Source organism: Embiotoca jacksoni, unplaced genomic scaffold (assembly GCF_022577435.1).
Source record: "Embiotoca jacksoni isolate LCO1_2020_lvr unplaced genomic scaffold, fEmbJac1.0.p SCAF_8, whole genome shotgun sequence".
Lineage (NCBI taxonomy): Eukaryota > Metazoa > Chordata > Actinopteri > Embiotocidae > Embiotoca > Embiotoca jacksoni.
The window spans coordinates 14,569,886-14,858,243 of NW_027185436.1; the positions used below are offsets into that span (position 1 = coordinate 14,569,886).

At 40.8% G+C, this 288,358-nt stretch overlaps 4 protein-coding genes and 2 long non-coding RNA genes across 16 annotated transcripts; 2 read left to right on the forward strand and 4 right to left on the reverse strand.

The window, feature by feature from the left end:
* The first annotated feature begins 584 nt into the window (after positions 1–584).
* Positions 585–31,932, forward strand: LOC138215763 (ras GTPase-activating protein 1-like). Its single transcript, XM_069178110.1, has 26 exons — positions 585–2,083; positions 16,662–16,814; positions 17,903–18,038; positions 18,946–19,016; positions 19,674–19,791; positions 20,085–20,116; positions 20,692–20,744; positions 20,893–21,043; positions 21,172–21,250; positions 21,649–21,772; positions 21,910–22,066; positions 22,216–22,303; positions 23,725–23,805; positions 24,311–24,468; positions 24,637–24,713; positions 24,823–24,995; positions 25,097–25,256; positions 25,528–25,670; positions 26,112–26,227; positions 26,375–26,461; positions 26,621–26,688; positions 26,778–26,866; positions 27,000–27,077; positions 28,091–28,225; positions 28,333–28,412; positions 30,344–31,932. The coding sequence occupies exons 1-26, from the start codon at positions 1,530–1,532 to the stop codon at positions 30,390–30,392; spliced, it is 3,210 nt and encodes a 1,069-aa protein (XP_069034211.1). The 5' UTR covers positions 585–1,529; the 3' UTR covers positions 30,393–31,932.
* On the reverse strand, positions 29,499–35,663 carry ccnh (cyclin H). The gene is made up of 10 exons (XM_069178111.1): positions 35,483–35,663; positions 35,212–35,339; positions 35,008–35,130; positions 34,270–34,343; positions 33,219–33,432; positions 32,924–33,087; positions 32,649–32,719; positions 32,452–32,557; positions 29,843–29,906; positions 29,499–29,739 (listed from the first exon to the last, which is right to left on the reverse strand). Exons 2-10 carry the CDS (start codon positions 35,326–35,328, stop codon positions 29,713–29,715), a joined length of 960 nt encoding a protein of 319 aa, XP_069034212.1. The 5' UTR covers positions 35,329–35,339; positions 35,483–35,663; the 3' UTR covers positions 29,499–29,712.
* Positions 35,664–74,235: 38,572 nt separating this feature from the next.
* tmem161b (transmembrane protein 161B) lies at positions 74,236–91,521 on the reverse strand. The gene is made up of 12 exons (XM_069178357.1): positions 91,287–91,521; positions 87,116–87,219; positions 85,967–86,047; positions 83,915–84,012; positions 83,607–83,763; positions 82,199–82,350; positions 82,033–82,093; positions 81,780–81,920; positions 79,523–79,636; positions 78,328–78,502; positions 77,419–77,515; positions 74,236–77,322 (listed from the first exon to the last, which is right to left on the reverse strand). Exons 1-12 carry the CDS (start codon positions 91,287–91,289, stop codon positions 77,027–77,029), a joined length of 1,479 nt encoding a protein of 492 aa, XP_069034458.1. The 5' UTR covers positions 91,290–91,521; the 3' UTR covers positions 74,236–77,026.
* A 17,679-nt stretch (positions 91,522–109,200) lies between these two features.
* On the reverse strand, positions 109,201–148,650 carry LOC138215717 (uncharacterized). Its single transcript, XR_011179757.1, has 4 exons — positions 148,311–148,650; positions 133,742–133,837; positions 113,165–113,263; positions 109,201–109,609 (listed from the first exon to the last, which is right to left on the reverse strand). It is a non-coding gene; the product is annotated as an uncharacterized lncRNA (long non-coding RNA).
* A 1,126-nt stretch (positions 148,651–149,776) lies between these two features.
* LOC138215718 (uncharacterized) lies at positions 149,777–156,880 on the forward strand. The gene is made up of 2 exons (XR_011179758.1): positions 149,777–150,060; positions 152,571–156,880. It is a non-coding gene; the product is annotated as an uncharacterized lncRNA (long non-coding RNA).
* Positions 156,881–157,820: 940 nt separating this feature from the next.
* Positions 157,821–228,299, reverse strand: mef2cb (myocyte enhancer factor 2cb). 11 transcript variants are annotated; one of them, XM_069178015.1, is made up of 12 exons: positions 228,050–228,299; positions 220,429–220,522; positions 196,274–196,472; positions 186,158–186,361; positions 170,424–170,567; positions 170,115–170,252; positions 167,473–167,650; positions 166,649–166,696; positions 161,885–162,057; positions 160,249–160,378; positions 159,645–159,780; positions 157,821–159,349 (listed from the first exon to the last, which is right to left on the reverse strand). In XM_069178015.1, exons 3-12 carry the CDS (start codon positions 196,325–196,327, stop codon positions 159,007–159,009), a joined length of 1,548 nt encoding a protein of 515 aa, XP_069034116.1. In that variant the 5' UTR covers positions 196,328–196,472; positions 220,429–220,522; positions 228,050–228,299; the 3' UTR covers positions 157,821–159,006. The 11 variants fall into 11 exon arrangements, with proteins under 11 accessions (XP_069034116.1, XP_069034110.1, XP_069034111.1 ...); XM_069178009.1 differs by having other exon boundaries at positions 167,473–167,653; XM_069178010.1 differs by having other exon boundaries at positions 167,473–167,653; positions 220,393–220,522.
* Between the last annotated feature and the right edge of the window lie 60,059 nt (positions 228,300–288,358).

The window sequence follows — 288,358 nt, forward strand, 5'->3', positions numbered from 1 at the left end:
TCATTGTTTTAACAATTACTTTACATTGCTGTATTGGTACGTTTACTTAAGGATCTGAATACTTCTCCCAACACTAACTGCAAGTATAGAGCTCACCATTCAACTCAATAGAAAAAATAGGTAGGTTAGGTAGTTACTTTATTAATCCCCGAGGGGAATTTTTTTTCCCCGCTACAGCAGCATACAGAAGCAACAAGATAATAATAGAAAAATAGAAAAGCAATAAAATAGCAGTAAAAAATATAAAATATAAAATGCACAGTATATACAGTACAGTATATATCTATATATATATTATATACAAACAACCAAGAAACGCAGTCAACAGTGTTATTGTTATGTGATGGATTTTACGTAGTCTAGTACTATATTTATATTTAGAGGCTTGCTTCTTTTTTTTTTTTCCCTGCTGTTGGATTTAACTCTTTGGAAATATTTTTTTTATTTTTTGTTGTTGTTTTTAGTTCGCATTTTAAAAAGCGAGGACAGCCTTCATATGTACCCAACGCCAAGCGAGTGCGATTGAAGATGTCATGGATTAAAACCCGCCCGCGCCGCTCTGCGTTCATTTAGCTGCGTCTTGCTCGGTGACTGGAGAGGAGAGAGAGAGAGGGAGGGGAGAAGAGAGCAGCTCGAGCAAAGCGGGCAAAAACCAACCAAGCCTCAGAAAACCAGAAATAAAAGGCGAACTCAGCTTTGTATACGCAAGAAAGAAAAGAAAAGAAAAGAAAACAACCCACTTTGGTAAACGGCATTGATAACTCGTATAAAAAAAAACAACATATACCGCTCCGGGGATTTATAGGCGGTAAAGGCTTTGGTGTCGTCTGTGGACTCTACTCGAGAGGGCTGGAAACTCAGAAAGGAAAGAAAACAACAACAACAACAACAACACTGGACCAAAACAAAAAAGAGAGAGAGAGAGAGAGAGAGAGCGACGGGGATTTATTTTTTTTGTTGTTGTTGTTTTTTTTTGTTTTTTTTTTTACACACAACAGTGACAATAAAACAACACAACCTCGACAAGTGGTCCGCGTTGTGCCGAGGGTGAAAGTCCGAACCAAAACAAAAACAACAAAACAACAACAACAAAAAACCTGGAAATATTGGGTAAAACTATTGGGGTTATTGTAAATGTTTCATTTGCGAGTGGCGTACTCCGCGTGAACTTTAAACTCAGGAAACAATGAAGACATAAAGCGAGCGAGAAACTCATCAAGTGTCTCGAAGCTGCTTTTTAGCCACATCCCGTTAGCGTTAGCTCGGCTAGCTTGTAAAGCGAGCGAATGCGAGGTGAAGCTAACGCCCGCTAGCGCAGCCAAAGAAGCTAAGTTAGCTTTCGGCTAACGCTAGCTGGCTAGCTGTACGCGTTTTTTTTTTTGTTTTGTTTTGTTTTGTTTTGTTTGTGTGGAAGAAACTTTTGGGTGTTAAGTTTCCCCGGAGCCCAAACGCTGAAGGATTATTGCGAGGACAGAGGGGAAGGGAAGGTTCCCTTCTGGACTTTTCCCCCTCTACGTGTTTTTTCTAATATGATGGCTGCGGAGGTCAGCAGTGAGGATACGGGCTCGGTCACGACAGGGACAGGGGTGGCGGGCGGAGGAGGAGGCGGAGGAGGAGGAGGAGGCCCGGAGACGGCCCCTTTCCCCTACTACCCCAAGCCGAGCAGAGTGCGAGTCACCGATTTGGGACAGGGGCAAGCGCCGACCCTCCGCCAACACTCAAACACCTCTCCGGACTCGCTTCCCGACGTGAGCGGGATCTACCCCATGTCTGGGGGGGACGCGGCCGGACCGGCGCTGTCCGCGGCGGGGAGCGGCGGAGCAGGAGGTGGGCATTCAGTTTTTCAAGGGACGGTGTGCTGCTCTCCTACTTTGGAGGGTCCAGCGAGTCGTATTTCACCCACATCAACAGGCCCGGATGGGCCCACCGACTTCCCCCCGCTGCCGCCGCCGCCGCCTCCTCCTGCCCCCCCTCCGGCCTGCGGGGGGCTCGGCGGCACCGCGGATGAGAGCGACATGCAGGATGGGCCGGAGTACGAGGAAGAAGAGGTGGTGTTTCCCCTCTCCGCACCTCCCACGAACCAGTAAGTACACCACCAGTCAAATGACGCCTCGTTCATTGACGGCTTAGAATTGAACATTTCGGGTATCCTGTCCTTTTTTTGTTGAGTTAACTTCCTTCCTGCTGTTATACATTTGAGGTTTCGTGGTGTCGACCACTTCAAGTTCAGTAACTTGAGCTTCTCGCAGCTCTCATCTGTTGTGCTCTGCTGTGTGTTCACAGCTCACCGACATTTCCCCACCTACTGTGTTCTTTTATAACCACTAACCTAACAGTTAAGCCTGTGAAATAAGCCCAGCATAACGAGACCCATAACAGAATGTGTATCTTCTGTGCATTTGCAAAATTGTTATACGTGTTTGGAAGAATCCAAATTACTCTGATCAAGTTGAATTGGCAGCAGAAATTGCAACTTGATGGCACATAAAGTCTTTGTTTAAACAGTCAAAGCATAGATGGATAGATAGATAGATAGATAGATAGATAGATGTAACTTAATTGCTGCAGTGTGGTAACAATAGTTCACATAAATCACAAAACACACATTAACTTTAACGAAAAACAGACAACAAAGCAGGTAAAAAGAAAGAAGCTGTATTTACAAATGTGTATACACAAAACTACTATGCAACTATGCGAAAACAATAGACCAAATTTTAAACAGTTCTTACTGCAATTTAAATGTGCATCGCTAACTCAAAGGATTTGACTATCTTATACATTACAATAATTGAACAATATAAAAATGTGTATTGACTGTATGTCTTTTTTTCTACTAGGAAAGCTTTATTTACATAGATTATTGAATACTATATTTTTTTTTATTTTTATTTTTTTACTATTTTTAAAGAAAGACAGAAGACACAAAGTATGTTGGTCCTTGGTAGGTGCAGAGAGGGGGGACACCACTATCAACCTGCAGATTGCAAATTCCTCCATCATATAGAATGTGTTGCATTTGCCCCAAATCTTACTTTTCTTTGTTGAAGAATATAAGTGTTTATCTACCTAGTAGGGTGGGTCATTTTGTTGTCTGTTCACTGTAAAAAAAAAATAAGGTGATAAGTTTCCTAAGTGTGCACTTCAGCTGATTAACAAGTAAAGTGGTTTTAGAATGAGTCAAAAGTGACTTCCCCTTACTTGCTTTTCCTGTTGTATCAACAACCTGTTTTTTTCATGGAGGGGTCTGATATTAAGGGGATACACAATTACTGCCCCGCCAACATTAGTTATTCTGTAAATTCTTAATTTGTTATCTAGAGTAAGCGCATTTAGTTATTTTTTGGCTGGCTCGTGTAAACACCTCTCAGTATGGCACTACAATAAGAGTAAAATTAGTTTTAGTGAAGTGCCTTACCATGCTACGTGGCAAGTAGAAATAGCCTCAAAGCAAAATCTTGCATTTCGGCTCTGACATAATGGGTATTATGTTTTAGAAGTATATTTTGTTAATGATTAAAGTTGGTCAAATATAAAAACAAAGGGTATGTGTAAACCTTTTTTGTTTGCCAAATGGACCCTAAGCATTGTATGGTAGAATTGCATATCTAATAAAAGGTATTTTTATGAATTTATCAGGCATGCACACAAGCACATGTCCAAACTCGTGTGTGTGTGTGTGTGTGTGTGTGTGTGTGCTGGTGTTGTAATAACCTAAATACAGCCCTCCCATTTGTTACAGTCTCATTAGAGAACTGCTGAGCTTGGTGATTTCTGGCCCTCATACTGTGAGATATGGAAGTGACTGGGCATGGAGTGTGGATTCAGCTCTTATTTTAGGAGCCACCCTATATCTCCCTGTCAGATTACAGAGGAAGGGGAAGGCCAGCTTTTCACCAATCTTGCATGTTCTGGTAATGAGAAACCCGAAATGGAATTAACTGCACTCAAATCTAGGTTATCACCTATACTGCTAGTGTGGAAGTAGTAGTTTTACCAAGGAAATACAAACTTCATCATGGGTTTGCACTTGCATTCCAGTTTATCAACTTGCCGGGTTGCCAGTGAGATAGCGAAACAATTGTCACTTGTGAATTAACAGCATCGATTTCTTTTCTTTTTTCTGGGGGATGGGGGGGGGGGCGGGTTTCACAATGAGAGACGTGAAGTCAAACATTGTATGCTGTATTTGCTGACACACATAACCTTATGTGCTGGTGAGAGTTCAAATGAATCTACTCTGTATTTCCTCCTTGTCCTCGTCTCTGATGCCTTACTCAACACTGTTGTGCAAGGCACATAAGCAACATAAGCTTTTCCTCTATATTGGGTTTGTGGTTTTGGTCAATTGCTTGTAGTGGTGATGAAAGCTGAACCACATTTCTTCAATGTTTCCGATTATTATTGAATGTGAAGTGCGTAGCAGAGTTTATCAACGTGGCCTTCTCTTCTGGCCTTTATCGACACTGAACTTTACATCCTCCAGTTTGATGTGGACAGATATGCAGAGATTGAGACAAAAATGTTGCTCTTGAAATTATTTATTCTTTCCTTTTAAAGAAGAAAAAAAAAAAAATTGACTTTTTATGTGGATGCCACTCCGTGTCGATGGTAAATGTAGTGAATTTAGGCAATAAATTCTTTGATTTGTGCATTATTGACCAAAAAAGCTGGGATTTCGTTCTTGTGTGTCGCTTTGCTAAGTCTCCGCTAAGTTATAAAACCCACCCAAAAAAAATGATAAGCAGCCAGACGATATTGTTTCCAGGAAGCAAAAGACAGGAAAGAAGGCAGCGTTAGCAGCTATTGTAAACACAAACAACACGTGTTGAGAAAAACCGCTTGTCCAACTCGGCCCCCTTTGTTGGCCAAATGTAACGTTAGGTGACAAAAATACTCACTCGGGGGTCATCTGCTGTCTTTTCCAGTTTATCATTGGTGTCATAAGGAAAGTCTGCAGCACACCACTGTCCAAGGAACACACGGACTCTCTCAGCCGTCGTTGGTGACTCCAACAAAAAGCGTCCGTACTGCAGTAGCATCGTTGCAGCGGAAGGGAGTCCTTTTCTGTTCGTGTTGGACAGCGATTTGAGCAACGGCACCACCGGTTTGTTCTCGGCGACTCAGTTTCTGGACGGTACCCGGCCGAACACATCCTCTTGAAAGGCTAATGCAGGAGTAGCATCAGCATCTTTGCTGCATTTCTTCGGGACGCATGCTCCGGCTCAAATAAATACAGCTGACTATCTGAGTCAGCCAAATTAAAAAAAAAATAAAATGCTTCCTCAGTCGTAACATTTTCTGTCCTCATATTTTTGGATACCGTTGCTGTTTGAACCATCGCTAGTTGCAATACAAGCTAAAAGGAAGAGGTTTTGTTATGTTGAGGCTCATCCCCTGGCTCCCCAGCAAGCATCTGGTTAAAAACACACTGAGGTCAGTTTCTTTATGTACACTGCATGCATGTGCTTATCATGAGGACGCCCTGCCGTTGGCAGTATAAGCAAGGCCAGACACAGGCTCTCCGAAGAGATGGGCACATACAGTAGCCTACACTCATTCTTTATTCTGGCATTAGATGCCGCAGAAGAACAGACAAGTTATAAGCGGCCGCCTTTACCTTTAACGGTGACACCAGTAAAGGTGAGGGTTTGTCACTTCTTCAGGATGGGTCACTGATGCGCTCTGATAGACTAGGCTAATATGGTATAACTTGTCGTATCCACAGGTGCTGTCCTAAACGTTATGTCTATTCTGTGACACGAGGATTCAGGAAAAACGCAACACAATCAGGGACATAGCTGAAGGATTGGTGTGGAGGAAAAAAAAAATCTAACTCATGGCCACATTTTTGACATAAAATCAAAATATCACTATGTTAACAATCCACTATGTATTACCAAACTTGCATAAGCGAGATATTTTGGGAAGGGCTTTTCTTTCCCCCCATTTCCCTATAATACCAAATGCCAAAAATAAATCCATTCTACACTCACCAGCTGACTGCCTTAACTACCCTGAATTATTTTTGCATCATGCCATGTCCCTTTGGTTGTGTAGCTAGCTATGTATGCCTTCTGTAATCAGGGTCCAAGACTGATCTTGTATTCCTTTGAGTTATGTTAACAGCCTGCGAAGTGCATGCTGGAAGAGTGATGGAAAACTTCCACTCTTGGAAGTTGTCAAACTGTTGCGACTGTGAAAGCCAAACTTGGCAGATGTTCAGAGGGCGCCAGAGTGAAAATGTTTGCTTGTGTAAGAGTGGAACAAACAGCAGTCTCATTCATTCACACGTCTGTACAACACAGTGTACAATGGCTGCAGCACTGTGATAAGACTTTCACACGGATGACAGCTTAGCGGAGAGGCAAGTGTGAAGATTTCAGGTGGGCCCAACAGCATGTGTTCCCGCTACCTTGAAATCTCTGGCCCCGTGCCTGAGCTTAAACAAACAGCATATTGGGAAACGAGGCATTGATTTTGAATTTCCACAAAGATTAGTGGGGATTTTAAGTCATAAAGGGTTTCCCTGAGGAGGTGGTGGTAGGAGGAAGGGAAAAAAGGGGAAAGAAAAGTTGGATTTGAAGATCAGTGGCTGTGTGAATGAGTTTACCAGATTTACCAGCTGGGTGTGGAAACATCTTTGTAACTGTACTCTTAATTTAGCACCTACACTAAGTAATTGCCCTTTGTGAAGGGTGGCAGAGACAATGGAACTCTAAAATGGCACAAGGATCGTGTCACATAGTTTAATTGGGTTATTCCCTGATGGAGGCTGTTCCTAGTAGCCAAAATGTTACAGCACTTCTATAACAAAGCGCTGTTTTATTAATGCGCCTGGATCAGTCATTATGTACTTTTGATGAATGGTCAGCACAGCAATGGGTATTAAGCCTGTAATTTCCTGTTAAACATTTTTGAAATGACTGCACAGGTCCTAGCTGGAAAGCTATATAGACTAGTACAGGCAGTGTTAGACTGTGTTTGCACTTTGCCTCACAAATACCTCCTCAGTCTCCCAACCATTATGGCAAAGGATGCACATGCTTAGTGCTGGTTTACTAGACCCACTGATTGAAATACCACTCCCACTTTTATTAGTGTAAGATCTGTGTTGTGCATTGATAAGGCAAAGCCAATGGTTTTCATGCATTTTCAATGTGTTACACAATGTCCTGTCATGCCCTTCCAATACCCACACTGCCCTGCCTTTTTCTCTCCTGCATCCTGTTTTCAAGACTTCTGAGCCATTCATTGTGGCCTTAACAGGATCCTCAGAAGCATTTCAGTTGTGTTTGACAATACCCAGGATTTCTGATTTGAATGACTTCTCTCTTTAGTTGGCTTTGCTGAATGATAGTTTGTGGAGTTTGAATGGAAAGTGTTGCAGTGCCAGGTTCGGCTAAAGTGCTGTAGTACTGCAGTCATGACTTCCTACACAAGTATAATAAAAGGGGTTCTTTTAACAGCGATTGTAATGGATTGATAGTTGTGCTAAAGGAATGACAACATCACTGAAAGCTAGTGTTTGCATATTTTTTTCCCATTTTAGTTTTGAGATACATAGTGTCTTTCTACGAGTTATTCTTTATTCAGTTGAACCTGAAAGATGGCTTTATTTCTTTAGGTAGACAATGCTTTTAAGTCTATGCCCCTGCCTGTAGAAATCAGAAGCTCAGGAAGAATATTGTCTGGGTTGATGAAAATGAAGCTTATTATCACTGATGTAACGATGTTATTTCAGGGAGGCTGATTCACAGCAGGAAAGCCGAGATGTCGGCTCCGGTCGCTGTGTGTCTGGCTGGGCATTCAAATGATGATAGTTGGGCAGCATTCAGGCTGAGTAGGAGAAGATGGCCCTTACTCATCTCTCCATCTTTGTGGCTTAGGTCTGCCCCAGCGTGCTTTCATCATCTTTCCTGGAAAGATGTAATCATCAGTGGCGGTTCATCATTTGTAATGTGTGACATTTTACTGAATCTGAACTTGGATCAGAATCAGCTCATTGGATCTGAATCGCTTATCAAATCTTTTACTATAGTAAGTTCGTTAAATAGTGTAATGTTTTTATTTTACTCATTGCACTAATGAAACTAAAGTGGACATTTGAATTATGTTTTTCAGAACCAAATACCAGGCAAGCATAACACTAACACTAATGGATACTGATAATTAACTATTAAACCTAATCTTTGGCTATTCCCCTGTGCTGAAGGGTTACAGGGCTTGCACCACGTGCCTTATGACTAGGGCTGTCACAATCATGAAATTATAGTTGCCGATTAATTGTCATCCAAATACTTGCGATTCATAATTTAATTGTGTTTTTCTGTTCACGTTGTGCAACAAATGTAATATTATTACATTTAGCTGACGCTTTTATCCAAAGCGACTTACAACATACGGAGCAATTTAGGGTTCAATGTCTTGCTCATGGACACTTAGGCATGTGGGCAGGAGGAGCTGGGGAGGTGCATGTTTTTGGATGTTGGAAGGAAGCCGGAGCACCCGGAGAGAACCCACGGAAGCACAGGGAGAACATGCAAACTCCGCACCGAAAGGCCCAGGACCGGATTCGAACCCGGACCCTTTTTGTTGTGAGGCGACAATGCTAACCACTGCACCACTGTGCACCATATAAGCCTAGTAATAATTTAACACGACTATATGAAGAAGAAGAGTCAATTTATTGGTATTAAACATTGGAATATATAGATATAAATGATCTGTGTATTCTTTTTAGGCTTTGTTAAAAAAAAATCTTTTACTGAAACTTCCAAAAAAATTACTAGCAATGACATGTACCAATAATCAAAATAAACAGTCTACTATGGTGGTGCTAATTCTTCACTTATGTGCGAAACCATAGCAGAAGAAGGGGATGCAACTATATGAAGTCATTAAAAGAGCCCCACTCATTGCAATGAGGCGATTTTGTAATAACTGAGGTCTATGTATGACTGTTCTATAACATTCATTAACCCTACCATTAAATAATATCAGGGTATTTTTGCAATAACAGTATTCTTGAAGACATGACAACATATTGACAAATGTTGTTTTTTTTGAAGACATACAATTGCAACAAAATAAGTGTTATAGTTTTGTCAGCACAAATATAACAGTTTGCTTTCAAATATTCAGAAAAATGATTGCTGTGAACTGTTATATGTCTGATGTTTTGTAAGCAAACCACTTCCACACTACTGAAGTTGCTCCCCTTTTTGGTAATAACTCCTCCATCGTGGAGCGGCTTTCAGCCATACTTGTTATTTTGTGAAAGTTATGCACATACTGTATTTCACACTGTTGCGCTGTGTAACCGAATACATTTATTACGCCAACAAGTTGGAATTTTGCCTCTATCATGATTTCCTTTTTTTTTTTTTTTTTTTAATCATATTAAAGATTTGACAGGTATTATTGTGAACGATGCAATATGGCACACCCCTAACTCATCCCAATTCATAGCTGTTATCAGTCACCCTCGTCTTGAAACCGTATTTCTATCCATTGTGAAAACATGAACACACAAATATAATTAAATGGCTAAGAGATCACAACTTTGGTAGGAGGTGTTTGGCTGGCTGGCTAGTGCATAAACCCAAACAGTGTTTAAATTAAAAGCCCCGGCACTGTTCATATCCTGAAAAATCCTTGGTGGGAGGTTGAGACCAGTCTGACATATTCAGGGTGAACAAGCTTCACATCTTCACAAGGTTTGTCTAGTTTGTTTCCATTATGCATATCTGTGGATTTTGAGTGTGCACGGGCAGCGCGTGAACGCGTATTCATAAAGTCATCAGTGTGTGTGCAGATATGCCACTCCCTACCGTTGCTGTCCCGCTGCTTGAAAAACCAATAGGCAGCATGCTCATGATGCGTGGTTTTATGAGAGAAAGAGCAGAGAGCAGGAGAAAGAGAAAGAGAAAGTCAAGGGAGGAGGAAGTGGGAGCAAAGACCAACAGGACTTACAGTCTGCCTCAGCAGCAGAAACATCAACTTGTATATTTCTTCTAAAGGATAAGAGAACCAGACGTGACGTTGTCGTCAAATTAGCGCATCAACTAAATGAACGCGAGTCAGTCTGCATCTCCTACTGTTCATCCTTCCTCTATGGATGTTGCTCATTGACCCTGGCTACGGGACGTGGCTGCGTCCGGGCTGCATCAGGGGCGCATCATCATGCCTTGTGAGGATTTAGAGCTGCTGTCGCTCGGCTTTCCACGTCGGAGCTCACAGTTTTTGCCCGGCCAGGAGCAGCGTTGGTGGAGTGGGTGCACCTTGTGAGACCACGGGACACCGGAGGGAGATGCAGCAGAGGGTGAACTCGGCGTAAGTGGAGCGTCCAATCACCCTGCAACTCTTACTTTCCCTTCTCAACAATGGGATGAAAGAAAACATCTGACGACTCTTGCTTCACAATGACGTTTTGTTTTGGGAAGCAAAATGTAGTTTCAAGATATTGTTTGTTAAAAGGGGGGGAAAAAAATGAGGCACGCCATTCGGTCTAAAAGTCATATTGTGATTATTGTGGAAAATGTTGCAGTAGTGTATAATGGACATATAGACTCATGAGTAGGCTTTCTTGGTTATCAATGAAAATGCAAACTGGTAATTTTGAAGTATTTCTTTTTCAACTCGCACGTATCAGGTACATTAATTTTAAACCTCATCAACTTCCTCATGAAATATTTGTACCAAAGATGCTCAGTATGCGTATTAATAACAAATAGCAGAAGATGTCGAGTGTTGATTAAACTTGCTGCAAATATTGCCAAGTCAGAACTAAAATGTGAGTTCCTCAATTTTTGGATATGATATTACCAAACGTGTAAAAAGGAGATTCTGACAGCTGGATGTGAAGTGACTTGATCAGTTAGTTGTTTTACTGGTTTCTTTGCTTCCTCGCTCGGAGTCGTTGGAACTACAGAAACACTCGGCCCACTCTGATTGTACAGCTGTGTGACGAAGTGATGCATCTTTCACCTCGTACACGTTCTGCGGCTGGCGCGGAAAGCGATGTTGAAGCCTGCTTCCCCCACCGGAGTATCCGCTAAAAGTTGGATGAAACCACCTGAAGGGTTTTGTGCGCCGAGCTTTCCTACCAGGAGTTTGAGAACTGCGGAGTCCCTTGACACTGGTCTGCCCAAAAAAAACATGTTGCCTATTTAAGAAAATGCTGCAGAATCCATCTTTTTTTTTTCTTTTGGCCACCAATTCAGCGTTGGCTGCCCTGTTGAGATGCATTTCCAAATGTTCTCGTCGCCGAATAGTCATGCGACCATGACTGACTGACTGGTTTATCTCTTCATTATGAGGAGACTGCACACAAACAGAGAATTCGTTGTCGGGGTCACATCTGCGTGTGGCACTTTTTTTCTTTTTTTTTTAAATTGCAGTAATTTGTTGTGTAATTGCAAAAGTTAAGATCGTGATTGGAATTGGAATTAATTGCGCTCAAGCACTAAAGGAAATCGTTTGTCGTGTGTGTGTGTGCGCGCAGTTTATTTATTTAATACATAAAGATTTTCTTCTATCTGAGGGCTGTCACCCGGTTCTGACTATTCAGTCTGAATGTTACATGGATTTTACTGCAGATCTTTTTTGAATAAGTGTATAAATGTGTAACCACATGGCACATGTGCTGCGATTTTACATTGGCTTTATTTCAAAAGGTTACTGAGCTGTTTACTGGGCGTTAAATTTGTATGTGGAAAAGACGTGTTACTCAGTGACCCATGTAGAAAGTCCGTAGCTCCTCTGGGGCGCATTGCTAATGTACAGTAATGCAATATTTCATTACTTTTTGAAACTGATGAGGGCTGACAGTATGTCTGTGGAGATGTTTCAGCACAGATGGATCCATCTAGACAAAAGATGATGAAGAAAAGAGACATAAGGTAGAGAGAAAGCACTCGCATAAGAGCTTAATGAGAGATGGACAGAATGACAGAGAAATGATGTCTAACTCAGTCAAGTCACAGCAGTCTGTGTCCATCCTGTTGGTTGAGAATTTTGTCTGGCGTGCGGTAACAGTCAAAACACATTTATCACAGAATCTTTGCTTGCCTGAAATTACCATTATTACTTAATCCTAAAATCACCATATGATAGTATGTTAAAGAATGGATAAAAGGCAAAGTGTATCAACAATCCACTAACTGAGGCATTCTAAATGATTACGTCCTCCCCAATATACCCAGACTTTCTTTGCTTCTGAAAAATAGTTTTGCTTGAATGATTTTGGTCGGTAGAGTATGCACTGACCTCTTTTGAAGCTCCAAATTTTCCTGAAGACTTAGTCTCTTTTCAAACAGTAGCATGTCATGGCTGGGTTATTTTAAGTCCACCTTTCGGATGACACACTTTTCAACATCAAATTTAAATAATCCTTTGTGTTCCCTAAGGATACAGACAGATTTGTATTCAATTTACTCATCAATCTGCTGATATCATTTACATTTTTTTTAAGCCATTTTGTTTGTCATTGTCTGATTCCTCCACACGGCATTGTTATGCTGGGATGCCTCTTTCTTGAAATACCCCAATCATTAGTTGAGTGCACATTAATTAGCAAACAATGCAAGCATCATTGGCTATTTAGCCTGTAGTTTGTTTATGTTGCCACATTACATTGCTGTCTGCCTGTATGGAAAAGCTGCTGCCCATCTAATTAAAAAAAAAATAATGACATACAATTCATGTGTGATATGCTGTCATACATTTGCTTTCTGCAGTAAAGGCAGTTATTGCACCAATAAGGCTGTTTATGTTCTATTTGACATTTAAAATGAAATGGCATAATTACAATTCAAAGTAAACTATAATTATACAAGTATTCATGTATCTAAATAAAGTATATTATTGTTTTGTGGGAGGAGCTCTCTACTTTTCAGTAGAAGTCTGATATTCGGTTCTTTGTGCTGTTTCTCTGTCCTTAATACTTCTCATTCCAGTTGGAAGAAGAAAAAAAAAAAAAAAAAACGGTATTGTTTGCTCTGCGCGCTTCTTCTGGCTTCATTGTGATGCAGGTTGTTATTTCTGAACCAAAAGCTATAAACTGTGGGTCAACACTACAGACATAATGCAAACACTATGTCACTCCTGTCCAGATGGAGCTCTTGTGAGGTAATATTTTGAAGGCCTTCAGCCCTGTGTTTTGTCATCTTGCCCAACTCACTAGGCTCGGGCATGTTCGATCTCAGCAGCGCACAGTTATATTGTTCTTGACAGCGTGACACAGTTAACGGAACTAACCATATACCTTACTCGCATGAACTTAACTTGCTCACAGTAGCAGCTGAAAGGATTGCCTTGGCCTCTTGTATCATGATAAAGTGACTAAATGGGTGTCCGCTCCTGAGAGCATGTTTCAAATAGCGGACGTTGATACCGTGGCTGACACCTCCTGCTCGCCCACTTCAGCAGCTTAAAACACTTTTTGGTGTGATGGTGCCATCAATGTGTAGTTTTGACCTTGATTGTTAAGGAAGCAAAGTCATTTCTCATGCCCGCGAGTTGCACAAACCTCTATTTTATTTTATTTTTTATACTATTTGCATCAGTCTTTTTGTTGGAACGCAAATGCCTTATCCTGAATTGTGTTCACTGTGGAGAGAGTCAAGACGTCACCGCGCTGCTCGCTGTTCATGTACTGACATGACAGGGCGTTCCTCTCTATTTATACGAGCACTGCATCCTATCACCACTCTCATGCTTAGGTTCATGGTCTGTTTATCTTAACAGCTTTCTTTTCTGGTTCACCCATTCACATCTCATGTCATCGTAGATAGTGAAATGTGAAAATAGGAAACTGTTACTCACACAAAGTTACAGGAAACTCGAATCAAATAAGTTGCTTTGGATAAATGTACAGATGAATGTGATGCACAGTGCAAAGCGGTCACATTTTTTTTTACATGATATCAAAGAAGTTTCTTAGAATTTACAATGAAATTGGGTCCAGGCATCAGATGTTAGCGGTGTCTCTGTAGGATGTACAGTAAATCAAGTCAACAAGGCGACGTACATAATGCAGACGACCTCAAGGCAATAAGAACTCCACGTGGTTGAGGTTGCTCTGGTGTGTAGTTTTGAAGTCAATCAAGTGCAATGAACAGCGACCTAAACCGAGAATATAGCAAAGCACAGTTGAATGGTTGTACTGGATGCTGATAATCACTACTGGATTCAAATGTACACTTGACTGGTTTATATTGGATTCAGAAACCAATGAATAACCACACTGCAGTTGAGGTCAAATTTGGTCAGCAATTCTTCTTTTTCCATCCACATTTGGAACAAATTCAACAGTGTGAAGATGTTAGCAAGTCTCCATTCCTGTGGTGTAGTGTACTGATTTATTTATTTGTTCAAATATACATCAAAGGTAACATAAATCTATTGATACTTCAGCCAAAAAAGTGAAATTCCACAGCTAAAGGAAGTAACATTTGTGGATAATATTTCTAGGAGTTGATGCTAAAACCACCAATTCAGTGAACTAGCGTTCCTGGATTTTGATGTTATTGGTATATTTGTTATTGGTAATCGGGTCTCTAACTGCCTACTCGTTAGAAGCTCAGGCATATTCAGCCTTTTTGTTGTGACGTTTAATAACAAAGGTTACTTCCGATATCCTTAAAATATGTGAAGTTCTTGCACTTTAAACTGTGATGTTAACACATACAATAGATGTTTCACTTCGTGAGACAATTTGTCGTTCTTTTCTTTTCTTGTAAACAGCATGTGTTTACTTTTGACTGCAACCCTTAAGAGCCCAGAAAAGGTTAGCTGATGCAGTTCTTGGACATGTGTGCACTCCCCTCCAGCAACATTAGCAGCAGGCTGCCTGTCAGCATGATGCACAGCCTCAGGTTGTTAATCAGTTTTAATCAGCATTTGCTGCATTAGCATGCCGTCCCCTCTGTAAATCTTCATAATTTGAGCTAAATAAGTTGTATGTTTATGGTCAGAACAGTAGACTTGGGCACCATCTTTGTAGAGTCGGGCTATAACTCACAATTATTGATGTTTACCGGGATGCCTCATGAGTATGAGCCAACCTGGATTAAATGTCTTGATTTGGTTTTAGTATATCAGAAGTGGGTTTTGGAGTCGATCAATAGAACTTATTAATTATAACCTATGCCGTGTTGTGCCCTGCCTGCCTTGCAGATGCGGGTCCGACTTTGGCTGCTAAGACCGGCTTAAAGCAACCATAGCTCACCCTTGCATAGTTTTTATGTCAAGTTGTGTTTTTGATGATATTGAGATTCAGGTCATTTGGTTCCAAGTCTTTCTTGATCCAGTTCAACATTCATTTCAGGAAGTGTTTTGAATCGTCAATGTCATTCCATAAGAGGGCATAAAGGTGTGTGTTGGTGGGGTGATAAACTACTTAAATAAGATGTACATTATGACATTAGTAGTTGAAACCGGACAGTCTTTTGGACGGTGTGCAGAGTTCTGCTTTCCGCCCGTATTTTTTTGTGCAGTCATCTGTATTTCCCTCTTCACTGTTAGATTCCCTTCAGTATTATTCCCCCTGCTTCTTCAGCCACTTAAAGGCTGCTTGGCCATAGCCTCCAAATGGTCTTAATTGCCTCTCTTCAATTCTCTTATCACCAAAATCCCCCCCCCCCCCCCCCAAAAAAAAAAAAAAAAAACCAAAGTCCTCTCTTGGACGCTCTCCCTCTCCTCTTGAGCAAGTCCTCTCTGGCTCATTGCGCGACTTCATCACGTTTACTTTACAAGTAGAGACCTGTACTCCCCATAAACCAGATGGGTCTCCGGTGAGCGGAGCTCCTGCAGCACCTCATTCATCCACTCACCACTTGATGTTTTTACTGTTGTTGATGATGTTGATGATTCTGAGACGCCCCAGTGGCCTAAATTTGGAAAAGCATGTTCATTTTCTTTTTTTATTTCTTTTTTTTTTTTTTTTTTACCCCAGCTGGCAAGATCCTACCAAGTTCAGCCTCACCTGCTGAAATTGTAACCAGTGTTGTTTTCAGGTCTTGTTTAATTCAGAAAGCAAGACTTAAATGGAGTGGTGGGAGACTCAAAAAGAAAAGATTTGACTTTTTTTTTTAGCAGTTTTTGAAATGCCTTCCCTTTTATATTTGTTTTGAGGATGACCTATTGACACTAAAAATCATTACAATTCATGTCTAATATTGTTCTCGTAATCCATTAGTCTGTCATTATTTTTTTCATTGATCATGGACTTGTTTATTTAGTTCCGAAAACAAGTTTTTAGAATCAATGCAAAACTTAAAGAAAGTACTAAACTCTTGAGTTAAAGTAAAAAAAAAAAAAAAAAAAAAAAAAATCAGTCGAACGTGTGGCATCAATTAAACTGATGACTGTGTGTATTGTTGCTGTTGTTTTTAGCTATTTTACCCCGAACTACATTGAAATGATTCATGCAGCTGAATTTATGATGTTTACTGTTCAACAGAAATATGTACTTCTCTGCTAATTGAGTTTCTGCTTTCATAACACAGCACCTTTTATTCACGCCGATATACAGCTCGACTCGTCAACAGTTTTGGGTCTCCATTTCATTGCCATACGTTTCGATGCCGTTTGTCTATGTCACGTACGCAGCGGCCTGACACACATTTCAACTGTTTCCTCCCCGTGTTTCCTCTCAGGTGGTACCATGGCAAGCTAGACCGAACCATTGCTGAGGAGCGTCTGCGCCAGGCCCGGACTCCTGGCAGCTACCTCATCAGGGAGAGTGACCGCCGGCCCGGTTCCTTCGTCCTGTCTTTCCTCAGCATGACCAATGTGGTCAACCACTTCAGGTACGAGAGCGTGCAAAAATGCAACAAGCAGAAATAACTTCATCTCAGTTACAGGCCCAGTTCGAATCTTCAGCAAGAGCCGGCATAAACCCTTGGAGAGAAGTACATTCTTGCATAGAAACATTCAGATGGCCCTGTCGCACATAAATTAAACCAAAATTATTCGTCGAGACGAGGGTTTTATACAAAACGTCAACGTCATCAAGGTCTCGTTGATGTTTACCATAACCAATTCTCTGGCTTGTATAGCGTGGTATTGCTAACAGCCTACAGCTGAGAGAGCTTTGTGGGTGGAATAATTAGAAAAGTTGGTGCAACATGAGCTGTTTCCTCTCTCTTCATTTAGCATCCTACAATAAGCAGGCAGCACGCCACCCTCAAGTAGAACATAAAGTCGAGGAACCCCTTCACCAAAAGGGTAGAAAGCCACAGACCGCAGCAGAAAGGCAACCTCAGAGGCCAATGCTCAGAATTGTTGAATGTTTAGCGTTGAAGACACAGTTTGCCGTGGCTTGTCACGCCACACTACTACTCACAGAAGTGTGAACAAACGTCGGATTCACATCCAACCTCTGGCTACGCAACCGCGGTGTGGAATGTGCGTTTTGTTTTGAAGCCTCACTTCTCTTCGCACAGATTCTCATTGTCATGGTTCAGTGTCAGCACGTCACACGTTTGTGATTTGACTGTCGCACAAATGACGAAAACATTGCTATTCTACACATGCAGTTGACATTTCAGTTACATATGTGCATGTGTTGCGGTCTATAGCCTCCACTGGAGCCAGACACCTGTCACTTACGGATCTCAAAGTGAACCACCAACACAAAAGATTGAATTGGACTTAAAAGTCAGGATGGAGCTTTGAGGCGTGCCGTGTGAACGTCTCACTGTCTAACATCCTCCTTAGATAGATATTTAGTTTCATTTTGTCATGTCGGCTACGTTTCGTTTGCAGCCCACTTAAATATTTTACTGTCAAGTGAATGGAAGTTAAAATTACTCTATTGCCTGCACTGCGCATTGATTAGCCTGTACTTGTAGATAACTGAGCTGCTGTTAATCATTGCTGTGTTTCCTCTCAACAGGATAATCGCCATGTGTGGGGACTATTACATTGGTGGGCGTCGCTTCTCTTCTCTATCAGACCTGATTGGATACTACAGCTATGTGTCTTGCCTACTCAAAGGAGAGAAACTGCTCTCGCCGGTAGCCCCTCCAGAGGTGAGACTGACTTCATGCTTGCAGGGAGTATATAATAGATACAACAACAAAAAAATACTCTGGTAATTTCCAGCATTCGGGACATTTTGCCACAGTCCTCTCAAATTTGACATGATTCTGAACTGTTTACATTAATTGTGTGACATAATGTTACATGGTATGTTCTTTTTATCCCCTCATCTCACTTGTTTTCAGAGTAAGTATTGCGAAATGCTCCTTGTCTAAATATTAGGAGGAAGTCTTGGGTGTCATATTTGATATAAAGTTGTGCAATATTTAAGAGTCTCTTTCTGTTTAGTTTTGAAGACCAAACAAAATATAAGAAGCATTTTACGTTTTTTTTTTTGTGTTCGCGTGAATTGATTGTGAATTTAGAATGTGGTTACCTTGAAAGTGCTGGAAAAGTGCCTACATTTTACTCTTTGAAAGCTGTGTGAACCCTGAATAGAAAAGACCTTTCCCCAGAGGTCAATTAAAACTTCAGACCGTTTTATATACAGTAAGCTAAAAGCATGCAAGATGTGACAATCACGGGTAAATTATGCATAATGAACCTTAATCTCCTGTAATGTCCTGTAGAAGTTCTTTGATCTGATAAAATGTGTGCGGGTTCAAAGATGAGTGAAAATGCACACCTTTTTGATTCCTTTTTTCACCTACTGGCTCCTCAAACAAGGGAGTAGTTTCACATCCTTTTCCTTTTTTCTTTTGCCCCCAGGCAGTATTCAGAACTGTTTAAGGCAAAGCCCAGGCTAATGCTAATTATGTTTTTCAGCCGAGTGTGATACCTCCCTGTGGGAGTTGTAGTAGAATACTTGATTTTGTAAAAATAATTAGGGGATTTAACACGAATATATTTCTGGAAGGTCAATGATGTTTTTGTTCTCCGCGTGCTTTGTTTCCTCAGCCTGTAGAAGACAGGAGGAGAGTCAGGGCCATACTTCCATACACCAAAGTGCCAGATACTGATGAGATCAGGTAAGCATCTGTGTAAAACTAATCTTTTCGTGTCATACACTTGTGAATATAACATACTCATATCCAGCCAGTCTCTTTCCTAAAAGCACTCTCCTAAACATGACCCATAATCCTACGGACACAGATGAGCACTGATAATGTTCTGGGCTTACAAAATACAGTATTTCCCTATATGGCTCACACAAAGAGGCCTAGTTTGATTTTTGTGGCATGTCACAGCAGCCTGGAAAACACATCATCTGACTTGTTATTGAAAAACAGCCTTTCCCCTCTCATTAAGCTGCAGCAGGCACACTTATCCAGCTATCCCTGATTTCCTAAATCTGATAAACATGTGTCTGAAGTCAACCTCAGTGCTGAGCCTGCCAGCGAGCCACGGGCCTAACTGCACAGATAGACATGCAACATTTACCTCTAAATGTTATGAGTCAGAGGAGACACCTGCTGGTAATGCTGTGGTATTATGATCTACTCTAAACAAGCACTGAATTTCTATTTACTCACTTCTATTATGGTTAAGATGACAGTGGACAGAGCAACAATGTTTAAAGAGGGAGATGGTGTTATAACCATGTTTTTTTTGTTTGTTTGTTTTTTAAATCGTTGCGTTAAATTATCGTTTCTTCATGATATAATTTTGACTTCATGTATCTTCAGCTTCCTGAAAGGGGACATGTTTATTGTTCACAATGAACTGGAAGATGGCTGGATGTGGGTGACGAACGTTCGCACAGAGGAGCAAGGGCTCATCGTGGAGGATCTGGTGGAGGAGGTGGTAAGTACAACACAACATGTGGAGGCTATTTCCATCGTTTTAGAAAACCTTTTATCAAACTATCAAAGTCAATTCTATGGAATAAAGACAAAATTGGTAGGGGCATCTGTGCAAGTAAACTCAGTGTAGTGTGGATTTTTTTTTTTTTTTTTTAAACAGTGAGAGGTATATATATATATATTATAATAAAAGTGGCAACAGCATATGAATATACAGCATAACAGCTCATATACATCACAACAACCGCAGTCATTGGTGTCTTTGACAGATTTCCGTTTTCTGATCTTTTTCAGGGCCGGGAGGAGGATCCACATGAGGGAAAAGCGTAAGTCTGCTTGTCAGGGTGTCCAATATCTGATCAATGTCGAAAGCAGTTCACTCGCATAAAAATCCATCTCATCAGCTACAATGTTCGGATGCAGTGATTTATCACTCAACTCTTCATTACAGCGATAATATTCACCTTGTTAGTTCAGCTTTCATTGTTTGCAGCCACACACGCGTCCTAGTTTTCTTTGTCCCCGACAACTAAATGATGTTTTTATAGTTGCTTTAACGGGCAGAATACGGTGACAGCACATTGTTTACAGCGCGAGTCATTCTTTTCTCCCTACTTATCATGTCCTTCAGTTTTGGCTAATCTTCAAGTATGACGGATACAAATTACATTACGTCACATTCAAGCTCCTTTTTATTTGATAACATTTGCTTATAGGAGTAATTAATTTAGCAAACAGTGGCTTGTCATTTCACTCTGATGAATGGCCCCAACAGATTTTGAAAGATTTTAGTGTATTTAGAGATGCTGCTGTTGCAGTGGCCACCGAACACCTGCGTGTAGCTGATTGATTAAATTGTCTGCCCCTTTTCCTTCTGTTGTTCTTATTGGATCTCCTACAGCTGGTATCATGGAAAGATCACCAAACAAGAGGCCTACAACCTTCTGATGACAGGTACCATTTCTCTTTGCCTTTCATTAGACCAAAGTTATTAATCACAGGAGGCATCATCGGGAATTATTTTAGTCAGAAATACGTTGTGATCATCAATGTTCATTTATCAAAACCTGCCTCTTTCTCGCTCACTCTGATTCTTTCTTAGTTGGCCAGGTGTGCAGTTTTCTAGTCCGGCCATCAGACAACACCCCTGGGGACTACTCCCTCTTTTTTCGCACCAATGAAAACATCCAAAGGTTTAAGATCTCTCCCACCCCCAACAATCAGTACATGATGGGGGGGAGGTACTACAACAGGTATGTCTGCAAACGGGCCTGCCTTTAACTGGTGCTACCAACAGAATAATATGAAGAAAAATGGCATGCATTTTCACCTGCAGTTAGTGATGTGCTGCATCCTGTTTGCTCTCTTTTCTCTCTGGCAGTGTTGATGACATCATCGACCATTACAAGAAAGAGCAGATTGTTGAGGGCTACAACCTGAAAGAACCAGTTTCAGTGCAGGTAGGCACAGTTTATCAGCCTAACTGAGCATGTGTAAATGTATATTTTTGATTTAATGGGATGGCAATTAACAATGTAAACAGTTTAAGACTAAAAGGCAGACATCGCTAACTCCCTTACTGGCATTCAAAGTATCTGAATTTTTACGTCAGCACTTACCAGCTTGGACAAAAAAGAAAAGGAGAATTCAAATGCAATTGAACAGTACATGTAAATGTTAAAGAAAATATATCGTAATAGACATATTCTTGTTGGTTTTCCAGACTGTCTAGAATTTCTGTGGCGCAACAGATGTAGTTTAAAAGAGAAACTCAATGCAAGCTGGCCTTTTAAATGATTGGAATGACCTTGCCTTTGTGATTATGTGATGATTTGATTTGTTTTTGTATTTACTGTAGCACCAGGAACAAGTTCTTCCTGACACAGTGGACGGGAGAGAAATTTATAACACTATCAGACGGAAAACAAAAGACGCTTTCTACAAAAACATTGTCAAGAAAGGCTACCTCCTGTTCAACAAAGGTACATGTACCATCTGTCCTGTCCTTTTAAAGACTTACAGTAGCCTCTTGAAATATCATGAATAATAGTATCTCAGTCTTAACTTGTGGTCATATCAGTCAGGATCTAAACTTTGATCTGGTTCTTCTCGCCTTCAGGCAAAGGCAAACGCTGGAAGAACCTTTACTTTATCCTGGAGGGGAATGATGCTCAGCTCATCTACTTTGAAAGCGAGAAGAGAGCCACCAAACCCAAAGGGCTGATCGACCTAAGTGTGTGCTCTGTGTATGGTGTGCATGACAGTCTGTTTGGCAGGTGAGACATTAAGATATAGTTATTGATCTAATTTAGTAAATGCTGAGTGACAGCAGTTGCCTGGACATCCAATAGAAGAAAAGGTATTTAATGGTATAGCATATGGTACAAAGTCATTTAAAATGTTCTTTTCTCTGTTACTTTTTCAGGCCAAACTGTTTCCAGATTGTTGTCCAGCACTTTAGTGAGGAGCAGTACATATTCTACTTTGCGGGAGAAGCTCCAGAGCAGGCACAGGTAAAAGGAGACGCAGCCCTTCTCTGTCAATTTAACAGTTTCATTGAACAAAGTAGGAACACATGCACATGTGTTTTGTCTAGACTCTTGAGTCCAAAACCCCCCCAAAATTGAACTGCATGTCAAAAAGGAACGCTTACGACACTGTGAACTGCTCCTGGTATTTGCATTAACCTTTAACTCCATACCCTGAGGCCTAAACGACTATTTTACTTCCTGATTCACTCATATGTAAGTGTATAGGGTTGCTAGTGATTTAAAGTATGTAATAATTTTAACGTTTTTCAACAATAATAGGTATGCTGGATCAAAATTATAGAAGGCAATGTTGTAGCTTCCAGTTCGTCCTCATGGTGGCAGTGTTGTCTTGCTGTTACAATGTCAAAACCCTGACTCAATGATGGAGGGGACTCTGACTCTGGCTTGTTGTTACAGTAACATAATGGCGCTGCAGTTGGATTACAGGTTTAGTTCAGAGCAGCATTTCCTTTGATATTGATGACATCTCTGTAGATAAAAATGAACCTGAAGTTCCTGATAAAAAGACATTATTTTTGGCCATCCATGAATCAGGTCATTCAATAACAGAGCTGAAGCATGAAAATGAAAAAGGACTTTTAAATGGGGCAAAGGGCAAAATATATTCAATTAGCTGTCGGAATAGAAGAGGAAATCTCATATAGTTACCGCAACTGCCTCGACCCTGCTCCTGCAAACACACAAGTAGTTTCAGAGGCCAAATTTCCACCTTGAGAAGCCAGAAGACATCACAAAGGCACACCGATGGGCAAACTCCGGAATTGACCTACTTTGGTCATAACCGGAGCGAGATTCAATGACTCTCTTCAGAGCTGATGGATGCACTGAAAGTCTTTACTTTGTCCAAATCAGAATTGTTTCATTTGGAAAACCTGAGACATAAATGCTGGAGAAGCCTAATCTGTCTAACCGTGCTCATACACAAAGCAGCAGTGGGCGGACGTAGACATTATAAATGTAAAATGTATGAATCTACACTGAAAAATATCAATCAAAATTTAAAAAAAAATATTTTGACATCTATGAATGGTGATTATGATTATTTCCCAAATGATAAAAGCATCATTTTGTGTGCTCGTTATGCTTAACAACACAATGCTTTGGAAAGGTTATAAGCAGTATGTTTTTTTTTTTTAATATTTTTCTTAATTTGCCTTATGTAAGGGCTGGGTGCAAATATGTTTCCAGCTCCCGGATGCTGGGGCCCAGGAGGTAGTTCAGTAGTCAGGACCCATGTATGTGACAAAGAGCCAGTCGTTTTATTCTGTCCGGGGATGAAGTGCGCACGGTGGGAACAGCTGACAGTCTTGCAAGTTCTTACAGAGAGCGTGCCGACGACAAGTGTTTCTGTTCAATGTTCTGATCATGTTCTGTGTTTGCAGGATTGGATGAAATGCCTTCAAACCTTCTGTAGTAACTTAAGGAAAACCACTCAGCCCACCTCCAACAAGAGGCTTAGGCAGGTACGTGTACCATCAGCCAGCATGGGGTCGTTCATCACTCAGGAGTAACGCCAACATTACCGAGTCATTGTAAAAAAAAAAAATTCCGAATACGTTGAGCATAATTGTGAGCGATTGACGAATGATTCTCAAAGTGAAGCCCTTCAATTGTTTGAAAGGGCCTCAAGTTTCAGATGCCTTTGAAGTCTTCACGCCTGGCTGCCCCACATTCTCTTTACTTTTAGACGTGCAGTCGGTCACACGGGCTTTGTTTTTGTTTTTTTTCTTTATCAGGCTTGTTTTCAATTTACATCTTCTAATATCTGTACAGAGCTGTATGTGTTTTATTTCCTTTGGGAATAGGCAGATGGATTTTTGTTTTTTTGTTTTTTTTTTGTTGCAAAAATAGCAGGAGCTATCAGACTCTCCACAGGAGTGGAGAGGCACTACATCAGGAATATGCTGAATAATTATCACATCCCGACAGTGCGTGCATGTTTGTGCTAAATCCTCAATTTTCTCTCAGGTGAGCAGCTTGGTGCTTTATGTGGAGGAGGCCCACAAACTGCCGGTGAAGTATTTCACCAACCCCTACTGTAACATCTACCTGAACAGTGTCCAGGTGGCGAAGACGCACCCAAGGGAGGGGCAGAACCCTGTCTTCACCGAGGAGTTCATCTTTGAGTAAGTCTGCCATGCTTTGTGTATTTTCCTTTGGTTTCTCCTGCTGTTCTTCCTCCCTCTATACGTTATCCTCCTGGCTTCCCAGAAACCTATCATTGCTTAGAATTAATAACGTTTCCTGTTCTTTTGTTTTGGAGAGTAATAAAATATATGTCTCTGTTGTTTCAGTGACTTGTCTAGTGAAATTAACAGATTTGAAATCAGCCTGAGCAACAAAACAAAAAAAAGCAAAGAGAGTGACATCTGTAAGTCCATCACAAATTCTCAACTATTTACTGTACTTCTTTCGTTTTGGTTCACATCTCATCATGTCTTTCTGTCCTTCCGTGACACCTTCCTCTCTCTCCCTCTCAGTGTTCATGCGCTGCCAGCTAAACCGTCTGCAAAAGGGCCAGATGATTGATGAGTGGTTCCCTCTCAGCTCCCACGTTCCTCTGAAGGGCATCGAGCCGGGCTCCTTACGTGTCCGCGCTCGCTACTCCATGGAGAAGATCATGCCCGAAGAGGAGTACAGCGAATTCAAGGAGGTCTGAGCCGCTGAAAAGTGGTTTTAATTGCGACGTCTATTAACTGTCTGCTCTGTCGTTGACTCACTCGGAGTTGTGTCACGGTTGTGTGTCCCGTGCAGATGATCTTGCAGAAAGAGTTCCACGTCATCTATGCTTTGGCCCACGTGTGTGGTCAGGACCGCACCTTGCTGGCAAGCCTCCTACTGCGGATATTCAGACATGAGAAGGCTGAAGCCCCGCTGCTCAGGACGCTCAACGACAGAGAGATCAACGTGGAGGGTAAGAATCACGGGGATGATTACGGATAAAACTCGTGCTGCAAATAATAAACAGGAAGCGGTATTGACTTAACGGATTCATCTTAAAAGGAATGTAAAACGCGAAACAATGCAAAATGCATGTTATAACTGATAACCTTACCGCTTAGTAATAACTAAGTCTGTGCTGTTTTGCCGGGTTCAGCTTCTTGTTTTGGTTTTGTTTGCCGAGTTAGTTCTGCTCAGAAATATATTTGATGACGTGCCCATACAATTTGATAACCTCTCACCAGATGAGGCCACAACATTGTTCAGGGCGACCACGCTGGCCAGCACACTGATGGAGCAGTACATGAAGGCCACAGCCACACCCTTCGTCCACCACGCTCTCAAAGACACCATCCTCAAGATCATGGAGAGCAAACAGTCCTGCGAGGTAGCTACTTACAGAAAAATCAGTCGTGTCCCACAGTGACGCCTTACAAACCCAAAGACAAAACAGGAAAACGTGGCACCGCCCCCACATGACTGAGACCTCAACGTTTCTTTGCCTTTATGTCCAATGACTATTTCAAAACGTGCAGTTATTTTAGAGTTCATGCACATGACAAAGTACCCAGTCTTCAATTTAATAAGTTTAAATACAACAAAAATCATCTGACATTGGCTGATCCATATCCACCCAATACACAATATTTATCAAAATTGCATGCGATTCTTACAGTAACAGCATCATCGTTTATTATTTGCTGTCACTGTAGAATGAGATGAAATGTTTATCCCATTATTCACAAACATTCGGGATTAATTCGAGTCCAATTCATCTTCATTTGTTTGACTTGTTTTCCTTCGTCCCTCCGTATTTCTCTGTTTTAAGTTGAACCCTTCCAAACTGGAAAAGAATGAGGATGTGAACCTAAACCTGGCTCACCTCCTTAACATCCTGTCTGAGCTGGTGGAGAAGATCTTCATGGCTGCTGAGATCCTGCCACCGTAAGCTCGCATACGGCACCTACACACAGACTTGTTGTCCGGTTCTGTCTGTAAATCACTTTCACCGGCACTTCAAACAGAAATGCAAATCTAAACGTCCAAGAGGCCCAAATAATCCATCAAGTGTCTCTGTGACAACCCACGCAGGACACTGAGGTTCATCTATGGCTGTCTGCAGAAGTCTGTGCAACAGAAGTGGCCCACCAACACCACGATGCGGACGAGAGTTGTAAGGTAAATAAACACCAGTAAATAATGTGGGGCAGAACTGTTCTCTGGACACTTTTAAAAATACGATCAGGGTGTTGTTGTTGTTGGTTTTTTTTTTTAAATTCCAGCATGTTTCTTCTTCTTCTTCTGCTGTCCAACTGAACCTTATCATTCTTCCTCTAGTGGCTTTGTCTTTCTAAGACTGATCTGCCCGGCTATCCTCAACCCCAGAATGTTCAACATCATTGCTGGTGAGCGTCTGTTAAAAAACGCGCACAAAATCTTCCTGCTTGCCGTTGGACTTGTTAAAATGTGTGTTTTGCATCATTTCTCTTTGCAGACCCCCCATCGTCAACAGCAGGCAGGACCCTCACACTGGTGGCCAAGTCAGTCCAGAATCTGGCCAACCTGGTTGAGTTTGGTGCAAAGGTATCTCCCCCCCCTCTCCCCCTCTCTCTCTCTCTCCCTGAAACCGTAGTCCTCAGTTCAAGTGTTGTTTTTATAGCAAAGTACTTTTTGAGTGTTGCTGGTATTCGGCAGCTGTCTCTCTATTCTTGAACAGGAACCCTACATGGAGGGCGTAAACCCTTTCATCAAAAACAACAAACACAGGATGATCATGTTTCTGGACGAGTTAGGGGTGAGTGACATCTGTTTTTGATTGAATTATCGTCGGCTGAAAATTAGCTGATCGACAAAAAATGAATTACAACTATTTTGGTAATTGAGGAGTTTGATCATTTTGAAAGAAAAAAAAAAAAAATACAGAATATTCCCCGGCTTCTGCCTCCTGGAAGGCTTTTCTCGTTTTAGAAAGTAAAGTCACTATCTTTGGCTTCAGACTGCTGGGCCGATAAAGAAAGCAATTTAAATGTCACACTGGCCTCAGGGGAAAATATTATTGATGTTTGTCAGTGTTTTCCTACATTTTGTCGACATAATGATTCACCAAGAAGATAATCTTCTGATTACGAGAGATTAAGGTTGTTTTCACACCTGTGCTTTTCAGTCCGGTTAAATCAGACTGGTCTGTTTTCACTCTTGGTGTGAACACTGTAATCGCCCAAAACAACCTCGCCGAGACCCCTGAGATGAGGTGGTCTCAGTCTAAGAGTTTGCAAACACGCTCAACATCAGCCTCCTTGTTCTACCGAGTCACCTGAAGGCAGCACATCTTTGCAGAGTGTGACGCACCATTGTATTTTCAAGATGTTCTGCTGGTACATCGCCGAGATCATTATGAGCAAATACCAACTCTTGCCATCGCTCCATATTAAATTGCTTAGCAGTGCTGTTCTCACAGGAATATGCACTAGTGCTGAACTCGGGTCCTTGCGTTTACTTTCTTGCTCCCGCCCCCAATCACACCCGACCAATAAGCAGAGTGGCTTCGCTTATTGGTCGGGTTTAGATTCGGGTTTGTTTTGATGCTTTAGGTTTGCTTGGATTTTTCTGCGTGGGGGGAAAAAAAAAAAAAAGAACCCAGCAGAAGACATTCAAAGTCTACGAACTCATCAACTGATTCAGACCAAAGCAAATGAACTATAGGTGTAAAAACGCTGAACTAAAAATAATAATAGTTGCAGCTTTAGTGCGAACCCTGACTACTGGCTCTCTTTTTTTTTTTTTTTCTCCCCTCCGCTGTCTTTGTAGAATGTCCCTGACCTGCCTGAAGCCACAGAGCACTTTAGGACAGACTTGTCCCGGGACCTGGCCGCGCTGCACGAGGTCTGTGCCACACACTCAGACGAGCTCCGGACGCTGAGCAACGAGAGGGGGGCACAGCAGGTCAGACACCGGCGGGGTGGGGATGGAGGGAGGGGGGGGCACACGCACGGTAAATCACGCTGTCCTGTCTCAAGGAGACGTATTTAACTCCCGTTTCCGTTCTGCAGCACGTGTTGAAAAAGCTGCTGGCCATCACGGAGCTCCTCCAGCAGAAGCAGACTCAGTACGCCATGTCCAACAGCAACAGGTAGTACTGCACTCCTCCTCTCCTCCCAACTCCCCATCCATCGCGCCGAGTCTCCTCCGCCGGAGTGCAGCCCAGAGGAGAACGTAGCATGCTCTGCCCTCATCACCATGGCAACCCATCCACCACCCTCCATCGTGTCTTCCTCTGATAGTCCCGCCCATCCCACCCACCCGCCATCTTGTCTTGTTCACCACAAGAGAGCTATGCAACAACAGCAGCTGAGTACAACAAAGCGACGCAGTACTTTAAAACAGAAAGACAAAAAAAAAAAAAAAAAAAAAAAAAAAAAAAAAACCTGCACCAGTGACTGACAGCTGTATGCACAAGAAAACAATTTTTTTTCCCTCATAAACTGTGTTCATGATTTTGCCTTGGGTACATTTCATTCCCTTCATCACGAGGGCCAAATATTAAGATTTCAAAAGTGGTTTCTTTGTACCCGCTTTGTGTTTTGATAGCACAGGTTGCCAAAGTCCTGCTCGATATGAGGAAATTGACATGAAGAAGCTAGTTCTCTCAGTCCCCTTTACTGGTAACTGGATTATGAGCGATAATGCTTTTTATACTGTAATTAGTGACTGATTTATTTTAAGGTTGTGACAATATCTGCAAAGCGCTGAAAAGCATTTCTGTCTGTTCTTTTTTTTTTTCTTTCTTTGTTTTCTAGATTGGAGCAAAGTCTTTCAGAAAAGTATGGTTATTTTATATGAATAAATTCTCTTGCTGGAATCATGAGTATATAAGTGAGATGAGCTGAAATTTTTTTCTCCAATTTATCAGCTTTTTCGGTTTTGATTATGGCTTTTTTTTTTTTTTTTTTTTTTTTTTTTTTTAACTTCTCAATGCCAGACAAAACACATAATCAGAGAAACCAAGTAAAATAAGTGTTTACAGCAGTAATTTTTTTTTTTTTTTTTTTTTTTTTTTGGAATAGTACAGACTGTATCAGACATGCATGCACTTATTAAACTGTTTTTATAAAGTAGATTATGGAGTGGTTCATTGTCCCCTGACAAAAGGTGGAGGAAAAAGTATGCACATAGTCTCGTGTAGCTTTGTTAATTACAGGGAATATTTGACCAAACGTGTCGAAAAATAGTTTTATTATTTACTGCAGAACAAAAGGAAACCAAAGACAGACAGCTTTACCATGTAGAAAAGTAAATATGTTGCGTGCACTTGCAAACTGAAACACACCTTTGCGTTTTCTATAAATGCTCGTCATTCCTGTCACATCCACCGACAGTAAAATACTGGAATTAAGTAGTTTAATAACTTCAAACGGTTTGATTCCACAAGCTCACATCAGGTCTTCATCAGTCCATTCCTGGAAGAAAAAAAAAAAAAAAAGTTTGATTTAGGAAGAAATCTACAAAAAAAAAAAAAAAAAAAAGAAATACCGCTGAAGTGATTTGAGAGTATGGTCTCACCTCTTCTATCAAACGTGGTTCTTTTGCCACGTGACCATCTTCTTCGTATCCTCTCTTCCGTTTGCTGCGACACAGAAACACTTTTACAAGCAGCTGCGTAAAGTGCGCAATGAGTTTTACGATACCAACGTGACTCACGAGTTGTCTTTGCAAGCCGTGACTGTTGGTGAACTCTTGTTGTATCTTCAGTGTCGATGCAACTAAATCCCCCCCCCCCCCCCCCCCCCCCCCCCCCCCCCCCCCGAAGCCCATCGTCAACACTCATTTAGGCGGGGCGTGACATCTAGCGTCCACCACACCTCCATGATCCTCATTGGTAGTTTTAGTCTCCCGTGTCTCCTCATTCAACTTCATCTAGACTAGTTCACACCGACCGAGACTGAAAGTCCTCCCGTCAGAAGCATTTTAACACACGGGAAGTGTGTTCAAATGCTGGGGGGTGGGGGGGTGGGGGTGAGTTATTCGTCAGCCTTTTACAAACATGTCCACTTTATCTTGCAGGACAGAGTGCACCATCATGTCACTGGCTGCTGCCATCCAGGTAATGTGAGTGTTGCGGATTTCCTCCCGAAAGTGTGCTAGTCAGACCACACAGCCAGCCCAAAGTGAGGCCTCGTCCCGTGAGGTGCACAACCGAAGACTGAAGTGAGTTTGTACTTATTAAAAAGCATGTGGCCTAGATTCCTGGCAGTACAAACGCAACACGGCTGCTCTCCACGGGAAACCACTTGCTGCATAACTGAAAACTGTCCTTCCAAAGCCCTTTTCCAAAAAAAAAAAAAAAAAAAAAAGCTTCCGACAGCGTGTTGAAAGCTTGTCGCGTCGGACCTTGAACCGATGGATTTCTACGAAGACGCAGCGAACTGCAGAAATGTCTTAACTTCTTTTACCCCCGACGTTACCTGCCGCTCCCTCAGACGTCTGAGCGTTTTACGGTCGGTGACGGACGCCGGAGCCGGAGCCGGACGGGGCGCGCCCTGATCGGCCACTCCTTTCTTTGGACAGCTGAACTCGCGATGGTGTTAAGAGGGGAGGCAATCCAAAGCATTGACGTAGCGTTTCTTTTTGCCGTCATCAGGGAATTTAAACATAGCACCTCTTTCCGAGAAGACACAAGCCTTAACTCCCTTTCTACTCGCCGTGCTCTCACCCGCGTCGCCCGATTTTACGACGAGCTCTTCCTCCAAAACCGTTGACGGCTCCCGCTGCTGTCTTTGTGTAGAAACTTTCACGCAGCGCGGGAACCACTTCTTACGTTTTATACGCTGCTTTGTTTGTTGGCATTATATACTTAGGCTTGAATAGAAATAAACCGTGTTTGTGTACGATAGAGCTGAAAGATAAAAGAGTTTTGTAGGAGATACCCGTAACCTGTCCTGTGCATGTGTTAAACCCTGAATGGGTCCCGCTACAGCGTGTGGGCCTACATATATGCTGCTCTTAACAACCACCACCTGAACTCCCTCTATGCCTTCGGATGTAAATGAAAGCTTTCGTACGTTGCAGTCTCTCTCGCTGCCCCCCCCCCCCCCCCCCCCCCGCCCGATCACGGCCGGTGTTTTGGTACACCTCTGCACCGACTGTTTTCATATAGATCCACACACACACACACACACACACACACACACACACACACCCCCGGGAAGTCATGCCATGCACAGATTTGTCAAAGTCGTGCGGGGTCGGCCTCGAGTGCCCCCCTCCCCCCCCCCCCCACCTCGCGATTCAAGCAGCTGCGAAATCTGAATCTGTGCCTGTCATAGCTCGAAACGTTTACCAAACTGTTTACTGTAGTTGCACTTAAGATACCACGGACCTCACCAAGTGTTCACAGACGACCGGAGACAGACGTGCGACAAACGGATGAGCCTAAACGCCTTCCTCGTCGGCCAAACCCCGTAAGCAGCCGTGCTTACGCGGTGTGGCCGATGTAGGTGGCGACGTGGCACGCTGTTGTACTCCCTTGATGATGATGATGATGATGATGATGATGATGTTGTGTTCCTTTTTATTTTTTCTACCTGATACTGAACCTTGAACCTTTTGCATCTTAGATACGACAACCTGGCTACAATAAAACTGTTACTACATATGAGAATGGATACCTGGAGTGGCTCACTTGGGTGTGTGTGGGGGGGGGGGGGGGGGGGGGATTACAACACTGCCATCTAAAGGTCGGGTGTCTGAACGCAACACAAAAGGAACCACCGCCTCGTCACGAACATTTACATCTAAGCAATTCAATAAAAAAAATCAATACGGTGTTTTTGAAAACCGATAAAAGGATCACAAAACCTAATATCGGGACACCCGAGCGTAGCGATAGTTTTCTTGCGGCCCTAATTAGTCCCAATGTGCAACAAGGACAAGTTGGGAATAGTCAAATTAGTGTTGTCACTTAAACAAAACCGAAAACCGGAAACCGACACCGCTCTGACTGCATCTTAATATGAGGAGAAGATGAAGGACCGATTGCGATCATCAAGAGTTCTTGAGATTTTTTTTTCAGCTCCATCATTAAGTAATTCATTCCGACATTTCATAAGAGGAAGTGCGAAAGTACATCTCGCACCGTGATCATAGGAAAGTAGGCGACTTCGTCCCCTTACTTGCTCGAAGTGGCAAATTCAGCGTGAATCCTCTCCAGCCTCTGCTTGTAAACGTTCACCTCGTCCGGTTTGGGGAGCTCGTACTTCTTCAGGAGGGTTTTCATCCCTGTGAAAAACCCATGAAACGCCACAAGATTTGCTTAAGCAGCTCAACAGTACTATCTGGTGGTGTAAAACTGAAGGTGCGGTTTACTCACGTCTCATCGAGTCGTACAGCTTGGACAGAGTCTCTTTGTCCTCTTTCAATCCCAGGCATTCAGTCAGGTAGCTGAACATGGCAGACAATAAAAAAAAAAAAAAAGAGAGAAAAAAACTATTTCTCCAATGGATGTCTATATTGACAAAAAAAAAAAAGTATACGAAATCCCAGTGCTTGCTGCTGCTTCAGCAAAGTGAAGGAGATTTTCATATTCAAACCCCACGTTTTAAAACGGACCACCCTTGCGTGTTTTACTTTGACGACGCGACCCACCTCTCCATGCTGAGGCCGGCTCTCGAGGCGCTGTTCAGGATCGCCGTGAGAGCGATCTGAGAGGGTGAAAACAGCAGCCCCGCGTCCGTCATGGCCGCCTGCGTCAGAAAGTCATCAGCGCCCTTCCTCAGCGACTCGGGGTTATCCAGCGTCGAGTATCTAGTCTGAGGGGTGAAATTCGGGAAAAGGCGACAACATCGTCAGGGGGGCGAGACGAGCCTGCCGATCGAACCGGGGATCGGGGCTGCGGCAAAGAGTTTGCGTTCAGGATTGACGTTCGAACTTGCCGCCCCACCTTGAGGTCGATTAGCATGCCCTCCATGGGTCTGAAGGGGTTGTGGACCACCAGGTGAAAGTTGAGCTGCTGGATGAGCAGCAGCTCATACTCCAGGATTTGCTCCAGAACCCTCTCCTGCCCCGCGGGGGTCTCCTGCAGAAGGTTGCCCACAAACTGGGTGCTGGACACGTTGAACTCGTCCACTTTGCAGGACAGGTAGGCGCACGTCAGCCTGAAACGGGAAGTTTAAAAAAAAAAAAGAAGAAGTCATATAAACTGCACAACAAAAAAAAACAAGGCTGGACAAACAGTTATGACGATGTGTTCGTCACTAATACTTTATTCAATATTAAATTGGGAGTGCGATGCTCGGTATTAACTGAAATAAATAGTCGATAAAATAAGAAACTAACTTCTTTCCCCGTCACACGTGACTACCGTCCTTTACAGTAAATGATTCTTCCAAAATGGATCTACTCTAGTTGTGGCTAAATGCTACATACAGTATGTGTGGTAAAATCACTTCTGAAAATGTTGCAATACACATCGGACTATTTTAGCCCCTTTTTTTTGTTGTTGTTAATCGGTGTTTCACCTCATTTATTTATTGTATTATTGAGAGGCCTGGAAGCAACATTCTGAGCACATCACATACACAGCATTTAAAAAAAAAACAAAAAAAAAACTGATATTAGGTTAGTTATGATTATATCAAAGTACATCACTTCTAGCAAAAGTGCATTAACACATTAAATGTTATGGTGGATCCGAATCACGAGGCAGATGCATGAATCCTTTTTCACTTTTATTCACACTGCGAGGTGTGAGAGAACATGTAATTTAATTGCATGTTGTTGTTGTTTTTTTACTCAGTCACAGTAACTGATTACAACTACATGTCTTTCATAATCATATTCACATGGAAGTAGTTACTCTCCTACACTGCCTACAACTGGTGAAACATGTTTGCTTATCAGTTAATTAACCCCTCAAAGATACTTCTCAGTATTTCTCTGTGTTTCATTTCACGTTATCTGTTTCCATTGGAGAGGGGTCAACGACTACTCACATGATGATCCTGGGATGGTACTCCATGATGGAGTTGTTCAGGTAGAACCTTCTGAAGTACATGGCGGCGGTACCCTGCACAGGTGAGACACACATGGTTCAGGTGTTACCAAGATCATGTTCGAACAAAACTTGACACACACACACACACACACACACACACACACACACACACACATATACATACATACACACACACATATATATATATATACACACACACACACATATATATACACACACACACACACACACACAGACACTCACTCACACACACACACACACACACACACACACACACACACATACATGCATACATACATACATACATACATACATACATACACACATACACATACACACAGACACACACACACACAGACACTCACTCACTCACACACACACACACACACACACACACATACACACACACATACATACATACATACACACACACACACAGACACACACACAGACATACACACATACATACATACATACATACACACACACATACACACACATACACACACACACATACATACATACATACATACACACACACACAGACACACACACATACATACACACATACATACATACATACATACACACACACACAGACAGACACACACACAGACATACACACATACATACACACACACACACAGACACACACACAGACATACACACATACATACACACACACACACACACACACACACAGACACACACATACCACAACAGACTTGGGCATCGCAGGCTTAAAAGCACTGCAGAAGTCCAGCAGCCTCTTCTCGTAGTGTCGAAATAAGACGTCTTCCCCATGTCGCTCCAGGAACATGGACTCACTCACGCCAGGCTGATTCAGACCAGAGGTAAAGTAAACCGTCACATTCTCGGTTCAACAAATGTTTGGTGTTTATTTGTTTGCGCCACTTACCTTCCCGCTTTCTAACGCCTTGTTACGGAATTTCTGATTGGCCTTGAACCGTCTCTGCTCAACTTCATCCTCACTTGGAAAAGTCCAGTATTTTCTCTGTGAGCTGTTATGGAACATGGCGGGGACTTCTGCAAGAAAAGGGCAACACAACTGTTCAATACAATGCGAAAAACAACAACAACAACAACAACAACAACAACACAAATTAAACACCGACGTTAACCTCCTGCTCAAGAGTGTGACAGGTCTTCGATTGTGTCAAATAACTTACGTTTTTGTGTCTAAATACACATTCAATAAATCCACGACATCGATGTAATGCGGAAATCGATGTGAGTACGAAGTAGCCTCTTTAATTTATCGTTAAACTTCAAAATCTGCGCCTTGAAATACGGATACGAGCAATAACAAAACCAGCGCGCGTCGTCATGCTTTCTGCGTCAACGTCGTCTCCTTCTGATGACGACTACCGTAAAATTTAGAATACATCGCGCATCCTGAATCGCTCAGTCTGTCTCACACACACACACACACACACACACACACACACACACACACACACACACACACACACACACACACACACTACTTGAAAATAAAAACTGCATTTCTATCCTTTAGGCATAAATATTCAGGATAAAATCAAATAGTCTAATAACTTAAATCTCACATTTACTTGTGAGCTAACAGTGGTCAATACCTTTATATTGGTACGGGTAAAATGAAAAAAATGCAAAGGGAGCTGAACTCTCGAGCCTTTTAGAAATTAATGTAGATTTCAAACAAATTCAAGTGTATTCTTTATGGCCTCGGCTATAAGGTTTGTATTATTCTATTCTATTGAATCAACGTCACCGTGGAACTCATCTGCATAAAGGAGGTTCCAGTGGGCGGAAGACTTTCTGTGGTTCCCCGCCCTCTAACAAGCCACAGCAAACATGCACTTGAAAAATAAAATGAGCTGATAGCCAACATAAATAAATACCTTTGTTCATCCACACATAAAGCCTAGGCCTGAATTGCAAGTTACACTACATATCCACTTTTTTTTTTTTTTTTTTAAATCAAGAACCACCACCACCCACACACACACACACACACACACGCACACACACACACACACACGCACGCACACTATCCCACCTGGATGCAACTTCACGACTGTGTTGGTCAAATGCTTTGATTTGGATCATTTTACATGGAAGATTGCAACACAGACTGAATCGCTACAGTATGTTTAGACAGCCTCTCAACCCCCACCAGTGTTTCCGTATAGGCTACCTTAATTTGCATAAACATGAGTAATTTATGAATAATAAATGCCCTTGCATTCAGCGGGAGCCGTTAATTTGCATATCGCCACAGCTACAGTTTTATTTCCTTAGTGCGGCGTTATCATGAAGCCCTCCAAGACTGCTTAAACCACAATCAAAGACATAATGCTTTAAACAGGTATGTGCTGAGGACTCTTCTTTTTTTCAAATCTTAACCTGGGTCTCTACAGGCGCGCGAGATGTTTAACTTTAAGGTCTGAGCTCTGTCTTTGATAGGCTTGAAACGCTATACGTTCAATGCGCGCGCGCTACAGTATCCGTCGCTCGGTCTTGCCCTGTAAATTGCATAAACATGAAGTGCCGATGCATTATTGATGAGACCATGCAACGTTTTACTGTATGTGCGAACATGTGCGCGCGCACGGGGGAGCATACGAATGTGGCGTGCGTGCGTGCGTGCACGCGTGACTGTGTGCATGCACGTCTGTGTTGTCAGTCCAACACGTTTCCCTCTGCTATTTCGCATAATTTCGCGTGTGTGATGACTTATTTTTGTCTTTCCGTCTCGTGTTATACAATCTTGAAACATTCTTCTTCTTTTTTTTTTTTTTTTTTTTTTTTTTTTCTTTTCTTTGTGCTGAATTTCCTATTCATTGTTTTTGGCCGTAGTCACTGCAGGATGCATTTTATTTATTTACAGAAATACTTTCGATGCTTGATATGAAATGAGGCTACAAGGGTATTTTTTTTTTGGTCAGGCTGTGTGTGTGTGTGTGTGTGTGTGTGTGTGTGTGTGTGTGTGTGTGTGTGTCCCTGTGAGTAAAGGTTGCTCCTATATAATCTGACAGGCAGTGTTTTATGGGAAATCAGACTTGGGTGATTTTTGTTGCATTGCCAGATCAACTGAATGATCATTGAGCCTCCCTGATCAAGTTAGTCTCCTCCTCCCACAGTCAAAGTCTGCATTCCTGTCTGTTGTATGTCAGCTGCTGTATGAAAACCTTTCCAAGGCGTCCTGAAATGATTGCAATTCATGGGCACAAAGTCAGCTGAAATTCAGCTGTGGATGCTGTGTGGAGCATCACCTTGGCCGTACACAGATTTGTAAACTATTCATGATGATGATAATGTTATGGAGGGAGCAGAGAGAGAAGCTGGAGGAGGATAATCCTCACCCCTTGGCCCACCTTCCTACGTCTCATCTGTTTGAGGTTACTTTCTTGTCTGAAAGGAAATAATTTGGAAACAACCTTGACAGGGATGCAGATGATTTCTTTGACCAGTGAGCTTGCTTAATCTCTTTTTTTTTTTCTTCCCCTGTTCTGATATTCCTCATGTTTGCTGCAGCGTTCAATCCATTTCAGCTTCACACACCAACAATTAAATCCTCACTCAAACTCCCTATCTGTGCATATTAATTTTCTGCCCTCCATCCTGCCCCCCCCCACCCCCCTCTCTCTCTTATTGGTACTGTGGTTGCCATGGTGATCCGGGGTGGCAGTGCTGATGTCACAGAACCCTGCAAGGACACTCATGCAGGCGCTGGGTCAGGTGATACGTATTGCTGCTGGGCATCAACTAACACCCAGGAACAAAATGGCAGCCATCGCCCCTGATATGTTTTTGACGCATAGGGAGAGAGTGCGCTTTAAACAAAGGAGGAAGCACACCTGTGTTTGTCTGATACCTTTTTTTGTTGTGATGATATGCGATATGGATGATGTGGGATATTCTCAGTTTGATTGGTGTGACTGAAACGCATCACAGAGCTGAGCTGTCTGAGATCCTCAGAGATCAGCTGCCTCTCTGAAGAATTTAGAAATCTGTCTGGCTATTTAAGTGCATTCACATCTGTGTGTGTCTTTGTGTTTGAATGTGTCCTTACACTGGTTTCCTCAGGTTGGCATTAAGCAGCCAAGGTTTTTTTTTTTTTCGTTTTTTTTCCTTACCCCTCCCCCTCCCCTCCAGACACTCAGCGCTCCCCCCACCATCTCTTTCTCTCTCTGTGTCTCTAATTGAGCTTTGTGTCTACCTCCATCTCCATTCAAATCCAGACTCATTTGCATATTGCTGCTGAGTGCTGGACAGCTCCCCAGCTGTACAGTACAGAACTAAATGAGGAACACAGACCCACTTTATGTGACGTGAATACTAAGCAGTCAGGATAGTCATTTTACTGTTTCCTGAAAATACAGCTACCTGAGAGATGAGGGGTAAATAGGAAGGAGTCCGGTTGTATCAAATCAGTGCTTTCAGAGCAAGACAGGTATCGCCAGGCTGAAAGGGGATGCTTATATAGAGGCAGAGTTTATTATTTTTAAGAAAACAAGACACCGCAGAAGGGATCATAGACTATCATTTGACACAAAAGTTGGCAGATTTACTGCGATGTACAAAGGACTTTGTTGATAAAAGACAGTTTTAAATAAGTGCTTTGGTGTTTCAGAATTTTTTTCCTTTGTTTTTTTTTTTATTTGCTCCAAGTTTACATCACAGACATTCTGCAGGAAAACTCAGGATTTAACCAGTTTTTTTTAAATACCAGTCACATAATAATTGCTCTCGTTTTGGCCACATATTGGCAGGTTTAATTTGGACCTAGCTGCCCCTTGGCTTTTCTCTCCCTTCAGTTCTGACAAGGCCCAACTCTGAGCTCTCATGCACTTCACCAGCCAGACTTGCTGGAATTTTCAGGACGTTTTTGCTTGAGTGCACGGAGACACGTAATTATGTTGTATTTTTGATGCACTCCAACCACACTTAATGTGTTAAGCACACTCTTAATGGGAACCTTAAAACCCCAAGGCCAATTTTCATTTCGAGCATATTGGTAGAGATTTGTGACATTTCAACTCATTTCAGTATTCAATCAAAGCCATAGCTCTAGGGAGAGCAAAACTGGCGTGCTCTTTACGGCAAATCAAGCTGTCCTTGGTTTGCTATACGCGTACACCTTCTTCCTCCACAGTCAGACCTTTGAGAATTGGATGAAATTTGATGACCCATTTTAACTTTACCTTGAAGACAAATGCAAACAGTGCACAAATGTCTTCTTTTTTTCTTCCCTCAGCGAGTTTAGATGTAAATGTTTTATTTGAGAAAACAAAGTCACTCATGCTCATTTGTAAATGGTTGCCAGGTTTTAAATCACCGGGGAGTGAAAAGCGCATCGTGCTCCATCATTCTGAGCACCTTAGCTTTGAGGGAAATGGACAGATTTGATGTTAAGGTGCACTCATTCTGGTGAAAACCCAATCCCTTACAGAGCAATGCTCCAACAAGTCCTCCAAATGACCCTATATATCAGTGTGCGATGTCCTCACTTTTCCAAATAGCCACGCCATTTGGGTGAAATGCTGTGCAGGTAGAATAATGTTTGACCTGTCTTTTGACACTGCTTTCTTTACCAAAAAATCAAAAGTGTGTTTATGTAGGTGAGCATGAATATATCCTACTAGCTGTTTTATAATTGTGTCATATATATATATATATTTTTTTCTTTTAAAAATGTTTGATTTATTTCTATCATATCTATATCATTTATCTTAGACCTTTCTGTTTGAAACTGAAATTCTGAAACTTAAGTAATCCCGGGTGTCAGTGTGATACATTTTAATTTAATTGTTACATTTAAAATAAATGCATTCATATTTCTAACATTTAGCAATTTCCTTAGAAAATGTTATACCGTCCCAAAAATTGGAATCGGGTGTGTATTATTACTACGGCAATGTGTGTGTGTGTGTGTGTGTGTGTGTGTGTGTGTGTGTGTGTGTGTGTGTGTGTGTGTGTGTGTGTGTGTGTGTGTGCGTACATGAGAGTCGTACATCAGTGTGAAGAATTTGCTTGCAGTGGGGGGGGGGGGGGGTTATGCATCTTAATCTAATTAAGAACTTGGTGCCTGAATATAGATGAAGAATTATGAGCCTCAAATTGGGGGAGGGGAACCGTGTTTCATCAAGTCAGGTTGCCCAGCAACCCAAACCATTTATTTCAGACAAAAAAAAGCCCTCTAAGATTTAATAATCAGGTTGTCTGTATTAAAATGCAAAGGAGGTTGGCAGGCTGCACCTGAAGGACAGCAAAAATTAGGCAGGGTAAATTCTCGACTTACAGGTGAATTGCTGACCTTCTGCAAATAGTGCCTGTCAGAATGAACCTTCAAACACCGCAAATCAGCCTAAATAAGCTTTCAAATGTGGCTTGTAAAAATGTACGTGAATAAAATTAAAGCGGCATGTGCATCAGTGTGTTTCTCTCATTTCGAATTTTGTTAATTGAGCATGTACAAGTAAGTCTTAATGCGGTTATAAAATAAATACGAATTTCCAGTAGTTGACTCACAGGTTCACAGTTTGCACGCCTCATTTATTCCAGATAATAAAATAAAATATAATCACAGACAGATAAGATAACAGACAAATTAAACAATAACACTAATTTTTGTACAATGATCTTACCTATTTTAAATAAATGCTGAATACATATTTTCTCCAGCTGTAATCACTGTGATTTTATAAAACATATTTAACAAAATGTTATAACAACAACAAGGAATATTTTCTGACACTCTTTGTGGTTTCTCTAATTGACAATAGGAAAGCTGGGTGTTGAAGTGATCCTGCTATAATCACTGACACCCTCCCCTCGTTTGTTTTCCTAATTGCCGCCATCCCCTTTTGTTAGAGAGCATTCTTATAAGTGCATCAGTCCCTGCTGGAGAGCACTAAAGGCTTCCTGTGGACTTCCTGTGGACTTCAACAAAAAGCCCTGTCAGGTAGATCAGCCATTAGTCACTAGTCTACATTGTCTCTGACAAATCTGACGTTTAAAGTACACGCATAATTTCAAAGCACTCTTTGTGCTGCACAAATTGCATGTGTTTTATCCTGGAAATGTCATAAATGCTGAGTTTAACATGTTGATGTAAAATGCTGATTTGGATCTTTGAACGGTGAAATCTGATTTCAACAAACGAATGACAATAGAAAATATGTCAATATTTATGTAATTGTTAACGGTGATTTTTATTATTAGGATTTAGTCCTGGGCCTAGGACTGTAATTTATTGCTTCTTTTTCCTAAAGTTGACTTTGTATTTATATTTTTGAATTCGTAATTACCGATGTTTGTGCTTTTATACAGCCTTTACAGTTATCCAGAAATGTCTTCTTTAAACACCAACAATAATAATAACAACAATACTAAAATAATAATAATAATAATAATAATAATAATAATAATAATAGAGAGAACATTATTTTTGGAAACTACTATTATTATAAATGCACCTTAGTTATTGTCTCTTTATCTGAATAGGTTCAAAGCTGTGTATATATTTAAAGCTTCAATATAATCTGTCGTAAACTGTGCCACAATACCCTGATACCCTTAAATAATGCCCTCTTGTGGTCTTTGTGTGAGAAATATTGAGGGGAGACTGATTTATAATTAATATAATCAGCGGTACAAATAAACATTTTTGTGTTTGTACCTTTTCTTTAGCTTCCAAATACACTCCTGTACATATATCACATTTTGAATCGTGTTGACACTTTCATTTCCTGTTTTAATTATGTTTATTGAGGTTCACTTAAGAGAAACCACCAAACACACACACACACACACACACACACACACACACACACACACACACACACACACACACACACACACACACACACACAAAGGCTGTCAGTTTTGTGGCTGATGCGAGTTACTCTTTCCTCTCACTAGATGGGGTAAGAGCATCATTTAACAGGTTGTGAGACTGATCAAGCTATGCCCCACTGCACTTTTGCACATATTTTTTTCTTGATAAAACTCCAGTTTAATTATTTTTTTAATTTGAAATACAGGATCTGAACTTACATCCCCTTTGCAGTTATGCTGATAAGATTTGTTTGTTCCCCCTCAAATTAGTTTAAATGCTGAGTATGCCTAAATACAGAGAAACATCTGAATACCACAAAAACATAGGCACAGAAATATCAGTTCTGCTTTCCTTTTCAACTGTAATTCACAAACTGGGAAGGATTAGATGTATGGATGATTTGCAATCCTACTGCAATCTTGTAGTAGGTGTTTGTCATGCTTGTTTTTAACAGTGTAACTTTCAGAAAAACACATCTTCCCGCTGTACAATATTTTTGAATCTATTTTTGACTTCATTTCATTCTTTTTCTCATATAGTCAGACTCTCAAAATTGTGTTTCTCATAAAGTTTTTTCTCTCTGTCCTCCTTCTTTCCCAGCACCCCCCTTTGCTTCGTACATTCATTATAGAGTACCATATCATTAGCTCATGGTTGTGTTATCGCCCGCTGTTGTTCATCCCAGCCCAGCTCCTCAGTGTGTCTGAATTGGCATGGGAAAGAGAAGGGGAGAGCTTAACGGCCAGAACTGTGAGACTCTGTGGAGATGACAAGTAGCTCCTTGATTAACCCATAGGCTGGTTGAGCAGACCCACACTTTGCCTGTGTTCTTTATTCATTTCCCTTGTCCCTTTCTTTCAGAAAGAGACCCAATAAGGCCCAGCAGGTGAATGTAAAGAAACGCGAGAGGACTCCCCTCCGATCAGCCTTTCAGACCCAGACAATGGGCCGGCCCACCTCTTGTACTGCCGCATTAAAACCCTGATTAAAGCTCTTCCTGTTAGCGATTGATTGAGGATGCAAAGCTAAAACCAACAAAAACCAGCACTGCTGAGGTCTGATAATGACTGGGCCCCACTTACAAAGCACAGGCTTTAAATTATTAGTGGGGTTTTGTTTTCTTAGTAGGTGTGTGAGTGTGTATTTGTGAGTGGGTGAGTGAGTGAGTGTCAGAGAAAAAGAGAGGGAGGAGAGGTTGCCTAACCATACCAGGAGGTCTTCAGACAGATAGCTCTTATTATTCAACATGCTCTCTGGGGGGAAAAAAGAAAGAAAAGACAACTAAACTTTGCGTCTTTCTTTAATTGACGATCTGTATTCTTTTAGCAATGACAGCGTGGATGTATGTGTGTTTGCAAGTTCATGTTTTGTGTCAATAGCTTGATTGGCAGGCAAACTGTACTTTGGCTCAAAGTTTATTAAATACAGATATAGGATTATAATATTTAATAGAATATATCAAGTCATCAATTCAGTTAAAATATTGGTTCAATGAATTTTATTTTGATTGATTTCTTCCACCCACCGTAAGTCAGGATTTGTATACACTCTAATAATGATTGAAAAAAAAATAATCAAAGAACAGCAAATATATGTCTGGTAAAATACACATTATAAAAAGAATCACTGAAAATATATTTTTTTATCATCTTGAACATTATTCAAATTGGTCCGTGTGTTAAATCTTTAATCATCAATAACATTTCAGGTAGTAACCCTATGCCTGAGGTCCTGCAAAACTTTCACATGCTTATCATCATCATGATTTGAACTGTGGATTATTAAACACTCACACTTGTCATTGTTATGTAAACAGCCTTTTTTGCATGTTAATCCTTTTCTGAGAGCACATTAGTGAGACGCATGACGACATGGGAAATTATTTGTGGAGAAGACGCCAAGACGACTTTAACAATACGTGTGTGTGTGTGTGTGTGTGTGTGTGTGTGTGTGTGTGTGTGTGTGTGTGTGTGTGTGTGTGTGTGTGTGTGTGTGTGTGTGCATCTAGAGAGAGAGAGAGAGGCAGGGAGAGGTTCTTCAAGAATCCATAAATATTGCATTTCTTTGTTTGATGGATGTTTGACACATTTTCATGTTTCCTCAACAAATTCCACTGTCATATTTTTCCTTTTGTCAGTCATCTTCCAAACAGCAGATGCTGACAATTATCCCAGAGAAACTCCTGATCAAAACCATCTTATTCTCTGTGCTGCTCAGCTCCATCACACACTGATCCTGCCTCTCTTTTCTTCCTCCTCTAACACAATTTTTATTTGATTCCAGATCTGTATTCCGCAACACTCATCAGTTCAAATGCAAAAATTACATTTACAAAGTGTTTGTGTCATCTATATTTCACAGATTTTGTAAAGTCTATTTGTTGATGCATGTGACTTATTACAGTGTTGCTGCACAGCGATTGTCATAAAGGCCTCTCTGTGTACTGTAACAATGCAGCTCATTCAGTTTCAACAGGGAACTGCTTTGTGCGCTTAATTATGGGGTTCTCCTAATGAGGGTCATGTCAACAAATTAACGAAAAAACAATGGCTTGAAAAAGTCTTATTAGAATCATTTTTGGCTAATTATTTTCACGTTAAGGTTTGCCCTTTCGAGAATAGTTATTTAGGGTTAATTTAGAGGATTATATTTTTTTTGCATGTTGTTAAACCAGAAGAATAGGGACAACATATCAAATTGTATCTATTTCAAGTCCTGGCCAGTTTTTTAAATGTTAAGCTATGGAATTTAATAGAAAAAAAAAATATGCGTTCACACACTTTAAACTACAAGAAAAATCTTTTTATTCAAACATTCCTGGCGTGTTTGAATACCAGGAGAGCAAAAAATAGAGACAGACAGGTAGAGGAAGGCACTGAGGAGGCCCTCAGGCTACAGTGAGGGTCCTGGGCAGATTGGCTCAGGGGCTCCACAATGATTCTCACATCCCACACATTTATCAGAGTAGGGTAAGCGCTCCACACGGTGCCTACACTTACACTGTGCACTCATGCAAACACGCACACACACACACACGTTTAGACCCAGACATCCGCCTACACCCACTGTAAACCTTATAGCCTTTTTAACTTCCCTGTGCACCTCTTCCTCCTACTCTACTGTTATTAGCCTCACACAATCAGACTACCTGACTCCACCTCCCGGCATGTATATGAGTCACAACGACCTGCAACTCAGTTATTTTCAAGAGCATAATTGGTCCGTGTGTATAGTGTGCAACCAAATTGCCACGGCAGAATCAGAGAAATGGTGCAGGGAAAGACATCAGTAAGACATTAGCAACATTCACAATAGTCATCAGAAGTTTTTTTTGGAATCGTGCAATAAAATATCTCCAATATGGTGTTAAAGCACATGGTGCAGTGTTGTTTTTTTTTTTAATGCAGTTATAGGAGTTTTGCTTTGATTCTTGCAGGTTAAAGCTTTTGCGGCTCAGCCCAAAACCTCGGATTTTTTTTTTTTTTTTTTACTTCATATAGTCAGGGAGTCTTATTCAGTCTTACATGAGGCAAGTGTGGCCTCGGGCACATGGAAAGAAAATTCAACTTCTAAATGGGAGTCTATCTCTCTTTTATTTGCACCTTGTACATGTCTTGGCTCTTTGCTTATAGAAATGGACATTAACCGCACCTGGCAGGCAGTGGGATAAGAGCAAAGGCCTGTTGGTGAATCTAACCTGGTTTGTTGTCGGACTCTAACAATGTCTACACCAAGCCCTCAGACTGAAAGGCTATGAAATACCGTTTCTGTGTTCCACTGCTGTTCTGCATTCAGCCTGGTGATTTATTATAGATAGCGTTACTCTCTGCCTAGAAGGCTGCTTTTCATGTGAATTTGCAGCAGGTCACAAATTAGTGACCTCAAGAACAAAGTGCACATGATGAGTAACGTATGGAGAGGAAGAATTCTTTGAAGAGCAAAAGAGAAAAATGAAATACCTTGCTTTACATGTATATTTAAATCTATGAATACATTATTACATTGTTTTGATTTATTGCTTAAAATAAATTCTATCATCATTTTGATTTTGGAAACAGTGGAGAAACACGTTGGTGGGTGTATTTCCATCCCCTATACAACAACCACAAAGACTGGCAGTCTCGACACCACCCCTGTCCTCAGCTCCAACCCCCACCCTTGTCCTTGCCCCCACCAATCCACCCTTAACAAACCGTAGTCCTCCACAGCACAAACAACAGCACGTTGTCACACACTCGACCCTCGGTGACAGCACTGGGTCATGGAGGCCGACGACGGGCTGTGTGTACCATCAAACACATGTCATTGTGAAGGACTGCCAGATTGTCAGTAACTCTTCTCATCCAACCCTAAAACATCTCACAGTCCAACTCCCCTTCCCCTCTCTCTCTCTCTCTCTCTCTCTCTCTCTCTCTCTCTCTCTCTCTCTCTCTCTCTATCTCCCACCCACACACACACACACACACACACACACACACACACACACACACACACACACACACACACACACACACACACACACACACACACGCACACAGACAGACTGGCTCAGTATCCTGGTCTGTCTGACCCTGGTGGATGTGGATCAGTGCAGAGGCACTGACAACTCAGTCTCTGGCATGCCAACACGTCTGGTGTCGATGAAGTGATGCTTTGAATTAAAAGTGTGTTTGATGCTAAAGAGGAGCTAACCTGATTTGACTGGCTAACGTGATTTGAGTGAGCTCAGACAGAGATAGAGAGCTCCAGTGTGTAGAGAGAAATGGATTCCTGCCAGCCGGTCTGCTTGTTCAGTCGATAATGGAAGCAAATGCAGCCAAATGATACCCAAGGTTCAGCACGGAGCTAATCTGAAATGCTAACAGTTGGCCTTGCATTCATGCTATTCTAGGTTTTATCACTATGGTTATTGAATAGCCTCTGCTAAATTATCTCGAGCATTGCAAGCATGTTGATCACCGATAAGCTCATTCTAATGTGTTCTCCAGATTTTTATTGTCAGGACATACTGGTAAATAAAATGTAATCCTAATGCAATTATGTGTGAATGTTTTCTGTTTAATGATTTACATTTTTGGTCCCACGGAACATCTGTGTTCATCACGCTGGATAGAATCACTGTTGAGATCGTTTTTTTCTTGCCTCTACGGTGCTAATTTTGTTGTGAGAAAAGCTTTTGATGAGCGAGGCCGGGCTTCTGGGGTGTTTTCAGAGGTGAGAGAGTGTTAGAAATGGTGCAATACAAAGTGCGGAAGCGTTGATTGGGCTGAGGTGGGTGTATGTGGAGATCTGGTAGAAAAATATTTTACTATTAGGATGTCCATTTAGAGCTGTGTTTCTGAAATATCAGTAGCCTGTTGTGTTTGTCTTACAAACAGTGTCATTGTTTGTGTTGGAAAAAGCAGGGTTTTTTTTGCTTTTTATGTGAAGAAGCTGAGGTGCAGTGCTGCAGTCCCTCCACCCCCAACCCCCTCACCACCCCCCCACCCCACCCCCACCCCCCAGTCTTTAAAGAGCATTAATCATTGGTTCTCAAAGACAAAGACACAGTCTGTCTGAGTAGCAGTCATTCACCCCAGAATGACAAGACACACATGAAAGCTAGTGAGGGGGGGGTTCAAGATAGGTATAGAAAACCACCCCGTAGGAATAAGCAGGATTTCCCCTCTCATTAAAGATCAACTGCTCGGCTCGCACCTAACGAGAACTCCTTCTAGAAAGCAAATAAATATACAAGAACTCACTTGGAGAGTGACCATAAAACGGAGACAAGCTTTTCCACGGTAATAATCTTCTTTTTTTTTTTTTTTTTTTTTTTTTTTTTTGTAGCATATTGTCAACTCTGCATTTCCAATAAACTCACCACAGTCACACTTGTCAGCATAAGTTGTGGATATCTCTGCGAGGTCAAAGGTCATAGGTGGTCTCCACAGGGAGGCAAACCAAAGATGGGTCTTCTTCTGCGCTTCTCAGAAATGCCTTCATAATCTCCAAGTGTGAGGCCTCGCTCCTGTTGGCCCTCTAATCCTGTCTAAATGAACCAGGAAGATGGCTTCTCTGCTCCATCTCTGACCTTTGGGCCCGCCAACATCTCCCAGTATGTGAGGGGATTAGTAAAGCAGGCCTCTAGCATCCCTGCTGTCTCAGTGTAGAGCTGACCCTGCAACCCTGTGGCCAGGTGGAGCCCTGCGATGGGTGGATACCCAGGACTGAATTAGCTTCTCTCTTCCTCTAAATGAGGTGTCTTGAGGGGCGCCAGGTAAGACGGGTCACGAGGGGTCTGCAAACCCCTGTGGTCTGACACAAAAAGAGGCAGAGGATCACCTGCCGCTTTCCAGATCAAATGAGGGCTTAAATAGGGGGCTCCTCTCTTGTCAAATCTCTCTCCATGAATACTCAGGAAGGCCAGAGACTACTGTATAGCCTCCCCCAGTCTTGGCCTTCTATAGACCCAAGACCCTGTTGACTGCCAACACCCCTGTACTTCAACCCAGGTCCCCTCACAGTAGCCATCAAGCTCTTAATTCCTACTCTCAGCCCATCACTAAGTACTTTGTGCATAATGGACCTATAATCAACCCCTGGCCAATGGAGCCTTTTCTCTCAGCATGTCTGCACTCATGTTGAGCTTGCATGTCGAGTTGCAATGAGATGCTAATTAGACGTCATATCTACAGGGCTAATCTGTGTGTTCACATTCAGGTGCTTTTAATCCACTCCACAGCCGAGCAGTTTGCTAATTTGCAGGTAGTATTACCATAGTGGTCAAGGGAAAAGGGTAAAATTATGGTATGAAATATTATGTTGTAGACATGTTTGAAAGGAGCTCTTCGCATACAATGCGATGCAGTAATTTCTAAGCCTATGTACAGTGTGTTCTGTGGCTCCAAGGTTAATGGTTAGATTCTGTTCTCTTCACCAAATAACCTCATCAAACTGCACCGTATGACAGGGTAAGTGAGAGGTGTGGCGATCTAGGTGCCTAACACAATGCCCCTTGTCAGTCAGTCTCATTCCTTGGGGTGAAGAGGGGAGAGGGAGGCTGCAACGGAGGCAGCCACAGGCCCTTGGGTCTCTGCGATTGGCCTTAATCCGCTAGCTAATAAGTTCAGAGAGGAGCCATATGCTGCGGTGCAATGTGTGGGGAGGGGAGTGTTGCCTCATGTTACTTACACCAGGCCGGCGCTTTCTTAGGTACCGCCCTCCCACGGTCTGTTCCTTTGTACTGGGGGATCAGCCCTCTCCACGCTGTGAATGGTCCGAATTGATTAAACCCCACCGTATAATTGTCAGCAAATCCTAGCGAATCATTTCCCATCCATTTGAAAAGTACAATGTGCATTTCTCTTTTTTTCCTCGCCTCCTTTCTTCCTCACCATCCCCACCCCTCAATGTCCTTCCCCTCCTGTTTTTCTTCTTTTTTTTTTTTTGTAATGTCTCAGGTTTGTCCCTGCATGCCACTCTTGGTCCCCTGCATGAGAGAGAAAGCAGAGGCAGGAGGAGGAAGAGGATAAGAAGAAGCAGGGGTGAGGAGGCATATATGCTTGGTTGGACAGTTGGCCATAGATGAAAGTGGGCAAAGGGGAGACGTGTTTTAATCTGTGGCCCAGGCCAGAGACTGGGGTGCTTATCTGAGCTCGTACCTGCCTGGGCACAGCCAGGGCTGAGTCTGGTCACAGCAGCACGCTGACGCCAGGCAGTCAAGGTTTAAAGGAAGCAGGAGAAATGAAGCAAGTATCACCATAATGAATGTCAAATTTGTTAGTTTTTTCACTCGTGTTTTGCTGACAGTCTTCCAAGAAAAAACACCATCGGTCTTTCAAGTAAGTGCCCTGAAATGGCATTTATTTATACTCAAATAAAGGGAAAGTCAGGTGGGTGACAAAGTCCACAAAGAAAGGAAGGATGGATAGATAAGCCAACAAAACCTGCGACGGGGAAAATGCTGTCTCTCCTGTTTCAAGTTGTGCGTCAATGTTTTTTTGTTTTTTTAAACCACAACAACGATCATTGCATGACCTTAATCAACCACTCCTACAACCATGATGACTAAGGTCCCCGAAACCTTTTCTTATTTTACTCGTACCTTTTCCTCAACATAAGCAAGAATTTTGTGCCACTTTGTGCCTAAACCTCACAAAACCTTAACCGTAGCATTGTCATCAAATTGAATTGCAAAGGTTTTAGAAAGCACAGAGAAGTTATGATAGAGGTATCCTAAAGGGTGGTTACAAACAACATATTTTGTCATTTATTTCAGAGTCGGTTTTACCTTTGATTTTGTGATGATGTGAAAATGTCTTTAAGCACAAATTCATAACCAAAATGTCCAGTTTACTTACCTTTATAATATCACATACATATATATATATATATATATATATATATATATATATTTTTTTTTTTTTTTTTTTTTTTTTAATTATTGTCTTATAGATTATAGGGTAGGATAATTATTCTCTCAAACACTGTTCAGACACCAATCAGCCCATCTGACACTTGTCCTTCCTCTAATCCATCCACATGTTGAACAGCCTTTCATTTATCTGAGAGGTTCCTACACAGTGGTTCAAGACTCTCTGACCTCAGTCATTTAACCCTTGACCTCAACGACATGCTGAAAGACTGTCCCAGTCGGGGCATTCAGTTTATTTCAGCTGGCCTGTGGCTTTCAGAGAATTTATCAACATCAAGTTCTGGACACCTGTTTTGTAAGGGTTGAGTAGATTTTGAAGCTTTGAACCACCACAACAGATCACACTGTATCTCACGTTGTTTTGTATCAAGATCTCTTGGAGATCCTCTTTACAATCGGGATCATCTGCACAAGAGCAGGCCCTGTCACGAAGCTCATAACCTGACATTGATCTTCAACTTTGATGCTTGGCTTTCATTACTAGTTGAAGGGCGTTGTTTGTGAGAGTGATCTTCATGTAAAGTGCTCATAAACGATCACAGGCCATGCAGGCAGATTTATGATCATGGGGGTTACAAGGAGATGTGGGACAATGCAGCGTCTCATCTATCCCCATATAAGTTGTGGAGGTTTGGGGTTTGCATGTGGTCATGGAGGTGATGATGATGATGGTGATGATGATGTGGAGGCTGGCGGAGAAGGGCAGCAAGCAAGCTGTTATGCAAGAAGTTGAAGTTAGCATGCTTTTGGATATATAATTCAAATTTAAACCACCATGCAAATGCGCTGAAGCAAACATATAATAACAGGCTCATCTTGAATGTAGCTCGCAGTCAGAAAATGTTTCACCCCTGGTCTCATATTTCCACACTGAATAGTACTGTATATCTGAGATCAGTGGTGGAAAATGCTACTCTCGGAGACAGTCCTACTAAAGACCCCATCTAGAGAGTTAATTATTATTTCCCACTCACAGTTCTGAGTTGGTAATGACTTGCAATGCATATGTTTGCCACTTTCACAAACTAAATTTGTATCGTGGTGCTTTATGTTGGTAGCTGTTTGACTGTGGATTCAGTAAATACAATGTGGTGTTATTCTTTCTTTTCTATAATTTCATATACAGTAACATCACGGTATATGAAGGTCACTGGTTGTTCCTTTTGTCAGTGGCAACTGACAGGTGCCCGTTGCACAAAACGAAGTGCTTTCACAGCTACAACCTCTTGCCTGTTTGCTCTCACTGCTGCTTGTTTGCAAAGTGTTTTTGCCTTTTGGTCATAATTCTGACTGCAAGGTTAGCAGCTCATCATGTCCACGGTCATTAATCCTTCATTTGTCCAGCCTGAGTCCTTCATGATGTCCACTAACTAGTCAGGGAGTCCATCAGCAAGAGTCTCCTGGGAATGAGGACATGGTGTTTGCTTTGCGAACTCTGACCTCTAGTGACCAGAGTGGTCTGACCCGCACATGTGCTCTTGTACCAATGAGGTCATTAATAGGACCTTGTCAAGAGCCTTGAGCAAATAGATTAGAACCATTGTTTGTAAATAGGATGACCATCTGCTTCACTGCCCGTCACTATAATTATGTGACCTGTGAAAAAGAAAACACAAGGATGAGTTTATTGGGACCTCAAGTGATAATGATAGTCATTTCAAGGAATCACAGGGTGAGATGTGTTTTTTTTTTTTATTTGCAATTACAAAAATAATTAACAGGTTGTTTTTTTTTTTTATAACAAACGGTTGTAAAGTTAAGAAAGGAGAGTATAAATATAAAATATTATCATTTTTAAAGGCCAAATATAAATTTTAATTCAGTATCCTACAATTTAAGTAATATTGTATGCTGACCATTAAAATAAATTCAAACTACTGTGAGCTCTGTGTAGGATAACAATCTAAAACATGACTCTCACCAATCACACATTAATCCCAGCAAAACCAGTCATTGCCAGGGAGGTTGACCATTGCTTACGACCAATCATTCCCTTGTTAACCCCCACTCAACAACAAATTGCCCAATGCCATTACACAGTAGCCACCTTGCCTGTGTCCACCCGGGGCTGTAACCCCCCCCTTCCCTCCCCCCAAACCCTTTGTAGGGTGCAGCGTGGCTGACCATATCCTCAATTGACCTGCTTCTCCCATATGGAGAGAGGCTGTGAAGAACACTGTTGAAAGGTCAGAGGCTAAATGACCAGGACTGTTTACAAGACGATGGGGTGTTCAAACAACAGACTCTTTTCAATTATATTTCCTCACCCTGTTAATGACTCCTGTAAAGATTATAATGTATTGTAGGTGTTGGTATAGGTGTAGGTAAAGAATATTAATTTAAAATATTTATTTAAAGCATAATATAGAATGATTGAACCAAATTATAAAGTATTTCGGTAGAAGTTTGTAACATACAAATAGTAAGAAAAAATATACATAATGATTCCTTCACTCTAGCAAATAGGCAGCTACCAGTTCTAATTAAGTCTATCTAAGTCTTCCACACCTTTACTTCTATACATTTTCTCACATGGGTTATGAATCTGATTAACACAGGGTTTGCTTTTGTTTGGACACCCTGTGTTTACATAAAGAGGCCCAGTGGGACCAGCTCTTGAGGTCAGGGGGTCGAACCTCGGTTGTCAGAGAGCCTTGTGACATTTCTTTCCCACGTTTCCCGGCAGCCATTGTCCGCGGTGAGGAGCCCCCGTTAACGTTTGGCCCTGGGAGGTAGTGTGGCGTGAGAGGGAGGCCTAGGGGCATCGGACCCTCAGCGGGTCCCTGGGAAACGGGCGTAACCAGGCGGGGCTGAGGCGAGCGGGGACAGCATGGGGTCATTTTCCGGCTTGCTGCCCCTCTAAAGGGCTTTGGAGCACAGTATTGGCCCCTGGAGGAGTGCTGGTGTGGAAGATGGTACAATGGGCTTTGTTTGTGTGTGTGTGTGTGTGTGTGTGTGTGTGTGTGTGTGTGTGTGTGTGTGTGTGTGAGAGAGAGAGAGAGAGAAAAACAGAGAGAAACAGAGAGAGAGAAATGTGTAACTGACTGCAGACATCAGCAAATCTGTGTAAGTATCAAGATGATTATTTTACATGTTGGCAATAACTTCCTGTTTCTGGTTTTATTAATAACTAATTAAGATAGTATTCCAGGAAGTTGAATAATATCACAGTGCTGTTAGCAAGGTAAGAGGAACAACTAGTGCTGTTAGAAAATCTACCAAGGTGTGTGACTAGAAAACATAAGGAAGATGATTAATTATTGGTGGGAAGCTGGTGTTGATGAGTTGTCAGGACTGTCTCATAATTTTAGATTATTTCCATATTAATGAGCAGAATGCAAAAGAAAATTACCTTGAATAATAAATTAGATTAATATTCTGTATGCGAGAGCTAATTTTAGAGCTAATTTATGTGCATCGCGAGATAGAGTTACAGTGTTATAAATGTACATTTTTAGATTAACGTAAATCTTGCAATGAACCAAGACTCGGTCAATATTCTGATGAAAATCCATGCACAGTTATGCTGCCTTTGTTTTAAGTACATTTAGTAAATTTCTTCACAGTAGAGCACAGTGCGGTTTTGCAATATTAACACACACATTCCTTCTTCCTTACACCTTTCCTCACTGAGTAGATGTACATTTACATTTTGCCTCTTGTAGTCCTAGGATGTCATTTGAAGCTAACACACTGAGCTATTGAATAATAACTAGACACCAGAAAATTAATTAAAAAAAAAAAAAAAAAAATCATCCTGCCATCATCACCTTTTTCTCTGCCTATATGCCAGAAAAAAATATAGCCCACATTCCTCTGAATAATTAGGTCATTCTTTTTTAATGTTAGCATGCTGATATCTTCTGGGTCTCTGACAGGTTTCCAGGAGTCTGGTTTTTGCACTGGATTTGACATGTACAGTAATGTGTGACGAGGACTTTATTGATCTGAGAGTGGCGCGAGCTCGCAAGCTTAAAGAGGTGATGGAAGAGATAGACCCGCTCCACCTGAACACACACTTACACAACACACTCACACACACACACACACACACACACACACACTAGTACTACTACTACTGTTCCTGTGTAGAGCAAGGCAGCAGCAGAGGATCTTGAGGGAGAGACGGTCTCCAGTGTATAGTGCACTGAGAGGATCTATGCCATGTTGCTCCTCTTGGTACAGCTCGCATGTGTGGTGATGAATGGCAGCCATTTTGTTTTTATACATTAAAGATTCCCTGTGTCCCCCTCACATCTTTATTTATTACTTTTTTTTAGGTCATCGCAGGTGAATGTAAATACAGCTCAAACTTGTATTTATTGTCTTTTTTTTATTAAGATGTTGTTTTTCCAGGTCATCATCATTTATTATTAATTAACTATTTAAATCATGTTTCTTTTTTCCCCCTGCCACAGTGATGATAAACCTACGAAATGCTCAAGGTTGATGGAAAACAAAATAGTAGGCAGAGATTGGAATTTTTACACATGGAGGAAAAACTGGAAAGTTTGTTTGTCTCCAATAGACCATGCAAGCTCCTGAGTGCTATATATAAAAGTTTCAATAAAATGCCCATTCATCCCATTGTAAGATTTCCTGGGCTGAACGTATTACCAGTAGTATATCAGCTACAAGAACTACCCTGATAGAATCTCTCCACTCTTCCAAATCGCAGACAAAAACATTGCAATCTAGTGGCTGATTGCAGCTATTTTTTGCTTCTCTCTTTAGCAGAATTGTTTCCTGGCCCCTTACGAATTGAGTTTATCAGGTGTTGAACAATGGAATAGGGCTGGTTTATCAGCTCTTAAACAACAGAATAGAATATTGTGGAAAAGGTCACAACTTTTTACAAAATTTAAAACCAAACTTTGTTTCAATTTCGTTACGGGAAGAGGCCACAAAACCTTTGGAACTGAAAAAAAGACAAGTCCTGGGTTCTTTGAATCCACAAACAGTATTTCCACACACCTCTTGTGGATTAGCCCTGATGTGTGGGCTGGTGCCACTTTATTTTCAAATGTATTTATTCATGGTTCTGACTTTTTAAACAACCTCTGCGTGCCTGCAGACTTACAAACCAAGCTAATTTTCTATCATATTCCATACATTTAAAGCTCTATCACATTCCATAGGCTGTTAGATCTAAAGACTATTCACTTGCTGTCTTTCTCACTTCCCCTGCTGTACTCCCAAAGCCTGAACCTGAACTTGGGAGTGCAGGCATATATTTATATGCATGCCCCTCCTTTGATGACAGGGTAAATATTCACACAGACAGCCAAGGTGCCCCCTTCATTACCCATGTGCTGTGTGTTTGCCCACCAGTTAAATTCTTAGGGGGATTGTTTGGTGAGATGAATGGGGCCAAAGTGCTGAAGGACGTATCGGAGTTCAGCAAACAAAACCGCCCCTGATTGGCTCAGCAACAGCTCGGTCCAGTGGGCAAAGTTAGCCGCAAGGGGGGGACGAGTCGTCGAAGGGTTTTGCCTGTCAATTAAGGCTGCTAAGAATGGTTGGGAGGTGTAGAGCACCCGGCTGTGCTTGCCATCTCTCTGGTCCTGTTGGATCTGTGGAGATAGCTGAGGTGCCGTTCACCTCGAATAGGAAAAACCCTGTCAATATTCATCTATTTAATAACCTTGTATGCGCTCACGGTGCCTTTTGAAGACTGTGGGGTCTGCATTTCCCTTTGATGTACTTTCATTGTCAGACTCTCTATCTGAAATCTTCGAAGATGGAATTGGTGACATTTTCTCTTTTTTCATTCATTCAATCCAACCTCAAAGGTTTCCAGCAGTATTTCTCTTGTCCAAGATGCTTTGTTGTATGGGGGGAGGGCATTCAAGTTGGCTGCAGTTCCACACTAGGATGTCTATCACTGGGTAATAGAAGACCAGGAGATTTAGGCAAGGATGTCACTGACTGAAAATATACTGTATATATATATATATATATATAATGAGCCTTGCCTACTTAAAGCACAGACTGGACTGGATTGTTGCAATTTAGTTCCTTTTTTCCTAAATCAGAAACACAAAGATACACATGACGTAAACATGAACGTGCTTTCTCTTAAACACTCAGGCACACACACACACACACACGCACGCACGCACGCACGCACGCACGCACACACACACACACACACACACACATGTGTAGCTCTCCTAGTTAGGATAGATTGACTTCCATTCGTTGTGGACAGCCAACCAAACCTAACCTACTGTATAACCCCATCCCTATACCCATTCATGCTTACACCTAACCTTATCTGAACCGCAATTCACACCTTACTTTTGAACTTAATTAGGATGCACGTTGCACACACACACACACACACACACACACACACACACACACACACACACACACACACACACACACACAAGCTCGATTTTGATAGTTGACACATTTACTCACCCTATACCATGCTGCTAACCTTTGCCACCATTATTACATATTATATGATAGTTAACATCACTCATTTTAGGCCTCAACTCCAAGAACTTTACTGAGTCTGATAGCTATATCCCATTGTCAGTCAACCATCATGGCTGTGTCCCACAGGCGGTAACAGTGCTCCATTAATCAGATTGTAATTACAAAATTAAGAAAGGCAGAAGTCTGGGAAACTTTATTTGTCCCAAAAGCCTCTTAGATGTGCGAAACAATTTATGGTAATTAATTAGGTATGGCTATGAAATGCACCTGTTTGCATTAATTGGACCCACGGGTCAGTCATGAAATGACAAAAACTGCTGATTCCAATTTTTAAAAATATATTATACCACTATATAAGTAACATTAGAGGTAGATATCATGTAATATCATAACATGATATAATTTTTGTTTTACCCTTGTCTGTAACTAAAAACGTTTGTTGGTACCGCTTGAAGGCCAGAAAATGCACTGTTCCCACTTGCAACTGCAATTAAGAGTCTAACTGCAGTTAAATTTATAATGGCGATTATGGTACACTTGACAAGTTACAAATGTAGCGCTAGTAAAGCCGATGGTGAAGTGAAAACAGGTGAGCGGGGAGGTGGGGAAACAGCAAGAAATGGCAAAAACAGGTGAGGGTAATCAAATGAGCTGGAGACTCAAAAGGGCAGGTGCTGAAATGAGAAGAGGGAAATCTTTTCAATAAAAACAGGAAACATAAAAACTAGACTTGGAAAAAAAAAGAATCCAAGAAGGGACAGAAACCCAATCCATGACAGTCACACAGTCACAATTGCATATGTGCATAAGAGAACGATACTGAAGTGAATATCTGCCATCATGTTATATATTTTACAGTAATTATACTCAACATTTATTTGAGAATGACACATTCAGATTAGATTTTAAGTTGCAGTAGCTGTAGCTGCTTTGAACAATCTCAAACTAAACATCGCATTGTAAAAAGGCTTTGTTTTCTTTGCAGAATATTTAAAGATTTTGTTAGACTTGGGGGCAAACTAGCTTTAAATGTAAGGAAAATCAAAGAGCTCACCTGGTAACGTAACCACAAATACAAACCAATTCCACCTAATCTTCCCCTGTGTAGATTTAATGCCACTAAACCACCCAATATACTTTATTTGAAGTATGTATTTCATGTCTCTAACGTAATGCCACACTAGAGCAGGCAGATTTGTCAGACTTAAGATCTGAAACAAATAAGCAGGAACAGAAAAGCCACCGTTGAATTGAGGAGCAGGGGTAGCATAAATCAAGGTTTGCAAATTTCAATAATAACCTCATGGTAACAGCAAAAAACTTAGTTCAACTTCACAATAATGTGTCTTTTTTAATAGAACTATAGCAAAAGCATAATGCAAGTCATCACTAGTGGACATTTTTGTTGAAGAAATTATGCTTTTGGTTTGAAAAAGTTGAGTAAAATATTGCAATCTATTTATCTCTCTTACATGTTCTTTTAACGAATTTATTCAGCATTTTTTTTTTTTAATTGTAATGACTTAAATTTGAACAGTTGCTTTCCTTATTTTCTTCATTATTTGCTGCAGTCTCTACAGATTTCAATGTCTTTATGGTTTTTAGTTGTTCTTTGTCGACTTTGATCCTGCCATTGGTTTTCTGCTTTTTACTCCTCATGGTTTTATACGTTTTGTTTGTTGTATTTCTGTGCAGCACTTTGTACTATATAAATAAAGTTACCTACATTACTTTCCTTATTGGAATTGTGGCAATTATATAAATTTCCTCTTCACTATTGGTGTGAGTTTATTTTCACTTTTGCATTTATTTCAAAGGAAGGGAGTTGAACAGTGTTTTTTAGCTTACCAATAGCCATACATGTTTTGTATGTGTAAACATAGACATTAAGAAGCCTGCATAACTCAAAGCAGAGCTATGAGGCAAGGCAGTTATAATATAGTATTCATAGTACTAGTGCAAGCTGAATCGCAGTGAAATTAATATCATGGACTTCCCCTCACTATAAAGTATTTCTCAAGGTCTGTCTGGAGGAGAACATAACTGTAGATCCCACACTCCTCAGCCTGCAGCTATAATGTATAACAACTTCCTCCATTTCTCATATTCAGCTAATTTGAGTCCTCCCGTGTCTGTGGTTCTGTGTGCTCTATACATCTTCACCCACCATCCCCTCACATTTTCACTCTGTGCACTCTCACTCTGGAGGACCTATACACTCTCAGATAAGAGGAAATGAAGTCTCGTCGGCACAATTTGAAGCGCTGCTTTGAAGCTGAATGTGAAATAGCAGCTCCGCTCCTCTCTGCTCCTCTCCGGCTGGTAAAATAAGGGCCCTCTCGTTAAAAGCACTTTACCTACGCTCCCTCTATGGATCATTGCTCTCATTAAACAGATTTGGGGTTACATTCAAATCACAATTACTCCAAGCACTAACTGTTAATGGGCACAGGGGTTGAAAGAGTAAGAGAAATGTTTCTGACATTTCTTTTTATATCTCTCTTTGAGCTGGGATGAGAACACATCAAAAGGTGTAAAGGTGAAGCATAAACTAACCTAAACCAGAATGGGGATTCATTTCAAAGATGTGCAATACTGAACTGTACCTGAAATCACAGCCAAAGAAATTAAGCATTATGCTAGATTTTAATCTTTTTGTCTGCTGGGAACTATTTCTCGTTGTAATGATTATACAGTAGGTTTAAAGTATAGAGATGAATTTTCTCTCCAGACTGAACGAGTAACTGGAGCACAATTCTGCCCTTATGTGACCTTTCAGTACTTACTGAGTGAGTTTTTCTTGAATATGTAGCACACATTACTGTGTGTCTGTGTGAGTGTGTGTGTGTGTGTGTGTGTTTGTCTGGGGAGTGCTGTATATGTACCAGACTGTTGCGAACACCCCCTGGGTCCTCCTGCACAATGCCAAGAAGAGTGCAGGCGAGATACTTTCATCTGTTCACCACAGAGATCCTGCTGTGTGTGTGTGTGTGTGTGTGTGTGTGTGTGTGTGTGTGTGTGTGTGTGTGTGTGTGTGTGTGTGTGTGTGTGTGTGTGTGTGTGTGTGTGTGTGTGTGTGTGTGTGTGTGGTTTCTCTGAGTAGTAAAGGAGGGAGATATGTCACCTTGGGCACTGCAACACATAGAGGAAACATCGTTTTTTGTATTGCAGTTACAATTATTCCTGATTTGACACTTGATTATATAGCTTTCACAATATTAAGTAGCTGTTTGAACTTTGCATCAAGTGTTACTCAGATAAAGATAAACCTCTTTAAAACTCACATACTCATTGCTTCCTCTGAGAATTGTCTTTTATTTAGTAACCTGCTGACTGGCTCAGGAAAAGAGACTCGCATCAAGTTTTTCATTAATGACCAAAAGAAATCATAATTTGAACGCTTCCGTGTGATACGTGTGTGTTATTTGAGAAAAATGGAATACGTGCACGATTTTTTGATTTGTGTGTCTTGGCAAGCAGCTATGTGGTTTCACCTCGCTGCTACGATGTTGCATGTGTTTGTATGTGTACGCTTTTACTGTATGTGTGAGGCCCTCTCGCGGTGACTGCCTAGGGCAATAGCACAGGATGTAATCCCATGTATGCCTCCAGTCTCTTAGCTGCCTGCGTAGATGTGGAGGAACGTTTTAGCCCCTGCAGTGTGCCGTAGGGCACAAGAACTCACCCTCCCGTACTGCTAACAGACAGCAGCAGGCTGGTGCAGTACCAATACAGATTCTTCCTCACTGTTTATGTGTGACTTTTTTCTGCATTCTGTATCTGTATCTGTGTGGCACAGTTCAATTAGTAGCAATGAGAGATGGCTTAAGGAGGCAGAAATTGACTTTTGACAGTCATTATATTAAAGTATGCACACTTTGACAAATTCGTATCAGTGTCTGGAGGTGAAGAGCACTCTCTTGCCTGAAAATCAAATCATCTACTTAATGTATAGCCTTATCTTGATTGGCAGTTGGTTGTGCAAAAGCTGAGCAATATAGTAAGTAAAACATAGTTATAGAGAAGCCAAATGTCATGCAGACATCCTTAGTGCTCAATTCAGGCCTTACGTCAAGCAATCAACTTTCATTTGACAAATGAATTCAAAGAAACTGCCTGACATGAATATCTTTGTTCAGTATGTGCATAGAAATTACATCACTTAAAATAAACTTCAAGGGAAATTATCCAACCATCGACTGTACTCTTAAAATAGTTGAAGCATATTTTCAGGTAAAAACTAACCCTCTAGGTTTGCCTTCAGCTGAGCACAGCTTTTTGAAGTAACAAATTGTAAGTCAAGTCGTAAATATAAGTACATCAGCACAGTGTAGCTGATCATGATCTCTGGCATCTTTTATTATTCCTGGTTGGTCTGTTAGAACCAGTTTGCTGTGAGTTGACCAATACCTACAACCATGTCACAACACATAGTTTCCATTTTTTTTTAAGCTGAAAACTCTTTTTATTTACATTATATAATTATCCAGTTCTGTCATGGTGTAGCTGATCTGCTGGATTTAGAAGATGTAGGAATTTCCTTCAGTTTACACTGTCATAGGTGCTTTTACCATTTGCTGTCAAACCTGCCATAGTCTATTTCTTTTGCATCTGTGCCCTCATCCTTTCAACTGGTTTTTTTTTTATTATCATGGCCTGACCTCCTGTGGTCTTTATCGAGAGTTCTGATGAGGTTCTTGAGGAAGGATGGAGGAATGACAGGTGGTCTTCATGATAACTATCCATTCATCGCCTTCCATCTCACCATGGTGCAACCCTCAGTCACTGATCTCATCTCTGATGTCCACAGTTGCAACAGAACACAGCAGAAAGGTAGATCAATAGATGTCCTAATCGATAGGTCAGAATGAGAAATCACTGAAAGGGCAGCACAAATCGATTCCCACATTATTGCACTGCAACCTCTGTGCTGCTGCATGTTGTTGAGTTTTGGTCATTAAGTATGAAACCCTGCAGGATACCAGCACCCCTGTCCAGTTTTAATAACATCAACTAATCCTAATTATTAGTTCCGCTCTGGCTGAAGGGGCAGATGATGACATTTTCTTCATCTGTGTGTGATGTGTTATGTTAGGATATCTGCCCAGCCCTCACACCCCTGACCTGTCTCTCTGTGACATTTCCTCGTTAGGAGAAAGTCAGCTGGCCCCCTGCTGCATGCAGCCGCTGCCAAACAACCATCATTAGTGAGTGACAGGGGTGCATGTGGTTACCATTCCGCAAGGCGATCTTACCAGCATTCTTGAACTCCAGGTGGCTATCCCGGAGCTTTGTGGGGTCCAGATCAAAAATCGTACACCATTCAGCTCAGAGCAATCCTGGTCCACCATCGAGCTTAGCAAGACGTTCACCTGAACCCTCAGCTCTGCAGGGGAAGAGGACAGGGCCAGATCAAAATTTTCACCTCTGTCTAGACTGGTGAGAAGCTATGATGGAGTTTTGACTGACTTGAGAAATGCAGTGTCATCAGGGTGATGAAATGGATGTTTGGAGAAAGCTGTATCTCATGAAATGCAGTATTTTTAAGACATAAGTAATAGATGTATGACAAGTTTGCAAGAAAAATCTCCTTGCCTCCTTTTCTTCATAATCATACAACACACCAAGGAAGAGTGTAGAAATTAAAATGTCTTTAATCAACTGTGAATTAGTGTGAAAATTAAATTTAAAGAATCTACAATGCAAACTGAACAAATTGAAAACCAGATACTGACATGCAACCACACAGCTCCTTTTGACCCGCTAAACCCGTTTTGTCCAGCACCTCTTCCCTGAAATGACATTAGCATAAATCTCCAGCCCATAGAGGTAATGATGGCGTGAAATTATGGCTGCCTCAGCAGACCTTATTCCCCTCTCTGCTCTCCCTCCCTCTGGGTCCAAGGCCTCAGCCTTCGACTGAGACTGTCTCCCATGCCTTATTTCTCTCCCTCATCTTCTACTTCTTCTTTGCCTTCCAGTTCCATTCAAAGGGAATGTGTAACTGAATTTGAAATTGAGTGCCCTTCTTTCAAGGACCACGGCTAATGAGACGTTTTGCCTTGAAATCCAGGCAGGATGGGGTAGACCCTGATGGGCAAGGCCTGAAGATGATAGCCACCCTGTATGTCAGGTGTAAGGCTGTCCGGATCGCTCACCACCGAGAAGGGGAAAGGTGGTTCCCATAGGAGTGAGAAATAAGGATAAGTCTTCGTAGAACGAGCACCCTTCTCTGGGTCACCTGGGGCTGCCATTGTCAATCCAAGAGCCAACCTGAAATAGTACACCTGTGTGATCTGCATCTACATGCAAAGAGAAGACCGAAACCAGCCGGTCCTCCTCGTTTTGCATACATATATTAGGAGCTATGATGGGGGGGGGGGGGAGCCCATAACAGTCTGACGAGAGATAGGAGGTGAGGTGACAATTAGATTCAGACGGAGGAAAATACACTGTAGTGGGTCAGAGTGAGCTGAGGAAGGGCGACGCATGGAGAGATGGAGGAGAGAGTCAAATAGATGGAATGGGGGTCGGGCCCATAGAAACAGGTATACTTGACAGTTTGCGGTCCGGGGATCATCTAAGAGACTCTGCATGGGTGCAATGATGAAAGGAATCGGGAGCTTTGCGTCCTAGGGGTTCTCCCTTTAATCAGGGGCCCTGAGGAGAAAACCTTGCAGCCAATGGGCCCCTGGCCGCTGCTAGCCACTGTCATGCTAATGAAAGAGGCTCAGGGTGTGAATGGAGAGGCTAGCTTGTTACCAGTGTGCTAATTAATGCATGTGTCAGAGGTGTGTGTGTGTGTGTGTGTGTGTGTGTGTGTGTGTGTGTGTGTGTGTGTGTGTGTGTGTGTGTGTGTGTGTGTGTGTGAGAGAGTTTTATGCATTTTAATAAGGTGTCTGTGTACGTGTGAGAGTGTGTATGCATGTCAGGATGACAGGGATGATTTAAAGCATGGAATGATACAGATGTGCGACCAGGTTTAAAAATAGGGGCTGAAGAGTGCCGAACACAGCAGATGGATCTAGGAATAGTGTCGAGATAAACCTGTAGTCAACGCTCTGCCACGAGTCTGCCTCCGACATCATCTTACAACTCAGTATTAAGATGCTTTTCAGTTTCCATTTACAGTTAAAAGCACACAACAGCTACTCTAGACTACACACTGGTTATAAAGCGCAAAGCTATGCAGATTCTGTGGTATGATCAATTAAAACATATAAAGATCTATGCTTAATCAGCTTTATTAATATATCTATTTATTCATACAATCTAAATTACTTCCTCAGCTGCAACCTGCACTGTCTCAATCATTGTGCGATGGAAATAATCCTGTCTGATTTATTTTCTCACGACTAGCCACGTCACATGGCGGCTGTTTATCAGCACTCTTGTGTCTGTCATGTCCCAGACTACAATACAAAAAAAAAAATTATCCCTGGAGATGTGTTAAGAGGTCTCGCTCCAGACAACCCTTTTCTACCCCATGTTCCCACGGACGAAATAGAAGGGGGGCGGGGGGTACTTGTAGGTGGCCATAGGCACAGCATATGGTCCTATAGGCCGCAGCATTGTCTGAGCGGTTTGGGTAAGATAAAAAAAAAAAAAAAAAAGCATTGTTGCACGTGTCTCTCAGACAAGACATAGGGGCGTGTGTCAGTGCAAAGGGAAAGCCATCAAAGTCTGTGACCTTTTTAATTTGCTGATGTCTCTCCCACAGACCCCTGTATCGGCCGTACATGCCCCTCTCTGTGAGCTGGGACTCGATCAATCTCATTGGTATTGACAAGGGACATGTTTGCTAGATTCAATTTGACTGATGCAACCCGGGAGAAAAACACATAAGTAGAGGCTTGTTATAAATTCTTTATCAACACATGTGACATGTTATTTTCACAATGGGAGCTGAGAAAAATTAGGTTAAATGCTCAGAGCTTACAGCAACTGAGGAAATTACTACTATGTCTGAAATGTGAGATTGTCGTCTTTGAAGAATTTGACTTATTTTCTAGAGCATCAACATGAATGTCTCAGAGGATGCGACCTGATGTGGAGGTGATACACGAATGAAAGATGCTCTAGTTTTCTCCATCAATCAGTTAATATACAATTTTAAACAGCCGCTTTGGTGATTTCTGATGTTCTGCTCAGTTAACGGTCTTATCTTTTGCTCAACAGTTACAACAAAGTTAAAGGTTTTAGGTTTGATGACAGTGCAGTAAAAGTAATAGTATACTTTAAACATTTAAATTTTGCTGTAAAATAAAAAATACCCTTCAGTTAATCCTCTTGCATGCATTTTTGTTATTTCAGCACAGCTACTCCTGTGTGACACAGTGTGCTGAACAACAGAACATGCTATAGGTCACTGTCTTACTTCATGAGTGCACCATACACTACAGGTCCCTATATTTTGTTCCACTCATACTGCCTCCCATATACCACCCTACCCCCAACCTTGTCCACCCTGTAAAGTGCCATTATAAAAATGTCAAGAGGTCCCTCTCTCTCGTCCTGCCTGTCAAAATCATGTGCCATTATGCAAATCGCTGTGTGAACACACATTCTCAAAGATTTACATAGGCTATATGGGCCACAGGCAATGGTGAATTCAGATGATTACAGAATTAATCTTAAAGATGCATACGGCATATGTACATTTATGAAAATATGGGAGTATTTTATATTTGCCCTTGAAAACATTATCATTACATTAACATGTATCATTTTTAACAACATAATTGTTTTATTTTCTGAAGTCTTTGGACAAAAAATGATTAATTCAGGGTTCATGTTAACAGTATTTTGCCAAGTATCTTAAGCAGGAAACAAGATATGCTAATCTTAAAAAAAAATAAAACATTAAATAAAAAAGATTAGAAAAGTCTCATAAAAATCGACAACTTTAAAAAAAAAAAAATCTTTATTTCAAGTAAATCGCTTCATGAACAAATCCAGATCTATTTGGCTGCCAGTGCTATTCAAGCCAGTCAGACACATGCTCAAATTTAAATATACTCTTCAAGTCAAGAGGATTTTCATTCATTGATACATTTTACTGAAAAGATCATGCTAAATGGTCCAATGACAGCACCCCCTTAAATTGGGTTTAAAGTGATTTTCTCAGTGACTATTAGACAGAAGTGCGCATGTGATTTTATCCTTTTACATTTCTTAACTCTTTCCGTTTTGCACTGGTCCTAAATGCCTGTGTTTGAATTGCAGTGTCTGGGGTAGTTTTGTGGTTCTGCAGAAATGGAAATAGTATGTGGGAAAAAAAAGGGAAAGAGAGATATAAGAGGTAGAAATATGTCATTTTTGGTGGAAAGCATGAATGTACCGGAGATGGAGGTCAACCCTGTAATGTACCCATTTGGAGGTTGGATCATTAAAGCCATTTTACTATGACTTGCACTGCATTGCTTCTTAAGTAATGACAGAGGTCCTCCTATTGAGAGCAAGTGAAAAGAGCTATGTGTATCTTTCCGCTGCACCTGCACTATACGGAACGTTACATTACAGAAAATCAAGAAAGGACAGATAACTTCAGTGCTCTATGACACATCAGGGTATCCATTAGCTGCAGAAAGAGCACAGGAAAGAAGAAGACACAGAAAGGGAACTGGAAATAGAGACCGGGCCTTCTGTTTTGACAGCCATGAACCAGAATATTGCTCCATTGTTTGTTTCTCAGAGACGAGGAGTCATGGATGTGGTTTGATTGACAGTGAGTGTGATGTACGCTGACATGTAGAGCTGCTTCACATTTCCTCTAATTGCTCCGCATTGCCCGAGCTTGGCACACATGTAGAGCATGGTAAGAGGTGCCTCTTTTTAGGTCGAAACAGGGGGTGCTGTGATTTGGCATTCAAGGAGAAAAGGAGGCACAGGGGGTAGAAGAAGAGCAGGAGGAGGAGGAGGAGGAGGGCTTGAAGAGGAGGCATTCTATTATTGCTGATAGACTACTTTGAAGGACAGAGAGCTGATGGCCTTGTTTGTACAACTCTGTGGCATAATAATATCCTGCATTAAATCTCTGGCCAGTTAAAGCATAGATTTAGTGCCAGCACACTAGATATATGACATCAGGTACATTCTACCAATCAAATGTCAATCAAGCGAGCTAGTATTGCAAAAAAAAAACCAAAAAAACAAAGAAGGCAATGTGAGGGTACAATACAGTGGCAGACATGGCGTCACTTTTGATTCATGGTGTGCTGAAAAGCGTTGAGATTGGAGGAAATCCTTACAAGGGAGGGGAAAAAGCCTCTATCCTTGCTGATGCTATTTTAATTAAATAGTTGCTAGGTTACACATTGCAGAACGACAGAGGTGGGTGGTGTGGCACAGGCGCCTGGGCAAGGGAAATAGTGTGTGTGTGTATGTGTGTGTGTGTGTGTGTGTGTGTGTGTGTGTGTGTGTGTGTGTGTGTGTGCGTGTGTGTGTGTGTGTGATGGGACATGTCCCTGAACAATGAAAGCACATTCCTTTTCTCACACCCAATCTATAATAAGGATTTCAAATGTGAGACATATTGACATGAAATACAGTGAGAGCGATTTTACGCTCTCTAAAACTCTCTCTTGCTCTCTCTCCTTGCTCTCTCCCCATATTCGTCTGTCTTTTTCATTTTTCTCTCACAGATCAGAGGACAGGGGGAAGCCCCCTTTCATCTCTGTGACAGTGCTTTCCACCTCCACTGGTGACTATAGTGCTCCTATTGCACACTGGGATGCCAGACAGTGCAGAATGCCACGGGCCTGTGTGCCCTGGCAACCACTCCTGTTTTAGATGCCCCCTCCTCAACACACATACACACACACACACACACACACACACACACACACACACACACACACACACACACACACACACACACACACACACACACACACCTCCAGCCTCCAGCTCTCCACTCCCGAGCCTTCGTCCACAACTCTGACCACACAGAAACCCAGACAGGGCACTGATGGATGGGGCTGGAGAGAGCAGAGAGTCCCTTGATGTTGGAAATAAATCTGACAGGCCCTACTGGATAAGGCCAAGCATAATCTTTCCCATTGACTTCATGCTGAAGGGTGTGTGTGTGTTAGAGACAGAGAGAGAGAGAGAGAAAGAGAGGGTTTGTCCTTTTTTTCTACACCATTTTCTTTATTTTCACCACCCTCCCTCATCTCCACCTCAGCCCTTCTTTTCTTCTCCACTTCTCTCCTCTATGGCAGCAGAGATAATGCCATAATTTACAGCTATGCATTGTAGAAGATGAATGATAGTTGCTTTTCTCGCTTAATATGCATTCACCGTTACCAGATAATAGTCTTTTTGTAGGAATAATAAAAGAAATACCTTCAAAAGAAATTGGGCATTTTTATGTTATATTCTCCTCCTAATGTGCTAAAAGTGATATATAATTTTAAATCTTTCATTAGAAACAAAATTGATAATGATGAAAGTGTGATATAGCTGCTCCTTTTTCATATTCTTGAGTGAAATATTGCAGGGGGTAAAAAAAAAAGTAAGTTTTTCATATTTTTCCCCCTTAAGTAGTCGCCCATGTGTATATGGAGGGGGCCTAGGAAAGGGGGAAAAACACACACAAATAATTTTGCACACATCTTTTGGAAAAACATTTGCTCTTGCATAAATATGCATTCCATGTCTCAGTCACAAACAGCTATGTCTCTTCCAAGTTAACGCTCCCCATGTCTCCCCAGTAGACAGTGGAGGAGGCTGGAGCGACAGGATGTGTGTGTATCTGCACCGAGAGAGGCCGGGGGCCCGGTGTCCACGGGCCAGTTTCCCTCGGGACCACTCATAAAGGACTCGGGTGACCTTCTGACCTCCTCATCCTCCGGTGGGTCGCAGCGAGAGGTCAGAGGTTGTTTGAAGCAACAGGGTATCAATATGTGACATTCTCTCAGACAAACCGAATCAAACAGAAAATGTATACTCTGGCAAACAAGGAGATGTTTTGAATTTTGGTTAGAGGGCTGACAAGGTTCCAAATTTTTATGGAAATGACTTCATTCACAGTTATCTAGTCTAAATTTGCTGACAAAACATGACATCCAAGAAGACATCCAAAGCTTTGCTCAATTTTGTTTCGGAGGCTGAAGTGGGAACACTACAGCTTCCACGTAACTACATTTAAAAAAAATATATACACAGTTGTCTTTTTGTTGTTGTTGTTTGTTTGTTAGTTTCTCTTTATTAAGTCAATCCAGCAGACCAGAGATCAAACCAATTAAACTGAAATAAGAAAACAAGATGTGGTCACATATTGTTAAGATGTCTCTTCAATAACACACAATATGCCATCAAGACTCAACACAACACAATGCTTTGTGCCTGCGAATGGTTTTAAAATATTTTCAAGCGCATCTTTTTCCTTTGTATCTCCCAAACGACATATCACTAAATATAGACTGCATGTATGAATACAATTTGTAATGATCTGTAAGTAAACCAGGCAGAGGCCATTCATTGCATTTAAGGTACAAGCTAATTGACAGGCCTAAAATAAATGTCTCCCTTTGTCCAGAGCAATGTTCAGAATGTGCTGCCTTCATTCCAATCAGTTTCCCAGTTCCTGAAAACAGCGCAGAGTTACATTGTCTTAATTAGGAACATAGGCTGGCTTTAGAGCAACGTGTGGGAGAACCTAGAGGTTGAAGAGCTCTCTGAATGCGATGTGTATCATCATCCTAATAAAATATAACACTGAAAATTAACTGTGTTCGACCTGAGGCACGCAGAACAACAGGGTCCACAGACCATGGAAAAATGATGCAGCTTCCAGTTGTGTGTGTAGGCATGTGTGTGTTTATATAAGTGCACAGTGTAGCACCACAAAGGAAGCAATTATGGAGAAAAAAAAAAAAGTTGGTTAGTGTATTCATTCTTTTATTGGAGTTGAAGGGAGAAAATCCCAGAGAAGAAAATGTGATGTAGACTGCAGCTGCTTTGTCCTAGTTTAAGCACCACATTCGCCAAAGTGCATCAAACTGTCAGCAACTCAAACATGAGAAATGGATGAAGACAATGGTGCATTTCTCACAGTTTTTCTAATAAACTGTCAATCAAACTGCTGCATGAATGACACTAATATCATATGATGCAGCATTCCATATCAAAGATCCCATCGATGCTTGTTTCCCCCCTTTGGCTCAATCTGAGGCCTGTCCTCCCCTCGTATTATCACCGCCGTCATTTGGATTTGAAAGGAGAGAAACAAGTGCTGCACCACTGCCAAGGAGAAACCTTGATCTCAGAGCATTTGCATTCGTCACCTTGTTCCCCTGGATGTATGAACAGTTACCAAGGCGCTTTCTGATTGGATGGCACTGAAAAGCAGGCATTCTGCTAATGCTCAAAACAAGCAGGCTCTCCCCCTCCCCCTCCACACACTGTCACACTCAGCTGGTGGCACTAGAGGGCAGTCCACTCTGTTGGTTTTTATTGTTTAGGGGGCACCTACAGTAGAATTTGCCTGAAGGGAAAAAGGACACAGCAAGAGTTTTTTTTTTCTTTCTTTTTGATTTTATCAATAACTGTACATTACATTACATTTAATTTAATTTAGCTGACGCTTTTATCCAAAGCGACTTACAACACACCGATGGCACACAATCGGGAGCAACTTAGGGTTCAGTGTCTTGCTCAAGGACACTTAGGCATGTGGACAGGAGGAGCTGGGATTGAACCACCAACCAATTCTTTTAATATATTTATATATATTTCATCAATTTATTCATGTCAATTCCTGGAAAAATCTATTTGGTTTAATGAGCTTACTTTTTCACCACAAAACATTAAGCTTTTGCTAATGAATTTGGAATGTACCAATCATCTTCAACTAAGCAGAGTTTTTCTAGAAAGTTATGGATTATACATCCAAAACATGGAATATGAAATTCATTTGTGTGGCTGGGTGGAAATCCTTCTCAAGAAGAGTGCAAAACTAAATTTAAATGTATCCTTATGATACAATATAAGTTAATTGATACTAATATATAGTGTAGCTCCCCTAAAAAAAGCTGATCTAAAACTCATTATATTCAGACCAGTGCTTCTGAGCACGCTTGAATAATAAGCTCCACTGTCACTGCAATGTATTTCAGTTTAATTCTCAATAATTTCAAAAAGTCAGAGATGCATTAGAAATAATATATATTGAACATATATTATATTAATTGATAAAAGAGGCTAAACATCGCTGTTATTTTACATTAAGATTCTAAGAGAACCAATTAATTTAATCTCTTAATATGTGGATACACACACACACACACACACACATACACTGTTGAAGGAGCTATACTGTGGCAGTGTGTCTGTGGTGTCTATCAAGAGCCTGCTAATTAAAGGCCTACAACAATGAAGTACGGAAACCCCAAAGGAACAATGTTCATCTGAGATGAATTAATGTAAGTGCAGTGGTGATTACCAAGAGGGCAGTCAGCCATTTCATATTTCTAGCATAACACAGCGGACCTTCACATTTTAACCATGACAAGATTTAAACGTAGTTTACATGGTGAGAGGCTTATCTCTGTTTTTTACTCTGCATTTTTTTTCCTTGCTTTGCACTTTTAACTGCTCGAAGTTTAACTGAATAATGCCATGCTACACAGTAGCCTTTATCAGCGAACAATGATTATATATGGGGATGTGAACAATGGCGACAATCAGTGTGTGTGTGTGTGTGTGTGTGTGTGTGTGTGTGTGTGTGTGTGTGTGTGGGTGGGTGTCTGTGTGTGTGTACTTCATTGGAAAACGCTGACAAAGTCCTCCACAATGCTACATCATAAATGTTGACTGCATCTTGACTTTGTGTAGCATTTTATGCTCCTTGTTAACCAATAAAAATAAATAAAAATTCTAATTGACACAGGATGATACACTTGACTCGTTACAATTTTCTGAATTAATTCAGACCAAATCCCTGGTGTAAATAATTTCTCTTGGTTCTCTAATCTTCATTATTAAATATAACCTTCTAACTGTTGTATCTCAAAACAGTTTGTGTGGGTTTTTCTGTCACTCAAGAAAATTTGAATAAATAGTGAATTATTTGTGTATTTATTACCTTTAAATAAACTCTGCTTTTATCTCACTTGTCAATAAAATTGTTGTTTCAATCAAGAGCTGTGTCATTGCAGGTGTCATTTCAAAATATGCTGCTTTTTGAATTTTGAAAGCAATTTTTGTTGTGTGCTAAATAAACTCAACAACTATCATCAATTTTTTTCTTAAATGTCAGTTTTTCAAAAATCCCACTTGCATGTGACATATAAAGACACTTCAATGTTTTATGCTACCTTTTCAGCGGTTGTCATGGCAATGAAAAGATGATAATTGCATGTATTACATTTAAGGTGATTGCTACATGCTGATCTCAGTCAACCAGTCTGCCACTGGCACTCAGTTCCACAGGGAACCTTTTCTGTTTTTGTTATTTCGCTTTTAATTTGGAGGTATCATTGTAAAGAATAAAAAGAAAGAAAGTAAAAATAGGTCAGAGGAGGTCAAGCAATGTAAAGTGCTCTCTTTTAGGACATTCATGGTACAAGGTCAGGTCAATCATGTAAGTATGGCTGCTGCTTCTCACAATCAACATGACGATGGGATCACCCTTCTGTGTTGGACAGAAAGCCCACTATTATAGCGTCACCTCTTCAGAAGCTTCTCAGTTCTTCTGGCTGTGTTAGGGATGGAGGGGCGGGGGTCTCTGCTCCCCTTCCTGAATCGGAGTTCCACGCCGTTCTGTGGAGAAGGGACCTCTGTGAATAGGCCCCACTCAAGAGGAATAAAGGAACCTCTCCACTGGTTTGTTTTGGAAGCTGTCTTATTGATCTGTCTACCTATGAATGAATGCATTGGCCCAGTTTTCCCGCTCATGTGGACAATGGCACTCAAGGCCTGTATTAACTGGCCTGATGTTATTCCCAGAGAATAGTGTGTATTAAGAGGAGTTTGGGAGTGTTTGTCATTTCATCGCTCTCTCTACTCTACTAACCTTTCCCACAAGAATAGAGTCGGCAAACTAAGAAAAGCAAATCAATGGCCATTGACAGCCCCAATCAATGCTAGTTTGCACAGGGACATATCTCATGAGCGGGGTGATGCTAAAAAAAAATAATTTACAATATTACTGAGCACCATCATACAAAGACAAGGAAGACACAATTCTAAATCTTGCTTGAGACCTTGAAGATCTAAAAAGGACCTACTGTAAATGCAGAGAAAAGCTTTTAAATCCAAGGCATTGATTTGGAAAGAGGATCTTATGTGCTCGTAGTGTCCAAGTGCAGATAAAGCTGTGGGGACCTCTGTGTGGAACTGTTTTACGCTGCAACATGTATTTAACTCGAGACATAGAATTTCCTTTAAGCACATGAAAGCATGAATTCCCTGAGAAGGATATACAAAACAAGAACAATCAGCTCTGCAGTAAAAGTCAAGAAGGTATATAAAAACCAACACCACTTTATTCAAGTTATTTAACAGTTTTTCCACTCAGAATCAGTATAAAACCACATTTATTTCATCCGTGTAAAAAAAGTTATCATTTGCCTGTTTTAAAAACACACAACTAGCTACATCAAGTGAACAATTTTGCAACACATGAACACCCCCCCACCACCTCACACACACACACACACACACACACACACACACACACACACAAACAAAGCCCATTGTACCATCTTCCACACCAGCACTCCTCCAGGGGCCAATACTGTGCTCTTGTTGGCATAATTTAGAGGGATGAAGGGAGAGGGAGGTTCAACAAGGGGACAGACAAGCAATGAGCAAACTATTTTACAAATAAGTCTTTTTGGTGAGGAGGCATTTCTTAAACTGTTATCCTTTATGAGCCAGGATTAGCACAAAAATTAAATATTATTAGTGGTTCGCTGTCATTTTGGTATTATGTTGAATATTCACACTTTTTTTCCTCTTTGGTCATCTTGGAGCAAGTGTCAGCATGAAAAGATGATGAGCAATAAATCCATCAGAGATATTTCTCCTTCTTCCCAAAATATGACCTCTTCTTTCAACTTAAAACAAAGGCTTATAAGACTTTGCTCTGGCTTTCAATTCAAATACCTGAAGTGCCAATAAAATCTAAAGCTTCATAAATCAAACCATCTTCAGGTTGTGTTACTGCTAAGGCCGTGTATGGAGCCAGTGAGCCAGCAGAATATAAGGATAAAATAAAAAGGACAAAGTAAAGAACATAATTTATTTAAGACAAAATCTAAAGCAGAAATAAATACATGGAAGAACAACAATGTGTGTAATTTAATTTGTGAACCCAACAATGAATAAACACTTTCATTGGTAACAAAGTGAAGAAACGATGCCTGATGGGAACAATGAATCCTGGAAGCATCTCAGCTATTTCTGAACCGGACCGCACCATCAAACAAAGATGAATCTGCAACTGATTTGTCAAACACATTTTCAAAACTGATTTATGCCAATCATGCACTCCAACAACAGAATAAAGGGATGGCTATTCAAATTTGAAATGTTTACAGGCCTCAACATGTGTAATAAATACAAGATAGATCAATCAATAAAAATAGTCATTAGCACAAAATTAGATTTTGTTTGAGAGGCAAATTTAACATATGGTAGTAGACAAGTAGAGAGTTCAAGAAGTGCAGAGGGCATGGGGCTAAATCAACTCACCGTACATATCATCTTAATGAAAACAATCTAGAAATTAGGCAGGATTGATACATTCATTATGTGCATATTCTCCATCATTTAAAAACAGACAAACTAAAGCTAAGACTTTCGACATCAGGAGCTTAGAAATGTTGATATGGTGCTGCTGGACTCTGTAAAATGTGTTCTGTACAAAACTCTGTGCTGAAATGTATAAATTCCAGCTCTGTTGTTCAGGAAATTAAATGATGAAATGACTGCCAGAGAACCACAAGAGTGTGGGATCTGTAATTCGTCTGGCACCATGTACCCTACATTCCGAGACTGGACAATCATATTGGCCAGTGTGTCATCAGCACAATGACTGTTTGTGCGTACATTTGCCCACCAAAGAATTACAGGATACCAAGACACAGTTAATACTTCGTGTCCTTTTGAGAACCAGAACTAGTGATGCCATCAAGGTGGATCTACAGAAAACAGAAGGCCGCAGAGTTTGTGGTCCAGTTTCAGACACGAGCAGACATTTCACCCGCAGTCATTAGGACATCGGGGGACAGACTACACTTGGCACCATTTTAAAATTAAAAACGTTTTGATCCGTTAGAAAAAAAAAAGAATAAAAACAAACAATTGATCTCAAATTAGTTTAAAAGCAATGGATGGGTAAACGTAAAAAAAAAAAAAATAAGGAAAGCGGAACATAAAGGCGTTAAGCTTATCAACACTAGTTGACATCATCTTCTCTTGATCACAATGCCCTTTCAGATTACAGCTGACCTACAGCAGAGATCCGATACATGCAGACAGACACACAGGCTCGAGCATATATATCTTGACTGAGCCCTACGTGCTGTCCTCGCTTTGAATCATCTTTGCTGCTCAAAGAGAACTGTGTTCTCCCATAGCTTCTAAAATGGCTCAGTTAAAAGGTTACAATGCAAATGAAACATCACAAATCTATTGGAACGCCTTTCATTAAAAAACATAAGTCTGTCCTCTATGGCAAGTTTAGTTACACAAATTTAAATACATCAGCTTCAAGTCAATGAGATGTCTCCCTGTGAGTTTACATCTCCTCTTGCTCCTCTAAAAGTACAGCTCTTGTTGTACACTATAAACCGTGGTTAGCTTTGAGCTCTTCCCAACCAGCCTGGAAATATCCACAGGCTGCCTCTCCCTCCTCCTCCTCTTATAAACAGAGAGTCACTGGTCCTAACCACAACATTTTAAGACTCTGGCAGACACTTTTGTGAGACGTTTGAGAGAAAACAGGCCATTTTGTTATTAAAACACATTTCAAAGTCTTGATCAAAAGACAAACGTGGGGGATGGCAGTTGTCAGTATCCCCAAAATGTAACAAGCCCAAGGAGAAAAAAACAAACAAACAGTTAACAAGATTTGACGCTAGTATGTCAGTACAGACATTAGCTTCAATAAAAACCTCCAGATCCAGTGGTATTCTGTGATCTAAATGCAGCTTCTTCACAATGTATGACTGAGAAAAGTGAGCACAGCCATGGTCTGTGATACAACCTGGAATATACAGTAGACAGCTGCATGACTTTTAATGTCAAGGCCGCTCCAGTCATACTGAGAAACCCCAGAAGTGGATAAGCCAGTGGTGAAATTAATTTCCAATACACAGTAAAAGGAGAGTTAGCAACTACAATAAATAAAATTGATTTTAGCAGTCTGAAATCAGATTCCCGTGGGCATGCATGAAGCTGTAAAGAAGCTACATTTTTGATTTCCTAAAGTAAAAGATATTGTGTATCTAAGGATGTTGATTAACTTAGCTCATTGTATGTGCTGTTATGAACAAATACCATTGACTATACTCTCCACACTGGATCCCATAAATATGGCAGAACTGAGCACAACTGCCGCACCACATTTCAACATGTAAAATTAATTGTAATCAGCATCTCAGACACAGTATTTTACCTCATATCATTCAAATTGCCTACAGAAACCTGGATCCATTTTTGATTATTATGCCAATACAGCTGACTGATTAATATTCCTTTGACTCTTACGGTCTCTTATTAAAGTTTATAAATCTTGCTGCCTAAAAAAAAGTAGTGGTCGTAGAAATAAAAACAATGACAACAATTCACAGTCATCTGTGGAGGAAGCACTGGAAGTTGAACCGGGAGCTCTCATGATATGATAATCATTTTGAGGTGGTCAGGGGGAGGTAGGGAGGGAGGAAAGAAAAGGAATGAGGAGTTGCGGAGCAGAGTCATCAGTAGGTCTCCATTGCCCCCACTCAGTCTTTTCTGATCAGGCCGAACATACGGTCGCACTGTGGAGGTCTGGATGCCACGGTTGGACTGGTGATGCTATGCCGCCATGAGATATTGATGGTAGAAGAGGCCAAATAGGGATGTAGAGAAGAGGCAGGCTGCAATCCACCAAGTAAAGAAGGAGAAGAGGCCCCTAAAAAGTAAGGGGCTGAAAACAGTCTGCAGGCCTCCCAGGGCCACTGACAGCTGAGCGACTGATGCCCGGGCTCCTGTTTCTACCACTGAAGCTGATGTTGGGGCTGCTACTGGTGCTGCTCCCATCACAGAGTCAGAGTTCATATCGTGGGTGCAAGGCAGGTCTTCTTCAGGATAGACCCACCAGGAGTGACCACCTGTAATAAAAGAGACAAAGAAGGAGAATAGCTTGAACTTAAGGAGCGCAATGAGATTTTCTAAAGTAGAAAATCACTGCGCAGATGATGACTCACCTAAGGTTTTTAGCAGCAAAGTTGTATGTAGCAACATCACCAGGGGTGCCACATACTGTAGTGCGATTACACACAAGTAGTAAAAAACACGCGCAACCTTGGTGAAATTAGAGAAGAAAAGTATCAGTACAATAGTTACTACTGAACTCGCGGCTTTTTGGTTCTCTTAAACACTCTCAACAAACAGTATAGAGTAGGGATACAACATAAAATGGGTCTCAGGCAATGTCAGTTTTAATATTATTTCTTATTGGACAAATGGAATGTATATTGATAATAATGGATCACTGGATGATTCAGATCAAAAACCATAACTTTAGAAATAAAACATTCTGTGGAATTTTAACGGCACTCCAAAATAATTGAATATGATACTTGATGATGTTGAACGTGATCAGTCATTATTAATCAAACTTGTTTGTCTTTTTGTTTGTGGACCACATCTCCTTCAATAAGTCGAGAAAAGAAGTATAAATTATTGCTATTGAGACCGTGTATGTATTTGCAGTGCCACATATTCTAATAATAAGTCAGTCAGTTAATGTAACGAAGGGAATCATAGGAGCTGATCTGACTGGCCACAACTGAAGCCAGTCTAAAACACACTCACTGATAATGTATTCAATTTCCAAATACACTACAGGTAGGCTGCATGCGTTGTGTACGATGCATGTACACAGTTGACTAAATTTTGTGCTCTATTATTTCCAAGGGCAGTATTGTCTTTCAATCAAAGGAAATTTCTATATTTTTCCACCGCTGCAAAGCAGCAAGTTGGCTCCATTCTGACTTTCACTCAGTTGCCAACAGTATGTCATGTCTCCAAAGGGATAAAGTTAAAATGTTTATATGAATACAGAGTTGTAACGGAGTATAATCAAAATCAATACTTCAAACAGCTTTTCTCACCATCTTCTGCAGATCAACGGTACTTATCCGTCCTGCCTCCTTCTTCATCTGGTCCACACCCTTCTGGGCCAGGTTGAGGTAGGCCTGCAAGTGATGTCTCATCATAGCGAGCCGGAGCATACATATCAGTATGATGGCCCATAACCGCAACGTGTCGTACATCTGTTCAGTCATCCTGACATTAGTAAAGAGATACGAGTAAGAGAGGAGAGATGAAAGCATGGCAGCTTTTTCTGGGCTGCAAACTAAACACACCATGTATCTCCGCCATTCTTTGGATGCTAGGCAGAGACACTGAGACACAAAGGAGAGCCAGTAAGAACAAAAAAGTCACAAACTCAGAAGAAAAAGTAAGAGAGGGTGAAATTAAGGTGTAAAAAGGTGAAAAGGGGGTACTGTAATATGAAATCAGACTTAGTTGGGTTTAACCTTCATGGCATCCCAGCCACTGTCAGTAACAGAAGAAAGTTAGACACATGACAGAGTTTGAACTTATGCAACAAAAGAAAGATGCTATCTTTGTCCAGTTTAACCCAAGTAGACAATGTGTGTATTGTTGTCACTGCATCTACGAGCTGATTTACATTCCTTATCTCATTGAATCGTTGTAAATTCCATTCTCATAACTGGTGCTACCTTGTATCCATTTTCCAGCACAAAAGCCACAATTACTTTTATTTTCACAGCTCGACAATGTTGTCCCATCCCTCTTGTTTAAGCGACTGGTAATTAGCCTGCCAGATATCAAGGGAGTCCAACTGACTCGCCTACCAAGATCAATCAACAAGAGCTGCAAGAATGTATACCTCTGGTAGATTTGGGATTTCATGAATTTATATGGAGTCTAATGTGTGTTATATAGCATTTTTCATCTAAGAGCGTTGCTCATGCCCAATTATTTCAATTTGTAGTTTAGATGGTTGAATTTTCCTACACACAGCTGGTATAAGATAAAAATTAAAGTCCCTGTTAGTACATTCATTCTCTTTTTGAGCATACTGATTGAAATGTCTTGACAGTCCAATGAAAAGGGCATTATAAAGAAACCAGAAAAATTTCATTAAAATATTTTTGCTCAAATCCATCCAGCCAGAGCAAACAGTATACAGTATATTCTATTTATGAGTAGGAGAAATGTTCCTGCAAAATGTTATTGTATGCACATGATGTATACCAGATAATTACTTTTACTTACAAAGGCACACTCTCCTTTCCCAGAGTGGGGTTCATTATGTAGTCCTTGGTAATAGGCTTCACCCACAGAAGGACCATGATGAGAGGGGACAGGAAGTTGATATGAAGCAGGGTCCTGCAGAAATAATATAAAGCAAAATCAAAAACTTCTGCACGGAAGTTCTCTGAGTCATCTATGAATCAATGCATTATCACTGAAATCATCACTTTTTAATCTTAATTTGAAGTTAACAGTGAGAAATAATGTCCGTATTATTGATGCAACTTTCCGTGATGGGTGAGAAGATGACCAAAGCACACATTTTGAAGGGCCTGGAGATAATCCCTGTGGTGTGTCAGAGACAAGGTCTGAGGATGTAAATTCATGACACTTAAGAGGGGGGGAATGGAAGAGGAGGCCATTTTGGAAAGTCTGCTATGCCAAAGTGAATGCAATGTGCTCCCTGCTCAGCACCCCCTATCATGGTCAGAGACGTGCCACCCAGTGAGTTCTGAAATAGAAATCTGCCCCAACTGAGGAAGTCTTCATCTGACTCGCAGGGTGCTCTCTGCGATATACGTTGGCGTCTTGTTAGTACTAGATGGGAGCAGTTTTTGGAGCAAATTTAAGCCCATCATGCATTAATCAAGTAAAAAAAAAACATATACATTAACTTTACATAGGATTACTTGTAAGTTCTACACCCCTGAGCCAGTTCACTAAAACATGAATCCTAAACTGTATCATCTGACAATGATAATGGTATTATTTTGAAGTTTAAGAATAGAGTATGTTATCTTATGAATATCTAAAAAAAAAATACATTGAAAATATGGGCTTCAAATTATAAACTCAACGCACCAAAAGTGAGCACACCTTTCATTAGAGAGACATTCTTTCACTAAATATATTTTGTACGTCTAATGGTGCCAGTGTGGAGCAAATCTGTGGAGTGATGTTCTGCCATTCTTCACAGGTGATTCTTTTCAGCTTTTCTTTGCTGGAGGGTTTTATTGTTCCACCTTCCACTTTAAAATTCAGTTTTGACTTTGTACTTCTTTGGAAACTCTTGTGTGATTACTGCAATGTGTTTGAGGAAATTGTCAGGTTGGAGATGTCCCCTTCTTCCAAGCCTCTGGAGACTAAGAGTCCTTATTTCATTCAGTATTTGGGTATAAAAACCTCTATTACAGTATAGTGCTTGCATTTACAGTTCAAATATCTTCTCCTGTACACCTTTTGCTGTCATGCAGCACACTACCACCTTCATGTTTCAGTCGGTCACCACTATGCAGTAGGGAGGCTGTGGCTCAGTCGGTAGAGTGGGTTGCACACTAATCGGAAGATTGGTGGTTCGAGCCCCAGCTCCTCCTGTCCACAAGCCTAAGTGTCCTTGAGCAAGACACTGAACCCTAAATTGCTCCCGATGGTGTTGTAAGTCACTTTGGATAAAAGCGTCAGCTAAATGTAATGTAATATGGTGGGCCTTGGTAGGTACACGCCAGACCCCATCTGATCCAAACAAATTTATTTTGGTTTCATCTGACCCACAAATGTGCTGCCAAGACTGGGCTTCTTATTGTGTTCTTTGGGAAAGTTTAATCTCATAAGTAACACAAGGTAATTAAAAACAATTCAACATTTCCTCAGCATCCTTTATGAATCAATACATTATGGATAAACTGAGAGTCTCACTGCCAGCTGATGCTCTAGCACCCTTTCAACTGACACAACCCAGGCCACAACTGAAAGAGTTGTCTTCACAGGTTTGATTAAGACTTTGTTCATGCCGTTAGCCTTAGTTGGAAAGTACATGTGCACACAGGTGCACTCACTTTAACAGTGTTGAGATTTTACTTTGGGTACCGTATCTATCCTGTTCATTTTTAATTACACTTGGGATCAAATCAAAAGACAACATCATAAAATTCATAAACATTTTCGTGAGATTGGGGTGCCCTCAGCGTTGTTGTATATTGTATGCTTTCCCTTAAGGTACCAGAGAAAATAAATGAGGATCAATATTTTGGCAAAGCCACACACTAAAGGCTGAGCATAGAAAAAGATTTACTAATGCAGATATAAACCGTAGTCTAACCAGCAAAAGTAATCAATATAGAAACTTTTTACTGACCAGGAACTCTTTATTGATCGTAAAGGTCATGTATCTGTAAAGATAACCACCTTTTTCATCTGTCTTAAGGAAGAAATCAAACATATTCATTTAAAAATACATGAGTGAGCACAGAAGTGAAGTCAATTACTACAAGACACTCACTGTGTAAATTTGGCTGTGGTTAGATTGAGTGCATCTAGGTGCATCTGGGCCAATCGTAGACCAGGGAATGTTAGAAATGCCCCAATCAGGGAGCAGAGCAGTGCCAGGATCAACTTGAAGGTGAGTTTAGAGATGGGACCCCTGTAAAAGAGAAAACACAGTGAGATATTACTGTAGTTTCATGAGTCATGAAGAATTCATGAGAGCAGAGAAAACAAAAATGATACTATGAGAATACTGATATTGTGCTTACTGGGACTCCAGGCCCTGGTGCTCCAGAAACTGTTGAGCGCTGTCAGAAAAGTTTGCGAAACCTAGACATTAAGAAACAGTGACTCAATCACTGGGGCCAGAAATAAAAAATAAAAAATATATTACCATAAGGGTCATTTGTGCAAACAGCACAGTAGAGCACTGACCTGTCTCCAGACCAAACTCTAGATAGTTTTCAGTGACAATGAGAATGGCCATAGCTTTGACAAAAAAGAAGAAAGCAAAAGTAATGCAGAGTGAGCGCTCGCCTCCTTCCTCCAGCTTGAAGTAGTGGGCCGTGAGAGAGAACAGGGTCTTACTATGGGAACAGAGTCAAGGAAGAATACTTCGAGAAGCATACGGACATAAAAAGAAAGTCCAAACCAAAATTTTTTGTAAAACATAGCTTTTCATCACATAAAATGTTTTTCAATCTTTACAGAAGTAAACCTCAGCCCTTTAATGCCACACAAACTCTCCTATCTGGCATATGTGGCTACAGTGGCTGCCACTGAGGTCATGACAGTATTTTACTCTTTCCCGTCACCAGTGATCTGGTCGCCGTGGAGATGAAACCCTCAGAACATTTCACGGTGACAGAATGCCATTCAATCCCTTTCAGGCCAATTCAAGAATGTTATTCAAGCTAGTGGATTCTTTCTTCTTCCAACCCTCATTTAGTGCTGTGAAGACAGCTGTACAAACATTCACCAGATAAGTCAGAGCCAACACGAGGCAGAAAAGGAAATAGTAATCTTTGAGCTATCATGTACTGGCCTACAATCACTACACTGCTAAGTTGGCCTGTCAACATTGGCCAAAGGGGGAGAATACCCAGTCACGTTGATGCCTTTCAGTAAACAAGTGGAAAAAAAGTAAGTAGATACCATTAAATGCATATACTTGAGGAACTCCAGTGTCATCTAAGGTTAACAGAGCAGTGGATCTGATCTCCAAGGCAAGAGTCTTAAGCATGTCATCAGAGCTGAAATGGGCAAACTGAAATCAAGTGTCCTATTAACACATATATTGGGCCAAAATATTCCCCTCATCTTCATCTTCATAGTCCAATTTCAGCAGTTTCCCCAGTCTGTATTTTTCCCCAAGCATATCAGTCTGCTGGGCTGTGAAAATGGGGCCTCCAATCTCCGACGCAGGCAGGAAATGACACACCATCTGACCAAGGTGAGCCAGGTCTGACCAGGAGGACTGGAAAGATTGATCCCTTTGGTCAGTGGCAAGTATAATGTGTATCATTTAACCATCATTCAGCGTAGCAAAATAGCAGCAGAAGGATAAAGGGGAAAGCTGTCATTTTATAGCGCCACTGCTGCATCCACACAAGTTGGAATGATTTGGTGTCTCTTATAGACAAAGACATGTTGACCTATGACATATATACAGTGTGAAAATAACTGAAATGTGTGAGTGCACATGCGAGTATACAAAAACCTGTTTGTTCAACAGAAGCCTCAAATTTTACCAATTCAAAGCCCAATTCACACCACAACAGTGAAGACACTGAGAAGAAGAAAAAAAGAAGCAAGATGTAAAGAGTGGTTTATGTAAGGATACATGACAAAGGCAAGTACTAGTAGGCACCAAACCACACTGATGTTCATCTCTGTTGAGGGCTGAGCCACACTGTAGTAGAGTTCTGTTATCAGATAGACCACAGTTGCCGCTACTGTGAAATCCACCAGCCACTGGAACTCTGGGAAGTAGTGCAATGCTGGGGGCATAAAGGATATTACTTAAATTAAAATATCATACTATATAATATACTACATGGTTCAGTACATACAAACATTAAAGAGTGCGTGAGAGAACAGTCAGAATTAAACTCTTTCTAAGACATACTGTATCTCCTCTTGGATTTATACCTAATGTGTCGACTTCTGTGATGCATTTCGTCTCCAGCTGTAAGTCTATGTCCTTGGGAACTGTTAGTGGCTTATTGTCTATGTGACCATTGTACTTCCTAGAAGAGGACAGAGCAGAAAAACAACATGTAGGGTCAGAAAAATTGCAAAACAGCTACTCCAAAATGCAAATATGCAGAATTTGAACCATTCTTTTGCAGAAATGCAAACTATAAAAGCCAGAAAAGATCCTTTTAGAGGGATGCTTCCTGGTAGAAGAAAAAAAGGGAAATGGCTTGAGCTGTCTCTTAAAACATAACTTGATTTTCTTCCAAACAGATAGTCATTGTGGAGGTAAATCCATCACGGGTAAATTAACTATGGCTGCCCCAACTGAAGTCTGTCCTAGTCAACTAGTTGTTGGATTAAGCCAGTGGTTGATTTGTCATCAAACGTTTGATATAAATTTAATCAATTAAATATATATTTATGGGGGAAAGCGAGCTGATTGTTAACAATGCTGACAGCAAATGCAGTAATGATTCTGAATGTGTCAGAAGAGCCAGCAAGGAGTATGAACATTTTGCTAAATGTATTTCCACCCATTATATTGAATCTAAAAAATGATTGGTAGCCAGAGCATAAGAGGACCTGGACCTCTAGCATGTGTGTCTTTGTGTGATTGGTATCAAGCCTTTTCTGTAGTGATGAGGAGAGGCAGAGACCACCTTTCTGAAGGGGAAGACTCAGGCGGTAACAAATGTTTCTGTACGGTTTTTTTTAAAACTTCCTTTACAAGGTGTAGTTTGAGTTTTTTTTTTTTTTTTTCTCCCAGTGACTTAACGACCAATGAAAACTTGACCGACTAAGCCTTTTCTTGTCGACTAACACTTAATTCACTGTTTCGGGGCAGCCCTATGTAAAACCCTTCCTTTTTGTGAGGTTCATTGCAGCTGTGGCATCGAAAAATAATATATTAGCAGAGGTGTATTTACTTTTAGCTCCAGTACTGTGGACTCTTTCATGACCAAGAAGTCGACACATCGGCAGCGTTAAATCGCTAACAGCCGGTGAATGAAGAGCTGCTGTCTAGGGCTGAAGAACTGTCTGGTAGGCCTCCTCAGTTATGGACTTTGTTCAGCCCTGTGAGTGCGGGGGATTCACAGGACAATACCACTGTAAGACTCTAAGGCCAAACATGCTCTGGACAGATTTCATCTCTGAGGCACCTGACAGGAAAAAAGGGGCTCAGCTCGCCCCCTGACTGAGGGAGTTAGACAGTTAACAAAGGGAATGGAGCTGCATGGCACGAGCTGGCAAAAGGTCAGTGGTCCATCTTTTTCTTCTAGGGATTACTGAGCATGTGGTGCTAGAGAGCCTTGACCTGCCTCATACAGGGTCGGAGAAAGGACGGCACTACAAAACCGCCTTAAGTTAGGAGCTGGACACCATGTGGAACAGTAAGGATTAACTTTCAGTGGCGATTTTAATTTAAATTCACATTTAAAAGGAGAGCACAAAAGAAACAGTACTAAATTCATGTGTTCAACATATGGTTCAACTTCCACCTGCAGCCCTAAAAGATGAATAGCAGTTTTTTTGAATTGCAAAGCAGTCTTGAAGGAAAATCATCTCCCACAATCAACGCTTGACATCTGATCACTTTGAAGATGTAATGCTCTTTGGGACACTTTGATTCCAGAGTGGATGCAATCCTTTAAAACTGTCATCTCCTAAAATAGCCTAAATGGTAACGGTCCCCAAAAAGCAGGACCAACGTTTCTCACATCCACCAGACAGGACCACTTTTAAGATGAGAGGCTTTGAGCCCCAATGAAGAGCCATAAAAGAACAAAACAACAAAAACAAACTTCCGTCTCCTTACTTCAAACAAACCTTAAATGAGCCACATAAACACATCAGCTTCATCTTTTTGTCAACATGCCTGTGGTCTCTCATTTTTTTTCCCCACTCTGATGAAAGGGGTGCCTTCTCGTATCTCCTGTGTGCCACTATGTTTCCGGACCACCAAACAATAGCCCTCCTTCATTTCTGCCATCACTTCCAACCTACCTGTCTTTCCTCTTCTGTCCTTTTTGTTTCCCAGCTAAGCTCCTCAACTCATCTTCCGTAGGGTGCTGATACCACCGCAGACTGTGAACAAAGACAAGGACAGGGATGTGGAATTAAGGACATAAAGGAGCAAAGAGTGAGAAAAAGGACTCCATTGTAGACATGGAAAAAGATTGCGACTCTGAAGCTAGATTTGCTAGTATGGAAGAAGTAGGTAAGTGATTTGGGTTTAAACGTATTGTATAATACATATTGAGAAATATTATATATAATCACTTGTCTGTTCACTTCCCTTTCTTGTATGAATAAGGAGATTTCCCCCACTGTTAAAAGCTTAAATTGCCTTTACGTCACTCTTCAAAAGTATTTATAAAAAAAAAAAATATTGAAAAATTATGTTTTAAGTGGTGACTTAAGTCTATGAAAATGATTCAAAGCCTCAGTTTGCAACAAAACAGACATTTCTAAAAGCTTTCCTTTACATCAGCGACTCTGATACTCATTTAAAAAGTACTTGTCAGAGGCTTTACAACAGTAAGGTTATTCATCCTTAAGGACTAAACTTGAAATAAGAGCTAATTTAAGAAACATCCTTTGGAAAACGCATTTCTCACAACCTCCTTAACTTTGTTTAGAAAACCTCTTGTCAGGGCATTTTGAGAAGTACTCTGTGTGGTGGCGGAAGATAGAAGGAGCACAGCTTGTTTTTCCTCTTGTATATTTATTTATTATGGAAAATTAATAACTAAATATGCTGAGGGGACATGCCAGGCCTGCAGCTTAGGGCAAAAGTTTTCAAAAATCTTTCAACAGTGCCCTGGAAATAAAAATGTATTAATTATTAAATGTGTTCCAAGAAGTTGTTTACTGAAAAACATATGTGGCACTAATTAGAGGAAATGAGGCTGTCCTCTCGGGTCAGCCCAATATTTTGATGTCCTTTTGGTCTTTGCAGTATGTTTTAAGGAGTCTTTTTCTTCTTCTATCCAAACTCTTTTGAACACAGCTCCAGTCTGAATAAACATTTTGATCTCTATTGTTCTGGACTCTTTTTGAAATAAACTTTGCAGGAGGCAAGTAAACTGAAATAATTTTGCTGTAGCATTTAGGGGAATGATCTGAAACAGTAGGTAAGGGACTCTACATTACCTGCCACTGCAGAGTAGCCATCTTGCAAAGGAATAATGAGGTACAATTTTCTGAATTACACTGGCCATTACCATGGTAACCACCAGCTGCACACCGATCACACCCTGTGGAAATAGGATGAAATTTAAATCACATTTAAATTATGATCATATATGCCATAAAGTAATTACACATGAAAACGTATACAAACTGACACATACAGAGTCATGTCTTCCAACTGCATCTGTATAAAATGTTTGATATACAATTCAAAGTCCAAAATTATGTTTCTAATCTTAGATCAAACAATCATCATATCCTTGTAAGGACCAAAAGACAAACATGTTGATACTAATCATAACATGTTTTTTTCCCAGAAGGTACAGCAAATGATGTCTCAACAAACTCTTCAAGATTGCAGTTGATAAAGGTTATGACCCTCAATTTAGCTTGCTAGATAATATAATCATATTAAGATTTAAAATGTAGATATGTATTGGCTATTAGATACAAATCTTTAAAGGTCCAATATTGGATAACATTTTTATTTCTATTTTTTTGTTACTTATTAAGCAATTCTAGGTGTTCTATAAATGCTGTTAAAGCATCAAAAAATGCACTCCATGGAGAAATGCACACAGCATGAATTTAGCTACTGTGCTGTTTTAACTTCCAAAAGTTTATGATGTCATAAACACACGCTTATGTCATACGTTTGCACTCAACACAGCCCACTGTCCAACCTTTTATGTGGAAGAAAACACAGAACGATCATTGAGCTAGCAAACTAAAAGACCAAAGAAAATCTGCGGTTGGCCCGGGCATGTGTCACTGAGAAAAGAGTCAGCCAATCAGAAGAGAGGGTCCTTGATATCAATGCGTCTTAAAGGCACAGACACAAAACAGACGGTTTTAGTTGAAGCTCCAGAGAGGAGCTTAAGAGAGGAGATGTAAAAAAAAAGTATATAGACAAAGATACTGTACATACATATTAAGATATTTTTTGCAATGATTGTTCAAATTTGGTTGATAAATACAAAAGACAGGCATTGAAGGCAGGGTATTTTGCAATTAAACAATAAACTTTATAAGCCAAACTGACATCAGTGCATTGAAATGGCCAACTTTACTGGAAATTCAATAATATTAAATGTCAATTAAAAAAAAAGAGAAAATGTTTGAATTACTCCAACCATCTTTCTGCATTATGTCAATGCAGAAACATATATGCCATTATTAATTCATCTGTGATTGGCCAATATTGATAAATCTGTCAGGCTCCAATATTGAGTAGTGCAACTACGATGTGCACAAATAAAGAACCCAAAATGTGTGGGTGGCCACGAGCCAGCTCTCCTGTGGTAGGTACCCTAAGAATTGGCAACATAAGGAGCGCAATATCAACCCAGCACACTTTAGATCAATATTCACTTAGGCTTAAGAGGCCAGAATCATTTCCATCAAGCTACACTTTTATCCACTCACTGTAGGCTACGATCAGCGAGTTGGCTTCTCTTTGGGCACCAGTAGGAACCATTGATATCTCTGCCTGCACACATTGGAGCAAAGAGAATCAATAGGCTAACTAATCCCCAATAAAATAAGTTTATCTTTGCCAACAATAGTATTTCATCTGGGTTAGCTGGTACCTGTGAATCTACACTTGCAAACTCATCACCTGAGAATTACAGCAATAAATCCTGTAGCTTTCAGTATTTTCTCAACATGATGTTTAAAATAATTGAATTTACTCAGCAGAACCCAGATGAATCCTGGGGGTTTATCTGGTTGTTTTACACTGCTAATTTTACTTTACATTATACATATCTTGGTGGCCGTTTGGAGAGTCATTATTCCATTTATATGCCTTTGACAGCTTTACTTTGCTGTTCTTATATTAGCATCATTGTAAGCTGTGCGAACAAAAAATTGTTGTATAAATTTCTGCACTGACACTCATTTAGTTGAATATCAATATAAGAAAGAGGTTTTAGTTAGCTTTGGTTACTGCTAGCTGAAAATGTGAACTTAACATCGCACATATTTTCCTTCTAATGTAAGATTGGACCAAAGAAAGCATTAATCATAATGAACAACGCTGCACATAATATATGAAAGTTTGTTTGAGTGATGGTTAAATCCATGCCAGACAGAAGTAAGTATAGAAGGAGGAAGTGAATAACACCTAGCCAGGGGAAGTGGTAGGTCCAGAGCAGTACACTAGACCTAGATTTTGGATTGGTGATGGGGATCCCCAGTGTCACCCAGCATGGGGTAAGCTCCAAAAGCCAAAGTCAATACCTCTTCTGGAGTCAAACAGGGGAGAGTGGGTACCATTTATTTGGCAATTATACTCACTCAGATGTGATGTGTGACCAGACACAACCTCTCTGACTCAAGAAATTTCTCCATGTGAGTAATGGTCATGTTATATAGGTCAAAAGCACACAGTCTTAGTTTGGTGGATGCTGACCATCCTCTGTGGGAGACCTGCTAGGATCTCGGGCCTGGGGGAAATTGAGCCAGCATGGACTCCCTTATCTTGGCCAGTCCGCTTGACCCCCTCCTCGCAACAACCAAATGAAATCTGCAGGGGGTGGGCAGTGGGAGCTGCAGTGATAACCACCATCCAGAAGAGCCCAAACACCTCACTACCCTTTTACCAATGAAACTAACTTTGAAGCAGTGAAACCCCATACTGACCAATACATCCCCAGTTGCATTCATCTTGGTCACTCTTGGATGTATTAACTCCCTTTCAAACTGTCAATTTGTCAACTATTGGGTATTCGAAGTTTAAGATAACACTACAGCTGTAGTTACAGATGAGCCAGGGTGTTTGTCATTTCTGTGATACATTGTGTGTAGCTTAATTTTTTTTTCTTTTTTTCCCCCTTCCCTTTGCTCTACAATACACCCCAATAGCACTACAATAAACTGTAAATGTTCACACTTTATCGGATTGTTCGACCTGGTTTATTTGAGAAACAAATAATTTGATCTGGTCATTGATGCTATTTTCTAAAAAGAAATAGCACCGTTGTCTTGTTGGAGATCCCACAAATTGTTAAGATCCCATCTTACTTTGAATTATTGTTACTCGAGTCAGTTGTGTTGAGATGTAGGACATCAACTGTGTTTTAGAGAGAATAAGTCAATGCTGTAACAAAATAACATCATCATGGATGCAATCATGACTTCCCATTCTTGGCATATTGTATGTCGGGGCAAATCAAGCTACAACACGTTTTACATTTTCTTTGGTTTTACTATTCAAATACGGATATGGTCCCGCTATATGCACCTTGTATCTGCTTGCAATTGTGTTGATAGTGTCATAAACAGGCCCAAACTGTTTAACTATGTTCATCTTGCATGTTGGTGCATAAAACTGATATATTGATATATAATTTATTCATAAAAGGGGGTGTGCATGATGGGTTCATTTCGTGTACTATTAGTTCCATTATCATTAACAGTTATTTGGAGCCATTAATTGGAAATACCCAGCCCTCTTGCTAAGTTTGAATAACTCTGATGTATATTGTGTAAATGACAAAATAAGCACACAGAGCAGCTTGCCGTCATCATCCATCCACTTGAAGATGGAAACGTTTTTGTGACTTTTTTTTTTTTTTTTACAAAACCCTTATCATGAAATTAGCTTCAGAGTATCAAGAGAGCTCAACATACGTTTGTGAGATTACAAATGCTTTAAACCCTAATTCCTCTGAGGGCATCCTGAGGTCAAACTGAGCAGGTGAGCGAGATGAACACACCTTGACTTCTCCCAAAGGTATCCTGAGGCCAGCTAAACTGTACGCCAGCTGCTGCGTTGCTCACGTTTCTTCAACCTCTACCTTGCAAAACTTACAAATATCAATACTCCAAACGCTGTATGCGAATAGACAAGTCAACCATCATCATCATCATCATCATCGTCGTCATGTAAGTCGACGGTAATCGCGTGCCACCATACCTGATCTGTACCTGCTCTGGTTAGCGAGCTAAGCTAACGTTGCTTTGCTTTCATCACAACAGACCGGACGCAAACACAAAACAACGACGCAGTAAACATCGACATTTAAAAAAAAATAAAAAAAAAAAACCCGATCTTTGCAACTTGATGCTCTTTCGTAACGACGAAACGGAGAAACGGTCGCGTCCAGGTGCTCGCTGTCCAAAGACTCACCATGTTGATGCAGTGCAGCTAAAACGGTCTCTAACCCGGCAACACTGAGCACCCCCGAGTCGGAAATCAAGCGGCGAGGAGCACATAAGCCCTTCTTGCGATGGTTACGCACAAAATAAAGGGGTTTCTCATTCAAATTGTCGCCGTATCCTCACGCAGAGGGGTTACATCGTCTAAAAAAAAAAAAAAAACCCCAATGGATCCAACCTCCGCTCGCAAGTATTTTCAACTGCAGTAGAGGTCACACTAAAAAGTCTGGGTAAAAGAAGGTGTCTTCGGCTGTGCCTGTATACGGAGAGTGAAGTAGGAGGATTTAGTTATTCACGCTCTCACAAAATTAAATTAAAACTGCAACTGAGAAACTGTCACGTATGCACGTATTACCTGTCATTTTAAATATGGTGTAAACATTACGTACACTTTGGGGTTTTATGAAGGATTAGAAAAGACTACTATCACCGTTCGTTAGGACCGCCCCACCCGGAAAAGAGCACAGGATCACCACCACACATGACATCGGTAACCGCTCTGGATGTGTGACAGTCGGGATTTTTTTTTTTTTTAAGAGTGGAGGCAAATAAACAGTCTCCCAAATTATAATCCCGATCAGATGCCTGTCAGTGTGATCATTAAAGGCTGTCTATACCCTCAAATATTAAGGAGACTGTTTAGAGATGTATGTCCACAAACTTTTACTGACTTGACATTATTAATATAAAGTCACTAAGTGTATTGCAAGTCAACAGAAATGCTAGATAATCAGTTCATATTAAAATTCCCCATCACCTTAAATAACTACAGTAATAAAAATGTACTTTAATGCAGCAGTAATATTCATTCCAAAACATCATATAGCTTCTTATAGTAAATCACTGACAGGGAACGTGCTCTGCATAGTGTGTACTTATACTTGTGATACTGTAAGTGCATTTTTTTTTTTTCTGATAGTATTCACATAATGTTACTTAAATAAGGTTTCCAATACGGGACTTTTAATTGTAATAATATTTTCAAATTGTAGTGTTAGTGCTTTTACTTGAGTAAAGGACCTGAATACTTCTTCCACCACTGGTTGACATTACGTCAAAGATGTATTGTTTTGCCAAGAGATCTGTTGAAGTTTGCATGATAACCAGCTATAAATGGCATTCGACGCATCTACAGATATAGGTTAGGTTAGGTTAGGTTAGATAGTTACTTTATTAATCCCCGAGGGGACATTTTTTCGCTACAGCAGCATACAGAAGCAACAAGATAATAATAGAACAATAGAAAAGCAATAAAATAGCAGTAAAATTATAAAATATAAATATAAAATGCACAGTATATACAGTGTATACAGTACAGTATATATATATATATATATTATATACAAACAACCAAAAAACACAGTCAAAAGTATTATTTTGCCAGAGGTGAGTTATATATAATATAGGCTTTATAGCATATCGAATATAGCATTTCCTTGCAGACTGGCTCGCCACAAAAAGCGTCTAACAAAAAAACAAAAAAAAAAGTTTTTGTTCATTCCAGCATTAAATAATTTTGACAGTATCGTTATCGGACGGATATTGATAGACGAATTGGTATAAGTTTCGTGGATATGACAATTTCCTCGTAGAAGGGTGCATTATCTCGCAGAGCGGCTTGCGACGAAAAGCAACCCGTCTTCAAATGCACATTATTTAATGCAGTTCAGGTGAATATTGGCACTGACAGTTTCCCACCATTGCGCCTTATACGGCACAACACCGGGTTTACCCGTCTTGTAATACCACCCCGCACCGTAGAAGGCGATAGTGAGTCATTGTAGCGTCCAGTCCGCCCTCAGTCCAACATGCGAGGAAGAAGTATAAATTGACGCTTACCTGGGAACACAACGACGACTCCAAATTTTGCCAATTATCTTCCCCCCCCTCCGGCAAGAAACCACGTCCGGTCGGAAAGAAAAGAACTGAACGCAAAACAAGACTTAACATTAGTGTTGCTTTCCACCGCCGGAGACACATAGGGAGTAAAGGAATGAAGTTTGATGCTAAACTGGCATCGTTTTCTCAAAGACTGGTAAGTAAACAGCTGTTCATGCAAACGATATGTAGCAGTCGCTTCAAAGGGAGTTAACTGTAACGTTACTGATTGTTAATATGCTTTCTTTGTTGATGGGTGGTTCAAACTAGTTAACGAGCTACCAACGAGGCTGAGGCAATTTTATAGAGCAAATAAACACAAAGGCGTACCGACTTTGTTTGGAAACGATATTCAGTGCAGCTTATGACACAAACTACAAAAAAAAAAAAAAAAAAACAGTCCAAATGATGTTGATTCATGTTTTTTTTGTTTTGTTTTTCTTGCTCCTATGTTAGAAATAAATAACAGATTTGACATTGATTTACTACTGGGTAGGGCTGTGACAATAATGTATAGTTTCTTATGGCAGAGGAAAAATGCAACGTACTCCCACGGTTTGGTGGTTTGCCTCAAGTGACCCCACCTGGGACCATTGGGCATTTATGACGTGTTCCCTTGGCTCCAGTGCAATGTGCTATTGTTTCTCTTTCAATCACTTTGTAATCCAACCTTAATATGCTGTGTATTTTTTGGATACTTTGTAAAATAAATCCATACCTACAAATCCCAGGCGGAATATCTGCTGTGATTATTTATACATTTTTTTTGTGTTGAAAACATCTGTTTTTCATCAGCAGGCCATTAATAACCCCAAAAAGTGGAATGACTCCGTTAATCCATCAGCAGTGTTGTCAACTACTTTCAATGGAAAGAAGCAAAAGCCTGCTAAGCTGTGTTCAAATGGCATACTTTCCTTAGTATGCTCATATATAGTACACTTACATTTTAGTACACTTGATTGTGTAGTATGTGTGTTCCCAAATCACACACTGCCGTTCTGCACTTACTGGCAATAACGATAACATTTGAAAACATCACCAGCTGGCTTTTATTATTTTACCTATATATAATTGTGTTTCCGTGCCCTCTATTTAATTCACACAATAAACATACTGATGGCTTCTGTCCAACAGCAGTATAGGGGACTTGTACAAAGTGTATTTGAATAGCACAATGCACTGCAATAGCCGCAACTCCCTTGGCCACCAGAGTTTAAAAATACTTTAGCTCAGTGGTCCATCCCTTTTTGCTATGTAGCCATAATGGAGACTATTGAGGGTAAAAAGTGTCCAGAGTTTCATACTCAATTTGTGGACCATTTTGAGTGCATCATCTGGGTACTTATAATACTTTGCATGTTTCCATACTTGACGGTGTGAACTTAACTTATGCACTCAAAATAGTAGTGTTCATATGCAAGTACACCATTTTAGACCCTGCGATAGAATAGTTGCTGAATGTTGCCAGATGACGCTGTGCACTAATTAGCATATTTGAGACGTCATCACCTCCTATTTGCATCCTACATAGTGTCAGATATCAGCCCTTTACATCTGGTTTCTTCTCTCCTACTATAAGTATATAATTTCATATACTTTATTTTAATACAGCCAAACTCCAGTTAAAGCATCTCTCTTGTATATATTTTTTTCTGTTTCTGCTGTCCAACAACAGTTTGAACATGAAATAGTGGCTGAAACGCAGGTCATTAATATTACATGTTAACCAGCCGTCACTTCCAAGCAATTTTCAAGTTGCTGCTCTGCACTGCTGAAATTATTATTTTCTAAACTATGACACCACAATCACCAAACACATGATTTAAAGATTACAACTGTGATGCAAATTTGGCTCTACTTAAAATGTCTTCTTATTTTTTCTCTCACGCAGTGTTCAACCTGTCTGCCTCTAACTGAACAGAGAAGACGGAGGATGAGTTGTGCTTCTTGCTCGTGACTCAGTACTCTCTCTCTCTACTTTCACCTGTCGTAAGTAGCTACGGTATGTCCAAAAAGTTTTTGCATTTATTGCTAAGTGTTTTTTTGTTTTGTTTTTTATAAAAGAAAAGTTGCTTAATTAACAATCAGAGTCTGTAGTTTTTGATTGGGCAAAGTGTGTGATAGCTCTGATCTGAAACAAATTGCCCAATGGAATAAAACATGCAAGCCTAAAAATAATTAATAATAATCAAACACACACAATAGAAATCCCCCGTAGGTGTAATGGACCGTCCCTACCCCTCGCGCCAAGGCTGAAATGACAAGCACTAGACCCTTGAACATAATGATGGAAAACAGTCAATGAATATAAATAAACAAGTATTTGCACATGCGCATATATTGGCTAAATCCTCATCTCTTATTTCAGGAATACCTCCTTCCCCACCCCCTTGATGAACCATGCTAGCCCCTCATGCCACATAGGCACACACATACTGTACACACACTGCAGGAGTGTACTTGTACACTGGTTCAATCTATTCTCTTGCATGTTTCCCCGGTTTAAAAAAAATGCCATTCTGCCCCAAGATATCTCTCGAATGATTGCTGCCTACCAATGATGACGTCAGCAATGAATGCAATTAAGTTAAAATTATGTAGTAATTCACGAGGAAAAAAACGCATCAAGATCCTTAAAATCTTTACAATTAAAAAAATGGCATCATTTCACAAAAAGTGTCTCTAAGGAGACAGACAAATGCTTTATTGCAGAATCTGGGTTAATCCATAATGTTCACACTGATTTTATTTTCATTTATAATTGAAGGGAGTCTCATACTGTACATTCTCCTCGTTGTATTCCATACCACACTCAGCACTATCACTGCTACTGTTTGAACTCTGTTCTCTCTGGAGCTTGTGTTTTTTTTTTTTTTCTTCTTCTTTTCTTATTCACTGTTGTCTGTGTTTTTTAGTCAGGCTTGTTATTTTTAGATGAAACATAATAGCCAGGATCTTCAGTGTACTGTGAGAGTTTCACACCCTTTCCTAGTGTTTAATCCATATGACATATCCTCCGTGCCTACTGGTTCCTTTGAGTTTCGACTCACAAGCCTTACAATATAAATAAAGATGATGAGAATATTACAGTAAAAATCTCAGCCTAGTCAATCAAATAGACTCATTGTTGAATGTCACGATTCATTTTTAATGGCAGGGCTTTTTGTGCACGAGTGCTGGTGAGCATTATACATAGTTTCCTTCTTTTATTAATCAAACAACAGTTTGAAATGTGTGTCACTGATCTCAGCAGTATACCTCGAAGCAGTGCAGGAAAATAGAACAAAAATGTCAGCTCCCCACCAGTAGGACTGAAAATGGTTCAGAATGTAATTCTCTTTGGTGCAGCGCCTCCTTCCTTATTCTCTGTAATCTACAAGAATGCAAATTACAATGCAAATGCAAATACTGCTGAATAATGTATGTGTAGCGTAGAGTTCCTTTACAGAAACCGGGAGCTTTTTGCTTATGTAGAGTAATGTGGCATTCGGAACACATATTTGGTTAACCACAGAAATACACCATAGAAATTCACTCTGTAAAATTCAGTTCAACAATTTAGTGAAGCAGAAATGAGGATTAAGTATCTAAGATACAGAGAGGATCATTTGAAATCATGTACTCTCTGTCTGCTGAAACCTGGAGGAAGTCAAGTTAAATCAACAGACATTTTTTTTGTCTTACCTGCTAAACATTAAATGTAGTTTTACATCCACGATCCCTCTTCGGTCTATGTGTATTTGGCTCACTGTCACCTGACAAAACAGCAGGAGCAAACAACATTTTTCTTGAAGTTACTGTCAGTTATATCCAATAGTAGTTCAATTATTTTTTTCCAACATTAATTTATTTCCATGTTCACTGCAGCTGATATTTAAATAACTCCTACATACTTTATGTAAATGTCAATCCAAGCCAGTGTTGACATTAGATCCCATTCTCAGATATTACAATGCTTTTTGCATCCAACAGAGCAACAAGGCCTTTCAAGGTTCTAATGCATCAATACAATTTCTGTAAATTAAATTGAAGCACATACAGAATGCCTTTGTCTTTTGTGTTGAGGCAGGGAAAAAATTACATCTATTACAATTAATGACATTCATCCACACTTGAACACATACATTTTGTCTTCTATTTAAGAAAAAATAAAAGCTTCTGTTTCCACCCTAACATGTGGCCGTGTTTAGGCTTCTCCCTCAGCAGTTTTTCCATTAGGGATTGTAATTAAGCAAAAGCATTCATGAGTGGACATGCTCATTTAGCCTGCGTCTGGGTTTAGACAGCTTTAGAGGGATGGAAGAACAAATCCGGGTGGAACAAGGCAATGTATGCTATAGCCAAAGTGAAAACATTGCAGACAGAATAACAATGACTCCAAAAGTTAGTAACATTAGGTTGTCTGCCGTATACTTTCTCCTCTCTGAGTATTTTATCATAGAAAGGGCATATCTTTTCTTTGGCTGATGTGTTTTACTTTGCAAGGACATTTTTTATTTAACAGCAGCAATTGTACAATCATATTTCATTATTTTAAAAACAAAAATGTAGTTATTTTCCTATCCTGGTTTTGTTTAAATTTTATTTTTACAATCTACTCGTGTCTATGTAATTCTTTGTTAAATCCTTCCTTTCATACCTAAAGGCTGGGAGTACTGTGATTACTGGGGTTAAAAATGTAAATTTGGTGCAGGGTGATTGCCATAGTAAAATTTTACATAATGATGCCGTTCTTTGCTCATTTGAATATAAAAGAGTTGCTGACTCAGTAATAAAATTTCAATACTAAGTTTTATAATTATGGTGTGGGGTTTCCTTTATATGCACCATGACATCGACTCTGTTAGACAACTCGGACCAAACTTAAAGAAATAAGAATATCTCTTTTGAGCTATTAATTGAAGTTTTTCAGGATATTGATATTTCAGACTCAAATTATCCTAACCTACCAGGCCTTGTTAAAATATAATACTAATTGTATATATATATATTTCACTTTTGCCAAGTGGAACATCGGAACTCTGCTGTTCTTTATTTAAGTAATTCACTTGACATCGACAGTTTAATTTCAAGATGGGTTCTTTTATTTCCATTTATGTTTCAAGCAAAGAAAGTCAGCAGAACAACAATGCAACATAAGGCGTAGTGGCATACGCTTGGCATCACATTAGCCTACTTTACTGGCAGTGCGTCGGAAATCCACAAAATCAATTAATTCTCGGACTGTTAGGAGGGATGTCACAGGGGTGCATTTTAGCGTAATTTTTTTGGATTTTATGTCGGAATTTTTGCTCAAAAAGTGGATAGTCTATTGAAGTCACAGGAAAATGCTAGGTCTCAACAAATACTGCGCAGTGCCATTGTTGCAGCACAAAATATTAATGCTGATTTTTTTTTTTTTTTTTTTCTGCTCAATTGAAGACTGATTTATATCAGAATTAGGTTTGTGTGTGTGTGTGTGTGTGTGTGTGTGTGCGCGTGTGCGTACAGCAGCAGACACTGAGAAATAAAGGCAGAGCTAGAGAGAGAGTGAGAGAGAGAGAGAGGGAAGCTCATTATAATCAGGCAATTATGCTGGCAGAATTAGAGGCGTCCTTATTTTCTCTTGTGGCAGCCTGACTGTGGATACGGCTTTTTAAGTGACTGCAGACTAATCCATGGATATGACTGACTATCCTGTGTTAATGTAGAGAATCTGTAGTCGTATGTGACAACAAGATTTGGAAGTGAAAGCCTGTGATTTTGTGTTTTGTTGGGAGATCTGGTGAGTCGAGCAAGGCTCCTCAGGTTGTGGGCTCTAATTTGCATTGATGAGAATTTTTTTTCTTTCTCTCCTGGTTGAGGTTTTGGCTCAGCGGCAGTAAGTGAGAGACGAGGGCAGTTGTACACGCCTACAACTCAGGACCATGGCTGTACGCTTTCAATGTCTTCTAAACGGGTATATAATTATTTTGCATGCTTTTTGAGATATGTTATTCAGTTTCATGTAGATTACTGTATGTGCATTGCTGCTGCTGCTGTTGTTATTCTTGGTAACAAAGAGTGTATTGTGCATCGTGTGTATTAGTGTATCTTGAATGTATTATTCTTAAACTTGTATTACATTTTTGAACTTCATTCTAAATCACAATATCTCAGACATGTAAACAATTTTGAAAAAAAACCCAGATATTACGATATACTCTAAATAATATCCTTACATAATAAAAACTGTAAGAAATGAAATAAACATCTTGCTTTATTCATCTGATTGTGAAAATTCTTATTCAAATAAATGCACTTGTCACTAGAGTCAGATTTGAAACCTATGTAATTGTGCTCTAATGGCATGTTCACACTAAAGACTTTGACCGCAGGTCAAGGGTGTTTGACCAGAGTTTGACTCTTGACCTCTAATACATGTCTTATCAACTCCCCTCTTAATATGTATTGATTATTCCTCCCATGAGACAGACAGACTAAACATATTATTTCCAGTTGTTTTTTGTGAAATGGGACTTTCTAGTTGTTTTCTGTTTAGACATGCACTTTCAAATATATTAAAATGAAAAATGTTATCATTTCTTCAATCAAAATTGATATGATTGATTAATTTTGTGCGTGCCGTATTTCAGCCTGATAAGACAAAAGAGAAAAAGACATCTTTTATTGTCTGTCTTGAGGACACACAGATGCAACACCCCCCCCATCTCCCTCCCCTTTTCCACTTAGGAAAGTGTGGAATTGTGCATGAAGTGTCTATGTGTGCATATGTGTGTTGGGGTTGGGGGGGTAAGATGAACAGTGGAATGACGATTCCCTAAAAGTTCTCAGGGAAGTGCTTGTGTCTGGCGATGGAGGCGGCAGCTGATTTGGGATACGGTGTTAGCATAACAAAGGGCCTGAGCCTGTGAACTTGGGGCACCTTTCGACCCTGGCGCTGTGGGGATGAATAGTCTTTGGGCCTCCCCACAGAGCACCCCCATGGCTTGCCTGATCGTGGCTAAATTGTTAATCAGGGTAATTTAATATAGTTTTCAATATGCCTCATCTCTCATTCGGAAAGCATTCTCGCCGTCCCGCCCAAAAAAAAAAAGCCCCCCCCTATTCAACCAGACGAGACAGGCAGCTGCAGGTCTTGTAGTCTTCTCAATTGAACTGTTCAAACATCAACAACATGAAGGCCTCAGCCCTGCTTATGTGTACGTGTGTGAGCATGCTGTCTTTACTCCAGATTTCAACATGCTAACTCTGCCTGTGTAAATCTGGACAGGCACTGAAATACGCAGGTATTGAATGACATTATGTGCATGTGATGGAGAAGACAAAAAGACAAAAACTGTAAAGCACAAGTTCACTTCACTGTTCCGGCCACACGTTCACTTTGAAGCACTCAGAAAATCAGGACTTCAGGCGGTGTCTGTAAGCTTCGACGTGACAGACATGTTCTGGCACTTTTCCTCTCTAACCTGAATCAGTGGGGTCACTGCGAGCAGTAACTCAGGACAAGTGACGTCAGCTCTCTTGGTGGCAGCGTCCAGTAGCAGAGGTGAATCATCAGACAATGGACCTGAGTTTTAGGCAGTGCGAGTTGGAAAGACCCATCCACCCCCCCACCACACACACACACACACACACACACACACACACACACACACACACACACACACACACACAGTCTCATATGCACACAGGGCCCGGGTCCTGACTCTACTGTCTATAAATACGAACTGTAATCGAGGATGACTCAGACACTTCATGGCTCTCTATGGAGAGGCGGAAGATGGAGAGGGGTCGACAAAGAGTCTGTAGGAACAACGGAAGAAAGCAAGCTGAACCCTGCATTGGCAGCGGTAGTGTGTACATTGTAGCTTGAAGGCAAATTTATTTGTACAGAACATTTCATATATTGTGGCAATTAAAGGGCTTTACATAAAAAAGAAAAGGGCATATAAAAGTAGAAAAAGATTAAGTATAAAAGGAATAAAAATAAAATAATAAAAAGTGACATTTCAAAATCGAGGCTCAATCGGACTCTGTCGTTTACTAACCATTCAAAGAGACCAAAACACACTTTAAAGTCTGAGTGCCATTAGCAGCAATTAAAAGCAGAGGTGAACATGAAAGTCTTGAGTCCATTTTAAAAAGTGGCCAGACTTGGAGCAGATCCAAAATCTTCCCGATTTATATTCCTGGTATGTGTAGCATAGTAATTGCGGATTTACCGTATTTTGTTTTAATCCTAGGAGCAGTTAGCAGAGTGGTCCCTGATGACCTGAAAGACTAGAGGGTTCACAGTGTGGAATAAAATCACAGATGTATTTTGGACCTAAATTACCAAGTGATTTAGAGAGAAGAAGCAGCATTTTCAAGTCAATTCTATGATACACTCAAAGGCTGGTGTAATGCAGTGTGTTCAGCTCCTTTGTTAGCAGCTTCATTCTGAGGTAGCTGTAGCTGCCTAAGTGTTTGTGCGTGTTGTTTTTTTTCCACGAAGGCCCACTATCACGGTAGTCTAAATTACTGGAAATGAAAGCTCGAATTTGTTTTCGTAGGTCTTGTAAGATGATAGTAAGCCAGTTTTATTATTATTATTATTGGACTTGATGGGCGTGTTGAGATTTAAATCCGAGTCAAAAATACCCTCAAGATTTCTGGCTTGGTTGTTCAACTTCAAAGGAAAGGGAATCAAAATGTGCACTGGCCTTTCTTCTTCAGCACCACAGATGATTATCTCAGTTTTGTCTTTTTTTTACTCTGAGATAATTTCTGGCACATGTGGTCCAAGCTCACAATTGGCATTCTGGCAGAAAATGGTGGACAAAGAACAGGAGGTAGGGTTTCCTACATGACTTCTTGAAATACTGGAACTTCTTAATTAAGAATGAAACATGGCTATCATAGTCTGCTTATAGAATATGTGCTTGTTACTGACACCCAGACAGATGGATTAAAAGGCTGTAATAAGTAATAAATAATACCCCAAAATGAAGCCAATTATTGCAGCTTTGTCATTATATACATTCTAAGTGTTCTTTTTTATGTTGATTCATTCATTATCTGCTTTAGTAAATGTATAGTCTCAGAAATTATTGACTGTTCTGCAAGTCTGTTAGCCAATATGGAGAAGGTGCAAATGTAGATGACAATAATCCTTCACTTCTTCAGATTTTGAACGATTACATGTTGTGGCTGATTTATTTATGCGCAGTTGTTAGTAAAATGACCTTTTTTATTCCTGATAATATATTTCCTCATAACCTTGCCTTTTCCTGTACATGATGTCGTATTAATGACAGAGTGCACACATGTATGTGCAAACACTATCTAATTAACATAGCAATTAGCCATGAGCAGGCCCAAAACAGACACTATGAGGAGTCTCAGGCCAGAAAACTGTGTTCCCTTGTGGGCCACTGAATAGAAGTGGCTTGCTCTTGTGTGCTCTGTCTAAGGCTGTATGTTAATTTATGCCGTGTGACTAGATGATAATTCATGCCTAAATTACCAGACTTCAACCCCCAATCCCAAAATCCAGACATGTGTCTGTGGGAGCAGAAGACCCTAAATCAACACCAGACATATTCACATCGCCCACACTGAGACAGATTTACCAGCTAACCTGTGTAAAGCAGAGCGAAGCGTTCCTTTAACCACACATTGCTATATTTTTTAAATGTCAACAAGCATTGTGTCAAATTTCTAAAACTGTTTCTACAGGAATTAAGCAGCATTTACTGTGATTTATTTTGTTGAGTCATTTGTTTAAAAAAAATAATATATTTAAATAACTGTTTGACAAAATTATATATGATATGGTCTCCATTTTTCTTTATACACTGAAAATCACTGTATGATACTTACTGCTATGTACATGCCTGTGGTCCAAGTTTTCAAAGTTTTGATGTCAAAGTGTTTGTTGTGCTGCCAGTGTGACAGGAAATAGAATTTATCAACATGGAAACAAAGGTGTTATAGGCCCCTAGGGGGAAAGGGTCTAACTGGGGTCAGGACTGGGGGGCTTTGTCTAGACGGCCCGCTTTTGTGGTTGCAGGGTTTCAGCCTTCATGTCACCCTTTCAATAGGAGAACTTGACCCGTGTCTAGCTGCCATGGGACTCACAGACAAGGAGACCGGGAGAGATGGGCTGGAAAGACAGTGGGACAACTAAGAAAGTAATAAGCTTTTTGCATTTTAAGCAGTGGAGGGCCTGACTTTTAAAATACTCTTATTTTATGGTGATAAAACCTAAACGAAACACTGGTGGGAAATTGCATGTCATTTCCCTTTCAGCTTTTACTGTAGCTTATTTGAGGCTTTCCTTCAGGTTGTAACTTCAAAATTTTTCCAGTTCCTCTGTATAAGTGCATCACTCCAAACATTAATACAGAAAATATATTGTCATAAACGGGTAAAATCAACTAGTCGCATTACCAATACACAGGAACACTACAAGAACACCAAAACACCCTTTAGATGCCAAATTCAAATAAATTCCTCCTACACTCTCAGCTCCTGTCTTGGTCTATGTGGAGGGAGCAGGGTGCTGCTACAGGGCATGGTATAATTGAAAGGCTGTAGAAGAATACGCCTTGTTTAAACCAACCAGCAGGCAGGGAGGGCATGATGGGAAAACAAAGCCAGGGCCCTCCAGGAGTGGGTGACACGACATCACTAATGGCAGAGCAGACAGGATCACTGCTTCTGTTTTGTTACCCTTAGTCCTTATGACAACCAGCCGGTCTGAGATACCACAGTACAATTCAAGAATTCAAATGTGAAGTTTGCACAGCTGAATTAAGTTGGTTCACCGGGATCTAAGAGTGCTCTCCTGGGAACTGATTCCAAAGTTATTTCCTCTTTTTTTGTGGAAATATATTGTCAAACATCCATGTAATTTAAGGAACAGTAGAAAGAAAAAATGGGTCAAAAAATAATTAATTTATATTTTGGAGCTATGATGGCTTTATAAGTGTAACTGTAAACTGAATTCCATATTTTCACCTTTGATATAGTTTCATGCTTCCACAAATATATGATACGGCCAGAGGGAGTACATAGGGGTTAATTTGGCACTGCACATGTGACAGAACCTCTTTTTTTCCTCACTCCCTTCCATATATAGTGCCCATATACTGTAAATATGCATAGCTGTGGCCAGTAAGTGATAGGTGACTGCACAGAGTGTAGAGAGTATGAATAAACTATTCTTTCCTAAACAATATTGAAAATCTATGATGTTCCCTGAGACCCTTCATTACACATCTGTTTTGTTTTTTTCATTCTATGGATGGGAGTTTGACATGGGCTGTATCTCTGGGATATAAGATACAGCAGCTGTGAATTCCCTCAAAGCAAATCAGCAGGCATGTCCGTCTCTTATTGACCCACATAAGGAATCCCCACCCACCACTTGCAAGACGGCGGCTCATTTTAGCTAGTAATAAATATCAATGTTACATATCAATAAACCCATCTGAGAGGAGGGTAAAAATAGCAGGGAGGAAAGGAGGTTAGATTGAACAGGGGACAGATGTGGGGAATGCGAGAGGGCAGAGGTGGGAGAATGGAGAGAGAGGATGCGAGTAAGAAGAAAGCGGGAGAGAAGAAGAAAGTGAAGGCTGCTCGTCTGTTTCGGCGCTGTGGTCTCGTGCCTCCTGGGATAGCCGAACACTCTGTCAACATTCTACACTTCAAAATCAATCACTCTCAACTGGACACAAAGAGAAAGACACACTTGTGCACACTCACACACACAAGAAAACGTACGTTCTCACAGGCAAAGTCTTCCGTCCTTGTCCAGCTTCCAACGCAGAAGCCTTAGCACGTCAAAACTATATGTGGTGGCAGGTTGTTGTGATGTGATGTGATCATTGTAGAGGAAGAGGATCGGACGTCAGATCACCAACATTCCCCAAATTTAGAAGACATATTGAGACATTACTGGGCTTTATTACCTGTTCCATGGTCCAGTGAGATGCAGAGCCCATCTCCTACCTACATACACTGATATCCTGGGGATGGTTTGTGCATCTGCCACTCCAAGTGGTCGTGGCACAAATCCACATACGTCGACCAACACTGACAGCATTAAATATAGCCTGTATAACACCCAAAGTTTTGCCCCGCGTGTGAAAAGTAATCGCATATATGACCAGCCCGTTCTCCCTTTATCAAAGCTGTTGGCGTCAGAGATGCGCACAAGGTGCCCTTTGGCATCACTGGTGTGATAACCTGCATCGAAGAATGAGCTCATTGGGTGAAGTACAAAGACCATACAGAGAGACTGTCGGGAGTGGTTAGATGGGAGACAATATTTTTAACATTGCAGAAAAATTCCTTATTTTAACCTAAACCATGATCTTTACCTAACCCTAACCAAATAGTTTTGGTGCCTAACCGTAACCAAATTGCGTCCATGTCACATTTAACCCAAACCATGATCTTTTCCAAAAACTAACCACGTAGTTTTGGTGCCTAAACCTACAACAACTCAATTTCTATGCCTATCTGAGGCAAAACATCACACTGACTCTGTATCTTCTAGTGGACTGATGGGAGTATTACACACTTTAATGTGATACTGGGTTGATTAAATAACATCTAGTTTAAAAATAAAACAACTGAACACATTTGTAACATGATGGATGTTGCTGAAAGGATACATGAGTTGATCTAACAGGTCTGCGGAGGTACATCAGCTATATAAGACTGGGAACTGTGGATCTACAGCATTAGACTTATTTTGATCCTTGTTTAATACACACTAGTACATCTAACCCAGTTCATTCGTGACACTTAAAAACTTCTTCACAGTAAAGTACCTTTAATCTCCACAAACTTGTATGATCAGTCTAACTCCTGTTTCTAGCCTCAGATTTCAGTAACAATTTTAAACCAGCTGCTGTTTAAAATACACACACACCACTGTATTGCATGCTATGGTACTGAAATACTATGTAGCCAGCAGCTTCTATGGTCTCCAGATCTTCGAAGGGAATAACCATAAAGTTAAACACATACCAAAGGTAATTTCAGTAAGACCTCATTTTTCTCACTGTGAAGTTTCCAGACTTGGAGTTCTGTATCTTGTCGTCTGTTGGGATCATGGGGCGGATAGTACTTGTGAATCTTCTCCCAAACAAAATAAGATAACACAAAGTCCTGCTATCTGCAGATAAAAGTGAAATACTGTGCCGTCTGGTGAAAAAAAAACAGGAGGGAGACAAAAAAAAAAGGAGTAAAAAAGTTCTATCACATAATGGAGTTTAGAAGTTCTATTCTTTACTTTTCCTCGCCAGCAGTTACCAAGGTCATATTCATGGACCAAAAAACCCCACCTTAATGTGAAAAGAAATGTTTTTCAAAGCTCTGCATCAAAAGTAGAATTCTTGCATTCAATTGTTCAATTCAGTTGTACTGAAAGATATTGACAGCTGCAATATGATTCCAGTAAAACTGAGATCCATGTTTTCACATGTTTGATTCTGTCAAACTGCAAAATTATCCACGAGCCAATGTGTATGGTAAACATTCTCTTTCACGGGCAATGCCAGGTTATTGATGAAGCTATACAATCATGTTGTCTGCACACTATAGGTAACACCGTTTCATGTAATTCAGCCTCCAATCTCGAGGAGAAATTTGTTCCCATGCTACAACCGAGACTCATTCGTAGTTCTGTCATATCAGGAGAAAACTGGAAAAGGTTTGGAACTTAATTGGAGCTCTGATTAAGAATTAGAAAAAACATGATGATCACAGTTTCTACCTGAGTGAAAATCCAAAATTAGTTTAATTGCAGTAATGATATTAAATATTTGTGACGTAAGCTTGACCAAAATTTGGAAAACCTCTGTCTACTAAATGCATAAGTAATGTATGCAAATTTGTTTAAACTGACATAAACCACCCAAGTCAAACTTAAGTGCTTGTGCTTGTGTTAACCAGGCAACACAGTCTCACATCAAAATGTGTTATAGCTACATTGCTCCACAGCCCAAAATGTATTTGTTTCACAATAACAGCTTTAAATTGTGAGATACCAATTTTTTTCTTGGCCTTTTCTTTTTGATTGGCCTGTGTCCGCATCACGTGATTGTCCAACAAAGCCTGCTGGCATCTCAGACAAATGTACAAGGTGCCTTAGGTTTAGACATGTGGTTAAATTTAGTGAAAGATAATGGTTGGAGTTAGATGTTATACGTGTGCAGATGGGTACCAATAACACGTGGTTAGGTTTAAGAAAAGATCATGGTTTGGATTACTTAGGTAAGTTAAGTTACGTTACCCAAATCGCTCTTTCACTGACTTAAACAGCAGTCTTCTGGGCGAATGTCCTGTGTAGGATCCATCCAAACCACCCTCTTCTTTCTATGCAATAACATTCTCCCCTGTCATGGTCCACCTAATACATTTTACCGCTGTGGACCAATATAGCTGTTACACATTTTGTGTTTAGACTGGGCTGTAAGCAGCACATGTTGCACATATAATACTGGACATATTAAAATGAAATCAATATCTCTTATTGTGAGCAGCATATGTGGGAGAAATCTTTAATTTTATATATCCTTGTCAGTGTGTCATACGTGCATTGCATTGCTGCATTTTTGTTGGCATGACCTTATCTGTGTTATCACCGCTTTTATCAGGATGGATGTAGCCGGTGGAAAATAAGAACATAATGTCACTGAGACACCCGTGGCTGTTTAGTTCCTTATGTGGTTAATTGTTACAGTGTACCTTTGAGGTGAAGAATGTTCTTTCAGTAGCTGGAATAACTGGATAGCTTGCACACGATTTCGTGTTGCAGCCGTCAAATTGATGTCAAGACAAATTTGAGCTTTTTTAACACTCCTGAGACACTTTTTTGTTGACGTTTTCCTTTATTTTGCAAGTTACCTGTAGATGTGACACTGCTGGCTCCAGGGCATCCTTTGTCTCATCAGAAAAGCCACTAGCAGTTGATACAAACATCATTGGACACTCCTGGAATACACACCATCTCGCCTGTCACACTGTAACAATCACATTGACTGTGCTGCAAACATGAGGTGCAAAAATGTACACTGGCACAGCCATCAGCTTGGATTCATGTCCCATATGACCACTGACGGGTGTCTGTGTGAGTGTGGATGTGTGTGTTTTTGTGTGTGTGTCTGTCTGTCTGAGGGGATAGGTGGAGGCCATCTTTCATCTCGTGCTGTGATCAGGTATTCTACATGATATGATATGATGATACAGGCCCAATTAAGGGATGGGGCTGTGTGAAAAATGTGATGACAGGGCAAGCGGAAGACTAGACTGTGATCTGACATCTGAGAGGGAGAGAACTACAAGGAAGAGAGAGCAGAAGAGTGAGCAAGGTAGCAAAAGAATGGCTTTGGGTGGGGGAGGACAAGCGGGGACAGATGAGCCTGAGAGACGGTTGTAGGAAAGAAGGGAAGAGTGATGCTGGTAAAGGGAATGAAGATGGGGTAAGTGTGAGAAAAATAGCGAGAATGAATGTTAAGCAGGGAGGGACAGCGAGAATTAATATGATTAGGAAGGAAAAGGCAAAATGGAGAGGCACATGAAGATAAATGAAGTGTAATAAAAAGACAGAAAAGGGAGAAAAATTGTGCTTTTTTTCCCCCATAAGAAACAATTTGTCAGAAAAAGTTATGATCCTAATTTTTATCCTTCTTGTGGAGGATTTTAGGGAAACTTTGACAGGGAAATAAAAGTCTGACTTTAATATTTTACTGACATGGAATGGAGCAGATTTTGAACAGGGAGCCTTCTTGGTTCCTGTATGAAATCTGTTTCCCCACATTTCGTAAGTTTGTCTGGATAAACTACAACTGTGTCAGGTGTATGATTTTGATCAGGTCGCATGGCGCTTTGATCACACTGCCAGCTTTTATCAGTGTGCGTGCTCTTTTCATAACCAAATAGGACCCAATTATGTCAAGCACATTGTTCTTTACCTGGAGTGCCAGAACACTGCACAGGAAGGAAGAAATAACTCACACTTAACACATCACTTGAAGGAAGAAAAGCATCTTTATTTAGCTGTCAAAAAATATACTTGTTAGACTCAATCATTTACATGGAATAAATGCAAGTCTTAATGTGTAGAATATTTTCATCTTATTTTGGGAAGTGTTCTGCCATATTTTAAAATTAAAAATAAATACATTGATGCCTATTAGGGCAAAGTAACAGTGTTGGAATTACTATTTTCAGGCCATTTTTTGGGGGAGTATTTGTCAATTTGGTCAACAGTTTTCTGGAACTAGTTGACAGGAATATGAAAATAAAGAGTGCATTGCAGGTTCAAGTGTCGTAGAGAGTTTGTCACCAGAGCTTGTGAGATATACGAGTAGACATCTTGAGGCTTCTGTGTTGCTGAAATTTACGCTCCTTTCTACTTGATCAGGAGAACTCCTTTCCCTAAAAAAAAGAAATATGAAAACAATTTAAACAATTCATTCCAGGAATCTCAATTGATCATTAAAACTTCTTTTCATTTTATTACAACAACAACAAAAACATGACATTTCCTCTGAACAAAACATGTACTTTAACAAATACAATTTAGTTTATCTTTCAGCTAACAGAATGGCATGCTTAGATGCTCAGATGAAGCAGGTGTTAGTTACACTTTATCCACAACAAACACATAACCTCTGTGCATTACTAAAGCATGAGGGACAGCACTTGTTGTAGAGTTTCATCACATCCCATAGCAAGATCCTTGAATGAAAGGAGCTCAGTGAGCTGTGAGTTCCCAGTGTACTTGAAGGCGACAAAGGCCTCAGCAATATCCGCTGACATTAGTCCCCCTCATATCACACTGCACTTTCCTCCCATTGTTCCCTCTGCACTTCTCACATGTATTGTCTTACATGATATCCTTAGAACCTGATAAGACGCCCAGTGAAGGTTTTTGTAGCTGAGGACACAGGCCTGGGAGTGTCTCAGGGTTACAGCTGCTTATTATTCTCTCATAGAGGGGACTGGAAGACTGTAGGGTCTGGGGAACGCCTTATCGGATCCCCTGTACACTCACCCTAACCTGGGTTACCTGCACCTCCAGCCCTTCCTCCATTACTCCTGCCATACCTGACACTCCCTTCCTCCAAAAAGACATTATGGTATTACATTTCCCAGAAACTATAGAGCTCGTTGACAAGCATGGGAGGTATTCTGGGGCCCAATATGAGTGTATGGGCTGTACAGAACAGCTGGGGTCATTTGAGACAGTAAGAATAGGTGACTGGCTCAGTCGAATCGTCAATACATGTTGTCATTGTCTGCATCAGACAATAAAGACAGAGCAGCACGTCACTTCAGGAAAGGTTTACTTACTTTCTATTTGCTGATTTATCTTGTCAGAAATTTGAAGTGTCTTAAACGCAGATGACTCCTTTGCAAGCAACTATAAGTCAGTAACTCCCCTAAGTTTTTTGGGGGGATTTCAGAATATACAAAAGTACTGCTTTGGCCAAGCTGTCTCCTTCAACAAATTTCTCTCATGTTTGGCTGACAGTACAGAACAGTTCAGGGTTGGCAGGGGGTCCCTGGGCCATCAACAGCCAAACTCAGCCCAACTCCAAAAGATAAAGGGCGGTGGATTCAGACAACTCAAGCACACCACCCTGTCTACTCACAGCACCTCAAGGGCACCCACTGCCTGCCTGTCTATCTGTGGCAGCTTATCGTAGTCAAAACTACATGTGCCTCTCTATGCATCCTCCTGATGTTCTCTGCTGACACTGCAGTTTAATGCCTGTATATAAGAATGATGTCCACTGTGTGTGTGTGTGCGTGTGTGTGTGTGTGTGTGTGTGTGTGTGTGCGCGCGCGTTTGTGTGTGTGCGCGCGTGTTTTCAGTGACTTAGGACCACAAAAAACAAAAATGCAACACCTGCTTTGATATAACTTATGAAATACAATTATTTATTTTTTTTTTACTCCTATGACTTTCATACAGCTTGAGAAGCCTGCCGAAGTATCAAAAGATGCTACAAAGAAATTTTACTTCAAACAAGATGGCTTTACACAAGCCATGTACTCAAAACACAACAACTGGTTTGAAGTTTTAAGTAATCTTTTAGCAACCAGGGCATATTTTTATATTTTGGCCTTTATTCTCATACTTGTCATAACATTTCATTGACTGGTTAACTGTGGAGACAGACATCTTGCGGCTTAACAATAGACCAATATAGTGTTATTGGTTGTTTTTTGTGACCCTCAAACATGACCTGCGGGAGTGTTTTTTTGGTTTTTTTGGTTTTTGTTTTTGTTTTTTAATTAGCGCCCTTGGTTCATTTTAGGCAAAAAAAACCCCAAAAAACTTGATTAGGGTTAGGAAAAAATAGCCGTTTTGGTACAAATTATGACTTTAAAGGTGTTACGCTATAAAGTTACTACTATAGACATCATCTGTACTGCATCACTTCTCCGGGACACACAGCAACATAACTGATACCAGTTTATCCATTTTTTTCTTAGTGACCCAAACCGCTTTCTGTGTTTAGAGGTGGAGACAAAAAAAATTACTATAAATTTACTATAATCACAGGACTAACCCAGTTTAACTGAACCAGACTGGTGGTTATTGGGGATGGCTCTTCATTTTGCATTGGTCCAAACATTCTGTATCTAGAAATGTCATTGTCCTCAGGTCTCTTTAATTAAACTGGGAAAATATATGCCAATGTCTTAACTAATAGGAATAATAGACAAAACATGAAAGATGAAATGAAAGTGTGTCCTTTAAAGTGTCAATAATTTGTAACATGGTGCAACTCAATAAACAACATAATCTAAATTTAAGTGTGATGAAAAATGTATATATAATTTCTCATTTTAATTGTGGGCATTCTCCAGTGCCAATAGACCCAGTTTTCCCCAGACCAGATCTACAAGCATGGATAGTTGTCATGCTCTTCATCACAATGCCCATTTATGTGGAAAAATACTGGAATTTTTGGGAGTGCTCTCCCCTCATCCACAAAAAAGGATTTCATGTCAAAGTGTCCCTCAGGAAATTGACAAAGGCAGAAAGTAGTGCCTGGTGTTGCCCCAAGTCTTATAACAGGGTGGAGGAGTTTTATGCCTTTTTCTCTTTCTGCTAACTACTCCCAGTAGACAGCAGTCAGATGCCTCTCCACGAGGGGGAAACTGATGCTGCTGATCTGCAGAGAATAAGACTCGACTAAACTGGAAGAGAATACGTATACAGACTCGGTGCAGGAGTGCAATGATGCACATATATACAGGTACAAACACAGAGTATTCACTTACATTCTATAATCGATGACCGGTGAGGTTTTAACACAGAACTGTACAAACGGATGGCAACAAACACACTGCGGGCAATAAATTGACACACATGTAAACATACATGCACAAAGATGTGGCACACACGCAACACATCTCTTCCACCACCCTATTCTCTGCCTCTCCTTTTTCTCTATCTCTGCCCATTCTTCTGAACCTTAGGGAGACATATTCTTTTCATCTGTCAGTATGGATGGAAACAGACATGTTCAAAACACACAACAATGGCCTCGCCAGCACCAAGGAGGCTCTATGTTTTGTATGCTTGAAGCACTGCATTATCTCCTAAGTGTCTAGCAACCCCAGCATAGTAAATAATGGATGCTCCTCTTCTTTCTGAAAAAAACTATCTTTCACTTCAGGGACCAGTCATGGTTTACCTGTATAAATGCCCTTTCTGTGTCTTTGGAGAAATGAATAGCACTAAAGGATGTGGGTCAGACGATTTCATTAGCAAAGCATTTCTCTCCGCGTCTCCTTCAATCAGTGGTTTGACAGAAGCAATGTCACTCAAAATGCCTCACAGACACTTTCATATAGAATTCTCAGTGAAAGAAAGCGCAGAGATGGGTGATCCATAGCAAGGTATTTTTGAAATATAGCCCATCTAACAAGAGGGCAGAAACAGTTATGTTTGAAAGGAGAGAGCTCAGTCACCTCTGAGATCAGCTGAATATCCTTGACGTCTTTAACGTGGAGACTCCAGTCATCATGCCATTTGTTTATGGGTCTCGATCAGAGCCGTCTCCATCCAACCTAGAGGCACAGGAAAGGTATTATGATTAGTGTTATAGACGTACAGGTATACACATCGCTGTACACAATTCACACATTCTGTTTGGAATCACACTTTATCAGAGGTCTTTTTGCCTACTTGTTTCTTTCTTCTTCTTTGTACAGTTAAAACAAAACATTAAGTGGATTTGCGCTGGACTACAGTGTGCCACTACATAGCTAAGTCTCTTTGGTCTCCCTCCCCCGTTCATTCTGAGGTTACATCGAAAGAGTTTCAGCTATTGTGAATTATTTACTTGATTTACCATTCGGCCCTTTAACCCCTCAGCAAATGCACAGGCTGTCAGGGTTAAAAATATACTCCCACAGGATCTGAGTTTGAGTCCATGCGTGTGAGTTTGTGAGTGCTTGTGTGTGGACAGGAAGGTGGATTTGAAATATAAAACAATATATAACCCATGTCACATAAAGCACCTTCCATTCTCTCTCTCTTTTACTGACACACACACACACACACACACACACACACACACACACACACACACACACACACACACAAGAACTCATCAGAGCATCATTATGTGGATACTTTCTGAGTGAGAATCCAGGCCATCCCAAATGGGATTATTATAACACAGCTTGATCTGTGCAAGAGCTATGGGTGTGATTGTGTGAGTCTGTGCGAGGCAGTGTGTGTTTGTGTGTGTGCATGTTTGTTAGACAGTGAGTGAGATCTGACCTGAGTGAATGTGAGGGTACACCTTTCTGTCTGTGACATATAAAATATATAGCATAAACCTGTGCCATGCCGAGCCATTAGCAAGAAGGTGTTTTCACTGACAACTGTGTCAAACTACAAAAGCTGGCTTCCATTCACTTACAAGAGAGTATGTATACATCAGAAATATTCATGTTAAGCCTCTGAGTCAAAGACGAAAATAAAGGTGTATGAGATACATGCATATGTGTCAGCAAACTGATTGAGGCTTTAGCAGCTTCCCTCTCTGAGTGACTGAATATTAATGTCACTGAGATATGTGGGCCTTAATGGATCACACACACACACACACACACACACACACACACCTACTCCAACTTTCCTTGGCCATGTTGCCGTGGTATATCCCTGCATGTAGCAAGGTTGTCATGGATACACCCAGACACATCCGCCATCCCGTAAGCGGGGGGATGCTGAGCGCTTCAGAGGGGCTGGCGCCGAGGCTTTCCCCCCTCCTACCCCAAACCCTCAGCCCCCATTCTCTACCCCTTCCCCCAAAATGAATCCCTGTCCCTTATTCTCCCCGAAAACCGGCTCAACCTTTAAAAGGCTCTCTGCTTGTCAACTGCTAGGCCTGGAAGCACACAGCTGCTATCTTTTTCCTATGTTGCGGCCTTCCTTACCCCTAATGGATTGTAATATCACTGAAACGTGATGAAACAATGAGGACTGAGCTATAAATAGAAAAAAACACTTTGGTACCAGTTTAACTCGTGTCTGAGAAACGCTAAAATAGATGTTGAACTGGGAAAATGTGTGTGTATGCGTGTACAGGGGTGTGTGAGTGTTAGCCTCAGGGCTGTGGTTAAGCCTGTAGTTCATCCTGAACTGATCCTTTTCATTAGACATTATCAATAATTCAACATTGCACTTGCTTTAATGGTTTAATGTGGGCAAACCCTCAATCTGCCCACATCCACACTGACACACACACACACACACACACACACACACACACACACACACACACACACACACACACATACACTCAGCTTAATAGCACTCACTCTCTTGGCCTGCACCCAAAGCCACCGAGGTGAATATAGACGTGTAAACGTGCACATAACACAGTCAGCACACCTAAAGCTTTCTAGTGTTAAAATACCTATCAATCAGAAACACCATTTGGCCCAACCAGAGAGCCACAGGATGCCTTGATTTAAATAAGAAATAATGTGTTATTTCCCCACAAAAGTCTGTTTTACTGTATATCAAGTTATATTTGCAATAAAAAGGCACATCAAATCCTCTAGTCTAACACCAGGAAATGAAAGGGTTAATCTTTTATGACATGCCCCCTCCTGTTTCTGCTCGCTTTTCCCTCCCTTTCATATTCTCCAGTATGGCAGTGCTCACTGCCTGCACATATGCTGAAAAAAAATAATCCTCTTTGATTGGAAGGCTAATTTGAAGTGTCAATTATTCTTATGCAAATGAAGGTACAGTTTCTCACATCTGAAATAGGTTAAGGGCACAGATGTGTGCGTGTGCGTGCACAGATCTCCCTCCAAAAACATACAGCGCCATTCCATCCCCCCTCCAACTCCTCATCTATACCTCTTAGGGAAGAAAGCTGACATACAAAGAGAGCCAGTATAATGGGACGAGGATATTTGCATGCACATTGTCCACACCGAACGCTAAACAGATCATAAATTGAGAGTACAATCTCAACACTGTAACAAAGGCATAGAAGTGCAAGTCGGCTCCCAAAACATTCGACAATACAGCGGCATATTTCTATGTTGTAATGTAAATAATGAAATGATGTTCGGTAAACAGGAACACAGAAAGAGCTTGGATGTATCATGGGAAGTATTGTGGGTGAACAAAACAGTTTGCTAAAGCTTTTGTCATCTAAACACTTTCCGGTAACATTCTCTTTTTCTATTGCCACACCAGAGGTGCAAGCGAGGAATATAATCCAAGTGTCTGTACAGAGAAAGAGCGACAACAAGATCCTGTTTAAACAAGAAGAGAGAGGGAAAGAAGAAGAGAGAGTGGTAGTGTGTGCCGAAAAGCATATATTCGTTCCTAAGTACAGTACAGTACTGTATGAGTGCATGCTTCTCTTGATTGTAATTAAAGCTATGGACTCAAACCTCAAACTGGATTGGAAATTTATACTGACAAAGAGAGACAAAATGAGGATGAAAAGAAGAAAGGGGAAAAAAATGAAGCAGACAGACAGAAGATTCTACAAATAGACTCTGTTGTCTGACCCTCTCAGCTGATGTGGCAGTTCAAGTAAGAAAAAGGCTTTTCAGGCCCAAAACAGGATCAAACAACCTGCTGTAGAGTCCGGTTACACCATAACAATAGCTTACATTCACTCCCGGCTTCAACACACAAGCTTTTACCTCAAAGGGAGAAGAGGGAGAGAGTAGGTCTGGTTTGGAGGGTGGGTTTGTGCGGGTATATGGAAGGGAGTATAGCGATATCTTAGACGATAATGGTGTTCAACAGATTGGATGGTATCAGCCTACCATGTTTGTTTTCAACTGTCAGCTTCTGCAGCTCTACTGAGATCTATGGTCAACCTTGCAGACACTCTCAATCTCAAGGAACCTTTAGATATTGTCAGAGAACGTGAAGGACGCTGATAGATAGCATTCAAAACTCTGAGATAAAGAACTTGCAAAACGAGAGCAGCTGAGGACAGATAATAAAGTGAAACCAGAATACTTGCAAATGTCAAAATCTGTAAACTGATTGCATTAATCATTTGATGGACTTTTAATTGACTGGTGAATGAAAAAAAAAAAAAAATCGGTTTTGCACTTCCCTTCATCAGTTCAGGATTCTATCTTCAACAAATATTGACAAATTACTAAAGACACATATAGGCAACTACAAAAGCCGTCCCTGTAAGCTTCTCTTTCCACAGCAGACTAACTGATTAATCACATGCGAACAATAGACAGCTATTGTATGCTAACCTGCTAAGACCCTGCTTCTCAAGCAATGAACAGTAGCCCTGGCAGTTTGTATTTGTTTTGCGTTGGCTCAGTAGTTCTGGAGAAATTAGTATGCAGTCAGGGATGGGAGGGCTTGTCAAGATCAGGAAGAAATCTCTACCCACCCACTGAGTAGATCTACATTCATGAACAAGGTTGACAAGAAAGCTGACTAGTGTAAAGACAAGGAGCAAATAAAATGGCAGAGAACACCCTGAATATTCTTTTTCATACGAGTGCGCTGAGAACACCTCCACAGACAGGCCTGTTCTCTAACTGTCTGTCTCGTATGTCGGTTCATCTGTCAAGACACTCACTCTCCCTTTTTCTTTTTCACACCCTCTAGCCCCTTTTCTCTTTTCGAAAACTAGGTGTCATGCACGTCAAAATGCTAAGGCCAGCCCTTTTGAGGGTGTTCTGCTGGACCATAGAGCGAATAAACATCCATGTCAGGAGAAAGCGATCTGGGGCCCTTCTCTCGCTGAGCCCGAGCTCTCCTGGGAAACACACAGCTCATACAATGGATAGAGTAGGCCTTTTGTTGAGTCTCTGGGAGCTGCAGGGCTAGCTCTGGATCAAACAGGGGTGTATGTGTGTGTGTGTGTGTGTGTGTACATTTCTGCATTTTATGCAGGCGCTCTCACATACACACACACACACACACACACACACACACACACACACACATGCACACACACACACATGCATACACAAACAAATCGCAGTGAGACGTGCACACCTTTGCCCACACAAACACACAAAATCACAGACTTTCCTCATCTGCCTAAACTCAGTGTGACTAAGTAAACTTCTTCACCCTTTTGCGGTCGTTACCGAGGGCAGGAAGATGAATTTGCAATAGCCAGCAGGAGAAGAGAGCAGAGACAAAGAGGAGAATGGTGACGTAAATCAGTGTTGGACTTATTTAAACTGGTTTAGTGTCAGTCTAAAGGGGCTTTCTGTTGTACTGTATACAAATCAAAGTTCAAAGCTTTGGGCCAGTTTCCCTCCTGGGGTCCATTGCAGGGAAATTCTGCAGGGAAGTGTCTAATGCTTGTGGATAACCTCTGTGTGTCGCTGAGTTATTTATTACATAGGCTTGAGATATTTCTCAAAAATATGATCTAATATTGGCATGAGTAGATGAGGAAGGGGCTACACAGAACAATGTATAATGAACACTAGGTGCATGTTTGTTAAATGTGTAGCACTATCAGCTATTATGTCATTGTCTAAAAACTGTGTTTATTATGGCTGAACAGTATAATTAAATGTGGTGACAATACAGACACCAGAATACAAAATTGGTACAGTTCCTCCCCTTAACCCAGAATACATTTGAATAAATTTCCATTCAGGCTGCTGCCTTGCTCCTGGTCGTCTGCCCCCCATGTAGAATCTATGGGAATTCTCCTCACTGAAATGAACTCACACCGTCTGACCCTATTCATCCCCAAGACTGCACTTTCTCTGGGACTCCCCCTTTTCCAGTCCCCCAGTTTCCCACAGACCCCCTCCCTCCTCTCACTCCATCTCTCTCTTTGCATCCTCTCAGTCTTTCTTCCTACCTTCCCAAGCCCCCTCCCCTCCCAAGTCTGTGCCTTGCTTTCAACTCCAATTTTGGGCACAATGAAGTTGTTCTGGCTGACAGTTTGGCCAGTAGAATAAGTGTTGTTTGAGCCTGCTGTGTGGCCCTGTAGTGGGCCCATTCTCCCCATCGCCGGCTCAGTTACGGAGAGCCTTGTTGGTGGGACAGGGAAGACATCCGTCCCTACACTCCCATCCTGACCCAAACAATTAGCCTCAAACCAGTGAGGCTCACCTGCGCCTCCTCTTTACATAGTAATATACATCCATGGATAAATACACACCCAAAAAGCTGCTTAATATGTAATGTTCCACTTTTTACCAAATATTACAACTTTTGCCACAAATTTTGAGAATGCTGAAAGTCTTCAAAACTTGTTCCTCCATATCCTCAATATTATGAGTTCATAGTCTCATATGTTCTTGTACACTGTTGTGGTACAGTTGCTGCTACAAAGCCAGGTTGGCCTGATTTACTCACTTACTCCATGTCTTGTAGGACGTGTCAGAAAGGATTCTGTATTGGGGTCAGCTGGAAAGACAAAGCCTGCAGCCCTCTCTCCTCTGTCGCTTTCAGTAAGCATCAACCACCCCCCTCACACCCCCCTCACACACACACACACACACACACACACACACACACACACACACACACACACCCCTCAGCCCCTAAGTTTCTACTCCAGTTTTTTTCCAGTTCCTCTGTTCCAATGACTTATCAAACAAATACAAAAGTGCACACTATAAATATTCTTTCTGTGTGTAGCACCCCTGACATGTACGCACACAAAAGAACACACACAGAGAAGCCAGGACATGAGAAAGTGGCTGGGAGAGGCCCTGATGGGGGTGACCATATGTCCAGGCGTTGTATATCAGTCGTCTCACCCCCAGCCTCTGCCAGACCACCGTAACTTAGTTTGTCTTCAGCACAAAGTTTGGTCCAAGCTTGGCTGGGTTCATTAGGAACCTATTCTCTGGAACCAATGAAGCTCAACAGACCTCCAACAAAGGAGCTAATCACACCCACTGCTGCTTTCTCTCTCCCCCTTACCTTCACTCTGTTTCTAAAAACTCTGCCTCTATCATTTCCACACAGTCTCACTCCTTTATTAAATAGAAAACCAAATATGAGTAATCTATTGATGCCAAACAAAGGCAACTGCTGCAGAACAGCCAAATGATGACAAAACACAGCAATTGTCCAATCGTCATACCTTTCACTGTTTTCTGTCTAGACAGAGTATGGTACAGAAACAAACATGAATAATTGTGTCTCTCCTGAAGATTCACACATCCAGCTTTTTCTATATGTGATTGGACTTTCGAAGTGTCATACTTTCACCTGGCAGACGCATTCCTGTCTCAGAAGCCGGGTTTCTTTTTTAGGTGCTGTGTGTGGAATGAACGGCTGCCTACGATGTCTCATATGTGAATTTGAGTGCATATGTGAGCAAAAGGATGTGGTGCACTTGACAATGGAGAGCCCCAGGGTGCAGAATACTTGAAATGACCTTGAACCTCAGCATTCTTCATTCCCATGGCTGCAGGGACGGTGAGCACGTCTGTATATTGTGCATGTGCGTGTGTTTGAGAAGAACAATGAGGGTTTGCATTTTTTTTTTTGTACACATAACAGCCCTTTTAAAATTCTGTAATGTAGAAAGGATTAAAATATTTCCAAATAATCTACAGAGAACAAAAGGTTTGTATTTTTAGCTATTCTTGAGTAAGAAATATATTTTAGGACAGACTTTGAAGCTGTTGTCTTCAAAAAAGACCTTGTGTTGATTTTATCACATCAGTGAACCATCCACTGTCACATGTGTGCATGTGTACCTCACTACCCCCCAGCCCGTATTTGCTCGCCCTGCATCCAGCAGAGAAAGAGGCTTGCTCCATACCATGTCCCCTGCTGTGCACACAGGCTAAAGGCAAGCATGGACTTGGTGGATCTGGACATGGCTTAAACACACAGACACAGTACACACAGGAGGGTCCCAAAGCACACAAACACACACGGCAACAAACACACATTGAGGTGCACACAGATGAAGAGGACTTGGTGGGTTAAGAATGGTGGTAGGGGGTACTGATGGCGGAGGGAGAACCAGCGAGGGGTGGTAAAGGCCATGCCACTGGGCCCTGCTTGGACACAAATGTCAGCAGCAGGACTACCTGTACACAGAAACCCAGCAGTGAGCGAACACAGGAGAAGAGCAAGGAGAAACAGAAAAAGAAGAGAGGAACAGGGATGATAGACCGAAAGAGACATTTTGAGACCTACAGTTTTAAGGGGGGGGGGGGGGAGAGATACTGGCGCTTTCCTGTTCTGTGTGGTTTCTAAATGATTTAGGAACAATGACATCACATGCGGTGATTTTCCCAAACCTGAAGTTAGATGCATAACTCAAACCGAAAGAACACTATGAGCACTCCTCCCTCTCATAGCCTACGTTACCATTCCTGCTCCCCATTCAGCGCTCAATGTTCCAACTTTCCAAAAGTGGAGAGGGAACACAAAGCCCTCTGCAGCCTAAAAACGCAGAATATATTACAAGCATTTTGCACTTGCTCTTGACTATTCCAACAGACACAAACAAACAAGCACACATACAGTATAGGCTGAGATACTGAGGAAAAATGAGGTTATTTTTCTTCTTTCAAAGGTCAAAACACAACACTGCAAACATTCCAAAGCACCTTGAGGACCAACAAAACACTTTTACACATGCACTCATTGTTAAGAGATCAAATCTATTTAATAACTCCTCAGGTAACAATACAAAATATTACAGTAGAGTAAGAGCAGTGCATCGTGATGCATTTTCTGTTCACCCATGCATTAGTGAAGTACATGTGGATTGTAAAAAAGGAGCCTTGGTTATCATCCACATTGTAATTTCAAGGTGATTCCTTTTGTTGTTGTCTCATTAAAACGTAAAATGGCTATATCAGTCCACAATTGTGATCGTAGTTGTGAGATGTCTACATCTGACACTAGGTTGTTGAATAAGGAAATCATGTGACTGACTAGAAAGAGTGAGTGTTCGCATACAGAGGAGGTCTTTCACCCATGAGAGCGGTGTTCAAGATTTATTTCAAATAACTTTAAATAAGAAAACATATTGAACTTATGTCTCACACCTAACACAAGTTACACATAACATTACTTACTTAAATAACACACTTATTTTGATGATCTTTTCCTAGACCTAACCATATAGTTTTGGTGCCTTGACTGAAAGCACTTTATTCGTATGTCTCAAATGCCAGTATGCTTTTTTGGACAGTTAAGTAACATGGATGGAGGCCAACAGAACAGAACAGGCCAAGGAAAACATTGGCATCTCCAAAATGTATGAACCATTATTGTGAAATGAATACGTTTTGTCCTGTGTCTCACCGTAGCTATTACACATTTTGATGTGAGACTGGGTCTTTGACTTGAAAATAAGACATACAAACACAAAGACACAAAAACTCGCACACAATCAAGGTTACATACAATCAAACAGACAGAATGGCATTAGCAATAGGAGCTTAGGTCCCAAAGGACAATAAAGGTACAACATTTTTTATCTTTTAAATATTTTATAATAAATCAAATAATCTATATTATGCTTAGTATTATTTGTACTATGGAGAAACAATGGAGAGACATTGCTTGCAGAATTTGACGACCCATAGATTCTAATATTTATGGCATTTTTGTTCTCTGTTCATACTGCAAATACTCTAATTGTTCCCTGGCACAATATAGCCTCAAGATACACCCTGAACTAAATGCAGTTCAATGTATTTGCATTGTACCATGGTAAACCCAAACTTATGCTACTAGCTGTCTCAAGACAGAAATCATTTTTGATGATCTTTCTTCCCTTTGCTCCCATTAATCATGTGATTGGCTGAGTTTCAAGTTCACTCGAGACCCTGAGAGGGACGCTACACATTGGGTTGTGTTAAATATGATGGTTGCGTAAGTGCCGAGCACTAAAAAACTAGCAAATGATCGATGTTTGATTGAAACAAAGGTATTTGCACAGTGAGGCTACTTTTTTCTCAGCTTGCTTAAAAATCCCCCTCACTGAAAAATGTGTTTCGGTTGATGTTACTTGTGTTAGATGTTTGATTGTTGCTGTACAGCTGTTCATTGTATGTGCAGAGATTTAGAGTGAAGCTGTTTTTTAAATGAATTGGCTGAAAGGGGAAAGTTTCTGTCAGCTCACCTTGAGTCAGAGTTTAAGGCGTGTAACTGAACAGGATTTGTGACATTACATTACACAAGTGTGATGTAGAAACTTGGAGCCTGCATTGCACATACATTGTTAATGATTTTTTTGGTGATGTCGGAAGCCTCTTGTATCCAGTAGTAAAACTTTTGAAATTGAAAATATTTGCATATTGACACATTCTGGATTTTTAAATGAGGGATGAGGCCCAGATGTCATTTTAAGAATCTCTAACCTGGAAATCAATCTTATTATTTGAATTATTATTCTAAGTATTTTATCTTCAAAACATACGTGGAGGGGATCTTTAGATTTCAAAACAAATTGTCACCATTTGTGCTATAGTCAGTGTGCCTCATTACAGAGAAACATGCTTTTGTTTTTTTTTTAGGACAAAAAAAGCTGGATCAGCAAGATCAAAAGATTTCTTGCTAGTTTAGCTAATTGGACCACTTGACACATTGAATACAACATTTATAAATGTATAAAATGCTCAGTGGTCATGACAAATATGAAACATAATTCTGGAGGAAATGTACATAACTACACGATACTTGTATTCCAAAGCATGAAGGAAAAGGTGATTGAAATATACACATACAAATACACATACAGACAATCTCCAAATGGCCATGCTGAGGGGTGTGCGTGCCCTGGCAAAAACAGCAACAGCAGATCCCCTGAACCCAAACCTGAGGCCATCTTCCTCTCAATATGCTCTGTAGAAAAAACAACTTCGCATCTTGACTCTTAATGCAATTTTTCCTTTTTCCCCTGTTCCTTCATTTCCCTTTGTTTCCTCTATGTCCAGCCTCTGCCTGGAATCACAGCAAAGTTCCTCAGTGAAAGCAGTCTGTTCTACTCATCACAGGCACTTCTAGAGGTCCTCAGCCAGACAGTGGTGATTTGTGCCTGTGTTAAGGCAGAACTACTCCTTTCCTTTTTCACAATAAAGATTGCTGCCATTATCTGGAGCTATTCCTCTAGGTGACACAAAAAAGAAGAAGAAAACATTGGGGGGAAGAGGATGAAGGAATTTCACCCAAGCACTGTATGAATTGCTGATGGAACAAGAGTGACAATTTGATATGCAATTGTCAGTGTCACTCACAGATACACTGTCTTGTCTGATTCCCGTCTTGTGGAGCCAAGCTTTGGGTACTGTATGATGGCAGCGGGAAGTTTCCCGTTGTCCAATCAACATTACAACATGTTTAATGGTATAGCTAATGAGGACTAGATGGAGTTTGGAGATTGGCTTCGGTTAATATAAATACTTTTGCACGTATTCATCAAACACACACATTGTACGCTGGGCCAGGACCTTTGACTGTCGCAAAACCCTAATATTATTTATAATATGATAATATAATATTGCACGTAATATTTCAACTAATGTCAAGTGAATGTGAAGGAAATGCAAATTCAATGCTGTCCCCTTTCACATTGAGTAATGAAATAAAATCTTTTGTGGCCATTGGGCATTGAGGGTGGGAAAAACAGTGAGGCAGGGGGGGTTCCGTTGGTCACTCGTTTGGGCTGTGAATGAGCCAATGCCCAAGCAGGAAAGATGGTGTGCCAGTGGTGTGCTCTCTGGTAATTGATTGCCTCTACTAACAAGAGCATAATGTATTCTATTGTGATCTTCCTTTGCCCATGTTCATTAAGCCAGGAAGTGGCGTGATCTTTTCTTTTTGTCTCACTCCTGCCCCTTTTCTCTCTCCTGCTTCTCTCATCCCCCCTCCCAATCCTCTTTCTCTTTCTCCCCCCTCTTCTTTCTGCCCTTCTCTCTCTCTCTGGTGCTGGATGGGAAAGGTGATTCAAAGGTGGTATGACAGGCAAAACATCTCTCACCATCCCAAATGCAAAAAAGAAGAGGAACAAAGGACAGATGGAGGGAATAGAGTAGATGGCTGGTAGGATGATGAAGGAGGCAAGTAGTGATGTGAGGATGAGAGGAAAAGACAGGAAAGAGGTGTTAGAAGATAGAAGGATATGGAGACGAGAGGAAGATGGTGAGAAAGAAGACACAATGGATAAAAAAAAAGAAAAAGATCAGGATCAGAGAAGCAGCTCTCACCATCTCCTTCCATACCTCTCTTTCACTTCACTTCCCCCACCAACCCCATCTTCTGTTCCTGCCAGGTTCCCACCTGCTCCTGTTCTCCCCCAAACCTCTTCTTTTTTACGCCCCCTCCTCTTCCCTCTTGCCCCTTTTTCACCCACCACCTCCCATCCCCACTTCTGCTCCTCACCCCATCTCTGGTTCGCCTCTTAATGAGAGCTGGCGGGACAATAGTACCATTGTTGCACATGTTTGGAACCCTGGACTGAAACAATTGCTGTTTACCCCGGCAGTAGCACAGCCTGGACCCTCTTCTTCATTACAGCCGGGCCAACTCTGATTAAGTCTGTTCCGCAAGTGCTACACTAACCCACTGAGCCTGCCACTGAGACCCATCCACTTTCCTCTGTCACTTTAGTCATAACTTCTACTGTTTGTCGTTGCTAGCCTTGGTCCCTCTCTGATTTGCATATTCATTACCAATGACCAAGAGAATCACATTTACTATTGGAGAAGGGTAAGAGAGATAAAGAGATGGAGAAAGCAAAAAGAAACAGAGAAGAGATGGAGTATAAATGACAAAGTATTTCAAAAATCATTAGCTGAATCTGATCTATTTCAAAATGACCTTCATGATCTAGGACAAAGCTAATTTCTTTATTAAAAATTCCCACTGGGGTTGAACATGCTGCAGGCAATATGACTGACTGCAAGAAATAAAAGAAAGCTCTCTTTCCATAATGGTCTCAGATCATAAAAAAAAAACGGCAAGGAGGTACTGTTATCAAGCTGATGCTTGTGGCGGAGACACGTTGAATATGTGGATTGAAAGGCTTTTCACTTAACCACATCCCTCAGCTCTGTGGCTTGTAACAGAAGCGTGCTACCAGCACTATGCAGAACAGCATCATGAATATGCGTAATTAGGTGGGACTGCTGTAATTTTTCTGGTTTATGGGATGTGACATTTGTGGGACAGGAACATACATCAATGTAAGCATGACTGACAAATGCAAATCCCTTTCACTGCAATAAGGTATTTTACACTTTGCAATACAAAATATACAGTTTTCCTTCATGCAATTTAATAGCTGCACGCAAAAATGCAGAAAACCTTTCAGACAAACACACACACAGCATCCATGCAGTCACGCATGCATAGACATGCACAGTTGGATAGATACCGTATGTAATAATGACACTTAAAATAAGCACCATCTGTTTGTTTGAACACAAATAGAAACTCTGGATCACAGTCCATTTAAAAAAAAAAAAAAAAAAAAAAAAAAAAAAGCTGTGTACACACAACAATAGAGAGACGCATAGGCAGACTGCATTTGTTAAGAAAATAAAGGTTTCATTGTGTCTAAAGGCTGTGTACATTGGGGATATCGGTGAGGCACAATTACTCGAGGATAATGCAGGAAACCTGAAATAAATAAAAAGTAAAGTAAAATATGGCTCAGCCTTGAAGGCAGAAGGACACAAAGACTCCTATTGCCAAGCAGCAAGGTTAACGGAGAGCTGATACGCAAGAATGTTCAACAAAATATGCCACAACCTGTAAGTTGGTAATGAGCTTTACTCATTTTTGTTAGCAACCAGAAAATGGTTAACAACCGACACCTCTGCAATTAACTATTTTGTTGTCAAAGACCTTATATAAATATTTTCAGCTTTTTTTTTTTTCTTTTTTTTTTTACAATGACCATGAATTCTTAACAATCTGTTTTGATACATGGTATGTTTTGTTCCTTTTTTTTTTTTTTTGCATTAGTATTCAATTCAGATAAACCTTCAAAAGACCTGAACATATGAATTCACAAATAAGAACAGGTACATGGCCATGGGTACACTGCCAAAAGCATCTATTAATAATTGGATCATATTCTCACACAACCAGACACACGCACACGCACGCACGCACGCACACACACACACACACACACACACACACACACACACACACACACACACACACACACACACACACACACACACACACACTAATGCGTACACTTTCAACACACCTCTCTTGCTCTTCAGAGAGAACCAATTTATACATACTGTACTGAACCCCACCTCACCACCTCTCGTCTCTCTATTTGCCTTGCTATGCCCCTTTTCCTTTCCCCATTCACCCATACAGACACACACACACACACACACACACACACACCTGCATGCACAGCACCCTGCCACAATCCACCACCCTGCCACACATACCGAAGGGGAGGACACATCCCTCATAGCACCCAGGAAATTAACTTGACATTTGATGCAGACAGAAAAAAATATATATTTTGGAAGAGGAAGGAAAAAAAACAACAAAGTGTACCAAAGCAGAGATAGCATAAACCCATCCCTTGTTCACCCTTCCCCACTTCACCCCCCTTAAGCCCAGGGACGCATTCGAGGGGGATTTCAGCGATCTGCAATGCAGACACCACTGGGTGCCCACGGAAAAATGAGCTTCATCTTTTGCCTGTCCTTGTCAGTATACGCTGTCTGTCCCTCTTTGTTTCCATCTTTTATGATGCTAGCACTCCATCTTCATATCCACTTCTCCTATTTCTGTCTTTCTATTTGGAGTAACTTGAAAAAAATATATAAGACTATAGGAGGATCACTTGCATGCATTGGAAATTTAGCCACACCCTTTAAACCACTCCTTGTGAATACAGAAATTAATAATAAAGGATGAAGTTTTCAGTTGTTGCCATGCCGTTTCTGTCAATCAATCAAGCATTAATCTCTTTGTTGAGTTTTAATATTTAAATAGCCTCATAAATCTGGGTAATCATTCTAAAATTAACAACAAATGGATAAAATAAACAAACAACCCAGTGTTTCCACTTGTGTACAAATAGTAACAACTGTTTTTCCTTTCACTCAGGTTATAGTGTGGTAAGATTTTTATGCAAATAGATAAAGCACAGTGTGCATCAGATTAGATATTATATCAAGGGCCGTGTAGTACAGTGACCTCAGCAAGGAGCCCAAACACCAGGAGCGAGAGCAGGCCACAATTAATACATCATTATGCTCTGCTCTGGTTTACACCCGTGAACACACAACATGCAGTGAGACCGCAGACCAGCTAGTGTCTGTCTCAATATCCCTTATATTAGACATGCAGGAATGTTAACATCATTATGCACAATTGTGGATGTCTGTCTGTGTGTGCCCTCCCCCTTTTCTTCCCTACAGTAGTGTGTGTGTGTGTGTGTGTGTGTGTGTGTGTGTGTGTGTGTGTGTGTGTGTGTGTGAGAGGGTTGTGTTATTTAAATGTGATTTATTTGTATGTTTTTATGCAATTTTAAACAAACGACTGATTGTTGTACGTCTATAAGACACTGATCGTGATATTGTTAAAACATGTCGGCAGTCATATCAGCTTTTTGTCCGCATGCTGTAGGAGCTAATTTCATATAAAAATATAAATAGTTTGCAAAATGATTCAATTTATGCATAAAATGTAATTTTAAGATGTATCCTCTAAATAGATTTGAAAAACAGTTTTGAATTAATTTGTAATGAAACACTCTTACGCCACAAACACAAAAAACTGCATTCATCATTAAGATGATGATTTATAATTTAGGATGAAATCAAAGTGACCTTCATTTTGAGCACACAATTGAATCTTTCTGCATATTCTATGCTGATGAGTCCGCGGTGATGCAGTAACCCCACAAGTGTTTTAAATATCTGTGGTAAGAGTTCAATCAAATATCAAGGACTATAATACAAGCACATTTTTCCTTTTTTTTAGAGCCAGAGGAAAATGACCTGGGTTGTCATTACCTAATCCCCACAGTTACTGAACACACTCATGAAAATGCCACATATGATAAAGTTGAAGTTTTTACTGAAGAGGCGCAGAGGTGAGGTGTGACTTTCATTAGCGTTGGTGTCACTAATATCTGCTCTACATTTCTCTGAGGCGGTATCGTCAAAATATTGCATCATCCCAACACACACTCACGCTCTCACATACTGCAATGCTATTTGTGGCCAATGGATCGCTTTTTGTATTCGTTGCATTTTAGAGCAGGATCTTCAGTAAACACTATGTATTTTGTTGCATCAGAAAAAATAGAGAACAGTTCTTTAAAAAAAAAAAAAAGAGACCATGCAAAGCTGCATATTGTTGAGACATTGTGGATAAACAGATCTAACCAGTGTTTATCAGAAGAAGAAGGTCTTGAGAAGAGAATCAGATTCTGTATATTTTAGTCATCTGCCACAACTTAGAGGAAGATTGTCCAGCAAGTGTTGTATACAATGTCCTTGGCATCCCTCTCCGCTTATACAAACTCCCCACCTGCCACGACGTGATTTCTTGCTGCCAGCAATTTGCATTTATTTGCATGATTTTTAAGATGTGCATATCCTTTGTTCTGACTGTATGATGATGCAGAAGAAACCCTCCCTACGCTATTACACAGCCCACTGAAAGCTACTTGGATATTAAATGAAAAAATAAACTGCAGCTTTTGAATGTTTTAATTATGAATTTATAAGATGAGATTTCCACAAATACCAAACTCATCCCCTGGTACACCCAGGATAATGTAGTGCATCAGAATGAGGGGGAAAAAGATAAGTGTGTTCTAGTTTTGTGGAATTTTTTAACAACCATGGAAAGGACATATTGTGCTATCGCTAAGAGGCATGAGTATCTGCAATATATAGCATGGGGAAAGGATTGCATCCAAGCATGAAATATGGAATTACTTGACAAATAGCAAATAGGAAAATTATAGATGGAAACTAAATCATTGAAAAGAAAAAAAAAAAAAATCCTTTCACATATTTTACAATATTTTCATAAATAATTCTCTATTTCCTCCTTCAGTTGCTCGCCCTTTTTTAGTGATCATTTATAATTGCTTGCTCTTGCATTACCTGATCATAAAGAATTAAGCCTTTGCATTTACTGCGCTATCTGTACTGTGCAAAATTGTTATTTTGTTGTTTGTGAATGGTCTTATTGTGCTGCCTTCCTGTATGCTGGCATCTTTTGTTCTCTGTTGTTGTTTTATCTATGCAGACCAGACAACATGCACGCTAACACACTGACACTTTAGCACTCCTTAATCATACAGACACATGCAGAAGACTTCATTAATCGCTGTGGGCTAGCGCTGATGATACAGAAGCCGGCCTACAAGACTGGAGGGTTTATATTCCCTGAATGCGGGTGCCACATTATACATACTTACTCCCGCTGGCACCCTAATGGTAAGCAGCTGTACTGCAAATCTGCATACCTGATAGATGATTACAGCTATAGCATAGCAAATGAGGTGATGCAGTATAGACAAACTATACTGTATATTAGACATCCTGTGTTATCATTAGTGCTTGTTTTAATATTCAGCAAATGGGACCAAAGGACAGTTTACAGTGTTAATGTTTTTGTATTGTCTGAGTCATGGAATCTAGTATGTAAAACATATATTAGACATTGTACATACAAATATGTATAGGCCCAGAGAGAGAGAGAGAGAGACGTAATGTAATCCTATAAAATTAAATGAATAAATAAATCCTTGTCCTCATTTCAAGTGAAAACATTTCCTGATATTGTCAAACTACATGTCTTTCTGAAAAGATGGAAAGCTGTCCTGGTTTCCTGTTTCAGCCTCATGCTCGTGACCCTGCTATACTCTGCATAAAGAAATAACTGGTTGGGGGTTGGGAGGGGGGGGTTGGATGTTACTCATAAAACAGAAAGCGTGCCCTTCTAACTAAATAATGCAAAGTCATTTATAGATGTCTGCTGACCCTGGCACACACTGAGGGCTGGGCTTCTGGCTTTGAGGATGAGGTCTATCAAGGGTGATATCTTATAGAAAATGTTTACAAAGATGTTCAATGGATTTTGTGTTCACTGTATCTCATTAGATCATCTAGTGAAAACTTAAACCAGTGAAAATATCCCCAAAAACAAATTCAAAAGCCAAGTTTCTAATGCTTTTGAGCAAAGTGTTTGATATTTAAAGCTGTTGACCCACCTCAATTATGCAGTGACACAGTTCTGAAGTCTCAGATAACAACTTCCTCTTTCATGGTTTTCAGTTTACCCTTTTAATGTCTTTGGTCAACCTGATCAGCACTATTAACAAAAATCCTGGCTGAGCACAATATGAACTAAGAACACATTGCAGTGTTGAAGTTATGTTGGAATAACAATACATATAAAATACATTCAGAAAAGTTATAGGATATTCGATTTGAACCCGTACTGTGGTGGCAGAAGTGTTAAGTCTGTACAATTTGTGGAAATGTACTGCAGAGTTCGCTATAAGACGCCATGTCTCTGTGGTATAGTCTGGATGGCTACAGAGTTGAGCACTGACTTTTCCTACCAAGTGACTTACCCTGCCCTTCTAATTGGCCCTTCTGAGAAGTCCACCTAATGTGTGCGAGTACTGGGAGTAATTAAAACCAGTATTACCACAGTACACTGAGGCCCAAGGGTGCTGACATACCACCTCTTCTCTTCAGCCCCTTAATTTTTTATTTTTTTATTTAGCATCACCGAGAAATACATTTCTGACTCTCAGAGCTCAATAGAAAGCTTTTAGAGTCACTGGAGTATTTTCATTTGGTTGAATTTTTTCTCACCAAATCTACTATTGTGTAGTGTCATTTTTAAGCATTGTGAGGCTAGCCATGGCACAGGTACTGAGTACTACTGTTTTGCTGACAGTGACATGTCAGTCATTTCAGTTGGTTGTGCACAGTGTGTACACCTAATATCTCAACACTTCACACTACCTCAGCCTCTGAAGAAGTCACAGAGTTTTACGGAAAAAGGTGTCAAAATAAAGCACAGATAAAAAAAAATCAGCTGCTGCTGCCAGCTAATGTAATAACATTCCTTTCTTATGTGAGCGAGCTCAGCTCATTAAAATGTTTGTCTGTCTACAATAACATCAAATATCACATGTAACAAGGGTCTAATTGATAGAGCAAGATGTCCTGCATGCTAAGCAAACTATACCATGGTGGAGGACAATTAATGATGATGCATGGATTGAAGAGATTTCCTCAAATCACTTCCTGGTGGTACTGTTTGTGTATGTTGTTGTGTTGTTGTGATGATGAATAGTGAACAGTAACCTCTGTTTCCCCTGCGCTTGTTGTCTTTGGTTTGGACCACAGGGCAGAGAATGGGTCATGGGATTTGATATTGCCCACGATCACATCGCCTGAGCTCCCTTCAAACCGCTGTTATGCTGTTTACTGTGTCCTCTGGACCACTACTAACATCTATGCCTTTATCCAACACACACGAGCTAACTTTGCTGCAGGCAAACAGACACACACGGACACAGGCTCGCACTTCAGCAGAGATACTCACAGATGGGAAAAACACTCAGTTAAAACCACTGCCAACAAAGAAATGTGCCTGTTTTTGACCAAATTTTCTATATTTTGAATTAAAATCTTCCAGATGAATGCCAAAAGCCTCAAAAGATAATAACATACATAATAACAATAATACACAATTCATAGCTTGGTGATTTTTATTCCTACATTTGAAAATATGGAAATAAAAATATAATAACTGATTAAAAGCCTAGATACAAATTCAAAGCGTGTGTTTCATTTAGTTTCTTGTCCATGAATTACCAGAGGTTACAGTAAACCTGCAAATACAAAATATAAATTTTGGATGTGATCCAACCCAGTGTCACTGCAAAATGTGAAATAGACATACCCAGATTGGCCAAAGTGTGACTGTCATGTTTTGCTGTAGTGGACAGGTGTGTCTATTTCACGCTTTGCCATGATACCGGGTTGTTTGATCAGGCCACATTCAGATTGTTTCTGCTAGATACATAATGTATCAACACACAGTCATACTGAAACAACGCAGTAGGCCGATTCCCACAGACTACCAAAATAGAACATATGGGTTTTTTAAGTGCCTTCTATGGGATCAACATGTCACACCTAAACGACAGTATAGCTAATACGTGGAGCATACAAGCCACAGGCTTACCAGACTTTCGGCTCTGTGGTGAAAGTTATAACGATATGGTTCAAATTGAGACACAATTACAGTTTAGTTTGGTTCAGGCACTATAACTACTTGGTCAGCTTTATGCTATGTTTGTCCCTTAAGTTACATTACGTACATCTCGCACTTTAACTACATCATGTAAGTTACAATAAGTCAATGCTGACTTTTCACGAGACACAAATTGGTGAAAATCTTGAGTTTGAACCATCCAATCAGCCCCAACCTAGCTCGATGTTCCCAGACCTAAATACACTACATGAATATATGGGTCTGCCAAGCCTCCATAGGGACCCCTTCTAGTCGTTCCTACCAAACATAGACCTTGGGTCAAAACTATTAGAGCAGCATTTAACCAATCGGCATTGACCACCATATGCGCCAAAACTGGCAGAAACTCTGACACAGCTACTACTACATTTAGAAAAAAACACTTTACTTCAACAACATTGGACTTAGTCACCATCACAGGTCGCTGATTAGTCCACCATTGAGTGTGATTGTGCAAACATTAAAATGAACAGGTTTTCCACCCAGTAATCACGTCCGAAACTGAAGTTTTGAGCAATAGCTAGTCAACCTAGTCCCCTATGCAGAGTTTGTTCCTCTGACTTTCTTCATTGCTCCCTTCATAGTTATTACGACCACAAGAGGTCGCAATAAATGTAAATATAGGTTGTTTTAACAATATTCAACAATTGATCCACTGTTGTTTTTTTCTTTGAGGCTAATACATAAAAAGACAGTGTTCTTTGCAGGCTTACACACTCAGCACAAAGTTTAGTCTCACACTGTATACACACACATGCTCACACACATTTAGGTTATAAACCAACAATCACCTCATGTGAGTCCGGTGAAGAGCGAAATCCCATAGATTTTGTGTTGACCTCTACTTCCTGCTGCCTGCAGTTCGTCACAGCTTCTTTTCTCCATCACTGCAGCAATGACAGACATACACACACAGGCAGGGAGTGAATACCATTACTAAGAGTTAAGTGTTGAATAACTCTTCTTGAGCAAATCACATTTAACGTGCTTCCACTAAAAAGAAAGGAATAACAGCAAACACAGATATACGGTGGCAGAAGGAAACAGAGGTAACATTTACCACATCTAAGTTTACTTGAAGGAATTCAAATTGGCAATAACTTTGTGCAAATGTCTTCTCAACATTTACACTTTGCCACAAATAGCAAGTCAAACCTGGGACCTTTACAGAACATGAGCAACTGACTTACAGATCATTTGAAGGTCATGGGAGGTATTTTTCATACTTCAAAATATCAACATGAAACTTTGTTTAAGAGTTAACATAGAAGTTGGACTAGTGACATTTTTAAATATATCATATTACAAATTCTGAAAAAATTTATAGTCAATTGTAGTCTTTGTAGTAAACTCTTCTAGCCCACTTCTGGTGTATACTGACACTGTTTCAGCAGCCATGTTTTTTTTGTTTGTTTAACCCAACCACCCTTGACCTCTGGCTCACCCACTAATGTCAAAGCTTAAGGACAAGCCCATTTGAGGTTAAAGGTGAAAGACTGTAGCAGCCTATGGTTAGTTTGACACTTAATTTTGACATTACACAGCAACGTGACAATGAACTTGAATGCGTCCTTAGATAATTTGGAATTTTTTTGTTTTAGTTTTTCTTTTAAATTTGTACCTTTAACCCGGTTAATAGATATGACTACTAACATTCTCCTTGTGAAGACAGGTTTAAGAGAACGCAATCAAAAACTGGTTCCATGTCAAAAATACTGTTGTTGAACATGAATGACAAAACCTGCACTTTTGACACAACAAATATATATATTTTAGATTTTTTTTTTGTTGTTGTTGTTGTTGTTTTAGTTTTTATCTGAAAGCAGTTACTCTCATGTGATACTTATGACTCCATCTGAGGATATATGGAGAAATATACAAAATACCGTATATATTCTTTCCTCTGCCTTTCTTTCCTGCTGTGTTCCCAAGTGATTGTGAGACTCTTCTGGCATGTCAGCATCAAACTGACAGATGCCACGTTTTATTAGAGCTCCATATCAAAGCTCTCACACATACATAACCACACACTAGCGCATGCACTGACACACACATTCTCAGGATGCAATGAGGAAATGAATAATAATACAACCACACAAGATTCTTATGATTTAGTTCTCAATTTTATTTATGATTTTATTTAATCAAATACAAGCTTCAAAAACACATTAAAATCAAGGAGCCTGAAAAACACTTGACTTTCAAACCCATCTATATTTAATGAACACTTCAGGAATAATCAATAAAAACAATTATGATATCTTTATACAAGTCATATTCTCAAACAAATCCTGTTCATACACGATTTGTATGGATAAGTATGTCTATGTGAATTGTTTGTCCTTGCATATTCTCGTACTCCCAAGGCATATTCTCATACTCATACTCTACACATTTCTGAGGGTGTCTTGCGGTTGTGTGGCAAACCTGTGTGTGTGTGTGTGTGTGTGTGTGTGTGTGTGTGTGTGTGTGTGTGTGTGTGTGTGTGTGTGTGTGTGTGTGTGTTGTTTTTAGCCCTACGGCAAAGTTTAGGGTAACTATACAGCACTCCCCCCTCCACCTTCACCCCGTTCCCTTTGCGGCTTGTGTGGCTTGTCTCATCCCATCTCCCTCCTGCTCCTCTATCTCCCTACTCTGCTCCACTCCCCCCCACCCCCCATCTCCGCACCACCACGCTTCTAGCTTACATGTGTGTGGGGCGGGTGGGGGGGGGGGATGAGGGGGCGCTACACTGGCAACAACAGTGCCAAGAATCAACCTCTGCTTTCTCTAAAGCTACACTGTGGTGATGCATAAAATGTTAAATGTAATGCAAATTGCATATGTATACATAACACACACAATCACACACACGCAGGCAATATAAGATAACATAAAGAGGAACATATATGAGCCCTACAAGGATTATTGTCAGTGAAAAATAGAAATTATGTTTAAGTGAGCCGCACTGGTTTGAAACTGAGTGTAATTTGTAATGGGAAAAATTACCTATATCTTTTCTTGAGTAATGCAGCACTGCCTGTTTCTCTCACATTCTGTGACTCCTCAGCAATTGCACCTACCTATATGACAAAAGGTAGTAGTCATAGAACAAAAGCATTTCCTTTACGAGAGGTGTGTCTTCTCTCCACCCCGTTGGCTTACAGTGTTTCATTATAAAAAGACGAGGTCTGCTTTGCCACCCAGCTCCCCCATGCTGCCTGTCTCATTTCCTCTCAGTAACAATCCATTAGCCAACGCCAGGCTCAAACTCACAGCCGTTTAATTATTCTCACTTCTTTGGCAGCACGCCGGGGCGTACCACTCATCAGAGGCAACAGGGAGGAAGGGGAACAGCTGATATTGCGTATATACTTTATGCATGTAAAAAAGGGACAACAGGCTGACTATACAAGGACAAACAAATCACACAGACGTACTCATTCCTACAACTCGTGTATGAACAGGATAACTCCTAGATGACTACACACTCAGCAATACACATGTATCAATAGAAACAAATTTACACATCAAGAAGCAATTTAAACCAAAACTTTAAAATGTAAATAGAGTCAAATACCTCAGATAACATACTTCCCTAAACTGGTGTACCACATATCTGTGTGCAGTGTGTGTGTTTGTATATCTGTGTGTGTGTCGATGCCTTAAAACTGGGGATGATGTGTGGTATAATTCATCTTGAATAATTTCCTGCACATTCTTTTTTATGCTCAGGAGCACTTCACGATGAAAGGGAATGCTAATGCTGTGTCTCTATCTCACTGAACAATGTGTATTTGTGTGCGGTATAAGAGCGTGTGTGTGTGTGTGTGTGTGTGTGTGTGTGTGTGTGTGTGTGTGTGTGTGTGTGTGTGTGTGTGTGTGTGCGCCCATGTGTATGCCACCTCACTAAGCACATTTATGATAATTAACAGATAGAAGAGGTCAGCTTCAGTGTGTATGTGACAGCGAGAGTGAGTAAGAGAGAAGGAGACAGAATATGATAGGGAGAACAGTATAGCACTAATTTACATAAACTGGCAATATTGTCACCGACTTCCTTTTCTCTACTCTATAGCATTTGTATTGCCATTTATGGTGTAACAGCTTCAAGAAAGGTATCATCTATACTCTCAAAAATGAGAAAGTAACTGCTCATAAAAGGTAAAATGCTGCATCTTTAACCTTGAGGTTTAAGTATTGTACACTAACATTGTGATATTTTCAATGTGTATCATTTTAGTACTTTTATTTCTAATATGTCTGAAACTTTAAAGTGGCTAGCACTTAAAAATGATGCCAATCAAATCATTTAATAAATGGTTTAATACCATAAATAAACATATAAATCCATGTAAATGTAATTTTTTTTATTTATTTTTTATTTATAGGAATACGTTGTATGTCCCATTACAATGTTTTTTCAAACAGACCTCAACAAAGGCCAACCTGTAATTTGTTTCTTTGGATGAAAAATGGACATTGTAAATTGAAATTCTCAAAATATTAGCAAATACCAGTGTAGTTATGATAGCCGTAGTACGAGTGTTAGCGGTTGTACACAATGAACGGCGTGCCATAGGAAACTAAACACAGGTCGATCTCATAAGTGACAGTAATCGAAGGAATTAATACATGCAAATGAAATGCTCAGCATGTAAAGCTGCCGACGACAGTAACTGAATAATTGACTTTCTGTCCTGTCTACATACTGCACAGAAATTTTAATGTGTTAATGTGTATGCGTGCGTGTGTATGCCAGCGGACATTTTAGGTCTACCCTCCCCACACTCTCAGTACTGCCAAACGCCTTAAGATGGTGGCACCTTGAGGCAGAGAGAGACACTCATACAGAAAGCCAATCTCCTCCTCCCTTTCCCCCTTCTTCCACCTCAGGTCCTCACGACAACACAGGACAGCCCCCCCTTCCTAACCCCTAATAAATATTTAATTCACCCCTCTCTAATAAGGATATTAGGCGAGTACACCCCAGCCCTGGCGTATATGCATGAATCCTTTCTCATCAAATTTACATAAAAGGGCCAGATGCTAATGCGAGCGTAGCAACTACTGCTCACTATTCTATATGCACTGGTACTGGCTCCCTAGTCCAAGGGCCCATATAATTTAATTGCCGAACAGCATGTATTTTTCAAACGATTCGCCGTATTCAAATTGTGTCCAGGCCTCAATACCATATGCTTTACAAAAAGCCAAAAGATGGGAATATTTTAATTGTAGTGGAGGCACGACTACGGTATTTGTGCTTATTTAATGCTTTCTGAAGCCCCTCCCCTCTTATGAAATGATACATAATACAGATGGGCTTATGCATAATATGAAAAAATAAAAACTCTCGATGTCCGGACAGTGAACACAGCTCTGACTCTGTAAGACATAATGTCCCTCATTGTGTCTTACAGAGTCAGAGCTTGTTAAAACATTAATTACCAATTCAACAATAAAAGCCAATTAAGTTTTGGAAACTGCATTAGTCGGAGGTTAATAATGGGAAACTGAGAGTGAGAGACAATTAGCATCATAATTTGGAAAATAGTACCTCGATATTGACAGATCGTGGATGTACATACAATGTATTGTAAATGGAAAAAACAACATCCAGACCACTGTAGAGTATGGCAAATAGCATACGGGGACTGAGACTGGTCTTTGTAATTAATAGAGAATGAATAATGCAGTGACACAAAATATATTATTTACACCCTTTCATCTTGGAGGAGGCCTATTTCAGATGCAAGTATACTAATTCATTTATAGTGCATAGTATTTGCATAATCAAAATCTAGCAGACCACAGACATCCTGGAAGACAGGCTGACAGCCAGCTTTAGACTTGGAGAGTAAAAATAGCATTTGTGCACACAGACTTATTGTGCAGTGCTGCTGCCACAAAACTTACATCTAATCATGTAGCTATGAAGGTGAAAGTGGGTTGAACGAGTGGGTTGTTCTTATCTTAAATTTGAGGTTGAAACAAACATTATTAGCTGACGCAACAGTTTTCGCATTCTGTTGTTATTTGATAAATTATGTGTATGTACATGTATAAACTTAAAATAGGGACTTTGATAAGATTGCCAATATGTTATCTTATGCACAATTTATACATATATATATATATATATATATATATATATTTCAGAGAATAAAATGCCCAATTCTTCACCTCAAATCCAAAGGATTACAAATCTGTAGGCAGGTTTGACTTTTCTTAATATCCCCTTCTGTCTTTTATTTTTCTTGCTTCTAGATTGAGCCTTTTTGTTAAACGGCGATCAGGTTCAATCATCAAATACAGGAGGTATATGTAGAGTGTTTTTTGTGGGATTTTAGCAAGCATGGTAATTTCTAATTAATAAAATAGGTTTGGGCAAAATTAAGGCGTTATCAATTTAGGGACAATTCAATTTTGGCACCACTTCAGCTTGATACATTTTAACTGTCAGGTTGTCAATTAAGGGGTTAAAGTTGATAGTTTTAAATAGCTTGACAATATTTACAGACAAACACAACATTAGTTTTGGAGCATCTGTGTCATAAAAGTATTACATTTCTCATTTAGTTTGACGCTTTAAGTATCACCTAGCTGAAAAACTGTAGAAGTTTGACAATGTGGTTCTTAGATACATAATACCCTGTAGTATCATACCGAAGAGATTATTTCAATGCCTCGAGAGTTGAATAATCTCATTGCACTCAACAACAACAAACCGACACATACAGACAACATAAATCTATTACTTTCAAATTCAATCACATTATGTTACATATGGAATAGATATTTGACAGTACGTATAAGTAAGGTGCCTGACTAACATGTTCTCCATGCATATCCACGCAGTTAGCTGAAGGGGAGGGCCATACAGTGTGGCGGAGCACAGCATGCCCGCTGCTCCCCACAAGACGCTCAAGTGGCCATGCATGATGTCATTAAAAAGGGCCGAGCCATGACATTCCTCGGTGGATTATTGGCAAGTTATGGCTGGCTGGTCTGTTTTGGAGGGAGGTTGATCAGATCCGTGTTAATCGGCAATGACACTATTATTGAAGTCAGTGACACCTTTTTAAGTATTTGTGTGTGTTGGTATATGTGTGTGACATGCCGATGTAGTCTCAGACTTGCACGGTTTAATCAGCAGATAAATTAACATTATGACTTCAGTTTATGGGACAATAAGAGAGGCTTAAAGTACATAATGAACCAATGAATGTGCGTTTACCGTAGACAAAATAATATGTGTCTACATCGAGCCATGGCGATAGGAGGCGGGTGTCATTCTAGTTTCTTGCATATAACACTCAACATATACATGCACCCACACACAAGCATACACACTCACAGAAACCAGGAACCTGTCCTGCATTGGCAGGGACTGATGTTGCCATGCGCAAGGTGATCTCACCTACCGTTGCCGTGGCGACACCAACCAGAGGGAAAAGCCTTATTTGTGTGTGCGCATGCGTCCGTTCGTGTGTGTGTGTGTGTGTGTGTATGTGCCTGTGATTGTGACAGGAGCTTGAGCTGGAGGAAGAGAAGGAGCAGTAGGAGAAGGAGGGCCTGCAGGAATTCTCATTGTGCCTGGCTTGTTTAAGGTTTATGCCTCATTCACTTACTACCCTTTATCAGGGGAAATACTGAACTGGCCCATTCAATTATCAAGGCAATAAATTCAGTATGGCTGTATTGTTAAAATAGTAGGCCAGTGCTTTATTAGAGAAAGGACCAGTAGATGGGAGGGAAAGGGGTGTATGTCAATTAATTTGCATATATTCTATATGGTGAAACAAAGATAAACAGGAAAACATGGAGGATTTCAGGCATACATCCTCAGACAGTGACAAGGATACAAGCATGCATACTGCAGACACACATCAGCTCCACTGGCACACCCTAACTTGTATTTGTCTTAAGGAAAACAGCCAAATACACTCCCTTTCTACCAGCTGGTATTGTTGAATTGTATTAGTGATGAAGAGCTAACTCAGACTATAGGGGTCATCTGCTCATCAATGGGTAGTGGTGGCCTAGGCTTGCTCCACAGCCATGAATGCACTGAATTCATTACCCCTGGTGCACAGATGGTGTCTGGCTGCCTGTCTCAAGTTCAAGTTCATGTCCAGGAGACACACACACACAAAAAGAGAGAGACATGGCCCAAGCCAGACAGACAGACGTTGTTGACTGAGACACTGCTATTGTTCCCTTTCATCAACATGATTGTAGTAGCTTCACTAGCTATCCAAGCAGCCCGGGTCAGTTAATCGCAGAGACAAACACACAGGAAAGCATACACACATGTAAACAGAAATACATGCATACAGTATGTAGATGCACATGAAGCCTTTGCCCCATCACAACCCTTAGCCAAATACAAATGTCTCGTCTCTTATGACCTGGATAAAATAGTTTTCACCGTAACTGCCTAAAATACAAGTAAATATGAACTGCAAATGATACTTCATGGTAGCTCTTGATACAGATTTTCCGACCGTAAGAAGCCCTATATCTAACCACTTTGTTACAGCAAAACAATACGGCAGTTAGCTATAATGAATAGCAAAAAAAAAATACAGCCATGCAACACATATATCAACAAATGGCACCTGTGTGACGACTACATTCGCATCCTTTGTCTGGCACAGAAATTACCCGGGGCCGATACATATTATAAACCTGCTCCTGCACCTGCCATACACAGCATAGAGGGAAAGAGGAATCACATAAAATCCCCAGACACACTCACATAAAATATGCTGATTGCCCATCCAATGAATATGAAAACATCGTCTATGGTCCTCATGGTTTTGCTACTCAAAAAATCATGTGACAACAATGGCTACAGTGCACTGTGTGTGAGTGTGGAAGGAGGGCACAGCCAAGCGCGTAGCCTTCATTTACTGAGAAGTTAGATGGACTGTTGCCAACCATTTGTATATGTATAGATATATATGTGTGTGTGTGTGTGTGTGTGTGTGTGTGTGTATATACATATGTGTATATATATATATATATATATATATATATATATATATGTGTGTGTGTGTGTGTATATATATATATATGTGTGTGTGTGTGTGTGTGTGTGTGTATATATATATACATATGTATATATATGTGTGTGTGTGTGTGTGTGTATATATATATGTGTGTGTGTGTGTGTGTGTGTATATGTATATATATATATATGTATATAATTGCAAGGCCTTTTTTCAGCAGTAACTTTAATATAAAAGCATACTTTTAGCCACCTCACAGTAAACAGTATTCAGCCTCATACAGACACAGAAGAAAATTAGAAATAGACCTTTACACTGTTACGTACACGTGAAATTTAGATGGGGGCCGAGTCATCATCACAGATAGAGAATACAGCCATTATATTTTAGGAGTCATGACAGCAGTGGGTGTCAGGGCTCACAAAAAGCACCACTGTGAACCAAATTAGTCAAATTTAAAAGGCGTAAACACCATGCAAATCATTCCCAATCATCAGGAATTCTGGAAGAAGGGTGATACATGCAAGTGTGATTTGCAACAGTTTGAGAGAAGTCATGCTGCTCTCTCCTGGTAATAGTACATCTCAGCATTGCATGAAAATCCTATTGACTACTCATGAACTAAGGTCCTCTTTTATTTGATAACTTGATACTTTGAAAGATAAACAGCTTGGAGGAATAAAGGCAATACACACACACACACACACACACACACACACACACACACACACACACACACACACACACACACACATAGAGTGAAAAAGAAAGTTTATCTTGTCCTTACTTATGTTTCTCAACCTCTGTCACACTGAATCTGAAAAGTGACATAAATGTAAATATACAAAAGCACATTTTAGCTCACCTTTTCTTGAATAAGGGATTCATAAAATGAGCCACTGTTCTAAAAAACACAAAGTGGAAAACACTATATTATATATTTTGTAAGAGAAGCACACTGGATGTGCTACAGTAGAAAATGTGGTTAATGATATGAGATGGGGGATTAGTTACAGACCTTGGGTATTGTTCCCCTGCTCTGGGTTGACATTTAGTGTGCCCCCAAAACTTAAAAACAGTGTTCTCTTTCATAAAGCCAGACGACGATTTCAATCGACTTAACTGAGGACAATAAGACTTGTTTTATTCAGCGCTGCTCGGCCCAAATTGTGTTCTCAAATTTCTTTCGGGCAAACGACCTGGTATTGTATGCCGTCTTTGACAGGGGTCGGGAACAAGAGACACTAGTTTTGTCTGACGGTGTGAGAAAGTCTGCAAGAGACCGTTTCAGCAAAAGCGGTTGAATTCAGCCACTGTGCCTCTATTAAATGCTGCACGTGAATAATCCCCTGTTGCAAAACGGCAGATTTTGCTGAACTTCAAATATGATTTAATCACGTTTTGAAACTTTAAAATTTAAAAGAAACACGTTCAATGACAGTACGATGCATAAATATAAAATTAAATCTTAAATTGTCTGGCACGTCATTAAAACAATCGTGCGCACTGAAACTGTCTTACATCTGACAGATCCAGCAATCGTCAAGTAACAGCCACAACAGAATGGGTTGAAAAAGCTTGAATATACAGCACTGTAAAACTTCCCATTAGTATTACTTTTATTGTAGGCAAAGAATGCGTCATTTGTGAGTATATATATATATATATAAAGGCCGTATGTCATTTAACCGTAAACGTGTCACATGAAGTTCCATGTCACGCCATGATGATAATAATATGCTCATAAAAAAAAATAAAAAAAAAAAAAAAAATCTTAACCTCGTATCAGCCTGCTTTCATGGTCAAGTTCAAATACAAACAATGAACGGAGATGTCATCTATTCAAATGCCCCAGACTTTTTTATGCAAAATTATCTGCGCTATTTCTAATTCTCGCGCGCTCAAGAGGGGCCGTGAAGGATTACAGAGTTGCAGCACATCCTTTTCACATTCATAAACCCGCATAGTTTTAAGATAATGACCCCAAGTCCTCATTATCAGTACAATTGGCGAGACATTAACGCATTCAGGACCGTTACTACTCCAAGTTTTGGAGCGCCGCATCGGCTGGGGCTGGGAAACGTCGCCTCTTTCTTTGGGGATGCAGATGAGTCTGGTGCACTTGACGTCTTTTCATGACCCCTGTCGTCCCCCATCCCCCCCCCCACCCAGCCCCTCCAGGCCCTCACGGCGCTGTCTGTCATATTGGGCCTGGGCATGGCATTGCCACTTGCCCCACCGAGCGTGGGAATGGGATCGTCCAGTCGTTCACATCTCCTGCACTGCGGTTAACGGAATCAATTAAGCAGGCCCGACCCCCCCCCCCTCCCCCCCTCCACACACACACACACACACACCACACACACACACACACACACACACACACACACACACACACACACACACATCTCCCCAATCCCCACACTCCCTCCCTCTCTCCTCTCCTCCCTCTTCTGCCACCTCCCTCCTTCTCCTAACCCTACTCCCCACCTCTCTCTCTCTCTCTCTCTCTCTCTATTTTTGTCAGTTCAGTCTATATCCTAATTATTACTGTTTGGAATGCCAGCGCCGTTTCCTGGCCAGACTCGATCACGGTAAAACAAGAAGCATGGAGGCGCACACGTGGATTTCTACATAGGCTCTAAATGTCACTCTTTCATTTCCATTAAATGCTCCCTGTGAGCCTGTCCAAAAATTGCATCCATACTGAATAAAATTTTAAATCAGATGTAATGTTATAGAATAGGCTATAAGTATAAACATTCAACATCTGTCCTGCAGGAAGGTTCAGTGTCTGTGTGTGTGTTTATGTTTAAATGTATATGAGTAATGTATATAATAGTGCCTGAAAACGTTAGTAATTCAATTAAGGAGGGTGCAACAACAAAGCTGTCTTTTCCTGGTGAAAAGATCAAACTTAAAAACGTATATGTACATTGTGGGGGAAAAATAACAAAATAGATTAAAATGAAATAAAAAAAATAAAATAAAGCCAATCAGATGCATAACATCTATAATCTCAGGTCCATGGGAAAACTGAGTCGTCCAAAAAGTCCTCGATGAGTCTGGAAGTGGTTTTTACTTTCGGTTATCTAGCTTTATGACGAGCAGAACACTCATACAGCTAGATAACCAAAGATAACAACCCACTTCCCAATCTTCAGCAATAATCCACATGTACATTTCATCTTCTGGTATCCAAGTTTCCATTTTTCAGAACTCAAATATACTTTGCAAAAAGTCATCAGTGTCCTTTTCCACGTCACAATGTGCACTATCCGTTATACTTCCCCTTTTGCCGTTGAGGGCCACTATTTCACAGCCCGAAGTGTTAAACACCCGGTGTAAAAGGCGACAATTCTTCGGAAAAAAATGATATATATTCCCAATGTTAATGTCATATTCACTTGACATTAACCAGTATTACTGAGTTGAAGTAGGCCTTGAAATCGCGGTAAGGTGCAGTCATCCTTGCACAGGGGCCCTAATTTGCAATGCAAATAGCTTCAATCCCACAAAAGGCTCTTTCGCCTCTATTAAGTCGTTGTGGCAGTAGCAATAGATATCCTGTGAGGCCGGCGGAGAAGAAACACGGTAGAGAGGGGGGGGGGGAAATCCGGTTTCCTGCGGAAAGTGCAATAACGGCACAGGGAATTACGACGCAAATGTTTCGGATTATAAAGACAGGAGCTCGGTTTTTTTTTTTTTTTGGTCAGAGTGTCAAGTTGTCGGCTTGCATCCAGCATGTACTTAAGGAGAGATGAAACTGATGACTCTGAGCCAAAGGGTCCGTTCTGCAGGCTGCATGGTCGATCAGTCTGAAAAGAGTGGGGGAATAAGGGCCATCCCCAAAGGATAGGGGGCTGGGGGTGGCCAAAATATGGACCAACCCCGGTGAGGTCAAAGGCCTCGGACCACGACAATGTAACTACGGTGATGTCATGAAAAAAAAAAAAAAAAAAAAAAAAAAAAAATCGCAAATGCACCCTCCTATCAATGCACAATCTCCATCCATTACACAGAGCGCGTTGGATAAATCCGCCTTGCAGCGAGCGGTCCGCACGCCTTCTCTCACAGGGATGAAAATGGATGGCAGGGAAACCATGTTTGTTTTTACACAGAATGAGAGCGATTCAACTACTTTTAATGGAAGATGCGACCCGAAATGGCACCTATTAAACAATAAAAACGGAACAACTCAGTGAGGAGAGCATCCTGGAGCTGCCTGAGCGCCAGCGTCATAGGCTATATTTTCTATGCGCGATAACAAGATACCCGTTTACTTATTGCTGTCCTTCTCATCATATCAGGTACAACTGTAGGAGTTAAACTGCTCTCACGTTCTCGATTTTGCGTTGAAATCCTTAAAAGCCTCTTGTGGGTTTTTTTTTTTGCCATCGTCGCATCCGATGGGTAGACTACAATGGCATTCAGGTGGACTGGCGATGTCGCCTCGCGCGAATGAAGCCCCAGCGCTTCACCGTGCGGTTTTTACCCGCTCACTTTTCCACAGAAATGGAAGCAGTTAACCGATAGCTCAGCACAAATGGGTCAAAAAATATAGGATCTTTGAAACTGAGTCAACAATAACAAGCAGGGGAACATGTGATGGATCATGCGCAGGAGCATGCAGCTGCAGGTTACCGAGTGCACTGAAGGTGCCTTGTGCACAACTTTGATTCTGTTCGGACCATAAATCAATCCCGATTCAGGGCGAGAAAAGTTAGCCTTACAGTAGATCGACTCGATTCGCGTGTGCTTGTGTGTGAGCATGTGTGTGTGTGTGTGACAGGAGTCAAGTGAACTGCTGACAATCAGGCGGTGAGAAATTAACACCATATTATTTGTCAATGGCATCATCAGCTTTTTTTTTTTTTTTTTCTCATCAGGTGTTCCACTCACTCGCTACAGTTTTAGACCTGGCTCTGAAATTTACTCTCGTTTTGTCGGTGGGAGGGGCGAAGCAGAGGTGTTTTAATGAGCAAAATATGAGTCACAAGGCCTGGGCATTTCATTAAGGCATTACTATACACACTAATTTGTTCTTTAAATGTTCACAGTCACCGCTGTTGTCTTCAGATTCTCATATTTTAGCCATCCATTTCTAAATAACACAGTCCACCTGCAACATATGACACACACTAGCAGCCTGATAATATCTCCAAATATCAATTGACGTACTGTGGAAAATACAAACATTTCTCTAATTTACGCACACGTTGTTTCTCTTTATTTATTGTAATGCGTCGCCAATTTTCCCACAGCCACATTCATTATGCCCCCCCTCCCCCTAACATAGATCCGATGAATGGCAAACTGTAAGGCCAACTTCCTATCATTAAGATCAGTATTGTAAAGCACACCTGATTGGGGTGGTTTCAGAATAGGCCTCCCACACAGAGGCCATACTGTAATTACAGCACAGCATTTTTTTTTTTTTTTTTTTTTTTTAATCGTTCAATCTGCTGATGCTTCGGAAACTACAATAAGCTGCATTTCCGTGGAAGTTAATGTTACAGTGTTGAGATGCCCAACAATATCAGGAGGGCGCAATTCTCGTCGTATAATTAGCTTTGTTTGAACACATAATGGATTGGTGCATAATGACACATACACAAGTGACACTGTGCAATGAATGCTTTGTTTTCAAATCACCTTGTGACGATTTTGGTGACTTTAGGCGTTCAATGTGAAGTTTTAACTTTTTTGGTTTCAACACAGCATTTGAACTTTTTTACAAAAAAAAAAAAAAAAAAAATTAAGCTCTTAATATTCTATGTGATTTGCTCGGTTTCTATACCTACTAGTGTCTGTCCTTATTTTCATTTCTTTGAAACGATGTCAAACACATCGCTCCCGAAATCACACATCTTATACTGAATCCAGTTTGTACAAATGAAGTGTCTCCACTCAAATGTGCCTTTATAAAGGCATATAATAATCATTTCCATAATAATGTCAGGCAGCACTTAAAGATGCTCTGTTTTAAAATGAGAGGAACAAAAGCAGAAATTCGTGTCTATTGGCCCAATAGAAATACTAAAAGGACTTTACTGAGGAAGGCTGAACACAATGCACGAAGACGTTCAAAAGGTGTAAAACATTAAAGTAATCTTAGTGGAAATATATCAAAACGTCTGAAGCTGTTGCGTCTAAAAGGTGCCAAATAGAGCCAATCAGTGCACCCTAACTCCAAAGAGTGTAAGGAAACATGAATAAACATGAATCACAAACTTCGCATTTCCCTGTAAATAAGTGAAACCTCACTACGAATCATCACTCCATGTCAAACCTTAACAAGAAAACCACGTATCACTTTTGCACACAAGGAAACCTTAAAAGCAGGCACAAAAGTTGCACTTACTTCCTAATGGCGAGTCAAATCACTGCAAGCGATCGGAAAGCGTCCCAAGCAGGAGAAGAAAAGCGGGGTCCGTGTGTAAGCGTGATGTGGTATATGTTCCCCTCAAATATCCCAGCCGTATTATTTGGTGGGGGGACTTTAAAATTGCCGCTAACACTCTGTAGCCTGCATTAGGCGTGCTACAGCTGCTCTGTGCAAAAGCATGAGCATATCCCAAGCACATGACAGACGAAGGAGAAAGAGGGAGGGATGGGTGGAGGGAGAGAGACAACTTTCCCATAACGTCTACAAGCACCAAATAGAAAAGTGCATGCACAGTTGAGCTCTCAGAGTGTGCAAGTTTTTTTTTTTTTTTTTTTTTTTTTTTTTTCTTCCCTGTTGATGGTGGGGTCGGATGAGGAGGGAGGGGGTGATGATGATGATGAGGAGGAGGAGGAGGAGGAGGGGTGGGGGAGGAGGGGATGTAAAGTCCATCCTTCTGTGTGAGAGAGGACGTGCTCTGAAATTCAAACAAGTTCCCTCGGTTCTTTTGTTGCACGCACGAACTAAGCCAGCATTGTTCGCGGTTTGGCGTGGACCTCTCCCTCCTTTTCCCTGACCAGGTTGCGAAGTGAGCCTCGCAGTTGGGTGGTAATGAATTTGCTGCAGGCGCTTCGCTAACACGCTTTGACAAACGGAACGCATTTACCGGTTTCCAGACAGAGGGGAAATGATTTGCTACATGCAATTCCCAAACTAAGTCTAGAATGAGGTCAATAATAAAAAGATAAGGGAGAAACACACTTTAAACTTCACTCAAAATGTTTTGATTGGATCTGTGGGTACAGTATAGGCCTATACCAGACTTATGAATTCACCTTGCTCCCAGTAGCCTAATCTTATAAGACACACACGGGCGCGCACCTCCTCCCAAATTGGACCCCCCCCCCCCCCACACACACACACACACACACACACAGCCTGGAGAGAGAAGGGAAAAGAAAGATGAGAGAATTTTTTTCATACAAAAAGTTAGAATGAGGTGACCTACTTGTCAGTAGCCTACAAGTAGCCCGAGTCTTCAGATAATTCTCTTCGTGATGACACACTTTTTTGTTTTTGTTAATATATGATCTTTTCTCTTCTTTTTTTACTTTTTCAGCAGCAAAACTAGTCAGTGGCTTTACTTCACCACTTCTCCCTGATCTGGGCGCAAGAGTCCGGCTACCTGCTTTATTACTTGCACCTTCCACAATTTTCAGATAGCCTATTTTTTTTTCTTCTTTCTTTTACAAAATCATCATGTGTATGAAAAGACAGCAAATGCAAAGGAAGCGCCAAGCATCCCCTCTCACCCCCCCCCCCCCCCCCCGCCTAATTGCAGGCGTATCCATTAGATTCAACGGGATTCACGTTTTAGTTTAACAGCGAGGGCACGTTCAATGACGTAGACAAGCATATCAGCTACGTGCAGCCATATTTAAATACATCAAGGCAATTAGCGCATCAAAATATGCAAATCCCTCTTACTACATAGTCCGCCCGGCCGCAGTCGGAGTAATTTCCCCTCAGCCTGTTCTTGGGGGTTTGATTGCCGTTTTGAAAGCCAACATTGCGTTGTTTGTTTTTCCAAGAAGCTTCCTTAATGTGAGCGGGACAGAAGGGAGACATGAAGAGAAGGGGAACCGTGGCTCCTGCGTGGAAAAACGCCCATGCGTAATGAGACGACCCGCTCCGCCATTCTCAATTCTCCGACGCCGTTGGCTCTGGTGTGCGTATTATTTTTTAATATTGATGCATATTCAGTGGGTAGATTTGCATTCCATACTTATAGCTTCCTGTATAGTACGTCCTTTTTTCTTTTTTTTTTTTTTTACATGATTCTGTGTTAAGATACATGCAAAGCCCCTGTGTATCCTGTTGTACCGATGCCATTTATCACCTTAAAATTCAGTCTTCATATTCAAATTGTAAGTTCATATTTGATCAACTACAGTGACACGATATCGACGGCACTGTGGTGCTGATAGTTTTTTTTTTTTTTTTTTTAAATGTTTTAATCTGAATGATGTAAATTGCCGATATCTTTTGAATACGTATATGCAGCATGCATGAACAAAGAGCTCTGTGGAGGGTAAACAATAGAGGAGATTCAGATGTAATATCGAAGGAGGGGGATACTTTAAGATCGACATGGCTGGCTCATAATAACAGAATTACATGGTCTGTGTGAAAACTAATAACCAAAAAGTCCCCTGCCCAGTTTGTAAGAAATCCGGTGACGCAGCGCTGACATTTAGGCTGCAAAATGCTCAGGCTGTCTCCTCGGTGTCCATGCACGCGCACAGAGATGACAGGGACGAGCGTGCGAAAGCAAGTGCAGTGCTCTTGGAGAAATGATCTACAATGATGATGATCACGTAATATAAAAACAAAAGACATACATTTCGGTTGAAGTATCTTTACTTTCCTCTTTTTTATAAAACAAAATTGCACTTATTTGCACCCTTCGGATCTTCACAGAGAAAAACCCGTTATCTTAAAATGAAAAAAAAAAAAAACGTTTCAACTTACCTTCAGTTAACAAAATCCAAATGGGGTTGCTGCTGCTTTGGTGTTTGGTTACGTGCGACTTTTCTATCAAGTTGGTGGGACGTTTTTTTTCCTGGAGGGCAAACTTTCTTCTAGCAGCTAAAGCAGATGCAGTCCCTATTGGCTACTCCCCTCGTCGTTGAACCCTGCTCTTAAACTGCTCGTGGCTCAACACCAGTGGTCAGGCTGGCTCACGTAAATATATTCAGAGCCACAGGAGTGCGTTACGCCACCTATGCCGGGCTTCTCACTATGAAAACTAATATTTAAATATTACTTCTTCTAAAAAAAAATACTGGAATATTGCGTTACTTCCTGTGAGGTTAAATCCAGTCATCATCATCTGATGTATCTATCACCTGCGGGATTTTTTTTTTTTTTTTTTTTTTTTTTTTTTTTACCATGTCCCAAAATAGACAGGATATGTCTATACCTCAGTTTATCCTCAAAAATATGAATAACCAAGATCATAAATGATTAGAAAAAGCGTTCAGTGCGTTTAGCATTTCACTCTTTTGTAATTAACAAAATCAAACAATTCATGTTTAATTTTTTTAATAATAGATACATGTGAGGAAGGTAAAGAGATCCGTGAAAGGAGGCTTTCAGATGATTCAACAACAACAAAAAAAAGATTTATTCTTTCTGTTGGTAGGTGAAGCTGTCTCTGACAAAGAATCAGGGTTGTGTATTTCGTTAATGGCAGGCCGTCAACATTATCAGGGTAAATCCCACAAGGTCGCTACTCACTTTTTATATTTTGAAACGATTATATTTCTGATCGTGGCCATGTGTTTAGATTCTGTAATGGGAGTTGGAGAGAGGAGCAGTCTGCAGTTCAGTCATCCTCATTTGAATCATGTATATAGGCACACGCATAGACTCCGGATTCCTTCTGTTCCTGTTGGTAAAATGACTTGGTTGCATGGATACTAACAGGCATTAGGCCGCGTGCTCGAGTGAAAGAAAAACAGGTTTGCAGATTCCAAAAAAAAAAAAAAAGATCAGATGGTGAGGTTGGAGAGGTTGGAGACGGGGACAAACAAAGTAAGACAGGTCGGATTCTTTACGTCTACCCCAAAGATGCGAGATGTGATTTGAGGCAATCTATTTCGGCTTTTCTACAGATTTAATTAAATATTTTAAAACGACGGTAAACAACAGATAAAACAAGATTTAAGGTGAAACTTTCTTTTTATAAATCGTGAGTGAGGGAAACATCATGTATTAAATTACGCGTTTTTCCAATTTTACACCAGACAGCAGCCCCACGATGCAGTTGTTTTTTTTTTTTAACAGGAACAGGAAAGACTTGTCTGGCACATGAAACGGTATTCAGAAATTGGTGTAATGAAACACCTCTAAGTTAGAGAACCAGCCGAGCTTTTTCAAAAGCATACCTGAGGTTGTAAAGGTGAGAAGTGTCTCCTGCACCGGCGTGTAGACAAACGATTCCCCCCCCCTTCTTTTTATATTAGACAGAGAACAATAACTCATTATTATTAATTATTAATAATAATAATAATAATTATTATTATTATTATTATCATGCCACTGTTGTCTTTACAATACAATCATTCATATCATCAATCATCATACAATCAATATCACTGTAAATCGGATTGAATATTGGTTCTTAAACAACAGTGTGTAGATTTAAATGATGGGGGAATTGTCTATTTTACACAGACACACCTCGCAGTAGGCCTACTACTGGTGGAGCAGTTGATGGAGTATACAGGCATTATTTTAGGTCTGGTCGATCAACAGCTCCTTTGGAGGACGAGGATGGTGAGGATGAAGGTCGGGTGGGTGTCGACTAGACGACTAAACGGTGACATCTGGTGTTGAAATTGGAGAATGTTCACGATGAACGAAAAAATGTGGGGGCCAGCCTCCACGGTCAGTGAGGTACGTGTATACCTGCTCACCCCGTCACCACATCCACCTTCAGGAATGCAAATTCATGCGAAAAATGCCATGTGTAGGCGTAATATCAAAAGGCAGTTAAGTAACATATTTCTGTTGAAAGGCCAGATTGCTAAAGCCCAGTTTCACATGACTGATGCCTAAATGCGGCAATTTGAGCCTAAACTGGATGGAAACTAAGCACATTAATGAAATGCTCCTTACGGTAACGTTTTAGGTGTCTGAAATGTTGACTTTTGTCTTTTCTTTTTTTTTCTTTTTTGGGATACTTGTAAATTTATGTGTGGTCTGTTTTTTTCTTACTATTACTTCGATCGAGATTTCAATGTGCTTTTTCTTTGTTATAGCCTACTTAAACACACACACACACACACACACACACACACACACACACACACACACACACACACACACACACACACACACACACTTTGTTGTACTTTCCTCGTGGGCCTATCTGCAGCTTTATAACAATAGATTGATCAGATTTTTTTGCCAACCTGTTTGCAGATTCAAACGGTGACGTGTTTTGCGTCAGTCTGACCTTTTGAAAAACTGTGAAAACTGTTGTCAAAATAGATTATTTATGACAAATGATAAATTATATTTTGTCTGCAGTGACCTTATAAGCCTTCTTCTCCACGGGCTACTGGAATTAACCCTTCAAATTCACGACTGTGGTTTTAGGGTTAATGTAATGGAGCGGGGAAAAAAGGAGAAAACGCATTATGGTAGCCAAAAGACAGTATAGAATAATCCATCATGTAACCCCCCTGCAGGTATATTGTCGAAATAAAAATGTTATAAACCATAAATGTTTAGCAGCGGACACAGTTTCCTACCGCAGATGAAATGTAGAGTTACAGTGATGCCATACAATTTAGCCTGAACCACGGGTGCCTTGAATCGTAGTCGAATTTGTCAAAAGAATTCAAATACAATTATTAATTTCAGTCTGCTGTATTTTCGGGGTCTGACCGTCAATTATGATTTAATTATCGTCGATTTTGCGCACATTCGTCACAATAGAGATAATCGTTCTTTTTGTTGCTGTTGTCGTGTGGGATTGAATAAAACAATATCCGAAACGTGTTGATTCTGCCTTTTTTTGCCACCATAAAACTTACGATTAATACGTTTCACGAGTTCTTGCTTTAGGCTTTATTTCTTTCTGCGAAGAATGTACTTAATTAGGCCTCCATTTTTTTTTCTATCGATGTAAGAATCTAATGCCAAGAGTCGGAAATAAAAATGATAATTGGAATATAATTTGGCTATTTAGAGCGAGTTATATTGTAATATTGTTTTAAAATCGAAATTAAAAATGGCTCCCAGGGATACAATTACATTTACCTTGATAAAGACACAAGTGTTGGCCTACGTTTACCGCAGCAACACCCTTTTTTTTTTTCTTCTCTTTTATCATCATTGAATCACTAAATGATTAAATTCAAACATGCGACTTTACGAGTTTCTACGTGTTGTAAAAGTGAAATGCATTTTCAGCTTCAAACGAATTAAACAATTTTGATGTCTAAGGAGTCCGTCTAACAGGAGAAAACTTGGATTTTTAAAAACACCAATCACGGATATAAACATGGCCTTTAAAAAAAAAAAAAAAAAAAAAAAAAAAAAAAAAATTGGCCTATAGGTATCAGAATAAATTGCAATAGGGATCGAAGCTGTCTATCGAATTTCAAAGACAGCAGAGGTTTTTATAAGAATAAAGTATATTTTTCTTTGCTTATTTGTTTTTTTTTTTTTATCTTTATCCACCAAGTGATAAAAGATGTACAGAAAAAAAGCACTTGATGATTTTTAGGACACAAAAACCATATTGAAGTCGCACTGTAAGGGACGAGAAGGAGAGAATGGCCTAAAAGACGGCACAAAATCTCAGTTATGATACATTTGTCCATTTTTTTTTTCATGTTTTTCTTTTCGTATTGGCGACGTCATCACCTAATACATGTGTAATATTGCCGATTTAAAAAATGTCAGAAGTTAGAAATGCAGTTCTTGTTGTTATAACAAACTACATTTTTTTGTGGCAGACATTTTGACATGATTGTTACCAAGAAACTAGAAAAAGAAATAAAGAAACTTTTTTTTACTGAGTGAGCTCTTCCTTCTGTTCCTTCTTTTTTGCTTTTCTTTTCTCTTTTATTAAGGAAATAATGAGTTTTTCCTGGAGTATGCTTTGACCATTGTGTGTGTGTGTGTTCATGGTTCCCTAATTTGTGTTAGTATTATTTGTGAACATGTGGTTTCACTGTGAATGTAAGATCAATGTGCTCTATCTGTAGTTTAATATATCATTGTGAAAGATGATGTCACTGTAATTTTAAGTGAGATAAATCTTAGTTTTACATGTCTTTAGCATGAATATTTAAAATTCCAGATTTGTTTTAAAGTAAATATAACGAAGCAAATGTAAAACATGATGCCGTTCTTCAGTCTCGTGCAATTTATATCATCTTAAAGTGAGGTTGCTATGGCACCATGTACTGACTTCCATTCATGGAGGATTTTCATGTTGATGTGGTGTTTGTGAGTTTGCATGGCATGAAAGAAATCTGTGTTTTCGGGATACATGTAGAAACAAGTCAAACACAATGAAATCACACCAAGTCACATCAGGATAACTAAGAAAGCCAGTAACTTTACTGAAATCTCTGCAAAATACAAATAGCCTTTCCCTCCAGCAGAGGAGACTTTTATTCCATCCCCATACGTTTTCACTACATACAGCTGAATCAAGACCCTTGAGTTACAGAGATGTGAATTAATTCAATACCATCTTCGTCTCAAGTGGCGACAAAGGCCAGCTTATGCCGCTGAAAGCCGCTCTTGCGTTCCAGAAAACATTAGTTCCAAACTTCCCCCATGTTCAGGTTTATACAGGCTACATTGATACTACAGACTGACTTTTAAGTATTTTAACATATTACTCTTTTCTTTTTTTTTTTTCTTTTTTTTTTTTTTATTCCTTTTCAGCTTTTCAGTTACAACTTAAATAAACCACAAACACAGTGGAACAACAAAGAATCCCAAGTGAATGCCGGGACCTTAAGCAAATGTTATTACACATGGCTGTACAGGTGTATGGTCTACCCTTTGCACTGCAAGTGACTTACTGTATCAAAAGATCAGGTGAGGTACTGCTTGGGTCAATTTTGAGGTACCAACATTTAGTCTATTGTAATAATGACAAAGAACAACTGATCAACAGATGATGAAAAAGAATGGCTTCAAATTTAACAAACACAAAAAGAACAAAAGATATATAAAGACAAGTTTTCTCCATGCCTTTGGTTGAAATTATTGTCAAAACTATAGCACTCTAATGAACTGCCAGCACACGTTGGCATTATTTCATTCAGTGAGCAAGTCGCATGATAATTAGTGTGTAATGTGGTTTGATGACTTGGACAACAAGCATGAGTTTCACATGATTGGGCCTGAATGATTCTATTGATTTCGAGTGAATTATAAAGTGTCGATACAAAATACGTTTTTGCACTTTTCAAATGCAATGCACAGAGAGACAAATGAGCCACAACAAAACAGGTCAATTATTGTGTTTGTCATGGACAACGCAGCTTGAACGCTAAAGCTACATTTGACTGACTGAAATTGAAATGTGAAAACAATTGTACATTTGAGCAAATTCTTTTATTATCTTGTTTCAATGCTTGCAAAAACCATAAATGAATGTGAAAATAAAAGTTGAGTTTACAACACAGAAATGCCACTGGCTTTGGTTTCTCCACACTTATGCTGCCTGAAACATCATGTTTATTTTTTTCTCAACCTTTTTGTATTGAAGTTTAAAAAAAAAAGAGAGAGAGAGAGAGAGAGAGAGAGAGAGAGAGAAAGAGAGAGAGAAGAACACCGTTATAGAGGCTCTGCCCCATTTGACTACACAGACTGTATACAGAAACAACATAGTGAACCTGCATGAAATATGCACATAGAAATATCATAACATTTAAGTGACAGCAGATACAGGAGTGGGAGGCAGAGAGATATGTGGCTAGTTTCATTGTTTAAAAAAGAGAAAATCAAAACAGCTATTCATCTAGAAAAAACAAACAAACAAACAAAAAAAAACAAAAAAATTGTGCTTCTCCCATACCAGCATGATCAATTTGTCCTTTTGAATCTTAAGCTGACCTGTCAGTGACGTGGTAAATGATTTGGAACCCTGTTTTGAAGACTGGAACATGAGGAGTGATGGGACGACACAGAATCAAATGAGGTTTGCAAATTACCAGGGGCAATTAATCACAATGCACTTGCAAAATCACATTATATAAATACATTTCGAAAGGAGACTGTACAGTTTGGCTCTGAGCTTGTGCAACATGTTGAACACAAGTTAAGATTGGATTGAAGATTTGAGGTGGAATAGAAAACCCATAACGCCAAAAATGTTTTATTATATTAACTTATTAAATTAGATAATTAAGATTCACAATGAAACATCTGATGCATAAACATGCATCTAGAGACTAAGGGTCAGTCATATTTCCTTATCAACGCGAGAGCCATGTACATCAACATCTATTTCTGTGCCGTCCTCAGTTCCAGTCTCATGACATTTCCACTAGCAGGTTGTTTTTCAGCATTCAGGCCTGTTTCCTTTGCATCACACAAACCCTGGCAATGCTTTCCAGCTGGTTTTTAAGGTTAGTCTCTAAATACAGCCCCGAACAGCACTGTTCAGAGTTCAAATTAAACAAACCAGACAACATGTGCAACTGCACATAAAAACTCCACTAAGAAACCAACAAAAATCATTATTATATATATTTATATATTAGAAAGCTATACACAAGCATGTTAATTTCACAGATTTTTTTTTTTTTAAAGATTCTTAATATTACCATTATTATATATAATTAGAAATACACGTTTAAAAACAAACCTCTACAAAGATAAAACAGTTCAGCAAAGCATTGGATCTCAGTCTGTTTTTCATGGCTGTTTTTCATCCCCTCCCCCCTCCCCCCCCCTCCCCTCTCCGGGTGAACTATCCATCTCTTATTAGCAAAGCTATCAAAAAACACATTCTGGCTTATAGAAACTACAAAAAGCCACAAAAATGCTTTGCATTGTATTCCTTTCATATGAAAATATAAGCAAGTGTATCGTACAATTGTTTTTTCTTTTTTTGTTTATCAATACTGAATAGTTAATACTAGATCCAGAGTTTTCTTGATTACACCAACGTAGCTCTTAGATCAAATGGTGGTCCTCACTCCGTTCTTTAAGGGGAGTGCTAATATCGCCAAAGGTTCCACACACCTAGCATCGGGTCTGTCTGTTTACCTGTACAATCCTTCAAATGTTGCATAATAGCTTTTCATTTAGTGAGTAAATAAATCTTGTAATGTCGGCAACTTTTGACCCCTGCCCTTCCCCCCTTGACCCGCTATTTACATAAATACGTTGAACCTGCAACATGACATCATCTAATGTTAACACACATTTTTGCAAGGGAGAACTGCAGAGAAGGTATATAGCAATGAAACTGATACTGTACACATGTATTGTTTGTCCAACTCAAGTGCTAAGGTGTTTTCCACTGGACACACTCTCATGTTAATGTTTTTTTTTTTTTTTCTTTTTTTTTCTTTTTTCTTTTTTTGTCTCTAGTTACTGATATATCGCTGAGGCAAATTGTAAGTACGTTTTATGAAACAGAGTACCTGACTATTTTTTTTTTTTAAATTGTTGATATGCATATATGTACACATACACGCGTGTAAAGATATATGCATACATGATTCTTTTTATCCACACACAATACAATTTATGCATAGTTCCCCAACAAATAAAAATACCCCCAGATCCCATCCCAACCAACACCCACACTCCCAAACCCCTGTTACAACACCCCACTGGTTTATATAATGTCAATATGTATAGCACACGCACACTCAGCAAAAATAAAAAAGGAAAAATAAAAAAGGAAAAGAAATTACAAAGAGATTTTTGAAAAGGGTTGTCCCTTTTCTTTCCCTCAGCGTTACAGAGATAAAAGGAGAGAGGCCACGGGGTTGGGTGGTGAGTGACTCGTGATATCGAGTGAGAGGAGGAAGAGGAGGAAGCTGACTTGGGGGGCATCGTAATGCTGCATTGTGGGGGGCTCAGGGCAACTTGGGGCACTGCCGGGGAGAGGATAGAGCTATCATGTCGCCCATCCTTCTGAGAGGCGCACCCGTTTGATGGAGGGGCTCTCACGCTCATCCAGGGCGGGCCGGGCCAGTCCCAGAGGTGAGTGGAACTCATTCCTGTGCTCATCACGGTCGCTGCCCTCGTGGGAGCTGCTACAACTGCTCAGGCTATCAACAGGGGAGCGTCCCGAGTCCTGGCGGGACGAGGGGTTCTGGGGAGGTGGTACCCCACCACCGTAGCCCCCAGGTGTGCTGCGATCTCTAGGAGGAGAAACAGGTTCGGACTTGATGTGCAGGCTTTGAGCAGAGGGCAGCGAGAGATTTGAACCCTGACATAAGTGAGAGCTAGAGCAATTTCTGTTGGAAGGAAAGGAAACGCAAGGGGTTACAGAGTTACAGAGCAGGCAACAAAGTGATTTTTAAGTCAGCGTATCGCACACAAACATGCTGTTTTCGTGAGTGTCCGTATGCATGCGGTACGCGAGGTATCATTTGTGTTGGACCTTGCCAGGGAAGATTTAGAACAGTAAAGGAGTCTAAATTTCTGAGTGTGTCATCTAAAAAAAAAAAAAAAAAAAAATTGGTGGTAATAATTTACGTGTTGCATCATGCTTTTCCCCAACAACACTTTAAAGGAGCTCAGTGCACTCACCCTAGCTGTCCGAGGGCTGAATGCTGCATGTTCTGAAGGTGTTGCTGTTGCCACCCACTCATTGAGCCAAGGTGTAGGGAGCTGCCACTGTTGAATCCGGACAGGGAGGACAGGTCTGCACTGTTCAGGGAGTACTCTGTACAAACATACAGGAAAAGAAGATGTAGATTATCGGTAGTTCAAAGAAGTTCAAACAAAGTTGCATAGAGAAAGCAGCTCAAGTAAACTGTGCTGTGACATCAATATGTTCCATGTCAGCAAGCGGGACAATAACACCCTCTGCTGTCCAATGGTTGTATAACACTAAAATTTGAAAGGATAAAAAAAAAAAATAAAAAAAAAAAAAAAAAAAAAAAAGGAACACATACTGTATACCTGCAATTAGACAATGTATAATTTTTTTTTACTGATGTGTAACTTCTTAAACACAAATTGATTTGTTGGATCATCTGGGTATAATACAGGGCAATGGAAGTGATATCACACTATTTAAAACATATATAAAGTAATTAAATAGAATAAGCTGGTGTTAATGGACAAAAAAAAATAAATAATAATAATAATAATAATGTATAAAGAGCACACAGTGCACTGTTGTACATACCAGTACCATATGAAGTTGAGATGGCAGATGGGTAACCACCCATGCCTTGTCCTGGTAGAGTGGGAGTTGCTACTGATACCACAGGGGTGGCCAATGACTGAGCAGACTGAGAGTTGTTTATTCTCTGGTTCTGTGACAGAGGAAGGGAGGAAATAGAGAAAAACGAGAGATGGCAGACTCTTGAGAACATAAAATCAACTCCCAGACAAAACAAACAAAAAAAAACCTGCAATAAACCAAGAAAGTACTTCTTTTTTTTTTTCTATTTTCTTTCATTTCTTTCTTTCACTCAACAGATGCTGAGAGAATGAATGTGATGCCAACTTCTGGGGAAATTAATCACTTGACATGCGGCACGGCTGAACCCTGCCAACCCTATCATTTACCACCCTTTTTCCGAGGGCCTACTGTCGCTATAGTAACACCATCGGTTTCCACGGCAACGCATGGTAGCAAAGCCAAGGGAAAGCCACTTTACTGAGGCAGAGGGGAGGGTTTATCAGAAAATAATAGAGGTTTGATGTGAAATGAAAGTGTACTCTTTTGTTGCCCTTCGTTTCTACACTCTAAGTAATAAAAGCTGTGAGCTGTACGTGCGCAAAACAAGACTGCTCATGCAGGTGAAAAGATATGAGGAAGAAAGAGATGAGTAGATACACAAGGGCAAAGGCAGAAAAGAGGCCAGGCTGCTTTACTCTGACACACCACTGGATGGCACTATGTGCCCTCACAAAATGTCATGTGAGGTGACATTGGAGCCTTCAGCAGAGTCAGCAACAATAAAGGTGAAAGTTACTCTGGAGTCAGGAGTGCTTTTCTCAAAAAGGCTGCATCTAGCTGTAATAATCTCTGTAGTGAAAGCTAAAATTGGATTCAAACTAAGAGGTTAAGATTCAGGTGACTGCAACTCTCCGTTCCACAAGGTACATGATGCTCTCCAGAACGATCTTAACCGGTTTCTGATTAGAAAACTGGAAATATTCAGATTCTTAAGACCCTTTTAAGGGTTGTTTTGATTTCTAAATTTGAGTGGCAGTCCGACTTACCAATAGCAGATCGACATCCTCAGACTGATGGCATTAAAAGGGGAGGGTAATAAATAAAAATTAGTGAGTGTAAGTGAGCATATAGGCGTGGATCCGGGGATGGAGCCGCTATAGGATTGAGCCAACCGAAACAGAAACAATGTGAAGAAAAAGCTACGAACTACTGTAACTACACTAACTTAATACACTCTATTCTAAAGAGATGAGAGAGGAACAAAAACAGGGCCAATAAAAGTGCCAACAAACAGCACTACTTATACAGACACAGCAGAAGAGATATATTTGACAGTATATCAGCCTTGGGCCGAGAGTTTTTTTTTTTTTTTTTTTTTTTAAAGAAAGGTGTTGGTTTAACAAGCTGCCAAGGCTCATGAGAAAACAACACAAATGCCATGTGCCTATAGTCAAGCTTATCACAAACATAACCTCATCAACCCAAATCTGATATGAATAGATGAAAGCAGCAGAGAGGACATGAAAGAAAAATAAATAATAACAAAGACACCTGACGGACCTTCATAGGTTGGAAGATATATAGCAGGGAAAGTGGGTGAGGAAATGAAGAAGAGTGGCATGGAAAGATTACTCACAATGGAGGGCATGTTGTTCTTAGCGCCAGGGGGGATGAGCACACGTAGGTCAGGTTTGCGGTTGTTCATGCCTAAGTTCATGGGTGGGGGAGATTTAGCCTGCATGTTCTTGTTCATACCACCCGGAGAGACCAGCAGACCAGGCGAGTTGCGATGGCTCCCATATCCATTTCCTGAGAGAGTAAAGAAAAAGGCAAAGAAACCTTTAACACACCAAATGGTATTTGAACCAAAGACATGGTGTTAAACTTGTATCAAAAGTTTAGTAAATCTTGAAACTCACACATTATAGTGTAGTCTAATTAAGAACTACAGGAGTTCATTTTCACCTCGTGCTCCTTTGCAATGTTTTGTCTCATATTCACTTTCTATGGTAGAACTTTTACAAGTCTGAAGAGAAATGTAAATGATGCTTCATGAAGGAAGCGCTGCAGCTTGAGCAGATAGTCAAAACAGAAATAGTGTTTTTGCCTTTATGATCACCACCGTTTGTCTCTGAGTTGTAAAGTGAAGGCACCCATATGAGAGAACCTCACCCTCTTCCTCCGTCACTTTCAATGAAGGCTACATGTGCCCTGAAACAGCCAGTGAATCTTGTAAAAACATCTAATTACGGGGAGTGAGACCACAGAGGGACGGGACAGATCATTTGGCCATCAGAGCTAAACACAGTTCTGCGGTTCTTCCAGACAAAGACCCTGCCTTGGTGTTATTACTAGATCTGCATTCCCCTAAGCATGGTGGGCCAAATGCAGCACCCATTTCTCCCTCAAAAACCGGTGGGGTAAAATCCTAACAACATCGTAAAAAAAAAAAAACTGAAAGTAGAGCATTCTTGCAAGCAACATAGTCTTTGTTTCTAACCCAATCCCGCAGGCTGTTTTTCCCCTTACTTCTCCTTCCTTCTTCCAAGGGGTAGAACACAGGGCACTTGTGTGGACGTTCCCACTTGAAAGACGGGCAGGAATTATACGTTAGACATAAATGAATTTCCTAATCATATACTCCGGGGGAAAATGAGTCGCAGATGTCTTCCTGGGCAATTTCCCTTGCTGATCTTTGTTTAATTTGAGAGCGAGGTTTTTGTTGTTTGGAAATGAAAAGTCTCAAAAGCTCAATTTGAACAATCTGAAGAGTAAACGACCGCTAGCGGTGAGAGAAAATGAGTCCGTCTGACAGAAAATGAGAAAAACAGTGTGTGTTACTGTCGGTGCGTGTGTGTTTCCGTCTGTCGCATGTGTAAGATGATGTTAACACAGAGTTTGTGTGCCATTGTATGTTTTTCTGTATTAAGTTTTGCATGTGCATGAATCTACATCAGCACTACTTTTCTGTCACATTGATTGTACGTAAGCGGATGACTTCAGACTCTATGAGACTTTCAGTATGACTGCTCATGCACGAGCCTCGCATATGGATGCACATGTGTGTTTTGTATTGGACCCTCTTAGTTCCAATGTCAATCTCACATTAGCAAAGAGGCAGCTGCCTCTTCAGTTTTCCCGCTCTCTGATTCTCATGGCTGGCCCTTTGTGAGATTGAGTGGGTGCATGTGGAGACAGATGAATGAGACCTCACACATGCATAAAACACACACACACACCACACATACACATACTTTAGTAAATAACCCAGCAGGAAGTACATCAGTGTTTCTGTACAGACGAATAAAAAAGACACTGCGCTATAGAGAGACATTAATACACACTTTGGTCAAGATGACACGGACTTCATCTTTGTGACAGTTAATCAGACATCTGTGTATTACCGCCCCTTGGAGATGGCTGCAGTCCAGTCAATTATACGCTAGATGACTATAATCACGAGTGGCATAGGCCAGTCCTGAAGCACTTCAAAAGTAAAATCACAAGCCAATTAAGCTAATGAAGCAAGAACTGTGACTCAAATCTTTCTATTCTGTCACGTGATCACCCTGATTTTAGGATGGTTGAATTCAATAGAGATTCACTGGCTCAGCCACTGTATCAGCTGAAGACATGATACCGTGAGTTCATTTCCACTTTCCTCCTCTGATACTACTTTGCATAGTGGAGCTGCAGCGTAGGCTGGCGTCAACTGTTTAGAGGAAGTACCAAAATTAAACATAGCCCAGCAAGGAGTCTTTTTTGCTGCTGTGTAAACTCATGCATCAAGAACAACACCTAATCTGAGACTCAGATAAGTGGCTTTGTGCTACTCCTGAAGTGTGTGTGTGTGTGTGTGTGTGTGTGTGTGCATGTGTGTGTGTGTGTGTGTGTGTGTGTGTGTGTGTGTGTGTGTGTGTGTGTGTGTGTGGTGTGTGTGTGTGTGGTGTGTGTGTGTGTGGTGTGTGTGTGTGTGTGTGTGTGTGTGTGTGTGTCAAGCGGGGCAGCTAAGGTCAAAGCTGCATTACAATCTGACTGTATGACTTTGAGATGGATGTGTATGACGAGGCCCCCCAAAGTGTTCATCTATCTCTTTCCCTCTTACACACACCACGCGCACACACACAAAGAAGAGGTGTGGTTAAACTTGTGTACATTTTACTGTTACTGAACAAATTTCTGATGTCCTGTTGTGGTCTAACAGGCGCGCTCCATTCTATTCCCCATACTCACACACTCTTCCGTTGCGGTTTGGCCAAATGTGCATTCAACTCTGAATTCTCCAACTGAACTAAGGTGTCACATGCATGCCTACAACTTATACAGTTGGTGTGAGGTGCTGCCAAGATTGAGACAGGCGCCGTTTGATCAGCTGAACCTAACGTTTTGTCAGTTTCTACATGTGCGCTTTTGAACTTACATTTCCATGTGATTTTGACCAGAGATGTCCTAAACATGTACCTTGTATGAAACTCATCTCAGGGAGTAATTGGTATGTGATCAAGGTGGAGAGGACACAGGGGATTCTCGTTAATTCCTTGCAGTGCTCTGGTGAGAAGAGTGCCGATTGTGGCATAGATGACAGCTACTTAATCTCACAATGGAGGTGGAGATGTTTTTTTTTACAAGCTAGGGCTTTGGTATGGAGCTGCCTTCATTAGCTCTCTTTCTCTCTTTCACTCCAAGTTCTGTCTCTCACTTCACCTCTGCTCTCACCAAACTAGCAAAAGAATTGTCACATTGAACACATAAATGAGCAAACATTCTGTACGTGCACAAACACACCTTTTTGGATAGAAAAGACCAGATGAATCAGCCCCTCCGTCACATGTTTTACAGTAGTTACACTGAGCTAGAAATACCGGGGGACCTTTAGTAATTTTTAATATTCCCCCACATCTGGGTTTCGTGTGGTATATTAGCACAGAAAAATCCTAAGGATTATCTACAGACATGTTTGAAACATAACTTCATGCTGATGCTGCAAAGAAGAATAACTTCAAAAATAATATTCTCTCTTTCAGACAGCGGCACTAAAGAGGTGCTGTGTTTATGTGCACGTCTAAGGCACACACACATCCACCCCCTCACACACAAGGCCCCTCCTATGTTACTTAGGCCACACCACTTAAGACACAGACCAGACAGCTACTTGTACAATCACCTTATCAAAACGTACAGCGGAGAGAAGAGGGACATTAAAACATTCTTTGTGGTGCCACAGTGGCTGGGCCACCTCACACTCACGATGTTAAAGGAACATCATTAAAATGGCTGACCAAGTTCACAGAACACTTCCATCTGTGTTCCCCCACTGTTTCTCCTTTGCGCACATGCTTCCACCATCAGTGGATATTCATCATTGGGGTTGCCCCCCGAACACGCTCTTTCTCTCTCCCCCTCAATGAGATTTAAGAGAACATTGAATGGAATCTTTCAGCTCCCACATGACTCTCTCTCCACGTTGTGTTTTTCTCTGCTGCTGAGCGACACACGGCTCTCACAGAGCGCCTCTGTTCCTTCAGTGCGGTGACACAAAGGCTACATTTGAAGCATGCGCTGCAAAACGCCGTCAATGGAACACACGCCACAACAAACGGTCCTGTTGTGTGTGCATATGTGTTTGTGTGGACGATGAGTGACCAGACAGAGAAACCAAGCATTGACCCCTTGTGATGGAGCCCTCGGGGCCAGACAAGGCTGCCCAGCTGTGCCCCACTAACACCCCCGTTTCTCAATTTTTACACTCTGCACTGTACGCTGAGGCAGTAAAATTTAACCCTTTAAAAGGGAGTCATAAACTTGAGTCTGACATGTCCTCAGGGACAAAGCCATGGAGAAACAGAAGCTAACACATAAGATTCCATACACATGTTTCTCAAATATGGTTTGCTCTACTCTCCACAGGATAATTATGGCATGGTGAGAAACTCTAAACACTGAATTGATTTAGTTGCTGATAGAAATCGAAGAGGTGATAGAAAAAAACAGATCAAATTTAACCATATATTCAAAAGTTCAGTATCTCTTCTAACTACCCGTCAGGCAATTTGCTGCTTCCGTATATAATGCATTTTTTTTTTTTTTAATCTGTTTATCCCCACTTGTTTTACCATTTTATAGCTGAAACCCAGGCAGGATGTGTCACAGCCCAAGCACTGAGCAAACATTCCCAGATGCAATCCACGACCACTAACTTCAACACATCGTGGACAAAATCTCCACTTGGGTTTGGGTTAGTGTTAGTCATGCATTTTATGGACCCAAGAGGGTGAGTGGGTGCTATCTATGTGTGTGTGTGTGTGTGTGTGTGTGTGTGTGTGTGTGTGTGTGTGTGTGTGTGTGTGTGAGAGTGTGTGTTAGGAGACATCTACGTGTGAGAAGAGGAGACCATTCTTACCAGCACTGGTGCCTGCGCCAGTGGTGAGGTCAGCACCCATTAGGCCACCTGTAAGATGAAATAAAGAGCAGAGCAAAAGAGAGAAACCCATTAGAGGATAGACATAACATCCACTGCTCTCCTGTTTCTTACCCCATTTAATCACAATGCGCTGTGTGTCAGTACATATATGATGTCGAAGTAATCCTGCTTCCCACTCAAAACTTTACATGCTGAGCAACTGAACACTGCAAGTGGATACATAAAATTGCCGTCCAAGAAAAATGACACATTATTATTTTTAAGGCATGTGAGGTGGAAGGGTGGGAGGGTCCAGAGGGTGTGCGGTTTGCTGTGGATGCTGCAAGCGCCAAAACTCATATTTAGTTTGTGCTGTCGTTTCTAGCATCCAGTTGTAATGACAGGGTGAGGGTGTGGGCAGCAGCCTTCAGACCAGAGGGACAGAAAAAGGACTTTGGACAACAATAACAAACCAACAGGCCCAATTTGCTTATGTCACCAGCAACTTGGTAGAACCTCACATTAAATCAGTCAGACTGTGGGCTGGGATTTAATATTGTATTAAATCATCAACTTACTTTTAACAAAATCCTGAGCAGGCAATATATGTGTATACGTGGGAGGGGAAGGCTTTAGATTCATTCACTGCTTTATGTGGAATATTGTGGATAGCTGTCATAAAATAAGTCACACATTTGATGTGTGTGTGTCTATTAGCATGACTGACAGGTACACAACGCAGTTGAGAAGATCGACAGATGGGATAACAGCATGTACATGAGTGCATGAGTGCAGGTGAGGTAGGGTAGGGCCGCCTGTGTTACCTGCGCTGGGGGGTCTGTGTGTAACTCCAGGAGACATGCTGTTTCTCTGTAGGCCATGGTGTGCCAGTGGCAACAGATTGTGGTTGCCTAGGGACCCACCGGGATGGCTGTAAATGAGATTGTTCTGGTTGCTAACGGGAATGGACACGGGCATGTCATAGTTTGACGGGGGCACAGCCTGCTGAGAAAAAGTTGGGATAAAGAGAGACACAGAAATGAGCGTGAGTATGCTTAAGATAACGATTTCAGTGAGTAAACAAGGCCTTTGAGTAAAGGAAGGGACACAGAGAGAGAAGGATGTGACAATTCAGAAACACTCCAGGAACACAAAGGAATTTAAAGTGTTACTCCCGAAGCAACACGAAAGAAAAAAAGAAAAGAGCGACAGCCAAGTTCAAAAGGATAAATGGACAACAAAGAACAGACAGCCCATGTATATGACTTGTACAGAGAGCTTCTCAGAACAAAGACTAAAAATACAGGACAGTATAGATAGTGAAAGGGAGCACTGTACAAACAACAAAAGGGAAACTCCTCTCTGAGTTACTCAAATTGCCCCCAAGATGATTGGCTGGCAACACTTTGTTAGTCCAACTTGTTGCAGCATAAGTCACTGTGGAGGCTACCAATATCGCTCTGTAAAGGACTCGGGTGTTGGCACTAACATGTTGCGACATTTGCAATTGTGAAGGCAAGAGGTTGACCGAAGAAAATATTATGCTAAAGTCATGGAATTTATATTTTTGAAATACATTCCTGGTTTATTACATTTAAGAAATGATAAGGCCACTGTATGATAATAAAACCAATGGCATCCCAGCGATCCTAAGGAGCTGAAGATAATTCACTCTGTCTTCATCTCACTAAAAAGCCTGTAGGATTTCTTGCCAAAGTATCTTAAAGACTGAAGAACTGAATGCAATTAGGAATAACTTCTTTTTTTGTCACGTGGAGTCAATGTAAAGGGTTTTAAGTGGTAGACTCAGATCAGTCAGGAGTGTCATCAGGGACATGAACAGAGGTGTAGCCTGACAGCCCCAGGCATCCAGTTTGTCATGTTTATTGTGTCACTTGGCAGAAGGGCTTAACCTTGGGAGTGCCCTGGAAGTGGTTGATCCTGCATGTTAGTTTTAGGAAGTAGAAAATAGGGCCCGAAATTACTGCCATGTGTCTCCGAGCCATAGCGGGAGTGCATCAGGGAGATCATCAGCCTGTCTTATGTGGTAGTGGGCTATGTGCCTTAGCACTTCTTCAATTTTCTCCCTTTTGCTAATGTTCTTTTAGCTGACCAAATATTATTTCAATGTACAAAGATGGTTACTTAAACCATATTTCATTTCGGGCCTCTGCACGTTTTGCTTTAACTGCAACTTTACACAGGGCTAGACAAAGCCTATAGATGCTTTCTTTTACAACCAGTGAGGGACTGTCTCTGGTTCTGTTTAATTTTTCTCCACCCGCCCACTAATTTCTTCCATCTCGTTCTCCTTGTTGTAGTTTTCATACCTAATGATTTTCTGTGTAATGTTTTCTAAAAGCTGTCTCTGTGCACATTTGGCGTGCACACATACCCCTATTGCTGTGTGTAAGGGCCCCATCTGTGAGCTGTCCTTTAACTGGTGCCATCCTTCCTGTTTTCATTCATCTTCCTCCCCTGCCTCTCCCCGCAGTCCCCTCAACAGTCCCCTGCAATCCAGAGGCCCAGTGCTTGGCAGCCACCCTGACCACACACTGAACTGCCACTTGTTGTGTGCAGAGTCACCCCACCCCCCAACACCCAGCTCCACCCCCATCCCCACCCAGCTACGATCCCAAACCCACCACACCCCGACACGCCACCCCAGCTCACCAACCCCTGCCTAGTTTCTAACCACATCTCCTGCTCCATGCGGCTTAGACACTACTGTTCTTCTCTGAACTATCTACTGTGGAATTATCTCTTTCTCCGTAACCACTCCAATATGGTGCTTTCTGAATGAGGGGCAGGCTCAGTTTACATAGAAAGAAGCCTCTGTTTTGTGGTTTCTGGCAGCTGGTTATACAATAGACTCTTCTGTAGAATTAACACTACACAGTATAAATCTAGCTGCATATATGTCTTGACATATGTCCACTAACAAAGATAGGCTACTAAAGACTTTGCATTCAATTATTTTATATAATTGAGTTCTGTGCAGGACACGCTTCAGAGTTTGTGAATGTCTGCTGCCAAAATGGCTGTCCCCGTTGCTGCGGGTGTGTTTTGGTGCAGGAAAAGGAAAAGCGCATGCAGACCACACCTCCCCTGAGAGCCAGGCAAGGCATTATGGGTAGAACAGGTTCAAGGTGGGAACCAAGTGAGGTTACAATTTGTCATAAGAGAAAGCCTGCAATTAATATAGCAAAAATGCCTGCCAGTTATGGTTACAGTTATGTCAAATTAGAGGACCGTTCCTCAACTGTAAACAAGCAAAATCAAAGAACTGTAATCTCCTCACTGTAAGTACACACTATAATCTTTCTCTGGTCTTACTCACTCTCACTTTGTATAATTAGTCTAGTGCCAAACAATGGTGGTTAGCCGGGTTAGCTCAACAGTTACTTGCCAGTCGGCATGTTGTTAGCCTGCTGAGGATGCGGCACAGTTTCAACCCAGTACTTACAGGTATCTTATGAGTTTTAATCATGTGATCAAACTCCTCGTTAATCTGTTTGTATTTCTCCTCAGTGCGTGGGGTGAGGATGAGAGAAGACTCGAGCTCCGGGCTCTCGCCACCTTTGTTCTCCTTCTTGCTCAATGCCTGCCAGGTCCCACAAGCACACAGAAGGATGGAGGGACGGAGGGATGGGTGGTAGGAACAGATGACGATAACAAGGAGACAAGGATGAAGCGGCAGAAAGCATGAGGGGAAGGAGGGGAGAGAGGAAAGAAAGGTGAGAGGAAGGCTCTGGGTTCAACGAGAAGTACTTACACACAGTCTCTGTCTGCTGATCATCAGATCAATGTCCTCGTTTATTTTCCTGTACTTGTCCTCGGACTCAGGGCTGTGGCCAACCGAGTCGTCTGCGTCGGGGTCTGGGCTGTCACAGCCGTTTAGGCCCTTCTTTCTCAATGTCTGCAAACAGAGCAGTTGCACAAAATAGTTTGAAGTGCTTTGTGGTAGGGAACAGCAACCCAGGTGGAGGGACAAATGGTAATGAAGTGTGAGAAGGCACTGGACAAAAGACAAGTCCAATTAGAGGATGTTTGGAAATCCATTTAAAGACTTCTTTAACAGAACTCAAATAAATACATTTTCAAAGCATCTTTTCTCTATGGCCAAATTAGATCTGTTTCTTAGAAATATGTTTTTCTAAAATGTTTCAATTAATTATTTCGGCAGGCTCCATCTAACCTCAACCAACATGGGGTGACACGAGGATACACTGGCTGTTTTGGGAACAAGTACACATTCAGCTAAACATTCAAGATGGCACAAATGATTTAATCACATCCAATGACGAGACAAAACAAATCATTACAATCTTGACCAATTGACAAATCATGGGACCTCAAAACCTCATAATTGCATAACAAAAGTAACAGTCAAGAGAATAAAAGACATTTTATAACTATAATCACCAGTCGGCCACGAAAACTAATTAAAATACAGTGGAGGTGCATGAGTTCATGACTGTGGTATATGTACTATTAAATGTGGCAGTTTCTGTTTTGGCCACCTGATGGCCACCTGCCCCCATTAGAGTGGCCAGAAAACCACACTCTCCAATCGCTCACCACTCCCTCTAACTGGAGGAGAGACAGACAAAGAGAGTGTTAGAGGAGGAGAGCGGGAGATCTGCCGCTGTCCTTTTTTAGATATTGTTGACAACCTTAACAACAGGGATAAGTTTCAGAGCACTTTACTGTATGTGATAGCATCAGGGTATGTTTGCTTGAGCAAGTAGACACGTAACGATAGGTGCTGTGTTCATTTGCCTCATAAAGTGAGAGACAAAGACGGGAGAGAAGAAAAGTACAGTAGCTGACAGTTAGAGATCTCATCAAAGACACCCCCTCCTCCTCCTCCTCCTCTCCACCCCCCTCCCCCCACCCCTCCCCTTCCCTCTCCTCCTGGCTTTAATAAAGGGAGATTAGTCTACAGGAGGAATATCACGGGCCTGCTCCTGTCTGTGCAGTCGTCGTTTCACACTGCGCTCTCCTACTTTCATCTGAAGCTCCATATCAGACAGTCGTAATTAAATTTACTTTAGCACACCCTGTATTTGATGCTGATCAAGTGTGTGTGTGTGTGTGTGTATGTGTATGTGTGTGTGTGTGTGTGTGTGTGTGTGTGTGTGTGTGTGTGTGTGTGTGTGTGTGGTTGTCTGTATATGTTGTAGAGTGCGTATGTGTCTTCTAGTGTGTGTGTGTGTGTGTGTGTGTGTGTGTGTGTGTGTGTGTGTGTGCGCGTGTGTGTGGGAGGGGGAAGAGGGGAATGAGTCTGTGTTTGTGCGTACATGTGTGGGTGTGTGAGGGTTGGTGTTAGAGTCAAGAAAAAAGAAAGAGATACTGAGCAGGAGAAAGGAGGAAGATAGATGCTAAGATAAGTTAATCTCAGTGAACTTCTTCCTCTCATTTGTTTGTCTCCGTCAGTACTCACTCACAGAAGAGATACGAGTACTAGCTACTCCATCAAACCAGCAGCAGAAGTGACAGGGAGCGATCTGCCTGCTTAGAAAACAAATAAAAATCCAGTCATCTCTCATGTCAGCACAACAAAGGGCTGTTTTGAGTGTGGTTTTAGTGAACTTAGAGGGCTTCTTTTGTGTGTGTGATAACTGTTTGATTCCTGAGGCGTCTCGTGGCGAGGCAGCTACTGTAAGTGTGTCAACATTTGCTGGCTCTCCTTTTCTCTCTCTGAATCCTCACTTGGCCCCAAGAGTGGAAATCTGGAATTCTGAATTTGAAAGCATCTCTCATATCTTTGACAGTCTTCAGGAAATCACACCAAACAAATCAACCAAGGCGATGCAGGAGATCTGACTTCCAACAGACCTACAGTGAATCAGGCACCCTTGCTCTATCTGAGGAGGATGAGTCAAAAAGAACAAAGGGGTTGCAAAGGTTTAGCATGCTGTCTTTTTTGGCAAAGGCGTAAGATGTAAAACTTTTGCTATTTCTTTTGCCTAGTTTCATTCTGGCCTTGGCGATGCATCATATCGAACTGACAAGAACTGAACTTCTGGCCTTATTCTGTTCACATGAGAATGCATACAAGGAAATAAAAAAACAACTTTTCTTCCTACTTGCACGGATTTCCACCTACTGCCAGCAGCACAGAGAGCAGGAGAGATTCACTACCATAGCAGGGGAGCATTGGTGGAGGAGAATGAGGACTGGGTTTAAGGTGACACCCATATGGGGTAATTGAGCTGGTGGTCTGGCAGCGGGTTGGGCAATGGTTCATGTTGATGGGGTGCAAGCAACCAGGGTGTGAGTGTTATATGACTATGAGGCATGTGGCCCAGGCATAGCTTTCCAACAGGGTTCATCGTATTTAGGGAGCGGTACAAGGATGCTATGCCACTTATCCCAGTTATGCCCACCTGTTTAAAGACATCACACTTGTTGCCACGGGCTGACACACAAGCCAACAACCAATCAGAGCTGTTGGAGTGCTCATGTAGCCTTAGAAGGGCCTTAGAAGTGCTTTCCACTTCACCACCCGACTGCCCTACTCTCATCTTCCTATGTATTTTACCCTTCTCTAATAGCTCATATCTGCTCCTTGAATTTGTTTATATATGTCACGGCACTTCTACATAGAGCCATTGATTGCCTTCAAAACAAGGCTTTGAGTCTGTCATTCATTAACGTCATCATTATACGAGGCACATCCAAGACTTAGAGTATTCTTTAAAATTACTAAGAGAATAATGATCATTGGAAAAAAGAGAGCTGCTCTCTCAATACTGAGAGAAACAGGAGTATGGAAATGAAGACCTGGCATAAAAATAGATTTTGGGGGAAATGGCAACAACACTTTGGTGCAGTTCACTTGTGAATAAAAATTCCAACATCTTCCAAGTAACTAAAATTTGTTCATTCTTAAAAATAAATTCTGGCATCAAAGACAACTATCTATAAATTCAGAGCATTTTTGTTGCCTCTTGTTTACACATGATATCTTTCACCAATATTTATTATTACCATGAAGTTAGATACCAGTTCACAAGAGAGAAAGATTGAGGCTATACCCACCGTAATATGTTTTTATTTAAAAAAATATAACTTTTGTTTAAACCTAGTGTGCACACTACTATGGTATTTTTTAACCCCCAAAACGATGACTTTTGAAAACATTCCTGATCTCATTTTCGTTTGAAAACTCCATTTTAGCCCGGACAGGTGGAAATACAGACATTCAAAAACGTTGACGAGGACACATATGTTTGCTTCCTGATTGGGTCGCAAATGTGTCCATCCTGGATTTGTCACGCCCCTACTGTGTGACCCTCTTAAAGATGGAAACTCACGACATCAGTCTGGACTACCAGGGGTTAACGCAACATGGATAATGAATTTCAGCCGTTGCTGACCTTGTTGTCTATGCTAGCAGCTGAAGTGTTGTTAAAATCTGCATTTTATAATGTTGTGACTTCCTACACGCAAACTATTATTCAAATGATGTGCCATAATTACTCTGGTCAGCGGCGTCATCAGCCATACATGGAGCATTTGGGTTTATTCGGTGTCCTGATATTTTCATCCTAATCATCCCACTTCTCGTGCCTACACCTGCCAACCTAACCAACACTGTAGGTCACAGAATCTGATGGATCACCAAATAAGGTGTATCACCAGTTTTGGGTGGCATTCTCAGCGTACATGAATGATCCGGGATATACATTTTCTGGCGTGTTAATATAAATAGAGATGAGGTGCTGAAACGCTACTGAACTCCTGTGCAGTTTAAAAGGCTGTTTTAGTGTGGATGTAGCCTGAGAAAAAGGGAGGGAGAGAGACAAAAAAAAAAAAAGACAAAAAGAAACATGTGAACAGTCACCCGGCATGCTACAGAGAATATAGTAAATGTGAGAGATCATAAGGAAAAAAAGTATGACGAAGAGGAAAGACGGGAAAAAAGCTGTGTCTTCTTGCTAGGCTCTGTGTCTCTCTCTCTGTGGCCCCTTTGGAGGCTTGCTCCTAATTAAACTCCTTCTTCATGATGCTCCCTCATGACTCCACTCATTGGGCCTGTGTGAAGCAGGCACAGCATAGACAAAGTGCCCTACATACTTGAGACACTCGTCTCATTGGTACCCTTCAGCTTTGCACCCTCAGCTAAGCTGGCCTAGACTGGGTTGGTCTAAGAGGAACTACCGGACTACATTGAGAAAGCCTAAGAGAGGTAAACAGAGCTAGACCGAGATAGTCAGTGGCAGACATGAGCTACAAGTTAACTGATTCACATTGTCATATGCTTAGAGCGCTCCAATGTTTTAATTGCAGGGAAAAAAAAATTCAGCCTTTTTTTATCCGTTTCATAGTTTGTGGTGTGGGTGATAACTTCATGTGGCTGTTGAGAAAAACAGTGGAGGGTATTTGGGTGTGAATTCTGGGTGGCCCCAGGGGGTCTGCTAGGGACAGCTGACGCCTGCCCAGAGCTCCTGCCATACCAGGATCCGTCTGCTCGGCATTCTGCCACCCTGCTCACCCTCTCCATCCCTCTATCCGTCTTTCTGCCCCCATCTTTCTGTCTCAGTCTGCCGCTCAGTCTGTCTCTGTCTCACAACCTCTTCCTTTCCCCACATTTTCTGCAACACTTCCACATTCTCAACAGAAGCTGAGTCAAAACACTGTTGGCTTGATGGGTACATCTTCATTTCTGATCGACTCTGGCTAGTTGATGGGTTGTGTTTGGAAAGAGCTCCAATAGTGACCATTCCCCTCTGCAGTTATCTTGGCAGTGGCTGAAGGGTACGACACATTCAATATTGTGTTTATGGCTATTGGCGACAGCCAGGCCACTGAATGTTTCTCAATGTCTTCGACCCAGTGACTGACAGTATCAGTCTACAAAAACAGTCAGTCAATAATAGGCCTTTTATATCTTCGTCAACCACAGTGTGATCTTCAGTATACACACACTATTGTAAGCAAAACAGACAGAAGATAATAAAGTAGCAGGAGTTAACCCCATAAATGGACCAGTTTATGGTTTTGCAGCAATTTTAGCAGTGGTTGGAAAACAAGTCCCTGACAGACAAGCAAAATATAAACGCAACAATAACTGTGCCACTTATGGTTAATCATGGTTGCTCTGTTGTTAAACTATAATAAATGGCACTGGAACTAATTCTTTTTTTTTTTGCAGGGTCTCAGCCTCTGTGTTGTTTTGTTAAAAATGGTAGAGAAACAGACTCATTTACCCTGACTATCAGACTCCTGACATAAAAGAGTCCTTGAACACATGAGTGTATATGAGTGGATATTAATTATACGGATCATCCTTCACATTGTGAGAGAATTCAGGAGGTCTGGGTGCCACAGGGTCTACCTATATGCTTTACAGACTTTTTAGTACTAACTGGTTTAGGACCCCAAAGTGAATCAGAATACAATTTAGGTGGGCCCCCAAAATGTCTTCTGAAGCCAGAGGCATTCATTATGTAGGCATTATTATATGGCCATTCATGATTCACATAGAGTACAAAAATCTAAAGGGAATACTGCAGGGTTAACCTAAAAAAATATATATATAGTACATTTTTCTTTGAATTGTCTTTACTCCAATTCACAAACCTAAGATTTAAGTCATGATCATTTTGGGGGGAAAAGGGTGATACAAGTGTGGAAAACCACAGAGAGCCTGTCTGTTTTTACCAATTGACAAACTTAATTTTGTCAGAACAGATGGGTAAGGAGCAATGTGGTTTAGTGTCAGTAGAATTAAGACAAGAGAAGGTAACACTGTCCCGTCCCATCACAAATAAAATGGAGCCATGAAGTGGACCCGCTGTGGATTAAGACCGCCCAGCACCACTGCACAATAAGCACAATCAGGGTGGCCTTGCTGGCAGCATGGAAGGGGTAATAGTATGTTTGAGATGTGCTCTTATTCTCCTTATTTCTATTTCTTTTTTGGCCTGTCTGGCTCTCTCTTTCATACTTGCTCTCATTTTTGTCTCCCTCCCCTCACTCTCTCCCTCGCTCACTCTTTCTTTCTCTGCTTTTCAGAGTGGAGGGAACTTCAGAGGGATCAGGCTGGCTTAGTTTATTGGAAGCAGATGGCAGACCAAAGGCAAGAGGGCCACAGTTTCATGAAGCGTGGTTAGAACATGCCAGGACCATGTCGAGGGGCATGCCCATGGATGATGGCTACATGGTGTGTGTATGTGTGTGAATGATTTGGGGGGAGATGGTTGATTTTTTTAGGTTACCAATCTGAGGAATGGGACCCCTAATCATAGTATGTCCCTGTTTTTTTGTTTTTTTTCAGTCATCATCTGTGCATCCCGATGCGCTGGTTGCGGCAACTATCGCATCAATGACTTTTCAGTGATTTAGCAGCTTTGAAGCCCCTTACTCCTGGTGCCCTGCTGCACTATAATCAGGAATCAGAGGCTGGCGCCTGGGATCCATCATCCCTGGGCAAAATGGTGGTGTATTCAGTAATAACGCTGACTAACTGTGTGATTACTAGCTGTCTCGGGACTACTAGATTGACTAAATATTAAAATAGTCAGTGAGAAGTACAGTAAAAAAATAGATAAAAAGTGTCAGAGTAAGTGAGAGGGACAGAAAGCGAGAGGGACAGAGAGGGTACTGTGCGCAACAAGGTTCCTCCAAATTTCTCTAAACTGTGGCATTGTGATGGTGCATGTGCTAAAATCACTATTAAGAAGAGCCCACTGCAGACGAGAGCCCACTCACAGACACATAATCTTAGCTAGCCAGTACACAGCAGAATACCAGATGGTGCAGTGTTTCCCATATGGAAGAGACACACACTGAGCACATGTCAGAATCCAACACTGTTTGCTACAGCAGCATCCCGGCCCTGGGAACAAAAGTGGTCATTCAGACTCGTCACTACACTGTATAATTAGCCAGATAGACATTATGAGACACAATGCCAGCTCAGTGAAACTGGATAAAGAGGGCACTCATGTCTGAATCCTTAACCTACCCATCTTTCATCTCATCTAGACTCCCGTTTTGTAGTACTTTTCCATTCAAATGAGTGACATGAGAATGTGTCTATATATAATTTTCTGATGCAACATAAAAATCTATTTTGCCAAGGCTAGATTGTGTGTGCTTTCCACACACAATCTAGCTCACATGCTCATGCTCTATACACAGAAAATGCATATGACCCGTTTATGTCATAGATATTATCATACATGCCAGTATGTGACTGCACTGTCATGTAATCAATAAAGCTTTAATTTACAAACTTTAAGTTATCATCAGACAGTAACAGTGAAGCCTCAGCCAAATGACTCCAGTTCTGTGAGGGTGAAAATGGGTAAAACTTTGAAAATGGGTAAAACTTGAAGTCCCTTTCCAGCCACCCCCACCATCACCAGCATCACTAATCGTCACTTAGCGTCTTTTGTCTCTTTGCCTCTTATCGCACAGTGCCACGGCAGGAAAAGAGCGCCTGAGGGAGGCATTGAGTAACAATGACCAGCCGGTTGACCTCTATATTGTGACCTTGAGTTTCCACACCCTGCCCAAAGCGGCAATCATGGCAGCGGGGGTGGGGCCAGGGGGGAAAGCTCTCGGCAAGGCAGGGAATGCCATCTATAAAAATAGATCTTCATTATTCTGAATTTTCCACAAATAGTTTCAAAGAACAAGGCATCATTTCATCTTAATGGCTGGCGTGAATTGTTTTGGGCTGTGTAGTGGAAAAGCCTTGCCTTTTGGCAGCGTGGCCTCAGAAGTGGCCTGCCTTTTTCACTGCTCCTCACCACAGGGACCACATATTGGCACATTTCAAACAGCCTATTTTTAAAACCTCCTTTTGTTGTTATGTGAGTACCTCAGACTTCCGCTTCAGTATTGACCTTAAAAAACACCTCAGACAAGAAACTATACCACTTAGATGTGTCAGAGGTTTTGTTTTTCTGGTCAGCGGGCATCTGATGTGGAATAAAGTGCTGAGCATGTAGATCATGTATATTATCTGCCATCTTGTTTTTAACCTCTCCTAAAAAGTGGAAATGGCATACAGCCTATAAAATAGAAACTCAGTAAACTTGCTCTCTTTTTCTCGCTTCTCTGGGTTTGTCACTTGCCTCTTTTGCAGACCTGCTTATTTAAAGTGTGCTTAATTCTGCTGACACGGATGATATAACTTTGCAGAAATGTATCTTCTCTGTAATAAAAGTTTTTGCAAACAACCAGAGAGGAAGGCTCTGTTTGGCAAAGTGTGGGGGTAGATCAACAAGATAATTAAATAATAGACGTCTTTATTCAAGGGATCAAATGTTCATCGGCACCGTAGGGTGTCACACTGATGGTCTTGTGCATGTGGTCACCGAGGGCAACTCTTCTTGGTCGATCATCAGAAGGAGAGAGAGAGAGAGAGAGAGAGAGAGGGAGAGAGAGAGAGAGACAGAGAGAGAGAGAGAGGCGTAGGCTGAATGAATACCCTGACACTTTGCTTACTCACTCCTCGATTTCAAAAACAACCCCCACCCACCCAGTTTAAAATACAAGGAGGAGGGAATGAAAGAGAGAGAGAGAGAGAGAGAGCGAGCGATCCCAGTACTATTCTTCTATCCTTTCCCAGCAAGAACAGCCAGCTAGGCAACTATATTTAGCTTCACCATACACTATTTTTAGAACACAACCACTTTTTGAGGCATTTATTAGTAAAAGAGCACATCAAATGAAGTGGTGGTTATTTTGTGGGTGGTGCTTCATGTGGCGAGTTCAATACATGCTGCCAGTTACATGGACGTGTAGTAACTGAAAGTGCGTACATGTAGCGGAGCAAACAATTTTGTATCTGAAGTTTCAAGCTGAAACTGAAGAGGACAGAGAGGGTTATATATACTGCATGTATATTTTTATGTTCTTTTTAAGGGAGGCCTTACAGTATAATATCTGGCAGGGGAGTGCAGATGAAAACTAGCCTTGAGCTAACTATGGTACATTGTTTTCAAAAATGGCACGCTCACAAGTCTTAAACCCAGCGGGTGGTAAATGGTCTGTACTTGTATAGCACTTTATCACCTTTCGGTCTCAAAGTGCTTTAACATGGTTTTCCCATTCACCCATTCACACACTAATGAGACAGATCACCATGCAAGGTGCTGCCATCAGGAGAACATTCACACACCGATGGTACACCATTGGGAGCAACTTAGGGTTCAGTGTCTTGCTCAAGGACACTTAGGCATGTGGACAGGAGGAGCTGGGGATCAAACCACTAACCTTCCCATTGGTGTTCAACCCACTCTACCGTCTGAGCCACAGCCTCCCTTGGGTGCATGGTTGATAACACTGATGATGGCTAATGACTGAAACGCATCCATTTTTTTTACCACAATAAATCATTATATACTAATCTGATCTTTTTTAAATATGGCACATTTTCATAAATGCTTACAAATGAATAAACACATTGTTTTAAACACTGCAAGTATAGATTTTACGCCGAGAAGCTTATTGAGAGTGGTCAAATTTCCTGCTCTTCAACATCAATTAACATACATCAACTTCATATACTATCTGACATGTTCTGTGACGGTGTGCTATTTCATGTACACAGACTGTCATCAGCGTCTTTGTTTTAACAAACTGTGATACTGTTCGCTTGCCAATGTCAAAGGTTAATTTACTAAGTCAGTCAAAGCAGCTTCAGATCTAAATCCTCAACTCAAGGAAAAACAAGCCATGTTGTCGATCGCTTCGTCACTTGTAAATACTGAGCCTTTGAATGCTGTGGCAACCCCACCCCATACCTCCAGGCCATGACACACCACATGCACCTTATTTTAAAAACCACAAAATGACTCCACACAAAATTATTGTGGACAACTGAAGCACAGACGATATGATATGACTCTCTTATTTCTCTTGGATACCGACACATGAAAAAGAAATAGAAGATAAATTACATTCGAGTCAAAGTAATTATACAGTCTTTGAAAACCATGAGAAGAAGTCATTCAGTGAGCTGATCGACGCAGAAAACTCCTCAAGGCTAATGTTCTCCATACTGTTTAGAAACCAAATAAGCACGTAGAATAGCACACATGCTGGAAAATATTTTCACAGGAGTGAGGCAGAACATGAGCACACTGGCACTTCAGAGGGGGAGATCACATGTCCTGTTGATTTGCGATCATTTTCTGAGAAAGTAGAGAAACAGGCATTTCAACTAAAAAAGAATGGGATTTTTAAATCAACCAAATTAGTCTGAAAGATTGTGCAAGACATGCGGCGAACTGGTGTGGATGTACTATCTCTCCGACATACCTGCTTGATGTACTTTCTCTTTATCATTTCTTCATTTACACCCATCCGCCACCACCTCCACCTCCCTCACACTCTCCCTCCCTCCAGCGGACTGTCACTGGGCTGAAATCACACCTGTGCTTCTCACACATCTCGGCACACGGGTGAAACATACGCAGGGTGAAACATGGTGAGGGAGCTTTGCTGAATCTCATTAGCCAAGCAGGTAGTCATTAACAGAATGACCTTTGGAAATAATTACCAGCCTTCCTCCCTCCATCCCTCTTTCTCTCCCTCCCTCCCTCTCTTCTCACACTCATCCATCCCTCTGTCCCTCCCGTCCCCCTCTCATTCAATAGTCCCTTCTCGATGCGGACAGAGGGAGAGAAAGGGAAAAAAAAGAAGGGACAGAAATGAGTTGAAATAGGTGGGGAATCAGTTCCCTGCTGCTGCTGTTTAAGATTACAGGGTGAGCTGAACTTTCAGATTAGGTTAATCTGCTGGAAATGGGATTGGCCAGCGGCCCTCTTCTGGCAGGTAGGCAGGCAGGTCACTTCAGTACCAAGAGCCATGTGCCATTCCATGTGATAGTTGAGCCAATAGCATCAAAGTGTGCAGTCGTGGCTGAGGTCATCACAATGCCGTCAGCTCTGCAGGGTCCGAGCCAATTGTCACCGTGTATGTACACACGTGCACCAATGTAGTGTAGCCATCGTGAGAACACACGTATACAGGCCCAACACACTACTGTACGTGTGCCTACAGTATAAGCACCAATGCTTGCGTATACAGTAGAGTATACACAAATATTTCCTCCAATCAGGTTTTGCCCAGGCATTGAGGGGATAGGATATATCCTGCTATAACCACACACACACTAACCCTTTAGTTGTTTCGCAAACCTGTGTTCTTTGTTTTAAAAAACAAGGGAAAACAAGCACATTGTGGAACAGGGATTTGGCAAAGCCCAAGTGTGTTGGATTTGGGGCCGTTCAATCACAGCGAGAGCAAGCCAACGCCGCTTAGGTTTGGGCTAGAGCTGCAATCATCGGGAGGGGAAAGAAAAGGACTCTTTCATGTGCTGTTGCAATTAACTACCCCCATATCGGAATAATATATCACCAATAACAACTCAAAGTGATTGTTCTTAAGCAGGAATAAAATGAGAGGAAAGAGGAGAGATGGATCTTTTCTCTTGTCATTTCCCAACACCGCTCACTATTTCTCCTCTAATGCCGTTCACATGTCCAGGAAACTGGCCTGGCAGACAGTGAGTATAGGAAATCTATCTGCATGTTTGACTGTTTTATCTGGAGCCAGACTCAGAGTGTGCTGTAAACCTGCCAGGACAACACACTTGGACCGCGTATGGACATCCAGTGATCTAGGTTCTGTGTTTGCTTTCATTAAGCTATGAGAGCCTCGATGAGCTTAGATGTCTCTTTGAACACTTAGCATTAATTAAGTGGACTTCCCTGCTTGTTTATGTAAGAGCTGATAACACTGTGTATTAATTTTTTTGTTACAGCCACTGAGGGACTTTCAGCAAGTTCAGATATCACTGGTCTGCATGGTTTTGGATAAAATGGAATCATTCAAAACACAAAAAAAATACACGTCAGCCAATTGTTTCAAACTACCACAGTATTCACGTGAGTATGGGTTTCTGGTTGTGATGCATTGTGAACGTAATAATAATAACTAGGAGCCATTTTGATTAGCAATGTGTCTTTTGAATTACCACTTGGACTCAGAGGACGGTTAGCTCTGGTTTGTTGGTCTTTTGCTTTCACATATATTTGTAGAAGTGTCATTCCCAAATGAGATGGTTTTCAAGTGAGTCATCAAGACCTTCTTTACCACTCCTCTCTCCCTCTCTCTCTCTCTCTCCGTCTGTCTTTCTACCCCCCCTATCTCTGTCTTTCACATACATAAATCCATTGACCCATGCATAAGTTAAATATAATACAAAGCAACATAGAGATTCTGTGTGTTCAATGAAAAACTGTGTATAAAAGGGAAAGACAGAAACAGAGTGAGAGAGGTAAGAGAGAAAAGCCCTCCAGCCTCTTGTAAACATGCTGTTGCTAGAGAGGCTGTGCAACGCTCTCAGTGCCACTCTCTCAACAACGCTAATTATCAACCAAAGACATGCTAATTACATAGAGCTTTATTGCTAATGTAGCAGGCCTCTATGCCAGCCGCCCACACTCTGAGCTCCGCTCCCCTACCTCTGCCTCTCCTCCCACTACACCTTCAGGCATAGCAGCAATAGAGAGAGAGAGAGAGATGCATGTATTTACTTACTTGTCCTTACTGGTAAGAACAAGAGCGTTTTATGAATTTAGAATTAGATATGACACATAGCAGATGCCATGTTTAAGATCTTTTTTTTTTATCCCTCTGTGTAGGGAACCTAAATTCCATTCACACCCCTTTAATCCAGCCCTTCATCTTGTGCTTGACCTCCTCCTCATCATCCTGCCATTTCAATAGGAAGTCCGCTTTGCTCCTGCCCTCAACCCCCCAAATTCGACAACCCACCCACGTTCCTGCACCTGTGACGTCGCTAACAGTGGCACACAAGGCTTACAGGGAAAGATCCGGACCCCCCGTTCCCCTCACCCCCCCTCCCTCCACACACACACACACACACACACACACACACACACACACACACACACACACACACACACACACACACTCCACCCACCCATGTTAAACGTGCGAGTGTCAGCCCTGTGGCCAATCCCTTTAGCACACCGCAGCTCAGGCTGAAGGCCTCTTCAGATCGATTTCTCCCGCTGTGAGTCGCTCAGAGAGTGCAGAGCCTGAGTCCTCCAGGGATCACATTGGAGGTAGTGCTCCACAGCACTCTCCCCCACAAGGCTCTTTAGCATCTTCCCCTGACACAGCTGTTTACACGTTAGCCATTCTCTGCTCTCTAATGGAGACACAGTTAAAGAAAGAGCTTCAAAGCAGTGAGCTTTCGTCACAGGGCCTTGCTGAAACATGTGACAACTCACTTCATGGTGGGATAATACACTGACTATAGAGTGAGTTAAGGGCTTGGTGCATAAAGGATGCGGGTGCATATAGGCACCCTAACAATTAAATTACACGCTGTATTAGTTCATGAAAATGATTTTTTTTTTTCATCCTTTCTCCTATACAATTAATTTTGCAGAAACTGTGGATTTTCACGAGCTTTTCCAGAGATGCAAACTTAACTTTGGAGACACATCAGAAATGTAAAGTTTCTCTGATTAATTAATGTTTTAAAGTTATCACTAAGCAAACAAAATAAAAGCCTTGGCCACCTTAATAATTTGAAAAAGGCTCAATAATATAAATCACAGGAAAGGAATCCTGAATTAATTGTTTTTCTTCTCAATACAGTCCACGATAATGCAACAAGTCCACTCGCTTTGTTTTCATCATGAAGGCCAGTCATACGCTGAGTGCCGTATCACTTGATGTATGAACTACACTAACACACTGCATATTTGACTGAACCAAATGGATAAGGTGGAGGAACAAAAGCAATAATGACCATAGCAAGCCACTCTTAAGTTTGCTATATGTTGCAATGCATTATTTACTCTGTTTCTAACCTCCAAACATTGGGATTGGAATAACGAAAGACAAAGTCTTTGAAAGACAAAGACATTTGGCATTAGTCTGTAGATTGAATAGGTTTGTAGACAGGTGCAGGGTACTATCTAGAATAGCTGGCGAGAATCCGGTGGGCCTGTCCACCCGTGGGTGGGCAACACGCCCAACAACACCCATATGAAAAGATAAAACTATGTCCTATGCTGTTTGATCCTGTGTTAGACTGGGCAGCCCGTTGGACAGTCTGTGGCATTCATTCATTTCATCTCATTGATCCTCATGATTCCTTTGGTACATTTGATGTTTTTAAATACTGAGCCCACAACGACAGATTTATGGTGTAGTGCATGAATTATGACCAAGTGGATCCAATAAATTAACATGGTGCTGCAGTCAGGTTTCTGTTGAATTACAAACTGAATGTGCATAGATGATAAAAAAAAACAATTGAGTATATTTGGACACAGTTGAGGCGTGCTGTCACCTCTAAGCCTCTTCCATTCTTCATGTTGTGTCTACTGTAATACTATAAATACTGCAAAAGACCCAAGCTAAATTGTAAATATTATAAAAACTAGGTTATATTTCTAATAATTGTTTCCGCTTGTGTTTAATTTGTGAGAAGTGGGGGGAATGGTTGGAGTCGGAATCATGAAACATGAACAACATTTTAATGCTAAACGACAGGCAAACATGCAGAAAATAAAAACAGCATCTAGAATTATTAATTTAATGTAATGTTAATTTGCATACTTATCATAATATAAGCATTATATTACTTTAAGGATTCCGTGTAGCAATAATGATAAATAATACATTAACATAGGGTTTGTGACATAATTATACATTTCAGTATTATTCCTTTAATATTAGTTTGTGGGCCTGGTGCGGTTAAATCTGAAAACACAGTGTGAATGTAAATGAAAAGGAGAGGGGAAGGGAGTAAAGGGGATCAACTCTGCATGAATGCATTCATGTCTGTGTGTGTGACCCACTGGGTCAGAGCTCCGGAGTGAATGTTGCATAACAGGTTCACGTTGAGAGCTTAAGGATCCAGGAGGGTGCCAGCGTCATTTCCTGCTTTATCTACCTGCCTACTGGCTGGCCTGACAGCGCTGTTTAACATCGCCTTGAGCCAGTCTAGCGACATGTGTCCAAAGCAAGTCAGATCAACATCCTCCTCTTAGAGGCACATCAATGGTGACAAGACACCAAGGGCAGAGAGTGGTGATTACACACCACAGGGGACAGTCTGAAAGGCCCAGGTCAATAATAGCATACCTCTTTTATGTTGTAAAGTACAAACAACACAATGAGGCAATTTAAATAAACATATTTTCTTGAAATTAATGACATATTGTGAGTCTTAAAATACCATTTCTAAAAGTGATTGATATTGGTTCCGAACCCTTGGGGAAGACTGACAAACTATGGGAGCAATTATTTCTTACACTATGTTAAGGCTGAGGACAAAAAGGGAGAAGTAAGGGTTGCTGAATGAGTCATAAACGCTTTAACCATCTGTCTGCTTGTGCTTTTGCATGAGAATGCGTGTCTGGGCATGCGTTTGTGCTCCTGTGCATCTGTGTGCGCATGCATGTGTGCCGTCTGTGTTTTCTTGTTACTTACCTCCACAATATCAGAGTTGGTCCTGCTCTCATGGGGCTCATTGTACTCAGTGTATTTAAGCAGGACCTTGTCCATGTCTGTGCTGGCATACTGGAACAGCTTGTTGGTGCTGTTGAAGATGATCAGGGCAATCTCACAGTCACACAGCACACTCAGCTCATATGCCTTCTTCATCAGGCCAAACTTTCGCTTTGTAAATGTCACCTGGGTAAAAGAAGGGGAGAAAAACAATTGTCAGAACAGTAATTCACAGAAAGGGAAGAATAAATGTATTGTTAAAATCAAATCAACTTGTTTTGCTTGACAAAAATCTCCCCATCTACACTAATCCATTTGTAATGAGGGAATAAACAGAAATCTGACAATATAGCTTTTCCTCTTAAAAATGATTTGTTCTCAGTAAAAAGCGTTAAAGAAAAGTGAAGTATGCGCATGGTTTGACACGCAGTGACTGTAACAGTCCATTTACCATACCAGGAAAAAGAAGAAAAAAAAGAAGCTGGCCTTGTATTTAAGGAACTGAAAATACTCTGTCTCAGCCAGATAACGGTAAAGAAGATCAGTTATTGCTTGTACATCAAAGCACACAGAGGCTCATCATGGAACATATGTCAAGTTAAATTGTCCCTTTCATATAGGCCTGAATGTGAACATTGTCTCACTCCTGCTTTTGCCAAAACCCCTAACAGATACCTATAACTATTTCGATCTAAAATTTTGTCACGCTATGTTATTTTCACACGGTGACATTAGTGCATGTTGTTCAGTTGCTCTGTCGCCCAATTAACCACCTCTAACAGTGAACAACAAGCCATTGATATAAATAACGTACAGGTTCCTTGACTGTGTTTGAAGCTGTTTGTGAATAGTGACAATGCGCTCAAATTCAACCACAAAAATGGTCTCTTCAAGCTGGGTCTTTTTTTTTTTTTTTTTTTTTTTCCTCTCGCTCTCTGCTTGTGAGTATGCGAAAGTACATTTTGTGTGTATGTGTGTGAGGCCCAAGACCTGTACCTTTAGCAACACAGGCTTACAAGTGCCCACATTGTCAAAATAGAACAGCCTCTATTCCTCTATTGTTTGGATCAAAACTAGAGCAGTGAAAGTGAGTTAATTCCAGTGAGCTGCACCTGGTTTCTTTTCCAAGCCATGTGTGCAGGCTCTTTCGCTGTATGAGAAAAAGAAAAAAATGTGCCACTGCCAGGTTTCCTCTTTGAGCAACACTGCGTGTTTGTTTTTTATTGAAATTTCTTAAATTTTCTCTTGCGACTGTGTGTATTATTTACATTTGATATTTATGTTAACAAAGCTCTTTACAGAGAGGAAATACTGCCAGAGCTGTGCCCAGCTGGTAGCTAACAATCTCAGATTGTTGATTAGCTGCATGTCTGACTATTCTCTTCAGACAATTAAGTAAGCCAAAAAATACAGAATGAATACTTCCCCTCAATACGAGCAAAAAGACCCTTACAAAGTAAGGTATATCTGGGAGATGCATGAAAATATTTTTGGTATTTATCTATCGCACATTGCCCTTCACATTTTCTCTTTACAACTGGGAGAGGGGACAGGGTTGAACAGATATTGATAGATAGTTTTGAATTTCCTGAAATCATATCTCCCAGGATGCACCAGGGAAACCGAATATCAACTATTCCTCACCTCCATCCTGTCTTTCTTTCCGTCTCCCTCTCTACTATGAGTGGGTAAAACCTTGCATGAACTGTCATATCCTGGACCCACCCCCCAGCTGAAAAAAAAAAAAAAAAAAAAAAAAAAAAAAAACTTTTCCAGTGATGTCAACGCATCATGCCGGCCTATCTGTCAGACAACAGAGGCTGAAACCAGAGACATGGACAGCATTCTACCTCCGAACAAACTGGTGTGTGCAATGTCAGGTTCTGTACCTCAGCACAAACACTCATCTGATTCACTGGCGACATAAGGAGAAAACGCTCCCCTGGGCTCTAAATACCACGCTGACATTTACACAGTCACACTGGAATGTGAAAAAAAAACAAGACTCTTTCTTACGGCATAAGATCAAAAGGCATCCTGTGACAATAACATACATTTTCATATTCAACGCACTCTGAGCTGTATCATCCACAACTGAAATGTGAGCACCCCAAAGGGGTCCGCCAGCCTTGCAGGAATGGGGCTGCAGTACAAATCGTGCACGGGCAAGTACATAAGATGAGAGAAGTGGAGAACATAAGGTCAAAGCAGACTGTTCAGGAACAGGACATGTAGAGTGTTGTCTTCCCCAGGTGTTTTGATGCAAGGGGCGCCAGGGGCAGACGCAGGACACAGCTAGCAGCCGGCCCAGCTCCGTTATCACCCACTCACTCAGTCACTCACTCTGCTGGGTCCATTAATATTTCAAAAGGTGGCACGCGGCGCACACAGTGGACTGGGTGTGAATCCTCCGAAGTCCAGAGCTGCTAGTCTCAAAGGGGAGGTCCCCATGCTGGCTCAGATCGCTCACATTTAGCATAACTACACACACATGCATCAGTCTAACAAGTAATTTGGGAGAAATTGATTCTCTGCTTCTCATTTCAACTTGTAAAAAAGTAGAGCAGAATCCAATCAAAGTTGTCTCGAGCCTAACGCTTTAAATGAGGAACTGTGCGCATGCCTTTCCAACATATTATAATTCACACATAGACTGACTTTAACAACACCACGGGAAGAGAATGAGTGTGATTATGAAAAGCCTTAACTGACCAAACAATAACACCTACATAAATATCACACCACACCCCCATATCTCAACCTGACACGTACAACCTGCTACCTCCAAAACACATGTATCACTAACACGATGCACATACTGTACATCCATAAATACACAGGAACATCTACTGTATACTGTGCATGCCTACTTGAACAAAGTGCACAAACATTTTCAAAGACAGTTGACTTGCACATGAATGCTGCCTTGATTGGGGCAAACATGTTCTAATTTATATCGTGTCTCAGATATAATTTTTTTATGTCCAGTATTTGTTTTCAGTGCTTGAGTTAACTCTGTCATCAATTCACAGCTTCACATGATACCATCATGTGAACCCTTTTAGGCCATCAACATCCTAGTTACTGATGTCACCACTGGCTTTTCCTGTGCAAGCTCAAAACAGCTCTGTCGGCCCACAAAGCATCTGCACACTGCTACTCTCCGGACCTGTTTTCGAGGAGCTAATGCTCCGCACCTCCAGTGGGTGAAAACAGATGCTATGAATGGCACACCTGATCTATAAACATTGTGATAAAAAATATTTGACATTAATAAAAAGCTTATAGCCTATGTTCATATGCTAAAAACGTATTGTGATATGAATACATTTATTTTGTAAGCTGGACAGTTATGTGCCATTATTTCTAACATTTTGCAATCGATGAACTATTATCACTGTGAAGAAATCACAGTTGCTTACTATATTTTATTTTTATTCATAATTTTTTTCGATCATTATTTTGTTCCAGCAACTGTATTTGTGATGTTGGTGTATGGCCGTTGTTAAGTTGAACAATATTGATTTTTTTTTTCACTAGTGTCTTTGTTGTTAAACTAGAGAAACCTACCCGTAAACCACCCATATGTCCGCGTGGGTGTCATTTTTTGTTTCTTTGGTCAGTGGGTGCTGTTAGAAACACCACTATGTTAATAACAGAGAGCCTGACATTACAGCAATGTGTGTACTGGTAAAAGGGACCAGCGTAAGTGTGTGAGTGTGATCCCAACTGTGTCATTTCACAGTGTATTGGTAACCAGAGTGTGAAACCCATCTCTACGCACACACAAAACATGCACACATAAACAAACAGGAATGATATGGAGACCATTTTTGGCCATCTTTGAGGTAAAAACTTAAGTTAGTGGAAAAGACACGTGACTTTTAAACTGCCATCGTATGCTTCTAGGATTATGTATGTCTTCATGTGAAGTGCAAAACATGTTTATCGGGATAAATCTTCAACGATGTCTCATTGTTCTGCATTCTGGTTTTATATCTACAATAATGACAAAAAAAAAAGAAGCAATTTAGAATTTTGGCCAGCATATCTCAAAAGTCTCCTTGAACATTTGTGCTTGGAAGCCTCTTTATTATCAACCCTAACAAAATTTCACAACAACAGCGTAACCTTCTAAGAGATGACTCAATTATGGAAAAGCTGTTGGCACACAATAAGAGACAGCACATGATTTTGTTCAAAGTTTGGGGTCCTTTCTTTAAGTCTGTGAAGGAGACCAAAACCTCCCCACACTCCCATAACCCCACATCTACTTGTGTTTGTACAGGCAATTATAGTACGACGCAGAGCACTCACTCATAGGTGTAAGCATAGTGAAGATACACTGAAGACTCGCAGCTACACACAACTTATTCGTTCACCCCTTTCCTCCTCCACAACCCCTTCCCAGGAGAGATGTAGACGCATGCAATTCAACGCAGATGAACACACAAGTGCGTTCAGATACACACCCTTCGTAAACACTTAACCACTTTACCTTCACCTCCTTTTTCAGTGTCTCTCTTTTGTAAATTTTCATTCAGCACGTGAGTTCCTTTTTACTTTTCTTTCTTATTTCTTTCTGCATATTTAAATGTGTGTTTATATGTAATAATATCTGTGGTATCACGAGAAAATGACCAATGAAAATGAATAATATATCAAAATGGAATCAGTTTTCTCTGCATAATCAACCTGTCACATTTCCTCCAGCAAAGAAGGAGAAAAAAAAAAAACAGGATAAACAGAGGGACACAGAGAGAGGAGGAATAGAGGCTGATTCTCTGCCACATGGGTGAGAGAAAGACACGAGGAGAAGGAGAAGGAGGAGGAGGAGGAGGAGGAGGAGGAGGAGGGAGAAAAGAGGGGGCGGACGCACAGGAAGCACATTTGTATGCATTTCCTCTCATAACAGGAAGAGGCCAGTGGCTTCCCCTTCACAATGGCTTCGCTTCTGCTTCCCACCTCCTGCCTGCTTCCCTGGGGGAGGAGGAGGTGAAGGAAGAGGAGGAGTGGAGAGACAGGCACCGAAAACTGCTGGTTAGCAAACCAAACATGGCCGTGTGGGGACAGGGACGGACGGACACACACACACACACACCCACACCCACGCCACACACACACACACACACACGCACACACACACACCCACACCCACACACACACACACACACACACACACACACACACACACACACACACAGATGTCAGTCACCTATGGAGCAGCACGATTTGTCTTGAGACAAACACTTATCCCATTGTCAGGAGCCAAGCAGGAAGACATGGGCTTACGCAAAAGGAATAAGAGGAGACCAAGACCTTGGTCTGAACTCTGCCTCGCAGCCAAAGACGCAGTTAAGAGAGGCATTACGACAAAAGAGGCTTTGTCCCACTTCTAATATATTCTCTCCTCAAAAACTCCACTTGTCATCCTTTTCCAGGGCGCCTTGTCGTACAGTAGGAACAGGAGACTGCAGACCCCAAACATTTCTTCTAAACTAAAAGCGCCCACTTTAGCTAAAAGCTAACCTGTGAAACCCAGAGTGGTATCTTAATTATGCCAGTTTTAGTTATAGGTGTCTTCAAATGCAAGCTAGTTTAGATTGTTCTTTGTACCAGAGCTTCTAATTACATCTCAGTGCGGCACTGACATGGCTATGCTCCCCTGTATGTTCCTGTTTATGCTGAAAAACCGCAACTGGAAAAGGATATACACACGGGCTAAAAAAAAAAAGTGGATGTTACATCGCAAAGCCCAAGTTAGTGGTCAGAACGACAAAAATAACTTTGTTGGTTGTCATTCATTTGAGGTGGACAGACTTGGTGTGGCAGTAAGGCTGACACTGTACATAAGGCACATTATTTTCACTTTTTAAATGATTTTCACTAAAATAAAAAGACATCTAAAAAAAAGAAAAACTTAACCAGTTGCTTTAAACTGATTTTCACACAGGTTATATGTGTCTTTTAGTTTATTTCTGCCCAAAGAAAACACACAAAAAAATCTTTACTTTTCATTAGCTCAAGAGAAAAATTTTGAGATAGCGTAAATGGCCTGCAGATTATGAGCAAGTGCATTGAATTTTTTTTTTAGAAAAAAACCTTCAAAATCTTTTTTTATTTTTATTTTATTTATTTTTTTGGAAAAAGGGAAAAAAAACCCGATAAATTGTTAAACGCTTATTTGTATAATCAAATGTTTACACATATGTGTGTGCAATATTTTTTTAAATGAAATTTCACATCATACAATTTGAAAAAAACATCTATAATACTCCATAAACAATCTTAACTTCTGTTTCAAAGATTAAAGGCTTGACAAATTGAGTCCTATAGCGAACAAAGGAAGGAAAAGAGAGACAGCTAGACTGAGGGGGAAAAAAAAAATCTGAGTGAGAGCACAATGAACCATGTGAAGAGCATGCGAACGAGAAACAAAACAAAAAGAAGTTGGGGGAGAAAAAAAAAAGAATAAAAACTACAGCAGAGACAAGGTGAGAGCTTCACGAGCCCTTCGCAGGTGAGGTCTCGTAGCGCTGAGCATATGACAGAGAGCAGTGCCACTTGCTGTGGTAAAAGAATAAGATGGTAGAAGGTGGGAAACAGGGAATTAGAGGAGGGGCGCAGGGGTGAGGAGCTACCCTGTGGGCCTCATTATTTTCCTGCTGTTAATTTCGCTCACACATTTTCTCACCCCAGTGCTGTTGATTGGAAGGAAGAATGCTTGGTCGTAGACACAAAAAGACCCCTTATATCAGCTGCAGCGCTGCAGTTAACATGGTGACAGAAGATATATGCAGGGAGACATAAAAACATGTATTTTTTTTTTAATGTTCTTCCAGCCAAGTATGTGTTGGGGTGACTGTTGTTTGTGGGAGCTGGGAGAGCCTGTTGTTTTACTTCCTGTCACTGATGACCTGATCCATGTTTAACCTTTGGCCCTGGGTCCCTTCCCCCTTGGAACCCACATGTCCCACACAAAGACACACACACATACACAAAGATTCACACAAACAAGTCATCCTAAATTAAGCCCATGGAGCTTATACTGGCTGGAGAGGTAACACTAATTAGCACCAATTGCAGTAAATTAGTCGATCCCCAAGACGGACTCCAGAGAGATAGATGTGTTTTAGATGTGTACATGTGAATACAAGCATGCAGTTGTCGAGGCTGCGTAAACAAAGACTCTAAATGCATCATCGAAGTATGTGTCTGAGTGGATAATCTGCTATGTTTCAGGTCTATGCCACTACATGCACACACACACGCACACACACACACACACACACACACACACCCACACCTGTGCGTGTGGGTGTGTGTGCCTGCCTATCTGTGCACGTGTGCGAACTGCATCAAGAGAGTCTGCTCTCTGTGTACAGCCCATGAGTTTATGGCACAGGGGGCTCTTTCATGTGCCCGAGGCTGGGAGAGGGTCTGAGTGGTCGGGCGGCTTGGAGCCAGGGCTCACACACTGCTGCCCACTGTCCAGAGCTCCGGGCAGCCAGTCAACGCCAGGGAGGCCTGGCCCTTCTGCCACTGCTCTGGGGAAGTGTTTCAGGGCCTGGGGGTGGCAGCCCAAAGTGGCCGCCCAGAGAGAGCCAGGCCCTGTGCCCAATATGATGCTGCTACTGCAAGAAGGGCAAAGGTGGGGGAGGCAATATAGCCTTGTAGGTGGCAAGGTAGCGTTGACAGCTACACAGAGTGGTGCCACTCCGAAGAGGGCAGCATTATGAAGTGTGTGAAGATCAGGGAAATGTTACAATAGATCTATATTACTATTTTGGAGTGAAACAGGAGTGGTACCATTTAAAAAAAAAAAAAAATTTATACAAGCAATTGGGTATTTCTTTTATGTCAAATAACTATTATTATAAGACTATTGTGTATTACATATTTTGTACAAATCACTAAAACAATGTTAATCTGTTAAACACAGAACAGTTTTGAGAAGAAGGCAAAACAATTTAGACATAAAACAGTAAAAGTATATAAATAATGTGAGGTTAAAAGCAACACTATACTAAGTCCTCTGGTGTTCATTTGGCATAGGTTTTGGGCATTTTTCTCAAAAAGGAAGTGAGAATATGCAAAGCCAAAGCTTCCGTTTTTTCTTTTCTTTTTTTCTAAGAACAAAATTTAAGTTTCTGTGTCTGTCTCTGTCTCTGTCTTGTGATGTCCGCCTCCTCAAAACACAGTGATGTCATTTATTTAGGCTATAGGTTGAATGACAATGAATGCCATTATGCTCCAAAGAGCATGCGGTGTTTTCCACATGACTTGATGATATCATGTCAGGAGGAATCGTTATTTCACTAAAACAACAACTACTTAGGTAATCTATCAAAACAACAAAATCCAGTGATATATTGATTTTGCTTTCTGTGACCCCTTTCTCTCTGCTCTCTCTCCTCGCTCTCCTCCTCTCCCTGTAAGTAAAGCCCGGATATCTCAGGCATCGATTCCCCTCAGGTGTCCTTCCTGTCTCCCTCTCTCCCTTCTTATCCTCAGGAGTCGGAGAGCCTGGTGCAACTTGCAGGCCCAGTCTAAGGTGGGATGAGAGAGAAGGGCTGAGATAACAGCAAGGAGGAAGTGTGGGTGCTGCTGCAACATGATAGTTTTAGTCCTCATCTAAAACTCTGTGACCTCCTCCCTGCTCTTGCTCTGTCTCCATGTCTGCCTGCCTCTTTCAACAGCAAATACATGATTTTAAGTTTAGCACATAAGCACATACTGTCACACATCCTCCCTGTTTTTTGTTTTTATAATCTCTATAATGTAACTTGCTCTTCTTTCTGTGCTACATCTGTGACTCTAAAAGGCACCCTGTTTCTGAGGTGAGTGTGCAGTAAAATTAGGATTGGCTCCTTTGACTCAGGTGCAGTCACTTTGTCACTTCATTCTTTGTATCTTCTTGTTATTTGCAATCCCACTGAAGATCTGTCGTGACAGGGGTCAAAATCTGCTTCAATTACTCATCCAGTGGAGCCCAATCATTCTATTGAGTTTTTATATATATATATATAATTTTACTCTGGCCACAAATTACTGTGTTTGATAAAGTGCACTGTGAAATGGTTTCTGGGGCACAATTGTGGACTTTACACAATAAAGGCGTCTCAAAAGCGATGAAAACAGGTCTGTGTTCAGACCTGTGTGTCTGTTTGACCTGCAATCCAGGGGCCATGTTAGCACCGTATGGATCCAATTGGGCTGCCAGGAAGCTGACAAAGTGTCAGTGGTCAGCTGTGCCACAGGAAGTGATCGATTGTGGGCCTCAAGGGCAGTGAGAGAGCTCTGTCTCTATCTATTTCCTGCCACAGACGGTCGTGTCTGCTTGAGTCATGCTGTCCACAATTTATTATGTCTCTCTCAAGTAATGCCAGCTGTTGTTGAAGAGTATCTTGTAAGGATACCATTGTTTTTAGGATTGTTGTTTAACTGGGAATATTTTGAAATTCCCACGTATTACACATATAAAATGTATCATTTGAGCTACAGAGGAAAGTTACAGTGGTTCAACAGTTACTGATTTAGCTCAAGGAAAATACTGTTTCACTGTTTGTTTCCCAGTGTTTAGAGCATCCCATCTCTGTTTGGTTGTTTATTTATATTCTCCCCCACCCTACCTCTCTGGTGCTACCACCCTCGGCCTGGTAATATTCCACTGGCAGAAAGCTAAACTGGGTGGCATGGTGTGAGGGCTGGGGTGTGTGAAGGGTGCTTCAGCTGTGTGTAGGCTGCGGCCCTCAGACCGAGCAGTGATTATGTAGAATGGATTTTTAGAAATTACAAATGCTTTCATGTAAATCCATTTTAGGAAATATGCTCCTGGTGCCCTCACGCTGGTTTGTTAGATAGAAGAGAAACAAACATTCCATTATAAACCATTGGAACTCTTCCACCCAAAGCAATAACTAAGCCTTCCCTGCATGCTCTTTTCTGTCCCCCAGTTCACATATTGCCCAGACTCCCAGTAGACCGTCATTGTTGAAGGCTATGTGGGGTGTAGGGTGTTTCTCCTTCCTCCCTCCTCCACCCCTTCTCTCCCCCCATCCTCATACTCATCCATCCTCCCATCCCCCAGGGACTTACCTGTCTGTTGCGTTCATCCATAATCCGCGTGATCTGAATCTTTTTCCTCCCCATCGTCCCCGTCTCTTTCTTTCTCTCCTCTTTCTAAAGAACTTGAAGCTTTCTTCTCTCTCCTACTTCACTCTTCTGCTCTTCCTTTATCTGTCTTTTTTCTGCTTTCTATTTGTTCCAATCAACTCAAAGATTCCAGCATCTGTACCTGCAAGACAGAAGGGAGGGGTAGGAGAGAGGAAGCATTAAATGAAATGAAATATGGCAAAATACTGAGAGAAAAAAATAATAAAAGTGGCATCGTGGCAGCCACAAGGGAGGGTGAAGAAAGACAAAGAATCTGTCAACAATGTTGTGAGAACCGCTGTGTTTTTCACTGTCGATATCATGCAAATCAGTTTTTGCATTTTTTTTTTTCCCAGGCACCGACTATGAGAGGAGACAGCGCTGTCAGGATCTCGCCTCGTTCACAGAGAGTTTGACAGTGTTTTGGAAGTGCCGCTAACTTAAACGCTCTAATCACCAACACTGTAACATTACCTCCAGACTGAGAAATACATTTTGTTTCTTCCCATGAAACTGCACTATATTGACAATGGAACTGCCAGCCACAACTTTTTTCTACTCTAACTGCAGCTCATCTCCAAAATGGCAGATGTGAGCTGCAGGATAGAATACAGATGTAATACTGAACTCAGTCTTGCAGGTTCTGGCAAAACAAAGCCAAAATAAAAGTTTTTTTTAAAAAGTGACAAGAGTGAAATATAGTAAGAGGATGTTTTTTAGAGCCAGAAATCAAACAAAATTCCAGAATGAACTTAATCCAGCTGGACACATTGCATGTCAGTGAGAGAATCTGAGCAACAGTGAATAAATGCACAAGTGCATTTGCTTGTGTGTTGAATGTGTGTGTACCTGTGTTTCAGAGGTGGAGGCCAGCAGCTGATGTGCTGGACTGCATGTGCAAAGAGGAAAGCTGCGCTCCAAAAAGTTTGCATGAGTGAGTGACTGTGTGTCCGTGTGTGTGTGTCCGTGTGTGTGTGTGTGTGTGTGTGTGTGTGTGTGTGTGTGTGTGTGTGTGTGTGTGTGTGTGTGTGTGTGTGTGTGTACATGTGTGTGTGCTCTTGTGTGAGCTTGGCTAAGCCAGAGCTCCAGTGCATCTCTCCAGAGTGCTAAAGTAGGCCAACCCAATCTATCTCAGGGAGGAGCAGAAGAACTGTTGTTGTGTTTTCTTTTGACAGTAGAGGTGATAACGTCCCTCGTTATGCAAATGAGCATCCCATTATTTAAGCTCAGTGCAATGCAGGGGAGCTGTCAGCGCCGTCACATAAAAAAAAAATCCTCCATCTACCCTGCCTTTTTTTCTCTACTTTCCCCTTCTTCTCTCTTCTCTCCTTTCTGAACCAGATTTCCGGCACCTGGCAGCACAAGCATCAGACATTGATGTGGAAGACGACACCGCTTCACCAAAAGACATGTCACTCTAAGTCTCTCTCTCTATCACTCTCTCTCTCTCTCTCTCTCTCTCTCTCTCTCTCTCTCTTCTCAAACACCCTTGCTCTTTTCCTCACTTTCTCATATTCTATCCTTTGCACACTCCCGCACACATACCTGCACATTGTGATGCACTTCCTTTCCTTTTTTTTTTTTTTTTGTATCTTCCCCTAACCTGAATCCATGTATTTATTGAGTAACATGCATGAGGAAGCACAAGAAAGAGCTAAACCCTTGAGGTGAGCGCAGCACATTGCTATGCACTTGACCTTTTTGTGCGAGAGAGTAGGACATTGATAATGAAAGCTTGTAATGGAGACATCCAGGGATACTGTGGCTCTTAGTGACAGACCAAGGCCAGTAGCAATAGCATATGACTGCAGATCTTTTCAGCAGAAAATGCAGGTTGTGTACTACATGTTTAGATCTTACAAAATGTATCGTACAGTATTGTTTATCCGAGTTAGGGCTAAGACAAAACAATTACGTGGGCCTTCAGATTCTATAGGCAAAGTGCAGATTTAGTAAATATATTCAATGTTGTAAGAAATAACATCACATCAATTATTATGTATTTAATTTAGATTGTCTGCCAAAAACTTCCATCACAGGAAAACTGAAAACAATGTGAGACAATGCAGTCTCAACAATGATGAAATGCATGACAAAAAACTTCCTGAGATGATGGTTTGGAACACACCCACTTACAGAAGAATTGAGATACGAACATAAATGCATCATTTGGCAGTTAGGACAACAGCCGGACTGCACCATCATAATAATAACAAGATCTAAAATAACTCTGTGGCAGCTCTGAAGAGGCTATCCAAAACATTTTAGCATTGCTCCGCGCAAACACACCCATCCATAGACAGAAAAACAAAGAGCTGCCCTCTGGAAGAAAACAAAAAAGGATGTTGTCAGACAAACTAGGATTACAAGCCAACACTAAGGCGCTTGGCACAAGACAGCCAGACAAGGATATCAATCAAGCTGGCGTACCTCAATCACAGCCTGACAGCATCATCCCCTCCCAGTCTTTGTACTCAACACTACCCAGCCTGGGCAACGCTCCAAACAAGGAGGCGTTACCTCCATGATCCATGCCTCCTGGCCTGCACCTCCTCCTCCTTCCTCCCACAGCACACTGAGCAGAGCTGAACCTCTCAATGTCAACACCCGCTGGGGCAACACCTTAGGACTTACGTAACATTAACACTAAGATTAAGTCCGTGTCCTGAACATTTAATCCCTGCTTTTGGCTCACAGCACCAGCCAACACTCCCTGAGGTGAGGCTCTGCTGCCGCTTAGCCCCGTGTTGGTGCCTCCCCACCTCAGCCAGCCTCCTTCCCCATCCCTTCTCATTCCTGCTTCCTCTACCTCCTCCTACACAGTGACACAAGTTGCCTCCCCTCTTCTCTCCCCCCTCTCCCGTCACCACCCCCGGCTTTTCCTCACACCCGCCCCCGTCCCATATGAGTGCCAGGCAGCTCCTGGATAAGAACTGAGTGCCCACCTCCTCATCGGGCTCTTTTCCTTCCCCTTCCCTTGTGGTGGATCGAGCATCAGTTAACTTAACAAATTACCACTGAATCACTAAATCCAATTTAGCCTCATGACGCCAAGACAGTGAAATGGTGGGAAATGCAGGAAACAAGCACAGCTTAGCGAACATGGTCAAGTGCCGCAGCATAGTCCTCAGCAGGAATGTTTTCAGGGCACCGACACTGACACCTGACCTTGAGAGGGCAAATGAGGTGATAAAATAACAAGAGGAAACATTGTGCGAGACAGAAGAAAGAACTAACAAGCTTGTACACATTAGGCCAATTTACTAATCCTGATGTACGGCAAGAACGAATGAAGCTGTATAAAGCGAAGAATACACAAAAGAGATTCTTCATCTTCTCTGTGCACTCTAATGGTATGCCTGTATTTACACTAGCCTGGTAACTGGAAGGAGGCTGGCGTGGGCAATTGCTGAGGTCGGAGGGCGCACTGGCACCAAGCAGACAGAAGGTTGCTCCTCTGCTTGTTTTACGTCTTTGAGCTTCGAGTTGGAGAGGTGACAATGAAAGAGAAGGAGAGTGAAAGGAAAACAGAAAAAAGCAGTGAGGAGAGGGAAATGGAGTGGAGCATAAAGAGGGATCTTTTTGAACAGGCACCAGGCCTCTCCAGGGGGAGGGGAAGAGCTGTACCCACGACCCTCCCATCTGTTAAGCAGACGGATGGAGCGAGCGAGCGAGAGAGAGAGAGAGAGAGAGAGAGAGAGAGAGAGAGAGAGAGAGAGAGAGAGCTGAAGGTTGGGGGAGGATGGGAGAGATGGAGAGGGAGCCGCGATTCAGCACATAGATCTAATGAGCATTTTCTCTCTGTCTCAGAAGTGTAGCTGAGAGGACAATGAGAACATATACACTCAGTGCACCACAAGGCTTGATTCTAGGTCGCCTCACTCCCAAGTGTTTAGTCACTAAAAACTAATATACAGCACATGGCGCTTTTTCACATTCTAATAGACGTCTGTAGGGTGCTTGTTAATGTGGCGTTGTTATTGAGGACATACACTGAAGACGACTTCTTTGAATCTGGGTGGGGGGGGCGGGGGCAACAAAAAAGGAACTTTACTTTGACTCATGCTCAGGACGAATTCATCATTTTGAAAGACAGTTGCAGACTTTGGTTTATGAATGAGTAGAAGAGGTGTGACAGCAAATGAGGAGAAAATGTATGAGGACCCCAGTTCTCGTAGTATCATCTACGAAATTATTCAGAGAATTGTAAGAGGAAATGGGAAAAGCTGAATTCTGCTGATGCTGATACTCTTGAATCCTAATTCTACGCATTATAGCAAATTGGGGAAAGTGATTATCATGACAAAATTGGCGAAGGTTTTCTAAGAAACATATATATATGTATATATATATATATACATATATATAAGTATCCCCTTTCCTTCTTGGGAATGTGGTCATGAGGATTTGAAATAACATGTTAAACTTATTAAAATGTAGTAAGTAAACCTTTTAGGAGGTGTATGGTACATTAAATAAACGCTCACTTTTTAAATAAACTCCCATTTCCTTGAAGAGAACAAAAAAAGGTGCTTTAATATAGTTTTCCAAATACAATCTGAATGTGAGTAGACACTCACAGTGCTCCATTTTTACTAAAGCACCTCTGTCATGTAGAACTTTTTTTTTTTTTGCTCAAGAACAAGAGCTTCTTTTTTGTGTTTTTGCTGTAGCTATGTGTATGTTTGCGTGTATAAATGTGGATGTGTTGGTGAGTGTATTTATGCGTGTTGTGCTTTTGATTTGGAAATATTGGCACACAGCACTTTATCTCCTGTAAGGGTGGATGGAGATGTACCAGCAGAAATGAGAGGAGGAGAAGAAGATCAAGCGAAGGAGCGAGTCGATGGCCAGGCAGGATGGAAACAGAAAAATGTGTATCAGGTCTCATTGTGCCTCTAATGTCATTACAGGCAGTGACTCCTCTATGTGGCACGCCGCACTCCCCATCTGTCAGAGCAAGATAGGCAGGGTGACGAATGGCTATCACTGCTACTTCCCTCAACCCCCACCGCCCCCACCCCCCACACTCCAATGTCTGTATCTTTTTTGAATGCTGGGGGAGAAGAGTGACCTAAACCTGGGCGGTAGCCCACACGTAGGTGGGCCTCTGAATCTCAGAAGATATTAGGGCTAATTTAACATGTTAGCAGCTAAAGAGATTAGCAACATGTACATCTGGGGATTAGAGTGATAGTGGTGGATCATCTTATAATGTGTTCATTCCGGGTTTTTTTTTTTTTTTCCCAGTGAGCATTCTAAGCTAAACTTGAATTTGAGAGGCTGCAGTGTGTGTGTTTTCCTCTGTGTGTGTTAGAGGATACGTCTTCACCTGTCTCTCTCTATTAGATCATGGTTTAGTTGGATCATTAGCGAGACACAGACGGTTTCACATGTATTCTATTTCCAATCTTGTGCCTTAGAACTGAGACACCTGTCTATTGATGAGGAGGAAAGTGAGCCAATAGCCGGTGGTTGGCACAAGTTTCATACTTACACTCTGCCAAGCACTCATGAGTGTGATTGACATTGTGGAACGGAGTATTGTTATAAGTAGCAGCTCAAGCGGCACAATGAGCTCTCAATTCCTCAACAACTCAATTTCTCCCAATTTCTCAACATAAAACTTCATCCTTCAACTTTAAACCTAATTGGTTTCTATACTAATGTCATTCTGTCAACACTGTTTTTCCTCTTATCCCTCAGTTCAACAGCTCGGCCCCATGGTCTTATAGGACAGAAAGACAGGAAACACAGACACACACAGCTCACGGGAAGGATGTGACATCAGCAGACACAGACAATCAAAGGTGCTAAAGGTGTTTCCTTCCCTAAATCACTCTGTTCACAGAGCATAAATTGGGAATCCAAAACCAACTGCCACTCTCTCCTTTTATCTCCAGTGGCAGATGATGAGGACAAATAACGTGTAACAAGTAACATGTATTCCGAATATGAAATACCTCAGACCCTACGTCCTTGGTTTTATATGGCTATGAGGCCGTATTCTTAATTTAAGTCATCATTTCAAAAGAAATACAAAATCTTAACTTTTCCCCATGATGTAACGGACATAGTGTATTGCAAAAACACGTACTGTGTTGAAAATGTTGGCACAAAATTTTTCATGCAAAGGATTTATTATTGTTAATATTATTATTATGCCTTCATGTAAAATATATACATTTTTGAATACATTTAAGCATGTTTTGTGGTAAATGCTTGCCTATAAAAATAGTAAAAAAAAATATTTGATTACAATATCCCTATTAACAAAAATATTTTCATTCTTTTAACTTCTGATTCATTCAGCACCTTAACTGCAATAGCTGTCCATCAAAAGAGCAATCAAACTAACATTTCCAAACTAAATTACATGCTTTGCAATGAAAGAGCCTCTCGAGAAAAACTCAGCAGTATTCAAATTGCATGCAAATAGAAGAAAGAAAAATGTTGATTCTGTTTTTCATGAAAAATTTAATGTTAAGTTAAACAGAATTTTCACGTGAATGTACATGTATTTTTTTTATTTTTTATTATGAATTCAAGCAGTCAAGCAGCTCGCAGTTATATTTAAATGTTCTACATATGTGTACCGTGTCTCAAATAAAGGGAAATAATACTATATTTCCTCAGTATGGTTTTTAATGGAAATGGACATAAAAAGAAAATCAGGTTTTCTACATTCCATTCAGCTATGTGTTTTTAGATTTAGATTTTGAATTGTGCATAAAGAGTTTTGTCAGGTAAACATAGCGAGCAGGTAGAAATAGAGGTAGAAGAGTACAGAGGCCTGCCCTTCGTTTGGGCAGCTGTACGTCTCACTCAGCACCAGGAAACACGGGCCTTGGGCCATCAGAGCAGCAATGGAGACAGGTAGCCATCCGTCAGAGCCAGTATGGAGACAGGTGAGAGCCATCTTTCCATAACCCAATGCTGACTTCCCCAAGGACAAAATGACTTGACACAATGCGTCAATCCCCCTCTTTGAAAAGAGGCCAAGAGCTGTAAAGCTGCAGCTGCTAGGCCAAAGGCAGACGAGCAAGAGGCCACGCGTGAAAGCGAGGCGAAGCTACACATACAGGGACGGGGAGAGAGAGAGTATCTGGTGTGGTTAAAAAGGCATTCCCAATCAATTGTCAGCAGCTTTTCGTTGTGACAGTGGCTTATAGCCATGAGTGATAAACAAATAAACTTAGAGGACCGCAACTCGCCACACAAAAAGCCTTGTGCCAAGATGGAAAAAATGGTATCAGAAAAAAAAGGAGAAGAGAAGAAAAAGCAGAAGCAAAGGCGAGTCACAATTTGAAGAGGCCCCGGAAAGACTGGAATGAATCACCATTTAGTACATTCAATCTTTCCATGGCATCAACATAAGGGGTAAAGGATGTTTTCAAATATAAAGTAAAGATAAAAAAGATGATAGAGAAAAAAAAAATTAATACTTTCAGTAGAGGTTACAGTACAAGGTGGAAACAAAAAGCAGAGAAAGGATTAAAATAAGAGGTATTGAAATGATTTTGAATGTGGAAGCGGTGCTGATTGTGGTGATACACACATCTGATGTTTAAACGCAAATAACTTCACGAAGTTTCACTTTATTAACCCTTCTTCCTCTCTCTCTTTTCCTCTCGGTCGGTCGCTCCACAGTCAGTAAACCACCATCTCAGTTCACCTGTTGCCCTGTGCACCATAGGACCCAGGTGTAACCAACTGCTGACACCAAAGGTACAGGAACAGAAAGTTAATGTGCACGTGTACATGAATGATCACACTCTCACAAGACCATGTCTCTGTGTACAGATGAGTATATTTTTCTGCTTATCTACAAAAAAAAAAAAAAAAAAAAAAAGCAACACTGTAACGAACAATAAGCCAATGCACTGCGATTGCAGTATAAACCATTCAATGAGTGTACCCAGCCCCCACAGGAACAGCCGGGAGTCATGTCACTAAGAACACAAAGCACTGACATATTCACCCAATTATGTACTCTGCCGAGTATGACAATGTCTCAGGATGTTAGCAATGTTCTCCAGTGGGGGGAGAAGGGCAGATAGAGTGTGTATGTGTGTTTGTGTCGGAGGACTGAAAGTGAAGCTAAAGCCTCGCTGCTGCATGGCCAGCATTTACTTCAACCCAGTATTCTTAGATATTGTGTTCACGTACAAGTAATTTGCGGCCACAAGTACATTTGAAAGAAAATGTAATAGCGGCTGTAATAAGGAAATATAAATTTTGGCTAGTCGCACATGTCAGGTATCAGTAAAATGTTCACTAATTAAAAAAAATAAATAAATAAATTCTGCCATAATATCCAATCTTGTTCCACTTTAAACTTTTACTGGTTATGTTTAGTCACTGGTAGCCCTTGGTTAAGCTTAGGGAAATATTGTGGTTTGGTTGAAGACCAAAAAGTCCACTGTTACTGGAGACAGAAAGTGCTTACTTACATTTAGCCAAACCCAATATATTTCTCTAACATGTGTGTGCTGCCCAAAACGAACGACAAACAGGAGTCTGAATGTAAACTTCGTTCTCTGGTGTGACATTTGTGTGCATTATGTACACCCGCCTAATACCACGGCTACCTCCTGTACACTCTTTTGCCAAGACCTCTTGCAGCGTTGCTTCAAAAATATGCTGCTAGCGATTGCCCCCACAATGTAATTAGGAGAACAGTTTAGTACATGTAATACATGATGTAAATTCTAGGAGACAGGGTTGCTTACTTCTGTGGAGGCACAACTTCCCAGTAGTCGAGTGCCCCGACTCTCCACCCCACATTATATCAACACCAGACATCATGGTTAAGACAATCCACTGATGATTTCATCACATCACACCCCACCCTTTACTCTTTCTCTTTGCCACAGAATTCTAATCACCCTAATTAAAAGCTTTGTTCATTTAGAAATCTCTGATGACAATTTGTTTCACTCTACCCTACAGCAGTGGTGGCTGTGAAGAGAGGAGAATTAAATTTGATCTTGTGACAGCAATTATTAAATGCTCCCTCCTGGCCTCAATTAAGGCCCGCAGGCTAATGCTAACATAGCTAACCCTCACGCAACCACAAGGTGCCTGCACTTCCTTCTTTTTTTGCTTTTTTTTCTTTCATTTTGTCACCCTTAGTATGTATGTATGTATGTATGTATGTATGTGGGTATATCTGCGACCATCTGTCAACTTGCTGGATATAGAAATGTGTGCTTGCACGTGGGTTGTTATCTGTTTTGCATACTTGATGATGGGAAGAGGTAAATCGAATGATTTCCGTTTTCAGGTTTGTTTGTTGTAACTAAGTCAGCATGTGCAGACGGGCAGATCTATGAGGAAGTTGTGGAATTTACCATTTTTCTTTGTCTCGCTCCATCAGCAAGTTTGGATTCCACAGTGATACTATTGCGTGAAGTGATTATTTTTTAAGTTATGAGCATGACAAGTAGTGCTGATGGAACACTGGTACCTCTCCCTGTTGTTGTGACTCTCCAACAGCATTACATGTCACGGTCGCAGCCTTGCTGAGCTGAAATGAGAGCCACAGCTCTGCTTTGAGTCTATGCACAGTGTGTGGGTAATTTGCAGAGCAGTAGAAGGTTGCACACTTCAACAAGGATGTCCTTCATAGATTCGACCTTCTGTTTTTCCTTTTTTTTTTTTTTTTTTTTTTTTTTTCTTCCTCCGGTCCCTGTGCTCTGCTAGGAAACCAAGTAACCTAGATCATAGAGTGGGGAGAGAGAAAGATTGTGACAGAAAGGGAGAGACAGAGGTAGAAAAAGAGACTGAGCAAAAGCCACAGCAAGACATTACTGGGAAACAGCGTCACATTTGGACACCCCACCGCCAACAGTAACATTTAAAAAGATTTTTTTTAAAAACTCGACCAGGATGATGTCACGTTTGCTTTTTTTCTTTCTTTTTTTTTTTCTGTTACCGCAAGCTGATTGTGCTGATTGTTGGTGAGCATTGTTTCCCTGTTGACGCTGAGCATCATTAAACAGAGATTGTTCCACTGTTAGTGTTTGTTTAAACAAGGCTGGTTTAATGTTTCCAGGCACTGTGTCTTCACCACAGACACACACACACACACACACACACACACACACACACACACACGCACACACACGCGCACACACACGTGCACACACACACACACACACACACACACACACACACACACACACACACACACACACACACACACACGTTCAATGTAAACTTGAGACACAAGTTCTACGCGCTGCATGTATAATTTATGTTACTACCGTGTTTCAAATTTAGGTACCTTCAAATCTAAAGTAGCCGATTCAATCAAAAAGCAGGGTGTATGAAAACCTTTACAGTCTACGTAATGAAAAATTGACATAAATATGAATCTTTTTGAGCACATAGCCTTAACTCTGCTACTTTCATAGTGTGTTACAGTTCCCAGAGGAGAGCATTGGGGTGGGGAGGGGGGGAGGCGAAAGATTGTATGGAGTGTGGAGGGCGTGTGTCAGCATACGGTACCTACAGATCAGCCTCTGTTTAGGGGAGTGGCCCCACCAAGGCTCGAGCCAGGCCAGACCCAGACCAAGCCTCTCATTAGTCATCGGCTGGGTGCCGCGCTCCTTTTTGGAGTGGTTAAGGGGGAACTGGTGAGGGTCTGGCAGTTCCACTGTACTCCACTCCCAGCACCATCACAACCCGACCTCATCAAAGCGAGCGCTCGTAATTTGTCACAGAAAGCAGCCAATTAACATATGTTAAGGGAGGAGGGAGGACGAAAAGAAGGGAGGAGAGGAGGAGAGGGTGAGTGAAAAAAGATAGCGTGTGATTAAAGAGTCTGCACAGCTGCACAACATCAAGACGGCAAAGAGAGGTTTGAAAGAGACCTCAGACTCAGTAATCTGATAAAGCATACTGTTACTTAACCCCCATAAGCAAGAGAGAGAGGGAGAAGGAGAGAGGGGGAGAATGAAATAATAGAGACAAACAAATATTAAATTACTGCTGTGAATCTACAAGCTTTGGCAGTGTGCCTCTGCTCTCAATATGTGGCTACAGTGAAGGCCGCTGCATCACACAGAGATGACACCCCTGCCAAAGCACTACTGCTGTTTGACCACACTCTATTTTTAGCTCAATGTCTCACCATTGTACTTGACGTAGCTCACACTTATGATAAAATCTGCCAGGAACCTCTATTTTTTTTTTTTTTTCAGATTTTTTTTTTTTTTTCTTTCTTCCAAAACGTGAAAGTCTGGTTCACCACAGCATTTTAACGCTCTCTCTCTCTCTCTCTCTCTCTCATGAAACAAAAGGTGTTTTCTTTTTCATTTTTCATTTATTTTTCTGTCAGAAAGTCTCAGACAAGTTGCTTACATTCTGACTTGTTTGTTTGCTTTCAAATTCTTGTTCCTCATGGTTGGATTTTTACATGCTGTGTGTGGTTATTTATGCATGTGTGCATGTCTGTGTGTGACTGTATCACTGTGTGTTTGCGCGAGTGTGTGCATTTATACGTCTGTTATTGTTGATGTTGTTGTTGTAGGAACATCTTGTGAAGTGAGTTGTGTGATATTTTGCCTTGTTGTTGGATACGGTGGCAGGCTGAATGCATTAGCAGTGCACACTGATGCCATTCTGTGTTCTGTCGTCTCTCAGCCACCTATGCCTTGTCTCTCTACAGCGACTGATCACACGGCTTGACAAGCAAGTTTGGGTCTCCGTCTGCCTCGCCATCATTCGCTACGTGGGCTTCAACTTTTTCAGCGAGGAAAATAAGAGGTAGGAAGGAAGCTTTAAACAAATTTGAGCGATTTCAGAATTTACAAGTCAAGTCATAGGGAAATCCCCTGAACAAAAATGCAGTGAACTTGAATACTTCCAAATACATTTACGTGAAAATAAACAATTGCTTTTATTATTTTTGTTTTGTTTTGTTATTTAGACCAAAATCAGAAATTAAAATAGAATGTAAAACCACAAATGGCTGGCAGAGGAGCAGACTGCACTGTATATAAATCATGACTGTTTCTTTTTTTCTTCCTCTTCCTCTCTCTTGCCCTCTTATCCTTGCCATCAAGCATAGGTCGTTATTTATTTATTTTTCCTATTTGGGAAATAAAGGGCTAAAGTGGAGGAGCGGAGGAGTGAGTGAGGAGTGGGGGGGAGGTGGAGGGACGGCGGACAGAGGGGGCAGCGGAGACTTGTGTTTGGTTCGCATGGGCTCGCTGCTTGGTTGAATTTTTCTCCTCTGTTCTCATCTGCTTTGCAAGCTGGTGGTTCAGTGAAGGACCTGGCTGCCTGGAGTCCCCCCACCCCCCCACCCCCCTACCCCTCCACTCAAATCCCTCTGCTGCGAGCACAGCTGCACCGTTCACATAACCTCGCCTGCCCCCCTCCTATCCTAACCCCCCCTGCTAATGATAGCAGAGCACGTCCCCTCCACAAGGCAACAGCTTTTTCCACTTCATGTACATACACACAGACTTGGTGCACACGAACACAAGCGCATTGGACCCATGCACGGACTAGTGGGCACAACAAATCTTTTTTTCCTTCTTTTGGTTTCTTCCCTTCATTTTTTTTCTCATATCATTCAATTTCTTTCCCTTCTCTTCACCCTGAGAAAAATCCCCCATCCTTATGACCCGAGGAAGGCCTGAGAACATACACACACAAACACACACCCACACACACTTAACTGAACCCTTTAACTACAAACTGCCCGTTTTTCTCCCTCTGTACAAGTTGCCACAGCAAGTGACCTGCATCACAGCTGTGTGTGGGAATTTGTACGAGAAGGAGGGTGTGTGTTTGTCGGACCGTTGAGTGTGTGAGTGTACATATGTGCAAATACCTGCGCAAGTGAGTGTTCACACAGCGTATGCTGCGTGTACATTTCTGCATAACTGGCTGTGTTATATATTTACTTTATGCACCTTTATCTGTTGTGTGTGTGTGTGTGTGTGTGTGTGTGTGTGTGTGTGTGTGTGTGTGTGTGTGTGTGTGTGCGCGTCTGTGTAAGCAGTAGAGGGGGAGGTGAGGGCAGCTGTGGGCTTCTGCGGCACCTACTGTGCATTATCCCAAATAAACAACTCATTACACTTGTACTTAACCAAGGGGAGCTGGCGAGCAGTGGAAGCTAATCCCCGCTATCGTTCCCAGCGTTTCTCCTCCGATTAAGCTACAGGGAAGAGGAGCACAAGAAGGTAGGCTGCTCAGTGCAGGAGAAGGAAGAGTGAGAAGGAGGCAAGGAGGAGACTGAAGAAAGAAAATCATTTGAGTTAACTTCCCACAAGTACCTTTCTTACTTTATCTTTTTCTCTCCTTCTCCAGCTACCCTCCTGCCTTCTCTCCGTTCTTCTCCCTGTGGATTTTGCATTGCTCTTCCTTGTTTTCGACCATCTCTCAGAACTGGGTCATCGACAGATTGTGCGGCAGCATTTTGAAGAACATGGGAGGGAAGGGAAAAAAAGCGTGTTCTTGCTACGAGAACAATCCAAGGTTTCTTTAACAAGTAGCCCGCTTATCAAATTAAGCTGTCAAAAGCCCATTAATAACAGGCAGCACAATTCCCTTTACAGAGAAAGGGGGGAAGAAAGCACATTCGCAAAAAAAAAAAAAAAAAAAAGATCGCTCATTGGCTGTGTAAAGAGACAGTCCACCAAGGGCAGTAAAGCTTTTCAAAGATTTCTCCCTCTCTTTTTCTGTCCTGCTTATAATATGATTATGGGGCCCCTTTTATGAGGGGCCAAGATGCAGAGTGTCACTCATTTAGAGGGGGAACAATATCTTCGGCTAGGATGCAGCAGGGATGCCGCTCATGTTTAAAAGAATTACAGATGAAAGAGCATCGCGGTGGTAATGTGGCTTCAAAACCAAACAATTTGATGGTGTAATTGAGGAGTGTGATGCCCAGTGAAAGATAACAGGATTAACGATTTTTGTGGGCGACTAACATTCTTATAATGTTAGTCGCCCACATAACTGAGAAATTAAAAATGAGTTTGACTCTAGATAATCTGAACCTTCCAGAAACAAATAACTGTTAGATGGAGAAGCATACATGCTTATAGTAAGCCAGGTCTTCTCTCAATGCTAACACTTTTTTTTTTTTTTTTTTTTTTTTTTTTTTTTTTTATTGAACTCAACTCCCATTGCCCTCTGAGTCAAATCAGAGCAGAATTTGAGGGAAACAGTGTACAGGAGTGGCGAAAAGACAGAAAGTCTGTTCACATATGCTTTAGACGCAGAAATGAATTATCAAGACATCTCAGCACACAGACAGCAGAGAGGAGAGAACTCCCCTCGATGATCGTACACTCGTAACTAAATGTTGAAAAACACAGTTCTCATTTTGAAGACTATTCTGTTGTGATGCCTTCTAGACACTCCTCTTAAAGCCTTACACTGGTCTCAGTATTTATAGAGAGCTTGTAGTTTTTAATCTGCACTTTACAAAACTTGACAGTGTTCATGAAGGCTTCTAAAGCTAAACTTCAAGTCCTTTTGTGCATTACCCGGGAGACCGATTTTCTCACACCCTCAATCTGAGCCCCATCCTGTTTGCTCGGCCCCCAGGGGGGCTGCTCTGTCGTAGCCCTGAGTGGGCCGGCGGTGGATGGATGTGACGTGGAGGAACTGGGACTCTGCTGGAGGGAGGCTGGAGCCACGACAGGTATCCCCCGCACTTCCTCAGCTATTTATAAAACCATGAGTCCAGCACTGGGCCAAAAATAAGACAGAGGCCATTTTTATCCACAATAATGAAGGCAAAATAAATACTCCCTTACTCACACACTTTAATGCCCGCCAACACACATATATAAGGAACAGAAAAATATCCATGCACACCAACAAAGCGAAAAAGTCTTCACTAGACAATGAAACCATCTATGTCCTCTTATTGAGCATGCTCAAACGTGCACATCCACACACACACATACACAGCAGACAAAAGTCAATATCAAGGCTGAGCTATTTCTGTAGAGAGCACTATTTAGGAAGTGTGGGCTAGGTGCCAGTATTCTCCTCAGTATCGTCTGGCCGTCATTGCATTGGTGCTGTTATACAAACTCACCTCTTTCCTCTCACCCACTCCTCACCCTTTCCACCCAATCCCTTGTTCCATTGTTACTACTCTCTCTCACTCCCTCTCTCACTCTGTGTTTCTCTTATACACACACAAGGTTATTTGTTTTTCCACTGGGTTGAACCACAGTGCCAGGTGAAAGCATCTATTGGCAGGATAAAGAGAGTGGCTGGTGTGAGATCACAAGGCCCCACTCTGCCCAGCAAACCTTGAAGTGAAGCGCCGGGCTGGAGTTTCAAACAAAGTGCCCCCTCATTCATTATACATGAAACTGCACTGAAAATCTCCTTCCGCAACACCATCTCTTCTCTTCTTCTCCACTCTCTCTCTCTCTGCCTCTCCAGGCCTCTATCTTCCTCCCTCTCTTCTCACATCGTCCCTCTCCGTTTTCTCTCGTTTTTTTCCAGACAGAGCATCCATAAAGTATGAATAAAATTAATGACATCACGAGCTGCACTTTGGAAGAGCCACTGTAGGAAAAAGCCATACATCACAGGGCAGAAGGAGCCGGGCTGAAAAAGAAAAAAATTTTAAAAGAAAAAGGAAAGAAAGAAAGAAAAGGGTTGTGTGGTGGGCGTTGCTTTGCTCCTCTCCACCCTCAGGGCACTTAATGTTGCTCTATGTTACTGTATTTTAGTAGGATACACCTTAACTGAAAAGTTTGATCGTAATTTATTTTTCATGTAGCTGATCTTTTTTTTTTTCTTTCAACTTTTCTTTGTCCTGCTTTCCCTTTTATTTTTTTTGGTCAGCTGAGTAAGTGTTCAAAACAGTCCTGTGCTGCACATTATTTTACAGGCTGGTCTTTGGTGTGGGAATGGCACAGATGACAGTGGAAAGGAACAGTGTTGTGGACTTTGGCAGGACACCGCCTGGTTAAGCTGTACGCTCTGCAAAAGAGGGAGAGCACTGAAAATTGATTCTTAAATAATTTTTTTCTCGACTTAGACAGTGTTAACAGCCTTTTCAGCAGCATAGTCCCCTTGGAGTTGAACAGTGAATCTCTCCTGATGTTACAGACGTTGCCCAGATATCTGAGACTGCCGTGAAAAACAAGCATCATATTTAAGACTCTAACATTCTTCCTTAAAGTGGAAAAAAAAGAGACAGATATATCAATCGCGCTGCCTATTATTGGAAATTTAGCATTACATTGTTTCATTACACAAAAGCCTGTGTAATTCCAGTCCTTATTCCTCCTGAATTCTGTGTGAACACAAGATCTGCTAAAAATACCCGATAGCAATGTGAAGCTCAGCAGCAGCGTGGATGGGGAGCAGTGGTGGCGCAGATTGTGGCAGCGGAGTGAGCAGGGGTTTCAGATGGATGTGAGCTTGTGTGAGGCCAAGGCACAGAGCTACCTCTGTGCGTCTCACTGGACTCGGTTGCAGAATGACTCGGCTATGTTGCAGTTGTGACAAAGATAAATTACGGCGACTGGAAAACATTTCTACGTTGGTTTTTTTTTCTCACTCTGTCCCCTCCTTCTCCACACCTCTTTTCTTTTTTGTTGGCATTGGGTGTATTCCAAACGTGTCCCACACCAAAGGGAGATAGTGAGTTTCCCCTCACCATTTACAGGTCAGGTATGGTGTTTTATCGTGGAACATGCCCTCTGTCACTGCCTTTAGGAACATGGACAGCAAACACTTCTTCCTAAAACTAATCCCTAAAACTCACTAAAATAGACCCCCAGTAAATTTTGGGTGTTCCACATCTTACAGAGCAGCTATTACTGATTTAGTGTATGTGTTACAAATTAGGCCGACTGCATTCTGTCTGTTTTACTAATACTGAGAAATAAACTTAAAAATCTCTCAGGAAGGTAACTAAAGTGTCTAGTGGGGAAGTTAATGAAGTAATTTATAAACATGTTAACTATTAATTAGCTCCCATTTTTAACATTTAAGTCTTGATGTTGAGGCATTCAGCCTGATCTGAACCATCCAATGTTTCGACAAAGAAATCCAGCCTCTGTTCTTCTCTAAATGTTTCTCTTTGTCTTATCATAAGAAGTCCTCTGCTGCCTGCACTCCTCCAGCCTTCTCGCCTCCCTGTACTCTCTCCCTGTCCAAATATTTCAGAGAGCAGGCCTCAACTATGGTGAGGTGTTATGGGTGTCTCTTTAGGTGGGCTGCAGCTGACGATATGATTGTGTGGTCAGCACTGCTGAGCACAGACCACCCAGCAGGCAGCTGCTGTAATAATGACCAACAGGCCAAGCAGAAAACAGGAAACAGGATGAAGAAGGCAGGACATCCTGTTCATCTAGATCAGTGTGTTAAGCATGACATCACGAAAGCATCACGCTTTCAAGAAGAATACCTGAACAGGGGTCAATAATTTGTGGCTCTGCTCTTAACTAACCTCAGCTCAAACAGATTTCTGTCTACATTTTCTCTCTGTGTGTGTCTTTCTCTGTTTTCATGTGCATCTGTCTTCTCAGTTTGCCTTTTCAGCCCTCACACTGACACTGTTTTCCAGACTGCTCCATCATCCCAGACATCAAATCCTACCATCTTCAGTGTGAGAATAAAGGAGAAAAAGAAAAACACGCATTTTCATTTGAATATACACCAGCAACAACCTCACAAAACTCAGACAAAAAAAAAACAAACACAAAAGCACAAACAATCTGACGCACAAATACAGAGACAAGACACAAACTTGAAAACGCACCCGCATGCACACACACCTCCCAGACACACAGCACATACTGACAGACAAACACACAAAGAAACGGCAAACACAAAGCACAGCACAGCCAGAAGTCTACTTTATGCAGAAATATTCTAAAGTGTGTTTTACAATACAATTAAACATCAAAGGCTGATATATTCCTCTGTGATCTTTAACACCCCAGTGAACAAACCCCATACACCCCCATCCACTTACAGCGTACAGAGAAAGTTGCTGAACGTCACTGCTAATTACTAGATAGAGACAGAAGAATACTTTGCATCATTATGCAAAAACCAGGACACATTCAAGTATATGCATTAAATCCACCATAAACCATTCAAGGACTCTGTTATTTACTTTGGATTAGTATTATTTCTTTAAGTTTTATGAGTAATTGCTGCTCTTATGAAGATATACAGACAGTCCTCCTAAGGCAAACGATACGTTTGGATAAACATTTCTAACATGCACAACAGTTAGGATGCTGAAAGTGAGATCTGTTCAAAATGAGTAAATAAACACATGGTGAGGTTAAGCCCTCCACTTTTCGTAAGTACTATAAAATGTATAAAAAAAAAAAAAGGTGACTATGGCCCCTCTTTAGCAAACCAGAGAACACCTGCTTTGTGCAATAAACAACACAACAAGCACTGGAGTTATTATAACATTTAAGTATTTTCATCTGTTTATAAACAGACAAATAAATAAAAATGTTCCTTTGGCTTAATATTTCGACATCATTTGTTTCAGATAAACTGACTAAAAGTACAGTTTCTCTTTATTCTATATCATATACCGCTAAACCGAAATATATTGCATTATGTACAGGATATACAGCGATGTCTCTCAGCGGAAAAATATATTTCACTTATATTCTCCTTATATGCGAGGCCTTAAATATATGAGGTAAATATAATTTGTCTACAATTAGCTCTTATATTACCTTCTCGTTTGAGCCAAAGGGCATGAAGTCCAATTACAGTTCTTCAATATCTACCTCCAGATCTTGCCAACCTGCAATCTGCAAATGAATGTTTTACTGATGTTTAACTGAGCAAACTCTGCAAACTCCTTCCAAAATATTTGAAACCATTAGTGAAAAAAAACTTTAAAGCATAGCAAAAGGGGCTATTAAACTATTTGCTTAAACATAAATACATTGAATGATTCCATTAAGGATAATGTTTTCATAGATCTGGTTTTCCATAAGGAGGGAATTTTGAAATGTGCCTTTGGTACAGTATTAAATGGCAGCACAGTGGTATAGTTTAACCCTGATTTTTTTTCAAAAGATGTAAGCTTGATGGGACACATTTTACAGCACTCAGAGGTTAACTCTTTCTTTCTGGTTATGCTTAACTCTGCCTCACAGTAAAACTAATTTATGGGCATTATATTACACATTTATGACCATTATATGAGACATTTATGATTAAAGATATTAGAAACAGTCTGTCCAATGCTGATTTTGTCTGAGAGCTTTGAAAACACATGGCAAAACCCTGCATGGCATTCAATGTGTTCCTTCCCCTCTCTTAACTAAAGCTTTGCTGAGCCCCTGGTGTACAGCAAAGTGCCCTGACAATCTCAATGCCCTGGCCAATCACAGGGACACGTGACCTTCTAATCCCTCTCTGTGAGAAGGCTAAGAGTTTGTTGTCACTGTTGGTTTTGTGAATCAGCGCCCAAAATCCCAAATGATTTGTCAAGAGGGAGAGGTCTTAAGAGAATAACAGAAACAAAAGCAGCGCAGGCCAGATAGTGTGGGTGTTGATGCGTGCATGTGTGTGTGTGTGTGTGTGTGTGTGTGTGTGTGTGTGTGTGTGTGTGTGTGTGTGCGCAACAGAATGACAGAGGACATAGACAGAACATACTTTTGCCAATGCATTTGTGTGTGTGTCTGTGCACAACTGCATACATGCATGTGTGCGTGTGCGTGTGTGTGTGTGTGTGTGTGTGTGTGTGTGTGTGTGTGTGTGTGTGTTGTAAAGGATCTCTGAGATTACAGAGCTTGGCTGACAGAGTCCTCTGTGTGTAATCGTGGGTCCACATGCGAGTGCTCACCTTCCTCTGAGCGGATTAACCTATCGCTAAATCCCAAGAGAGCAACAGGCCAGACAGGCCACACAGAACAACTTCATTGACGATGGTCAGAAGAGGGAAGGCCATGTGTAAAATCTGTTTATAGACTAAAACACTTAGATTTGTTTTCATGAATATACAATTAACAGAAAAGGATTATAAAACGTTTGGAAAGAATGTACAGGACACTAACATTTCTCTTAAAATGTAAAAAATGTTTGTAAAACGTTGCTTATACTTTAAATCAGAAGCATCTTTTTTGTTCAAATGGAACTAACTGTGAAAAGCAATCAAGATGTAAATGACTCGATGTATGCAGTGCACTTTACACAGAGACACAAATTAAGGTTGATATGTTGTGATAGACAGCCACACTTTACTACTTAAAAATAATACTTTTCCTGAGAAGCTAGAAAATAGCTCAGCCACATCTCTGTATTTAAAATGTAATAGCTCTTATCAATCTGAAAATGTTCTGTGACTATTGTATTAATTTTATTGATTTTGAGAAATGGCAGCTGTCTCTACATTTATAACCTGTTTCTTTTAAACTTTTAAAATGTAATTTATTTCAGTGATAAGACTGTTGTTTATCTAATTAACAAATTCACAAGAAAACGAGTATAAAGACACACTTTTATGCTTATATTAATGAACATGAGTTAAATGCCAACAGCCTAGTCAATTTAATAATCGTTCTAAATTAAAATGAGGTGTGCTGTTATAATTTTAAATTTTAGAACCATCCTCAGCTCGTCTGTAAATCATCGGTGGGCCTCATATCTGCACACTTTAAGTACAAAATAAATAATCCAATTTTAATTCTGAAGCTGCAACCTGTGAAAGTTGCCACACGTTAATTATGGTGTCAATATTAATCCTCTCACTGCAACAGGTTAAATTAAGCAACATGAGACTGAACTAAATATATCCCACTCACTGTAGTGTAATAACGTCAATCTCAGTCACAAAGTCACAGAGAAGAAATTGTCATTCAGCCTGAACTCGCCAAAACTTCTCTAAAACACTGATTTACAGTTCTGTTCACTGTCTCTGCTCTGCTTGAGTTAACACTAAAATAAGTCAAACAAATTGTGTTCTTCTGTATTGTGGTTTAAAAAGGATGAATATAACATTTGCTCTTTTTGAATTTAATTATGAAAGCTGCCTGTATACTGGTTTAATATATATCAGCACGAGTTCATTTTGATTAGTGCACCGCAGTGTAGTTCATTTGAATTACTCGTAAAAAACAACAACTATATATCCACAAAGTAATGCCATTTTATGTGCAGTTGGTTTCCAAAAGTCTGTTGTTTTAATGAAGCAAATGATCTGAAATCATGAAACTTTTGAACTACTGCCTTTTTTAAATATTTATTTTCATTGTCTTTAAATGGGTTTGAAAGTTTCTTATCAGATTATTTGGTAAAATTGTATATCAGGTAGGCTAAAGACTACATTTGACAAAACTAGAGTAACTTTTCATATGCCATCCCAAAGCGCGAAGGGGACATAACGAATTATGTTAAGGGGGGCATTCAGTTTCTGTGGCTTTGGGACTGTGCGCCTGCATGTGGACATGAGAAAGCTGCACAAGGTCGACACAGCACAGAAACACTGCCTAAAACACGAGACAGAACTTGACTCTTCTAATTGACCGTAAACAGCTATTTGATGTCACTCTGTAATTATATTACATAGTTGTCACCGGCATAAGTCGTAAGGGGTCACAACAAATCAATACACGCAGTTACTGTACTTTGTTGAGGAGGCAGCGCGCATCAAAATAGACCCTCAAGTTCCCCCGCTTGAAGATTGAAAATAAAGAAGATATGATGCAACGTGTGTTGTGGATGTTTGCGAGTGAGTGGCAAGTGGCGTGAGAGCGGTACCTACTTTATTTCGAATGAAATCTTGTCCGGGTGAAGCGAGAGAGACAACAAGCGGTCCGCCGGTCCTTTGGCCCGGCCGTTTGACAGGAAGGTTGAAGCCGCTGCTTGATGGGGACAGAGTTCGCCGAGACGCACTTAAAATCCAGGAGCGCAACTTAGCAGAGGACGGCGCCGGGAGGGAAAAAAAAGTAACCTACAGTACGTGGTAGGAGCCTCTATAATGTCAGAGAAAACTACTCTCTCTCTCTCTCTCTCTCTCTCTCTTTCTCTCTCTCTCTCTCTTTCTATCTCTCTCTCTCTCTCTCTCTCTCTCTTTCTCTCTCTCTCTCGCTCGCTCGCTCGCTCTCTCCCCACCACCCCCCACCTTCTCTCTGATCGGACAGTGCCTGCTCGGGAGGCGGTGAGGACGCTTCGGCTGGTTTCTCTGCGATGTGCCGGTGAGCGGCGAGGGACTCGGTTGAGCGGCTGTGGTGGAGGTGGAGGTGTTGCCGGTGTAGCGCTGGACGCCTGGAGCTTGACAGTGATGTTGAGACGCTGTTTCTGTTCCGTCCCACAATCCCGACCGAGTCTTTCCCTAAACCCTCTACTCTCCCGGTGCGAGGAGAAATAATCGATTTTTTTTCTCGCTCCTTTTTTTTTTGACTCCTGAAAGGGGGCGGTCTCACATTTACCAACTCTACTTTAATGAACGAGGCTCGGCTCTTAATGCTTTATTATCGCGCCGGCCCCGATAGAGTGGACACAATTAACTGCTCAGAGAGGACCACTAGGGGAAGATGATGGGGGTTGTGTACTTTAACTAATGAACCAACAGAGAGCACGCTGTGCATAAAGTTGATGTTTGTGTTGTGGCTGGTTCAGTTTTTACCTGTTGTTTCATATAAACTACATCAAATGTGAAGTACCTAAAACTTGAGTCAGTTTTAACCATTAAACTGTTCAAATAAAATGCTGAAAACCCTCTAATTGCATTAAACACAGGGCATTTTTAGAAGCTGGGAAAACTCCCTACTCTAAAAATGTTGTGATAAAAAAAACATGAAACATTTTGCCACTAAGACAACATTAATTATTCCACTCCACAATTTGAGTTTTAAGTGTAATTATTACATTAAATGACACAAAAAACTTCTTGCAATGTGATTTCAAAAAGAAGTACAGGCCGATCTTGTTCAGTGACTTCTTCAGCTCTCAAAAATTTCTTGGATGTCTGTGAATTCTGCCTCCTTTCTCAGACACCACTACACTTTCCACGCCGCCAATCATCCTACCAGGACCCAGCTATCTCCCACTGATAAGCCCTGACAGAGACAGTAAGCATTGGGGAATTACCAAGCCTTTATCCGTCCAACCAAATGATTTCAAAACATCCACTCTATTAGTGTGAAGATAACAATTAGAACAGCAAGTTTGCCACTTCAGATAAGACGCAGACAGGCAGTGCAGAGGCTTTCTGTACAGAGATGTATACCAGATAGGCCTTGTAATCCCAGAGTTCTATTATACTCACATTATATGGGTGCTGTATCAGTTTAAAGATTTTTAATGGCTGTCCTGACTGAAGCATGTCATACTTTAATACACCATCAGGTCTCACTCTTGAGTTTTTATCCTTCATAAAAAAGAAAACATCTAATCGTAGTTTTTCCTTAACATGGGGGTTTAAAGTCAATATTTTTTTAATTAACTTTTCTCTAAATATTTCCCAGTTCAATATTTTAACAAACCAATATTAGTCTAATTAACTTGTTTTTTTTGTCTAAATGCAGACAAACAGCGAAGCCTTCCCACATGAGTTTAGCTTTGCACTACAGATGTAGCAATAGAGACTGAGTGTAATGTAAGTGGACACCAAGCAGCTCCCTAATCTTTTTCTTCCTTTGAAGCTCACCTGTGAGAAATAAGCTGTATGCAAGCAGTCAGTCAGGGTAGGAAATGGCGGGACATCAGTTAATAAATAAATCAAGCTGGCTAATCTGCTTGACGGGCGGACATTACAGCCTGTAACTGAAGCCGCTGGTGTCTGATGACTCTGGATACCACCTTCACATCACCTGACCCTTTAATCTTTAATAGCATTTCCTCTGGTCCCCAGACCTCCATAGTAATCAATAAGGTGTAGTCTGTTAGATACAGTGGGGTTCATAAATGCAACATGGCAGATATCAATAGCATTACATATCAGCACGCATGATACACTGAGGACATAGATTTCGCACCCTCAACAGACACGACTTCCTCCTTTCAGACCTCTTAGTGTGTACGACCAGCAATTGCATTAAAACTGCTGCTGACATACGGGCAGCTATAGGTGTACATACCACATTCAGTGTTTCTTCGTCTTCTGTTTTACGTACCCTCACTCTCGTAGCTTTCTATGCTGTCTGTCAGCGCGTCATTGGAGAAGTCCTTTCAGTGCTCACAGCGCTTGAGGTTGTCTTTGGTTGGCACCTGGGAGGAGAAGTAAAGCAGAGAGGCATGAGGGGAAGAAGAGTGGAGCTGCAAGTGAAATGGTTACTGTTTGCATGAACTTACACATGGGGAGCAATATCCATGTTAATATCTATGTAACATCTATGTGTGTGTGTTTAATGGCCATATGAAATACAGAGAAATAAATTGGGGGCTGTGGATAGAATACATTTGAATGGTGAAAAATCATTAAACGAGGAAAACACCGGCTCATGCATATTCATAAATGACTGTCTGACTTGTCTACGGGGATAAACGTATGGTGGAGAAATTCTTACAGCCTCATTCGATGCTCATACATTTAATGCAAAGTAGGGAAGACCTACTGTATATTTTGCTCTTGAGACTACTGAGTGGGGGTCTACGGCTACATCTAAATATGCCAGAAACAGTTCAAAGCATTATAGCCAGATTATTATTACATTGTATTATTTAGCTTAAAATGTGTCACATTGTGCTATTTAAACCTGATAAATTTATAGTTCAGTACACAATAAGTGCGTGCAAACAAGCAGAGCGGGTTGTGGATTAAATACTGTAGGGTGTGACATTGGTGTTATCTGAACACAAACTATTTTCTCATTAATCAAAAGCAATCAGATTATTAGTTTCTTGCCATCTGAAACTTTCCCGGCCCAACTCATTAGCCAGTGTCCCTCCCTCCCACTCTGAGAACATGCAATCCCAAACTTGAGTAGTGTGTTTGTGGGTGTGTTCAAATGTGAGTTGACAGTCTCATCAAAGCCCTGTGGAGAAAAATTAGTTTTACAGTTTGCCAAAACAATTATGTAATTTCAAATATGTCACAGTTTGTATATACGCATACGTTAGACTTTTGGGTGAATGCAGTTCCGTGAGGTTTGGCATGAACCGTGCATGAAAAGAGAAGAGGGGAAACTGGATGTTAAGTCAAACACATAAGTGCGGTTTGCTGATATTGATCTTGCTGGGATTGTTTCTTAAGCCTCATCTGGCAGTCACTTCACAGCATGTGTCACACAGACACACACACAGACACACACACACACACACACACACACACACACACACATACACACACACACACACACACACACACACACACACACACACACACACACACACACACACACACACACACACACACACACACACACATAAATGCAGAGCAGCTCGCCTAAAAATGTGTGTGTGTGTTTTTGGTAACAGAGGGAGAAAGAAAGGAATGCCTCTCTCAAGCAAGAGATAAACACAAACACATTTCCAGGGCAAACAGCAACAGCCCGGGCTCAGTGCAATCTGTTGTCGATCATGCTCACGTGAAAACACAATCTGCCTGTCACAGTAGATGATGTTGTCAAGCACTCTGCCTCACTTGCTCCTGAGAATTAGCCAGCTATTACAGAAGCACTACGAGACACACGGCGTATTTGTTGTATGTCGGATATGTCTGAGGATGCTTCCAGCTTCATGTGGTATTTACCGCTTTCAGTCATTCTTCCTGCATTCTTTCCCTAATGAATTTGAGAGACATTTGGTGTTTTGACACTAGACTGATGCTATATGATGTGACGACCAAAGCCTTCACAGGGGGGCACACAGAGACCTGCAGGCCAATTTAACTCACTGGCTCAGCTGGGAATCTATAGATTTCATTGTTGCACGTGTGCATGTGCATGTGGAGGTTTGCCTGTTTGTCTTACATTTATAGTGGCTGAAGGATAGTTCTGGTGCTGTTATTTTAAGTGAAGTCTCAGTATATCATGCAATTATAATTTATTAAAATATTCTAAACTAAAGATAGACTTTTTTTTCCTCAAACATTTATGGTTGAGACAATAGAAATGCTCAGAAAGGTATCATTAAATTCAGCAGTGGGTTTTTAGTTAAAGTTGGGCCTTGATGAAAGACATAATTTACAAAGATTAAGACATGTTTACTCATTAATGTATTCATAAAATCACGTTTAAGTGTAATGTGTATGTGTCGCGGATGTTTACATGCAAGCGCATAAATCTGCAGTGGTGTGTAATCCTGCCTATTGTGACTTTTATTTTATATAATTGACTTCTATTTTTTTTACAGCCATAGATCACACTTACAACATCTTCCATTCGTTCTTTGTTCACTTCAACAGATGAGCTCCACACTATCCAGGACGTGTTTAGCCTGAACATCTGGATTCTGTTCTCTGACAAAACATACCTGCTTTAGAAATCATCTCACACTTTGTAAGAGAGATGAGAGACATTTCCCTGCCGATCTGTGTTTGGTCTTTGTGTAAGTCATCCAAAATGTTATATTACACATGATTTGAAGCTTCTTATTAATAAGGTATTTTAATGAAACTCAGAGGGCAATACCATCAGTAATTATAGTCGTAGGAATTGCACCACTGTACATTATAATTAGGGGAGCAAAGGTGAGAGAATTCATTTTAATTAAGTGAAATCATATATCGTCATGTAATAAAATATTTAAAAAAAACATGAAATTCATAATCACAGGGAAGTATTTATTTGTATACTCAAATGAGCTTTTGTAAAATGAGGGTGCCATTTCTCTTCCTAAATTCAGCTTGTAACCAATATTCCTTGATACTCTACAGTGAGGCAGTGATGTCTTTTGACTTGGGACCATACACATTCATGCCTTGTCTTATATGTAAATATTAAATCATGTTTTTAAACATAACCATGGTATACAGTATGTATTGTATTTTTTTCCCCTTTTTATCTATATCACTTCAGCAAACAAGACAACTCAATCTACAATAAACTGATTATTGACTTTGATGGTCCCATATTAAGTCATCTTTGTAAATGTCTGTTCAATTTTAGCTCAGCTATATTTCATTCTTCTTTTTGTAAGAAAAAAGAAATAAGTTCTGTCTAGTAATTATTAGCTATTATTGTTTCAGTGAAACCATACTGAGCCTTAATTCCAAAAACACCTTTTCTGTGTGGTTCGATTATTAGCAATATCTGGCCATCTACTACGTTATCTTTACAGCACACGATCAGACTTGAATGCAACAACAACAAAGTCAGAAGAACTAGAGAACTGTAATGGCCACATCACAACCCCTCACCAAGTCGCGCCAAACGAGAGATAGCTCGGGTGATTTGCATGTGTTGTGTTTAACCAACAGTATTCTGTCTGTACACCTTTTTTGCATTATGGATGAGGCACAAGCTGAACAAGCTCTCCCTTTGTTGTGCCTGATGCTCCAGTTACATCATAGGAAAAGCCCCATGGTCCTGTGACTGCGCTGACTGGCTGAGACACAGTGGTGCTGGGTAAGCTGTTCATCAGACTTGTTGCTTCTTCACTTACTAAAGAATGTATTTGTTCTTGTAGTTACAAACATGCATATGATGCAAACACATCATTTATTTCAAAGACCAGACTGTGCCACCTCTTGAGTTAATGAAACTAAATCATTTGAATAGGACAAACATCATAGCATTTGGATATTTGGAAGAAAAAGCACAAGTGAATGACATATTTGATTATTCAGGCTTGATACCTGCAGATTGACAGCTCACTTATTTTATTCATAATCAAAATGCCACGAATGTCATGAACGCATACATGGCAGGTGCCATCAGTGTCATTTGCTATATGAAAAACACTCAGTACACAGACACTGCAATTAAGTGTGCTGCCTGCAGGGGAGGTCTGCACCCATCTCAGCTTCGACTAAAGTGGTTTAGCACTTGGGTTACCTGGAAGTATTCCCAATACAAAGTGTTTTTTAACCCGACACTGTTTTATCAAATTTATATTTAGAGAAATCGTCTAAACATTTCAGTTTGTGTTTTTTAATACGAATTAAATATCTAACATTTTAATTATCTTTATTTTCAATTTACTTCCTTTTTTATTTGAATCCCTGACACTGGCATTTCTCTCCCCCCACCCTCCTCTTCCCGTGTCTGGTTTGTGCTGCAGTAAGTGTAACTGCCTCACTTTGTGTCTGTATATCAAGGGCTCAAAGTTTTCTTTGTCTCCAGTAGATTGCTTCAAAAGAGGGGAAAAAAGAAACTCACCCTCTGCTAATGATTTTTCCTTCTATTTGAATGGTTGGAAAGTAATTCCCTATGAACTGCTCCAACACGGGCACAGTTATTTCATTGTTCTCGCTGCCCTTTCCCTAATTGTGCCCATAAACGGGAGATGCCAGTGTTACTTTTTTTTTTGTCTCAGTTTAAGGGGTGCCTCATGGTGTTTCCTGAAGTGGTGCAAAAGCTGCGTCTGAAACAACATTATTAGTGTTAAATATGCAGTAATGGAATAGATCCCACATCTGAGCAAGTGCCATGATCAACATGTGAAAGAATAAATGGAAACTTAAATTACTCGCATTTACGGTTGAAGTTTGGCTCACAGTTAAATATTTATGCATAATTCTCACCAGACAAACATCAGGATTGATTGTTTATTTGAATGCCTGGCACTGCCCTGTGTTTCACTTTACCTTACAAGAACATGTGCAAATTAACACTCTTGCAGGTAAAGGAGCAAAAGTTATTGTTGTATGTCACACGTGAATTTGTTTCTTTGAACCGTGACCATAATCATTCCCTAAACTCAAGTGCATTTAGAAAAGGACTGGCAACCAAAGTGTTGTCTGTCTGACAGGGGAACCAGATAAGAAAACACTAATCAGAGTTGACATAACACAAAGGACTGTGTTAGTTGAGAAATTGTATCAACAACACAAGTTCACAGTTTTATTATTTTACTATGCACTGTCTTTAGGACACTTTTGAACTTGACTGATACAGTTTTAGTGTGATGGGGGCCCTGTTGTGATACATTCAGCTATCACACTAAAGCCAAAATTCACCACTGTTTCGAATTCCCATAGTAACCATTACACAGCAGAAGTCCTTCCTGCAGCTGTTGACCTCAGCCAATTCTCTTGACAATTAAAGATCACTCAGCATGGCTGTGCAACTTCTCCCACACTCTCAACAAGCAGCTGATAGCATCTCACTGTGAAGAAAAGCAAGTGAAGTGGAATATAATGTGTGTCTAAATGAGGATTCCCCAGCTCAGAGGTGTGATAGCGAGGCCTATAGCGACCATCGGCGCAGGCCTGTGCTACGTGGCGGAGCTTGGCAGACGAGCGGCAGCGTCTAAAGCTCTTTGTGCCTCCAGGATCACTCCCGACTCATTCTTATTCAGACATGATCAGAGGGGAGGCAGGCAACTGAGATTAGCTGCAGATCAAAAGCGCTGCCGAGCGCCAGTGCTCGTGTTTTGTAGATTTAGGCAGCCCCGGCACACAAGCGTTGTATCGTGGCGGTGGAGCGTCATACTGTTTTCTGGCCTAGACAGTGCTCATGGGGGTAGAAGGAAAGAGAGTTTTCATACAGGAGCACGGACCACTGCTGGAAATCTTCCAAAATTAAATAATAAAGATGATAGATGCGAATAAAAAGGAAAAATAAGAGCGATGCCGTTACTGTAAGCCATTATAGATCCAAGATACTTGTGCTTTCCATGCCATCGTAAATGAAACTGCTCCCATATGTCTAATTGGTCTTGGTTCAGTTATAGTTTGTTTAAAAAATGAAATGCACTCTCATAGTTTTAGAAACTCAAGAGCATCTGGATCAGTGGTGCCCACCAAATAACCATGGAAACTAACTACTACCATGCTTTCTGTCAGCAGCCGCTACAGAATAACAACAAATCAGCAAATTACTGCTACGCTCCTTCTTAACCGTCCAGTTAATTTACACAAAAACATCAGTGGAAACCTCAAATGGCATATCTGCATTGAATTACATTCCCCTAAACAAGCTGAAACAAGCAGTAACCACAAATCTCCACTGAAATCAAATTCCAGCGTTTATGTTATGGATGACATTAAAATGTGTGACTATTACAACTTTGAATAAAACTGGATATTCCTATTCCAGATAATACCACCAAAAATAAACAAACCTTCCCCTGCTATTCTAAAAAAACTGAAATTGAAATGAACAATGAAACTAATGGCAGAGATGGAACGTGGAATGAAAGAATGAGTTTCAAAGGCAGAGAGGCAACTGCGTAAAAGCGCTCACCACCCTACAGAGTAAGAAAACAACGCGTTTCCTCAACTCCGCTGACCATCAAAGCCGTGGAATTCAGGGGCAGAAAAGCTAATAAGTGTGGACCGAACTTTTCCTGTAAACTGGGTCAAAGTTTCTAAGGTCCTGCTTTTGTGGGTTAAAAGCAAAAATACAGCAACTCTACCCAGGTACAAAATAAGCAACATGGGGCCCTGTGAACTTATGGCATATTTATGTTTTTGAAAACTCTTCCTTTCCTCTATTTCACTTTGTAACACATTACTCAGAAAAGGTAGAATAAACTACTTTCATTTTCATTGTCTGTGTTAACAGTTGTTGCGTCAGATTTTCCCAAAAATCAGAAATAACATTAACTCCAAAGGTAAAGACTTCAAATGCAGAAATAATTGTAAAATCAACTTACTTGTGCTATGCAAACACACTAGTTAAATAAATGTGGAGGGACAAAAATCCAACATGGCCATTTAGCACTAATTAAAATAAATTAGAGCCTTTGCTTTGGTATGAAATACCATTTTGGTTGTTTTGGAAAAAGTGCCCGACATTAGAGACCTTTTGTTCTGTCTCCAATGAACTCATTTGGTTAGGAATAACCCTTTCTCTGTTAATTTAATTTGACAAAAGTTTCTCCTTTGTTTCAAAAGTTTATCCACTATGTCTTACGAAAACACTGAACCATGTGACACATGCTGTGTGTGAAGTGTGCATTTGCCACTTAGGTAGCTACCTTGAGGGAATGAGTCATTTCTAACGCAAACAGCACGTGAAGGCCATGATCTTTTCTCTCACCGATAATTCCAGATTGTGCAAAGAGATGTTCTAAGCAATTACCCTTAAACGTACCAGTAACCTAAACTGACTGTGAAAAATTAGAAACAGAGAAACAACACGATATAAAGTTCCACTTTAGTGACTTAAACCATTTGTCTAGCCTTAGAGAAATAAAAATGTGGACTGTTAAAACTAAACACACACAGTTCCTGGAGCCTCAATCAGCTATTCCCCAAGTGCTCGACGGAGGTGATTGGCAACAGCTGGGACCTTATTCCTCCTTCAGCACTGTTAGAGATTCGTTAGTGTCTTTCTACTTTGTCCGGAGCAGGCAAAACACAAAGTAAACACTAGTTAAGTATATCTTTTAGCCTTGCTCATGTCGGTATAGTCATTTCTGTGTTGGGCTACATGACAAAGACGTCATACACTGAATTCTGCTACGCTATAATGAAACAATTAGGCAGCGATGCTTCAAAATAAATTTCAGAACAGTTCAAATTGAGCAGCTCAAATATCAAAATTATGGCTTAATCTGTTAAACATGTCATGACCCGCTGCGCAGAGTAGGGTTTGAAATCCTGACCGAGACAGGTTTTCCACTGACAGAGTGAGATTCAGACAAGAGGGGAAAAAGTAAGGGAAAAGGTGTGCTGTGAAAACTCACCCGTGCTTTTTTTCTCTGCTTCCCCAGGAAGTTACACCCTGCAGCACCAGCTGAGGCTCAGCTCAATCAAACAGTTAGAAAATGTTTAAAAATAGAGGCAAAACAAAAGAGATAGTTGATAAAAAGAAAAACCAAAAAAAAAAGACCAACAAACTGCCTAAAATAAATGTCCTGCATGTAATAAAGCCAGACCAGCTGGCTTTGAATAGAAACCCCCGATTTGGGTTGTGTGTTTGCCCCCGATCTCTGCCTGAACTGAAACCAGGTCTGGTTCTTTCCAACCACCCCCACCACCCCTACCCCAGCTCAATCCACCTGCCCCCATCACTCTTGGGTAAATTTAGCCCACTGAGGGATCAGTGTCACCCCCCATCCCTGATGCACACACACACACACACACACACACACACACACACACACACACACACACACACACAGTCCAGACCTTTGTCAGCACTGGCATATTATGCCCCTCCAAGAATGCTGCCATCTCCCCAGTGGCAAAAAAAAGACCTCTCCCCCCTTTTTGCCCCTTTACACATCCACAACTCAAACTTTATAGACAACATTACATTAGTTGTGCTCTTGTGAAACAGAGCTGTTACATTTGGAACTAAATATCGACGCTTTGCACAAACTTTCCAAAGATGTTTTTCATCTTTCAGTAAACATTTTATAGAAGAGATGCCACACTATATTAAATAGGACAGAACTCCCTGACTGAGAGCTCATTTAAACATTATTATTTCTCTAATTTGATGATCTGGGATATCACAGCTGCAAAACATATTAAGCAAACTAAACCTTACTGTAACAATTACTCTTACCTCTTTCATAACCAGAACCTGTCTAATCTATCATAAATAAATTAGCCTCTGGAAGAAATTAGTCAGCAATGATAACATCTTGTCAAATGTCAAAATACCAGGTGCACTGGTATACACCTATAATTTGGTAATTATAAGCTCATTTAACTGAGTATATCTATGACTAAAATCCGCCTACAGTCTTGTTTTTTTTTCAAAGGACCATAATGCTCAGGAAATGTTGTTTTTTACATTAGCACCTGATAAAAATCATGCATCTGCATTCGAAAGAAAACTTCTTGAGTTTCCCTAAGCTGCTGGCATCCTGACTGTAAGCCATTTTTCTTTCTAAATGATACATTCAGCTAAATGTAAGAATCAACAAGCTTAAATCATAATATTCTCTATGACTGTTTGTACATTAGCAGAGTTTTGTGGGGATGGCACAGGAGTAATCATAATTTTATCAAATATTTTCCAGTCACGCTCTTATACCTGATGCCAAAATCTAATGTAGATAATGACACAGAATGATACACCCAAATTAGTGTTTTATATATCCCTCTTAAATCAACTGATGTGCTAATGTGGAGATTGATGATATAAAGGAAAGATGAGTGGAATATAGATCGGTATTTTCCCAGAATACATCCAAAAGTGTGGATCCTACGTGAGAGAAGATAAAACAGTGGTGTTCCCTGGGTGATAGGTATTCACACTTCTGACAGTGAAATATATTTTGTATTGATCTGCTTGTATTGCTTACATGTTTCTGGGCACAGATGATCAACTAATCTGTTTATTTTGTGTAATTTCTGTCCCTATGACTACCTGTACCCTTATACATTGAGGGATCGGTGTCTGCCCTGTTTGGGATTTGCAATGACCTCATGGACAGGAATTCAGTAATTGTTTCGAGTGGGACAAGGGGTGGTGAGGGGATGAATTCATGGAAGAGGTTCATTCAATTACAACATACCTCCATAAGGGAGGGACTTAGTGTCTCGATCAAACATGGTGACATGACTGTGCTTTATTGGCTTCTGAATTTTGGCTAAAGACTTCCTTTCAATACTCAGCTTTGCCAATACAGGCTTGGTGAGATGGCTTTTAATGTTTTTTTGGGTTGTTCATCCGTATATGTATGAACATAAATCCCTTGCTCGTGAACAAGGGAACACCTTAAGAGAATTTCTTGAAGTTCACTTGGTCCCAGAATTGAACTAATTAGAGTTTGGAGGCCAAAGGTCAAAGATTAACATCACTGTGACTTCACATCTGTCCCATTCTTCTGATGCTAATATCTCAGGAACACTGTTAAGTCCATTCATTTTTCTGTGGTCTCCTGTTGGAAGAGAGGTGCCTCTCTCTCTTTCTCCTTGTCTCAAGTCCGCCACGCCCCTCTGTGTACTAATATTAGCCACACCTGAACTTCATTAGCTCATCAGTGGAGCTGTATATTAACCCCCAGAACCAGTGCTCCTTGCAATTTCCCCAATGAGCTGTGTGTGCCGGGCTGGAACTGTTATTGTTTAGTTTCATGCTGTTGTTGAGACTGTCTTTTTGACTGCTCCTTAAAGCTCTGTTTTGCTCACCCATTGTCTGGACTGAGTGGTGTTTTTTTTGTTGTTGTTGTTTTTTTTACTTTTTCTAACTAAGCTTTGCCTCAATTTATTTTGTCTCCCTTTTTTTCCCCAATTGTGGCTAACTAGGGAGCTTTGTCCTTGGAGACCCAGATGTAAATCTGCTTCCATTTTTTTACACTTTCAGTTGTTTTGTTGCTGTTAGAAGATTTTCTGTTTATATCTGTCATTGGTCATTTTAAACAGCCTTATTAAGTGGCTTAAAGTATATTAAGGTTCTTTTGTTGAAACAGTTTGTGACCAACTCATTATGTTCTCCTGAGCAATAAACTGAAGTCATAACAAACACTTTGAGGGACTGTCTTCAAATTAGGCACAAATGTTCACTTGGACTACAGTTTTGAGTTTTGTTCTCTTTTCTGGTTAACTCCACTAAAGCTATAGGAATGTAGTTGTATAATGTTATCAGTGATTGGTAGTCAGTTGTATGCACAGGCTGCAGATTTCTGTGTGTGGATGGAATTTATTGTTGGTTTGGACACGTAGGCTTTCAGCGAGGTACTTTTAAAAATGTAATGCACTACTGTTTACTTAGAGTACATTTTATTCCACTCCTTACTTTTGTCTGAGAACGTTTTTAAACAATTCATTATAGTTCTTAAATAAAATATCTTAAAGTATCGAGTTTCTATTCCTGCTGATTTAGATATGAGGATTTTGTATAGCCTATGTATTTATGTCAAGTATTTATGTAAGTATGGAATTCACTCATCAGTGTATATATGTGTGCTCTTGTGTTTATAAGTGTGTGTCACTGAGGGTGAAGCTGTGTTTCTGTGCTGTGGCTCACAACACTGTGGGCTACGCCAGTGGTGAAACACAAAGTGTTCTGTCAGCTGAAAGGTGACAAGCACTCAACAGGAAACGTGGAATGGCGTCTCTTCTGAAAACTGCTTTCACTCCGTTTTATTTTCTCTCTTATTTTCTGTTGCTTCATCATTAAATCATCAACAGAAAATTAAAACAATTATTGTAATGAACCCACTGACAGGTTTATGTAACTCTGGGTGGATTTATGAGTACTTGTATAACAACTCTACAGTAGTCTGGGGCAAGTCTGGCCTGGAGCTGACGATTTTGACAATCATGTACATGCATCTTAGTTTTCTAAATTTCTTTTTAAATAATAAGATGCCTCTTTTTGGGGGACAAAATGCAATTGGTCAAATTATTCAATTTTAAGGTGAGAAGACTTGGTTTAAGTTCAAGGGCAAAGATTAAGTAAGTATGAGTTAGGTTAAGGTAAGTCTCCAGGAAATGAGTGCAAGTCAATGTAATGTCTTCTGAAGTTGTAGAAAGACGTGTGTGTGTGTGTGTGTGCGTGTGTAATCCAGAAGGATCATTTCTTCTTTTGCCAACAGTACACTGCATGGCGTGAGCTGACTTCGGTGTGTCTGCCCACCCCTTTGCTCCACACAAGGTCGCTCTGTGTGTGTTCGCCTTCGGAGAATGAGGGGAGGCCGCGGCACACAATCACCACTAAGCACATACCTTTCTGCCCCACAGCCCCACCAGCCCAGACACAAGCCAATGGGCTGAATGTTTATTGAGCGTCTCGGGGTGAGACTGCTGATTTAGAACCACTGCTCAGGTGCCTTTGACCAGAGTTTTCATCACAAATCACTCTCAATGAAAACGATTTGAAGTGCTGACTTTAAATCAGCACTCCAAATCTGATATTTTTGAAAAATACCAGCTGAAGCCCTAACCCAACCAGGACCTGTATAGATTAACAAGGGCTGACCAAACTGGCCCTCTGGAGCTCTATCCTGATGAGCTCTGTTGGTTTTTATAAGAGGCCCCCTGTGACAGGATCTGATAAAGCACAGCAGGAGGAGGGTTTGAAAGAGAGCAGGAGAGTACATGAGAGTAAGATTGAGAGAGACAAGGACATAAAGAGATTGAGAAAGTGCAAGAGTGAGAGAGCGAGTACGCACCTCAATCCAAAAACAATATTTTGACTGAAACCTTACCCTTTCCATCTGGCTCTTTTGAAGGGTGGATTATGACTAGTGCCATGGCTAACTCTTTAGCCCACACTGTTCCTTCTGTAAGTCCAGTCTGACATTTTTCCAAAAGGGTAGTTGTACAGGAAATAAATGTGAGTCCTGTTACGACTGTAGGGAATTCAAAGTATATATCACATGCACTATGCATGATCTTTAATTTAATGACTCAAATAAATACAGGTATAAAATATTAAAATGCAAAATGTTCTTATAAGCTTACAAGAGAAATTAATTAAGATATCTTCAGGCATAATCTATCATGAAAGAAATCAAATAACCTCCAGACCTATCAAAAATATATTTTTTTCTGCCTGCTTTTCTGTCTGTTCATCCTCTCGTGCTGAAGAAAAACAGAAAGCATTTTCAGGTAGCCATGGTAACAAAGCAAAGCAATTTCCCTTGCACTTACTGCTCTGTGTTTGCCTTAAGTTTCACATAAATCTCCTGCACGTTTCTCTCACACAGTTTCCGAGGGGCTCAGTGCAAATTGGGATGGAGGGCTGTTTTCCTCTAACTGTAGTCAATATATGGTACTGTATGGAAATTTAGTATAATCATAAAATGTGTGGTGTGACACTCTGTGAGCATGTAAGATGATGGTGAGTGGCAACAGAAAATCTCCTCCACTCTTTTCTTCCCATACTGTGATTGAAATTAGCCTAAGGCGCCATCTTTAAAGTGACAGGCAGTCCAATTGAAGCCCCATATCAGTAATTTCGGGGAAACGTCAAAGGCATTAGCAAAATAGTAAAAAAGGGCAAAAATAGGATGACTTCTTCATTAGCCATATTTCATAAGCTTTGGATTGGACCTAATTTACGCTATCAGAAATGAGCACTTGATTAATATTCACGCTTTAAGTTTTAATCAATGACATTGGCAAAGTGCAACCCCATTATTGAATTAAATCTCAATACTTGAACTCTCATTTTCTCCTCATACTGTTCTTTGAGTGTTTTCACCCCTGAGTAAATCTCTGTGGCAGATGTTTTGACTTGAAAACCAATAAAAACTGAGACAGTGATGAACTGGTGATGCCATTTGAACCCATCCTAACTACATACTGTACCACATTCAATAATACCATATTAACTCAGTATATGATCCAGACTGGCTTTGAAAACATGCCAAGCAAGAAATTGCCTATTAGTGTATTTTTTCAAAGTAAGTCTATATTTAGTATCAGTGCATAAGGAGTGGATCCTAAGCTTGTTGAATAAGAGCTCTACATATTCTACTATTGCCAATGTGTTGCATTACTGTATTTAACAAAATAAAACCTCTTTGTATAAATCAGTGATTTTGTTATGTATACATCTAGTATTGGAGACTTTTTAAGTTAGCAGTGTTTAATTGTGTGTGTGTGTGTGTGTGTGTGTGTGTGTGTGTGTGTGTGTGTGTGTGTGTGTGTGTGTGTGTGTGCGTGCGTGCGTGCGTGTGTGCGTGTGTGTGGATATATACAACTGTATCTCTTAAAATGAGAAAGATAGTTGCTTACAAAATATATGCGTATATGATATATGCTGACTAAAATTTCAGGTCTTTTGTATGGATGTCAACCCTTGTCAATTTTCCTTCTATCCTCTCAAAGTAACTTTTATTTACCTTTTTTGTGAGACTTCAATTACAGTTTGGGAAAAATATACGTTTTTTTCCCTTGGATTTTTGCTTAATTCAATTAGATAGAAACTATTAGTGATCTCTTTGTGTGTTACATCATCTTTATAGTTGTCGACTTAATATTAATATCCTGTGCTCTTTTTATTTCTCATTATTACACACATTTCAAGAAATTCACACTCTTTCAAGTTCCCCAACCTGTTATTTGTGTTTACTGTGACATATCAGTGATAGCTCATTTTCAGTGTATTTGAAGTATGAGTACATATATACATGAGTTAGTAAACCACAATCAAAATTAATTTATCACCATCAACAGCCAAAGTTTATCTATTTATCTGGATTTATTTAATTAGCAAATCTCACAGCTTTTCAGTGGTTTTATTTCAGCTTAAGTTTTGTGTTTGAGAGCGTTTCAGTTGTGCTTATGGTCCGTTAGAGGTAATAGAAACCTGGTTTAAAAAGTAAAATAAATAAATAAACAAGAACAGTCTGCACCTCATTTTGAAAAGAATGTTTTACCTTTTTATTTTTGTAAAAATACTTGCTGATGTGACTTGATGACATTTAAGTTCATTATTATAAGTCCTCAGGAGGTTTGGTGTCATTTGTACAGTGAGCCTCTATGGGGTCTGGTGGTTTACCAATGGGATGAAGGCATTCCATTTTTAGTGTTGTGTAGTGAAAGGAGTGCCAATTCAAAAATTATTGTAGTAACATACATTTCCAAGTAGCTGATATTGATATTTAAATACATAATATATCAAAATGAGATTTAGTTTAATTTCCTTTGTGTGTGTGTGTGTGTGTGTGTGTGTGTGTGTGTGTGTGTGTGTGTGTGTGTGTGTGTGTGTGTGTGTGTGTGTATGTGTGTGTGTGTTTTTGTCTTTTATTCTGTCTTTATAGTCCTCCCTACTGTGTAAATTTCAGGCAGCTATTGTCAGTATTTGCTGTTAGTGCAGTAATCCAACTGTAGATCCATACTTTGCTACACCCTTTGAGGTTATGTCCAATGTATGACATGAGAGAGTCCAGTGAAACAGCCACAGTCTGCAGCACACAGACCAAAGCCTGAGGGAATACAGTGCTTTGGTGCCCAGGGAAAACAAAGTCTCAGGCCAGAGGTTTAGGGTGTTGCCTGGCTCTTCTGTCAACTGCATTTAACATGACAGAACACAACTCTGACTCAGACCACATAGATAGAAAACGTCTGACTGTGTCAGGGGAAAAAGTGATATGTCAGTTGTTTTATTGTGGCATATATTGTATGACTGCCACGCATACAACGGAGTGGAAGTCAGAACGTGGTTAAAAATTTAAGAAGAAACTTCAAGAAAGCCAAGAACTCCACAAAGGGCAATAAAAAAGGATTTGGATGATGAAAAGTATTATATGTATGTATATATATATATATTTTTTTTTTCTTTATGTACAGTATCCCCCAGGAGGAAAAATAAACACCCATTAGTACTTGTTGTGGTGAGCTATCTTGAGTAACTGAAAAATGGCAATTTTCTGATGAACAGTTAGTGATTTTGACAGGTGGTTAGTGAAAATTACCTCTAAATTAACTAAATCTTTATTGAATTTTATATTTGTTCAGGATTACTTTCCTTGCAACTAAATATCATGATAGGAAATGTATAGTATCTATAAAATGATTTTTTTTTTTTTAAGTAATAATTTCAAAAGAAAACAAATATTTCTGGGACATTTTAGAAACAATCTTATTCTGAATAGAACTAAATAAGGTGGAACATCACTGTCAGGCCACGTCCTCCACCCACAGTTGCATCGTTGCCTGATTTATATTTCAGAGAACAGTGTGATATTTCTTAAATTAGCATCTTCATTAAAAGGTGTCTTATTTCTTCCATTAGATGCTGTCATTGTAGCAGTGCTGTAACCCGTCTGATGTAAATCCTCTCTGCTTTGTGGTGGCTCTGAGTAAGAAACTCCACAGGGCTTATACGCATGCCTGCCAGCCATATTGCATGCAAGTTCACACATCCTGATGAGCGCATGTAGGCAAAGACTCACACAAACGTTTATACAATACACTTACAATCTCATATAGAGCACACGACCACGTACACACTGAGCACAAGCACATACTGTATAGACATACAGTGACACTCTTTGCATAGGTTTATAGAAGGGGAGAGACAAAGAGCGAGACTTGTCATGCACCTGTCAGGAGCAGTAATAATTTCAAAGTGTTTCTCTCCGTGGCCTCTTCCACACGCCCTCCATGTTGAACACTGAAGAATAATCATTTAAATGTCTCCCAATCAGCCCTTTTGCCATCTTCAATTACACCTTTCCAACCTTACATTTGTATAATTTTCTAATCTAGCTGAGGCGTGGGGCTGTCAAATGTGGCAGAGAAAGCTGCAAAGCACCAGCAAAGACTGACAGATGGATCCACCAAGAAGGAGAGGCCTGTCTGTGGATCCTCCATATGCCCTGGCACTGCTGCAGGATTATGGTCACATCCGGCTGGATTTTTGCAATCATTATGGGAAGTATGAGTGTTTGTTTTTTGTTTGCAAACAACCATGTATTTCATTTTACAATAAAAGCAAAGCAGAAACACGAGTTTTGTGAGGGAATAACACTCAAGATGAAAAATGACATCTTTCAATTTGCACCGAAAATAATTGCTACTACTTATTTGTTTCCAGGTTTAGAAATGGTTTAGCATTACACAAGTTGACTAGTTATTCTGATCGACCTTATTATTTGTGCTTGCAGCAGCTCTGATTCTGTCCAGTATTGATTTTCTGTCATTTCACAAGTCTAGAACTTGCTACCATTGTGTGGAGCCACTAAGGGGTAAAAGCATTTCGAAAGGGCAGCTTTTGGTCGACCTTAGTTTCTGGTAGTGCTCTTTTGAGTAGATGGATGTGGAGTGCGAGTGTAAGCCGCAGCCGTCACCCATTACAGTGTTTTAGGTTAAAGTGCCCAACTGCCCACCACTCTCCTAACTGAAAAAAGCACCTAAAGGACAGTGAATGGCGCAAGGCCACCTCTGCTTTCTTTCTTTCTTTTTCTTCTTTTTATTTCTGGATCTGAAATTACAGAATTACGGAACTGAAAAATATACTGCAGACTAGATACTTTATGTTTGTGGTTTCTCTTCGTCTCACTTATAACAGAATCTAAATTTAAACATCTTATTTAGTAGTTACATATTCTCAGTAATGAAAACCACATGAATCTCGTAGGAGTACGTCTTTAGTTACCTGCAAACAGTTGCACTTCTCAGAAGTATCACTAAGAGTAATACAAATGTAATCAGAGTGATTGCCTGGCAATGACAATGTAAATAACATTTTAAATGTTTTTCCGAGGACAGAAATAAGAGATCAGTGGCAATCACTATCTCGGTAATTTTCAAAGATCGGTCAAACACACACTCATGCTGATTAGTTAAAACAGCTTGTTATGAACAAATGTGATGCTTCAGTTCTGTTGGCAAATCAAACAGCTTTGGCTTGTGGTTTCAGAATCATTAGAAAAGATCTGAGATCTGTTAAAATGGAACATCTGTCCTTGGTTTTAGACCCAAATACCTGAATCAATCCATCACCTCTCAGTGTGGGCCGGAGCCAAGGCCCGCACATCAAGACACAGTCATCTGCTCAAAAAGTGTCAATGGAGAAATACACCAAAAGATTCCTTCCAATGGGAAACACAACACTTTCTATGAAACACATATAATATACATATCTCCATATTGCATTATAATGCGTATATAATATGAGAGATGTAATTAGCCTTTAGAAACCTTTTTGAAAACCCCGAGGCATTGTAAGTATGACTATAATTTAGTATTTTTACAGTGGCCCAGTTTTTCCGCTGCTCATGATTTTTATGATACAGTGACGAAATCATTATGTTCTTTAGAATACATAATTATATTTGGCTGTAGAATCACGGATGCAGTACGAGTGGAGGGAACCAAGTCTCGCATCAAAATGTGCAATAGTTACGTTGGTCCACAGCATAAAACGTATTAGTTTCACCACAACGGTTTGAGACTGCATTGAAGTCAGTTGACGAACTATAATTGGTGACAAGAGTGAGGAGGTCAGGGGTGGTTGGATGGATCAAGCACAGGACAGAAGACATGTTGTAAATCAACCTGGATTTATTTTAAGTAACCCAGGTAAGTAACTGTGTTTTACTTATGTAACTTACGTAACATTTACCTATAACTAACATACTTATTGTAACGCAAAACCAAGATGTCAGAGATACGCACAGATAGGCCAGCAGGCTTTCACAAACAGTATGTGACGCCACGGGAAGAGAACGGGGTGGTTGGTCACGTGACGTGGATGCAGGCCAATAGAAAAAATTGGCCAAGAAAAACGTAGGCATGTGCCAATTTGTGAGCTGCTACACTGTGAAACAAATTTTTTGCGCTGTGGACCAATTGCATATTTTGATGTGAGACACGTGCTGGTGGAGGAGTAGAATAAAAGGCCTTTGATAAGGTGTCCAGGATTGAGACTTCTGTAAGTCTTGCTTGCAATACTGCCAAAACCGCTCGTATTGCCGATGAAGTAAAAACAAAAGTCAATACAGCTAGTGTATCTTCCTGTCTAATCAAAGTAATCCCTCATTTCAATTCTCTGATTAACTTCTGATCACAGGTTCTTGTCACCATTTATCAAATGTTACAGTGTAAGACGGATCACAAGCCGAGGAAGGTGAAAATAAATTAAGGAAAGCCAGGAAACATATGGTGCTGTATCCATGTGTTAATAAATAAACCAAATATAAAAGCTGACAAATTAATTATACTCTCCTTCCTTGATGATACGCCTTTATCAAAAACTGAGCAAACACCTTATATGTAAACATTTACAGCTGTGATTTAAATTCAACAGTCTTGTCAGACAGTTGAAAAAATAAAATTACTAAACAACTATGTTTTATAAACATTTTATAATTTATTATGTGCAATTATTCCGTTTGTAAGAGAGGGTGACATTCAGGATACTCGCCCTGATTTTCCCTCAGTGCTGAATATTAGAGAACCACCATGGCTACAGCAACTGAAGACATAAACTGAATTTCCGCTTCTTGTAAACATGTTTATTTTTCTCTTTTATTCAGTGAGGTCTGTGTATCCTTCTGAAAGTGGAGGACATCCACTGATATTCTTACATCTTTCATTTTTTTTCCCTCTGAACTCTGCGAGTTTCATTAGACTCCAAGGAGCAAGGTTGGCTGCAGCTTTACAACACAGATGTGACAATTTAATAAGGCAAAACAAAAAAAGAAAACGAGACCAGCCTCTCTTTTCTAACCATCTGTTTAGAGTAGTTTAAACCAATGCTCCATGTCATATTTAGTGTCCTCATTTTTCGTCATTTCTCACAGGCAGTTTGATATTGCAGTGACAACTGTAATTTCACCAAGGCCCAGGTTTTAGTTGGAGTAGGCTAAACAAAACTCAAAACTGATTGTCTTTACCTTTTTTAACTGTCGCCCCAAAAATGATAGGAAGAGGAAAAAAATAATAGAAAGAAATAATGGGAATAGTACATTTTTAACAGCTCTTATAAAATGCATCTGTAGCCAATGAAAGAAGGATAAGCACCGTCTATGTGACCATTTTGCACAAATATTAATCAAAACATTATATTTTTTCACACTACTCCTGTCCTCAAATCCTATATACACACGAGCTTATCTGATTATCTGATAAATAATATGTCCTGTCATAAGCTCTACATGTTGAACAGCTTTCTGTTTGAGGACAAGTGTAGCTGTTCAGACTTTCCCAACTAGACTTCTGACAGACACTAACACAAACAGAAATGCAACACCTCTGCAACAGATTCCTCACCACGGTTGAAGGAAGGAGTGCGGGAGAAAGTGAGCGAGAGAGTGAAAACGGACATCTGAGGTCCATGTCCAGAGAAGCGCAGTCATACGAACAGCTACGATACTGCGCAGAAGCCACAAACTCCCAGGCCTGAGAGAGGACCAGAGTATATGAGACAATTTGAGCTAAAGTTGTTACCTGTCTGTCACTGATGAACATTATGTTCTCAACCAGATCAAAACAAGACACCCTCAACTGGCTATGAATAAGAGTCATCTGTCAACTCTATTTTCAGACACACTCTGTATCAAAACTAACCCAGGCTTTCCTCTAAGAAACCAGGGAGGAAAGTCGACACAAATCACGCAATATAATCTTTATGTTTGAAGACAGCTGTACTAAATCCTTAATTGAAAGTAGGAATCAGATGTACCATGAATGATCTCCTTTACAAGTTTAAGGGAGCACACAGAAATGTGAACTAATCCAACGGAGCTTTTTTATGTGTTGAAGCATCGCGAGGCACTTTCATGCTTTTCCAATAATGTAAAATGACACTAAAACAGCAAACCCAATGTTTAACACTAACATGTGGAGGCTGAATATTGTTCTTTACATGAATTTTACATTGCAGGGTAGTCATAGTGACTCATCAAGCAACTCTGTCTCCTACTGTTTAGCACAAAACCTGTCAAATGGAGAGGTTTTTTTTAATCCATAGACTCTTAAGCTTAACTTGAATTTCCACTCAGTAGCCAAATGATGTTCTATTTCCCATTTAATCAAATCCTATGTTTTGTACAACCTTGATTAACTGTTTTTGGTTTGTGAATTTTCACTTTGCTTTTCTGGGGTCAGACATGACACCGTAAATAACCTCTGTTCCCAGTTAGGGTTCCCAGTTTCCTTTGAGCTAATATATCACTGAGGTGTCTGTCCATATCCTTAGATCTATATGTAGCTACGGTTCTGCTGTACTGGATAGTGAAAACAGGTATTTGCAAAAAAATCATTCATTACAAATTCCAGGATGTTTGTGACAGTGCCTGTGAAGCGAAGACTCACGGGATTTGTTGCTGCTGAATGTAAACAAAAGAAAACAAAAGAAAAATATCCTTGTTAAAATAATGTACAATACCAATATGTAATAAACAGTTTGGGACCACTGTCGCCACGTCAATGTCGTACAACCGTATACATTATCTCTGCAACAAACACTACCTTGATTACATTTTTTTAGCAACATGTATATTTACATTTTCTTGTCATAGCTACACTTTGTTATATATTTGCCTATTAAACTAACCTATCTGCAGTATAAAGTATTCATTTTTAGAAACAAAATACTTCAAGAAAAGTCAAAATTTTATAAAATTAAAGCCTTGAAAATTATTATTTTCTCTCACAATAACTACATAATTGTACCAAAACATAAATAATAGAGGGGGAAAAAAACAGGAAGGGAAGAAGGGAGGTGTCGCTCATATCCTGCATCCACTGTTGTTGATCTACTCGTCTTCAACTCGCGTGTTAGAAAAGAGAAGAAACTGCAGAAGATTTAGCACAATTTTTTCTGTAAAATGGATGTTGAAGATACGCATCAGTGATGAATGCACAAGTGATGACTACAAATGATTTGGGTGGTCAGGACACTGAAGGTATTTAAATGTAATGTAAATGATTGCATTATTATTTCAATTTGATACATTCAATAAAATATTGTTTACAATATTCTCTCCCTTAACACGAAACTTAAGAAATTACAGGCTGCAACATTTTTATATATAGATATATATTTGATATCTTAATATTTTGGGAAGTTTGCGATGATGATTTATCTTGAAAATAATATGGGGATGTATTTATTCTGTGGTTATGAGTAGGGACTTTAAAAGTCTTGCTGTAACATTTTATGTCGAAATTTATACAAAATGTGTAAAAAAAAAAAAAGTTCAAATACAAAGTTTTGAACATACAGGCTTGTGGACTTTGATATTGCTCTTATAAAAGACAAATAATGCTGCAAACACAAGCAAACAAACAAATTAACATTCTGCACAAAAAAAGCTAAAAAAGTTGAAAGAGCAGAAGACGGCGGAAATCATCTGCCAATAATTGTCTCAGTGAAACTTCCTTCTTGAGCTGAAAAGCCAGGGTTTGGACCTCCGCTGCAGCTGATAAGGCTTTGTGTGGAGTTAGTTATTTTTTGGGGGAGTGGTACAACCCGACTAAGAGACTTTATTGATTCAAATTAATTAATCCACTTACAGAGGAAGGGGATTCTGTAGCTCTGGAGCGACTTAAATAGTCCACACAAATTAAACTGTAAATTTGTTGCCTTTAATGATATTCCCAAGTAATTGAATTGCAGGAATGTTTCAAAATATGTGGCATTAGCATGCAAAAACCATGTGTTTTAGCAATGGATAACCCAAATAAATTTGATATTAATTAATTTTTGATACGGTTCAAGCCTATTTAGTGTGATTGTAATTACCATCTCTGCAGTGAAGTAAAAGCATGTGGATTTTAGTGAGGAAGAGAAGATAAGGCTAATGCATATTTATGTTTCAGATGTTAACAAATAATATACAGGAAAATATATTTGAAAAGAGGGTTACTCAAGCTTTTATCTTAGTAGCACATAATGTCAGTTTATATAAGAATTATCAACACAACATTGGATAGATTTTGTTTAGTAATTCTACTGCTCTACACTGAAGCTGCAAATTAGTATCTAAGGTGGTGTTATGTATTTTTTTTTTTTACCTTTTTATATATATATATTTACTCAATTTGGCCTGGCAAGAAAGTTGTAGGTGTCCCATATTGCTCCTGTTCCTCTTTTTTCCTCCCTAATACTTTGTGACAGCCATACCACAGTATCCTTAGCTAATCCCAACAGGAAAAGCATAGATTAGACATTTTGTACCTGCACAGATGATTTTACATGCACTCCATGACAACTGCCACTATCCATGCCAAAACCAAAAAAGTGAAAAAGATAGACACGGTAGAAAAATAAGTACGACATAATTATCCCTTTCTAATTTACTGGGTGAAGTTGGTGGGATAATTGATGCAGCGTTGTTCCTCGCACATCTGTCTTCTGTGACACATGCCACAGTGTGTATATGCATCTGTGTATGTGTTTGTGAGAGTGTATGTGAGTGGGTACATGCTTCCGGCTTGAGACAGGTGAGAGTGCCTTCACACCTTTGCTGTGGATGTTTGTGTCACGCGAAAACACACTCACTCCACACACAGAGCAGTGACGCACACGCCATCCCATCGTGCATATTACACTTTTTTGTATAATGGAACTTACACTATACTTTTGACTGCCATCTGAGTACAGCCCATATTGGCAATCTTTGCAGCAATTTGTAATAATTTATAGTAACACTGAAAACCTTCTTACTATGTTCCTGCAGCAAGAGTTTTCCAGCAGCAAATCCTGCAAGAATAAGCACACAAGGGACCAAAGAAAATGTCCTGCTATTTTACTTGTAGATACAACTCTGCTCTCATGAAATGAGAATGGATATATGACATGTTTGTAATCCTCCCTACTTAAATTGTGTGCAAAAAAATAAATCATGATCTTGTCAACAAACTTCAAACGTTTTCATGGTTGCAACAAAAGCAGCCCGCTTAGAGTTGAAAAAAAGAAAGAAAAAAAAGGTCCGATCGACATACCGACACTGCAGCTCAGATCAGGTACATTACTTGCATCAAACATAAACTCAAAATAGCAATATTAGCATGTCATAAAATTATCAATATTCTCATGTAAAGTATAATTTTGACCAAATGGAGATCTTACTCATAGAATACATTTCTCATATTAATCCAAAATCCCTTCATGTCACTTCCATGTCACCAAAACACACATTCAAAAGGTAAAATTTTGTTTGCTGGGCAGGCCATAATTTCTGGTCAGACACAGAGGTTGACACTGAAGTGCATCCGGCAGCTTTTAAAATAACTTCTCAATGGTTACTCAGACATGCCTTTTAAGATTTAAGTGTGGATATGTGAAATAAAAAGCACGTCAATATCCATTTTCATTATGAGTATTACTGACATGTTGCAGTTTCCCCTGGAGCTGCTGCGTCTAATGTATTTTCAGCAACAATGCTGAATCACAACTGCTAGCATGCCATTACTGCAGACACAACAGGGTGACCCCCCCCCCCCCCCCCCCCCAGTCAAAGCTTAACCCCCCCACCCCCCTGTTTTAAAGGACCCTATGGTGAGGGCTAATGAAATACAACTCCTCTTCAGCTCCCCAGTGAGTGGAAGAGGATTTTTCTGATTGAAAACTTCCTGGAGATGTCTTGCTTGGTTTGTGAAACGTTGTAATTACTGCTGGGGGTCTCCTCCCGCTCTGTTTGCAGGGGGGCTGAGCAGCGTTTGCTTGCGCTCCAGGGTTCTCCCTCAGTTCAGCACACTTAGGCCCATCTAATTAGAGTCTCTGCCACATCTCCTTACTGCTGTCTCCGTGCACAGCTGGGGACAACCCCCAAATCAAGCTGCGGTGCACAAACGCTCACCGACCGAGGTTCTGCGAGCAATAGCAAACAACGCTCTCAATACAATGTGAACATTAGCTCCTTCCCTCTCTTCCCCATCCATCCCCTCCCTTCTTCTCTTCTCTAACACCACCTCGGTTTTCTCTTCTCCATCCTTCTTTTTTTTCTCCTCGCTTTGTTCTCCCTGTTCTCCTCACCAAGCTCAGGCACAGCAGCTACAAAGAGCCCCACATAGGAAGATGAGAGGGAGTAGAGAGTGAAGAGGGTTCAGATGTTGCACAGGGCTTGTGTGTTCGTACGTGTGTTTGTGTTTCCGTGTTTGTGAAACTCTGAGAGTGAGGCGGCAGGAGATCGCCAGGGTAGTGAGAGTCGGTAGTACACCCAGAGGCACCGAGAAAGAACAGAGAGAACACTTGCCCCCCCATCAAGAGCAGTTGTTCAACCCCCCGAGGCAAGGTGATGCAGGGATGGGGGGAGCAACAAGGGCAGAGAGGTGGCAGGCAAAGCTACACTGTTCTGCTTTTCTCTTTCACCTGTTCACCTTTACAGTCTCTTCAAACTCTCCCCCACCCGTTCTTTATACCCAGTGGGTACATGGAGACCGGTGGTGTAGATTTTTCTTTCTTTTTCACTCCTCCTTGTCTCAGATAAAGTTGAGAAGACACTAGCTATCTGTATACTTGCAAATCTATAAGATTTTACACAGCTGTGCAAATGTACAGGTGGGATTTCAACAAATGCATGGATGTGTTTGTGTGCCTTTGTGTACATGTGTGCATTAAATAGCAATTCAGCGTGGCCATAAGTACGCTCCACTGCAGTACAAATAATCTCTTCTTGCATTGTCCAAACTGTTTTATCGTTTATTTGTGGCCTTTGCTACAATTTTTGTAATTAATTTTGTCAAACTTCACCTTCTGAACCTGGGGAGGGGCAGGATGACGTCCTACTCTAAGGCTCCATGTTCATTATGCACACTGCTTGTACGTATCTATGCATTAATGTATGCATGTGTGTGTGTGTGTGTGTGTGTGTGTGTGTGTGTGTGTGTGTGTGTGTGAGTCTGTTTGTATCTAATGATGCTGTGTTTGTTTCAATCAAGAGGGAGGGAACAGTCGTCTTTGAGTCATATACAATGACGGATGAAACAGTGTAACATAGAGCACGATGTACCCTCTGGGACTTATTCATACACTTACTCTACACACACACACACACACACACACACACACACACACACACACAAAAGAACCACATGCACAGACTGTTCATTCTAGCTTCCTAATCAATTGGGGAAAAAGATAACAGACCGTGAGCCGCAGTGTTTTGATGAGGCCCTTGTTCTGAACAGTTCGAACAATGCTTGTGTCTGCATACACGAGTATTTCTCTATCTCTTATATACACAGGTGTATGGAAAAAGAGAGAGAAAGGGACCCTGTTGTCCTTCACAATGTGATCCTGCACCTGGGGAGTTGAGGGATGTGACCATATCTACCAAATACGCTCTCAGTTCTGCTCTGGATTTCCTTCCACTCCTCTCTCGTCTCTCGTGTTGAGAACACACACCTGCAGTCAGCCTCTAACCACGCGCCACGCTTCAGTAATCTGCTGACTCCCTCTGATTTACAGCTTTATGCCTGGTGAGTAGCCAAAGAACTCTGACTGCCTGGTAACTTTACACTGAACACTATTTATTTGACTCACTCGCCTACACTGTATAGCATACCAAAATGATGGCAGCAAACAGCTTGTGTCATGACAAGGTTTTCCAACTGAAATGCTACCTTTGTGAATGTGTGATTTAGTGACAGGAACACTTCAAAATGCCACACTTTCATACATATGGTATAGTATGTCCATATTCAATACAGTATATATATATATATAAATAAATAAATATATATATATATATATATATATATGCCAACCACAACATTAAAACCACCTGCCTAATATCATATAGATTGCCTTGTGTCAATGTACTGTCAACTATCAATGTAATACTTTGAAACTGAAGTAAACTTAAAAATGTGATGATTGTCAGGAAGGTTTGGCAGTAAGAAGGAGTGACACTTTTTCTATTATATCTAAGTGGGTTTATGCTTGTTCGGAAAATATCACACTGAATCTAAAAATATGTGCATCATGTCTGTGTGTTCCAATTTTACTGAGTTCGTTACTTGCCAGTCCATGATTTGTGTACCTTACACAGTATCTTTGTACCCTTCGCCTCACTTACAGCCTGAACATTTTTGGAATATAGCCAAACTTTTCTTGTCCAAATTCTTTTTTACATGCCCATCTAAGGAAAAACTAGCTGGGCTGGGTTAAAAAAAAAAAAAAATCAAGGCCAATAGGTTGAGCCTCTGATTTTGATAGTGAATAATGTGGAGGTGACAGGAAATGAAAGGAGATATAGGAGTGATAATACGCATAACAGGTCCCTGACTGGACTCAAAACTGCTTTCAGCACTATTACTATTAGCATATGTTCAATCTAAGCATTATCAGTTATTTAAACAAAATTTGAAAGAAATTACAAATACAGATTTCTTGTTTCAGTTGTTTCCTCTTAAACTGACCAAATTGGAAGTTGATCACATACAACAACAGCAAGGGTTCCTTTTTTATTTACAATGTCACTATGAATTGACTGAGTGTGAATTATAAGACATTCACGATCAAACAACAAAATATGGAAGGACCTGTTGTATTTTATTGCCCAATCACAACGTCTTCTCTGAGAACACAACTAATAACATAACTGTCAAGAGAGCAGCTCTTAAAACTAAGTATGTCTTGCTTTTTCCCACCACTGTGCGGATGGAGTTGTCGTCAGTTTTGTCCTCACCCTTGTTTTAACACATCTCCTGGGATCACTGCTTCTTGAGCAGACATTTACATTTACTCTTTAACTCAGATTTTTTTTTCCCCCTCTTTAAACTCATTTCTTGGCAGGTTGACCTGTCGAGAGGAAGCCCAAGGTGCCTCACAGCCAGTTGAGCTGTGTTCAAAAGCTGTTAGAACTGTGTTCAAAAATGGTTTCTCTGGTTTCAACCTCTGGGGAGCTCAGAATACTCTAGAGAGCAGCTTTTCTATCTATGCCAAACATTAGAAAACAAAATATAATAATAAAAATACTTGGGTTTTTTTTAAAAAGTTTGGAAAATGCTACCCTTGAGAATATTGAGTTTTTTTTATGCGCATAAGTAAATAATATGTCAATAAAATCATGATTGCTCATCGGTAAAGAGTGGTCAGAGTAGTAAATATGACCTTAAAAAGTCATACTTTATTTTTTTTTTAGCATATCAGTATCCGTTCCATCTCGTTTTTAATGAGATGATGTACTTAAGCTACATAGAACTGAATTGTTACTTTCTAGGAAAAATGAATTGGAGGGGGCCAATATAAAGCACCTAAAGATTTCCTTGATGAGCAATAGAAGGTAAAGACAGAATGACAAGTCTGTTGCAACATGTCTGATATGTAAAAACTGGCCTCTGATGTAAATTCAGAGTTTCTCAAAGCTAGAAAAATAAACATTTTGCAAAGGAGGGAGCATCCCTACTGCCTTGTCTTCAAAAGCAAAGATAATTGCATGAAGGGAGTCATGTGAGGGCAATCTTTACAAAAACAGAGACGTTCAGTATTTATAGCTGCATATCATACACACACAAGCACGAATGCGAGTATTTAGCATGCAAAATACATACATGCACAAATGCACATTGCAAAGCACATATGTGTTATGTGTTTTGCCTGTGCATGTGTGTGTGTGTGTGTGTGTGTGTGTGTGACTGAGAGTGAGAGTGAGAGTGAAGAAAGAAGCAGACAAAGAAAGAGCTACATGGCCTCCCATCTCAAGGAGGGAGAGTGATATAACTGCGAAAGCAAGAGGACGTGGGAGGCAAGCGGGTGGGTGAGGGGTGAAAGGGAGCCCATCTAAACTAATTTTGAAAATCTGAACTTCTTTTCTAAAGTCAGCATTTCAAATCAGAGTGTGTCCCCTCTCATTTAATGCATCATTTTGCAAAGTGATAAATTTGTGAATTAGACATACATCCTTTTTGCTTTTAAGATACTGGGCCTCATAAGGGAGGGAGCAGTGTGGAGGATTTAAGAGCGTTTCGCCGTGTCAAACATTAAAACCCACAGGGAGAGCATCAGCACAATTAGACTAGGGTGAAGGAAAGAGAGAAAAAAATTCACAGACAAAATCAGGATCTTAAGAGCAGCGGCGTTATTCGTCTGTACAGTAACGTGGTTATCTGTCGCGGGTGATCCTTTTAAACGCTTCGTTTGCAGGGATAAAAGCAGAGCTGAGGAAATAAACTTAGTTCTGCCTCCAATCTGCAAATCCTTGGTGGTCATGGAAGATGATCCCAATTTGCTTCTGAGCAGCACTGTCAGATCTCACAATAATAAATAATTTAAGACTTTAAGCAGCAATTATGCTTGATAAATGTGGAAAGCCTGTAGACCACTGCTTGCCATAGCCAGACGATGCTGTGGTTCCTGCAAAAATACACCAGCCGCTACTTATGTCATAGCTAATAAATCATGCAGAAAGGTTAATGAGAAAATTTTGATTTAATATCAAGTACAATCCCATAATCTTCTGCAGGTCTTTAAGTTTATATACAAACTCTAGAAATCAATTTATTTATTGTTGATGTTGTTTGGCCTGGTATACACTTATTCAGTGCTTTAAATTAAGCGCTACCTCCTAATGTTCTGTTTAAACTCTCTTTCACAGTTCAAAAACACACGTGCCTCCAAGCGTGATACTTCAGGCCCTATTTTCATACCGGCACAAACCTGGTCAAAGCGCGGATCGAAGAGTATCTGCAATTTGGTACAGCGCAGGGGTCTTTTTCTGCACTTGCATCGAGATGCTATTTCCGCGGCTCGTTAACCTCACTGTGCCGAGATGGGTGGAGCAGTGCAACAAGGGGTGTGTTGTTAAAGATTCAATCGTACAGTGCAATTTTGTGCGCTTGCATTTCCGCCAGCTCAGACTAGGTCTAAGTGCAATACAGGGCTTTTTTCGTGGCTTTAATGGGTAGAGCGCACATGAATATCCAAAATCCCACAGACAGAGTTGGTGGATGTTCCACATATTTCATCACACTAACATGAATAATTAGAACAAGAGTTTTTCAACACAACCTTCTGATTGAGGAAATTATTTTAAAAAATTAAGCTGACTCTTGAATTGGATGTGAATCAGGCAGTTAGTACTCATCATGATGCAGTAACCAATCGTAGCCATAAAATATAAGAGACTCTGGATAACTACAAATGAATTGCAAAATTCCGAAGTAACAATTCAAGAGTCTGTTCATCTACTTATCTAGTTCAGTAATCTAGCCAGCCACGCAAGGTCACGGAGTGTGATACTGCGTCATTTAGCACAAATTATTAGAGCAATTTACGTACAGCTTAGGCCATTTAATGAATGATTGGAAAATAAATTAGGCATACTCAAACTCCCAACGCAATTAATTTATTAACACCACAGCTTCAGTGGCATTTCTAGCACATTGTTCACCATCAGTGTTGTAAATGAATTGCATCGGCAGCTTTGGGTGTGCAAAAGTTATTACAATTTCTAAATTTATTGTCACTCCTGAACATTGTTCCAGCACCTGGTTTCAGTTTATTGGATGAGTGTTCTTTGTTCACTTTGGCATTTGATTAATAATAAAATAGCAAAAAAAAGTTTTGTGCTAAATTATCCATATTTTGCATGAAATGCTGATCTCTACACTTGAAGTAAATGACAGTAAACACAATATTTCCTTATTTTGTGTAATAACACCATGCATTATCATAATTTCCATATCTGGTCATCTTCATCAAATTACTCAAGCCCAAATTAAATTGTTATAAGTTTACATTTCTTCATCTTTTAACATTTTTAATAAATCCAGAAGAAAAGGAAAAAATATACAGGATAAAATTGATTGAATTTGCAATTTTCATTATTACATTCACACATGCAGATTAAAGTAAAATGTCAGAAAAACACAATAAAATCAGTACGTAAGAAACCCATCCATTTCTCTGGCAGAGAAATTAAGTCTGAAACGTACGTACTGATGTAAAAACTAGTTCTGTCATTCACCTCACTTGAAAAATCAAGCTAGGTCCTAATTTAAATAAAGGGATTTGCAAGTCTTAGGGATTCAAATGTTTTTTGTTTTTTTACTGTATATTAATTAACTATGCAAAATTGACTAATAAATACATGAGGATGCTGCTTTAAAACCAAATTTAAAGTCCTGACAAAGACTCTTTGAAACTGAAAAATGTTTTCAGTTCATGCCACTCACAGTCTGGACTGATCACCAACCAATGAACCAACCAGTCAAGCAGCATGTAAACAACAACTGAAAGCAATCTGAGCCAAGGTGTGCAAGGAGCTAGAGCTGTCTGATTTCAGAAAGTTGTGCTTAGGTTTTGATTTCTCTCAGTGGTGTCGTTTGCTCTCCCATGACCTATCTGCCTCTGCTGTAGACCCATGTTTGCCTATTGATTCTACCAAGAGTATGCCAAATCATCAAGTCTCTTCCAGCTTCCACACCTGCTTAGGTGAGACACTAAAAGTAGAGCAATAATTACACAATTTAACAATCAAGGATGGGAAATTAGTCTCTATTGCTTAACATGTTTGTTCTATTTTCATTTTTTTGCAACTTAATGTCATCAGATTCATCTTTTTATGAATGCAGAGATGAAGTAAACCTCCCCCAAAATCATCATTAGTTCCTTTTCTCGAAAGAAAATAGCGCCAACGCAGCATTTACATTAAATACTGACTGGGAGCATTTAATTCCAGGATGTAAGTTGTGAGGTCTGTTAAACGGCATGTTTATTTTCATTTTTAGGCTGGTGAGAGCTGCAGAGGGAAACAAAGACAGTGAGCACCAAAAACGGAGACAGAGGTACTTAGAGAGAAAAAGAGGCTACATGGTTTATATTTTGGCAGGGGCCACTATTTACCCAGAAGAGTCGCTGTGTCCGTTTGGATTAGATGTTTTGGTGGCCACTGGAATCCAGTTTGTGAATACCTGCATTGAACCACTGGGGGAGAGGCACGGCTTTGAGGCCACGGACAGGCAGGAGCCACTGGTCACCACAGTTTGAAAATGGTGCCCTCATGCTGTTTGCTCATCTGCCGCCTCCTCTCCTGTAAGGCCACCACTGTGTTTTCTCATGCATGGATATGAAATAGCAGCAAATACGATGTGATGTGTGGACTGAGTGCCATCGTGCAGGAACCAAAAAGCATGTTTACTTTATTTTATGAAGATTTTCTTATGTATGTATGTTTGTTCAACTCCTGACAAACTCAATTTATAAGATGTGTGTCCTCATATGATTAATTATTCAAAGTTGAGGAGTAGTAGTAAGACCATGTAGTTTAATATAATTTTTTTATTATATTCCATTTTCCACAAAAGCATATTAACTGTCACATATAATCTTCTGTTTATCTTGTTTTTTCAGAGACCAAAATCTAGTTAATCAAAATGATTAAATCAAGCTCAACTAAAAAGCAGAAAAGCTAAAATTGAAGCTGTACAGTCACCTTGTGTTAAAGGCTGACAGACACCATCATGGAGCCTGATCACTCCTGGATTTCAAAGGAAGTGGGCACAGAGATGAGATGACAACAGTTTAAAAGAGATACACAGGAAAAAGAGGGAAAAGACTTTGTTGTCTTGTTCTTATTTCAAGCCCAACAAAGCCTATGCTTTCCCAACCAGCAAAGCTGCAATCCTGCAGTAAAAAGTTGAGAATTGAAATGGCATTATATGAAATGGCACACTGACACCACTGTGGACAGAATCTTTTAAAGTTAACAGGCCATATAATTCATCCACTAAAATATTAGTCTCTTTCCCACAGGCTGGGGTTAGTCATGGTGAGCTGGAAGGACTGTTTGCTGTGGTGTGTTCTGGTGGGGGATGAAATAAGCTTATTATCAAATTTAACTCTAAAACTGCCTCATTTCTTAGATGCATGAAATGCCCTGTCTCTTCTGTGAGGGTGGCTGGTAATGCTGAGTGGCAGGTACTCCAGAACAGCGCCAGAGTCCAGCCAGTCGCCAAGGTGATGACGTTATGGCAACCAGCTGTCAAACGGCTGGATAACCGCCATTGTGGACAAAGACGCTCACCAGAACCAGATGCTGCTAGCATTTCCACCAACTAAGAGTCGGGATCTGAGTGCCAGCCGGAGGAGGCCAACAGAGAGCGACGGGACAACACCGACACCGTTAGACACGGGGCTGTGACCACTGAGGAACAACAGAGCGGCAGTGGCAGAAAAAAACCCGGAGAAAAGGAACAAGAGAACAATAAAAGAAAAAGAGAAAATGAATTTCAGCGAGTTACCCATGGCCACTAATTAATTAGGAAACTTCATCAACTTGTTCCATGAAGGAAAGTGAGAAAGGGACACAGACAGACAGACAGACAGACAGACAGACAGACAGACAGACAGACAGACAGACAGACAGACAGATAGATAGATAGATAGATAGATAGATAGATAGATAGATAGATAGATAGATAGATAGATAGATAGATAGATAGATAGATAGATAGATAGATAGATAGATAGATAGATAGATAGATAGATAGATAGATAGATAGATAGATAGATAGATAGATGTTAATAATAGATAGAGTAATGACGGGGAACAACAGGAAGAGACTTTCAGTCTGGCTTTTGCAAAGCATCGTTATGGCAGCATAAATGTCCCCTGAACATGAAGAGCAGTGTTGTCTAGTCAAGTACTTTCTGAATGGAGAGTAATTTCAGGTCCTTGTGTAAAAAGTATACCCTATTGTTTGAGAATTAAGCACAGCGTATAGGCCTGTAATTATACTTCCACAATAGCGGGTTTTCAGAGACGGGCTGGAAATAGCATCGGAGGGTTCCGGTCTGAGCTTCAAACTACAGAGCTACTAACAGGCTGACAGACTGTAAAATGGCAGAGAGCAGAGAATAGAATCAGAGACTACTATCGTTTTACTGCCTGTGGATTAGAGGGGGCCACCGCCATTGTCCAGCAACTTCCTGATTTGCACTGTGGTGCATGGTTTATAAATGTGGGCACAGTGCAATGAAAGCTATTGTTAAAGGCAAGACTATTGTAAGGAATGTTCAGAGGCGAGAGGCGAAAGAGAGAAAAGTAAACAAGATAAAAGAGGACTGAACAGGAGACAATTAAATAAGGACCAGAAACAAAATGTAGAAAGTCCAAATAACACTCTCTACATCTACATTTCTGCTCCATAGCCTTTCGCATCCTGAAATAATATCATAATGGTACCCCAATTTCATAAGTGAGCCGCCTGGCATGGTGCCTAACTACCCAGCAAATAGAGGGAATAATATCATTATATCATATACAATACAGGGAAATCCCAGTGGTGAGCAGACTGCATGAGCAGCTGTCTGAAAGAGACAGTAGGCGTGCGCAGGTCTGTGTGTGTGTGCGTGTGTGGTAAAAAAGCATGGGGAGAGTGTACAGTAGTTGTGCGTGTGCTTGTGAGCATCGTCATTGACTTTGGCTTTATAGCAGGCTCCCGGCAGTGCTTTACCTGGGACCTAATCAGTCAGTGAGCCTCACTACCTCCTGGGACCTCCCAGCTGGAGGGCTGGGATAATGTGTGTGTAAGTGTGTGTGTGTGTGTGTGTGTGTGTGTGTGTGTGTGTGAGACAGAGAGAGAGAGAGAGAAAAGGAAAGAAAGAGAGACGGAGGGAGAAAAGGAGAGAGACTCTAAAGGGGGGCTGCAGACGGCTGTGCTGAACAGGACAGCCTTCTGGGAGCCAGTTGAACCCCGCCTTCTCAATTTCAGTGCCCACGGCTCTCTCCGACTGGCCACAGTCAAGGTGATCTTCTGTTCTACAATACACACCTCCACAGGTATATACACATGCCCAGACAGCGTAGTTGTGCAGAAATATTACAACATCATACAGAAAGATTGAAATGTTACCGTCACATTGATGTACAGGAGGTAAATCAAATTGTCATGCACTGCTCATTCACACCCACACACACACTGCGCACATCAAAAGCCAGACCACACAAAATTGCTGAATAGTGGCAAAAGAGGTAATATAATTTCTTTCCAAATTCGGTTTGCGCCCAAATTTTTAGGGAAATAACCTGCACAAATTAATCAGCCATCAGTGTAATTCCTAACTGCTTCTGACAGTATTTACAGGACATGGCAGCCTTTGTCTGGAACTGGGAGCACTAAGTGTGGCCAGGCGGCGGTCCTACTCGATGAGGAGATGCTGGATGTCAGCCACACTGAGCTTCAAGAGCCCCCAGGGCTTCAGTCCCTGGGGTGAGCATGGGTTCAGGGAGAAACCGCGCACTAGTCAACTGCCAGTCCACAAGCCTCTAAATGGCCAACCTCCACCTGGAGAATCACTTTACATGGTGAAAAAGAGGTGATGAGGTGCAGAAAAGGAGACCGAGGAGAAGAAGGATGGTGAGGAGGAGAGGAAACGTAGCAGGTTGCCATGACAAGGAAACGGGGGAATAAAACACAAACAGAGGTGGGTAGCACCAGGGTTGTCAGCAGTGAGAGTAGTGACAGCTTCCCTGGCAAGCCTGGCACTCTCTGTTGCAGAAGTCTGGTGGACATGCAAACTTTCTCTTCTCTTCTCTTCTCTTCTCTTCTCTTCTCTTCTCTTCTCTTCTCTTCTCTTCTCTTCTCTTCTCTTCTCTTCTCTTCTCTTCTCTTCTCTTCTTTTCTCTTCTCTTCTCTTCTCTTCTCTTCTACAGTCCCACCTTTGTCTCTTGTTTTCATTGAAACTTAAGCTTCTCAGTCTCCTGTATAATACAAACGTCCTGTGGTACTGAACTAATCCTCCATAGTCATGGTCCACTAGTTGTGACAGGAAGACCACCTGTGGCCAGGCAGATTGTGACCTAAATGGAGCTTATGGCAAGTCAGCTATTGTATGCGTGTATGCGTGCATGTATACGTGTATTATTTATGTTATGAGGACATAAATCTGTTTGCACACATTCAGTCTGTCACATTGTGGGTTCTCACCGTCCTTTTGGAGATAAAAAAGGAAGTCCCTGTCATGTAAATCCTTAAATGTTAATTTGAATTCTTTAATGTTAGATTACAGTTGGGGTTTGGTGAGTAGTGCTTATGGTTAAGGTTCAGATAAGTCTCCAGGAAAGTAATGTAAGTCAAAGTGATGTCCTCTAAAGTGATGGAAACACAACTATGTGTGTGTGCAGGTTTGGGGGCAGGGGTGTGATGAGTGTATCCACACATTTGTGTGCAATCTTATATTGTTTCAAAGCATTGCTATATGTTTGCATGTGTAATGTGTGTATGTAAATTTAATTTAATTTGTAGATCACATGCTTCCATCAAATCTGTTCTCCCATCTCACAGATGGGCCTGCCGGATAATGCTGGAGAGACAATAACGGCTCAGGATGAGCAGACATACTGTGAAGGACCTGGCAAAGAAGAGCTGGCTATTTGTAATGGGGGGAGAAAACAAAGATGATATAAGATTTATTGAACCAACACAGCAGAGCAAATGAACAACAAATGAACAGTGCTCAGTGAAGGATAAAATAACACAGTGGAGAGGAGGCGTCCACAAACAGCAGTAAAAGCAGTCCTGTATCGATCTGGAGCAGTGAGCCTGCCAGCTACTGCTACCTTCCTCTTTCCAGGAAGACTCTGCACATACAGGATAGACCTCAAGGCATCTCATTGTACCCTGTTTGTGTGTGTGTTTGTGCTTGTGTGTGTGTTTGAGGGTGTGTGTGTGTGTGTGTGTGTGTGTGTGTGTGTGTGTGTGTGTCTGTGTGTGTATGGGCAAGTTAAAGAATGTGTATATATATCATATTACATATATATCAATGCACTGTCCTTGTATGTATTGCCTTCAGTCTGTGATCTCAGAACTCAGTGAAAGTCAGTTTGTCTTTTAATTTACAGATATTTGCCATCGATCTATATCATGTGAACATAATAGAAGTCACTCACAAGCATTTCTTTTTTTTTTCTCGTCCACAATGAATATCCATCTTTGGCCACAGCATAATCTTGATTGCATATGAATTAAGTGGAACTTGACTGAAATGTCACAGTGCACACAGTGACTCAGTTAACCACCTGGAATATATGACACCACGTCTCCTCTGGTGAAGACAGGACATCCCTAGCATGGGGGAACTGGGTCAAGGCTGAAATATGTATGGTGTGGACTCTGTCACACACACACACACACACACACACACACACACACACACACATACACACACACACATATATATATATATATATAAAATCACACTGTGATAGAACTGGGAGCTGCCAGCCTGTTGCTTGGGTCGAGCTGTGCAGCTTAGCTTCCTGGTTTGTATATGTGTATGTGTGTAATGTAATCCGTTGTCAGGACACAAGGTGACAGCAACTGGGTACACAGACATGCCCATTTTGAGTCTGCTTGCTAATGTATGGTTACAGACTAGGCCCGAACCCACAGACCCCAAGGTTATTTATATGTCCCGTGCCAGTTCAGGTCCATTTTCATGTGCATGGTTGGGGTCTGGGTCATTTTTAGGCCTTAAACATAAATATTTTTACCAAACATCAAATGTTACTTTACTGTACTGTGGTTTTTCTATTTTGAAATATTAAAGGGGAGGCTAATACATGTCAAAATATTCATAACATTATGGAGAGCCTTTTTATTTCGAGTGAAATATTACCTAGACTTCTTCCAATAATAAGTTCCATACCATTAAAACATAGAAATTGACTTTCTCTCTGGAAGTTTTCAGTACTTTCTCAGTCTCAACCATGAGCAAACACATCTCTTTAAAGGGTGACCTCTCTGTACAGCAGTATGCATGTAGGCTAACAATGTTCCAGCGTCCCCGCCTGTGAGAGTGACGCCATGTCACAGAAATACTTCCCATCGTCATTGTGTGGTATTCTCTCAAAGACAGACAGGACACCGTGCAATTTAAAAGCAGTTCCCAGCATGGAGGGACACGGACCAAAGCTAAAAGAACAACTTTGCAGTACCTAAGAAGTAAGTGGTAACTCACAAGAAAGACTCCTAGGCAAGACTACATATGTTCTGACAAAATAACACATTTTAATGAGACTACAGTTGTTTCTCCCACACATTTCTTGGCCTCTCTCTGAACCCCTTACAGTATGTCAATCAGTAGTAATTAAAATGTATTTATGTGAAAGACACTTAATGTCTAAACTCTTATTACAATATACAGAAAATGGGGCCATCATTTACAGACAGTAGGTGAAATGTTCCACTTGGAGTCAATAGTTTCTAACATTTTTTGCCAACCTATAAATGGGATAGGCATCAACAAAGAGAGGCACAGAGGTCAATTTTTACTGCTTTTTGATCATTACATTTGGTCTTGAAATTGAAGATATTTATAATTCCATATATAAAACTTTTCTACCACCATTAATTATATTAGAGTTTTTATTTTCAATAATAATTCAAGAACCATCCATTGTTTATGAGAGCATATTTTTCCGGATCACCACTGTTGCCTTCGCCATAAGAAAGTGAGTTTACAACAAAGTTTTTATCACCACCATCAAATCCTTACATTATGCAGTACGTTTTTTTTTAAACATCTTGTTGTTTCACCTCGCCCGGTGCTCAGTATGTTCAACACTGTAAACAGATGTTATTGTTATACAGGAATAAAGTTTCTGCTTCCCAAACGCCACAGTGGAACAGAAAGAATCAGACTCAGCACTGTTCCTGCCTCTGCTTTACACCCGACATGCACACATGCCACACACACGCGCACACACACGCACACACACACACGCACACGCACGCACGCACACACACACACACACACGCACACGCACGCACACACACACACACACACACACACACACACACACACACACACACACACACACACACACACACACACACACACACGGTGAACTGAGAACACAGCCCCGGCACAGCGGCACAAACAAACACACTAAAAATACAAACTACGCATATCCAAACACTCTCACTCCTTAATGAGCTAGCACTTTTAAGAAAAGACTCCGCCACAACTCTATACCACACACTGATACCTTGAGGAGAACTTGCGATCGGAAGAGACGAGCAGAAGAAAAGAAGCACTCTGGGATATGAAAGAGGGAGAGAAAAAGAGGAGGTGAGAGGAGAAATCAAAAAGCGCCTGGAGAGAGGGAGGAGAGCAGGAAGAGGAAAGTGTTGCTCCTCGCTCCTCATATCTCTAAGGAAGATGATAGAGGGGATAGGAAGAGGGGGAAAGGAGCTGGAGCAGAGGGTGTCTGGGTTGGCGGTGTTGGTGGAGGAGGGGTGGTATGCTGTCGCTCTCGGCAAACAAACGGGTGAGTAAATAGACTCATGGGTGTAAAGAGTGGTGAAGGTAGGTGAGGCATGGGGTGGGGTAAAGGGGTGAGGGGGTTTGGGGGTGCACAGATGCTGTGGAGCTGGGGGAAACTCAGCTGTTAGGGCTCCATCTAGAGACCCAGGCCCTATATGTTGATGAGACTGCTGTATCTGTCTTCTTTACACACACACATCACCTCATCCCCCCTCACTCCTTGCATCGTTCTCCCATCAGCACTTCCCCCCACTGTCTTCAAACATCCATAACAACCGCCTTCTCCATCCTCCTACCCTCTCTCACCCACTCCCATCCTCCCCAGCCCTGCAGGCCCTTAACCTAGCTCGCATCTCCCTATTCCTTAAACCCTCCCCCTCTTCAGCAGCCTCCTTCACCCCCCTCTCCTTCTCCGTCTATCTGTCTGTCTCTCTCTCTCTCTCTCTCTCTCTCTCTCTCTCTCTCTCTCTCTCCCTCACTCCCTCTTTTCACTCCCATCCGCCGATCATGTCCCTTGGGTATATGCGCTGCTGCTCGGCTGATGAGGGGGAGGATATCGCTGCCAGTGCTTTGATCCTATGAAAGCTGATATCCAGAACAGAGCTACAGATCCCGCCACTGGGCACCCTGGCATTTGAACGACATGGCTCTGTGTAAAGCCTCAGCGAGAAGGCCATTCCCCTATAGCCTGCCAGCTGGGAACTTTAAGTCTAGACAGGTGGAGCTGGCTGGTATAAAAGCTGATCATATACTTAAAAGGTTGCGTGGTGAACATAGCACGGTACTCTGGGCAACATGCACTTGATTGGCATCAAATGAAGCGGGTTTGCTTTATACAGGTAGATATGAGAGTAATGTTATCTAATGCTTGCAACATTGTTAACAGATAATAAAAAATACCAATCAAAAATATTTGTGCTGACAAAATTGTTGTAATCACTTTCATAATGCTCATTAAAATGTCTCCTTAAAGCCAAAACATAAAGTTCCCTTTGACCACAGTAAATTTAAATTCACACTCAAATAAAAGACACATCACATATTTAGTAAAAAAATAAAATAAAATAGCATCAGGGGAGACTATGTAAACAGACTACTGGTTATATATAATTACCCTCTTTGCAAGTTGTTTAATGTGATTCAAAATAACAACAAGCTATGGAAGAACCACACTGGGATGACTTACTGTTCCCATAACTACCCAATAGCCCAACTCCAGGGCATCGTATGGATGTTGAAGATTGGCAGGGTGCTCATTCCCAGCCCTGCTTTCTTTTTATGTTTTAGTGTTTCCCTGATCTATTTATAGGGTGCCATATTCTTTGTAGTAGTTTAATCTGATTTTATGACTGTTTGATTTCTTCTGCAGCTTTGGCGTCCGCTCCCACCATAAAGAATGCTGATCAGGCAGCTTGAGGCGTAACGTTAACCGAGGAATGTTTAGCCTGTTTCGCTTACAGAAACCCCAGTGAAGAACGTACTGGAGCACCTTCCACCCAGCTCACTCAAAAAGCAGTTTCTGTTATTTAACTCTGTGCCAGACAAGTAATCTTAAAAAAAAAAAAAAAAAGTGTTACAAGCACAACTAAAGGAAGTAAGCGGGTGCCGTATAGAAAAAAACCTAAAGCTGCCCGGCAGTGCCAGTTAAAGAAAACTAGAAATATTTTTCAGGGGAAATTATAAAATTCTGAATATGCTGAAGAAGCATGGTGGAACATTTTGGAGCAGGACATAGACAATATCTTTTACATTTACTCAAATTCACATGTGGGAAACGTTGAACTAAAATAAACTTTAGTGGAATGACACACAATAATTATATATTAAAAGAGTGTAATGGAAAATATTCAGTTTTCGACAGACTTCTATAAGTGTCTAGCTGGTTACATCAAAGCAATTGTGAAGAAAATAAACAATTAGCCATGGACTGGGAATATGTTCATAAATAATGGATTTCTTTTTTCTCTTAGAAAATAAGTTCTGCAATGAGTAACCTTATATAGATCTAAAAGTTTCATGCTGTGAATTGACACACAAGATATTAGCCTTTCCCCCACAGGCCACCAAAAGGGGAGAATAAAAGAATGCCAATGACATTTGCGCAGAACCAAACAGCCACTGAAAACTTATGTTTCATCTTATGTAGCAGCATCAGGAGTCATGTTATAATTGAGGAAGGGAGAATCTTTGCTAATACAAAGGAAAAAGAAGGGAATAAAAGACGTCTAATTCTCATTTCTTATTAAAACTTCTTTGTTTTATGTATGGTAAGCTTTTTCTTTTTTCTGCTGCTTTGAGTTTCAGGGAGACTGTTTTGTTCACTCCGATCATAAAAGCGCGCGCGCGCACACACACACACACACACACACACACACACACACACACACACACACACACACCTCTACATTTACAGCAGGTTGTCGTAGTGTTCAGTGGGGGGTGAGGAAAGGAGAGCAAAAGGAAAAAAGTTTCCCGGCTGTCCATCACTAAGCTATCAGTGTTATCTGTGCCAGACGCCCACAATCCTCAGCAGCGATACTGAGACAGCATCCAGGACCTCAGGACGCCGCGGGAAACACAGCAGGACACCAAGAGAAGTGTGACAACGTCACTGGATACAGCAGGCGTAGAACACAGAACACACATGTGTGTGCGCACACACACACACACACACATACACACACACACACACACACACACACACACACACACACACACACACACAAATACTTACAGCACATACATGGGCGCACAATGGATACACATGCACATATTCGTGCGCACATACAGACCCACTCCGAAGGCAGACACAAAGAGAAGAACTGACACCATCTGATATCGCAAAACTGTCACGCCTACGCAAAACAGACGCTAGAAATACTGTAAGACAGATATCTGTGATCCCATATCATATAGGAGCATTAATGAAAGTTACTTGGAAAAAACAATACTTTTAAACTAGTATATGTCAAAGCTTAAGTGTATTTGAAAGCCTTTTTCCCAGTGTTTCAACAGCAAGTAAATCCCCACTGGCAAAGCATCTTTCAGCACGGTATGTTTTACACTAAGAAAAAAAAAATGTAAATAATTAAAAATGCATGGGAACAAAATGTCTTTTAGATCATTTTTTTTTAATCTAACAGTATGTTATAGTGAGACATAAGGCTAGCGAGAGGGAGGACTGAGCTTAAGAAATGACGAGGAGAGAGTCACTCAAGAAGCACATGGCCAATATTGCACCACTACAAGAAGAAGAAGAAAACAGAGAAAGTGAGTCCAAAAATCACTTGGAAAAAAAACAGATACTGCATGTTTTTCAATATTTGGAGGACTTGCTGACTGTCTGCTCAAATATTGCCCCATGGCTGTTGGGCTTGAGACAGGAACAGAGTGGCAGTGAGACTGACAGTGAGATCTCTGTCCTTAGCCAGCACTCTGTTTATCCGTCTGTCTGTCTGTCTGTTTATCTGACTGTCAAATTATCCCTCTCAGCAAACAGCTCACCATGAGCTGAATGTAAATAACACCGTCAATGTTGGTCACGTGAGCCAGCTGGTCGGACTCCTCTCCGGTCAGCTGAGCCAGGCCACTTTCAAAGGAAACACGCCTGCTTGTAGTTGAAGTGGTAAAGCCATTTTGAGTAAATTCTGGGGAAGTTTGTGATGTTGCTGTAGCTGTGATGTTGAATTGCATACTTTTAAGCACATTGCTTGGTCTATATGTGAGCACCTATATGGTAAATACAGCATTACAAGTATATCATGCACTTTATGACTATATTTGACAAATCCATGATGTTATTGCTTATGGTATTGGTATGGTATTGCTTAAATCTATCTTTGTGAAGACCGACTTGAGTGAGTTTTAGACCTTGTAAATGATATTTTTAGAAAATGGTCCTAACTTTGGAACAGACTTTTAAAAGGCAGTTTGGGAGTTAAAACTTGGCTTCAGGTTATGTTTATATTTAGGTTTAATTTATTGTTAGAGTAAGGGTTGGGGTTTGACATTTAATAGTGACGGTTTAGGTTCTGGAAAGACGCTAGGGAATGCCAATGAGAGTCCTCAAAAAGATAGAGGTACAACCGTGCGTATGTGTGTGTGTGTGGGTGTGTGTGTGTGTGTGTTTCCTTCTTCTCAATGCTCGGTCTCACCTGAACATTATGGGCTTGTTTGCCTGCCATTTTCCCTCAAGACACAGTATATGCAACGAATTGCACAGGTTAGCCTTATGAGTGACAGAAGCTTTCATTAAAATCAGATCATCCTGGATGAAAATATCCTCTGTTGAAAATCTGATTCCATGCGGATTATACAGCAAATATACAGCAAGCAGACATAAACAGACACATATCAGTGCACTGATTCATGACTACCGTCATCATTGTTAAAATGATCTCTCTTTACATCGAAAAAAGCCCCTACAACACTCTCGTCAGCTTTTGACATAAATGTTTTCCATACACAGCATGCCAGAATCAATTTTGAATGCCTTTAAAAGTGACTGACGTGGATTTAAAACACAGGTCGAATTCAAAGAACTTAACATCAGTTAAAGGGATTGGTAAAATGTGTTAACCTGGACCAAATTATTTTTATACTTAAACCTGCTTTGCAGAACTTTTGTCTCCCCCCTCTGTCAGTGAGAGGAATGACAAAAAAAAACCTATCCACAGGCTTACGTCGCAGGTTTCAGCGTAGCTTACTCCATTGCTACTGTTGTGGCTGTAAAACAGTTGATAGATTCTTTTGAGCATCACATTCCCGCAAAATAACCCGTTTTACAATCAAAATTCGATCCGACAGGTACAATAATATTTGAAAGTTTAAGAAAAGCCAAAGGATTGAATTTTTTATACCTATTTGAGTTAGCATTGTGCTAAGATGGAAGACTAGCAGTCCCGGCCAGCAGAAATCTCTGCCCATGAAGCATGTTGAGTATGCATTCCTGAGTGCAGGAATGTCTCACCGGCCAAGAGATTCAAAATCTCCGTATACTGTGAAATAGAGAGAGATTTACCTGCCAATGATAGGCTTAATCAGCCTTGTGTGAACTCGTTTGTATAGGGACTTGAATTTAACGGAAATTAATTTAGATTATAGCTTAATTTAGAATCAGAAATATTGACAGAGGAGCTTTTACTATATATTGACCAAATGTCTTGTTAACTCGTTGACACGGTTTGTCTTATGGCCCCCGACATGTTCAGTGGGAAATACACAAGCAGAGGTTTTGACATGTGTAAACAATCAAACTAGGTACCTCTCCAACTTAATGTGTTGTGATCCCTTTGGTTTAATTGCGTGTATCAGCCAAAACTCTTGAGGTTAAGACCGCATGGCTGAAAGCAAATACTGAGCAAATGTCCCTTTTTGACATTGATTTCATTCATAATGGCGCGCTTTAAACTTTAAATACATGGAGAAGTGTTTTACAAAGTTAGATTGAGAATGATTTGAATGACTCAAGACAATACGGTCGTTCAACAGTCAGTCGAGTGCCAATATCCAACCGAGATGATAACTGAGATATGACTGGTGAAAAACTCTTGGTAGTATCACTGAACAATAACTTCAGGAGCTGTGATTTGAAAAGTACAAAGCGTGCCTTTGTGTATGTAAAATATGGTGCTAGAACACGCTTGTCACAATGACAAAAGACAAAAGTCAGCACTCGAACAGAAGGGAGAACTCAATTTCTCTTTTTTTCTGTTGAAATCCACGCAAACTGCAAAAGATGACACATTTGCTTCATTTTGGCATTATCGGCTCTCACAGGATCTTGTGAAAGAAAACAAAATTATACAGTCTGCACGACTCCGCCGAGAGGCAGACAGAGAGATGGTCAGAGAAGGTGAAAGGAGTGAAAGAAAGACTGGCACGAGCCAAGGAGACAGCCCTTTGACTGAGGCCTGAGACCCGATGCCACCCAGAACGTATGCCAGCGTGCTGAAAAGGGGCAGAGAGAGAGGGCCTAGCATCCGACCACTTCACAGGACTGAGCAGGATGTTTGGACACAGCTCTGTACTTAAAAAACACCACTGGAGCCTAAATCCTCCGCTGCCACCATGTCAAGGCCGACCTACAGTATTGGTCCAGACAAAATATATGGAAGTCTGTGTGCTGGACTCTCTATATGTACATCAACAGACTCTATTTACCAGTGAGACTAACGGCAGGACTTGCCTGTCAGTGTCTGTACATGATGATGTTTGATCATGCGCCTCGATGTGTAAAATATAGATTTTGATTTGGATGTGTTGGTATGCACTGCATACGTTTATTTATGTGTATGCGTGTATGTGATTGAGGAGGCGAAAGGTGGCGTGTGGAAAACTAGTCTTGCTCAGAGCTGCTGCAGTCTGAACCTGCGCGGCTGCCAAAGAAAACTGTGGTCGGAAGAGTCTGCTAATAGAGCATGAGGCATGTCACCTGAAACTAGAATCATCTGAAACCCAGAAACCACAGCAGTCAGGCATCTCCGCGGCCCTCTATTACAGGGCCGCCAGAGGCCCTGGGTGCGTGCCACCCTCCCACTAAGGTCCTCCCATTAGCTAGGCCTCTTCCGTTCGCGTGCCCAGCTGCACCATGGGACATCTCGTCGTGTTAGATGCGCTATTAACGCCTGTTCCAGTGTCTGAGCTCACCTTACCGCAGCTTCCCTAGGAACAGCCATCATGTGGCGTAGGAGACCTGGTGAGATACATATCCTCACATACATGCTACAGATTACCAGAGTAGCAGCAGATGTGCACATGTGAGCCAACAGTCTTAACTGGCACACGTAAAACACATTCTCCACCCAGTAATGTCATAGTTAGACGTGCTTGCTTCTACATGTGTGTTATCATATACATTATATGTGTGCTATGGTGTGGAGCTACAACTGTGTTAAGTTGGATGTCAGAAATAAAGGTGTCTTTGTTTTAAGGTCAGATATCAATGGCTATTCGTGGTCTCGTGGGTTTCTAACGTGTGTGCGTAGTTTCTTTTGCTCATCAGACTCAGACTTATTCAAGCAATTCAACTTGTTGGCTTAAGAGCTCTTTTTAGGACAAGCTTGCTGAGGAATGCCCCCGTTGCCTCGGCTTTGGCAATAGAAATTACCGCTTTCTTCACGTTCTCTCAACGCAACGACATCACACCTTTCTAGGCAAAACTTCTTAGAAGCGAGAATGTGCACATCTCATCTTTAGCACAGGTGCAATAAAATGTATCCCCGCTGCAACAGTAGCAATTCGGTGACAGGCTGTGGGTGGCGAGGAAGACGAATCGTGTCAATGGCAACCATTAAAAAGGACCACACACTCTCCAGTCACTGGCGAGACATGATGGATGATTATCTCAAGGTGTGACAGGTGCTGCAAAGGTGGGGGAGCGCTTGCTATCGTCCCCATACTGCCCCCCCTCTCTCTGTCTTCCCCTGCCTCTCTCAGCGTATCTTGGTCAATGCTTTAACACCCCACTAACATGACTCTATTGACACACTCCAGATAGCGTCTGGTGGCTAATGAGTCTCTGAGTGCCTCTCTCTCTCTGTTTCTTTCTCTCTCTCTGCTCCTCATCTCCCTGTTATCCTCTTTTCACTGTCAGAGCAGTACAGTCAAGCCTATCTCGCACACAAAACCATTAGAGCTTGGCTGGTCTTACACACACACACACACACACACACACACACACACACACACACACGGTTTTTCAAAACACAACTCATACATAAATGTAGATCATCATCATACACTGTAATTTATAGACTATAATAGTATACGTAATTATCTATTTACTAATCAGTAGAGTCTTCGTGTATTCACACGAAAGGCTGTTGAGACAACAAGTTTGTGAGAGCTATTTTTTTCTTTTGGTTTGCTCACAAACCAGGAAGTTTGTGCAGTCTTTAACATCTGACCCCAGACAAGAATAAATCACGATGTACTATATCTTCCCCAGTCACAGAGTCAGGGGAGTTTCCCCAAACGGAAAATTAAAATATTTAGGAAGTACAAGGATAACAACTCCCAGTCTTTAACAAATATGACAATATTTGTCATTTCTGAACAATGATAACTCCAATGGGAAGCTGAATAATTTTTAATGACAGCTGTGGTTTATCACGGGTGGAAGGTGGAAGAGATTTAGGGTCACACTCGGTCACCCACTTTCTATCTTCATGGTCTGAAAAGCAGAGGAACGGGCATTTGCTTGGATTAAAAGCTTTGTCAGGGGCATTGCAAAAGTATTTCTTTGCATCCAGTTGTGTTGGACTTTAACTACAAATTAATTTTTAACAACTTTAAATTGTAGCATTGCATTTATAGCAGTGATTTCATTGCTTCTAGTGTTGGTTACTACACCTTCCACTTTGAGGTGTTTTAAAATGATATAATGTAGCAAAAGATGAGCTTGTGATATTTAATTTGGCTTCTATGAAGGTAAAAGACATCAGTGCCAACAGAAATTGGATTTGAATTGTGTACATTTATATTTCCAATGCATCTCCGAACCAGTGAACACAGGACCATTTAGAAATGATTTGTTGAATTGTTTCAGACATTTAATTTTTATGGCATGACATAAAACTAAATTCTGTGTCTTGACATTTGATGTACTTATTATTAGAGATCAGCTTTGAAAATTCACATTCACTTTTATTAATCCACATTGCTTTAAGATTTCTGAGCCACTCAGCTCTTAGTGTCGGCTGGAAAATAGCCATCTCCTCCAAGGCTGCCAACAGTGGGCTCACAGTCTTTGGCCATGTGGCACCATGCCTTGCTCATTTTCTCTGCCAATGATCAAGACACATTCTCCTTGATTGGTGAAAGAATTGCAAATCTTGTCATTTGTGCAAAACTAACAACCATCTAACCTCACACCTTCAGTTTGAACAGCAGAGGTCTGGAGAATTTCAAACTGGTCAGATTTTTTTGCCAGGGCAGTGTTAACATCTTGCTTCAACTTCTTGTTTCTGCTATTGGAGGCAAACAAGACAAAAATAACTGTTAGTTTTGATAAATTCAAAGTTAAAACTTTAGTGTTGATTAAAAACCAATGTGGATGGTCACAAGTTCCTTCGCCAAGAACATTTTTATTATCAGGCCACCTGCAATGTTGTGCCCAGAGCTTCGTCGCATGCAAAATGGAGAATGTGTTAAATCAACATAAATTTTTGCTGTTCTTTTATTGTTTTTTTTCATCCGTTTTACTGATAGCAAGGTTAGTTTCACCAGTGACTCAACAGGTAACATATTTGTACAGTTGAGTCGTATGTAATGGTTGTGGTAAGAACTGTTGTTGAACTGGTCCTGATTTTTAATAGACTGATGCCAGCCAATCAAAGGAAAAGTATTTTTATGGCCATGGTGGGACTAGCCAAAAATCAGGACCAGCACTGGGTAGTGTTAAAGTTTTTAGATTAATTTCAGAGTTAAAACTGATTCTGTCACCAGTTTAAATTACTGGAAATTAATTAAGGTTCAAGTGTAACAAATATCTCTGAGTTATCAAAAACACTAAAATCTATAAAGTTTGTATTTCCATTGTTTGTGTGCTGCATTTATGTAATGCACTCTGTGATATATTTGTTGTAAATCCACATTTCTGATTGTTCTTTTTACTGTCTGAAAATGAAATATCAATAACTGCACCACCAATGTATTTTTTCAGTTGTTGTCAATCTCAAGTATAAAGTTGCACTGAAATAAACAAATGATTCTAACCTCTAATTATACAGCAAAAAAAAATTGAAGTAATTGCAATGCCCTATTTTGAAAAAAAAAAATAAAAAAGCAGAAATATGAAAACAGCCAATTAACATGAAGAAAAGACCAAAAATAACACAAATAAATACAATACGTTCATTAGTCAATGTTGAATAATGGCTTTTAAGAAAAAGAAAGTGTTAATCCCCAGACAATAAGATCCTTCTGATACCTTCATTAAAGACTTCTTCCCTGCACTGTATGCTAATGAGATGTCTTAGTCATATTATTATTTGGAAAGAGAATATTTAAATTTCCATCTCCTGAGTCTCATGAAGAAGAACAGGAGGTATTTCAGATCAGGGCCTGTCAGCCACAGACCTGTATATAAGTGCAATAGCGCTGCAGTACCTATGACACATGCCGCACTGAGACGACCCCGGCTTATGTCTAAAATGAGCACATATGTCAGAGAAAATCTATTTTATTCTATGGTCAGATGCAACACCTTTCCAGCGATACATAGTTAATTCATTGTACTTTGATTTATTACTGGAAAAATGTAATGTATGTAAAACTAAAGCGGTATAATAGAGACTCCTCCATGGCTACTAGCTAGCTGGATTTAAGCCATGAGGACAGACTGTGAAATAAGCAGGGCCTCCCACTCCCCACCCGACCCTTCCCTCTGGGCTGATGGTATCTTCCGCACTATATCAATTTCACTGTTACTGCCCAAATTTCCAGGCTCTGTGAAATGGTCCAAATAGCGTTACAAATGGTGAGAGATAAAAGGGTTAAACTAATTGCAGTTAGATAGTAATAAAAGTGATTCGTTTTATTCTGTGTCTACTATGCAAGACTGTCTGCACTATATCCTCAATAATACCCAGGCTGATTAAACTTTTTCCCTCGTCTGTTTCATTATTAAATAAAACATAGCCCTATAAGACACACTGCTGTTTCCTATCTCAGAAGACCGAGAATTCGACATGCTAATTTTGAATTATCACACTTACAGTGGTGCCATATACTCAAAAGATACATGCCTATAACTATCTCTCTCATTCTCTAGTTAACAAATCCTATTGTGTTCTTGGGTTTTTAAATCAGTTCCACTAACAAGACGTGACCAATCTGGAGCCACATACGTACATATATCCATTAAAACTACACAATATGCTGACATGGCTTTGATTTTCTTGGATTTAGATATTTTACCGTATTCTATCATAGATTCTATTTTAAAGGAGTCTGTTAAATGTCTAAGACAGCATTGGAAATGATAGCTGTCATCAAACTCTGCACGTCAATGATTCAGACTCCTAACTACAAAGAAAAGGAAACAGAGCAACAAACTGTGTGGCTTGCAGCTCATGCTTCACTTTGTAATGACTCCTTTTCCGCACATGTGTTTTTAATACATACTGTAGCAGAATGGCAGTCAATGGAATTTACAGTGGTGCTTGTTTAAATCATTGTGCCCAAATTTATAATTGCCAAAAAATCCTCTAGCTCCCTGACAGGAAAATATTTTGTTTGTAATGAATGTTTTTTTTAAACATGTACTGCATATAGATTATTTACAACCATTTGTGAGTGACAGGAGCTCCGGTAGGTCTTTGGACAAACAAAGCCTTAGCAACCTGTGCCGCAAAGTGTGCCAGTGCTGTCAGTGTTTATGTAATGCTGGGCAAAAATCCATTATGTCAAAACTCATTTCCTGCTCAAGAAAACTAAACAGGACCTGTATAAGAAGAGAAGAGAAAATGGTGAATATTGCACTTTGAAAAATTGATTCAGCGCCCCAGACCTCTGCTGAGTAATGAGCTCGACAGACACGACTGGGTGCTGTTTAGATAACATCCAGGTAGTACACTATGTCTGTACAATACTCATTAGTGCTGGTGAGAACAAAATATTGAGAAAATAACATATTACATTTGACCACTAAGTTAGCAATGGACAGTATTGCAAAATAGTTTTTTTTTCCTTTTATTGGGTTTAATGTGCCTACTGAATATAATACCTTTCAAGGTATGGTGAATATTTTTTTTTTTTTTTTCATTTTACAACATTTTGGTCTAATTATTATACAATACAAATTACGCTGTGATACTTAAGCAAGTTGAAGTTTGCTTCAAATCTTCCGTCCCACAAGAAAGGAGCTGTCACATCGCGAGCATTTAAAGAACTTACCCACCTCAAATAAACTTTTCAATAGTTCCCCAAACAGAACTAATGACCTTGAAAGGAGAGCAAATTAGCAAACATACAGAGCCATCTGTGTGCCCCGCAGGCAGGCGAATTATTCCGTCTTTGCCAAGGTAGTGTAATGAAGCTCGTACATTTTACATGCAAATCTCTGCCTAATCTTACTCTTCTCCCTGCCAATGTCTCCACCAAATAAATATATAAAACCCAATTATGATTTAATTAATAGAAATCTACCGTTCCGTGGAAATGCTGCTTGGGCTGGGTCGAATCTGGGAATTGGGCATATTAGTTGCACCGTTAAACCACTATGTGGCTTCACAGTGAAGCCTCATCAGCTCTTGCTCTTCAAACAGGCCCCCCGGGCAGAAGAGAAGGCATCCTGATGTCTAAGCACCACAAAGCCACCGACCCTTTCAGTCAAAGCAAGAAAAGCCACTGCTATCATTCGTGCTTGATCCCCCTCTCCTTCTTGCTTTCTATTGTTGATGTGCAAAAGATACTTGAAGTTACACTCACTCTATTGACCTCCAGTAAGCTCTTAATCTGCATCACTCTGTGTGTTTGAGTGTGCTCTATGTGTCCGCCCGCTCATTCTCTGTCACTTTGAAGAAAGCAGACATGCTTCATTAGCCTCCCAATGGCAAGGTGTTATTAGAGCAGCCAAACTCCCAGACTGTTTGTTGTATCTTACTCTGCCACACAGAGGACAGCTGATTCACAGCCTTACACAAACCTATATGCACACGCAGCAATCTAAAACTTTATTTATTTTACGTCCGGAGTCTCTCCTCAAGTGAAGCGGGCTCCGGCTCAGACTTCCTTTTTCAGTCTGCATGATTCATTCACTCAATCAGATGCCAGATCGGCTGCTCACCCTGGACTCTTTGTTCTCCACCGTATACTGTATGATTCAATCAGTCATTTGTTCACAGTCCAATTTCTTTATGATATGAATGTGTCTCAAATTAACCCCCTCACACACACGCATGCAGAAATGGCACAACATATAGTTCTGACACACAAAAGAAAAGATGAATGTACACGTACACATGGTTTTTAGACCCCGCACCATCACACACATCCACAAAGTTTTTGCTGGTATGTTCTGTGGAAGTCATCCACTAAGTGACTTAGATGTGGCTGTTGGCTGGCTGTAACCCCACTGATAGGAGGCCATGCACAAGCTTAGCACCACAGCACTGGCCTCTAACATGCCAGTCAAGTGTCTGCCCATTAAAGGACATGCCTTTGTACCCTAATCCCCTGTCCTGTCCTCCACCCTGCTCCGACCTGATCTCCAGACCCCCTGCCCTGCTGCCTAAATGACTGGTTTCCCCTATAGGCAGCAAGGAGGAGATAATGGCCAGTGCAGTAGAAGCCTGAAAACTACTACACTGCACTGCAGGAAAGCACACTGTTGTCTTCATCTGAAATCTTTATCGTCACTGTGAGATGCATAAAATCCTGACACTTTGTGTTGGAGGATGGGATTCATCTCTGTCACACAGTATAAGCTTTGACTTTAGAAAGACTCATGTGCCATTCCTGATATCTGCTACTGTCTCCTCTGGTAAACAGCATGTCGACAGTAAGACAAAGACACACATTTCTTCTCCCTTTTGTCTCTCTCTGAATTTTTCTCCCTCTTTGACCGTGTCTGTCATTCCCTCTCAGCTTTCTCTTCTTCGAATGTTTCCCTCTTTAACTCTCACTAGGTGTCTAACCTGCCTTTCATTCTCCCTTTCTGTCTACTGCCTTCTTCCCTCTCTTCCCCTCTGTCTCAAGCAAGGGATCCAATGACTGATACGGAGTGATTTTCCTGGGACTGAGGATTGCAGAGCAGCTATCTGGGCCTTTCAATCTCTCCACTGTGGAGGGCGATAGCAGGATCCTAATGGGCCTGTTCTATCAGCAAGCGGCTGGTCCCTGCTCTGGAAGGAGACAAGGGGAATGAGAGGGAGACAGAGACAGAGAGAGAGGGAGTGTGTGTGTGTGTGTATGTGTGTGAGACTGATCGTTCTGACGCCTCCATCTGATAGCACTGGAGAGGTCCCTTGTCAAATGATACAGCACAGGCTCCTGTCTTTCTTTCTCTCTGTTTCTCTTTCTGGGTTTCTCTTTCTATTCACTTCTTTCTTCTTTTCTCTTTTGTCAGCCCGTCTATTTGCCATCCTGAAATGTGCATATTCATTCTCCTGTGCCAAGTGATCTTCTTTTCTCTTTCTGTCTCTTTTTTCTTCCTGTTAAGGAACATTTTGCTGAACCCATTTGTCATCGTCACAATAACGCATTTTAATTAGTGGTAATTCAACACTTCCAGAGAGTACAAACACTGAAAAACATTAACAGAATACATAAATTGATACCAATCTAACTATCAAAATCATCATTACACCTCTCCCATTTTAAGTGGAATGCTGTAAATCTTAAATATGCTGTCTGTATCCCCGCCACAGCACAGAGACAGCTACTTATCCCCCCCATAAACACCTTCCACCCACTCTTTCTGTTCTCACTTTGCAGCAATTATTAGGAGCTAATAGATTTGCAGTGTTGCCATTCGGTGATCCAATTACTAGGATCTCCATTAGCAATTAACTTCTAGCTAAAAATAACAATAATGCCAATTACATGCACACTTAATCACATAATCAGCATATTCTGTCACTACACAGTTATTGTGATTACCTCTATGTTTCATGAATTGCCTTGCCAGAGGGACGAGAGCACACATCAATGACAATTTTGATTACATGAGAATTACAAATGCAACATCGTATGCTCGGATAATGAGTGGGCCAGAGAGGCCATTCGCTGGTTCCTAAATTGATTTCTGTGAATGACAAAAGGAGATGGGGTTTGGTTTTTGTAAGTGGATGGACTGTAAATTAATTGTGAGCACTAAGCTGACAAATGTTCATAGACAATCAAGCTATATTTTCATATTTCTCTGATTTCGGTTAGCTACTCACATTGCCAGTCTGTTCACAAAATGTGCTTTTATTCTTGCCAGAATTTGGGATACAAGATGGTGGGAAGAATAGCATCCAAAATATTCAAGGAAAGTTGAAAGCTGCAGTTGTTATAGAGGCAGGCATCTATTATCTGACATGAAAAGATGATGGTCAAGCTGTTATTAAGTTTAAAGTGCACAGTAACCACCATGTAGCAGTTAACAAATATTTTGGTCAAAGTTAAATGTCCAGGCAAAACTCAAAACAAGTACACATCTCCAACAAACAGCCTTAACACACTTCAATAATGCAGTATTAACACTGCAGGTTTTCTAAATAATCAGCAAAGTAAACAAGAATAATTCCTTGAGAGTAAAAATACACTTTTGAGTAACATTTTTGGGCCCCAACTTTGCACTGTAGGTTTAAAACAAGCCCCAGCCCAATGATACACATCATTCAATATCCAGTGTTTGAAACCCAGTATTTATCAGCTCCTAACTTATAATGTTAACAAAACCCATCGTCCTTAAGAGTGTTCTTACGAAAGAGTTTAGCTATAACTATATGTTTGTGTACTGCTAAGATCACAATTGTTTAAAATTATGACATTGTTATGTATGTTATGTATTTATTGGTGAACTGTTCCTAATAATGAGACTACTAGCACCACACTATTCTCCACTAAACATTACATTCAAGTGTACATCCCTGATGTGGGATTAAAACCATTTTGTTTCTTTATTAAAATTAAAACTGTTTAGTTAAAATAAAACATCATTTAGTTATAAATAAAGTCATCTGTAAACAGTTGAATAAATAGTTAAACTGAAAGGTAACACTGTTCCTGGAAGGTAAATGCATTTCTCTAATTAGAAACACATAATTTCACTTTAGTAGTTAGTCAGGTCCACCTTTAGGGGTTGGCTGTAAGTCTGGCAAGCATCTGAATGAAGTACTGCACTGCAACTTTTTTCTTTGTAGTATGTGCATGTGAAAGTGTGTGTCGGCCAAGCTACAACCGACAGTGACGTCACCCATTGGTTTGCGAACGGCCTTTATGAGGCCTGTCAATCAAATAGACATGCCCCTAAAAACAGGGCTTTTTGAGGCGTATTTTATAATTAATGATGGGATTATTTTGAGATGGACGGCCAGAAAACTATTAAGAAGGAGTGACTTTAGCTAACAACACCATGATTTAAAATGTATTTAAAAGTTTATTAACTTTGAATTTCATGAGACAAGTTGAATGGGAGTCTAAGGAGCTGGAGACTTTTTGGAGCCAACCTCTAGTGGCACTCGTTGGTATTGCATCGTAAGGCACTTCAACATCAGCCTAATTTTTCAGACCCGGTAGCTATGTCCTCATTTATACACATTATATACAGTCTGTTAAGTAGTGCAGGATTTAAATGTTGTTAAAAAAAAAACCATGTAATTAATGTTTTTTCATTGAAGTTGTAATAATATTTGTACTATTATTTCAGTGATAACCATTTGTTTATTTTAAAAGGAGTCTTTTTCAACTTTGGAATTATGTGTTATTTGTTTTTTTCAAAAAGCAGTCAGAGTTGACTGGTTAGATATTCAAAATATGATTTGTCAAAGTGAATACACTTGCTAAATTGGCCAGCTTGTTTAGTTAATACCATAGGGTGTAGGGGTATCCTTTTTTATTATTTCCCTGCTGTTTTAAAGTCAAAATACAGCTTCAAAATCTTTTTGATGTTATCCTCTTGTAGTAGGAAGAGTGGCATATCTTTCGTTCCAATTCTGAGCCCCAAACGCCTGTTCTTAACGGTCAGAAACTCCAGCACCGCGGCTTCATTTACCAGAGCTCCAGTTACTACCACCTGTCTTTACAAGTGCAGACATTTTTCGGTGTCTTGTTTCTCTCTTACAAGAAATTGAAAATAAGGTTGATTATGTACGTAATCCCAGATTCTACATGTATAGGCATTCTCCAAGTATAGGCGTAGCCACAGTGGCCCTGAGAGCTGGTGCTATTGGGTTTATCCACTCTCTGATGTGTAGTCATGATGCAGAATTTAATGCGCCAAAACCCTGTAACATATTATTGCTTCCAGTGAATACCCCTCAGAGACTAGTTTGATACTAATTTGGTCCGACATGGGACTTTCCCTTTCTACTCACCAACAGATTTCATTCTGACCATGAATGGTGATGGCAGGGGACCTTTCATTGGAGCTCAAGAAAGGCATTAGAGGTTAAGGAAGGTGGTCCGAGAGGACAATGGAACGATCTAAGTACGAAGCTCGTCATGAAGGTCTTCTACAGGGAAGTTCTTTCAAGAGGGACTTTGACATGTGTCCATTCTTTCTAATGTTTCTTGAAACTTGCTGTTGACCTTTTGATCGTGTTTTTCTTTATCTAACATATAGTTACTAGTTAAGTGCATGTATTGTGGATTCTTTTTACTCTTACTGATAAGACTTGTATCAGTCTGTGTCGGCCTGCCCACCCCCACTCACAGACACAGGCAATCAGACATACACAAGGGACATAGACTTATGATGCCTTTTATGGGATTGGACAGACAGACGAGAGATTAAATACCTCCATGATTCTCAAACACCAAGTATCTGTCTGTGTTTCTGTTGTTCTTTTGTGTAGAGCTGTGTGTGCATGTATGGGTGTGTGTTTCTCGACGTGTGTACATGTGTCTTTTTTCCACATGCTACTGTATGTGTCAGCAGCAACCATGTGGGGATTCTGGGAGTGAGGCTGGTGTGTCTACACGGTGTCTGGTGTCTCTGCAGTAATGACCAACAGGTGTGTTCTATTGTTAGTGCCTGCAGTGTACTGCACTGATGGGACAAGGGTGCGCAGCCATACACGGATACAAGCATTTGTCCGCGTGGGTGCATTAGCTAACATCACACCCCCATCAATTGTCTCGCCTTCCTCTCTTTGTCTCATCAAAAGCGTGTGATCGGCGCACGCAAAGCAGATGCCATGTCTGCGGCTGTTTTGACCTCTTACTCATCCCTGCTCTGCGATCAAAAGATGTTTAACCAGGAGCGAATACTTTTTCCCTTTAAAGTGTGGCCTTTTCTTTAAGGTTTAGCTTTGAATACCATGTGAGGAATAGTTACAAGGCAGTCTTCGAGAAGCCACAGGGGAATGTGTATCATCTGCTTTTGGAATGTGGAGATGCTGGGAAAAGCATTCCTGGTGGCAGGGTTTGAATTCCTCCACCCAGACTTGTATACAGCAAGGTCAGTCGGATGGTTGCATCTGTCCCGGAGGTCAAACTTGCTCAAAGAAAGAGATCCTTCTCAGTGACTTAATGTACAATAATGCACTCTCTTTCTCTTGTTTGTGTAAAGATTGTTCTAAGAGATGGACAAATTTTTTTTTAAACAAACCAGCAGTACTTGTGTATTTTATGATTACATAAAACTTCGGCATCCAATTTTTGTTGCCTTTTTTGTGCGTAATTACCCTATCATACCATGTTCTTACACAAATATACTGGTGTGTATTTGAATGAGCATTTCCTTCTCTTTTATTATTAACGTTAAAACTATGCTTTGTTCATACGCCATTAGATCCAGGCTGGGTGTACTGTGGTTAGGGCCAGTGAAGCGGGGCAGGGAAGTGGGTTGTGAGGCCAATGAGGAAGCCAACACTGCCGGAGTAAATGAGGTGGCAGCGGGCTGGAAGCTGTTGCGAGAGGAACAACAGAGGTGGCGGCTGCAGCCAGGCACCGGGGCTGTAATATGGTGTGGGGATTTGGCACCATCCCGCCAAAAAAAGAGAGAAGAGAGCCTGTCTCTGAACAAGCAGACTGGACTGTGTAAATAGCGCTGTAATGGAGCTGTGGTGGCCTGTGTTTCTGGTCGAGTCAACTTTCCTCTCTCTCTGTGTGTCTCTCTCTCTCTCGTCACTGACATGTGTTGTCTGCTCGGGACACTCTGTCATTCAAACGGGAGTTTATTAATAGGCCCAGAGCAAACACAGTCAAGTCTAAAAGTTTCCAAAGGGCTGTGCCACAGGCTAGAATTTCATAATGGGATAATAACATGTATGAATTATTACACATCCTCTTTATTTATCTGTATTAATATTAGTCTTAGCTAAAAGATGTCACTCAGTTTGAGTGGCAGCTTGCAACATTTTCTGGTTTGTCAGTTTGAAGGTGTTTGGTCTTTTTCAATATAAGAAGCTGAGGACTGAAAACTGTGATTGTGGTGATTCAGTTTTGATGCCCTGCCAAACAGAAAATAATGGAGGTATTTAGTTATGACTCTAATGGGGTAGAGGCATTTGTTGTGGTTATTAGATCTCAGTCACCTTAGCCATCTACTCTGAAATCACCACTTGCACTAAGTTGATACAATTTAAACAAGGAAGGGGAAACCTTCAAAAGCATCCACAAGAATCAAAGGCATTTCCCATTTGTAAGAAACCAGTAGGTTTGCTTCACCTCATATAATTTGGGGTTTTGGCCTGAAAATCTTTTTCAAGCTCCTATTTCTAATGAAAAGCCTTCTCGTGTACACGTCGTGCTGTGTGCACGGTTGTATGAAGTAATAGCGGTTATTTGGTCTGCATCATTTAAAAGTCCAGCTTTTCCAAGTATTATGAGATATGAACAAAAAACAACTTAATAAAATGTCTGCTACTAAACTGTCTGCAACACCTGTGGGAGAGTTAAAATTATCACAGGCAAAGTTATTGTTCGGGGTTGAAAATGTTTTCCTATGGCAGCAGATTTTAAATTCTGTTGTGAAGTTATATGTTTTGATGTCTGAGAATTGTTTCTGAGAAAGAGAAATACATAGAGAAGAAAAAGGAAGGTTTCCACATGTTATAGACAATAAGGCGCTTCTCTATCATGTCAAACCCACAGTCAAAAATACACCAAACATCAAAGGCTCTACATTTGAAGAAAGGCAACCATATTTTTACATCTCTGATCATGATCTTTGCCACAGAATGAAGGCGGGATCCCACTGTGTCCTCAGCCACCACAGGACTGACCGCCACCCCCACCCAGACAAACTAGAACAACCCCATCAGAGCTGGATGGATGACTGAGCCAAAGAATGAAGCACTCAAGTCCCAGGGAAAGCCAAACTTCCCTAGGTGAGAATTCTAGATTGACCCCCTGAGGCTAAAACGGCCGTGGATCCTGTCTAGACTACAAGTGTGAAGTCTAGGATCCAAACACTATGATGTACATGTACAGGATATTCCTATTGAGGCTATGCTAACACTAACCACTATGACTGCTGCCTTAAAATGGGATTACACTGCATCACAGATGGAGAGTGATTCTGTAATATTCTTTTAGTTATACAATGAAATCACAGACAGAAACTCCAACACAGAAACACAAGCTACATTGTCCACTTGGCTTTATATTACCTGGGGACATACTTGTGACAACCTGCAATTACTGCTGTCAAATGATCTTGAAAGACATCATTCAATGATACAATCTCAACAGCCATAAAGGTTAGTTTTGGCATGGCTGTGCTGCAGTCTGTGGTTTACAGTCAGGTTGCAGACATTGTGGGTTATTAATGTAAATACACACATCATCCAAACCCTACTGATACTCAATCGGAAAGAGAAAAAAAAGTTGTTATAATTTCATATTTACATTTGTCTATTTCAAAATCTTATCTTTTACAAGAGACTTTCCATTTGCTATAATGAAATATATGCCTGTATGTTAAAATAGTCAGGCAATTGGATGGCTAGCTACGTTGAGGGTGTATTGTCGACAGAAGGCCAGCAAACATGAATGAGGTTTTTCTTTTCTTTTTTTCTGAAACGGGGGCAAGAAGCTCTGTCGTTGTCTGACCACAGGAATCTGGCCATCCAGGCCGGTCTCTCTCATGTGGCCCGCCACCACAACCTCATGCATTCCAGAGCACACAAACATGTTGACCAAACAGGACTCGTCAATCCAGATTATTCCAGCACCCACCTATTAAACATCCACACTGTTTTTCACTTGTTTCACCAAACCACCTGCCCATCAGGCCAATATGGTTTTCATTAAGCTGACATCATTCTCAACATCCCATTTCCTTAAGTATGCTTCAATACTTTTCAGTAAACGATCACAGTGATACAGTTGGTCTATAATTTTGGACCTAAAAAAAATACTAAACTCTTCATTCCAAGAGCAAGAACAATTCATTTTTCCCTTAATTTATTTTGCCAATTTAATAAATAATGTTGTGCAAATCAATGTGTGCTTCTGTTTTCTGATTTAGTTTTGTTCCAAATAATGCAGTGAAATGCTTTGCACTGAAACACCAGACATCTCAGGCATTGTCAGAACAATTATATCCTAAGTGCAGATGATAGCTTGCACTACAACTAATATAAATATGTCAGCAATGATGCTGATTAAGGTTGCTGGATAGGGTCAGTCTTCTTCAATCAGTGAGCATCAGGATCCTGTGATGACTCTCACATCAGGGTGTCTGAGTTCCACTATTCCCATTCTTCTTTCAGTTTGATAGCTAATCAATGAGGGGCCCGGAGGAGGACCAGCTGAGTTCAGACGAAAGGATCCTAATTGAATCTGACAATAATTTTCACATATTTCTCTTGCCCTGTCTCAGATGCCATTAGCGACATCACTGTGATAATAGTTGCCATGACAGCATGAGCAATGCTCATTAATGACCCGGCTGGTGGTAATGTTCAGGGCCATATTTCCCTTTCCTCTTCCTCTTTCTTTCTTGAAAACCTTCTTTTAGACCTTTTACACACAAACATGTGCAAAACAATACTTGTATCTGGGAATCGTATGGATAGAAGTATCAGTCAAATATTTTTCCCAAGAGGAATTTTTTCATTCACCTGTCTATGTTGAGCCATTTTCTGGATTGAATATAAGGGGCCCTAAGTGTGAATTTTTTATTGAAGAGGTCCGTGGATAATTCCTGCTGTTGATACAATCCAACAACCACGGCCTCCACAGCAAAGTGGCACATGTGGACAACAGCCTCCATAAGGATTCTATTCTTGTGCTCCGAACGCAACAGAGCAAAGTCAACGCAAAACAAACATCTGTTGTGGACAGGCCTGTGTTTTCATCGTGGTCTGGAGTCGCTTAACGAGAGCTGTGGACAATTTCCCAAGAGGCTTGGAAGGACAAACACCTCCTCTTTTACTAAGGACAAACGTTTCTGGAGGGGGCTGTGTTCGTCTGCGTTCGCTGTAAACACGAGGGTGTCAGGAACCAATGTCACATGCGACTGGTGGGGGACTTCCGGCGTTGAGGGCCAAGTAGGCAACCACAGAGGCACTCTGTGGAAAGAGGCAAACAGCTGTACTCAAGACACACAAACATGCATGCTTGCACGTACAGTATATGGTTGCACACTCATGCAAGCACACACAAGCACAGACGTGCAATTTGCTTTAGTCAAATCACCAGAACTGCACTACACTGAGCTATAAGAAATTAAAGTTTACATTTTGTCTGGATTTGAAGTAACACTCTTGCTGAGTAGTTACATTATTAGTGTGAGTAACAGTGTGCTGCCAGTAAAAACCGATTACATGCGCTGAATTGAGGAACTGAGAATGCCTGTCTGTCTATACTTCGTGACAACACATTAGGACACCAAAATCGTTGAACCAAGATGACTTCTATTGACAAAGTACAGTAAACAGAGAGCACATGCTACACTAAGAAAGACAGCTAGTGGAAAATACTACCAGCATATTGGATGCCAGTGTGGGTCAGATTAATGTAATGTAATAAATAGAACATGTTTTTTTCTGAAGTAATCCTAATCATCTGGTTAATTAGGTGTAGATGTTCTGATGTAGATGTTCCATTTGAAAAGCATGTAAAAATGTTTTACCACTGACCAACAGGCTAGTAAACATTAAAAAATGCCTTGAAACAATTTTCAAATTTGAGCGTCAACACAGGCTCTTCAAGGAAAGCCTCATAAAGGAGACATGCAAACAAGGGTGCATAGGAGATCTCTTGCTGCTTGAGTGGATGCATGTTTGAACCCCTTTGTCACAGCAGAGGAAGAAAAGAAAAAACATTTTGAAGTTGGCTGACAAATTCCATTGGTCCTGAGGCTGTTTGACATGCCGCATCCTGGCAAATTAAGGTTAAGGCAAGGTAGATGAAATCTATCAGAGCTTGACTCTGCCTCATCAGATGGAACAAGCAGCTTCAGGGCATCCCTTGTCTCGGGTCTTGTCATTACACACGTGCATGCATGTATGTGTGCGGCCACACAGTCATCCACATATGCACAAACAGACATGCCTACATACACAAATACACATTCCCTGCATGGATTCTTTGCATTGGCTTTCCTGCTCATTCTAAAGACACATACTTCTGATACAATGCACATTAATCATGCTTATATCCATATACATGCAAGAGAATTTCAAAAAATAAAACATATGCTCGGTGTCAAACATGCTAAAGACACAATACTAATTGATAGCCACTACACCCAGCAGCACACACACTCACTAAAAATATAGCATCCGCAAACTACATATATTCTAAAATGTAATTTCAGATCCCTATTCTGTGGCAAGTTTGTTTACAGAAGTGCATCATCTCTTGGGTTTACTATATCCTAATTTGCCACTACCATACACTCTGTAGTATTACGTATAATGGAAATATAATGCTAAAAGACCCAAATATCCTGTCTCTGTTTAAGAAGAAGTGAGACTGGAAGTGCATGTGTAAGGGAAACTACTGCAGTTGACGTGCTTTCCTGTATAGTAACTATGCGTCACAAAATATTGTATGTCTGAGAGAAAAATCAAAAGGTAAAACATAACAATATGAAGAAAACAAAACAACAATTACAATGTATGTATTGACACCGATTTGTTATGTCCCCCTTCCCCAAATTCATACTTGAACATGTAATACGCACAAACGCACATAAGAAACGGACCGAATAACCCTGATGTCTGCTGCATGTCAGGAAGTGTTTCAACACTTCTGTCTTCTTGCTGAGCAGCTGGACAAGCAGGACCGAGAGGGGGTTTCCAACACAGTCAAACCCTTCGAACACTCATTGGTTCTCAGTCTAAACCTGACAGACAAACAAACACACTCACTCACCACCCACCCTACCGCCATCTCCAGTATTACAAAGAGCACACTTCCCCTTACTGTACAGGCTTTGGCACCACAAATACCCCACACCACCAGAAACTCTCAGATAAGCCACAAATACCACTCCCTGAATAAAACCAGTAAAAAAATTTTTTGCTGAATTTGTACATTTTAACACAAATAAACCAGCTTTCCAAATCGGACTCTTTTTTTTTCTTAAGCATTGGTGAGTTGCATGTTAGCCTGATGTAAACTAATTGCTTAAGCTTAGCTCACGGGCCTTTTGTCTTAACTGGTTACAGTGAACAAGACCACTCCTACAACTGTGCATGATGACAGAATGAGGACAAGAGTGGAATAAAGGTTTACCCTGCTGCAATTACATAATTTTGTGTTTGGGAATGAGGATCTGCCCATTTGCACATTGTGAGTGTTGCTTGGTGGAGGCCAAATTTTGTTGGTGTTGAGGGTAAACAAACATTTGTTGGTGCTGTAACAGTGCTGCTCAGAGAACGTTGTAAAAGAGATTGCATTACTTTTAAAGCTGATTTTAAGAACAAGGATTAAGTATACTGTAGTCTACGTATGTTTTAGTGATTATCTTCTTTGAACACATGCACATCCACCACATGGTTCCATCAGAAAATCCCATCTAGTGTAAGCAACTGAGACATGAGTAGATGTTAAGAAAAATATACCTATGGTTTGTCTCACTTCATGTGCTGTATGAAAAGCAATATATGCCTGTTTTCAGTTTTATTCATGAATTTATCTGCAAGGTATTGTGGCCTTATATTCTATATCAAAAATACTGCAACTTCTTCACTACTGTCGTTTAGTGTCTCATCAGTACCATGTGTGCATTTGTATTCATGGCCGCATGCATTATATCGTGCTAGCAACTATGTAAATTTCATTAAGTCTTAGATAGTCGGGAAATCAGATTAGTAAGTCTAACAAAAGGCATTCACAGAGAACATGCATCCCATTTGACTGTCTTTTGTTTAAGTGAGCAAATTAAATATCAGGGCTAAGACAGGAGCAGCACAGTCAGTTAATTATGTCTAATAAATCTTGGTTCAAATTGCCCTCCAGGGGTGGAAACGGCTGCCGGGGGATGGAGGAACCGAAGTGGCACTTTGGTATTTGTTATTCTACCTTTAACAGATTACGCACGCTGACTTGTCATCCCTCATCCGGTTGGGCAAGTGAAGTGAAGGGAGAACGTCAACACGCCGTCGGTCACTGCCTCTGTTTACCTCACTGTAGCCCGGGGGTAACACGCTCTAATCAGCATCCAGCAAAAATGCTCTGTAATTGGCCGTGTTTACTCTGTTTTAGCATGATTGCATGCCTGATTGGATTGTCGTATCCCATTTGAGGAAAAAGGGTCTCACACTTATTGTGCATTACGTTGTGTGTACATCAGTCTGTGTGCATGTTTATGGGTGTGTGTGTATATGTGCGGGGGTGAGGTGCCATAAAGGGTTTCGGATGAGGTGAAAAAGTTTTTTTAAATCATGGTGCGTTTTGATTGAGAACTCCCAGTAGAAGATAAAGATTTTTTTCTCAAACTCAACTTCACACTATTTTTACACAGAAATTCAGAGCTTCCTCTTTTCTCCTTTTTTTATAACCAGCACCTCAGTTCAACCCTATGCAAAATATCTCGCACTGACCACAGAAATGTATCTGAAATATAAAGCAGAAATATCCCCACATAAGTATGGTGAGGGTAAAGGCACACATATGCAGATCATGTGGGCTCTGAGGCCTGTCCCCTACAGTACGCTCCCAGAACACTCAGCTCTTTGTGAAGCAGTATGTAAAATGAAACTTGATAAATGTTCACCACATACAGGGGCTCATTGGTGTTCAGGTTTGGGGTTAAAATTCTGTTGAGAGATAGGTATGTGCTGTGTCCAGCTATGTTTTTGTTGAAGGAAGTTGTGCATTATTTCAGAACCAAAAAAGAGTTCTGTGGACCTTGCAGTAAATTGTCATCATGACAGATGCTCCTCTGGATTACAATGAAAAACAGTGATTGTGGTAAGCTTACATAGGCTACAGCCACTTATAGGAAATGGGAAACTGCTTGCAGTGTGCAAGTGACTTTAAAGCACAAGTAAAACTTTCTGTTAGACCCTCAGCCTGTGTCTATTTGTAAAACCCAACCTTCACTTACTCTACAGTGTGTTGACAATAAAATTCTTTCTGCGATAAAATTCAGGTTAAGCTAATTACTGGTCTCAAAAAAAACAAATAGAAAGCTGGAGCAACACATCTCTGGAGAGTTTCAAACATATTGGTTCACAGGGGGTTGTGAATGTTTTACTCCTAACACCCTGTTTTTAGCCAAAACTGATATTTGTCTTCAGGGTATTTTTCAGACCGTCTGTTAACGCTGCATTTGAGAGACGTCTGAGTGAAAACAACTTGAACTGCACCTTTCCAGAGGCTGTCAATGTTTGAATTGGGAGCTATGAAGGGGGATAGGTTGGGGGATAACTCTGATGGGATTTTGCCATGAGGTAAATTGGCAACAAACCAATGATGGGGAGATGTCATAGATATGATTTAGAGGTTGGTTTTAGGGGTGCAGTGAGTAGCCTAGACAAATTCTTACAGATCTTGAGAGGGACATAACTACAGTGGTTCTGAACCAAGAGAGCTCAAAATCTGATCAATGAGGAACTTGGGGGATACTATTTACACAAAAATAGACTGTTAGTATCATCTCTTTTGTGAAAATTGCTACTACTTTTGGTGCTGGTTGTATTGTATTGTTTGTATTTTGTAAGAAATATAAATTTAGCCCATTTAAATTACTTCAGTGACTCAGAATTGATTAGTCAAAAATGTAGAACATCTAATTAAGCATAAGCATCTTACTTGCAATTAAAGTAAAATATGGAAGGGCAATGAAACTTACTTGATAGCAAAACCATAAATGTCATTCAGTTGATAAACTTAAGTAAATAAGAACTTGAGAAGTGGGCAATAAAGACAGTTGTGAAAGATTCGGCCATGGAGAATATTTACACTCAAATTAACATCATACAGATATGTCTCTGGGTCAACTGTGGTCAGTTGGGTTGTTACTTAAAGCAGGAATTATTTCCACGGCCTTCCCTCTGTTGTTTTTATTGTCCCCCACACATAAAATTGCCAAAGTTATGTGCAGGGGTGATTTGCAAACCTACACAATTTCCCAAGTGACTAATTCTACCTGAGTTAATTGGTGACTCACTTTTCTTTTACTTCTAATAACTTTAGACGTTTTGATCACGGAGCATTAGCTAATTATGAAAAATAACTTTTTTATATCAGAGCATACCTCTATCCTGTCCCAGTTATGTTGGCATGGGGTGGGAAAAACCGGCAAGCCACAATGACCAGACTTCTCCAAACATGTCATTCTGAATCCCCTTCGTGAGCCATGCTGAGCCGTACCCAGGGCCCTGTTAACACTCCAAACATTCAGAGTCACAGACCCGTGTCCCCAGCCATGCTCTTTAAACACTTGTTAAAACTTACAGTTTTGCAATGTCAACAGCCTGAGAACGACCCTTTTGGGACTGCTACTGCACTATACGCACAGTGGAACCTCAATGCAGAAGAAAAGGGGAGAAAGAGAGGGAGAGAGACAGACAGCGTGTGTATGGGAGAGAGGAAAGTAATGGAGAGAGGAATAACTTCATACAGTGGCCGTAGCACCCCTGCTCTCCTCCTCTTCCTCCTCCTCCTCCTTCTCCTCCTTCTCCTCCTCATCCTCCTCCTCCTCCTCCTCCTCCTCCTCCTCCTCCTCCTCATGAAGGATCTGATTGAGAGACAGACCAACCCGACTCAGAGCCATTTAACCAAACCGCTCCTACACCCCTGACCTGCTGTCTAAACCCCCTAAATTAGACTACTGAGACTCCAGGAGCAGGGCTTGAATTACCAGTACCTGTGAAACCTTGGCAGGCCTCATCACCCTGAATGGAAATGCTGCGCAAATAAAAGCAGGCTGGCCTGTCTCCACTCTCTCTCTGCCCACAGATGGATGGTGAAAGGCAATATGAGCCGCCATGGCAGAGACTGGAGGAATAGTTAGCGGGTTTCCCTTCTGGCCCCTATAGGTCCCAGGCGCTAGTTTGGTATACCCCATGGAAAGTCTAGCCTGTCCGAGGAGTTTCCATTGTTTGCCATTACCGCCTGAAGTCAGAAAGAACAAACAGGACTGAGAGAGGAAGAAGCTAAAAGAAGAGTGAGAATGAGGATGTGAGAATAATCAAAATAAAGAAAAAAGTGACACCACAAACTTAGGCATCCATTTTGATTAGAAAATACGGGATAAGTGCCAAGGCTGCCTTCTGATCTGTGGGTGAGGTCCTGCTCAGATCCTACCCAGATGTCATCCAGGTATGGGTTAGCGTGGATAATTCTCTGTTTTTGTGAAAGTGTTGGTGCCAACTTGACATGTGTGCCAACCAGTCAAATAATGTTGCACTTACCAACCCTCTCATGCTATTCCATTGCATCATAGCAACTAGAACAATAGCAAACAGACACACGTGTGTCTGCACACATTCATACACACACACACACTCGGCTGGCTATTGTCTTTCGTACATTACAAAGTTGGAGGAGCTTGCAGACAATTAGTTACTGAGCAGGTGAGATCACTGGTAGGTCCGCATGCCTGTGTATGTTTTTAGGTTCTGACTATGCACTGTATATGGAAACTGAAATAGCAATGGCAGGGGGTAGATTAGCACACCCCACAGTGTGATCAACAAGAAAAAACAAACACATTTGATGTGGACATAATGGAGCAGAATCAAAATTGCCCTCACTGAGGAACAAGAAATGGTCACCACTTACTCTACTGTATATGTATGAAATCTAGCACTTTCTGTAACTCTTTTCTTTGTTGCTAATATTTTTTTTTTCATCCTGGACGTGATGAAGGAGAAATGTAATTCATCTGTGGATGTGTGAAGACGAGCTTCCTCTCCTTTCCCAACATAAGGTGTCGGAAATAAGAGAAATGATTATGGAAGGAGAGGGGAGAGGAAACTTAATGGGAGGAAATCATTTAGACTTTTCAGTCATTTTAATGTCCTCATGTCTGTTTCAAATCATCCTGGAGGGGCCGGACACACTTAGCCTGGTATTACCAGACCCAAATTCACAGCGTGAATAGATAGGGTCTGGCCACGCTCCACTGGGAATTGTTTCCAGTCATTACATCCTAATGGATATAGACTTCGAGCTAATTATGAAACTACTGGGGCAGCCTTTAACCAATCAGCAATAAGCACCACATGACATATGTGGTGCATATTGACCATTGCAGACTTTGAAATATACATTTAAGGATACAAGGAGCATTGTTCTTGCTGAGGCTTCAATCCTTATTTGTACTGTTCATATTTCTTCATCTAGCTCTACCGCCATT

Excerpts from the sequence above, each read along its gene's own strand:
- LOC138215763 (XM_069178110.1), top strand. The coding sequence starts at position 1,530 with ATGATGGCTGCGGAGGTCAGCAGTGAGGATACGGGCTCGGTCACGACA. Across the intron at positions 25,671-26,111 it reads AGAGCAAACAGTCCTGCGAG|TTGAACCCTTCCAAACTGGA; the intron begins GTAGCTACTTAC and ends CTCTGTTTTAAG. Across the intron at positions 26,867-26,999 it reads TGGTTGAGTTTGGTGCAAAG|GAACCCTACATGGAGGGCGT; the intron begins GTATCTCCCCCC and ends ATTCTTGAACAG.
- ccnh (XM_069178111.1), bottom strand. The coding sequence starts at position 35,328 with ATGTTCCATAACAGCTCACAGAGAAAATACTGGACTTTTCCAAGTGAG. Across the intron at positions 32,558-32,648 it reads GCTGTACGACTCGATGAGAC|GGATGAAAACCCTCCTGAAG; the intron begins GTGAGTAAACCG and ends GGTTTTTCACAG. Across the intron at positions 29,740-29,842 it reads AACCACGTTTGATAGAAGAG|GAATGGACTGATGAAGACCT; the intron begins GTGAGACCATAC and ends TTTTTCTTCCAG.
- tmem161b (XM_069178357.1), bottom strand. Across the intron at positions 86,048-87,115 it reads TGGCTACTCTGCAGTGGCAG|TCTGCGGTGGTATCAGCACC; the intron begins GTAATGTAGAGT and ends CTTTGTTCACAG. Across the intron at positions 83,764-83,914 it reads CACAGAAGTCGACACATTAG|CATTGCACTACTTCCCAGAG; the intron begins GTATAAATCCAA and ends TTATGCCCCCAG.
- mef2cb (XM_069178009.1), bottom strand. The coding sequence starts at position 196,327 with ATGGGGAGGAAAAAGATTCAGATCACGCGGATTATGGATGAACGCAAC. Across the intron at positions 170,568-186,157 it reads CCAACTCTGATATTGTGGAG|ACATTGAGAAAGAAGGGCCT; the intron begins GTAAGTAACAAG and ends CTCTGTTTGCAG. Across the intron at positions 167,654-170,114 it reads TTAAAACTCATAAGATACCT|CAGGCTGTGCCCCCGTCAAA; the intron begins GTAAGTACTGGG and ends ACTTTTTCTCAG.